General features: G+C 45.0%; 2 protein-coding genes across 3 annotated transcripts; one reads left to right on the forward strand and one right to left on the reverse strand.

Moving 5' to 3' along the window:
• Positions 1–1372: 1372 nt before the first annotated feature.
• Positions 1373–220917, reverse strand: AGMAT (agmatinase (putative)). 2 transcript variants are annotated; one of them, XM_086922181.1, is made up of 7 exons: positions 220770–220917; positions 73791–73993; positions 22588–22636; positions 20361–20556; positions 19919–20098; positions 18559–18643; positions 1373–1913 (listed from the first exon to the last, which is right to left on the reverse strand). In XM_086922181.1, exons 1-7 carry the CDS (start codon positions 220844–220846, stop codon positions 1840–1842), a joined length of 864 nt encoding a protein of 287 aa, XP_086778307.1. In that variant the 5' UTR covers positions 220847–220917; the 3' UTR covers positions 1373–1839. The 2 variants fall into 2 exon arrangements, with proteins under 2 accessions (XP_086778307.1, XP_086778306.1); XM_086922180.1 differs by lacking the exon at positions 220770–220917 and adding an exon at positions 164953–165678.
• On the forward strand, positions 140926–145465 carry LOC147711481 (uncharacterized). The gene is made up of 2 exons (XM_086920185.1): positions 140926–142425; positions 145196–145465. The coding sequence occupies exons 1-2, from the start codon at positions 140926–140928 to the stop codon at positions 145463–145465; spliced, it is 1770 nt and encodes a 589-aa protein (XP_086776311.1).
• Positions 220918–288358: the final 67441 nt, after the last annotated feature.

Genomic DNA, 288358 nt, shown 5'->3' on the forward strand with positions numbered 1-288358 from the left:
TCGCAATCAGCACATTTCCAGTAAGCAGGTTTTGATATTGCTTTGTTGTGCCTGCAACGCAAGAATCTTGGAAAAAGTTTGAGAGATGGCAAGATGCAGTGATCTTTGCCATCAGATCCTGAAAATACAAAATGCTAAATAGAGCAAAAATCTGTTTGAGGAATCTGTTCATGCCACTTGCAGTAGCAAAACTGAGGCATCTTGGCCTCTACAGAGTCTTACTTTGTTAAGCTCTCTTCCTCCTTGAATCCTGTACTGAATCAGTATGCACTTTGGCCGCCTAAGGATCAGTTGTCATATTTTCGCATTAGTGTTGACTGGGATAGATAAGGACAAAGTAAGTGGTTATCTGGTTTAAGAAGGCGTGACTGCTTCACATTGTGCTTCTGCATCTCTAATTCACGGTGTTGTTTGTACCCATCTGGGAAGAGTTTCTTAAAGAACGGGTTAGAAGTTGGTGTCAGCAAAGTTTCGTTGATGAAGAGTATGTTCACATTATTGATTGTGGCTAGGTCTACACTGTCTGCTGCATGTTTGATGGCTGACTCATAAACATGAGCATAAGTGTATGTGGGCAGTATAAGTGATTTATTGGTGAATCCTGGAAAGGGATGTGTCTGTGTATGTTGGTGTTATTTTTTTTCCGAGTGTCAAAGGGTGGCATGCACTATGGAGACAGGAAGGACAAACATTACCTCAGTAGAGTGGTGCAATGATCCTGAGCTACTATCTTTTCCCAGCGCTAACAGGTCCCAAACAGGAAGTCGCTCTTTAGCACTCTTTGCCCATTTCATGCAATGCTTATGATAGGATCTGTTTGGCGAGGCAGGTAACTGTGCAACAAATAATTACATGTCTTCTCTAAGCTTTAGAGTGAGACAACGTTTGTTAAAACTTGGTTGGCTGCGTTTGCGGATGAAGTTGCTTCCTCTCAATGCCCTCTAAAAGTCAACTCGTTTGGCTGCTGCATGACGTGTGATGGTAAAAAAACGTTTCTAATGAGTCCGTACCAGAATACTATAATTGGAAGTGTTAAAGTAATTTTTAGGAGTATGATAGTATACCACCACAGCTAAAAGATTAATCTGTATTCCATCAAAACGTTAAAAAGCTTTGAACACCTACTAAGAATGGGATTATAGAAGATGACCAATTTTAATTCGACAAAAAACCTGGGATTTGCAGAGACAATGTCCTTCCTACTCTACCCTAGCACCCACCACAACAACCTCACCCTGTCTGTTCAGAACTTTGATTAAAATGGTAAATGGAACTTGGCATTGTGGAAAGTAATGAATATTGGGATTATTTAAATAAGAACCGGTTTGAGCAAGTATAGATTCTGAAAAAAAACAGCCTACATTATTAATTATTTGTTGTCGATTTTTTTGATTCTCTGAAAGATTTGCATAAGTTGGATAGATATGAACTTGGATTTCAAATAAACCTAATGAAAATAAGGTATGTTTCTCAGGACGTGATGGCGCAACAACCAAAATGCTTCTGCATTGACATCCCTCTGCACTGCTCTTAAATCATAAGACAATGGTTTATTTGTTTTACAGTCTCGATGGCAGTCATTCGATAAAAACACGGCAGCAAGATTACAATGCTTGGAACTGTGCACATGTTCATCAAGCATTAGCAACATTTGGTAATGGGATCTACATTAACAAGGTTGTTAGGGACATCTTTTCTTCTTGTGTGGATCACAGCTCCGGTCACTTGATGGATTTAGGATTGTCTTGTTTAAGACCAGAAGAAAGTGATGTGGAAGTGCCAAAGGTGCGGTTGAATGTCTTTGTTGTCACATCTGGTGGGGCGATGGACCAGCAGCGCTCACAGCATTTTCACCCCCGGCAAAATGCACAACATCTCAAACAGGAGGTTGGCACCCATCAACGCAGTGTTACCTAGAATGACAAATCTCATATCACCATAAATGTTGTAAACTTTGTTTAGGCTTGTCACGGTGGTCTACAGACCTTAAACGCAAAAATATACAAAGATTAAACACATTCCTTTGGCAGTGCTTTTCTCATTCCCCTCAAACAAATTCCATTTTGCTTTGGTCTGTGGTTTTTATCATCGTGGACATATTTTAGCTTCTTGGTTAGAGGATTGGCTTCAAAGGATTAGCACTATTCGTGTAAGCGCTGGATACCTTATCGAGTGAGTAGCTGTGCTTTATAAATCTTGATTGATTGATTTATTGATATTGCTCTTCTGACTGGAAGCGCGAAGGACGTAGTGGGCCTTCTTGGGACTTAGTCCTGTTTTCGAAAAGCTTTCATAGATTCTCCAGTTATGTCATGTGGCTTAGGTCAGAGGGCATCTCTCTTGGTCATTGAACCCCCTTCTGCAGCTCCATTCTGTTTGAGCCGTTCACCTACCTACCTTGATGTCAAAATTTCACTCCCTTGCAACTTCTTTCCTCCAGGACGTCCACACCACCTTCTGACCCTTCCCATATACGCTCGTATCCAATCCACAGTTTCTGCACTCTCCCCTCATCCCTTGCCATGACCGAATTTCCAAGCCTCTTATTGTATCTCCTTCCTCATTCCACGTCCATTAACACCCCTTCTGGTTTGGTACTACCCCCTTTTTGCCCTTTCCTTTCCTTAATCAGCCCACTCTCACAATAACCTTCTTACCTGATGTGCACATATTGGTCCTGCAGATTCACATGGCTTTAAGTCAGGTCTTATGGACTGCATTTTATGCACCTTAAAGCTTCCTTGCAAAATGCCAAATGAGCTCAGGACGTGAGTCCTAAGTAACCGATGTTAGGCCGTTAAGAGGACGAGCAGCTTAATACTTCCACTCCCTCGCTGCTATCCACTCTAGTTGAAGCTGCGCCAAAGGAACAAAGGAGACAAGATAGCGGGAACTGCTGAAGATCAGGAAGGCAAGGGTTTTGAGCATCCTTAGCTCAAATAGTTTGTCCCATTTAAGGGTTTCCTTCCCTAGACCATCTGCTTTGTCACCCCAAACGTCGGAAATGACTGAGGCATTTAACAAATCCAACGAACATCCTCGCATCTTACCACACTGCACCGCACCACCTCATGTCACATCGTTCAAAACTACATCACAGCACACATGCTACTTTAAATAGGAGAATAATAGACAGACATCCTTATACTGCATCACAACATTCCATTAAAACACAGCATTTCACAATACACTGTATCTTAACACACCACGGTGCATCGAACGATACACAATACGACACTGCATTTGACCAGTTCATGCTACAACAGCCCACATTATAGGACAACACCCTATACAATATATTCCATCATTCCACACCCCTCAGGCTAGATCACATCAATTAAAACAAAACAAGGCATTGCGTTCCTCCTCCATAGTACTTAACATACCACATCATCTAAAATCACCTTGTCTCATAACACAGTACGCAAGCCAACACCACATCAAGCAGTCATAGCATACATCATTATACCACAAAGCCTGATACTTGGATACAAAGCCATTGCACTTCACACCATACAACATTTACATTTCTCTAAGGCCTGCCATACTGTACACCTCACAAAGAAAAGCCTGCTCAATGTCAATTGCAATCGCTACAAGGTAGTGGCATGGCAGACTTGAGGCCGCAATATGCTTGGTGGTACTGCTGCGGCATCACCAAGCATACTACAAAATTACTCCCCACCATCAGTTTCATGGCGGTGACCCCGCCATGAAACTGCTGGTGATAAGGAAATTAGGGGGCCCTATGGGAAACATCCTTTACATTGCGGTGAGTACACCGCAATGCAGTTCCAACGCAGCCATCACAATGCAAGTCGATACATCGACCGGCGCTGGATGGCGCTATAACCTAAGGAATAGTGAGATTTACTATTTTCGATACATCGACTGGCGCTGGATGGCGCTATAACCTAAGGAATAGTGAGATTTACTATTTCAACACCTTTCCTACTGTACGTAGACTAGTTTTGGAATAGTTAATCTTAGTCAAGTCAAGTCAAGTCAAAGAATTTATATAGCGCACTACATACCCAGCGGGTTTCAAGGCGCTTAGGAAGGGGAGGAGGATTACTTGTCAAATATCCACGTTTTAAGTTGCTTTCTGAATGCTAAATGGTTCTGGGTAAGGCGCAGGTAAGCGGGGAGTGAGTTCCATGTTTTAGCAGCCAGGTATGAAAAGGATCTGCCTCCCATGGTGGTCTTGTTGATGCGAGGTACAGTGGCGAGGGCTTGGCTGGAAGAGCGTAGTTGGCGGGAGGGGGTGTAGAAGGACAGTCGTGAGTTGAGGCATTCTGGACCGATGTCGTAGAGTGATTTGTGTGCGTGGGTAAGCAGTCGGAAAGTGATCCTCTTATTGACGGGTAGCCAGTGGAGGTCTTTAAGGTGACCAGAGATGTGTTCGCTGCGTGGGATGTCTAGTATGAGTCTGGCTGAGGCGTTTTGGATTCGGTGGAGTTTCTTCTGGAGTTTTGCGGTAGTACCTGCGTAGAGGGTGTTTCCATAGGCCAGTCGGCTCGTGACCAGAGCGTGGGTGACTGTTTTCCTTGTTTCGGAGGGGATCCAGCGAAATGTTTTTCTGAGCATGCGAAGAATGTTGAAGCAGGAAGAGGATACGGCGCTGACTTGTCTGTTCATTGAGAGTGAAGAGTCCAGGATGACGCCTAGGTTCCGTGCGTGGTCTGTCGGGATGGGAGCTTTTCCGAGGGCTTCCGGCCACCAGGAGTCGTCCCATGCGGAGGGGGATGTGCCTAAGATGAGGACTTCTGTTTTGTCTGAGTTCAGTTTCAGACGGCTTTGTTTCATCCATTCGGCGACTTCTTTCATTCCTTCGTGTAGGTTAGTTTTGGCGGTGCTGGGGTCATTGGTGAGAGAAAGGATCAGTTGAGTGTCATCCGCGTAAGAGATGATGTTGAGGTTGTGTTGGCGTGCGATGGCCGCGAGGGGGCTCATGTATACGTTGAAGAGGGTGGGACTGAGAGAGGATCCTTGTGGTACGCCGCAGATGACTTCAGAGGCCTCGGACTTGAATGGTGGAAGGCGGACTCTCTGGGTTCTTCCGGTGAGGAACGAGGTGATCCAATCAAGTGCTTTTCCTTGGATTCCGATGTTATTGAGGCGTTGTAGAAGGGTGCTGTGGCAGACTGTGTCGAATGCTGCAGAGAGGTCAAGGAGGATGAGGGCGACTGTGTCTCCATTGTCCAGTAGAGTATGAATGTCGTCTGTTGCTGCGATGAGGGCGGTCTCAGTGCTGTGTTTTGCCCGGAAGCCAGATTGTGAGGGGTCGAGGGATTTGTTGGCTTCGAGGAAGGCGGCGAGCTGGTTGTTGACTGCTTTCTCGATGACTTTGGCCGGGAATGGAAGCAGCGAGATGGGGCGGTAATTTTTGAGTTCGGTGGGGTCCGCTGTGGGTTTTTTCAGAAAGGCGGTGAGTTCAGCGTGTTTCCAGTCTTCCGGGAAGATGGCGGAGTTGAAGGAGCAGTTGATGACGTCTCGGAGGTGCGGTGCTATGACGGAGTCTGCTTTGTTGAAGATGTGGTGAGGACATGGGTCTGTGGGGGATCCTGAGTGGATGGAATTCATCAGGCGGATGGTGTCCTCAGTGGAGATTGGGTTCCAGTCGTTGAGGGTGTTCACGGGGGGAAGATGATCAGCAAATGGTAGGGTGGGTTGGTTTCCGGGTTGGTTGTCAAAGCTGTTGTGGATGTCTGCAATCTTGTTGTGGAAAAATGAGGCTAGGGAGTCGCAGAGGGTTTGAGAGGGGGTGATGTCGTTGGCCGAGGGATTGGAAAATTCCTTGATGATGTTGAAAAGTTCCTTGCTGTTGTGAGCGTTGTTGTCAAGTCGAACCTTGAATGCTGTTTTCTCGGCTTTTCGGATTAGTTGGTGGTGAGAGCGGATGGCGTTTTTGAAGGCGTCCTTGGTGCTGGTGGTTGGGTCTTTTTTCCAGGCCTTTTCAAGGGAACGGCAGAGTTTCTTGGACTTCTTGAGATCATCGTTGAACCATGAGGCCTTCTTGCTGCCAGGTTTGTTTTGACGTTTTTTCAGAGGTGCTAAGGTGTCAGCGGTGTTGGATAACCATAGGGTGAGGTTGGTGGCGGCTTCGTTAGCGTTGGAAGAGAGTGCTGGGGTGTTTTGAAGGAGCGATGCGGAGATTTGGTCCGTGGTGATTTTGTTCCAGTTTCTTTGCAGGGTAGGTTGGAGGTGGGTGCTGGGTTTTGGTTTGTTGTAGGTGAAGTGAACGCATCTGTGGTCAGTCCAGAGGAGGTCCGTAGTGTGGCTGAAGGAGACATGGTTGCTGGATGTGAAGATGGGGTCGAGTGTGTGACCTGCGATGTGAGTGGGGGAAGTGACTAGTTGTTTAAGTCCAAGGTTGGCGAGGTTGTCCAAGAGGGTGGTGGTGTTGCGGTCGTTGATCTTTTCGAGGTGAAAGTTGAGGTCTCCCAGAAGGATGTAGTCTTTCGAGGGGAGCGCGTGTGGGGTGATGAAGTCCGTGATGTCTTCGCTGAATTTTGCGCGGGGTCCTGGTGGTCTGTAGAGGAGGGTGCCTCTGAGTGTGGTTTTGGGGTCGATGTGGATCTGGAAGTGAAGGTGTTCGGAGTTGGCGAGGTTGGCGTCAGAGCTGGTTGATATGCGGATTGATTTCTTATGGACGATAGCGATTCCTCCTCCTGTGTGGCTGGTACGGTCTTTGCGAGTGATCTTGTAGTCTTCAGGGATGGCAATGGTGATGTCTGGTGCGGAGGAAGCATTCATCCATGTTTCCGTGAGGAAGGCGATGTCCGGAGAAATGGTGTCTAGTAGATTCCATAGGTCAATGGCGTGTCTGTGGACCGATCGGGTGTTGAGAAGGATGCATTGCAGGTGGTTGGGGTCGGGAATCTGTGACGTGGTTGTAGCGGAGATGTTGTCTCCTAAGTCCAGTGCCCTACAGTGCAAGTCGTTGTAACGACTTGCCTTGTAAAAACTGCGATGTAACATACCGCCATCATTTTGATCGCGTTGTTACATCACATATTCGCTCCTGTTGCCTCGGTCCTGCAGGTGGGCACATTGTGTGTCTCTCTGTCGGTATGCACCCTCAGTTTCAGGATGGCATGACATTACAGTCCAAGCTATGCTGGAAGGCTCTGTGGATGGCCCGCAGCGCTGCTTTACTAAGGCTCTCCTATGAGCCATTGAAAGGAAGCGACATGGGCCAGCCGCAGCAGGACCGCCTGCCGGATTTGCAATTGTAATCAGGCATGGGGTGTGTGGACGGCTTTTGTGGTCCTGGAGTGGTGCTGCAGAATGGCGGCCTGCTCTATGACTGCCAAAGTTGTAACCAGGCCCTTACTGTTCACATTATGCAGTGTGCCCTTTTGAAACTTCCACTGAGTGGAGATCTACTGAGACACTGACTTTATAATGTGTTGGGGTTTGGTTTAGCACTTTCTGACCTTTTGTAACTCCCAAAGTGAAACATGCTAAAAACGTGCTAATGCTAAGATGGATGGCTCAAGAATGGATCAGAACATATTCCCTTAGACGCAGTGCTGCTACATCTGCGCTGATGAGAGAGGTGGCCTGTTTTGTGTGCAGACCCACGCTTTTATTGTTAATACTGTTTTGGACACCTGTCATGTTGCTACATTTTTTCATCCATTCATTTCAGGAGGGAGAGAGAGACGGAGAGGGAGAAAAAAAGGAAATGTAATTGTCCACCTTAAGTTAGATCGGACTCTGTCAGGCCCTTCCTCATTGGCCCCGACTCTGCTGAGCAGTCGGAGGAAGCTTTCAGTCTACGGAGTCAATGGAGTCTCCGTTGACAGAAAGCTGGTGGCCACCGACCCAAACTACAAACCAGCCCTTCACATACGAGGCACAGTTTGACCGTGCAGTCTTCCATCCTATTACGGTTCAAAGAACTATGACTGCGATCCGCAGTCCTGTTCTGTTTGTGCATGCTGCTTTTGAAGATGAAACACTTTTAAAATGAATGATCTGTGGTACGAATACATCGTCATTTCATGTTTATTGATGAGGAATACTTCTCATAAATGTATCACTGCCCTCCTGTCCCCTCTCTCTGGTATTTGAGTCTCTGTTTGAGACACGTTTTTCCAGGAGAGTTAGTCTCTGTGTTCTGTGGACCAGACAAATTGGAGGATAGTGGCAATGCAGAGGCGTGCACATTGAAAACCTCACACACGATCTCTAGTTAAATGCTTCTCAGCTCCATGGTTTAGAGCCTTTCTGTTGAAATTTTGCATCCCATGTGAGGCTTGTTATGTTTTATTTGTCATGTATTCATTTGATGATATTTCTTAATTTGGAATCAGCAGAAAACTAGGCTATCGATTTGAAAGGTCAGTGATACTTTATTTGGGAGTAGTCTATTTTTTCTACCAAGTTCTTCATTTTGGCTAAAGTTGATCTTTGTGACTTATGTATGTTTAGGACACTGCTGTAAATACCTTTGATTGGGGTGAAGTATTATATAGATGGAGTGGAGTGTAGGTGTGATTTGGACTTGTCCGTAAGCTTAGCAGGAAGTGGGGGAACAGTGTACAATTTTAATGCGTACTGTACAGTGAAGGGTGTTTTTGGTCGGATGATAGCATGTATTTAGGTGAAGGTGTCGATACATTTTTTGAAGCGCAATGAGTTTTTGTTGGTGGTGCGCCATTATATTCCTGGTTGAGATGGTATGCTTGCTTAATGGGTGTGGATGGGTGTTTTCCAGAAAGGTTGATACATGTACCACTGATTAGATTTTTCATCTATTTTTATATATATACTCTCTATTTTTACTATCATATTTGGTGTGGCTATGTCTTTAGTTAAAATAGAGGGCATTGTTGAAGGGGTGCGTAGTGTATGTTTGGCGAGGAAGCCCTAATGGAATAGATGGAGTCCTTGGTGACATGTGTGGGGGGGTGCTGCCAACAAACACAGCAAAACAAGCAATTACATACCCTCGTTCACAGTTGCTAATGATACATGTCAACCAGTGGCACTAGTACCATCTCGGTGGTGTCATGTGGCCTAAATCCTGACCAATGTGCACCCCGATGCAGATGAAGATGTAGAGTATTTTGGAACTGCCATGGAAACATGCTCTCTTTCAGTTCAGTTCATACGTCTTTATTTCGAGATATTTAATCATAAAAGACATTCTAAAATACACTCTACTCTTGACTATATACAACATATACCCTACATAGTAATAAAAACATTAAAACTAATTGATTAAACCTTGTATACATATATTGATTTCAACACACAGATATTCACTAGATAGTGTGTAAAACATATCACATAAACTAAATAAATAGGATGGATAAAACATGATTAAATTTGCAGTTAAAGACGTACTAAATGTATGTTACAAATAAAAACAATCAATTTGTCAACTCTTTTGTGGGTACCTGTCTCTAATTATCTATGCCCACCCCAAGAATTTTGCTACCGCTATAGCCACAATTTCTGAAGTATTAGTCCTCAAAAGCCATAGCTCCTCCAGACCCACTGTGTACTCATTTTAATACAAATTGGTTTTAACCATTTTCTCTGGGGGGCTAGCTAAGCGGGGCAAGCAAAGAAAACATGGCCTATTGGCTCTTTTTGGTCCCTACCCCAAGGGCAATACTCTAAAGACTGGCCACGCCATTTATTTGTAAATGATCTCAAGGGTAGCGTACCGACCCTAAACTGGTGATATAGCTTTCTATCGCTACTCCTAGTGATGACATCCCAATATTCCTCCAGTGAGGGATCGGTCTTGTGGTCCAAAAGCTTACCAGTTAGAGAGGTGGGATCTATCTGGACAATCAGTTGATGTCTTACGGTCGCCCAATAAAGTGCTTTAAATTCTTTTTTAGAAGGAAAAGCATTATTTCCAGGGGCCAACCACAGCTGACTAATGCCCATATTTCCCAATATAGATTTTACATTTCTGAACCAGGGTAGATTACTTGATCCCACAATAGATCTGAGATCTGTAATTTCATTGGCAAAGGGTGCCAGTTCTGGAGTTGTCCATATCCTCCTCCACAATGCTACCATCCTAAACCGCGAAACATCATCAGTAGAATGACAGCCCAAGTCAAGTAACAAAGGTTTCATAGGGCTAGATTGGTAGAGGCCGACCAGGTTGCGAAGGAATTTATTTTGAACTCTAACTAACAAGGATAGGTCCGAAAAACCCCATAAGTCCGCACCGTACAGGATTGCTGAACTTATTTTAGCATTATATATTTTTAATGCAGGCGCTATTCGCTTAGTTAGTGAAGTTTTTTGTTCCTTGCCTGATTGTGCTGGTACCACTGCCCATAGCGTCTGCCCCAATCTTGTCCTGTTTCTGTTTTGTTTTCACTGCCATTTTGTTTGTTGTGCCTCGTAGCCAGCCTCTCCACCCCGCTCCCACCTCCCAGCTGCTCCTCCCTCCCACGGACTGATTAGGCTCATCCCGTTGAAAGCACCGCTGTGACCTCTCTGACTCTGTGAGAAGCGGTCGCTCCCCACGCTCCCTGCCTGGATATCACATCGCTTGGCTCTCACTGCTTGCCTGTAAAAATATTGCTGCTTGGGTATCGTAGCGCTTGTTAGCATTACTCGCAAAGATCTTGTGCCTGCTATTGTCTTGTCCTTTGCTCGCATTTAATTTGTGGCGCTCGCATTGCTGGACTTTAAAATTAATAATTATTGCCTGATTGTGCTGGTACCACTGCCCATAGCGTCTGCCCCAATCTCGTCCTGTTTCTGTTTTGTTTTCGCTGCCATTTTGTTTGTTGTGCCTCGTAGCCAGCCTCTCCTCCCCGCTCCCACCTCCCAGCTGCTCCTCCCTCGCACCGCCCCCCTCCACTAGCCACTTATGACAGATGCATTTGCGCGCAGCGGACGCGCCCCAAAGGTGCGCCAAAGGTAAGCCCGTCTACGCCCGTCCGCGCCTGGACCGCGCCCAGGGCCAGACCCCCTGTCCCCCGCAATATCCTCCCTGCCCGTATAACGTACGACGCCGCAACCCTCTCAGCCCTAAACCCCGGTCGCCCGCCTAACTGCTACCAAGCAGCCCCAAGACACACCCATGGATCCTTCGCCTGCCACTCCTGCAAGTTCGAATGCACCAGGACCCAAACCAAATCCACAATCTCCAAACAGAGCTCCGACACTAACCACCTAAAATGCATCCTGCTCAACACCCGCTCGGTCCACAGACACTCCATCGAACTCTGGAACCTACTCGACACTACATCGCCGGACATCGCCTTCCTTACAGAAACCTGGATGCACACCTCATCAGCTCCCGACATCGCCATAGCCATCCCGGACGGCTACAAAATCCTCCGAAAGGACTGCACCAACCAAACAGGAGGAGGAATCGCCATTGTCCATAAGAACACCATCCGCGTCACAACCAGTTCCGACGATAACCTCACTACCGCCGAACACCTTCACTTCCAGATCCACACCGACCCCAAGAGCACACTCAGAGGCACCCTCATCTACAGACCACCAGGACCCGCACACAATTCAGCGAAGACATCGCTGACTTCATCAGCCCACATGCCCTCCCCTCAGAGAGCTACATTCTACTGGTAGACCTCAACTTCCACCTGGAAAAGAAAAACAACAGCAACACCACCACCCTCTGGACAACCTGGCCAACCTCGGACTCGAACAACTTGTCAATACCCCCACCCACTATGCCGGACACACGCTCGACCCAATCTTCACCTCCAGCAAGCACATCTCCTTTGATCACACCACAGCTCTCCATTGGACGGACCACAGCTGCGTTCACTTCAACTACAAAAAAACCACGACCCACAACCCCCCACAACCTATTCCCTGAAGAAACTGGAACAAAATTACCACCGACCACCTCCTCACATCGCTTCACCAAAACCCTCCTGCCAAATCATCGGACCCAAACCAAGCAGCCACCAACCTCACACAATGGATCACCCACAGCGCCGACGAACTAGCACCCTTGAAAAACCCTCAAATCAAGCAAGGTAGCAAAAAAGCCCCCTGGTTCAACGATGACCTTAAGAAATCCAAGAAGTTCTGTCGTACCCTCGAGAAAGCCTGGAGAAAAACCCAACCACGGACAACCTGGCCACCTGCAAGAACGCCACCCGCAAACACCACCAACTGATCCGATCCACCAAGAAATCAGCATTCAAGGATCGACTTGATAACAACGCCCAAAACAGCAAGGAACTATTCAACATCGTCAAAGAATTTACCAACCCCACCGCCGGCACCAACGACATCACTCCCTCCCAACACCTCTGCGACTCTCTATCCTCCTTCTTCCACAACAAAATCGTCGACATACATAACAGCTTTGAAAACCAGTCCGAAGACCAGTCCACTCCACCCACCTCCGAACCAAAACCGCACTCTAACAACCTTAGCGCCTGGAACCCAATCACCACTGAAGACACCATCCGCCTGATGAACTCCATCCATTCAGGATCGCCAACCGACCCATGTCCCCACCACATTTTCAACAAAGCAGACTCCATTATCGCAGCCCATCTCCGCGACGTCATCAACTGCTCCTTCAACTCCGCCACCTTCCCGGAAAGCTGGAAGCATGCCGAACTCAGCGCCCTTCTGAGGAAACCTACAGCAGACCCCACTGAACTTAAGAACTACCGCCCCATCCCGCTCCTCCCATTTCCTGCCAAAGTCATTGAGAAAGCCGTCAACAATCAGCTCGCCGCCTTCCTTGAATCCAACAAATCCCTCGACCCCTCACAGTCCGGCTTCCGAGCCAAACACAGCACTGAAACCGCCCTCATCGCAGCAACAGACGACATTCGAACTCTACTGGACAACGGAGAGACTGCCGCCCTCATCCTACTTGACCTCTCCGCAGCCTTTGACACAGTCTGTCATAGCACCCTCATACAATGCCTCAACAACATCGGAATACAATGAAAAACATTAGACTGGATAATCTTGTTCCTCGCCGGAAGAACACAAAGAGTCCGCCTCCCCCCTTTCAAATCAGAGGCCACCGAAGTCATCTGCGGCGTACCACAAGGATCATCACTCAGTCCCACCCTCTTCAACGTATACATGAGTCCCCTCGCATCCATCGTGCGCCAACACAACCTCAACATCATCTCCTACGCAGACGACACCCAGCTGATCCTCTCACTCACCAAAGACCCAAACACCACCAAAACCAACTTACACGAAGGAATGAAAGAAGTAGCCGAGTCGATGAAGAACAGCCGTTTAAAACTAAATTCGGACAAAACGGAAGTCCTCATCCTAGGTTCATCCCCCTCTGCCTGGGACAACTCATGGTGGCCACCGGCCCTGGGAACCGCACCCATACCTACGGATCATGCACGTAACCTGGGCTTCATCCTGGACTCCTCCCTCTCGATGACCAGACAAGTCAACGCCGTCTCATCATCATGTTTCAACATCCTACGCATGCTCAAAAAAATCTTCCGCTGGATCCCCACCGAAACAAGAAAGACGGTCACCCACACACTGGTCACAAGCCTTCTGGATTACGGAAATACCCTTTACGCTGGAACCACAGTCAAACTACAGAAAAAACTCCAACGCATCCAAAACGCCTCAGCCAGACTCATACTGGACATCCCCCGTCAAGCTCACATTTCGGGTCACCTGAAAGACCTCCACTGTCTCCCCATCAACAAGAGAATAACGTTCCGTCTCCTTACCCACGCACACAAAGCCCTCTAAGACCTAGGACCCGAATGCCTCAACACGCGACTGTCCTTCTACACCCCCACCCGCCATCTACGATCGTCCAATCAAGCCCTCGCCGATATTCCGCGCATCCTTAAATCCACCATGGGGGGTAGATCCTTCTCCTACTTAGCGGCCAAAACCTGGAATTCTCTCCCCACCCACCTCCGCCTTACACAAAACCACCTCTCCTTCAGAAAGCAACTAAAAACTTGGATATTCGAGAAGTAAAGCACCCCCCCTCCCTCAAGCGCCTTGAGACCCTCTGGGTGAGTAGTGCGCTATACAAATGTCTGAACTTGAACTTGAACCTTAATTAGGCACTCAGTTAGTTGGGCAAATTTCAAGCAGAGTGCATCAAGCTGCGTTTTCCATCTAAGCCTATTTTCTAAAACAACCCCTAAGTAGGTCACAACTTCTACCTGCTCTAGCTCGATACCATTCATGCTAACATGACCCTTCAACGGCCTGTTTTTGGTTAGTACCATGAATTTGGTTTTGCTCACGTTGACCTGAAGGTTATTATGTTTACAGAAATCCTCAAACTTATTTAATGCTGTTTGAAGTCCCTTCTGTGTTTTAGATAGGATGAGGGTGTCATCTGCGAAGATAAGGAGCGGAAACTTTGATGCAGGGGCATCAGTTGGTGTGTCTATAAAGTACTGCACAACTCGGTTGATAAATAACAGAAACAGAGTCGGAGCAAGAACACACCCCTGACGGACACCACGAGTAACAGGGAATCGCTCAGTAACCTGCCCCTGCCTACCCCATCTAACCTGCGCAAAGTATGCCTCGTGTAATCTTATTACTAAATCCAAAAGTTCACAAGGCATTCCCATTTTTCCTAGTGCAGCCCATAACTTATCTCTTGGGACGAGATCGAAAGCAGATTTGAGATTTACAAATGCTGCATAAATAGTTCCACCACCCAAGAACACCACTTTCCAGTATATCAGAATAAATCTAAACACCTGGTCGATTGTACTGACACCGGATCTAAAGCCAGCCTGCATGGGGGATAGAATGTTCTCAGTATCCATCTAGACCTGGATTTTGGCCAACACCATCCTAGCTAAGATTTTCTGAATTGCATCTATTAAGTTAATGGGGCGATAATTTCTCTGGGCCGAACGATCCCCCTTTTTCAATATTTGTAATATTTCAGCCCCTCACCAGGAATCCGAGATCGGAGCCCCATTCGCGATGGCATTGGCTAGTATCGTAATATAAAGCACCCATTTCAACAAATCATACTTAAATAAGTCGGCCAAGATGCAGTCCATACTTGGGGCTTTACCGGCTTGAACCAAACCCAGTGCAATCTCTGCGTCTTTGTTCTCAAACACTAACGGAGGTCGTGACGTCAGTAACGTTGGGGAGAGGATGGCTGAAACACTCGCAGATTCTAACTTAAGGCCCCTAAACGGGGACGCGATGTGATCAACTCAATCCTCGGCAGAGACATGGTTCCCCGGGATTTGCGAATCCAGGTTCCTACCCCATTTAACACCCTGCCAGAACCTGATCTGATTTGAAGACTTACTTGCCTCATATAAGTCCTGCCAGCGACTGTCATCCCAATCTTTCTTAGCCTCCCTTTGGGCCTTTGTGTACTCCAGCCTTGCCGTCCCAATATCGACAACCACTCTGGATTTTATGGCTTTATCCAGTGAGCTATGAGCCTGTTGGCACGATTTATTGTACATTTGTTCACTGATTTTAATACCAGAACTTTCCCGGGTTTATGAGTTTTGGTGAAGAGTGATTTCAGGGTACCAAAAAGCTGCTCATGGAGTACACTTATATGCACTGAGTGGTCCAGGGGATCGCCCAGTGCCTGAAAGGCACACAAGGTAGATGAGACTTCGTGGGAGATCCTATCTAAAATAGCGGGGTCTTCTACTACCCTACCCCACCGAACCCTACGTCTATCATTAGTTAGGATGGCCTCTGCTGTGACGCACTCGGTTGCTCTAAAGCTCCCTGGGCTATCCTCAAGTTTTAAACTTAAAACCAACGGATTGTGGTCACTCTCGGGACGAGCGGAAATTAACATGTCCTCAAGTAGCGACCAATACTCAACTTTAATTAAAATATAATCAATTCGACTTGTGCTAAAACCATTGTCGAATGTTGCCCGGCCTATTTATCAGAATGTGAACGGCCATTAACCACTCTCAGCCCCCACTCAAGGCACAATCCCAGCCAATGAAGTGCTGCCTCAGTCCCCTTCTTAATTAGATTTAAATCAAGGTGTGTGACTTTCCATAACGCATCTTCTTCTGCATAGATGTCCTCTCCCTCACATAAAAGGGGTTCAAAAGTACAGTTGAGGTCCCCAGCCACAACTATGAACTTATCTCTCCCAATAAGGTTGAGGTAGAGATAGAGCTCGTTAATGATCGTCGGACTCCACCCTCGGGGGAGGCCACGTGCATAAATATTAACAATAAAAATCTCCTGATGATCTTTCCTTGTGAGCTTAATCCCAAGAATATCTGGGTTGTGCACTAACACTTCTGTAGGCTTATAGCTAAGAGACTGCCTCACCCAAATGGTTAAGCCACCAGACGCTCTACCTTTTTTACCCCGAATAGCGGGTTTATGAAAATTTTGATACCCCAAACGATAAATGGGGTCGGGGGCCCAACTTTATTGAAATATTAGAATATCCTGGTCATCTACAAACTCGATCCACCCTCCTCTGGCTAATTTACCTTTTAGCCCTGCAATATTCCATGAGACTATTTTAAGCGATGAATCCTGAGTGGTCGATTGTCTTGGATCTAGCACCCCCAGGTTAGATTCTAATGACCCCCCACCCTCTATCGGGAGTTCACTGGCTAGGGGCTCTCTTACTGGGGAACCCAGGTGAGACCAACCCGCTCCATGGCCGACATCCTGTCCCACCTTAACCACCCCTATAGAACTGCAATGTGCAGAATCACTACCTACAACCACACCGACATCAGGTATGCATACCCCCAAGGAATCCCTTCCAGATCTCTTGGACTGAGTGTTACCACCAGGCACATTCGAGAGTCAATCAACCTCCTCTAAGCCATGCTCTCTTTGACTTTTGCCAGCCACGGCAATCCGGCAATAGGATGCTAAGTTAGCAGGATATCTGGCCTGGTTGTTTCTCCTAACTCTATACCAGCTCATTTTAGCAGTAAAATGTATTGATTTTGCTACCATACTGTGCTATAAGCTACAGCATTTGCTTAAAGTGGAAGGAGGACAGGGGGAAGAGATGGCCCAGCTAGAAACTCCATAAACCGGTGCACGAGGCACACTGGGTTTGAGTGGGAGTGACTCTTCGCCCACTTATGTGGCAGGTATTTTAAGCACCATAACATGAAAGTTGTATATGTGGCTGATGAACTTGGGCGGGCTGTGTAACATTTTGGAAGGTTTGTTATGTGCTTGGGGTAGTGTATATTTTTGGCAGGATTAAGTTTAGAGAGTGTGCTGTGTGTTTCTGCTAAAAGACAGAGATGGTGTGACATTTGTTCTATATAATTATTTGAGGTGGAGATTTTCTTCATTTTGATGGCGTGTGTATTTTTGGCAACTAATGTATACAGTTTATGGAAGGTTGTGTGCATCTTTTGCAGGGATGAGAAGTGGTTGGACAAAGTTATTGTAGGAACCTGTATTATATGTGGATTTGTAGAGTTGGTAGCGTGATATTCTTGTTAGGGACTAATGTTCCTTTTGAGATGCTAGGGTGGCAAGTTAGACAGCACTAAATTCTGCCTTTTACATATGTTGCCCAAAATTTAATCCAAGCAAATTTTTGCTGTATTCGAGCAGGACATTTTCTCCAACATATTCCAAATACTTCTTTTTCAATTAATGGCGATTAATACGCACTCCAGTGTTTACAGTTTGTACATTTAATAGCCGCTTGTGCCTTATTTAGAAGAGTGTCATTGCAACATAATTTACTGTTTTGTGCTACACAGTTTCTTTTGCCTGTCGCATCATTTTGAAAATAAATGCTGCAATATCCTGGGGTTCGTTTGAGGCATAACAGGCTTTAAGATTGAGAATGTAGATAATGAAACGATCCCAGAGGTGAACACAGAATTTATAGACTCGAGTATTGAACAGCCAAGCTGTAAAAGGACTCGGACAGAGGAGGTACTTGTCTATCACCCTGTGCCTATTTTCTATGCAAGCCATGTAGAGGGGTTCAGCTAAACATATATCTCATGTACCTGTAGTCACTGTAATACATACTAAGTTTGGCTAACCCCGCGACAGAAATGCTAATGTCTCTTTTAATTAAAAAAACAATAAAATACTTTGAAATAAAAAAGGGACAAGGGTTGTTTTCGAAATTAAAAGTTGTTGTTCAAAGAATAATATTTGGGAGTTGCTCCCATCCATCGCAGACAGCCAAAATTGTCAAGGTGGAAGCTATCACTCATACACAACTTCCACTTTGGCTCCATTACCACACCCTTTTAAATCAAAGTAACTCATCCTTGGCTTGGGAAGGAATTTGAAGTCACAGATCATTGACACTTTTCACGCCATTACAATTGTTATTGATCGCAAAAGTCACTTTTGGAGTCAACTCTTTAGTACATTGTTACTCGCTGATTTTAATTTGGAAAGCTTGTGATTTTAAGGATCCCAGGCCCTGTGACCCCCACAGTAGTTTCGTTCATCAGACCTAGTGTCTCCTAACCCCCACACAGTACACCAAACACCAAACTACGCAAAGTGCAGCTCATACTTTTGCCAACAGCGCCATCTGCTTCTAATATGGCAGTTCTCCAATTCTAAACCAGTCCTAGAAAGAGACATTTTTGTACTCACCTGAGGAATCATACAGTGGTGCTACTTCCACAAGGTCACAGCCTACAACATTGAGCCCCTGGCAGCCACGGATGATCTCCAGTCCCTAGAAAAGAAGAGGCGGGGCTCTTTACACAATTCATGAACAGGCTATATTTTGTCAAGACCTGGGCTTTTTTTTGACAATGCTGGACCGGTGTGAACTTTCCATCTCCCTCTCTAGTACTTTCTCCGCAGGGTGTTCCTCTTGTACCATTTCCGGGACACTACCTAAAACTAGTTATATGACTGCCCTTCCAATCTATTGAAGCCTCTTTTTTTTCTGGGAGATATCAGCAACTACCACCTGTGTGCACTGCAAAATATATATATTTTTAGATTTTTATATAGCGCAAACTAGACCCGAGACATTGGGTATCAGAGCGCTTAACATGAGCACCAGTTTCGTTACAGATGGACACATTCATTTTTTGATAGGCACAAGGAGATTAAGTGATTTGCCCAGAATCGCAGGATGTTGAGCATCTTTGCGGAGTCTCTAACCCGGTTCCCCAGTTTCAAGGTCCATGGCTCTAACCTAACACTACATCCTCTCCCCTAATAAGCATTAAGCTTCCACTTGAGGCGTCTGACCTGCCCTGCCCTGGGATACCATCGAAAGTTCATACATGCAATTGAAGCATTCATTTTCAAGGAGACTCAAAGTCCAGAACGGCACTCTGGATACCATATCCATCTACATCTCTTTGGAAATGTATCATATGTGTTGGAAATGGGAATCTGAACTAAAAAAGGTAACTTTTTGGGTATGTGTATTCCATTATAAATGCTACTTAAAAGGATAACATTTTGCCAGAATATGCCCTCCTGTGTTGTCTCATTCCATGCACATTTATTAGTCAATGTATTTGTTCAACTGAAGCAAACTACTCTGTTTGGTAACCATCTGCTATGTTGTTGTGGTAAGACTGCTTTGTTCTATGGTTTCGAATCGTTCATTTACAATACTGTTTGAAGCTTCCTCTAAATATCTAGTGTTATCCTTGCTTATTTCCGTTACCAGAGTTCTTGGACAAGGAGCATGGGGTAGTTCCATGAAGCCCACCAACTCATAACAATCCCTGCCCCATGTTCAAGGGTGTTACAGGTAAGCCCATTATTAACCCCTTCGCTGCTCATGACGAGCTCAGCTCGTCATGCAGTACACTGGTCGTGTGCTTATGACGAGCTCAGCTCGTCATGAAATAAAGTATTTCAAGCTTCTCCAGCACAGAGGGGGAATTGCCTTAGAAGTCATGTGGTTAACTAGTATAGTGCAAGGTCAGCGATCTCTATGCTTCCAAGCCTGGAACAATGGTTTTTTAGGGGAATCCCTCCTTACCTGGCTAGGTGTGAGGCCAGCGATCTCTGGAGTCCCCGTTCCAGGAGCGAATGCCGGGTCAAGCCCATCAATGTCAAAGCTTATGTAAACAGGCTTGTCTCCCATCTGTTTTCTCACTTCTCCCATAAGTGGAACCAATGACTTAAGCCAGCAGTCTTCAGCAGGAACTACTCGAAATCCCTGAAGAAAGTGAGGTATGCATCAGTGCACCAAAAGACCAATTTTAGTGCACTAGAGAGAGATGGGAAACTGGAAAATTGAGCAAAGACACAGGCATCGAAGCAAGTGATTTAGAGAAAAGAGTCATGGATGAGGCAGGGAATAAAGAGGAGCACTTGAGTTGCAAAGAAGACCAACTTGTTTGGGATTGAATTTGAGATGGTTACCTAGATTTAGAAATGGTATCTGCATTTTACTCAAAAGTATTATTGGCTTGTGTTACCTGGTCACGGCTGTATTTATAAGGATCTGGTGAATAGCATGAACCTCTGATTCCAATCTGCACTACTCTTTTACAGTCCAAGAGTCTCTCATCCACACAACGTCGGAAGGGTGTCCCATGGTAGATCTTCTCACCGAGGGCCATGTCTCCAGTATCTGTGTGAGCATCAACATGCACGAGTCCTACTGGCCCATACCTTTAACCATGAGAGAAGTCATATTAGCCTTAGGCGCCACTACTTGCATACAAGGTCATTGCATAAACCTATATCCTCCAGGAGCCCGATTCACAGAACTAACTTAAGACAAAATCCTAAATTTACTACCACTTTGGTATTCACTGAAGGCACTTACTCATTTTGGTATTCACAGAAGGCACTTTCTTATTTCGGTATTCACAGAAGTTAGGACTCCTAACTTTAGGACTCCAAAACTGACAAAAATCCTAACTTTAAGACTTTCTGTATTCACAGAAGGCATTTAGGAGTCCTAAAGATAGGAGTGCTAACTTTACTTCTCCTAAACTGAGAAAAATCCTAACTTTAAGACTTTTGGTATTCACAGAAGGCATTTAGGAGTCCAAAAATTAGGACTACTAACTTCTGTGAATACCGAAATGAGTAAGTGCCTTCTGTGAATACCAAAATGAGTAAGTGCCTTCTGTGAATACCAAAATAGTAGTAAGTTTAGGATTTTGTCTTAAGTTAGTTCTGTGAATCGGGCCCCAAGTAACATACAGTAAGCACTAAAGGGGGCAGGAAGTTCAAGTTCAAACGTTATTGATTTTGGCCCCATCTGAGACCATAACATAATAGGTTACAAGGTCGCATATATTTCATATAGAATTAGGTATATAACCGTTGCGAGCAAACTAGGGTGGTGTAGTTTTATATAGTCAATACATTTTTATCAAGCATAGGAATTACCTTTCAGATTAACTAATTCATCAATAAGAAATCCTTCCAATTATACTATACAGGCTAAATGCGAAACAGAATCAATTCAAAGTTCAAAGGCTAATTAAAAAAATAATATTTTACAACACACAATTTCATTTAGCAGGTTATATAATTCACGCTTTATCTATGGTGAGTATCTCATTACGTAGAAATATCGGTCTTAAAAATTTTACTCGTGGTAGGTGTAATGCTGGCCAGACAAAATTGACATGGTTAAAATCCTGGATTCCCTGTAAGTATAGGGGGCATGGTCTTTCATTTCTATTAATTATCCCAGGCCCCCTGACGGGCAACCAAAGACCTGTAAAAATGACCTGCCTTGGGCTGTAACGCACTGACCCATGAACACTGGTTATCTTAGGGCCGACCACTGGCCAGCTTTATGAAAATCCAGAGCATCAACAACCAATGGCATTGAAAAGGAACTTCAACACAATTAGCAACCTTGAATGGGCATGAGATTGCAGACTGCCATTGACCACTGTGGATAAAATCCATAATTCTGAATACCAATGGCCGCAATCTAGAAGATCCAGAATACTTACTGAAACTAATCACCAAAGATGGAGATCATAGCGCTGACTGGCCACTGAATACAGGATCTTATGTCAAAACTTCAAAGTTTTTACATTGACTTTCAAAAATACTTTACCCAATATATAGACTAGCACTATACTGTCAAGGTAAGAATGCATAAGTAAGAATACATTTACTATTCTTAACTCCACTATTGCTTACCTTGAAGATTTTTATAGTGTCAAGGTAAGTAGATGTGGAGTTAAGAACAGTAAATCTATAATTATTTAAAAATTCTTACCAAGACAAAATAATGGTACTTGATATTCTGGATTCAATGTTGTTGTTGAGATCATTGTCCGCTTGGGCTATTTTGCATTTTTAAGCATGGGGGCATTGTTCTTTTTAGATTTTCCTTACTTGTGAGGCATGGGAGTTCTAGATAGGGAAAACGTGTGATGATCACCCTGCCTTAAAGGCGGGGTGAGCGCCACTGATAGCTGGTGGACCAGTGGCATGCTGCCAGGTTATAGATCTATGCCAGCTGATGCTTAGCAGATGTAAACCTAATATACTTCCTCTAACTCCAAATACAGCAGAGGAACTGCAAGTTTGGCAGGCACGAGCCTGTCTGAGTATCCCTCTAAATCGTGCTGAGCTGTTGACCAGCGTCTTGAGTTAATAGTCTTTTTAGGACCTAATGAATATAAATGCCTCACTGTATTCCAGCTGAACCAAGAACATAATACTTACTTTTCTGCAACAGCTTGCAGTATGGGGTATGTGATGGTGTGATCTCCACCTGCACAAGAGAAAGAGAGCTCGTTAGGGGGAGATACTGCTTGCCTGCCATCGGTATTTGAGTGACTTCTAATTCTTTTAATCTAAATTCTAGTAGATCATTAATTCTCCCATTTTTTGTTCTTAGTCTCAGTGGCGTCACTAGGGGGGTGCGGGGGGTGCGGACCGCACCGGGTGTCACCCCATCTGGGGTGACACCAATCTAGTTAGTGCTGCTGCTGGTGTGCTGTGCGCAGTTGCGCACCGCAACTTAGTTCTTACAAAATTTTTAAATACTTACTGTCTGCTACACAGTGCGCACTGCGCAGTGTATGTGGACTCACACTGCAGCAGCAAGCACACACGACTGTGCTACGGTCACCGTCACTGGTGCGAGGCGTACCTACTATCCAGCAGTTTGTGGGTCCCCCAGGGCCGTCAATCTATCTTACTGGCGCTACCAGCCAATGACGGCCCTGGGACAGCCCCCGCGCGCTGTGCGAGTGTGCGCTCCTGCTGACGCCTCACGTCACGGCGGTCACGCGCCCGCCGGGAATAAATAATTATTACCTACGACATCACCAGAGCGAGCCGAGCAACGTCGTGGTCTCCGTCTCCTGAGTCCTCCCAAATTCTTCTTGCTGGTGGGTCCGTCCTGACTCGGAGCGAGGCAGCAGTCGGACCGGACGGTAACTCCTAGCCTTGGCCAGGATCTTCCTATTGCTATAAAGCTCCTTGCTACCAGTGCCCTTTTGTTCAAGGCTTAATGGGGTAGTGCAAGATTTAAAAGCTTACATGGCAGCAGGCCTGTGTATGCACAGTGTATCAATTTCAGTCGCATCTCGGATTGCACTGTAATACATCAGTATCAATTATGCGAGTCATGGTGCCAGGCAAGGACAGGAGGAAACACTAAGATGCCCGCACATGCACAGTGAAGGCTAGATTACAGAACACTGATTGAGTCTCTAGACTAGTATATCTTCCAATCCCGATTCCCGAGCATCTGAAGGGTGCCTCTTCCTTTCGCGATTGTGCCACCATTACTGTAAAAAAGAGTCAGACCACAGCCAGCGTAGGGGCTCAGAGGCAAGAGGTGCCCTCTGGATGCAAGAAGTGCTTGTAAATGGTCAGAAGATGAAGAGAAAATGTTTAGCTTAAGTAGGTTGAAAGAATGTCTTATTGAATTTATGTATGCAGTGTTTATGAGATAGTTAAAAGTTGTAAATGTCCAATCCGGTTTTGAAGCCAGGAATGAAATAACATTCTAACATTCGAGCTCATGTTTAAGCAGCGAGTGCACCTTAAAGAAGTGGGCGTAACATTAATCCCTACTCTACCCACTGGTATACAAAACTAGGGATCATCGCAAAGCCCTCTTTACTCAGTATCACAATCCTTGTATTCCTCCTAGTTCCTCCGTGAACCCCATTCCTAACACCATAACAACTATTAGTAATGATGATTATGTCTGATCAATGAAATATGTTAAAGTGCAGTGAAATTGCTGAGTTTCTTCTTGTTTCGAAAAAATGCAATTTGAGAAAATTAGATTAAATACCTTTAATTTGCATAATCTAAAATGTTTGATTAATCTCAACTGAACCTTATTTGGCTATACCCTTCACCAAGATCCATCTCTTCACTGCTACAAATGAGTGCATCCACAGTTTCAAATCAAAAATATATATTTTTTAACCTTCCTCATGTTTTATTTCTCAATTCAGTTATGGTTCAAAACTGTTTTCTACCCCTGCCGCCCTTTTATTGTTATATTCACTTTTAATTCTCTGCACATGACATCAACAATGCAGTGCTCCTTGCCAGCCACTTTTTAAAAAACGTTATTTATTATACTGCAAGATACAGCAAGCAGCATGCTAAGGAACCCACACTGCGCATCAATAAAATGACAAGTAGGATGCAACTTTTCTTTTTTTTCCCCCTCCCACAACCCCAGCCAAACTTCGAAACACATAAACACAAGTGGTAGACCATACAAATGCGAGATAGTATACTTCTGCAACATAAATAGTAGCAAGAAAAGTGAGTAGGTTTTACAGAGGCCATTCCTTCCATTTAAGCAGATTTTTTTTACAAGTGATTAGGTCATGGCCAGATATTCCACAAGGTATGTGATCAGTGGAGCCCAGAAGTCCTTGGACCTAGAGGACAATGGCAATTCCTCAGCATATGCCTCCATTTGTTCTTTGCAGTATACTAGGTCTCTGATCCACTTCGTCAAGGTGGGCGCCGTCCTGCCACCCCAATGCATTGGAACAGCAAGTTTAGCAAACAAAGTAGAAATAGCAACAATGCGCCTATTGCATGGCTAAATCTTCTTCAGTAGCCCTAGAAGACATAGTTCTGGCGTACACACAATCTTTTCCAGTGTCATATCAAAGAGTACTTTCACAACATGCTGCCAAAATCTGTGTATGAGAGTACAATCCCACACCAGGTGCATGAAATTGGCCCCATCCTGCCCACATCTAGTACATCTAGCATCCTCCAGCAATCCAAATTTCAACAATTGCGCAGGGGTGTAATACATCTGATGCAGATACTTAAAATGTATAATGCAAAGATTACAGTTGGCGGTCAGGCGCCCAGTCAGTTTACATCAAGATTCTTAGTTTTCCCAGGACATGGGGGGATCAAGTTCCTTATTCCACTTATCGAACGCAGAGGAGCTAGACCAGTCATTTTCCCTTTGGGATGCATTATATAATCACTCTACTGCTATGAGTGGTTTATTCTTCAGGAAGGACTGCTGCTATGACTGTTGAGTTCACCAAGAGGGCTGGGTCCAGTTGCCTCAAGAGACCCATTCTCTTGGATTTCCCTGCTGCTATGAGTTGTTTGTTTTTTAGGAGGGCCCTGCTAGGTGAGAGACCATGTTCTTTCGTAAGGGCAAGATCCTGTATTTATGAGTTGGCGTGTTCTCACAGAGAGCGCCCCTGCTACGAGAGCCCTGTTCCTATGATTAGTTTGTTCTGTCTGAGTGGTAATGCTGCTATGAGTGATTTGCCCTCATAAGGCCCTGTTGCTATGACTTGTTTGTTCTCTAGAAGGGCCTTGCTGCTATGAGTGGTTTGTTCTCCAGGAAGGCCCTGCTGCTATGAGTGGTTTGTTCTCTAGGAAGGGCCCGCTGCTACAAGTGGTTTGTTATTTAGGAAGGGCCCTGCTGCTATGAGAGGTTTGTTCTCTAGAAGGACCCTGCTGCTATGAGTGGTTTGTGTTCTGGGAAGGGACCTGCTGCTATGAGTGGTTTGTTCTCTAGAAGGGCCCTGTTGCTATGAGTGGTTTGTTCTCTAGGAAGGGTCCGCTGCTACAAGTGGTTTGTTATTTGGGAAGGGCCCTGCTGCTATGAGTTGTTTGTTCTCTAGAAGGGCCCTGCTGCTATGAGCGGTTTGTTCTCTCGAAGGGCCCTGCTGCTATGAGTGGCTTGTTCTCTGGGAAGGCCTTGATGACACAAGTGATGCATTGTCTCAGAGGGCCCTGCTGCTATGAGCTGTGTTTGGTCTCTAGGAGTGACCTGCTGCTATGAGTGACACATTCTCCCAGATTTCCCTGGTGTTGTGAGTTGCTTGTCCTGTAGGAAGGCCCTGCTCCCATGAGTGAGCATGTTCCTGTGGCCGGGCCTTCTGCTCCGAGTGGCCATGATCTCCAGGGGGTCCTTGCTCCCATAAGTGCCACTACTCAGCGCCCCCTGGGCTCGAGAGACTGCACTTTATTGCTTCTTTTTATTCGCCTCACATCCTCTTTTCTTCCTTCTCCCATCTCATGAATCGGGCCTGATTGTGGCCTTTGTCTCCCGTGGCCCTCTTCAATTGAAGCCAAGGATGGGTAGGCCTGGCCTGGGGACTGTGGTAAGGGCATTTTGTTTGCTTTTTGATACTTGCACAAGTGCCACCATTGCCTACGTAACGTTTGTTCTTGTGCTTGAGTGTCTACCATATATTGCAGTATTATATACCTCTTCTAATTGTACTTTGTTTTCTCTCGAGCAGACTTCACTTTAAAATAGTTTATTGGGAATCGATTAGACACCTGGTGCAGAGATCTTTGTACCCAACAAATTCCAAAGCATTGTAGCTGTAAGATAACTTTGGTGGTGAATACACTTGTTGGCGAGATCTGTGTGTGTGCAGTCTAGTTACAGGCCAGGCCTGACTCATACAAAGTATAAAGAGTTAATGTCCTAGCTGCAAAGTGAAGCATACACCATGCAAGTCACAGATTTGTATTTTATGTAGGAAGCTCAGCAAGTTACTGCTTTCATTGCAGACATTCTTGAGTGAGATAGGTCTCAGGTTACCATCCTAGGCTCCGACCTTGTTGAATCACATTTTTCTTCTATGGCCTTTGTAAATATAGGAACTAAATTTACAAACGTTACTAAGGATTCTGTATGATCCCGTTATTTGCCATCTGTGTCCACTGCCGGACTCGGAGCGGAGGAGGTCCATGCGGTAAGTCGTGAGGGGGTGACACCATGAGTTACCCGCACCGGGTGACACCAACCCTAGTGACGCCACTGCTTAGTCTTGTTTTTTTTTCTTTCACCTCTTTACTCTTAATCTGTGAGCCTAGAATTTCGTATAATCTATGATTCGTCTTCGTCTTCCTTTACTCATAATTTTTCTTTCTTCTGTACTTCTCTTTAATAGTTATGGCATTTACTAAAATGGTCCAGACTCTCCAAACGTTTGTCCCTTTTCTCCTGTACTGTTGGGTTGATCATTCCTCATTTGAGAGGTGTCAACATTGTGAATAGGAGAACACATAAGGGTTTATTAAGATGTCAGGTGGGCGTTGTGGATTGGAAACTGTCTGACCTTAGGTCGGCAGTTTTGACTGCATATTTTGCATGCAGCCGCTCATTGGCCGGTCGGAAACATCAATTTTTAATGGAAGCTTGTGCGGCATTCAGAAAAGGCCCACAGCATAAGCTATAATTGAAACATTAATGTTTTCAAACATCCCTGCACCGTGACGGTGCAGGGATGTTTAGGGCCGCACCACAGGTGCTCTGCAGGCCCCATTGCAGAGGGCCAGGAGAGAAGGGGCCCCTACTAGGGACCATCAATATCGCTTTCAAACAGCCTTTCCATGTTGGAAATGATACAATTGATAAAGAACATAAAAAGTGCCACCTTTATACATTCTGTATATTTTATTGAATTGCAATTAAAAGAAAAATCATTTTTCAATTGTGTAATTAATGTTGTTTTTAACTTTATATCTTTTTGAACATAATGAAAAATACTATGCTTTTTTACATGATTCCTGCTGTTTAATTTTCCTTGATTTATGCTCTGACATTTGCATTTACTGATTGAAATTGCCTAGGAAGTTTTCTCACTCAAATTAATGTCGGAAAGGTCAACATCAAATGTCTGTTGGAAACAAACATCATAATCCTGACGGCGGTGTGCCATCATTAAGGCATTATGAAGTGTTTCTGATGCTCTGACGGGGGCAACAACCTTTACAACATGGTTGTTACACCGCATTACCTTTACAACGCCGTCGTTACAGCGACAGGGATGTTACAACACAATGCCATTACAACGCAAGTCATTTGATTGACTTGCTCTAGATGGCGCTCCAAACTAAGGAATGGTATGATTTACTATTCCAACACCATCCCTTCTGTTGCACAGGGTGGAGCTGGAATAGTAAATTAAACTATTCCTAAGGTTGGAGCGCCATCTAGTGCAAGTCAATCTAATGGCTTGCGTTGTAAAGGTATTGTGTTCTAACAAAGCGGTCATTGTAACCACCACATTGTAATGGAACGTGATGTGAAAGCATGCACTGTAGCATGCTATATTTCTCTGACGGGCTCCTTGAGCTTATCAGAAAGTGTCAACTGGTCTCTTCAGCTGCTGCTTCCAACCGCACGCATTGTAATGCGTCTGTCGGACCACAGCAGTGGATGGCGGTCAGACTGCAACCAACGAGCCGTTAGTTGCAGTTCGACCGCCATCATAATCGGCTTCTTAAATTAATAGGAGTTTTAAGAGGTTGCCGTGTTGGGGAAGATAAAAATAGAAATAGGAAGACTTCCATTGACAATCTCTCACATACATTACTCTCTAGATCGCTGTCAGACATTCATTGCTGTCGCCAAAAATATTGTGTCAGTCTTATGCAGACAGCTAATTGGATGACATCTCCAGTAACACTGTAAAAGTCTTGCCTGGCTCGGTAGCAGCTGATTCCGGTACATGTTCCTGTTTCCACTGACCCAGAAGTATTGATACGTTCAGGCTCTGGGTTCTGGGCTATATAAAGCCGTTTTTCAAGCCTCTCTCAACAAAGATCAAACAAATACTGATGATTTACGGGAATAAACAATAAGGGGATGTGAGAAGTTGGCCTGATAGAAGATGTCTCCAATTCTGGGGGCACCTCGTATCAGTTCAAACAATCCCTTATGGTGATGGTTGTAAGTCAACCTTATAGACAAGCTATCCTAAGGGTATGATGGACTAAGCAGCCTTGAAGGCTTAACTCAAGAGGTCGTGTTAAGCAAGCTGTTTTACCAATCACAATCCTGTAATATCAAATGAAAGGACACCACACAAGTTATATATTATAAAAATATATGTATTTATTACTAGAATAATCCTCTGTACTCTTTATGAGTGCAGAGGCACAAGCGTTTAAACAAAAGCACAGTTAAACATATAAAAGTTGCACAATTATGGATGAGGCTCAGGGGCCACGCAAACCATATATTAAAAAAGTGGTATAAGAGATACCAATCGAACAGTGGTTAGGCCTAGGGCCTAGGGAATCGCTGGGAGCAGTCGGGACTAGCAATGCTGAAGTCGGGAAAAGCCCGCGGGATTCGGGTGCAGCGCTTAAAGCACACACATGCACCAATGCAATGTCAATGGTGCGTAAAAGTTACAAAGTTACTGTTAAAGGAGACTTCCTCTTAACCTAGAAGGACTAAACTTTAGACACATACACTAGAGGTGTGTACCAGTATAGGAACACCGGCGTTGCTGAGTTACCTCACCCACAGGAGGCGGGTGCACAGGTGCAAAGTAGTGTCGGGTTTCGTCACGCAAGTTGATGGTGCTTGGAGCTGAAGATGCTGCAGGCGTCGAGAAGAGAAGTGTCCGGTGTGATCCAAGGGTGGATCGAAGATAAAGATGATCTGAAAGCAGAGGGGACAGAGTCTGGGTCACTCAGCAGTGACCAGGGTGGAACCAGGAAGGAACCAGGCAATGTCGGGCGCTTTCAGGTCGCTGTTGTGAAGCTTCTCTCCGCGGCCACGTGGACTCTGGGGCACCAAGGATGTCCAGGAGTGGATCACGAGCTGTCCCACAAAGGCTCTCGCTGTTGGCGGTGTCGGCTTCCGGATTGGAGGAAACAACCCTTGGCAAGCGCAACCCACACAGTATTCAAAGGTGGCTTAACACTCGGACCAGGAGAGTTAGAGCGGGTGCTCCTTTTCAGGAGAGCGAGTGCAAGTCTGGAGCAACCAGATTCACGAGTCAGTTTTCAAAGTTTGTTGGCACAGGGGCCACAAGCCAACGGGCAAGTGACCAGGCCAACGCGTTGAGCCAAAAGATGCAGAAGGGCCCCACGCAGCACTCGGTGAGTGTAGAGGGGTGAGCTTCAGTGCAAGAGAGGCTCAGGGCTGGGGCTTCTCAAACCCCAATGCACAGCTTTGAGGGGGCCTTGGATGCTGCACGGTCAGCGGCTCAAGGTCTTTCCAAGATGGCGGGCCCCACGCTTCAGGTCGCCTCCACGGGTTTCAGCTCTGCAGGGACTGTGGATCGGGCTGTTAGAAGGCAGGCACGCTGGGTCTTGTTGAACTCTGTTGCTCGAGTTCCAGCGGGAACTGCAACAAAGCAAATGTCGAGGTGCTGGATGGTGCCTGCTTGCACCAGGTGGTCACTCCTTGACCACAAGGGAGATTCTTCAGTCTTCTATGTCGAGTAGGATGTCGAAGGGTCCAGAGTTTCGTTTCATAAGTTTCAGTCAGGATAATCTGAGTGCGTTGGCACTGCTCCCATTCTTATACCAATCTAGGGGGCTGGATTACCTGCTAGGTCCCTCCTATGGGTGGGACCCAGGAAGGGGGTGGTTATACCCCTTTCCCTTTGTCCAGGGTCACGCTGGGACTGGGGCTGGTGTGCCCCAGAACCGGTGTGATCGGATTATGCAAGGGGAAGCCTTGTGCGCCCCAGGCACTGTCTGATTTCATTCAGCCCTCCCTGCCCCAATACACTATCTCCTGTCAACCCTTTGTCCAGGCCTCCTCTGCCAAGTTTCGGTCAGCAGCAGGAGGTCAGACTTGTGTCGGTGGCAGCAGCATCCATTTTGTGATGCTGAGGCTTTGGTTAGGATTAACCGCGTTTCAGTAAAGTAACATGTCTTCTCCCTCTAGAAGGGTGGAATGCTATCCCCGTCGACAGGACTGTTGATGGGATAGTATTCCAAATTGTATGACACCTTACACGACATGTTTTGATAAAGCCAAACCAAAGTTAGCATATAACCGAGATGGATTATAATGCACTTAAGAGTATATGGTATGGCATTATCCCGGAACAGCTTAGGGAGTTGTTCCCGACAGCTGCCGACAGGCTCAGCTCATGCTTGAGCACCATCTCACGTTAAACCACGCACTCTGCCTCCAGGATTGATAAGGCCTGCCATAGGAGTGACTTATAGGTTTATATGTGTGCAGATATAGGTTTAGATATAGGTATACTATATCTAAGCAAAAGGTGTTTACACCAACTTGCCCCAGCTGAGTGATCAGCCAGTTGTGTCAATTTAAGAACCAGCCAGGGGTGGCAAAAGCTATGCTGCAGCCCCTGGCAGGCCTTGGATGCACCTATACCCTTGGCACCTATAGTGCACTATATAGGGGCTGACAAGGTATCCAGTACCAATTTGGTTATGCACCTAGGGTGCATGGAGTCCATTTAAGGAGAGAGCAGATAACCTGGGGCCCTGATTAGCAGGGAGCCAGGCCAACTAAGTCGAAAACCAGCTAAACACAAGGCAAAAAATCTGGGGTAACCATAGTCAGGTGTCCACCTTCCTACAGGGGAATTTATCCCTTAAGGACTAGAACCCACTCTCACCCGTAGGTGACAACCTTCATCATATGGGTTCCTCCTTACCAGTAGGAAAACCTAGTCCCACTGGGAGCTACAACTTCTTCAATGTGATAAAGGAGCGCAAAGATGTTTTTTTTCAGTTATTATGAGGGATGGATACTAAATCCCATATTTGAGTCATAAGGGGTAGTAAGGGTGCAGCGCAAAAAAGAAAAAACTGATTTTTATAGTGATGAAAAAGGTGAAAATGAAGTTAAAACTTCCTAGGTAAGATGCACAACCTCAAATGTATTCACGTGCTCTGCCTGACAGGATTAAAAATCAATGCAAATCATTAGTATAGATTTAAAACTACTATTAGGACAAGGCCGACATGTTTCAGCTGTATGATCAGTTTCCTGTATCGGTGGCTTTCTTCAGGACCAACTACGATGACTAAATATAATTTGCTGCTGCTGATATATTATGTGAATAAAGAAAATATAATACAAAACTGGTATTTCTGCGTCCCTTTGTCAGGCAATACATGGAGTATCTGAAAAATCAAGGAGAGAGAGACGAACAAAATAACAGCGAACATCTTTTATGTTTAAAGCTATCTGTAGTCTCTTCAGCAGAAATATTCTAAAATATTCTAAAATGTGAAATTTTGGCACTTTTGAGTACACAGGAGCATTAGAGTCACCCCAATAAAATGTATTCCCCACAGAGCGGGGCCTCCTTCCCTGAGCTGCCTGCCAGGTTGAGGTGAGGTTTGACTATCCTACTATAGAGGGTAAGTGAACCATTATCTACTATTGATAACTAAGGCTATTGACAATAAGAAATGATCATGTCAGTAGTAAGCACCCAAGATGATTTGCAGTTTTTTTTGTTTGTCTCTTTCATCATCTAGCTGTGAACAGTGAGCACATGTGAGACTTTCTTCATGTGCGATGTGGACTCCGAGGCTCTCGGTCTTTGCAGGACATGGAGGCTCTCTGGCAGGCCATATTTCAGTCCTGTCATGTGTCTATGTTTATTTTGGATACCGCTGAGGTCCCTGCATCAGGCGTGAACGAGCCTAGCTCACAGATGTAGCAATCTGTGCTGGAGCACTTGCCTTAGATTCATTATCCCCCAAAGGCCCAGTCTGGTAATTTTTCATGCAACACAGTGCAGCAAACAGTGTTTCTGCACTGCGTTGCATGAAGGGGAAAACAGAGAAGTGTCAAATCTAATGTGATTGGCCTGCTGTTGCTGTCAACCCCTGCTCTGGCAGTCCAACCAGGCCATCTTGCACAACGTGCAGTCTTGCACCATGGGACAAAGGTGAGTGTCTACTTTCTAGCTTATGATTTGTACTGGAAGCAGACCCTTTCAATACACATTCCAATGTCTAGACAAACTCGAAAGCATTCCACGCAATAGCTGTGTCCTGTGCACTGCAACATACAGAGTGCATTTGGGGGGCCAGTCCATCTCTGTCAAGGCTGCAGAGGCATGGACTACTGTTGAAATCATGCAAAGTAGATCAATTTCGCTACTAAAATGGAGCCGTAATAAAATTACTCAGACAAGGTAAAAAGTATGAGTGGTTAGATGTGCAACAACGTGCATTTGAAGAGATCAAACATGACATCATAAATGCTCCCACACTTAAGCCATTTTGAATGAACAAAGAATGTATAATAACAGTTGATGCTAGTCTTTATGGTTAGGGAAGTGTCCTTTCTCAAAGAGAAGGGGGTGATGAGTGGAATGTCGCTTTTGCTTCAAGGACTCTCAGTGAATGCGAGCGGAAATACGCTGTCATCGAAAGAGAACTTCTTGCTTGTGTTTGGGCGATAGAGCATTTTAGGTTGTATGTGTGGGGTACCAAGTTTACGCTTAGGACCGACCATAAACCTTTGGTAAACATTTTGTCTGTAGGTGGTGGATGGAATTCTACAGCTAGAATTGCAAGGTTAACATCTAAATTGCAAGAGTATAATTTTGTTACAATATATGTACTTGGGAAAAAAAATGTCACAGCAGATTGCTTATCGCGGTTACCTTGTAAACAAGATGAAGTCAGCGCAGTGTGTGATTTGGAATTTGTTTTAACTATTGGAGATGTGGTTAGTGAAAAATTTCAAGAGATTTCTGAATTGTTTTCGGAAGAATGTGTACAGAAAGATGATTGTTGGAAAGAGGTAAGAGAATATGTTGAAAAAGGTTGGCCTAGGAAGGATAGAGGAGGCCTGAAATGTTACCATTTTACAATGTGCAAGAAGATTTAGAGTTGGATAGTGGTTTTATCTTCAAGTCTGGGAAATGTATCCCTCCTGAGGGCATGTATGAGGTTATCTTGAATATTGCACATAAGACTCATCCCGGTATTTCTTCAATGAAAAGATTGGTGAGAGACTATTTTTGGTGGCCAACGCTTCCTGCTGATCTCCAATTCACCTCTGAGTTTCAGTTCTTTAAGAAGCAGCTCAAGACACATCTGTTCAGCTAATTTTATTTTTGCTCCCACCTCTGCTCTCCCCCGCGCCAGGACACTCTTGAGTAACAGTGCGCGCTACAAATGTATTATAACATAACATATAACATAACATACATGCAATGTTTAATTTACTTTGAGAATTAAACACATTTCCATGGTTAGCGCCTGCTGTCTCTTTGTAAGTTTGTCTGTATTTTCGAAAAATTATTATTTGATTTTTTTATTTCAAGATTCTTTACTATAAATAGTTTTCAATAGAAGTGTTGTTTAATTTATTTACATTTTCTTTTTCATGTTTCAATCTTGGTTTGTTTTGAACATAGTGGTACATTCGGGGTATATGGCAATTCATTAATTTTCATTGTTTAGTGAGTCATTGTTAAATACGTAATGGTTTGGCTTTGGTCGTTCTTTAGCCTTCATGGTTTAGGCACTTGTTCTATAAGTGGTAGTTGTTTAATCATACATCCTTTCAATAGGGATGAAGAAAACAGACTGTTGGACAGGGAGTGAAAAGGTGGAGGCAGCAGCACTGAACCCTATGGCACTCCCGACAACCTTAGGGGATAAATATATCCGGGGGACCCTACATAAGTACACCGCCTCATGTACGCAAGCACTCTCATGCACATCACACACAATTCATGGCTCCCCAGTCATGGCATTCTACATAGATTTGCATGTTGAGAGCCATTACACAGACTACCTAAAAGGGTACAGGAGGAAAGGCCTGTACCCCACTACTGTTAATCCATTGCCATCACCCTTTCACAGTATCAGCCTGGCCATAGGGGTGGAACCTTACATGCTACAAACTGTGCCACTTTTGGTATACCATTATCACCCATAGGAGTCTAGCAATTCTATGTGAGCAACAGACCAAATAATATAAAGCACTTGACATTATACTCATATCACGTGTCTCCTGAAAAATATACGGAGTCAGTCAGGATAAGAAAATTAGGAGTTAGAGTTGTTTTTCCTGAAAGTAATACATTTTATGCATTTGAAATATGTGCTAACTAACCCTTTTTTAGTGAGAGATCTTCTCAGCTTAAATGACTATTGTCTTTTAATAATCTTAAAGTGTTGTTTGCTTTTTGCCTTAAACACAAGTTAGACTTTAAGCTTCCCCATGTGTGGTGTTTTATTTTTAACAATTGTTTCTCAGGTATCATTCATTAAGTTTTGGGTCTGCAATGGAGTAGTTGCTAAGTCTATTACATACATTGGAAGTGGTGTCAAAGAAGACGTACAGTTCCCACCCCATTGACCATCACCTCATATTTAAATTGACTTGTATACTTTGGTTGTCATCTGTTTTAAAAATATTTAGCTGTTGAGAGGTGTTAAAAGCAGTGAAGCAGGGTCTAGTAATGGGATTAAGAATAGCAGACAGGTGTAAAGGATGGACAAAGTTCTAGGCAGAATGATTTTGGTTTACTAAACAAAATTGTGTCTACAGCACTCACTTCTGTTGAATCTTACGAAGTGTAGCCAAGTTAAGTTCAATACGTTTCTTTATTAACTTCCCGTTGCAGGATAGTAATTATGTACATTAGTCCATCAGCCTGGTGTTCCTCATACACCGTCCTCACCAGGAGCAGCCTGCCTGCTGCTCAGCCCATCTTCCAACTGTCACCCCTCCTCCACACAGTCACCCAAGCATTCCAAGCATCACAGTCTTACCAACATTCCACTCTCAACACACACACTGGCTGTGCAGCTAGGAGATAGGTAACCAGGGATAGAAATGATAACATAAGCAGGAAATAACATATCCCCCTCTTTTTAAATGAAAAAGGACAATAGAACATGAGATAAACTATACACAATCATATACAAAAGTAGAGAAAAAGTCAAAGACTCAGGGAGGCAAGCTAAAATACAACTTTGCGAGAGTCTGAACATTATGTAAACTGAAAGAAAGGGTAAACATATTGACAGGCAACAATAAATACATTGGCAAGCAATATAAAACCCATCCTCCCCAATAAAACAATTTTTGGAAAATATGTAATGTGTAGCAAAGGGTGGACCACACCCCGAGACAATGATCCCCAAAACAAGGAAAAGAACAGTGTAAACAAGATTCCTAAAACAAGGAACAAGAAATACACTCTGAAAATAGGACTATGATACCCATAAGAACACACCCTGTGTGGTGATTACATGTAAAACCTGTAAATGGGGCTAACACCCATAAACACACACCCTAAGGAGGGATGTAATGTAAAAAAATGTAAATGGGGCTAAGACCCAGAACCCAACCCTGGCGAAAGGGTATAAATAATGTAAATGAGACACGACTCATGAGACCTACCCTGTCTGAGGGTGTAAAACCAAAGTACACGTGTAGCACCAGGTGACTTACACACATGTACGGAACGTGAAGCGCGAGGCGACTTACACACCCAATACCAACACGTGTATGTACTTGGAGATCATTTGCAAGGGGGCCCCTGAAATATCGACTGCCTAGGGGCATCACAGAGTTTAATCCAGCACTGCACAGACCCAAGGGTGATGAGAGTACACAGATGGTGCACTGCTTTCTTCAGCTGACACTTCTCTCTGTCAACTTGGGCCTCTGCAGACCTGTGCTCACAGGGAGAATATCCCCCACTGTGCTGTGCTGGCGATCCAAGTGGGAGGTTATACATAGAAGATGATGCTGGTAGGGGGCAGGAGGCCAGGTGAGTATTCAGCCGGGTAAGGTATATGTACAGGGAGGTGGAGGGGAGTGGTATGAGGCCAGGATTTTTTTTATCTTATAGAGAGAAGGCTATGTTATGTTGGGGTCCTTGAATACTGCTCTGCCCTGCCTAGATATTGAACACAGAGACATATGATTTTGGGGGGCTTTGAATAATATAAAATTAAAGATCGATTAAAACGTGAATAATGGGGATGTTTTTCATGGCTAGGTTCTGAGTGCCTACATTGGGAACTCCAACTCTTGTTGTAATAGCCAGTAGTGCGAATACTTAATTCTAAATCTGGTTATTCTCTAATGGGAAACAAAGGTTGTTTCCCACTATTCCTTACATTATAAAGGTTATAAAAGAGTTTTTGGCTGAGACAGGACTCCCATAGAGCTTGTCAAAGTGCTGCTGGAGACAGAGAAATGCACAGCGTTGGGCAGGGACATGGAGGGAGGTGGGAGAAGGTGGCAGGAGGCTAGGAATTGTTTTTATGTATCTGTGCTGGAGAGGGATGTATTGAACTAGAGGGTGACGTGGGTGGGTGGCACAATGCCATTTTATTTTATTAGGTTCTGGAGGGGGTGGCAGAACACGAGGTATATTTTTTTTAATATGTGGTGTGGTAATGCTGTGGTTTGTGTATGGTGCCAGGTATTCCTTTTCTTGCAGGTGGGGGGATAATGTACAAAGAATGGAGGAAAGTGGGTGGCAGGACACTATGTGTAATTGGGGCAGGGAGGTAAGACAAGTGAGGCCATGTTAGGTATTGGCTCCCCCATGACTCCGCGACACTTGCAATGCTGTTGAAAGCAGGGTCCAAGGGGAGGTGATGTCACCAAGTCATAGTTTGTGTGATATCACTTCCTGTGACATCAGGCGGTGGTTACATGGCATGTGATGTCACTTCGGCTACCCCAGTCATTTTGATGAATCGACGTCCATGGACTCTCCTGACACTTCTTTCACTCAACTCCAGTGTGCAAGGGTGCCTTCTTCTTCCTCATTTCTACTGTACATTTCCTACCCTTCCAGCAGAGATAGCCAGCATTTCTACCTCTGGTTTTAACCCTATTCCACATAGGTGTACAGAACATCTTCCAAGTAAATGGCGAACACTATGTAAAACATTGAGGTCTGCCTACATGAAGTACAGTGATAGCTGACCTCCTACCAAGAGGCCACCGACATACACAATTGGCTCCCAGCCCTTGAAGCAATCCAGTCAAAATATATTCCATTTCTGTGTAAAAAGACACAAGAATGTCCTCCTCTAATTGGTCTCTTCTTACTATGTTTCTACGATCTCAAAATTTAGTATACCTGCGCCAACAAAAGAGCCTTTAAATTTGCATAGCACTGGTATACTAAGGCTGGTGCTCTGCATTCTGAATCATAGGCTCCAATTATGCTTGTTTTCTTTAACGTATTTTATTGAGTTTCACAATAAGGATACAAAGTATATTGCCACATTCATTCCCCGCTTCACTTCTGACAGGATTCAGGTAATCATTGTTGTCTTATACTAAAAGCATACACAATGCATAGTTGTGACAACTTCCAGTCATTTTTGAGTGAGTACTGAAAGGCACAGTGACAGGAGTACAAGTTAATTCATAACGATACAATAAGAAAAAAGGAATTACACATCAAACTTAAACCAGACCTGTAGGAGAACGTTTGAAGCAATTATATCAATCTGCGATATTATGTTGCAATCTATTGGTAGGGTTATCTATGCCCTTTTGTCCCCGGTCCTCGGAGCAAAGTCTACAGCAATCTGAAGGGGATTATCTCTAGTGGGGCGGGGTTTCATGTGGGAAATTTTCTTCAGGGCGATACCATTTCTGCTTCTCCTCGACATACTATCTGCCAATCCCTTCCTAATTGTGGCGTGTCCTCTAGTATAAGCGCCCTTGCCTCCGCCCAACTCCCTGGGCGCAACCCCTTTTCAGCCTCTCCTTTTCATACCATTCCCACTCAGCCAGCCCGTGTGCGAAGTTCTGATAACCAGCCCTATATTCTGGGTCTCTCTGGGGGGTAATCCAAGCCATTGTCAGCTGGCATCAGTGAGAATTAATGCGATATCTATAAATTTGTACCAATAGGCAAGTCTCATGCGCTCTGACCAATGGGAGCTCCGTCATCATCGTCATCAATTCCATCACTTTGACCTACTAGGGGCGCAAGAGTAGAACTGTCCCTGACTATGTGTGGGAAGGCAGTGTCAGTCTTACTGCATCTAGTACGGCTCGCATTCACATCTGGTGACATCGAGTTTACTCTTTTAGGTATAACCTACGTCCTGTGGAGCTAGTAATATTGCATGAGTTTAAATTGTAACTTACGTGAGACCGCTGTGGTAGGGCAAATATTTTAGGCCAGTGGGAGTCACTAATGGGGGGTTCCCAAGTCTAATTCCTAGTTTTCTCAAAGTGGCCTGAGTTCTGTTTTTGCTCTGCCAAAGCAGCGCCCTAAAAAGTAGTGAGGTTGCATGTCATTGCTCCAAATATCTCGCAAAAACACTGCAAGCCTGTGTTGATCATGGGTGTGGCCAAGACAGTGCGCCATCATTGTTGCAACACCGCCATGATTGCCCCATGGAACAATAAATGTTGTGCCGGAAACTCGTATTATTCCAACATGCATTTGAAGTTGTAACATTCATGTATAGATCACCCACACTGGTAAGGTTGAGCGCCAGCCACTCCCGGAGTCCCCTCCAGTTGCCCCTATGAGGGAGAGCAAGTAGTGATCACAACAGGAGTTCCCTGGCTCAAGGCACTCATGTATTAGCACGTCAACAGTAGTCAACAGCACAAATGCACAAGACTTTTCCTTGTTGACCCTTAAACTAGAGCATGCCCCAAGCTCTTCCAACACTGCAAATGCCCCTTGTATGTCCACAGCAGTACCTCGCATGCACAACAGCCTGTAATCAGCATACAGAGTTAAATAAAGTAGGGTTCCAATTATTCTAAGCCCTTGATACTGAGTTCCCTCATGGATCATGTTGGCCAGCGGTACAAGGGCCAACACAAATAACATGGGAGATAGCAGGTAACTATGTCAGGTGCCCCTGCCCACCTTGCAAATGTACAAACTGACTCCACCAGTCTTCACGTATGTCACCTGATTTGTATAAAGTAATTTAGTCCTGCTAATGAATCCACTGCCAAGTCCCATGCCCGTCGTTGCTATGTAAAGGAAGACCCAGGAAAGGAAGTCAAAAGCTTTTTTGGTATCAATGGCCAATGCTATGGCTGCCTGCTACAATTAAGCATGATTTGTTTTTTAAATATTGCTGGTCTGCATGGCAAAGTTGGGTACAGAGACTAGGGGCTCATTTAGGAAGGGGAGAAAATGGAAAATCACTGTAAATCAGCATATTTCCTGATCTGACCATTTCGTCATTTTCCCAACCTGTGTAAAGTGCAGGGGACCATTGCTTTACCAATGGCAGAGCCTTAGCTTTCTCCACTGATGAAAACCCTAAATCTTTGGCTAATCTGCTACAGGGCTGCTGCTGTTCCCTTTCTGCCGCTAGTCCTAATTCAGATCTTTTTTTTCACAGCTGCCATTCAAGGCATGCCAAAGGCAAACATGAACAAACACTAATGTCCCAAGTGCAGAGAAAGCAGACCAGTGTTTCAACTGGCTCTCCTATTCCTTATGCTTTTTTACCACCACAAATAACATCTCAGAAGGCCAGGACTACCTGGCGATGGGATGAAAGGTGATGATGATGAGACAGCTGAGGCCCAATGGAGACTTTTTCAGGAGGGTCCTGTTGAATATGATACTTTTTATTTGCACTGTACCCCCTCTGGTTAGGGTTGGACCCCAAATTACCCACGTGATCATCATCAGCAGACTCAACTACGGCAACGCACTCTGTGCAGGTGTCACCCAGAAACTGTTCAGGAAACTATAGATCGTTCAGAACACCGCAGTCAGACTGGTCTTCAACATTCCTCTCTGCAGCCACATCTCCCAACACCTGCGAGAACTCCACTGATTCGCAGTCAACAAAAAAGTCACGTTCAAGCTCCTCACACACGCATACAAAGCCCTCCACAACGCTGGACCAGCATACCTGAATCACTGCTTCTCATTCAAAGTACCCACCAGACACCTCTGCTCCGCTCAACTGGCCCTTGGCACTGGCCCTAAAATTCACAAGACGAGGACCGGAGGAAGATCCTTCTCCTACCTTGATGCCAAAACCTGGAACACCCTGCCTCTCCACCTTATGCTATCCCCATTGCTAACCAAATTCAGGAAAGATCTCAAGACCTGGCTCTTCTACTGAACCTCAGCGCCCAGTAGGATCTGCTGACGCCCTCCCCTCCCCAGCGCCTTGAGAACCAAGCACGTGAGTAGTTGCGTTTAACAAATACTGATTGATTGAAATGTTTCAAACCAAAGGTAACAGTGTGCACAACTTTTAACAGACACAGTCTAGCCACCCAGCCAGGGAACATATTAGGTATCCGCTGAAAGAGAAAGCGGAGATACACAACGATATGCACAGTGTTGGCACCCCTGGAGAGATGCAGACTAGGCATTCCCTCAAGGGCACTGAAAATAACTCCCTGAGGGACCCAGAGACAGCATCTCTTGAGGGTCACAGCTCAGTCATCCTAACAGGAACTGTGTAAATATACTCTAAAAGATGTGATGGATGGCCCTCATAAGGACAAAAGGTTCCTGAGTGACGCATTGTGAGCACCTTCTAAGGAACAGGGTAGACATGTACTGAGGGTCAGTGTTGGTATTCCTTACAAACCAAGGGGCATATTACCAAGCAATAGCGATAATTATCGCTATTGCTTGGTTAGAGACAAAAATTTACCACAGTGCTGCGGCGATTGTTACCGCAAATAAACCTTGGTATTACCAAGGTTTAACGCAAATGCGGTAAAAATCGCCGCAAAGCATGAATATCGCTGAAAAGTCAGCGATATTCATGCATTAGCGAGCTAATACTCTTAGCCATGTTATCAACCTCCCATTGGATAACATGGCTAAGAACTGCTCAGGGCAGGTGTTAGCTTTTGGAGATATTCCCGCTTAGCGCGAATATCTCCAAAAGTTGGTAATAGGAGATAGCGATGTTAGCGACTGTTTTCAGTCTCTAACATCTTGGCACGCCCACTTTGCATCTCATTAGTGATAAATATCACTGACATGCAAAGTGGGGCCCAAGATGGTCGCTATCTCCTACTAGCTGTCGCTAACTGGTGTTAGCGACAGCTAGGTAATAGGGAGATAATTTTATCTCCGCTTTCTTGGCTTTTAAAGCCAAAAAAGCGGAGATAAAACCCCTTGATAATATGCCCCCAAGTGTGGGCAACTCTTGAGGTAACACCAGCAGGTAAAGAACATGGTGGATATCTCCCCGATGACACATAATGTCCACACACCATAAGGACACAGTGTTGGTGCTCCCCAAAGAATTCAGAATAGCTAGCCCCTGAGACACACTACGTAGGTACTTCCTCAGGGTCAGAGTCTAACTATAACCATAAGCGCACATAAGAGACACCCCTTAGGCACATAGGGGCATAATAGCAAGAACCTCGTTAAAATAATAGCCGTTTTAGCGGCAGGAAACTGCTGCTAAAACGGCAATAATGGGTTTGCTAATATGCGTTATAGAATTCCAATAGAACCCCAGGTTAGATGTCCTGCACATCTAACCTGGGCTTCTATTGGAATTCTATAACGCATTTTAGCAAGTCCATTATCGGCGTTTTAGCGTCAGTTTCTTGCTGCTAAAACTGCGATAATATTAACGAGGTTCTTGCTAATATACCCCATAGTGTTCATACATGCTGAAAGAGACGTTTTATGCCCCCTCAAAGAGAGAGTCTACACCCCTTAGGGAAAGAGGTAGTTGGCATTTGCCCCCTTTTGTGCCCTACATCACAACATTATGGAATGCCCAAAAGGAACATATGCCAACTAAAAGAGAAAGAAATGTATGTGCTAATGGATTGCACTAAAGCGAAGGCTCTTTAGGGATTTAGAAAAATACAGGGGCATATTATCAAGGACAGGCGATACATTATCGCCTCTTTTATCGGCAGGAAACTGCCGATAAAGCGGCGATAATGGCCTTGATAATATGCTCTATGAATTCCAATCGAAGCCCATTTTAGATGTGTTCACATCTAACATGGGCTTCGATTGGAATTCATAGAGCATATTATCAAGGCCATTATCGCCGCTTTATCGGCAGTTTCCTGCCGATAAAAGAGGCGATAATGTATCGCCTGTCCTTGATAAAATGCCCCACAATATGCTAAGAAAAGAAAGATTTTATTCACACAAAATAAGGGAGAGTCATGAAAACGATTCACTTCAGGCTATAACTGAACAGACTGCACGTCATTCAGCGCCAGTGATCAGCTGACTGAGAGCTGCTGACGTAGCCAAGCTGGACTCTGCCCCAGGGGCACAGGGGCCATTGAACGTGTGCACTTCTCCTCCCACAGCATTGCTAAATTCGCCTAAGGAATGCTAGGCAGCAACTTATTTTCCGTGTTTTGTGACCTGCGTCCATGCTGAAATCGTCCCAATCAGAAGTCTTGGTAGAGGTTTGGAAATGTTTTAAAACATAACTGGTTCACTTTGTTCGAAAAATGCCCTCTTCGGCGGTGTTCTTTCAAGCTGTTAGACGATGAGCTGCACTTCCCAATCGTTTAATATGCGTGAAGGCCGCTACATGGAATGCATAGATAGAGGGTGCAGAGCAAGAGCAGGCTAGTAGGAGGCTATGTATCGAGGGAAGTAATTGCCACTGTTGTATAATAAGGAGCTCCAGGGAGCCACAGCCACAAATTAAGGGATCTGTTCAGATAATGATTTGTATAAATTTAGACCAAGGGACCCTCTGATATGAAGCCCAGTCCCACCTTCCAGCATCTGTGTGGACCATTCCATTCCATATAGGATGCATTATGGGAGACTAATATGAAATCAGGGAGAGGGGAATGGTGGTGAAGAGAGTAGGGTCTCACTGAACTATTTACAAACAAACATTGACATCACCAATTGGTCTTGCCTATGCGAGAGTTATTGGCTTGGGCAAAGTGTTTTAGCCATGTCGTACACCAGTTTGTCTGCTGTTCAGTATGGCTAAAAGTTAATCGCGTGGAGTGGGCTGGGGTAGATTGGGATAGACTGGAGTGTGGTAGATTGTGGTAGATTTGGTTGGAGTGGAATGGGTTAGATTGTGTTGAAATAGGGTAGAGTGGGGTAGATTAGGGTAGGTTGTAGTGGGGTATTGTGGGGGTAGATTGTGGTAGATTGTAGTTGCGTAGAGGGCTGTAGAGTGGGGTTGATTGGAGTGGAGTTGAGTAGGGTGGGGTGGAGTAGATTGGATAGGGTAGATTGGTGTGGCATAGATTGGGTTGGGCTAGATTTGGATAGGGGAGTAGGGAAGATTGGCATGGTAGATTGGGTGGGTTAAATTGGACTGGGGTTGATAAGGTTAGATTGGGGTGGAGTGGGGTAGATTGTAGTGAAGTAGGGGTAGATTGGAGTGTGGTAGAATGTAGTGGAGTAGATTGGGGTAGATTGGAGTCCGGTAGATTGGTGTAGAGTGCAGTGGGGTAGAGTGGAGTGGGGTAGATTGGATTGGAGTGGGGTAGATTGGGGAAGAGTGGAGTGGGGGTGGATTGGAGTATATTGGAGTGGAGTGTGGCAGAATAGGGTGGAATGGGGTAGATTGGAGGGCAATGGGGTAGATTGGGTGGATTGGAGTAGGGTAGATTAGAATGGAGTGGAGTAGATGAGGTTGGATTGGAGTGGGATTGATTGGAGTCAGATAGATTGGAGGGGAGTAGAGTAGAGTGGAGTGGAGTGGTGTAGATTGTGGTGGGGTGGAATGGGGTGGGAATGGAGAAGGGTAGAGTGGGGTAGATTGAGTGAAGTAGATTAGGGTCAATTGAAGTGGGGTAAATTTGAATGGAGTAGATTGGGTTGAGGTGAGGTAGACTGGAGTGTAGTGGAATGGGTTAGAGTGGAATGCAGTGGGGTAGATTTGACTAGAGTGTGGTAGATTGGAGTGGGAGAAATTGGAATGAAGTAGGGTAGATGGGGTAGAATGGGGTGGAGTGTGGTAGATTGGGTAAGGTGGAGGGGAATATAGTAGATTTCTGTTGATTGGAGTAGGGTAGATTGGAGTGGGGTGGGGTAGATGGGGTTGATTGGTGTAGACTTAAGTGGGGTACAAGAGGTAGAGTGGAGTGATCTAGATTGGAGTGGGTGGGGTGGATTGGAGTGCAGTGGGGATAGACTGGAGTAGAGATTGGAGGGGCGTGGGTAGATAGGAGTAGAGTGGGATAGATTGGAGAGGAGTGGGCTAGATTGGAGAGGAGTGGGGAAACTGGAATGGAGTGGGTTGGAGATGAGATGGGTAAATTAGGATAGAGCGAGGTAGATCGGTGTGGGGTAGATTGGAGTGGATGTGTGTAGATGGGGTGGAGTCGGGTACATTGGGGTGGAGTGGTGTCAATTGGAGTGGAAAGGGGTGGGTTGAAGTGGGGTAGATTGGAGTAAGGTGTATTGGGGTAGATTGCAGTGAGGTGTAGTGGGGTAGTATGAACTGGAGTGGGGTATATTGGAGTAGAGTAGTTTAGAGTGTGGTAGATTGGAAGGGCTGGAGTGGAGTGGGGTAGATTGGAACATAGTGCAGTAGATTGGAGTGCAGCATGGTACATTGGTGTAGAATGGTGTAGACTGGAGTTGAGGGGGTGTGGTTGATTGTGTTAGATTGAGTGGAGTGGGGCAGATTGGAGTGGAATGGGGCAGAGTGGAGTGGTGTAGGTTGGGGTGGATTGAATCGGAGTGAAGTGGATTGGGTAGATTGGAGTGGAGTGTGGTAGATTGGGGTCGATTGAGTGGAAAGGGATAGATTGTAGTCAGGTATAGCAGGGTCGGGTAGATTGGAGAGGAGTGGAGTGGTGCAGATTGGGATGAAGTGGGGTAGATTGGGGTAAGTGAGGTAGATAGTAGTTGAGTGGCGTAGATTGAAATGGAGTGGGGTAGAGTAGAGTGGTGTACATTGGGCTAGATTGGAGTGGGAAAGATTAATGTGGGGTGGGGTAGGCTGGGTTAAATTGGGTTAGATTGGAGTGGAGTGGGGTAGACTTTAGGGGAGAAGATTTGGATGGATTGGAGTGGAGTGGAGTAGATTGGGGCAGAACAGAGTAGATTGGGTGGATTGGAGTGGGCAGATTCGGGTAGATTTAAGTGGAGTGGGCTACATTGGTATGCAGTGGGGTAGATTCTGGTAGATTGGAGTGGTAGATTGTGGTAGATTGGAGTGGTGTAGATTTGGGTAGAATCGAGTGGCTTGGGGAAGACTGAAGTAGAGTGGGATCAATAGAGGGGAGATCGGAGTGGAGTGGGGTGGGGGTTGATTGGAGTGGGTTAGATTGGGGTGGAGTGTAGTAGATTGGGGTAGATTGGAGTGGAGTGGTGTGGATTGGAATAGAGTAGAGTGGAGTGGGGTAGACTGAAGTGGAGTGGGGTTGATTGGAGTAGATTGAGTGGAGTGGGCTAGGTTGGAATGGACTGGAAAGCAGTAGATTGGAGTGGAATAGGTAGAATGGGGTTGATTGGTGTGGCATGGATTAGGGTGGGCTGGGGCAGATTGGAGTGGGGTGGATTGGGTATATTGTTGTAGACTGGGGTAGAGTGGGTTAGATAGGAGTGGAGTGGACTTTAGTGAAGTGAGTACTTTCGGATAGATTGGAGTGGAATAGGGCAGAGTGGCAGAGGATAGATTGCGGTAGTATGGAATGGATTGGGTCAATTGGAATTAGACATATTTGGGTAGACTGGAGTGGGCTACATTGGGATGGAGTGGGTATATTGTGGTAGATTGGAGTGGGATTGATCATGGTAGATTGGAGTGGGGTAGATCATGGTAGATTGGAGTGGTGTCGATTGTGGTAGATTGGAGTGGTGTAAATTTGGGTAGATTGGAGTGTAGTGGATTGGGGAAGATTAAAGTGGAGTGGAGATTGGAGTGGATATATTGGAGTGGAGTGGAGTTGATTGGATTGGCGTAGATTTGGGTGGAGTGGGGTAGATTGGAGTGGAGTGGGGTAGATTGAGTGGAGTGGGTAGATTGGAGTGCAATGGAGAGGAGTAGATTGGAGTGCAGTAGATTGGAGTGCAGTGTGTAGAATGGGGTAAATTGGAGTGGGGTGGGGTAGTCTGGGTGGAGTGGAGTAGAGTGGAGAGGGTTTGAATGGAGTAGGGTAGATTGGAATGGAGTACTTTGGGATAGATTGATATGGAGTGGGGTAGATTGGGATAGATTTGAATGGGGTAATTGGTTTGGAGTGGATGGACCTAAATTGAAGGCGAGTAGAGTGGAATACCAAAGAGTAGAGTAGCGTATCGTCAAATGGAGTGAAGTGGTGTACAGTGGAGTGGAGTAGCATGGCATAGAGTAGAGTGTCTTAGATTGGAGGGGCATAGAGTGGAGTGGCATGTCGTAGAGTGTATCAGAGTGGCGTGGAGTGTGGTGGTGTAGAGTGAAAGGACATACAGTGGAGTAGAGTGTTGTAGAGAGGAGTGGTGTAAAGTGGAGTGGCATAGTGCGCAGTATGCATGTTGTGGTAGCACACTGCCATTACAGATAACACATTTTCAATAGAAATACCCATTACATTTGCACAGACATTCAGTTTTACAGGGTGCAAACAAAAATGTGTGGCAATGTCATTACCTAGTGTATTGATGTGGTTTGATCGTAATCAAATATTTGAAGGTTGGTTTCTACCACACTACAGAATTACAAAAACAGTGCTTTATTTTCACTTTGCTAATTCTGATATATTCTGAAATATCAATATAGTTAATTTCTGTTGGGTGCTAGAATAAATAACATCCTATAGACTCTCTCACATGGGTACCCAGCAGGATTGTCACATAATTCTCTCAATTTGAAGTCAGAGAAAGAAAAGTAAACATCAAGATCCCTCTGAAGACAGAGCTTGACATTTGACCATCTGTCTTTGAATGTACAGCAGATGTGACAAGATAAGAACATGATTTAAAGGCCGGTTGACAGAAAGAGAGTACTTAAAAGTATACAGTTTACAAGGAATACTCCATGAAAGGGTCAAACTCTGGCTGGACAGCCTAGAGCAAATAAAGCCAGCACATAGAAAGCAAGCAACTGTGAATGACAAACCACAAAGTCCATAGCAGACCAGACTGGCCTAAAAAGAGTCTTAGTTCCTATCTAAAGGCGAGGCCCCTAGAGGGGTAATCGGAATATATCACACCCGTTATAAACCAACACCACAAAATATGTTCGGTGCGATAAATTGCATCTGTTCTGACTTTCTGATACACTCTTGCTTATGCACTAAATCCCACTCATCCTGGTAAATAGTATGGACTATATCAGAAATTTGTTGTTGTCATACATGATGAGTAGTGGAATGCACTCCTAAGTTGTGTAACTATGCTTATGCATCGAGTGAAATGACATATTGTGGGATCTAGATGCAGAAGTGGCATTGACTATCCTCCTTGGAAGAGCAAAGATTATCGTTCTTGGCTGGGTTTGGGCTGAAAAAGAACAACCCACAGAAAGCCATAATGAACGCTAATTGGTTGTCACCGTGAAGCAACAGAAGGCAATCCTGTGGCATACCCTGTGTACAACTTAAGGTATAAGGGGAGTGTTCACCACAGTGGTGGTGGAGCATTTAGTGTTTTGTAAAATACCCCTCACACACCAAAAGGCCCATTGGTGTCATGCTTCATCATAGGGGTCTTCTCACCCCTCTAATGGAGCAGCGTGTGGGGTAAAATGGAGGACAACTCATCCCGAGTTCTTTGCATATTAGCAATCACCCCCCAGACGTTCTGAATGCTCATGAAGCAAGCAAGCAATACTTGACAAGCATTGCACCTGAGTAATACCGCTGTAGGCACATTGTAGCCTTTATTACTATACACATAGACATTTGTCTTTTTCCCTTTTTTTATTAACATCAATACAATTTTTGTAATAATACTAGTGAAACGTGAGTGAGGTGGGGAATTTGTGCCCCCGTCCTGAAGAAGGAGCTCTGTCTCCGAAACATGTCGACGCACACACGAGGTACTGTCCATTAACACGACAGAATCCACCTCACACTGCACTTCTTTTAACAGTATGACCCGGGGTTAGGAATACATTTTTTCAGATATATACCCACGCGGCAGGTACTTTTTAATTTTTCACCACGTCTCACCACTCACATAAAATATCCCACATGCACCACATGCACCACACATAGTCTAAACCAAAAAAGTGCTCCTGCGTAATCGTAGGTCGTAGCACGCCGCATTCTGTTAGAGGGGTGCGAAGACCCCTATGATGAAGCATGACACCAACGGGCCTTTTGGTGTGTGAGGGGTATTTTACAAAACACTAAGTGCTCCCACACCACTGTGGTGAACACTTCCCTTATACCTTAAGTTGGATTCCTTTTGTTTATACAAGTGCATCTGTGGAGTAACAATCCTTCTTATTTACTCTACCTCCCCCCTCCTGTTTTTTATACCCTGTGTACAGGCAGCCAATGCAAAAATATGTAAAGTTCACACTGAGTGTTGGAGGAATAATCCACAGGCATGAGCAGGATAAACTCTGCTGTTATAAGTAGTATTAACAGCCAATCCAATGTCATCAGAGTGCAGCCCACCAGCATTTGCAGGATTGAGGCCCTCACGACGATACAATGAAGAGCCTATCCTGGTGTAACTGAAGAGCAAGCCACAAATATGTACAAGAGAAACACTCCCATGGCAAGTGCTACTTAAAGCCCAGTAGGTGGGGGGTTGCTTTCTTTCCTCCTTTTATTAAACATATTATGAAATGGGCTTGAGCTAATTTAGATTGTGTTTACTACATCTCGCTCCGATATCACAATATATCATGTGATGACCATTGCTGCCTCTTTATTCTAAATAAAACATTGCTGGGTTTCTCACGAATAAACCGAGTGTTCTCAGAGACCTTTTCTCGCCGTACCTAACCAAGGGCATTTCAACTGACCCAGGACATTGCTAAACAATGTATCAGTTCAACTGCTTGAATATGCTATGAGAAAGACTAAAAGTCAACGAATTACTACCATGAGAGATTATTCGACTGTATTCTGTAGTAGATGTTTCTTCATGCTTGTTCCCTATTGGTGAAAATCCTGAGAGTCATGCATTCACATCGAATGTATGAATATCTTTGTCTAAAGTCACATAAGAGGATGCAGGTTTCTGTAGCTGAGAGGCCCTTTCCCCCACCTTTAGAAGGCAGATCAATTCTGGATTTTTATTAGAACTGTGCCGAGTTCTTTGTACTTATGATCTGCATGCGTTGCTGCTAAAATTACTTATGGCTTGTGTATTTTGTAATCTGCCCTTAATATTCTTTATATAAAGCTTAGAAATGACAACCCTTGTCTGACATTCTTTCTAGATTGTTTCAACATTTTTCTTCGAATTTGGATAAATAGATATAGTGACGGTCCAGCATGGGCATCCGCAGAAATGTTTCCGGGGGGGGGGCAACATTTTAACTTCATCACCATCCTCCGACATGATTGAGCACAAGTATTAAATACATTAAAAAAAATCTAATAAGACAAAGAGCTTAAATAAACAAAGAAATCCATAGGGGGAAGAGAAAAAACTTGTGAGGCGCCACATCAGACAACCTGGCAAGTAATAAAACAGAGGGAAAACTAAAAATGACCGGAAAAAAACAAAAACATTCTAAATCAGGTTGATGCGGTTCTAGAGCAAGGGTACTCACAAACTTTCTCTCAGGGGCCAAATTTACAGTGTGGTTTGTGGCCAAGGGCCGCACTGGTGGAGGCGGGGTCAGGGAGGGAGGGGTTGGGGCTAGAGCAACAAAAAATCTATGACCATGATGTTGAACACAGGTCCCTGCAGCGGACGCCTTCATCTGCTGAGCCACCAGACCCGGCATACACACATCTTTCTTTCTCTCTCTCTCTCTCTCTCTCTCTCTCTCTCTCTCTCTCTCTCTCTGTCTCACTCCCTCTCTCTCTGTCTCCTTCCCTCTCTCTCTGTCTCCCTCCCTCTCTCTATCTCTCTCTCTCTCTTTCCCTCCCTCACCCTCTCTCTGTCTCCCTCTGTTTCACTCACTCTGTCTATCTCTCTCACCCTCCCTCTCTCTCACCCTCCCTCTCTCTCTCCCTCTCCCTCTCTCTCTCCTTCTCTCTCTCTCCCTCTCTCTCCCTCTGTCTCTCTCCCTCTGTCTCCCTCCCTCTCTCTCCCTCCCTCCATCTCTCTCCCTCCGTCTCTCTCCCTCTGTCTCTCTCCCTCAGTCTCTCTTCCTCTGTCTCTCTCCCTCTGTCTCTCTCCCTCCCTCTCTCTCCTCCCTCTATCTCCATCCCTCTCTCATCCCTCTCTCTCCATCCATCTCTGTCTCCCTCACTCTCCCTCCCTCTCCCCCCTCCGTCTCCCTCCCTCCCTCCCTCTTTCTCCCTCCCTCCCTCTCTACTCCTCTCTTTCCATCCCTCTCTATCCCTCCCTTTCTCTCCCTCCTTCTGTCTGTCTGTCTCCCTCACTCTGTCTGTCTGTCTTCCTCCCTCTGTCTGTCTCCCTCCATCTGTCTGTCTGTCGACCTCCCTCTGTCTGTCCGTCTGTCGCCCTCCCTCTGTCTGTCGCCCTCCCTCTGTCTGTCACCTTCCCTCTGTCTGTCACCCTCCCTCAGTCTGTCTCACTCCCTCTGTCTCCCTCCCTCTGTCTCCCTCCCTCTCTCTGTCTCTCTGTCTCACAGTCTCACTCCCTTTGTCTCACACCCTTTGTCTCACGCCCGCTGTCTGTCACCCTCTGTCTGGCTGTCGCCCTCTGACTTCTGTTGCCCTCTGTCTGTCTGTCGCCCTCTGTCTGTCTGTCGCCCTCTATCTCCCTCCCTCTGTCTCCCTGTCTCTCTCTCTGTCTCCCTCCCTCTGTCTCCCTCCCTCTGTCTCCCTCTCTGTCTCCCTCCCTCTGTCTCCCTCCCTCTGTCTCCTTGTCTCTCTCTCTCTGTCTCCCTCACTCTGTCTGTCGCCCTCTGTCTGTCGCCCTCTGTCTCCCTTCCTCTGTCTGTGTCCCTCCTGCTGCCTCCCTTCCTCTGCCTCCCTCCCCCTGCCTCCCTCCCCCTGCCTCCCTCTATCTCCCTCCCTCTCTGTCTCCCGATCTCTATGTCTCCCTCTCTCTATGTCTCCCTCTCTCTAGGTCTCCCTCTGCCTCCCTCTGTCTCCCTCCCTCTGTCTTCCTCTCTCTCTGTTTCCCTCTCTCCCTGTCTGTCTCCCTCCCTCTGTCTGTCTCCCTTCCTCTGTTTGTCTCTGACTGTCTCCCTTTATCTGTCTCCCTGTCTGTGTCCCTCCCTCTGTCGCCCCTTCTTCTTTCTGTTGCCCTGTCTCCCTCCAGCTGTCTCCTCTGTCTCCCTCCCTCTCTCTCTCTCTCTCTCCCTCTGTCCCCCGCCCTATCTGTCCCCTGCCCTATCTGTCTCCCTCTCTCTGTCTCCCTCAGTCTTCCTCCCTCAGTCTCCCTCCCTCTGTCTCCCTCCTTCTGTCTCCCTCCCTCTGTCTCCCTCTGACACCCTCCCTCTTCCTCCCTCCCTCTGTCTCCCTCCCTCTGTCTCCCTCCGTCTCTCTCCCTTGTGTGTCCCTCCCTCCCTGTCTCCCTCCCTCTGTCTCCCTCCTTCTGTCTCCCTCCCCCTGTCTCCCTCTGCCTCCCTCCCTCTGTCTCCCTCCCTGTCTCCCTCCGTCTCTCTCCCTTGTGTGTCCCTCCCTCCCTGTCTCCCTCCCTCCGTCTCCCTCCCTCTGTCTCCCTCCCTCTGTCTCCCTCTCTCTCTCTCCCTCTCTCTGTCTCCCTCGCTCTGTCTCCCTCGCTCTGTCTTCCTTGCTCTGTCTTCCTCTCTCTGTCTTCCTCTCTCTGTCTTCCTCTCTCTGTGTTTCCCTCTCTCTCTGTCTCCCTCCCTCTGTCTGTCTCCCTCCCTCTGTCTGTCTCTCTCCCGGTCTGTCTCCCTCCCTCTATCGTCCCCCTCCCTCTGTCTGTTGCCCTCTGTCTCTCGCCCTCTGTCCCCAGCCCTATCTGTCCCCCGCCCTATCTGTCTCCCTCTGTCTGTCTCTGTCTCCGTCCCACAGTCTCCCTCCCTCAGTTTCCGTCCCTCAGTCTCCGTCCCTCAGTCTCCGTCCCTCTGTCCCCCTCCCTCTCTGTCTCCCTCTCTCTCGGTCTCCCTCTCTCTCAGTCTCGCTCTCTCAGTCTCTCTCTCTCTCGGTCTCCCTCTCTTTCCCTCTCTCTCGGTCTCTCTACCTCTGTCTGTCTCTGTCTGTCTCCCACCCTGTATCTCCCTCTATCTGTCTCCCTGGCTGTCTCTCTCCCTCCCTATGTCGCCCCCTTCCCTCTGTCTGTCTCCTTCTGTCTGTCGTTCTCTGTCTCCCTGCCTCATTGTGCTTATCTATAATAATGTCCCCCCCTCGCCTCTTTCACTATCTTCTCTCGTCAATTATTTCTCACTCTTTCCTCTCCCCCTCTCCGTTTGTCTCTACTCCCCACTCCGTCTCTTATTTTTCCTTTTGGCTCTGTCTCTCTCTTTTATCTCTCCTCTGCTCTTACGTCTCCCTTAGCCTCAACATGGAGGGTTAGTTACATTTTTCCACTACAACATTGTCAAAATCGAATTTTCATTTTTTTCCATTTTAAGTCATATTGTTCTTTAAATGTAGTTATTTCAGTCCTTAGTGTTTTTCTGGAGTATTTCCACTCTTAGTTGTATTAGCACTCTCCCCATTGCACAAATTCATAACAATTAAACTTTTAATTTCAATCCGGTCTGTCACTTCATAGTTTTTAAACTAAGAATGTTGGCACTAACCCCGCTCCCCAAACGACGCCCCCACCCATGCCCCTTAGCTTTGTATCTGATCGTTGTGGCCTGCTGTGAGGGACAAAAGCTCACGACCCCTGCTTATTGTGCTGCTTGAAAGCATCGGCAGCTCCCCAAGAACTCAACGTCATCTCCAGAGGCCTGGGATGGGAGGAGATGCTCCATGCTGTGTCTCCTCTGCCGGCCCATTGTCATACTGCCCATGACAATGGAACGGCTGCCTCTGTGACCTGCTGGGACTCACACTCGGGCTGCACTGTAGCAGCCTTTCAGGTGTCGCCCCAGCAAGAAAGTCGGCCCAGGTATGTAGGCCCATCCTCTAGAACCGGGCCTGGATCCAGGGGGGCAAGCGCCCCCTCTTGCCCCCCCTGCGGACGCCCATGGGTTCCAGTAGGGGAGCACCAAAGCCCGTATCATGACTACACAGTTCCCGGTACTAGCACTGACACGCCCCATGCTTTGGATTGCAGGATAAGTTTGCGTGCGGACAGAGGCAACAGAGAACAGCCCCCAGACAGACTACGCATGCAGGCCCACAGACAAATGAAACTAGACAATCTAAATGAAGGAGACAATCAAATATAACAAATCACAAAAAGAAGGCTAAGGCACAATGGCCAACTCCTACGAATTACATTCAGTTCCTAAATATTGACACTATCAGTCCTTTGCAGAGTTTCTTTCTAGGATGCGTGCAACAAAGCATCCACCAGCTAGCCTGAGAGGTTCAGCCATAATAGAGTTACTACTCCTGTGAGGCAGTGCAAATTGCTCTCAAGGGTTCAAACAGAAGCACCACAAGCATAACCCACTGGCATGAAAAAAACAAATGCAGCCATTGTAGATGCTTTTTAGAGTCCATCTAAAAGCAACTGAGCGCTGTCACTTGGCATGTGCTGGATACAGGAAATCATGATAGATGGCCTATTTAGTTTGTGCAGCTTGACAGGAGCAGGTCACAGCTGGCCATGGTAAGTGATCTGAAGTGTCTTTCCAGAAGTTGACAGAAGAGCAATTCCCAAGGATGCGCTGGTTGATGCTTTAATAAATGATTTGAACAGGTCAGCTACAAATGGCTTGGGGAATCATTATTGTGAGTATCTCAATCTCCTGAGTAACAATGACGGCCGTAGGGTAATGCTGTGGACCGAGTATGGTTAGTAGGTTAGGTGAATTGAAGCAGACCGGTAGATTAGAGGTGTACTCGCCTGAGAGGAAGGCCAGTAGGTAGGGACTGTGGTTCAGCCTGGCCCTAACAGGCCCAAACAGGGAAGACATCACAAGAAGACACGATTAACCTTACCACACCTTACTTAGAAACATGGGTTGGACACCCTTCGGGGAGGGGTACTAAGTAGGAGAGCAGGGGTGTTGGACCAAGAAGTGATGGTATGTCAGTCAAAAAATCTGGAGCGCCATCCAGTCACTGCCAGTGGAAAAGTGGGCAGGAAGGATGGGGAACGTAGCTCACACCCAATGAGGAAGCAGCTGAAGGAAGTGCGAATTGTACAAATAGCAGTAGCAGGGAGAGCCTGAGCCTCGAACTGAAACAAAATAGAGGCCCACCATCCTCACTCACTCAGCCATTCCCAAATCAAACAAAGGCAAAGGGTAGACACCGCAAAGAAAATGGGTGAAGTACAGTATGACAGAAACAGTATCACAGATGACAAGTCTCGCCTCGGTGCCTATTCCAGTCATGGAGTCCCACTCTGCAACTCTGGGCAATAGCTTGCTTAATCTCCACAACGGCCCCCACAATGCTAAGGATGCCTGGCCTCCACCTTGGGGGTACCCAGGAGTGGACGCCTCACAGGGAAAGCCAGGATGGGTTCCACAGCGGTATACGTACAAGCGCCTTGAGACCCTTGCGGGTGAGTAGTGCGCTATACAAGTATCAATTTACATTTACATTTACATTTACTGCCCTCTACGGTCACACCAAAATATCAAAATACTATATTTTGAAAGTACATAATGTAAGCGTAGAAGTGAACGCAGAAATGCTAATTTAAGACATGGTCTCTCAGAAGGTTTTGTGCTGATTAATATCTTAATAGTTGAAGAGTTGATCAACTCACAGCTTTAACACCTTTGTGGCACAGTGTCTAGCTCCGAGAAGTTGGTACCCTGACAGGCTTTTCCAGGTGGGCAACAACTGGTATAGAGCATCTGGGGGATGTGTTGGGGAAGCAATCCTTTATAAAGATCGAGGTCCTCCACCAAGAATTTGAGGTGACGGAGACCAAGGACTACCGCTATCTCCAAATGGGGCATGCACTGCGAAGGCTTATCATTGAGGGAAAGCAACTGCTGGAGGCGTCGTCTCGGGAAGATCATTTGCTAACGGAGCCAATACCCGACAAAGGGCTCTCCGTAATCTATAGGAAACTGATTAATAATTCCCCTGACCTGCTGGGACCACCGATAAGTGCCTGGACTTAGGACCTGGGTGAAATAGAGACAAGAACAGCGCAGAGGCTCTCCAGAGCACACGCAAAATAGCCATTTAAGTCAGGTTTAGATTAGTCCAATTTAAGATTTTACATAGGACATATTTCTCAAGGACTCTCCTACATAAAATAGGTTTGCCCTAAAAGCCTTTGTTCCTCAGGGGCTGTAACCAAGAGAGCACATTCTTTCACATCCTTTGGAGTTGCCCAGTGATTCAAGAGTGTTGGCGCAAGGTGACTGAGGTAATGTCCCAAGTTATTTCCCTAAGGGTGCCCTTGACACAAAGTAGCTCATACTGGTGATGCAAGGGGAGAAAAACTGGCCTAAATACTATAATATAGCCAGCTGTAGCGGTCTTTACGGCTATTAAAGTTCCGCTCCAGCGTTAAAGGCCCGAGCTGAAAGCAAGGGCCTTTAACAAGGGAGCTGGACTTTAATAGCCAGTATAGCCCAGATATGAAGGGCTATAAGGCTGTTAGAACCTTATGCCACTAGAGGGCAGAATGTTCTAACAAATAAAACAAAGGCCTCTCGGAACCTGAGGGGGATTAAATGCCCTCGGGCTCCAAGAGGCCTTTGTGAAAACAACATTGGAATGTTGCTTTGCGGGCCTTTACCGGCCTGTAGAAGCACGGAGCACTCCATTGTATTCAATGGAGTGCTCCACATTCCAATGTTCTAATATTTGGTAAATGATGGCAACTGGAGTGGCCAAGTGCAATATAGCAAGAAGGTGGGGCTCAGATACTAACTACCCCAAGCATTATAGAGTGAGAGTCAGACCTTGACTGGTGCCAGAGGGTGGAGGAGGTGATCTTCCAGACCTGTGGGTGCCCCAAAAAATGGGAAAAGGTGTGGAGGGCTGACAAGACTTCAGAGTTACTTATGGGGTGGCTCTACTGAAGGGGAAACGGACACGGATTGCACTTTTGCTAAGTCAAATGTACTGACGATCCTATGGAAAATACTAGGCTGTAAAAGCGTTGTTTGTGATCTGAACTTGGAGACCAATATTCGAACTGCAAAGCCTTTCAGCGACAACCTTCACTTTGTTGAAAGCTGCGTTTATCTTCCATATATATAATGTATGATGAGCAATATTTTAATAAAAGAGTTCAAAAAACTGTTAAAGAGATAGAGCAGCATTTTGTTGTCGTCTTTGGCAGTGGTAAATGATTGTCTGTCACTGAATCTTTATTGAAATGTGCTGCTCATGGTAGCATTTGTTGAGATGTTTGATGTAAGTGCACAGCTCTTGGCAAAATAACACAACAAAGAATATACAAGACACCAAAAACATAACAGAATGTAACAAAGCTACCACGACAGTATGCAACACATCATAACAATCAAATTACAACACAATAGCAACACAACATCACACCACAGCAACACGATGCAATTCAAAAGCACCAGAAAAACAACTCAACAGACCACCCAAAAAAAAGCAACACAAAAGCAGTACACACCATAGCAACACAGCAACATAAACAAAAAACATAACACAAATAAATTACAGAAAAACACAACATGATAGTGCAACAATACAACAAACACACAAACATAACATAACAAAGTAACTCTTAAAATACCAAGACAACAGCAATGTAGTTTGGGCATTGGTGTGTTATTGTGTAGAGATTTTATTTTGAATGTGTTGTGTTCTTGTGTTGTCTCCATATTGTTGGTGTGTTGTATTGTGTTGGTGTGCTGTGTGTGCTGTGTTGTGTACTTAATGTTGCATTGTGGATTTATTGATGCACTGTTGTTTTATTTTGGTATGCTACAATGCTATTTAGGCATATTGCTGTTGTGTTTATGCAGCGTGACATTGGAATGTTTTTTACCTTACATGCAGTCTGTCTGCTTGAATGTGCACAAACAGTCTCGTCACATATTATGAGACACCACAAATTAGCCTTCGTAATACAATACTGAAAGACATTTACACCAAGCATTGTGTTATTTACCACTACGGACATGTAACAACACTGAGCAAAAACTATTTTTCCCAATCCTGCCATGAACGTCTTCCTAAAAAAGGAAAAATCAGAAGCAAAGGTACCTAGTTTGAAAACAGACCCCTGCTGTATAGTGCTCGGAATATGGCACTCAGTGTTGCGTATTTCTCCATAGTTGTGCTTAAAGCGTTCTCTCAAGATTGTGCTATTGTTGAATTCTGTTGTGATTCATGACAGTCATTTAAGGCAATCTAAGCTGTGTTGAGTGATATGATTAAGTGTACTGTTGAACTAAGCTGTTGAGCATCACAAGGAAGAAACAGTTAAGGTAAAACAGTAAATAGCAGAAAATTACAGGACGGTTCTGCGTCAAATGTTAGAGTCTGAGATAGCCCACAATTTGTAAGCATTCAGTAAGACTGGGGCCATATTTTCAAAAAAGTCACACAGTGCAGCGTCACCCTGCTGCTCTGCGTAACAGGGAAAGGGCAGGAATGTGCCGTATTTAAAAGAATAGGACTGCGGGGAATGAGATTTTGATATCAATTTATGATCAATTTAATAACTTATCTCATTCGAAATTTTTGGATCGATTGATTTCTGTCGTTGAGTAAAAGACAAACCCCGCATAGGTTAGAACAACCCCATAAACTGACGCCACTCTGAAGAACCACTTACAACTGATAAAGTTTTGCAAGTTTTATATAAAAGTCAAATTTAAATGCGAATACAATCCTCTTAGGATAAATCTCTAAAAGTATACAAAAGAATACAAAATCAATTCCAGAATCAGCAATTTAAAGCATCGATGTGAAGTGGTTCCTTTGCGTCATCTACAGAAAGTGAAAAGTATCAAGTTAAATCTGTCCCTACTCTATACTAAGTGACATCCCTATTTCGCAAGTTCCTAACCTAAAAAGGTGTCAGCAGTTTGACTCCCAAAGAAGTTCAAACTCTCTTAGCCTCTAAAGGTAACTTAAGTTTAAGAAGCAGTACCCTTGCTGCCTACCCATCCGCTCTCTAAGGGTCCTCGGCCTACTGCTCCCTTGCGCTCTGATCTCTCTCAGCGCATCTGCTCAAGTCATCTACTCTGAGCTCCCTATGATGGCTTCTGCTCAGAGCTGTTCGCCTTGGCTAATCGCCTTCGCTGTTTCCTTTCTCCCCGGGGTGCTGTCCCTAAAATACACAATCATGGTGCGGGTGGAACGCCCCTTCGACGCCCACCACGGACTTTCCCCGTGAGGTCATCTTCTAGCTTTTTCCTTGCTTCGTCTCTTTCGCCGTCCGTTAAGTTGACCTTTCTCCTCCGATGTCATCTTCGTCTTCTTGTTGGTGACTTCATTCAATATTACAATTGACATTTTCTGAGCACAAGTCAACAACCTCAACAGAACTTTAATCTTTATAGTTATGTATATAACCTTTCTTGGTCCTGTGAATGGACTTCTCAAAACAACTCTCAAATTCCAAGCGCTTCTTATCACGTTCAGGCCATAAACCTTGTCCAGCGTTGTCACCCTAAATCTAGCAAGCGCTAGACTCCTTGGCTCGCATGTTCACAGCAAGGCTATTCACGACTCCTGTGAGCCCACTAAATTACCTACCGCGGACTACACTCCTGCGAACCCTTGGTCAGTTAGGTTACAATCACAAATGACCTAAACCCTTCTAACATCCTTACAAGAAGCTTTCTACACAGTATAACCTTTAACACACATTTATATACAATCGCATTTAGCAAATCCTTACATATAAGTGAATATATGGTACATAGAATACAAACTACATAGAGTATAACTTTATATTCTCATTCGCTATATCGCCGTATATGTTCTCTGCACATTTCTTCATGTTCCATTTCACGCCGTTTCTCCATTTAAAGTTACACACGTACATGAATTCTTCATTGCACGTTCTACATTTCGTAAGCATTTCTACACATTTCTACATTAGCCCACTACGTATACAGGCCTTCTAAATCTAATGCAAGTTCTAAAGTGAATACAGTTACATTTCCTATATTACGTTGATTACATCAGTTAACTTTATGCTATAAGTGTCAACTTCATGTTACGATATGCATTTCATTCCTACGTTATACAATGTGCTTGTAAATATGGCCTATACATAACTTTTATTCAAATTTGCGCTCTCTCAGTCCCCCCTTTGATGACTTCTAGGAGTCATCACTAAATGCAATTTGAATAACATCTCTACACAGAACTAGTTACAATATTCCCTCTTTTCATCGTTTCGAGAGCTCTTAAGCTTTTGTACTGTTGATCTTGTAAAGCAGCTAATCTCCTTTCTTGCTCTCTCATGGATCTTTGTAACCGGTTCGACCTATACCATTTATACAATTTTACTAAACCTAACAATGTGATTATGCAAATTAATACTATTAATACAGGTTTTAATATATACCACACTATGCTTTTACCAAGGTTGGCAAACCAACTCCCAACCTTTCCTACTCCATGTCCTACTTTTTCCCAAACGTTTATTTTTGATAAATCTTCGATTTCTTGATGAATCTGTGTAATGTTCTGTATGACTTTCTCAAGTGGTTTTGAATTATCAGGAATATAAGTACAACATTCCTGAACCTTCAAAGCCTTACAAACTCCGCCTTCTTTTGCTAGCAGTACATCTAAAGCAAGTCGGTTCTGAAGAACCATTGCTCTAATCGACTGCATCTCGCCTTCTACTAACATTAATGACCTTGCAGTACTTGCAGATAATCTATCTACAACTGTAGCTAGTCTCCTGATCTTAACATCGTTAAGTATTAAACCTAACATAGGAAACATCGCTCCAAATACATCTCCTACTACTTCTGCATCTCCTACTTCCCTTTTCGCTCTCTTCGAAGCCTTTCCTTCTATTATCGCTATATCCTTGGCATGATATATTTTGGGGAAGACAATTGCCAAGTAACACGAACCATACCAATTGTCAGGTAGTTTTACGTAGGCATTTCTTCCACATACAAAATACACATTCGGAATAGCTTGCATTCCTTTCATAAAATCTTTCGTATAGTACTCTAATCTAAAAGCATGTTCACAATTTACTTCACCTACAAATACACTCTCATAATACGTCTTGCTTCGAGTTAAACATAACTTTCCTTTCTGCGTTCTATCCAAAGCTATTGGACCATTGCTACCTTTCTTTTTATGTGCTTTCTCTTCTTCGGTCCAATCCGTCTTCCACTGTCCTGACATTTTTAGAATCTTCTGCCTTCTGTATCTGTCATCTACTTGTCCTATAAACTTTTTCTCTACCTCCGACACTTTGCAAGTTAGGTTATTTCTACGTGCATATGATGTATCTAATGTATCCCAAGGAAGAAAGAATTTGGCTAGTCTATCCTCCTTTTTGTAATAGTCCCACTTATTCATTTGCTTATAATTCGGAACTTCAGGCAGTACCGAATCATAATTTGAAAAGTAGTACTCAAATCCTTCCCTACCATAAAATATACTAAGCAGTAAACTACATGTTATCCCATAAGTCAGTGGGAGATGATGATATCGGATGCCTTCGTCTACAGAAGCCGGCAATTGCATACAAACATAGCATTCTTTGGCCTCCATGGCATCGATATACTCGTACAATAGTTTAGCATATGCATTTGACCTAAAGTTTCCCTGTGACTCGTCTATGTGTAACCTACGAGCTTCATCTGCCAATAACGCCTTTTCACGTATTACATTGCTCTCCTCCTGCTTCCCCACAAGAGCAGGTTTCAAAGTCGTTACAGGCTTTACATCTGCTGTTTCTTTATCGCTTTCATGTCCTATTATGTATGATATTGTCACTACTGTAATTATGAGAAAAATTACTACTGCTATCAGTGTACCTACTACACATCTAGCTTTTCGGTTCGGGTTGCCGTTCTCCATGTTATCGAAACAGCGTAGCTCCTTCTTTTGCGAAAAAGTTTTTCTTTTCCAGTCTTTGTTCGCTTTATTTGCTTTCTCAGTCTGTAAAGTGCTCTTTATCAACAAAGTCTCTTTTTCGCAACAATGTCTTTTCTCTTTTAGCAACAGACAACCCTAACCCTTCTCCGTCCTCTAAATGTAATCCCTAATTTTATTCTTCTTTCCACTCGGCGCTAGGTTATCTTCTTCTTTATAGCTTATATACAAAAGTCTTTTATGCATCAACAATTATTCTCGGACCTGCAGCTTTCACAACAATTTCTAATAATTCAAAACGGATGACTTTTTCTTCTTCCTCTGGAATTTGATGACCAAAAGTTGGAAACTGTAATCTATTTAGCACTAGATCTTGAATTTGACTCAAATATGGGGGTATGGGAAGTGTGAAAGTCAGTAATCCCTCAGTCTCGAGTCCAGGCGTCAACATCCATATCTCCACTGCCACAAATGGATCGTGATCGATTACTTTCACTTTCTTCACTCTCCCAGATTTCTGTCCCCAAGACATCTGCTAGATAAGTCCACTCTGGGGTGGCGTACCTTCTACAGGGCACACGTACCCTTCTCGATCTCCTTGGACTTTCGGTTCCTGAGTCTGTAGTTTCCTCTTCCTGATCCGATTCTTCAGCGATCGGGACAAGAGTTCTTTCTTGATCTGCTTTTAAGGTTGGCCTTCTCCTTCTCTCTGGCCAACTAGCTTCATCACTCCTTGTCCTCCCGCTCCTTGTTCTTGGACTTGTCTCTTGGTCACTTTCTGCTTGTTCAGTATCTGATTCGATCTCCCAATTACTCTCTTCTCCTGAGGCGACTTCGGTCTCACTGGTGTCCTGACCTTCGTCGACCTGTTCCGTCTCAATCTCAGCCTCTTCGCTCACCTCCACAGCTTGGCTTTCCCCCTCTGTGGCTTCTCCGCTTTCCGCTGGATTCTCATCCGAGAGAGGAGCTGTTTCTTCTAGAGGTGTTGGCACTCTTCGGGTGTGTGAGGCATGTATCCAGTTTGGCAGGCCTCCACACTTTACTGCAGTATTCGTCACAAGTATGACTTGAAACGGTCCTCTCCAGCGCACGTCTAAGCAGTTCTTCCTGACGTGCTTCTTCACCAGGACCCAGTCCCCCGGACCCAGGTCATGGCACAAATCCTGTGCTGATGGAACCTCTGCAGCCTGGACCTGGAGGGACACAGAATTAACGGCATCAGATAGTCCCTTACAGTAGTCCAAGATCAGATCGTCTGTGATGTTCACTAGGGCTGCAGTCGGAACCGATGGCAATCTCATGGCTCTCCCCATTAGCACTTCATGAGGAGAGAGACCTGTTTTCCTATCTGGTGTGCTACGTATGCTCATAAGAACCACTGGAAGTGCGTCTGGCCAACTCAGGGATGCTGCTGAACAAACTTTGGCAAGTCTGGACTTGATTGTGCTGTTGATTTGCTCTACAATCCCTGAAGCTTCTGGTCGATAGCTGCAATGAAGTTTCTGATCGATACTCAAAGCTGAACATAGCATCTTCACTATTTCGCTGTTAAAATGAGTTCCTCTGTCCGATTCCAAAGAGGATGGCACCCCAAACCTCGGTATTAACTCTCTAAGTAACAATTTTGCTACTGTAAGTGTATCGCACCTACGTGTAGGGTAAGCCTCAACCCATCTAGAAAATATGCAAACAATCACTAAGACGTATCTGAGTCTATTGCATTTAGGCATTTCTATAAAATCAAGCTGCATTCTATTGAAAGGCCCCCCAGACCTCCCAATATGACTCAATGTGACTGGTGTTCTCTTTCCCACGTTTAGCTGCTGACAGATCGTACATCTCTGACACACTGCTTCTGCCGCTACTCTAAACTTTGGATTAAACCACGTTTGTCTGAATACTCTCACCATAGCATCTCTACCTATGTGTGCTGATCCATGCAATTTCCTTGCCATTGGACTAACAAGTTCATTTGGTAAAACTGCTCTCCCATCCGCAGATATCCAGAAATTCATCTCACTTCTGGAACAACCAGCTGTTTCCCAACTCTTTTTCTCATCTTCTGGTGCATTCTCCTGAACACTCCTTAGCTCATCCCACGTATCTACAGTATCCAACAACATTGTCAATTCAGTTCTTTCTTGGATTCCCCCCACTTTTACATCAGTGTGAGAATATCCCTGTTCTGCGCAGTAACGCGCTACTTCATCCGCATAGCGGTTACCTTGAGACACAAAATCGACATTTTTTGTATGCGCTGCGCATTTGACCACTGCAATAGCTGTTGGGCCTTGCAATGCCTCTAACAATAGTCTCACGAATTCTCCATTCCTAATGGGAGAACCCGAGGAGGTCATGTAACCTCTTTGAGACCATAACTGCCCGTAATCATGAACTACCCCGAAACCATACTGGCTATCGGTGTATATGGTGACTCGAAGTTTGTCGCCTGCTAAACAAGCACGCGTCAAAGCAACAATTTCAGCTACCTGAGCGGAGTGTACTCCTTCCAGGCAAGCGGCTTCTATTACTCTCGTAATTGTGCAAACTGCATAAGCTGCTCTCAGCTGACCGATATTGTCTCTTACACATGAACCATCGACAAAGAATATTTCATCGGGGTCAGTCAATGGCTCATCTACAATATCGGGTCTCGGTTTGGTGCATAGTTCAGTCACATCAAGGCAATCATGGTCTGTACAAATTTCGTCGTCAATCTCATTTGGAAGTGGCATCAAAGTTGCAGGATTCAAGACGGAGCATCTTTTTAGGGTCACATTCTCGGCAGCCAGTATGACTTGCTCGTAGCGTGTGAGCCTGCTATTTGTCAGATGCTGAGTCTTAGTCCTGGTCATTAACAATTCTACAGAATGTGGTACGTACACTACTAACTGATGACCCATTACCACACTTTCAGAACGTTCAATGCTGACACCCGTTGCAGCTACGGATTTGAGACATCCGGGCAACGCTGCGGCTACTGGATCTAATGTAGCCGAAAAATACGCAACTGGTCTACGCGCATCTCCATGTAACTGGGCCAAAACTGCTAAAGCGCATCCCTCTCTTTCGCAGCAGTAAAGCAAAAATGGTTTTGTGTAATCAGGCATTCCTAAAGCCGGGGCACGACATAGGTCCTCCCTCAGCTGCAAAAACGCCATCAAACAATCTCTGTCCCATGGTACCGGATCACTTACTCCTTTGTGCGTCAGTTGTAATAACGGTTTTGCCTTTAGTGAAAAGTTGGCTATCCACTGCCGACAATAACCGACCATGCCTAGAAACATCCTGACTTCTCTTTGTGTTGTAGGCGCGTTCATTTTCATGATCGCCTCTATTCTGTCTGGAGACACCTTCCGTTTTCCCTTTTCAATCCTATGGCCCAAGTATTGCACTTCGGTCATACAATATTGCAGTTTACTTGGAGACACCTTGTGTCCGTTCTCGGCCAAGTGATTCAGCAAGGTTATGGTGTCTACCCTGCAAGCTTCCTCAGTTTCTGACGCAACTAGGAGGTCGTCTATGTACTGGACTAGAACCGAGTTCTTGGGCAGTACTAGACTTTCAAGATTTCTTTTTAATAGCTGGTTAAAGATCGATGGGCTTTCTGTATACCCCTGAGGGATACGACACCATGTTAAGACGCGATCTTCCAGCTTAAAAGCGAAAAGATACTGGCTCTCTTCATCTAAAGGAATCGAAAAGAAAGCCTGGCACAAATCTATCACGGTAAACCATTCAGCTTGGAACGGTATCTGAAATAATATCACTGATGGATTCGGTACCACTGGACAACATGAGACAACAATGTTATTAATCTTTCGAAGATCCTGCACTATCCTGTATTTTCCACTAGGCTTCTGCAAACCCATAATCGGGGAGTTACATGGACTACCCACGATCTCCTTCAGTATTCCCTGTTTAATCATGTATTCGATCACAGGCTTTATTCCTGCAATCGTCTCTGGAGTCAACTTGTATTGTGGAGTTCTTGGATACTCAGCATTTGGTCTTACCAAGATCTTTACTGGTTCTACTCCTTTGATCAGTCCTATTTCTTCTCCAGTAAAATCCCACACCTCAGCTGACACTTTCTCCCTCAAATCCTGTGGAAGCTCTTCCAGTGTTAAGGTAGGATAAAATCGGCATCCTCATCATTGGTCTGCACTTCTACTCCTTCAGGTGTGCAATGTATTGTGCAATTCAATTTACACAACAGATCTCTTCCTAGCAAACACACAGGGCTAGAATCACAGATCACAAACTGATGTTCGTCACTGTAATTCCCTATTTTTACTGACACTGGTTCGGTCAGAGGATTCGTCATCCTCTTGTTTGCGACTCCTACCACCTGAATCGTCTCTCCCGATATTGGTAGACCTGGGACTACCGCTGATCTCAACGTGGATCGAGTGGCCCCTGTATCCACCAAAAAGGTTGTAGGACATCCAGCTACTTCAGCCTCTACGTATGGTCCTCTCTGATCTACTTCCAGGGCTGCACCTAGAGTACAGTCTTCCTCCCTATTCACTCGTTGCCCTGTAAGAGGATCAACGTAGTAGCATTCTTCTCCTCCTACAAACAATGGCATTTGTCTATAGGTTTTCCCTCCATTTGTAATGCGAGGTGGTTGAGGAAACGGGGCTCGAGGAGTCTGAGTCCCCCATTTGATAAACTTTCCCTTCGGGACTGCGGCTCCCTTAACCACGTTATTCTGTACCTCTTCCTCCTCTTGTTCTAATTCCCCTGTCTCAACATTGTAAGGGCACTCGCGTCGCCAATGTCCCACCTCGTTACACTGATGACACCTCGTTGTCTTTTTCAGTGTCGCAATATCCATTCTCGGTCTTGGTCTTTCCTCCTCATCTCTGCTCTGATTATTCTGTTTCTTTGCTTGCGTTCCTGTTCCCTGTTGCCGCTGTCCACCCTTTCCAGCTGCTTGCATTTGTACCAGCATTAGCTTTTCCTTGAGCTTCTTTGCCTTCGAATCTATTTCGTCGCTACAGTACCTTGCATACCTCAGAATCTCATCTAAAGGTTTGTTCTGCCAACAGATCAAATGCTGTTGTATCATCAGGCTTATGTCTGGTCTCAATCCTAAAACAAACTTCGACACAAACTGTCCTATGTCCTTAGGATCCATTACGTCTAACCCACTGTATTGTTTAAATGCTTTCAGTAACCTCTCATAGAACTCGTGAACTGTCTCTTTGGGCTCCTGAGTTGTTCGATCTATCTTAACCCAGTCTATGTCTTGCACTGGCACTTTCTCTTTTAGCCATGTTATTACTCTTTCGTATTTTTCCATGACTCTAACTGATGGACCATTTGTCCGGGTATCTCTCGGAGGTTCGCAAGCGGGCCATTCAACACTAAGCTTGCATGCCGTCCATAAATCTCCGGGTACTACGATATCGAACAACGTGTTCAAATCGATCCACAGCACCTTAGAGATCTTCACAAACCTCTCTACCTGCTTGTACCACTCTACGGGGTTTTCTCTTAACTTGGGGAAAGAATTAGTAAATGCCGCTAAATCCCCCCTACTCCAGGGTACATGAACATAGCTTCCGTTCGCGATTTCTCGCAAAGGGAAAGCTTCCATTCGCATTAGGTCTGTATCCGGGGACCTTGTAAGTGAACTCCTTCTGACGGATCCCTTTTTAGACCATCTTTCCTCCCATTTATCCAAATTCCTCCACAATCTAATACTCTGAATCAATTCCCTTATGTGTACCTTCAGCGCGATCGTTCTACGCTCATCCAGATCCTGATCCGTGCAAGTTAGCCTATGGTTACCCTGTAAAGCTTTAGTTCGTGACAGGTCTATCATATACCTATTTGCCAAATTAGATAAATTTTCATGAGCTGACCTCGCTCTCCGAGTAACATCCTTGGATAAGAACAATATTTCATCTGGTGCGTACGTCTCTAATCTCTCTATTGCCACTGTGCCATCAATTATTTCATCTAAGTCTGACTTCAAGCTCATTACATCGAGCCGTTTTGCTTTTATTTCAGCTCTCAGTATATCAGTCCTAGGTGGTTCGCTCATACCCCTCTCACCTCCACTATGCGCCCTACGCCTAAACACAGGTGAGTTATGAGGAGTTTTCCTTCCATCTCTTTGTTCCCACCTCTCTAGATCCCAAGCCTTTCCATCTTCCCGTGGGGTGTGGTGGAACATTACTCCATCCCCCATCCTTACATTGCGTCTTTTCGGCTCGGTTTCTCCAGATACGAGATAGGATCCACCGTTCTGTTCAAAATCACTGTAACTCGCTTGCTGTCTGGTGTCGCTCAATAAACGATAAGGTCCTTCATGGCCCTCCATGCTCCCGTGATCTCGTTCGTGATCACCAGAAGTATGGCGAGACGTTTCGCGACTCCCTATATTCTCGTGACTTCGCTCGCGATCACCGGATGCATGGCGAGACCCTTCACGACTCTCCATGTTCCCGTGATTCCAATGTTGCACCGTTTCACCCGGGGTATGGTGAGTGCATCTGAAAGTATTTCGGTACTCCTGCGTCCTTCGTTCCCCCTCACTAAAGGTGACGTGAGGCACTTCGCCACACCCTGCACTCCTGTCATCGCACATTTGCCTATTGCCGCTGATAGTAGGACAATTATTTCCTCTGCTTTCCTGGCTCCCTCTCTCCCACTCCGGGCTGCTTTCGCCAGCTCCACAATGAGAGAGGATCCGGTTATCCTGGTCTCTCCACTCTGCTCCTGTTTCTAAACTTTTATTCCGAGCCTCTTCGGCAGTATCCCATTCTTTCAGGTATTCCCTTAATTCCTTATGGGTTTTCGGTTTTGGTCCCCTTAAGTCCATTGGCCCTCTTTGACCCCCTTGTTCTACCCAGGGACCTATTGCGGCATCTAATGGGGTACTCCGACTCATCGGTACTAGTATCTGTCTCTGGGGATTCATCATGGTATTCCTATTCTCCATCTCTGCCCTTTCCCTGTCCCATCGTGCCTGTTCCTCCTGCTGGACCCCTTCTGGGTTGTAGATTGACACAATAGGGCCTATAGTAACAGGTACCTGTAAGGCGTCTGGCATTTGGTAGGACCTTGCATATTGTGTCTCTGGCACCTTCTGGACCACTACTCTTCCCACTACTCTCTGTTCGGAACTAGATTGAGGTATCTCCTCATCTTTCTTGGCATCCCACTCTGTTACTGGGATCGATTTATATTCCCCCCATCTAGCTCCGTCTTCCTGTTGTAATATGGGACTTGCGGCCCCTCCGCTGTACGGAGGTGGTCTATCGGTTAATAGCCTCTCTATCAGATCCTCTTCTGTCTCGCTTTCCTCATCTTCCTCTAGAGGTTTCTTTTCTCCCGTCACTTCTAGCATGGGGTACAGTTTGTCTGCTTCTATCTTTTGTGCTCTCCACTTTTTCGCTTCCTCGTCCCATTTGGCATCCTGCACTGCCTTTACTGATCTTCTCACTCTTTCTTGGCGCCTTTTTACGCTCTTTTCGTGTGCTGCTCTAAACCATGCACTAAGGGCTTCAAACTGTGTTGGCCTCGGTAGAGGTCTTGCTGCAAGCATTACCGCTTTTAGTTCATTCAACACGTCTAGCTTAAACGTTCCGAATCTCGGAAACGTCAGTTCCTTATTCCCTTCAGTTAGCTTATTCCACTCGGAGATCCATAGTATCGAGTGTAAGCCTACATTTACTGCCATATGATAAGCTGGTGTGCCTTCTGGTGGAGCTTCTTCTCCGGCATATAAGTTTCTTCTATTCCTCCTAAAGAGTGCTCTTAAACTCTTCACTTCATTTCGGTAATCTACAATTTTCCCTTTACTCTTCCTTGTTTACGCCCCGATGACAACCACCAACCAATCCCTACGCGGCTCTCGCTAATCGGCCTATCTCAGCGCAACTCTACGCTGACCGACCAATCTCAGCACGGTTCTTCGCTGACGTCTGACAAACTAACCAATCTCAGCGCGGTTCTATGCTGACGTCACTCGTTCCCTCTGCAGCAATTCTCCTTCTTTCTCAACTCGTCTCACGATTTCGCATGCGTTTTCATTCATACACTGAAAAATGACTACTTCCGTCCAAGCGATCACTTTTCTCTGACTGTACGGCCACAGTCTAACTGTAATTGCTACCTCAACTGGCGAAACGTCTTCCCTCTGACGGTCGGACGATCGCCTCAACTGATAGGTTACTTACACACAGTAAACGTACGACCAGCGTCCGTTACTCATTCACTCTCTCTTACGCTCCCCCTATCATCGGTCTGTCGGGCGATCAATGGTACCTCATGACCCCCTTTCAATGGTAGTCAAATTACTCTGGGTGTTCGATACACCCGAACCACTTAAGTCCTTCTCTGGAGCTTAAGATTTCATCCGGTTGCGCGCGCTCACAACCTTCCCTCAATCACACTACAGGCATTCAACTCCGCTTGACATTACAACACAGGAACGACATATAACACCGCAATCTTACAACGCATGACCCTTATACTCACTCTCGACCGACTCTGCTGCTTTTCTCTCGACACACCGTCAGCACCGTCTTCGGCTGTGATTCTTCTTCTGGTCGTCGATGACTAGGGACCTTGGGGTAATCTAGACCTGACCTAGGTTGTCTTCCTCAAGAAGAAAACCATCTTTCTCTGCTACCAACTGCGGGGAATGAGATTTTGATATCAATTTATGATCAATTTAATAACTTATCTCATTCGAAATTTTTGGATCGATTGATTTCTGTCGTTGAGTAAAAGACAAACCCCGCATAGGTTAGAACAACCCCATAAACTGACGCCACTCTGAAGAACCACTTACAACTGATAAAGTTTTGCAAGTTTTATATAAAAGTCAAATTTAAATGCGAATACAATCCTCTTAGGATAAATCTCTAAAAGTATACAAAAGAATACAAAATCAATTCCAGAATCAACAATTTAAAGCATCGATGTGAAGTGGTTCCTTTGCGTCATCTACAGAAAGTGAAAAGTATCAAGTTAAATCTGTCCCTACTCTATACTAAGTGACATCCCTATTTCGCAAGTTCCTAACCTAAAAAGGTGTCAGCAGTTTGACTCCCAAAGAAGTTCAAACTCTCTTAGCCTCTAAAGGTAACTTAAGTTTAAGAAGCAGTACCCTTGCTGCCTACCCATCCGCTCTCTAAGGGTCCTCGGCCTACTGCTCCCTTGCGCTCTGATCTCTCTCAGCGCATCTGCTCAAGTCATCTACTCTGAGCTCCCTATGATGGCTTCTGCTCAGAGCTGTTCGCCTTGGCTAATCGCCTTCGCTGTTTCCTTTCTCCCCGGGGTGCTGTCCCTAAAATACACAATCATGGTGCGGGTGGAACGCCCCTTCGACGCCCACCACGGACTTTCCCCGTGAGGTCATCTTCTAGCTTTTTCCTTGCTTCGTCTCTTTCGCCGTCCGTTAAGTTGACCTTTCTCCTCCGATGTCATCTTCGTCTTCTTGTTGGTGACTTCATTCAATATTACAATTGACATTTTCTGAGCACAAGTCAACAACCTCAACAGAACTTTAATCTTTATAGTTATGTATATAACCTTTCTTGGTCCTGTGAATGGACTTCTCAAAACAACTCTCAAATTCCAAGCGCTTCTTATCACGTTCAGGCCATAAACCTTGTCCAGCGTTGTCACCCTAAATCTAGCAAGCGCTAGACTCCTTGGCTCGCATGTTCACAGCAAGGCTATTCACGACTCCTGTGAGCCCACTAAATTACCTACCGCGGACTACACTCCTGCGAACCCTTGGTCAGTTAGGTTACAATCACAAATGACCTAAACCCTTCTAACATCCTTACAAGAAGCTTTCTACACAGTATAACCTTTAACACACATTTATATACAATCGCATTTAGCAAATCCTTACATATAAGTGAATATATGGTACATAGAATACAAACTACATAGAGTATAACTTTATATTCTCATTCGCTATATCGCCGTATATGTTCTCTGCACATTTCTTCATGTTCCATTTCACGCCGTTTCTCCATTTAAAGTTACACACGTACATGAATTCTTCATTGCACGTTCTACATTTCGTAAGCATTTCTACACATTTCTACATTAGCCCACTACGTATACAGGCCTTCTAAATCTAATGCAAGTTCTAAAGTGAATACAGTTACATTTCCTATATTACGTTGATTACATCAGTTAACTTTATGCTATAAGTGTCAACTTCATGTTACGATATGCATTTCATTCCTACGTTATACAATGTGCTTGTAAATATGGCCTATACATAACTTTTATTCAAATTTGCGCTCTCTCAGGACGCATTCCTGTCCTTCCCTTGCACTGTCGCACTACGGGCTGCCTAGTGCCAACGCAGGCACCCTTGCAAAATGGTGTAAGGGTACCTGCGTTTCATGTAGAATTGTTTTTGTGCAGGAAGGGGCACCTCCCTGCACTAAAACAATCCAGGGAGACTTTTTCCTCTTTCTATGTGTTCTGTAGAATGCAGCACACATAGAAAGAGGAAATGAACAAGAGAAATAATAAAGATATTTCTCCAATTATGCCTCGAGTGGGGAGGCACATATTTCTGGCACATCCCAGGTTTACCAGTTTTGAGTCAAAAACCATGGGAGCTGTGTGGGAACACCCATGCGATGCCCATGGAACGCATCCCTGGCGTAGAGTAAAGCAATGCAGCGATTTGTGCTGTGTTGCCTTACTTGAGATTTATGAAGTCACTCAGGGCCATGCAAGGTGCCTTGCTTGGCTTCATAAATCTCTTTTTAGAGTTGCATCACTCTTGCACCATGTTGCATGGTGCAAGAGCGATGCTCTGGGGTTGTAAATATGCCCCCTGGGTATTGAAGGGCCAGCAGGAAAGATATTCTCCCTCCTTGGTGCATCTCAGCCCCGGGCAAATTGATCTTTGTCCTTCTCCACCCCATCTAAAAGATAGATTAATTCAGACTGCAGACCTCCTTGCTGCTCTGTATCTCCTATCAATGTTAAAGCTATACTCATATCACTGAAGACCTCCTGAATGCATGCCATCTACAATATTAAGAGGCTTTCTTGATCAACTACCAGCACAATATAGGAGGAACATTTAAGAGGTTGAGGTTTGGATAGGACACGAGGAGAGAAATAGAGCAACATGGAGAATAGCAGAGAAAGAGAACCTGCTATAGTCACTGGGGCCCTAGAGGCCCCAACACCACTTATCCTATGGGAGCCTGATACCAAGACCAAGTCATCATGAGGTCATGTCATGACTGAGTTAGTAGAAGTTTTAGAATGAAAGTGCACAAACCACTTCTCAAACTGTGCTCCCTCAGGTCAGAGTGTACTTTCCTCCTTCCCAGACATGGGCAGTATTCACAGGGCAGAGGCTCACTGGACCGGCCCAGAACATCTGGCCTGCCCCCATCAATCCTACGCAGCAAATAAGCACTGTGCAAGGATCACTGAACAACATTGATCAGGAAATATGGGTTATATACAAACTTACACTTAGCATTTTACATATGACATTAGAAGATTATAAGAGAAGGATATGTTAAATCTGTACTATGGTTTCACTATAGACAGTGGCATTACCGAAGTTGTATACTGACATACCTCCTGTGCATAAGTGATATTTAGGTTGATATACAGATAGTGATCTTACCAATAGTGAGTGGGATGCAGTCAGCATCTACAATTTCCTTGTATTTCTGTCGGATCCTCTGGCAGCTGTCAGGCAGATTGTATAGGTTCACATTCACATCCCCAATATCTGCCACCATGAGGGTGTGGAAAGGGGAGGCGCCGGTGCTAGCATTGTGCTTTCTCACCATGACTGACTCTGCACGGATATGACGGGGACCGAACCTGTAATGGATAATGAACCAATTAAACAATGCACTTGTGACTTAGCAAGCCTGACCTCTATCTGTGCTAGTACAGTGATCCCTTAGATGGCCTCCTTAGACTAGCCTCCAGGGAGGACTCCTCTTACCTTTGGTGGTTTCTATCCATCCTTCCCCTAAATCTGCAATTTGCTCTCCTTGCAGGCTTCTCACCACAAATTGGACTCACATCATTCAGACCCATCACACCAGGATGGATTCATCGGGAGCTCCCAGTCCACACTGGCTGAGGTCTCCTTAGAATCTGTTGTCTCTTTACAAGTTCTCGAGAGAACTTGTAAAGCTAAACCCCGAGCTTTGCCAGCTAGAACGCAAATGGTGTGGAGGCTATTCTTTGAATTTCAAGCTCGTATTCTCCTCCAAAAAGAATATTATTATCAAATAAAATTAATCAAAGAAAGCTTACTTTTCATCCAAATTGCAGAATGCCTATAATTTTGAAAAATAACTATTCTCGATTATTAGAAAGCTTCAAAACCCTATCGTAGATAAATACATAACTTGCCTGATTGCCACCGCCTCCGCCGTCCACTTCATCCTGCTCTTCCTGTTTCTGGGGCAAGCTCCCAGACTGCACTGTGGTCAATCATGAGACATGACAAGCAGCATCGGTCGGGATTGGCCTGAGCGCTGGGATTTTGCGCTCCAGACAGACTGGGAGCCTGTACCTGCTTTCTCCAGCCCAGCAATGCAGCTGGAGCTGAAGAAAGGTTTTTACAGAGGTATTTTAGCGATTAAAAAGTTAAGTGCTTTGTTATTGGCAACGTAGAGCTATTTTCGTGCATACATTTACCTAGCAGGCACGAGCAGGGCATTTTAGGTAGACCCTGGTGTAATAGCTTCGAAACATATGTCATATGGAGACAAAATACTTTAGGGGACACGTATGTAGAAGAGTTGGTTCATGCTGCTCTGCTGCTTTGCAGTGGCCATTCCCTCAAAATACTGTGTAAACAATTAAGTTGGTAGCATTTCCCTCTTTTTATTTTGGGTGGAATTAGATCTGACACAATCTGGAATGTCTCCTCAGAAAATGAAGGAAAACTTAGTGGTTGGCAGAGAGGACTGCCAGCCTATCAGTCTACACCAGTTTGTCACAGAAATTAAATGAAAAGGAATTTATCCAGTGCTCAGCTAGTCCTAGGTGTCTCGGCTCTCAGCTCATATGCAAGACCACTAATTTTGAACAAAAAGCTATATTTTCAATCTTTTTTGAAAATGGTGATTGAGTCCACTGAGCGGTGATCTTGATGGAGTTTATTCCAAGCTAACGGCTCCAGATAGCAAAAAGCGCGCAGTCCTGATTAGGCGGGCACATCTTGGGTACACTTGCCAGTAGCCTGTTAGAGGAACGCAGATTCCTGTTGGTAAAATAGAATCTGATTCTGGAGCCCAAGTAGCCCGTCCCAGTGCAATGAAGCACTTTGTGAACAAGCTCCTAAAGCTTTAAATTGAACCCGCTTCTCATAGGAAGCAAGTACATTTTCAAAGGCAGGTTGAGAATTAAAGCGGCTGTGGCATTCTGGACCACCTGGAGTCTGTTAACCAGGTAGCGCAGCAAATCCATATACAGAGCATTCGCATAGTCCAACCTAGATGTAACGAGTGCATGAATAACTGATTTCCTGGCTGATGAGGAGAGAAAAATGCAGATTTTTTTCAAAATGCGGAGCAGGCCAAAGCAGGAGCCCACCACAAAATTAATTTGTGGTTGGAATGACAGAAAGGTATCAAGTTTGACACTGAGATTTTTGACTCCTCCAACCTAAGGGCCTGGCAGGGGGATAAAGAGGCTGAGGGATATGGTGTCAGTGGCACCACGTGTCTGCAAGAGACTGTGATGCCATGAGTCACCTGTAATACATTATTTCAAGTTAGTATGTTATGCATGTGTACATGTATGTATTTATTTAGTTTGTTATTTAATAAACAGATTAATAAAGTACTCCTGTCCCAGACAGTTTTAGAGTGCTTTAAAATTGAATAGATATACACACACAATGGTGACCACAGCATCTGGATTCTATAGATAAGCGAGTAGACTTATTCATTCAGACAAAGCCAGACGTAAACGACTTTTAAGTGATGTCTGACCATTTCAAATTTCATCTAATTACAAGAAGTTCCGACATCAGAAATTTATTTTGGAAGAAAATAAGTCACATGCTATTAGTTGGGAGATTGTACTCTCCCATGTGATTTATAAAACAATATGTCTTTTCGATCTGCCTAGAGACAACTTCAGTTATCATGCAAGGTATCTATATAACATGTGACAAAAGGTCTGCATCCCTCTCCACGTTGATTGTGTTCTTGATCAGCCCCCACATCTCAGCCACTGGCTGACTGCAGCTGGCTTAGGGGTTTTTGCCATTCTGCTGGCATACACATTGCCATTTCACGAAGCAGGCAGATGGGTCTACTAAGAAAGGAACATCATCTAGTGGAACTTAAACTTAGCTATTGAATTATTCACAAAGTTCCTTGAATGTCAGGACTACTGGTGCTAGATTTCATGACTCTACAGGTGCGGCAAGGCTAAGGTGAAGTGATGGACATTTTGGTACGGTCAATAGGACTAAGCAAGACTCTTCCCCCATTTCTTACTTGTATGCATTAAAAAAGAGAGCCTGTATGTACATATGCCCCAGACCCAAAGCTGCTGCCACTCACCCTATCCAGAAGAGTGAAAGTTTGAGTGATTTGCCTTGTCTTTCTGCCATTGCCCTCACTGCTTGAGTGAGCCCATGACTCGCGTGATACAGCTACGGTCACCGACATCTCAGTGTGGCTGAAGAAGTCTTAATGGTAGACCTGGTCATGCTCAACCAGGTAACCTAAAGGACCTGGGATGAACTGGGTGAATACTGTTGTATCCCCAAGGAGCTGAGCAAGCTGTGGAAAGGCAACAGCTGCAGGACACAGGGCCAGGCTGACAGTAGATAAAGGACTGGAGGAGATATGAAAGCAATCATAAGAAATCTATCAACAGCTAAAGAGTGATAGGGATAAGTACATGATGGTGTGCATGTATGGGTGCATATCAGTGTGTGTCTCTGTATATTCTTGTCCAGCCATGGCTCATGCAGGTAAGAGCAGAGGGACCATGTTGGCGGGATTTCGACTGATGACGACGAAGAAAAATTAAATAAATAATTAATTTTCCCTCGTCATCTTTCGAAATCCTCCCACCGGCCCCACCGCCCCCTAGCTGTTACCTGCCCGAGCAGCGGCTGCTCTTCTCTGTATGTGTGCATGAAGAGGGGATGTATGCAAGTCTATCCCTCAGCATGGCAATATCACTCTCAGCAGTCATTGTGATCTCACCTACCCATGGAAGCTGGTAACCCCCCATAACTATATTGCAGCTAAGTATGATGTGGCTTGCCTCTCGTGTACTGTTGCTTATTCTTGGGATGGTGGTGTTAATTTATGTAATCTGGTATCCATGGAATTATGAAGCCAACTTCTAGCATAATGCTGATTCTGAAGAAATCTTACTTCTTCTTGGCATACTGCGGATACACTTGGCAGATCACACCCAACTTTGGCATAACGCTGGGCCTAGCACAGTGGTGGCAAATATTTGCATACTGTGGTTATACTTGTCATATTAGAGTTCACCTCTGAAATAGTTCCGTACCAAGCATAATGTTGATTGTTGGGATCCTTGACCTACTTCTGTCAGGGCATTATGGTTGCAATTCTAGGCCTACTCTTGGCATTCATTGACATGCCTTACTAGTCACATACAAGTAAAGCTGTGAATAGTGTTGGACTGGAACACAAAATAGTCTGGGACACCAAAATAAAAGCATACGCCATTAATGAATTGGAGAGCTAAAAAAGTAGCCCATGTTTGAACTTTTGAGCTTGTAAAGTCATGCTGCATAAGTCTTTTGCACGGTATGGAAGACTGCATGGATTTGACTTACTGCAGGCAATGTTTGTTTTATTAGCAGGGAAGCCAACAGGAAAAACCAGACCAGCAGACCATGAACATGCCCTCAACCTGCCAAAAAGCCGCAAACACACTGACCATTCTGAACCTGCCTAATTGCTCTACCGTGCAGTCCGACCCTGGCTTTGAATGGTTGATTACAATAATAGTAAATGAACAGAAAAACCAAGGCTTCTTGAATCTTACCCCGCTAACAGAGTGACACAAGAGATCTGGACAACATGCAAGCAGCTATTAAGAATATGAATGTAGCTTTGTAAACTCTATGGGGCATATCAACAACGAGGGGCGATAGTTATCGCCCAGTGAGCCTAGCTCTGATTTCCCTAACGCCAGCTATTGCTGAATTTAATTGCTGAGTTAGCGCGTTATCATCAACGCATAAATCAAGGGCGATATATAATCCAGCCATAGCAGGTAAATCGCCGTTTTCAAGAGAATATCGCTGGTTTTCCAGCGATGTTCCCCGGAAAATGGCGATATGCTTGATGATGCGACCCTGTGGTCGTAACACATCAATCCACCTCCCATTGTCAACATATAATAGTCAGGATTTTAGCAGACGTTAGTTTTCGGCGATAACCGTGGTTTTCACCAAAAACTAACCTTTGCTAAAATCCTGAGAGCCACCTTGTAAATATCGCAATGTGTATTTATCGATAATTTACAAGGTAGTCCTTCAGGGGTGCGCCCAGTGATGCCCACTTTGCATCTCAGTAGAGATGCAAAGCGAGGCATTGGCAAAACGGCTGATAACATGAGCTAATGCATGTTAGCACCAGCTTGCAAATAGGGTGAAAAGGTTATCTCTGCTTTTTTGGCTTTAAAAGCCAAAAAAGCAGAGATAAGGCCCTTGAAAATATGCCCTTATGTCTTTTATCAGGCTTTTAATTTCATAATTTTCAGGCTCATTCGCATTCTTACTGAGGCAGTAAGACTGAGTAGAACTGTGGCACTGCCGACATAACTTCCAGCTCCAGTGCAGTCTCTGAGCGATTAACATGGTTCAAAGACTATTCAAAAACCTGCATCCTCAACGCCCGCATTGTTAGACCTGCGGTGTGAAAGCTCTCTTTAAAACTACAGTTATCAAGCTAGAACATGAGTTGGGACTGCATGAGAACAGATTTGCTGATCCATTTCTGACACCATCCCATACACCTACGTCAGTGCAACAAATAACGAAAGGACATCCTTACAGCATAGTATACCACAAATGCTCCGCGAAGACATCAGGAGCCAGATGTACGAAATTGCGTATTTGCGATTCCATAATAGAGAATTTTAGAGATTCCCTATTAGGAAATCACAAACTGCAATGTACAACAGTGTGTTTTACGGTGTTGGCGATTCGCAGTGGCAGGCTAATGGACCTGCCTCTTGAATATTCATGAGGCAGGTCACAATTTGCGACCCATTGCGAATGGCTACAATCACAGGGATGGTGGCCTGCTGGGGTAAGCAGATCACTGTATCTGTGATTGCTGTTTAAATAAAATAATCTTTTTTTTATAAGGAAGCCTGTTTTCCTTAAAGGAAAACGGACTACATTACAAAAATAAAAATAAAAAGCTACAATTTTTAAGGGTAAGCAGAGGTCTGTGGGTCCACTGCTTGCTCCTAAAAATATTGGTGCCAACAGTCACCAAGGGGTTGGGGACCACTTCCCCTTTGCGGATGAGGTACCACCAACTTGAAGTTGGTGGTAACTGCAAATGTTTTGCGACTGCATTCCCTGTCCCAAAACATTCCTACATACCAGTGTGACTCGCTATTAGGGAGGGATGCCCTCATACACCCCTTATAACAACTCGCAAACCCTATTTTGTGAGTTGGTAATAGGTTATGAATCAAAATCGGGTTGGTACACACCAAGAAAGCATTTTACCTGTTGCAAATGGCCCAATGGGCCATTTGCGAGCTGTAAAATGATTCACACATCTGGCCCCCGGCAATTGCAGCTGAGAGATTCCACCAAATCCATCCTCCTGCCTGAAAGGTGTTTGAGAAGAAGCATTAGTTATCTATTATATATGGTCTCACACATGGGACTTGGCTTGGCGTATAGGACTATGACAAATGGATGCTTCAAGGAAGAATCATTGATAGTGAAAAGTCACTCTGCACCTGGTAGACAACTGTCCTGCACAACGGTGAGAAAATGGTGTTAAAGCCCACAGGCATAACAATATTTGATATTTTCTCAACAGGAGAATATAACATTGATGAACCCCAAGTCAAGGACTCACCAACATCTGTTAATAAACCCTTGATCGAGCTATTTCTTTGCCTGCTTTTAGTGTTCACCACGCACTATCTCCCAACAGCAACACTTCTGCACAGTGAGGCTAGTTAGCTATTGTTACTGTGTAGTTAATACAAAAGTGTTAGGAGGGTTCCATCAATTAGGTAAACTCCCTCAAATCAGACTGGGGAGCTCTCTACATCAGGGGCATGGCAAAGGCCCTGTCGCAAGGGGGGGGGGGGTGAGTTGCGGGGGGAGAGATAAACCCTTCAGGGGTTGCCTAGTCCAGTTTTTATATATCTACAAGCATGGTCGCACTGGGATGCAATATAGGCACAGGCACAAAATCAAGGTGTCCCCATTAACGAATCTGACTGCTATAAAAGGTGGACAACATAATTGCAGCAAAGAACAACCCAGCGGTGGCTCCTTTGCAATGGTGTAGGAGCGTTTCCCCACTGGCTCAGAGCCAGCAGATGAAAAGTAAATTATATTTTATAATTGTTTTATTTTTCAGCTGCTGGCTGAGCAAGTGTGTGCACAAAGGGGCAGAGCCGGGCCATGGGAGGGTAGAGGAGTGGTAGGTGTACTTTTAAGTGCGCATGTCAGTTTGGCCGGCAGTCTTAGGCCACCAAAACTGACATGCAAACTTAGGTTTCTCCAACCAAGCTGTATTGCACAGCCGGTTTTGGAGAAACAGCACAGAATCCTTGTGCCTGAGCGAGCGTTAATCCAGCCCGCTCAGGTCAAACCCTACGCTGCTCTCATGCTTAAGAGCTGCCCTGGGTTTGAATTCAGAGTCCGTGATGCTATCCCAGGGACTGGAAGCAGAGGAGCGCAAGGCGGTCGGCAGCACCAGGTAAGTCTTAATTTTTTTTATTAGCTACCCACGTGCTACCAGGACCCCGCCTTGTGCCCTCTCCACCTGCCCTACCCATCTTTATCTGTGTCGGTCACCACTGGATCAACCTGTTCATGGTATGTGCCCCAACACCCATAAGCAGTATGAGATACTCAGATCCATACTGCTGTCTGCATAGCCAGATCTGTGATTCCACAATAAGATAAGAACACGTCAGTGTCTTCTTGGGTTGCAGAGTTAGAGGTGGCATCATATGAAACATCCTAATCACTGAGCAACAATTTCTTGCAGTCTGCCATTTATAAAGGACAGATTAATTCTGGTTTAGGAGCCTGACTATCTTTTAAAATTAAATAAGTGCAATTCATGCATAATTGTTTTTCCACATTATACCTGATAACTTTCGAGGTATACGTTTCGCTATTCCACATCTTTTAACCCCAGTTTTAAACTACTGGCTCCGGTAGTGCCATCAATACTACATCATATTTTAAACATGGCAAAATACATACTGGAAGCATGGAGTTGCCACCAAGACTCTAAATGTTCGTCAGACCAATCAATACTAAGGGGAGCGGGCCACCCCCTAAGTACCTCAGGCACTGTCTTTATCATCAATAAGAATAGCCTGGTCAGTGGCACTGTGCATGCACTGCCGCATCCCACAACCTATGCTACTTTCAGGTCCTGCTCAAAGGAGAACTGGGAACTACACGCAGCCCTGGCAAAGATGCTCAAGACAGCCACACTACCTTCATCTTCCTCCACACTCTCTCTCTTTCCATCCATCATTCTATCCCTCTCCTCTCCTGCTTCTCCCTTTCTGGTAGTGTTATCTCTACCTTCCCCCTCCCTCCCTCTCTTTCCATCTCTCTGTCACTTGAAGTCACCCTGTGCCTGCTGCAATCAACATATGGGGAGAGTCACAGAGGCACCAGCATCCCTATGTGGCCAGCCTCCCGTCCTACATAAGGGATTCCATGGATTTCTTTTTATTGAATCAATGGCATACCTTGGAAAAATTAATACACAATGGCGACAATGCATGTGGTGTCCCTGTACACTTCCAAGGCACATGAGGATGGCTTAAGAAAATGCAGCTATTTCCTACGATCCAGATCACTAAGCGTATTGGTACATACTGAAATGTTGATGAAAATGATGGCATTCTGCTTAACGAGCAATTTATTCCTCTTTGATACTTCCTAAAACGGGGCAGAGCAATGGGCACATCTTTTGCCCCAACATATGCCAATTTGACCATGTGACAGTGGGAAGCAGAGACTGTGTGGAAAGAGGAAAATAGTGAATCACTCAAGAAAGTGAGTTTATGGGATTGCTTTATTGAGGACTTGTTTTTAAACTGGGAAAGAGACACATAGGAGCTTGTTTCGTTTTTTACAATCTTTGAACAACAATGCCCAGAAATTGAAATTCACTTCTAAAAAGTGACAGTAGAATTAATTACCTAGACATTGAAGTCTATATACAAAAGAACAATGCACTTAAAAGAGCTAGGTTGAGAAACAGAGAGGAACTGTTGATTCCAAAGACATCTAAAGGGAAAGAAACAACATTTTGGAACATAATGGATTTCAACCTGTCAGATGGAGAATTCAAAAAGCTGTTAATAATAACAGGAACATCATAAGAAAGATGATGATCTACAACAATGGGTCTCTGGCCAACCTAATATCACATATAAGAAAGCAGCTTCACTTGTAGACATTCTGATCCAAAGCCATTTTTCTGATTATAAAGCTAATGCTACGAACTGGCTAAAGAGACCGGGCCTTTTTGAATGCCAGAAGTGTGAGGTCCTCAAGCATGGCAGTAACACCATATTGTTAGAATCATCGGATGCTAAGATCAGAAAGATCAAAGAATGGCTACATTGCAAAACAACATATGTCATTTACATATTGGAATGTGAGTGTGACAAAAAGTATGTTGGCAGCACAGCCAACAAGCTAAACCTACGCATACTCCAGCATTTGAGAGCAATATCCAACAGAGACTATACCTATTGAATGGCAAGCATATCTGAGAGGAGCATGGGGAGGATAAAAGTACATTAGCTGTTATGGAATCCAACATGTACATGTCAAACCCAGTGGAGAAGATCGGGAGTTGGCACTGAGGAGATCTGAATCCAGATGGATCATTACAATTGGTATTGAAATGCTATGAATACTCATGCTGAGCTATATGTGCTTTCATGAGGCTATCAACTGTATTTGACTTATAAGGTCCCTGAATGTGCTTCTGTGTGAACCAGTATCAGTCAGCATCAGAGGTCATGAAATCCACACAAAATGTTATAGGTTCTCTGTCTTTTAAACCATCTCTCAAGAATAAGTATGCAAGCCTGTTACTCCACCTTGGCCTTTATACTTGTTTTACTACCCCCTTTGTTCTCCATTCATCACACCTCCTTTTTGTATATTCTTATTTTTTATATACCTCCAATACATTTTTTAGATATCACCTCTCCTGTCTTCTCCTTCCTTTCCTATCGATTTTAAACAACTATTTTATAATATATGATCATTATGATGGCAGAAGGACAGCCACTGCCGGGCCAGCAGTCGGGGTCCTTCCGCCATCACTGAGTATTTCCCCCACCGCCAAATTAGGATGGTGGTGGGTATAGCGGCGTACGCTTTTCAGCCTATAACATTCGCTCCGATTTCCTGGTGACTGGAAAAGGGCCACTAATATGGTGGCGATGCCCTGCAGGCACCGTCCACCATATTAGGATGTGACCCGAGAGATGCCTTTCCATGGCAGCGCTGCCGCCATAGAAAGGCTGGCGGGGATTAGGTTTGGGGGACTGTTGAGGGCCCCCTCAGTGTGGGGGGAGGGTGTAGGTCACTGTGGGGGTACCCATGGTACCCCCCTACATTCCCATGCACAAGGTGGCAGGCACCATGTGCTGCCTGCCACCTTGTGCATGGAAAAGCACATTGTGACATTTTTGTATTGCGAACAGTGCTGCAACCAGCCACACCGTCCCCAACATCAAAAGGCCAGGATGCGCCCGCCATACTGCGCATCCAAATTGGACTGGTGGGACCTCCGCACATCTGGCGGGAGGTCCCAGCACAGTTATGATGGCAGGCAGACTGATGTCCGCCCACCATCATTATGAGCCCCTAAGAGTCTTTATCTTGGGTAAAGAGGTAGAAGAAGAGGAGCACATGAGATTTTGGAATAGTTGTGAAGATCGGACAGACATGAATATGCAAGAACTTGCAGGTACATGCATCAAACTCGGCATTTGCGATTCCTTAATTGCGATTTTTAAGGAATCGCAATTAAGGAATTGCAAATGCCTATGCATCAAGAAATCGCTAAATAAATTGCGATTTCTTAGAATTCGTTAATTGCGATTAGCATTTTGCGAATCGCAATTAAGGAATCCCTTCCCATTCATTCCTATGGGCCTAGAGGCCCATAGGAATGAATGGGAAGACAATCTCAATTTGCGAATCGCAATTAGCTAATCGCAAATTGAGATTGCGATTTCAAGGGTGCAGGGGTGTCCAAAGGACACCCTGTTGCACCCCTGAAATCAAACAATGCACATATGGTGTGTACACACATGCCCTAAGGGCATGTGTGTGCACAACATGAAAGTTAAAAAAATGCAAAAAAAAGCATTTTTCTAACATTTCGCAAAATTACCATGAGGTCCAACCTCATGGTAATTTTTTCTCTCTAATTGCGAATTCGCAATTTTTTTTAGGTTCATGCATTGCTTTTGAGGAATCGCAAATTTGCGATTCCTTAAAAGTAATCGCACTTGAAAAAAATCGCTAAAATTGCGATTTATTCACTTTTAGGTTGATGCATCCCAAATAGTGATTTGGGAATCGCAAACGGCCGAATTTTGCGATTCGCACCGTTTGCGATTCCCAAATCGCTTGATGCATGTGCCTGTTGGTGATTTATTAACTTGATCCTGCCAAAGCGTCGCACTGGTTTGTAAGAATCTAATTGGGATTGGAAGAGATAAGGGAGGTGTTGTAAATCAGCACTTTACTCAAATGCACTTTAAAAGCCTGATGCACCGTGACTGTTTTAATGCACTGCACTTTAGAATAGTCATATGATTAGAGAATGTAGGGGAAGAATCATTGATTAACACTTTATTGAACTGCACTTTATGGACCTCAGTGCACTGCAATTCCACATTTTTGAAATTTATAACAATTGTTCAGGGAACTCATGTGAATAGTGCCCATACATGTTTCTCCAGCAAAAAACATAAAAACGTAAAAAGAATGTAAAATGATTAGATGGGTATGATGACATGACCAAGTTTGTCACACAAATAGTACTATATATGCCAAAAAGGGTCTGAGTAAAAATGATTTCACGGTTGTTTGTACTTGAATATGAAATGTGGAAAACTCGAATGTCCATGCAGGTTGAAGACACGGACAACCTACGATAGGTTACTTTAATCCAACATTTTCCATGAGACTTTTTAAATGAGGAAATTCTATAATGCAATTTAGAATTGTGATGCTGATGAGATAAAATCTATGGTGATGCACATGTGTTTATTTGAACAGGTACTTCACCTCTAAGATTATCACTTGTGCCTCTGATAAGAATAAACACAAATTGCAACCTTGAATTGCTGAGTTGGGAACCTATACTGGAAACGGCATACAAGTCATTTTATTGGATAGGACTAGGTTAATGATGAAGAACATTTGTCCTGTCTTACAATAATGCAATAATGTAGATGAATCGTAGAGACGCAAGAAAGTACTATGAAATGGTGATTCTGTCTGCTCAAAGGAAATATTGTGAAGTGTTTTTAAAGGGGGTGGTAGTATAAAGGAATCTGTCCCTTTAAGATGAAACTCTGTATTGCACGACTCTATGGCCCAGTTGAAGACTCTGGCCGAAACACGTAGGCTATCATTTGTTCAGCACAATCTACTTTATCTAATGAAACCTAAGAAATAAATAAGCTTGTTTGGAACCTACCTGATCGTGCCGTCTCTTGTTTTAGGCTGCATTTGGATGTTGGGTGTGGTGGCTCTATAAGAGTATCTATATATTTTTAAACCAAAAGTAGTATATACATTTGTACAGCGAACTGCACATAGCTAAATACATACATAAATTCAAATTATACATGTTCACATACACAAGCATATGCTGTGCATTTGTGTTTTGAGTATCATGGTCATGTATGAAAGAGCCAACTCTTGAGTAGTCTTCTGAAGATTATAGATTTTTCCGTGAATCTTATGCTTTGCAGTAATGAATTCCATGGTTTGGCTGCTTGAACAGAGTAAGGTGTACCACCCTAAGTTTTTTTCTTGCATGCTGCAATTTTCAGGTGGGGTGACAACCTGGAGCAGAGTTTCCTTTGTTGTATGTATTTGGTGATTATATTCCTAATGAAAAGTTGAAATGTTCCATGTATTGTTTTGTGGTGATACAAAACAGTTTGAAGGTGGATCTTCTGGCAAACAGTAACCAATGTAGATCTCTCAAGCCAGGGGAGATGTGGGCTTGCGGCGCTCATTCATTCAAGGGCACCTCCTGGTGCCAGGCAGGGCCCCGCAGCTCCGGCCTCGATTTTCGGCCATGCTGCTCCGGGACTCAGACGGCCCCCACTGGCGTCCGCGGTGGTTCTCTACCGCCCAAGCAGCATAGTGCCCGACACGTCCCCAGCCAGCAGAGTGCGGAACAGGGCCCAGCCGGGCGCGGGACAGGTCGGAACAGAGTCGGGCGCATATGGTGATGCGGGGTGCAGACGGCCGCCGGTGGCTGATATCTGCCGCTACGTGGCCGCCATTATGGGACACCCGGCCTCCTGTGTGAAGGTGAGTCAGCCGATGGGCGACCCTCTGGGAACTCTTTCGAGGTCAGCCCCTCAACTCTGCTGCTGTTGCGGCTGCCAAAAGCGGTTCTGGGGGACACTTTGAACTTGGTTAGGCCGGAGAAGAGAGCCCGGAGCGAGGAGCCTCCTCAGGGCACGACCGCATAGGTCGCCATCTTGGCCACGCCCCGATTTTTTCATTTTTGACAAGATGACAGCATGCTGTGTCTTTTTCTCCTTTACAGCTCTCAAGTAGACCCAGTAGCATAGCATGACTGCGATTGGCCCAGGTACAAGCATGGAAGTGGCCCCACTGACTGCTTTTGAGGTAGTAGGTACAATAATTTTCAGGGTTCAAGGGGTCCCTGAGGGCTGGGTTCCCCAGTGCCACTGCACCTGCTGCACCAATGTAGTAATGGCCCTGACCTTTGACCTGTGGTGTCCCCCACAGCTCTTCAGTCTTGGTGTGTCTCTCCTGACCACTCCGATTAGATCCTTTGGCCTTCTTTGGCTTATGTGGCTCACACCCAGATCATCCTGGGGCTGGATAATAATTTCTCACTGCCAATATCATCTCCCGCAATTGCATGCATGCTGCTGCCTCTTATGTGTATGGATATGTAAAATTCGTGTAATTTTCTTTCGCATAATTACGCACAATTATAGAAAAATTAGGGGAAATGCCGAACTAGTATTTGGTGCTATATTTTAAAGCAAACATCGTTCTTGAGCCTTCTGATCAAGGACACATTCTGTCATTTGCACTAGAGCATAAACCCATGAAAATGAAGGAATTGCTCTGCCCTTGTGCTTGTGCTGTACTACAGTGTGTGCATGGGACAACAAGTCATTTGGAGACGCACTGATTGTGTGGCCACCTTCAAAATAACGTGTGTAAGCAAATATTCCACGGTGAGTCCGTTGTTAAAAAAAACCATCAAAAAACATTGGCGAATATTACAGACTGAACCTGATTTTAAAAATATATTCGCGGATGAACCATTATTCGCATTCACCAGAGCAAAAAACTTAGGAGAAATTATCAAGAGCACTACTGCAACCAAACCCAACATAAAATTCAAAGGTACAATTCCGTGTAAAAACTGCAGTAATTGCAATAACATAATGGAAGGCAACACAATTACGCACCCTATGAGAGGGAATAAAATCAAGCTAAATGTTAATGCAACGTGTGACATGAAAAACATTGTATACATGATGAAGTGCCCTTGCGGAAAAGCCTATGTTGGACAAACGGAACGGAAATTTAAAATAAGGCTCACCGAGCATAAAAGTAACATTAGAACCAAAGTTCTAAAATCAGCAGTGGCAACCCACTTTATTGAACATCACCACCAAGTGAATCAAATTAGGGCTTGCGTATTGGAAGTTGTGGAAAGAAACGAAGAAAGAGACAACGAAAAAAACTCTTTTAAAACGTGAAAACCACTGGATATAATATCTACAGACTTTGAGCCCCAAGGGGATCAATGAACGGACAGAATTCAGTTGCTGCCTATGAACGTCACAATATAATGTATTAACCTCTTAAGCGCTGCTGACGGCCAACGGTCGTCACGAGCGCTACCTCCCCAGTGCTGCGCACGACCATTGGACGTCCATTCAGCACTAGTTCCAATGGACAGCGCAGCACTGGGGAGGGATATTTGCGAAGCAGCTAAGGTGTTAAGAGATAGTGTGTGCTGTGCTAAATACCGATATTCTTTTATTTTTATTTGTGTATATCCCATCTCAAAGTTACCTTATTGTGTTTTAATTCTTATATGATTGTATAGTTACGAATAACCAGGTTACTGACATAACACACATACTAAGTTGCACTTTTAAAACGCCTCGGTACTCCAGACGTTAGTACACCTTCAGTTTCACTACACGGCCCCTTTAAGCAAACACGCACGTATCTTATGTTTAAAGACACACCCAACGCGTCACACGCGAACTTCCCTTGCACCGATGGCTGCTCACAGCGCATCACCGTAGGAAGCCACAAGAAACACAAACCCGGTAAGCCAGCGACGCGGGGCTCATTTATCCAAGCGCGTAATTTTCTACCACGTTTGGGTACGAATGCTCACATATCACCATTACCGAGTACGCTTAGTTGATACATTTCTATACGCGTAGGCGTTTTAATATATACAATTTCTATTGCAACATTGTAAAACCCCATATGAAGGGTTGCTACATCAAACATTCCCCATAACACTGGGCAGCCATGCGCTTATTTACAAGTGTTTGCATTTAAACTTGACATTGTTTATTTAGAAAACCTGGGTTGTGACATTGGAGTAATACTGTGTTTTACTTTATATTGATATTTTCCCGTGTTAGATAAAAGAGTGATGGATACATTTTTTGTTTCACAGACTTCCCCGATGAAGGCCTCAAGGCCGAAATGCATTGGAAGGAATGTTGTTTTGATTCATAAAAAATAAGATAGTTGGATATATATGATCCTTGATGGATAATCAACAAATATGATTATGGAATTACATTGAACAAGTACTTCAAAGTATGAATAAAATACTTAAGAAGATTTAAAGTGTACAAAACTTTATTGGAAAATTTCATTGAAAAACTTTATGGATTACACGCTCGCTGGTTTTTTCAGCATCAACTTTTCAGTGCCCTAGGAGACACGGGCACATAGAGTGTCAGTGCTGTCCTCAATAATTGTCCATATACTCCTGAGCGGGGAGTATCCCTACGGAGCACGAAACACGCCTTAAACCGCACATACAGACGCGCAGTGCACGGCCATCATCTATAGTTCACCTTCTAAAATCGCCACCTCCTGCTATAGTTGGCATCTGACCTCATTTTCGAGGACCTTTTCTTCTGCATGTCAAGTGAGGGATTTCTCCCTTGAATCCATTGTCCATCTCCGGTTTACTCTTGATTAGCCTTCTGTTGTTGAATTTCGGATACTATCTATCCCAGCAACTCTCTCTAGCAGGATACCAGGACGTCTGGTCCAAGGTACATGGTTGGAAGCTTGAGAAGCATTCCTGACTGGCAAAAAGACTATAAACGGGAAGGGGGGACAACTGAGCCCGATGATGTGTGTAGATCATGTGACATCTGTTACAGTCACAAAAGTAGATGACTGATTCATAAATGCTAGCATGACGTGAGTCAAGATTTGGTTGCGAGCAAACAGGCATTAATCAGTAGCTAGGGAACGTAAACAGAGTTGATGTCTTCAGCACGAGAAGTCTTTGGCTCTGATAAGAGGAACACACTGGGAACTGTTTTCAATGCGGACATAGTTGGGGCCTGACTTCGGGGTAATGGAGGGTCTTTTAACAGAGGGCCCAGGTAGGCTCTATCAGAAGGATCTTGACCCAAATATCGGATGCCTCGAGACCTGAATGTCGGGGGGGGGGGATTAGTGGAGGCTAACAGGTGAACCAATGGGGGCTGAGCTATGACTTCAAACACTGGTGGGATGGATCCGTAGAACAAATACAAGACAATAGAGTGATAAATTGTGCATGTTAAACATTATTGGTCAAACCTGAGTACAACCAACATCTTTTAGTGGATTCGACAATGTTTATAGGCTACTGAAAGAGGACTTTAAAAAGGAGAATGTGTGATCTGACAGCTAAAAACAGCTTCGACAGATTTCACTAGAAGGCCAATTAGAACCAGTGTTTGTAAAGGTGTTTCAAGACAAAGACCCTTTTTGCCAATACTCCAAAAATTTCTTCTGTGAAATGACAATGAGATCATGAAATATTTTTCATTCCATCTTCAGAAAGGCACTGTTGCCTGACTGATGATCAAAGGCATGTTTTAAGTCTGCTAATCGGAACGTTGCTTGTTTGAGGATGTACAAGTGTACAGATCTCAGAAAATTTAGCTTAGTGGGATACCACACCTGATTTCAGGATGTCTGACTTACCATTCATGGACTTGATTCCTAATCAATTTACTATTCCTCATGCGGAAAATAGTAAAATAGCACCCCGCAATGAGCAGTTTTCATAAGAGATGATTGAGCTATAACCATGCAAGAAGCCACCAGGCATAAAACACTGGCAAAAAGGTAATTGCTTGAAATAACTTTGAAAGCAATGAATACAGCTATTTCTTCAATTGTCAGAACACATAGAATGTGTGCCTGGTGGGCAATGTCCTGCAAAGAGGTCACTACAGCGGAAACACAAATCATGCTTCTTGGTAGCATGTGATATAATAACAAAAAATATGCTTTCAGTTCTGTTCAGATAACCCAAACACAAATTGTCAAATCCAAAATTCCTTAGAGAATAATGACCATGCTCTCTGTAATAGTTAATCATAAATGTCTACTTTAATTATAGCAATTAGCCTGTCCTGTCTAGAGAAAGGGACATCCTTTCACGAGGCACAAGGGGTACACCTTGGCTACCTGTTTGTCATTGTAACACTGGAGCAAGCAGGGCACATGGTAGCTTTTGCATTGGAAATCTATTATACACAATATCAGAGTCAAGCTGCTTTTAACACACCCGGGCTTAGTTTGACAGCAGAATACGTTTTCTCAACAATTTTGATTCCAAATGACACTACTTTAAAGAGGCATGAGACACCAATGTAATGCCTACACCAGGGAAGTGCTCTTATACTTCCTCTGCATAGACAGCATTCCAGAGAAAAAAATACAAAAGACATACATTAAAGCAAATTCTTACAATGAGCTCAGAGAAACTGATCATGGAGGTGTTTGCTTTAGATAGAAGAGATATGACTTTGGTTAGACAAAAATTATATGCTCAGGCTTTACATATCTCAGCTATCTCTTAGTCTTCCCGTAGGTCAGGCACCAGGCACCTGAGCTATCCCTTATGCTACAGTGTTTCATCACCAAAGCACAGAGCCACATCTGCTTGATTTCTTACAAAACTGCCACCATTCTTGCGTTTAATGCCTGAGGGCACCCACCAATTATATTGAAAACCTATATATACAAGATATGAGTTGAGTTGTTGTTTAAAAAGCACAATGAACACCCTCACGCATCTTGGCACTGAATTGGCTAACAACATTAGGAAAAGCTATGAAGATAATCAATAAAATAGATCAGTTTTAAGAGCCTTCTTACACATAAAATGGCCCTCTATTTTACGCAGGTCAAGATGTTGTGCATTCTAAATAGACAACAAAAGAGAAGGAACTTTGGGGGTCATTACAATGGCAGTGAACCCTCAACCGACAGGCTGTCGGTGGCATGCTCACCACCATCGTGAGGCCATTTTCCACCCACCATATTATGATGGAGGGTGGTACCATGACGGTCGGAAACACCAACTGCCATGTATCCGTGCTGGGGAGGCCCTCAGCATGTAATGTATGCCAGCGGTGCCTAGTAGGCATCGCCGGTCAGATTAAGATGCTGGATCCTCACCAGCCTTTTCATGGTGGTTCACCCGCCTTGGAAAGGCTGGCAGAGATGGCCTTTGGGGGCCCGTTGCAGGCCCCCCTTGTGTGGGGGCAGTTGGGTTTTGCACTTGGATCATGCCTATGATGCCCCCCTACATTTCCTTGCACCATGTGGCAGGCACTGTGTGGTGCCTGCCACGTAGTGCAGGGAAAAGCAAAACCTGCCTTTTTCCATTGCGGTTGGTGTTGCACCCAGCAGGACCCACCGTAATGCAAAATATGTCACGGAGGGTCCCCATCCCCAGGACGATGGTGGACCGACAGAGGTCTGTCTGCCATCCTAATCAGGTCCTTAGTGACCAGCCACGGTGCTATATTCTGAATTCCTTGAAGTTTGTACATAGCTGATTCAGGAAGGCCAATGTAACAAGCATTGGCATAGTTACATCTAGAAACGATTGTAGCATTAGCAACAAAAGATTTCATTTGCAAAGAATAAAAGGGAGGTGTTTCTTTCAGATCTTCATTTGGAGGTAAAAGGATGTCACAACTGTAACAGCAAGATGTGGAAAGTGGAAATGTTTCAGTGTAATCTTGGCTTACGTAATTCAGTACAGTCACAAGGGTAATCCTAGTGCCTAAACTTAGTTTCAAACTCACCTGGCTAGCTTCTAATAGCTGGTGCTCTTCAAGATGTTTCGAAAGCTAGGAAGTCAGAACTTCTCACCAATTTTATTGACTGCTGGTAGTTAGCTTCTGCACTAGGGCCCAAGTTTGACATCCTTAAAAGGAGTTTGATTACCCCATTCTCCCACCCACTAATGACAGTGACAGATGAAAACGGGTGTTAAGGATAAAGAAAAAAGCAGGTGTACATTTTGAAGTACTGATTAGACATATATTTTCTGGGGTGCCTGACTTCAGCGAAGTAAACAAAGAGTAAAGCTTATTTCCTTAACCACTGGAGATGCTGCTATACGAGTGACAAAAAAGGGTGAAGCTTTGTAATTATGCTGTATGAGACAGTATGACAGAATATGCTGGTCAATATGGTCATGAATGGCCTTGATCTCGTGATCTTCTAATAGAATTAGAGGAGGTAAGAAAATTGCCACAAATAACTTGGAAGGGGAATAGTCATTGCGACGTACAGCAGATTGGTGAGATTGGATACTTCCTGGAATAGAGCCCATAAGGAACTAGAGGCCTGAGAAAGATAAGGTGAAATGATAGAGCTCTTAATAGTAGTAAGCGGCCATTTGTAATGACTGAGTTGTCATTTATGTGGAGCTTTCAAAGTCTGGTATATGTCTGTGTACATACAAGTTTGTGTTTTGCTAAATACATTTTTTTATATACTTACATACAAAGGTGGAGGAGTTGCAGCCCTTTTTTTCTTTCCCTGACCTCATCTGGATATGCCTAAACTACCTCCAACCTGTATACCTCTTTAAAGGACAATGCTTTCCTGTTTATCGGATCATTCTTGCCCCTATAACCTCTTACTGGCAGATTCAAGGCACCGAGAGCAAAGGCAAAGGATAAACTACGGGCCTGATTTAGAGTTTGGCAGAGTGGGAGCATGAAAATAACTCTGTGGAGTTTCACCCCATCCACCCACTGTTCCCCCGCTCTTTTTAGGTCGAAGGCCTAAAAGGCTGCGCTTGCGCAGTCTTAGGCCGGAGATTTAATGAGTCTTAGTAGCGCTGTAGGTCCCGCTTGCCTGCTCCATCTCTCCTTCATTGGCTGGCTTCCTAAACAGAGGCCAGCCATTGGAGGAGAGATGTGTCACTCCGATGTAGCCCCGTCTTTTTCGGATTCGGGGACGTAAATTTTGCTGTTCTTTAGACAGTGACGTTGTCTGTCACTCAAAACAGCAAAACCACGCCCCCGAATCTGAAAAACACTGAAGCTGACTGCCGCCATTTTGGTTCCTTCGCAGTGAAGGTGAGCCGTTCCTTGCTGTCCTCTCCACACTCCGTGCCTGCTCTCTGCTCGGAGTCTCTCTGCCTCTCTTCCGTTCCGCCTGCTCTGCCCCTCCTCTCACCCTCTCCTCTGTTCTCTAAGGCTCCGCTCTGACTGCTACAGTCCCGGTCCTGTTCTGCAGGGATGAGGAGTCCACGCTGACCGATACCATGTGCTCTGTTCTGGGGCAGGGGTGAATGTGCGTCCGTGCTTTGATTCGCCGCCCTGGTCCGGTGTCTGGTATGTGGCTGGGTGGCGTCCTCGTCCGTGACAGAAGAGACCTCATAATTTGCCCGTTGCCTCTGCCCATGGTCCGCGCCTCACCTCCAGCCCTCCCTCTGCGCTATATGATCTGGACGGAAACTCGTGCCCAGCGCACCCCCTCCCCATGGACGGACTTCTGCTTTTTGCCCCAAAACGGGTGGAACCGGCTTTTCTGGGCTCCGCTGGTGCGGGCGCTCCCAGCACCGGCCAGTCACCATCCCAGCGCTGCACACACCCCCATGACGAGGGATCTCAGCCCAGAGCAGCCGCCGGCACCGGTGTGATTACACTTCTGAGCCTCTGCTGGCGCCTACCCACTGCTACACAAGGCAGCGAGGCGCTTCAGAGGGGTGCGAGGGGGGCTGCGGTGTGTGGGGCCGGGGAGTACACCCTGGAGCATGTCCTCCCGCAGCGTCTCTACCCGGGAATGCACTAGCAGGAACCTCCCGTTTTCGCCCAGCTCAAACCACTGCAGCCTGGGGCCCGCGGGGCGGCCCGGGTCTCTATGGAGAGGACTCTCTAAAGACCCCCTCCGGAGGTGACTGGCTGCTGCCGGAGGACATGGTGCAGGTATGTGGCATGCAGCTTTAGCGTGGAGGCTCGGGGCAGGGCTGAACAATTTCTTTAGCACTTAGAACTGGCTCTGTTCACTTCATAATAATAGGATTAGTACTCGGGGGACTCCGTCATTTTCTTGTATATTATTTTCAGACCTCATGAACGCAGGCTCATTCAGCTTCTGAATGTGTGAGGCTTTAACAAGAGTAGATCTGGTCTAGTTGTTCAGATGCCACTTTGGACCGGGAAACCTGGGTTGAACCCCAGCTTACTCCATGTGACAAAACCGTGTGATCTTGGGCTGATCACGCTCTCTCCTTCTACCTTAGTTCCCTTAGTAGATACAAATGCGGGCCCGGATACAGTGGGTTCGTTTCGAAGGATGCAGGGTAAAATTATAAATTCACATGATTTTACTTAAATCCTTCTGGTTTTACAGCCACAGCCGTGTAAAGATGCGTTGTGTCCATAAAACGACCTTGCACTTTCTTGTGCATCCCCACCCACATTAATCGGTAACATTTTAGGAAAGCTCAGCCTGAAGGAGAGGCCACATCATGCTGTACACACACCTTGCCTCTTTTGAGGGTAGGGGGTTGAGAGTTTGTGTACAGGTGGACGTCTTGACAAATAGAAAATCGTCCTTTACTAAACATCTTGCAAACTTTTAACAATTGTTTACCTGCGAAAATCTTAATACATTTAAGCCACATCGCGCTACACTTGAGAACCACACTGAACCCTAGTCTTGTGGGGCACACAACTAATCCAGTGCCCTTTATTTTTTTGGGCGATGCGTTTTAAATGCTGCGCCATTTTAAATGGCACAAGTAACTACATATACCAGAATGCAGTGTGCGGTTGGTGGCACTGCCGCTGCTATCCCACGTGCTTCCACACTCTTTAGTCCTTACCCCAGCGAGAAGCCAGCATGCCTGGTAGTTAGATATCCATAGAATTAAGAATTTCGCCTGACGTTATTCGCGAATTCTAATTTAATCATCAAGGGTGAAAGGTGAAGGGCTCCGGTGGCTAAATCTGGCATGGATCCGCCCACCCAGGCTGGCGTTGGACACCCCTGATTTAAGGCAAAGCATAGAAACGGAAATGAATACCGAGTCCCATCTAGCGCTAGCCTCTGTCTAGACCACCGACCCTCCTGCACTTGACCCCCCCCCCCCTTCCCCCCATCCCTCATAAACAGTCCCCTCACGCGTCATTATGCAGATGATCACGTTTCAGGCTACCCCAATGGTTCCAAGGGCCATATGGCACGAGAGACCCGCCCGCACCACCGGCCGCTCGAGGGGTAGGTGGTCAACTGCTGCTGACAGCCTTTGTCCCATAAAACTTCCCAGAGCCCTGGCTGCTACGGAATGCCCCCGCCTTGACCTGCCGCAGATGTCCAGCCGCCTACGCTGTCACAGACGTACTAACACTTGTCGCCCCCCACCACCCCCACGTTCTCTCTACTCGTGACTTTTCTACAAAAGACCCTGCCCCCACTTCTATTTCTGAACCAGGATTTGCATTTTGTTCGGAAGGGGTCTGTGGCAGCGCCCTGCTGAGCATTACAAACCAATAAAGGGTTATAATGGTCCTGAATGAATGATTTAGTATTGGCACGGTTCACTCCGACATCATGCATTCTTTTTTTACACATTCACAAGGCAATGTAGATATATATGTGTATATATAAGGTGCAACCGGCCTCCTCACATATGCTCTGTTATAATAAATTCTGTTTCTATAGGGTGTCATGCCGATCTAAAGACGAGTTCATTTAGCTCTGTAAGCAAGAGATGTCTTGTAATGGTATATTATTGGCCAATTTTAGAAACATGGAAGGCTGAGTCAGGCGTTGCCTCAATTCAAACACAAGGACCTCCTTATCTCGGTGGTCAATGTTTAACTCGCTGAGCAATCCTTCTGGCTGTACAGAGCATGGAAGGCTGAGTCGGGCGTTGCCTCAATTCAAACACAAGGACCTCCTTATCTCGGTGGTGAATGTTTAACTCTCTGAGCAATCCTTCTGGCTGTACAGAGCATGGAAGGCTGAGTCAGGCGTTGCCTCAATTCAAACACAAGGACCTCCTTATCTCGGTGGTGAATGTTTAACTCGCTGAGCAATCCTTCTGGGCTGGCTGTACAGAGCATCGGTGTTCAATCTAGGTCCGGGAGGGCAGCTGTGAGGCTAAAAACAAAATGTGAAAATTTGTCATTTTTATTAATATACTAACTGCATGGCAGTTTCTCGTATGGATAGCCCCAAGATCTGGACATAAATTGGAGGCACCTGTAATAGTCGGCTTTGCACCCTGGCTGTGCTTGCTTCCCTGCACCCTGGCTGTGCTTGCTTCCCTGCACCCTGGCTGTGCTTGCTTCCCTGCACCCTGACTGTGCTTGCTTCCCTGCACCCTGGCTGTGCTTGCTTCTCTGCACCCTGGCTGTGCTTGCTCCCCTGCACCCTGGCTGTGCTTGCTCCCCTGCACCCTGGCTGTGCTTGCTCCCCTGCACCCTGGCTGTGCTCCCCTGCACCCTGGCTGTCCTTGCTCCCCTGCACCCTGGCTGTGCTTGCTTCCCTGCACCCTGGCTGTGCTTGCTTCCCTGCACCCTGGCTGTGCTTGCTTCCCTGCACCCTGGCTGTGCTTGCTTCTCTGCACCCTGGCAGTGCTTGCTTCTCTGCACCCTGGCAGTGCTTGCTCCCCTGCACCCTGGCAGTGCTTGCTCCCCTGCACCCTGGCTGTGCTTGCTTCCCTGCCCCCTGGCTGTGCTTGCTTCCCTGCCCCCTGGCTGTGCTTGCTTCCCTGCACCCTGGCTGTGCTTGCTTCCCTGCACCCTGGCTGTGCTTGCTTCCCTGCACCCTGGCTGTGCTTGCTTCCCTTCACCCTGGCTGTGCTTGCTTCCCTGCACCCTGGCTGTGCTTGCTTCTCTGCACCCTGGCAGTGCTTGCTTCTCTGCACCCTGGCAGTGCTTGCTCCCCTGCACCCTGGCAGTGCTTGCTCCCCTGCACCCTGGCTGTGCTTGCTTCCCTGCCCCCTGGCTGTGCTTGCTTCCCTGCACCCTGGCTGTGCTTGCTTCCCTTCACCCTGGCTGTGCTTGCTTCCCTGCACCCTGGCTGTGCTTGCTTCTCTGCACCCTGGCAGTGCTTGCTTCTCTGCACCCTGGCAGTGCTTGCTCTCCTGCACCCTGGCTGTGCTTGCTTCCCTGCCCCCTGGCTGTGCTTGCTTCCCTGCACCCTGGCTGTGCTTGCTTCCCTGCACCCTGGCTGTGCTTGCTTCCCTTCACCCTGGCTGTGCTTGCTTCCCTGCACCCTGGCTGTGCTTGCTTCTCTGCACCCTGGCAGTGCTTGCTTCTCTGCACCCTGGCAGTGCTTGCTCCCCTGCACCCTGGCAGTGCTTGCTCCCCTGCACCCTGGCTGTGCTTGCTTCCCTGCACCCTGGCTGTGCTTGCTTCCCTTCACCCTGGCTGTGCTTGCTTCCCTGCACCCTGGCTGTGCTTGCTTCTCTGCACCCTGGCAGTGCTTGCTCCCCTGCACCCTGGCAGTGCTTGCTCCCCTGCACCCTGGCAGTGCTTGCTCCCCTGCACCCTGGCTGTGCTTGCTTCCCTGCCCCCTGGCTGTGCTTGCTTCCCTGCACCCTGGCTGTACTTGCTTCCCTGCACTCTGGCTGGCTTGCTATTGGCATTGTAAATGACAATGCCATTTATTTATGATTGTAAAAAAAAAAATGTCATAAGCAATGCCAATAGCTCTACCTTTAATAATGCCGAGACCATTGCATTGTAAATGCTTGTTAAGTTTTGCCTGGCTTTTTCGCGCAGGCGAAAACCTAATGAGTACTGTAGTGTGGTTTGGAACGGCCCCCGTCATTTATTGGCTAGCTCCATAAATGGAGCATAGCCATTGGACGATGGGCCTGTCCGTCAATGCCGGACCAGATTCGGGGGCGTTCCCGAGATTTTTTGGCTTTTGCCGACGTCACGCGACGTCAGCCAAAAGCCGGGAACGCCCCCGAATCTGGTCCGGCATTGCCGGCACCCGCCTTCCTGCTCCGGCCGTCGTCAGCGTCTCTCCTCCCCCTTTCCCGCCCCTTCCCGCTTGTTTCCTGATGCCCGCCTTCCTGCTCCGGCCGTCGTCGGCCGTCGTCAGCGTCTCTCCTCCCCCTTTCCCGCCCCCTCCCGCTTGTTTCCTGATGCCCGCCTTCCTGCTCCGGCCGTCGTCGGCCGTCGTCAGCGTCTCTCCTCCCCCTTTCCCGCCCCCTCCCGCTTGTTTCCTGATGCCTGCCTTCCTGCTCCGGCCGTCGTCGGCCGTCGTCAGCGTCTCTCCTCCCCCTTTCCCGCCCCCTCCCGCTTGTTTCCTGATGCCCGCCTTCCTGCTCCAGCCGTCGTCGGTGTTTGTTCTCGAGGCCGCATGGACCCTCCCGGGTTTTAGACTCCGACTGACTTCCAGCTCACCTGTGGGTAAGAGAAGACCCCATGCCTGGAACGGCGTGCCTCCTCTCTAAAATCCGTTTTGTCATTTTAACTCTTCATTGGGCCGATAGAGGCTGAGCCTGGACACAGCTCCATGGAGGCGGCCGGGACACAGCGGCTCCGCCTGGACCTCTCCCGGGCCGCTCCAGGCCCCTCAGGGCCCGCTCGTGCCCCCCCGGCCGAGGAGCGAGGTGTGGGCCTACCTGATGACCCTGGCGGACCGGGGCCTGCAGAGGAAGAAGGCGGAGGAGGAGGCCAAGCACGGAGTGAGTGTCCGACACCGGGGGCCGCGGAGTGAGTGTATGGGATGGCATCTGTGGAGGTGATGAAAGGCCGCGTTTGGGGGCTGGGAGGGGAAAGTTTGAAAGGATGGGGGCAGCGGAAAGGGGTTGAGTGCTGAACGGTACAGGGGTGAGTGAGTGTGCTGAAGAGCAGGCAGGGAGTGAATGTCCAAGTTAAGTGGCTAAAGTAGGGATTTGGGAAAATGTATAGGGTGAAGGATTATGGTAATTCGGGGATGGCAAGAGAATTGCTGCGAGCCGGGAGTAATAGGCTGGGTGCTGCAGGCGGAGAGGAGGGTGAATAGGAGGCGCAGAGCTGGGGTGAGTGTTGGACGAGTGACAAGGAGGCTGAAGGGACTCGCGCGGGATGATGGACTCCGAGAGGGGTCGCCTAGGCATGGATCGCGTATGTGTGGACCTCAGTCCACTGTATGTCAGTCACTGGGTATGAGGAACCTCAAAGTTGCAGAATTGAGGCGGTAAGGGTTTCCCCTCTTCCTCACAGGTTGAAATCTAGGAGGGGTTTTTCCTCAGTGGGAATGGTAAGATCAGAGGAGTAGGATGCTTGATCATCATTGGAGAAAAATTTGAGGGGGGGGGGGGGGGGGGCGGAGGGGCGTGACTCTTCTTCCCCGAAGGTTGTTCTGGTGCCTCTAAGGTGAAAGGAGGCTAGGTATTCTCTCGTCATAAGCGGAGGAGCTGATGGGGGCGAGAGGGGATTTGCCTATTATGGTTAAGAAATTCAAGGTACATTATTGGCCAAGTAACTCCATGAAATGTAAATGCTGATTCAATGCCACTGGCTCCCCAGCGGTTGTTTCATACACGGTATGTTTTGGTCTCATGCATGGGTGCTTATTGTTGCTCTCGCCCCTGTTTCTGGCCTGTGCACTAGAATGATGAACTGCTTTTCTCCTTCACTTTCACTAGTAGACGCTTCCTTTTCTGGTGGGATGTGGTGCTGTCAGTGTCCAGAGAGCTAATGCAGGTAGGGGTGGAGAAAGTGATCTCTGCATGGATTTCTCCCAGACCACACTGCTGGTAGATTGTGACCTATCTGGGTTGTTTGGTGGGTGTCAGTCAGTCCGTAGTCACTCATTTTGTATTTGGCTGGTGTTGCCTGTGTTTTGCTTCTCGCCATAGTGAGTTTTTCAGAAGTTTCTTCTCAGTGAACGGTAGTATTGCAGCTGGTTGTGTTGCCCCAGGTTTGCCTCCTAGAACATTGTCTAGTGTTTCTTTGGTCCTGTGGTCCTTGAGAAACTCTTCATCTTTCTTGTGATCTCATTTGTTAAGAGCTCCGGGGGCTGCTATTCAGGGATCTCAAGATTCTATGCACAGAGGTATATGACACAGATGGCATGGCCTGGCACCATGCTAGTGAACACTACACACCAGGGCATCTTACACATGACGTGTCATTTTGACAAAATTACTCATTTTAAGTACGTTATACTTGGGGGGCTTTGTGTGGCTGTGTGTGTGGGGGGCTTTGTGTGGCTGTGTGTGTGGGGGCCTCTGTGTGGCTGTGTGTGGGGGGCTCTGTGTGGGTGTGTGTTTGGGGGGGGCTCTGTGTGTGTTTGGGGGGGCTCTCTGTGGGTGTTTGTGTGTGTCATTTGCGAGATAAAGCTAGTGGCATTGTAAATGACAATAGTAAATGCTGATTCAATGCCACTGGCTCCCCAGCGGTTGTTTCATACACGGTATGTTTTGGTCTCATGCATGGGTGCTTATTGTTGCTCTCGCCCCTGTTTCTGGCCTGTGCACTAGAATGATGAAGTGCTTTTCTCCTTCACTTTCACTAGTAGACGCTTCCTTTTCTGGTGGGATGTGGTGCTGTCAGTGTCCAGAGAGCTACTGCAGGAATGATGAACTGCTTTTCTCCTTCACTTTCACTAGTAGACGCTTCCTTTTCTGGTGGGATGTGGTGCTGTCAGTGTCCAGAGAGCTACTGCAGGTAGGGGTGGAGAAAGTGATCTCTGCATGGATTTCTCCCAGACCACACTGCTGGTAGATTGTGACCTATCTGGGTTGTTTGGTGGGTGTCAGTCAGTCCGTAGTCACTCATTTTGTATTTGGCTGGTGTTGCCTGTGTTTTGCTTCTCGCCATAGTGAGTTTTTCAGAAGTTTCTTCTCAGTGAACGGTAGTATTGCAGCTGGTTGTGTTGCCCCAGGTTTGCCTCCTAGAACATTGTCTAGTGTTTCTTTGGTCCTGTGGTCCTTGAGAAACTCTTCATCTTTCTTGTGATCTCATTTGTTAAGAGCTCCGGGGGCTGCTATTCAGGGATCTCAAGATTCTATGCACAGAGGTATATGACACAGATGGCATGGCCTGGCACCATGCTAGTGAACACTACACACCAGGGCATCTTACACATGACGTGTCATTTTGACAAAATTACTCATTTTAAGTACCTTATACTTGGGGGGCTTTGTGTGGCTGTGTGTGTGGGGGGCTCTGTGTGGCTGTGTGTGTGGGGGGCTCTGTGTGGCTGTATGTGTGGGGGGCTCTGTGTGGGTGTGTGTTTGGGGGGGCTCTGTGTGTGTTTGGGGGGGCTCTCTGTGGGTGTTTGTGTGTGTCATTTGCGAGATAAAGCTAGTGGCATTGTAAATGACAATGCCATTTATTTATGTTAAAAAAACATAAATAAAAATTATGTCAAGAGCGATGCCAATAGCTCTAACTTTAACAAAGGCAAAACCATTGCATTGTAAATGCTTGTTAGAGTTGGCGGAAGGGCCATGTTTACTCCGCTGAAGCCTGCGCCACCTCTGCTGATGTAAACCTCTGATCTGGTGGTCCATCTGTTAAAAGACTGCCTAGGCACAATGATGGTTGCCCCACTGTATTAGTGTGGTGGTACCTTCACTCATTTTCTCTGCCAGAGGTGTGCTGAATACAAAGAGAAAAACTGTAGAATGACTCCCACAAGCAGAGAGGGAAATCACTCAGCATATGAGCCCAACTATGATTTGTATTGAGGAAATAAACTCCTGATTTGAGAGTTAATTTTCTCAATACAAAGAAGTTTGCCAAATGTGCGATTTAAATGTTGTATTCGCCTTAAAGTGTACAAGGTGCAGTAGTAAGATTCATCGTTCCCGCATCCAAGTAATCCCTGTGCAGAACAGTTGACTCTTAATTCTGCGGAATAGAATTCCACATTTTAATTCTGCTCTGCACAGTAGTCAGTTAGGACCCATGCCATTTATGGGCACTTTGCAAATGGTCTATTTAGGCAGCAAGAGCATAACACCATGAGGTACGAGAACTTGAAAAAACAAACAAAGCCTCCTCCAACTGTAAATGGCTTTTGGATAACCTTACCTTTTGAAGTGGGCAGGATCTATTCGGAATTATATTCTCAATCTTTTTTATTTTGCAATAACTGTCAATCGCCTTTTATTAAAAACAACTGTTTCAGAACAGATAATGCCAACTTTCTGGTGCCTATCGCTAAAAGGCAAGGGGAAGGGTTCTTCTGTTCTGGGAAACCAAGAAAGAGGGAGGCAGTGAAAGAAGAGATAGGCCTTCTCGCCATGGTGCCTTTTACCTGAAACAAATATAAATGTGTGAAATTGATTCATCAGCAAATCTAAAGGCTGCTTAGGAGCCAATATATGGCTTTAATTGAAGAGGTCATTGGAGGCTTCTTGGTGACAAAATGTATTCTTTTTGAACTGCAATTAAAGCGTGTTTCAGCTGAGGTCTGGAGTGCTCCCCTCTAGAGGAAACGTAGAAAACAATTGGCACTAGGTGCAGTTTATGAAATGAAATGAAAATAAAATTTATAAAGCGCTACAGTTGCCCTGAGGCGTCCAGGCGCTGTGACTACACAGAAATACCTTCAGAGGAACAGGAGTAGTTTGTGGTAGCTAAAATAGAAAAGTTTTAAGATGCTTCCGGAAGCTAGTTAGGTTGGAATTGCATCTCAACTGCAGAGGGAGGGTGTTCCACAATTTAATTGTATATTGCTAAATATATACATTTTTAACACACTTGTTTTATGCTAAACACTTAAGGGCAGATTTACTAACTTTCAAGCAGCCAAAGTTGCTGTGCTGCTTTTCTTTAAAGAGAGAGCAGAATACTGCCATATCTATTATGATATGGCACTGTTACCCTCTCTCCCTGCGCTGGTGAACTTTAGGCTGCGTTACGCCAAACACACACCCCTGCACTGTAGTGCAGGCATGTATGTGTGATGACAAGCATATGTTTTTGTTATGGCTCAAGTTGTTCTACTATTCTACTGTTGGAACACTATGAACACGACCTATGTCACTGACTACCTAGGTCATTGGAACATTACCTATGTCATGGGTGACTACGCAAAGTTCTGAACACCAACAATTGGCTGGGGTTTTAATATTGTCAGTTAATCACTGTCTGGGAGCTACCAGTGCGGGGTGATGGTTTATTGTAATGTACTACCCCAAAAAATCTATTTGGAGACATACTCTGAGTGTCTTTTGTGACTCAGAACTTAACAGTTTTGTACTTCAAATTGACAATAAGTAGAAAAACTCTGCTCTAATACCTTACCCACCATGTACGTATGCTGTATAGTGCAGCACAGGTGCAAAGTTGGAAAAATGTGGTGACCAATTACATTTGCTCCACAGTTACACCTGACTTGACGAGGCATATGCTTTGAGTGTAGATCCCTGTCCCTGTCTACCGATGTAGTTGATTGAGATTTGTGACAAAACCCATGAGTGGTTGTATGGCAACACCCATGCGCCACATATAGTATGCCATCTTGATACAAAGTAGTGCATTACTAAGCACTACTTTGCACTCCTCTAGGAAACTTTCCAACACAAATTATGATTTGCTTTGGATAGTAAATCCCACCACAAAACTTTGCTCAGGTTTTGTGTCACTTTTATGACCCAAATCCAGGCAATCGCGTTAGTAAATCTGGTCCTAAATCTCTTTGTATATTTTGTAACAGCCTATTTTATACTATAATCCCGTTTTTAAATAATGACTTAAATATTCATAGTGCTTTCAGTCACTGGATGGGCCTTTTAGCACTTTACATGTCACTATTCTCTAGTGCACCAATCAGAATTCAGTTGTGTGACTAGTTTACACAAAGAAACATCTGCAGTAGTCACATTAAACCATTGGAGTTTTCATAACATAAAATAATGAATTTCCCATCCATTACTTTAACACAGTTCTCATGCTATTTTTATGCATTCAGTCTGTGGATAAAATGCAAAATACAGTGAACGAGGCTGTCACTGAGGCCCCATCTCCAGCAGTGCTCAGCACACATCAGCTAAAGAAATGTGTGTGCTCTGGAGGCTGTAGCAGCCCAAGATAAGTCTCATGACGGGGTAGGAGCTGAAGCCCTTTTTGCCCAATTCGCGTTGCACACCGATTCGACTAACCACAAGTTCCTCATCTGAGTGTTAGGGCAAGTGTCTTGAACTCTTTATATATCCAACCAGGAGTCTGTCATAAAAGCTCCGCCATCTGTGCTTTGTTGTTTCACATAACATATGCTTGAAGAATAGCCTATGCTTTCTGCTGAAAATAATGTGGCTTTCTGGACTTTCTGTTCGAATATCATTTTCAGGAACACAAACCCAAGCATCGATCCTTCCCAAGTCCAAAGGAGCCATAAACTGAGATATAGTAAAATCTACTTTTATAGCCCCTGGAGCAGGCAGAACCTTTGCTTAATTTGAGTCGCATTTGCAGGTATAGTCCATTAGGGGGAACATCCTTTACGACGCAGATGTTACCCCGCGCTACCATTACGACGCGTCTCTTACAACGCAAGACGTAACCACGACTTGCGCTGGAGGGCGCTTAAGGACAAGGAATAGTTAATTTACTATTCCAACACCTTCCCTACTATCCACGGGGACTGGTGTTGGAATAGTAAATTAAACTATTCCTAAGTCCGCACCCTACAGTGCAAGTTGCGGTAACGACTTGTGTTGTAAAACACGCGTTGTAACAGTACGCTTGGTAATAGCCCGCTTCGTACTGTCATACATCCGTCCGTCAGCGCTCACTTTTGGGAGGGCAGCACTTACTTTTTAAGTATTGCCTGCACAGCCCTTTTGCTGTGCTTGCTACATATCTAGTAATAAAAATAAAATCTTAAAAGGGGCTTAGAATCCACCAATTACTTATCTTTATCTACCATTTGTTTGCTTTAATTTCCAGGCTTCTGATTGATCAGCACGTTGTCTGCTTTCACTTTGTACATCTTCCTGCCTTGCCTGTCCATGCTGTGGAGCATGGCCCAAGTACAGCTTCCGGTCACTGGTCAGTGGCTAGTGGCCAGTGTTCTCTCACTGGCAGCGCACTTCTGAAGCTACTTTTTTTCCAATTTGGTTTTTAAGAGTTCCTACCAGTGCATCTGCAGGCTGTCTCCTCTCCTCCTTGGTGCCCTTCCCACATTGTCCTTAGCACTCTCCCCCACTCACTGTTGCTCCCTCCGTCCCTCCTCATTGCTTGCCCCTTTCCCACTCCCTCCTGCCTTGCTGGTTTACCCATCACCCCTGTCACTGCACTCATTGCTGTGGGAAGAGGCATGTGCTAAGAAAAAGGTCTAAGGCCTGGCCAATGCAGGCCTCATCATATCATTTTGGGTTTTACTTTAAGCCATGTTGTACAGCAGCTAAACTGCTGTGCAACATGTAAAAAACATAGACAAAGGCAATAGATTTTGCATAGGCGAAAACTATTGGCTTTGCCAATGGCTTTCACCCAGAACAAGGGAGCAAAAACATAAAGGAAGGAGAGAAGGGGAAAGAGAGAGACAGAAAAACAGTAACAAAGACAGGATGAAGGGATGAAAAAGAACCTCACAGAATGAGACAGAGGTACGTGGAGTGTCTGGTGGTGTTTGGAAGAGGTATGAGTTGGAATCAAGACTACATAGCCTTGGTATTCAGCACTTCAGACATTCGATAGAGCCATCCGCAAGCCTCTGAGCAAAACTTTGGCCCCAGCACTTATTGTTTTTCAAATTAAGCACAAGGCAGAACTGATGTATAAACAGAGATTTGTGAGCAGAGGGCGGTTCTGGCCTTGTACTCTCATTCCAGCTAGGAATATTTCAACTTGAGTTGCTCTGCTCACCAGAGAATCATCCTCAACCAGCAGCGCAAACCCAAAAAAGCTACCTCAGACCTACCAACTTAAAGCAAAGTGTCATTGTGTGAAGTGTGGGTATGGCCTTGGAGGCAGGGCCAACTTGCTGAGAGCTATCTAAAAGGCACCTCTGCCCCCTTTCCCCACCGAAACTTCTCTTTAAAAATAAGGCTGTTTCATATGGGCAGGGGTGGTTTCACAACCCCTTGGTGGACATTGGCTGTTCATAGCCTCCGAAGACAAGCTGATAATCCACTCTTTGTCCATGCCACAGTGTGAAGGATGCTGATATTGTGTAACACATGGTGAGACTGTATGAGTTGGCAGGTCTGATACCAGATTACAAGACCGGGCCTGGGAACTGAACACCCTGCTCACAGGCAGAATCTGCCATCCTGTTCCATTACTTACCGGTAATCTTCATTACCCCAGGTCCCGTTGTCCTCGTCCCATTCATAAATATATGGAGATAACCATCTCCCGACAGAAAAAAAGAACAGAGGTATGCTGGGACCTTAATACTGCCGCTCCCACCGGGAGTACATAAGCAGTACTTACCCAGCATCCCGTCTGTACAACCAAGCCCAGACAGGAAGGCCGGCCGCCCGGGAGGGAGGGAGGGGCGCATGAATGGGACGAGGACAACGGGACCTGGGGTAATGAAGATTACTGGTAAGTAATGGAACATTACCCCCAGGTCCCTTATGTCCTCGTCCCATTCATAAATATATGGAGGATACCAAAGCAGAAAACCGGCCTTCTGCACCCCCAGGCACACCCAGGAAACCACAAAAAAGCAGCAACCCAAGGGAGCACCGAGAAGGAGGAAAAGTGAACCGCAGGAAACAACCGGTCCGCCACCCAAAACAGGACAGCAGGAGCTAAACAACGACTGGAACCAACCCCAAAAACAGAAGGCCAGAACCCCCCAACAAGGAGGCCGCCAACCAGAGAAACCTGAGACAGGGCAACCCGAACCAAGACCCAAAAGACACGGCCAATCAACCCCCCAGAGAAAGCCGCCCAGGCACAGAACCAAAGGGAAAGCCCACAGGACACACTAGCCACCAAGGCACGGACCAAAAAAGGGGGCGAGGAAGCAAGGACTGGAAACCGGCCCACCCCACAAAACGCACGACGCGGCCCCCAGCCGAAAGCCAAAAAACCCCACAGGGCAGAAGGCTATCCAACAACCAGGAAGGACACCGAACCCAGAACATGCAGGAGGCCGGCAGGCCCAACCAAAGACCAGGAACAAGCCCACGCAGCGCACACGGCACAGCAAAAGGGCAGGAAGGAACCGGGAACACCCAGCACATCACCGCCGGACCACACAGAAGGCGGGGAAAAAAAATAACAGAGAAAACCGCCAAAGTGGAAGCCGGAGGAAGCAGAGAAGCAGAGGGCCAACAAGCAGAAGACCCCAGACAACCCGCAGCCAGGAGGGAGAACCCCACCGAGGCAAAAGCACCATGGATCTACAACCTCACCCAAAGTGAGAGGGGGGGAGGGCACCCAACAGCCCCACAACGGGAACCAAGGCTGGAGAAACAAGGGAGGCAGAAGCGAACCCGAACACCAAAACCAGGAAATGCACAGCAGAACACCCCCAGAGCAGGCAAAACAGCCAGGAAGCCCAGGAGGCCTAGCCCGAGGACAACCAGAACAAGCAGGAAGCCCGCAGACCACCGGAGTCAAAGGACCCCACAAAAGCCCCAACACAGGTGAAAGAAGACTGCCAAGAACCGCCAGCAGGAAAAAAAACCTAAAGGACCCACCAGGGTGCAGTACAAAAGCAGAGCGACCCGCCAGGACACCAAGAGAGCCCAGGCAAGGACGCAGAGCCCAAAAGAAGACCAACACGCAAGAGCAGAAAGCCCCAGCAGACACCCAGCCAGTGCAGAAAGGCAGCACGGCCCCAGGCCACCAACCGGGAGAACAGGAGACCCGGAGAGGGGAAAAAACAGGAGCCCGCAAAGGGTGCGGCCGTAGCGAAAGACAGCCAGGCCCAAATAGCAGTGGCATGAACACCAGTGCCCAGAAGGGAAAACACCACCGGAAAGACAACCCGGGGGGAGGAAGCACCATGGCAAGAAGAGTATGCTCCCCACAACCCTCGACAGAGAAGTCATACCCACAGAAGGCCCCCAACCGGGAAAAAAACCAGTCAGGAACCCAGGCAGCACCAGGAGGAGCAGGCAGGAAAACACCCAAAGCAAGCTAAAAGGCAAGCACAGGGAGAGCCAGAGCAGGAGCAAGGAACAGAAGCAGCCAGACCCCAGAAGCAACCAAAACCAAAAAAGGCCCCGGGGCAACACCTGAAGGCACAGGCTAGCGAAGCAAAGGAGAACAGAACAGCCACAGCCAAGGCAGCTTCAACCACCCCGGCGCAGGCAGAACGCCTCTGAGAGCACCAGGAGGGACACCCGAAAACCGAACCGGGACCAGGCAACCCCCCAAGGGAAGGGGGGAAAAAACCAGGAACCAGAAGCCCCCGCAGACCAAACCCCGACCAACCAAGCCAAAGCCAGGAAGCAGAGGCGCACCGCAAGCGGAGCACAGGCCACAGCACAACAGGCAGCTCGCAGCGGAGGTAAGGCCACCCGGAAAAAAAGGGGCAGAAGCAGCACAAACAACACCATGCCACGACAGCCACCCAGGAGACACCCCAAGAAGGAGGTGCAGAGGTGCAGAAATAAAAGCAGGGAAACCACCGCAGGCAAACAGGAACCCGGGGGAGTCAACAGGAGCCCCCCCCCCCCCCCCAGCCAAAACACTGACTCACCACCATCCGGGGGCCGGGAGCTGCAAAGGAACCAGAAGAAGGGGGAAAGAAAAGCGCAACCCCAACAGGCCGCGGCCGAGGAAGCGAGAGGTGGCCCAGACACAAGAGCAGCAGCGGGCAAGGCGGAAGCAAGCAGTCAGGAAGAACCCAACAACACATGGAACTCCAGGAGCAAGCACAGACAGAGCCAGCGAAAAAAAGGAACCAGCGAACCACAGGAGCAACAGGAACCGACGCCAACCAGAGGCCAGCTACCAAAAAGAAAGGAGAATGCCAACAACCCAGATGAGTAGCAAACAAGCCCAACCGAGAGGAGAAACCCTCAACAAGGCCCGGGACAAAACGCAAAAGCACGCAAGGCCAGGAGCAAGGACCCCACCTGAAGGCAGCGACCCAAAGGAAGAAGGCCCGCGGGGGAAACAGAAACAAAACCCCCCACACAGACTATGGTAAGAGAGCACCCGGGAAAACCCGGGACCCCCCCAACCACAAGGGTGGGGGGGGGGGAGCCAGAGACCCGGCAACCAGCAGAACAGAGAAGCCCAGCCCCAACCAAAGGCTCACCGAACCAGGCAGCGAACGCCAGGAGCAGCGAAACTGAGAGGAGCCCGCAAAAAGCGAACCAAGAAGGAGGGGAACATCAGCCCTGACAGGACGCTCCCCGAGATGAGTGTCACAAGCAAGAGACCGCCGAAAGCCACCCACAAGGAGCAGACCAGCCCCAGCTGGAAGCACCCCAAGCAAAGCCGGCAGAGGGAACACCAGAAGCAGAAGCCAAACGCCAACTCAGAAGAGAAGGACCCTGACACGCAGCATGAACCGACCGAAGACAGAGCAAGGACCTATGCACCCCACCAGCCCCGGAACCAGGCAGCCCAAGGAAAAGGCAGCAGCCCAGCCCCAGCATGCAGGGAAGTCGGGAGAGCACGGACCGGGATGTAGCTCAGAGGCAGAGCGCATGCAAGCATGAGGTCCCGTGTTCAAACCCCGGCATCCCCAGGAGACTCCTGCAGCCCAACTACCAGGAGGGCCAGGAAACAGCAGCCATAAAAGGCCAGAGGAAGGAAACACCCACGTCAAGCGGGGCGCAAAAGCCAGCCACCGGAGGACACAGTGACCGCGGAAACAGGAATCGAATGCCATGGCCATGGAGAACATGGAATGAACCCCCGCTCCATGACAAAAAAGATACTCCGGGAAGAAAGGAAAGGGGTGCACCGCCCAGAGGGCACCTCAAGACCCAGCAACACATCAAGGAAAAGAAGTAATAACACCAAGAACACAAACAGTAAGGTGCAAAACAAACCCAATTCGTGTGCCACACAAACAATAGCAAACTGAAAGCGAATGTCCCAGAATCACAGGCAGTGGACACGACCCAGAGGCTCGAACCTTGGCTCCCAGCACCAAAGACGGCAAACTAGCCCGCAGACCACATTTTAAAAGCCCACATGAGCAGACGCTCTCTCCGGGCAGCTCCGCACGCGGGAGCCGAGGGGGCAGGGGTTAATGCGGACTGGGGCATGTACACGTCTGGCAGTGGCTTGGGTTGCTACCTGAATACACCAGTGAATATTCGCTGCCCCATTTCAATCCCTCGTTGAATCAAGTAGCGCAAACTTGAGCCGAAGGACTCGGAGCGCTGTACATGAGCACTTGCCGCATTCCAGAGGAGGTCTGCAAACATCACACAAATGAAGTGGGGTACGAAACCCAGCAGCATGACATATCAACACATAATCCGACAGTCAGCCTAGCACAAGCAATGGAATCCGCACATAGGGCACTGAGAGAGTCAACACCGCAAAGCGGGACTCACCCGGAGCGGGGGCCGCAGCACCATGAACAAGGCCCCCACTCACACTGCCGGCTCCAGAATCCATCCAGCGCCGTGCCTCCAATCATGATGAGCAGCGCGTCCCCCACCCGGCCAAGCTCGGGGAGACGCGCACAGCGACCCGGAAGCATCCGGGAGACGGCGCACCAGCCGCAAAGTGCAGTTAAAAAGCTAACACCAGCCAGGAAGAATCCCAGCAAGCCAGGCAGGCCGGGAGGCAGACACACCAGGAAACAGCACCCCTGTCCGCGAAGCCAGGCAGCAGAGAAGAACCTGCACGCCACCCCAGCCCAGCAGGGGCAGCAACATCACAGCATACCATCAGACCATTCTGTCGAAGACAGAAAAAAAGAACAGACGGGATGCTGGGTAAGTACTGCTTATGTACTCCCGGTGGGAGGGGCAGTATTAAGGTCCCAGCATGCCTCTGTTGTTTTTTTCTGTCAGAAGATGGTTATCTCCATATATTTATGAACGGGACAAGGACATAAGGGACCTGGGTATAATGTCCCTGGCAGTTTGTTGCTGCACTGATATTCAGTGCGTGTACTCTATGCACTGTAATGGCAGAGCTGCATGTACCAAAAATTCCTGCCTTCACATGTCAGCAAGCAGAACATCATCACACTGGGCAACATTAACACCTGGTACTTGCAGTGCTTAGAACCGGCAGAAGTGCTGTTTGTAGCTATATAAGAAACACGTTAGGAAAGCCTGTTTGTCCTGTATGCAAACACTCTAAGCTGTTTGAAAGAAGTGAGTCATATAAATCATATGTGTAAATGCAGGTGCTAGTTTGACAAATTAAAAATTTTAGAGTAAACATTTAAGTGCTGCATTCTGCATAAGATGTACATATTAGTAATAAACATAATGGTTCTTATCTAGGTGATGCAGATTAACGAAAACACAACAAAGTATGATCAAATATGTGAAATGCACCTAGATCATCCGTTATTAAAAGTGCACAAATTCTCTATGAACCCTTCTAATGAGCTCCTCTATTACCCATCCCTTAACGTGTTCTTAGATCAGATTCATTCTTCTAAGGTAAATGGTACCATAAAGCAACATCAAGAAAATGATTCACTTAATTGCAGGAAAAAAATAAGAATTAACAGTCCACTCTATAAAATACAGATTATAGTTTGTTTTGAATACAACTGAAATATTAGGCTTGCTCAGCTACCTGCCACCCTTTAGCCGAACCTAGAGGACACAGCTGCCTTCCAGAGTCCCGCAGAGGAAGACTGGTAGAAGTTTATATAGAAAGTGATAAATAACGTCTATGAAATAATATATGTATCAAAAAAATTGTGATACACAAATTTGATGAAAAAATATTGTAGTACTAAATATCGAGTATAGATATTTTAATGTAAACTAAAAAAATATTGCCCAAAATTATTGTGGTACCAAACATCGACATTTTAAAGGTAAGTATATATATTTAATAGTATTCAGAAATGTAATAATGTTATTAAAAAAATAACTACAAAATTTAGATAAAGAAATATATAACAAATTATATGAAGTGAATTAAAATTAAATACTGATACTAGCTAACACATTTTAAAATGAAAAATATAAATCATGTACATTTAGAATAAAAAAGATAAAAAGAAAACTAAACAATGTAATAATTAGATAACTAACATTTAATTTTACAAACCAATTATTAAAATAAATATCACAAAAAACGTATTAAATGAAGCAAAACTATTAAATTACAACCACAAATATATGCTACAATAATAAAAAATAATAAAAATACGAAAAGCAAAAATTACGACTCAACAACAATTAAAACAAAAAATAAGCAAATTGAAAAAAATACCAATATATGTAAATACAACTAATTAAAATAAATATATCACTAAAAAAGAGTACCTACATCTGAAATAATAAACCTATAAAAGTGAAAAGAAATATCAAACAAACCCCCTTTAAAATGAAAAAAGCCTCAGTAAAACAGAGGTAACATTCCAAACTCACAACATTTTTTTTTTTTAAACCAATTTGAAAAATGTAATGAACCACCCCTTCTACAACCTAAAAACAGTAGAGCAAGTATTTTAGTTTAAAATTACAACAATTACTTTTCCCACTTCAACCTAGAGAAAGTGTTGAAAATATTTCGAATAACTATTTGAATAATATTAAAACAATGACATTAAAATTAATATTAATAAAGCATAAACATTCCTTAAAAGTTACATTAATATTGAAAAAAAGTTTTTTATAAACAACTGGAAATTCTACTAATCTAAATAAAAATTAATTTAAAAAAATTATTAGAAAGACATTACTAATTTATAGATTGTTTCCACATTAAAACACTAAATACATACAATAAAACACTTGCCACCCTACTCCCCTACAACCTTAACAACCCACAGAAAATATAAAATTATACATTTTTTTATAAATGACAACAAAAAATAAAACGGGAAATTAAAATTAAAAAAGTACAACACCCCAAAATAATTAATGTCATCAATTACATATTTTAAATATAATATAACATATGCAGTTCAAATAGAAAAATAGAAATTAAAAAAAAAAACGATTAATGACTTAGGAATGACATAACTAATAACATAATTAAAACATTTGAAACATAAATACCAATTTTGAATAACAAATTAAATAATGTGACAATTATAAAAATATGTTGTATTACTTTAATTAACCTATTTAATTAAGTTAGAAAACAGTTTAAAACATTTAACTATATTATATATCTTCCCACTCTAAACCATACAAACTGCAAACAATGTAATAAAAAAATAAACCAAAACACAACACTTTAAAAATATTTCCCAGCAATAAAACAACTACTAAAAAAATGACAAACAACTAAAATAACATATTCATAACTTCAAACACACAGAGTCACAAAATATTACAATGTACAACATATACAATTATATTTAGAAAACCTATAATAAACATATAAAACAAAACAATAGTCTTATCTGCGATATTCACGATATTCTTGTTCACACAATCTTTTTGGGATGATATTTGTATCTCACAATATTTTTGAGACTTAATTGATGTCAAGTACCAAAAAATATCTTCATTAGCAGTACCACATCTTCTAGACAGTTCAACTCCGTTATAGCAACAGTCATCTGCTCACTGGAAGAACGCCCAAATTGAGTGTCCTGTTCACAGAATGACCCATAAGAAAAGAAAACGTGGTCAGCATTGACGGGGAACATAGGAGATAGAGAAGACCTCGAAGCAGGCTTTAAGACTCAGCAAATCTGGCATCTGCATTGGCATTCTCAAAAGTGTTTGGTGAGTCTAGCCTTTGTCCCATGTGTCTCTCTTTGTTGGTTCCCCTCTGCCTAATATGTGCTGTTAAGTTTTGGAACGTACTTGGTTACAGATTGCATTGTCCGCTGTTCCTGGTGCCATTAGATAACCCACTCCCCTAAGCCTGCCTGTCTGAGGCAATCCTGTCAATATCCAGGTTGTGTAGTCCCTCATTATTGTCATTATTGCATAAGTGTTCCAACACAAACTAACTTCAAACAACAGATTCATCCGAATTCTACTCTCTGTGCAACTTTTGTATGAAATTGCTTGCCAGTATAGAATAGCTTGCTGTTTGCTACACATTATCATAACGGATTACTTGGTGAGTATTTACGGAAGTTGGGCAATGGCATTTGCGCAATAGATTGCGATGCAAAGAAATAGCATCAGTTTACTTTTCATTTTAAAGGCCTGCTTGCACTGTGCTAAATTGTGTGTTATCGTGTGAGCGTTTGTGCAAACTGTAGTCAATATTGGCCCTTCTCCTAGCGTCTACTATTTTCTCTTACGTAGTGAATGACTGAGTGTTCCTGGTTCTACCCAAGACATGCAACAATCGTACCCACTGAATGAAACTGCTGCAGGACCCTCCACACACCAGACACTCACTTAGTTGGACTCCCACTATGGTGGGAAGTCGATGAGAACCCACATCAACCCTGCCAGCATCAACATCCTGCACGGCTGAGGGTTCCAGACCTTCGCTTAAATTGTCAAGCGCAGATAACTTTTTTCTATCTGTTACAAACTTTAGCAAAACAGCCTTGTATGTATATGCACTCATGAATGGTATTCCTGTGTCTTGTACCAGGCACACGTGTGTTCACGAGGTGTATTGTGACAGACAACCATTGGAGTTCTTTAGATTTCTGGAGACACAACCCATAGGTGCTGTTCAAGTATCTTGCAAGGGATCCTCCCGGTGTGCTCACCATGTGTTGTTGAAAGGCAGCCGCAGGAGCTGTCCATTGACAGACAAGCACCTGCAGGTGTCTGGTGAGAGGAACCTACATGGGCATTCTTCGGGTGTCTGGTGTCAGACAGTTCACTATACTCAGTAAATAAATTTAGTTCGGCTTAAAAACAAGCTTATGAACATTCATTATTTGTCAGTAAAAAGATATAATAACATTTACATCTGCAGCTCGTAATAAACGCTAGAATTTGATTCAATGGATTTCTCTGTGTTAGATCACAGGTAGTTCAGTGTCCTTGCGCCAGGCAAAGAAACCCTTGCACAACCATGGATGCGTTGTATTTACAATATGGCACACCGTGGTGCAAAGATTGACAGATGCGGCAGAAATTCGGATGTATCTGTTGGCGCAAAAGTCATGCATTGCTGGAGTTGTGTCGCAAGCATGACGCAACTCCAGCAATGCTTGGAGGAGGTCTATACTTAATACGCTGCATCATTCCTTACGCCTGCTCCTAGCAGGCGTAAGGTTTTGATTCAGTGGCGTCCTAGAAGGGGCGCAGTGAAATATTTTAGATTTCACTGCGTCACTTCTACGAGGTTTTCCCGTGTGGGAACGTCCACCCTGCATACATTATACCTGACGCAGGTATAATGTGGTGCATGGCTTTACAAGGTGATGCATCTCCCTAGATATGGCTCAGCTTTGTGCGCCACTGAAGCGTCAAAAAAAGTTATGCTCCGGTGGTGCAGGGCCTTGTAAATATGCCCCTTGGTTGCTGTGCTCCATTACATGAAAAATTTGTAAAGCTAATTTATGTGTGAATTGTTTACAGAAAAAGGCTCTATAATTTGGAATTTCGTTTTAACATTCAGACATTTGCGCAAAACTCTCTTACGTGACATTCAAAAGGATCTGAAACATTACTTTCCAACATTATCACCACAGATAACCCCAATTCACTCAATGTAGGTTTAACCAGATATTAAAAGAATGTCAACTTAATCATTTCACCTCGTTGTATATTTTGTCATTTCATCCTGTAATTTTGTCACTGTGTGGATTACTCTAAACACCGTGTAAATTTATTAACACATAAATTTACTCTGAAAACGTGCAAAAAGTTAGTCCATGTGGCGCCATCTGCTCTAATTTTTTTATGTAGTTATGCCTGGGTGCTCTTGAGTGTGTACCCCACTCTTGTTGGCCATACCTGAGTGTGGTATGAGCTACGTAATCGGTGTGCATGTAATACGTAAATAAATTAAGTTTGGTTTGACCAACTGTTTGCGAAGTAGATGGTTTGCCAGCAAACACTGAGTCAGCATGAATAATTCCTGAAAGTTTCAAACTGCAGCCAGCCTGGCCACTGAACTGTCAGAAAGCGAGGCCAGGTTCAATGCAGTCAATTCCAGTAGCTACTATTGTTTTTTTTTTTTTTTTCAAACCTTTATTTTGTTAAGGAAGATACAGTTACAGACCTACAACCACAGAGGCTGGTCAGTTACACAAATCAATATCAACACCAGAATACACAGTTCTTCAGCCGACAACCCGGGGGTCCGGCAGCGAGATCGCATGATCCTGTAAAAGCATGTGGTATAAATAGGATTAGTGAAGGGTTTCGCGTTTTATATTTTATAAATAAAATCAACAAACAAAACACAAAGATGGTCGAGGCATTACAGTGCAGTAGATTGGCAGTCTCTTATGGCAGTGGGAGACGGGTGAAAGATGTGCAACAATATGAAGGAGGAGAAATATCGGAGAGGGGAAGGGGGGGCCCAGGGGCAAAACATTACAATACAGTCAACAAAAGCTAAGTATCGGGAACACACAGTCAAGGGAGGAGAAGCGGATCGGGAATGTCGGTAAACGGGGGGGGGGTGCAAAACTCTCCACGGTACGCATTCCATTGACCCCAGACCCTACCCCATTTCTTAGGTCTGCCACGGGAGACATATACAGTTTTTTCCCTAAACATGGACAAGTCCATGTTTTCTTTCCATGCTAGGAGTGATGGTGGCCTTTGAGAACCCCACAGTCGGGCTATATCTCGCTTAGCAACCATATTACCCAATGTAACCCATTGAGTTTGAGCAACATTCCAGTCATTCGGCTCCCAAACATTTAATAAGCAGCGTCTGGCCTCAGGCAATAACACAACACCCGTCACCTCACCCATAACAGCATGTACTCGGTGCCAGAACACCGCCACTTCCGGACATTCCCAGAGGATATGTAAAAATGTAGCCGACATACCACATCCACGCCTACACAGCCCATCCACAGAGTAACCCATATGCACCAACCAGTCGTGGGGTCGTGACATATACCCGATGCAATATCTTAAGTTGCACCAGCCTGAGACGTGCCGGAATCGCGACTTCTTTGGGGGAGGATATCGCCGCCTGCCAGTCTTCATCGTCCAATTCTAGCCCGTCACTGGTCCAAGCATTCTGCAATTGTAAAAGGAGGTACGAGCGATCGTTGATCAGTTTCTTGTAAATAAGAGATATGGTGCTGTCAGGGACGTACCCATCAAGCACTCTATCCTCAAGAGGAGAGGACTCCGGGATCGTAGTACCAGCTGGGAAAACCGAGTTAAGCGCATGACTGATTTGAAGGTACCGATAATGTTCCCTGTCACTCAGTTTGTACTCCCGCTGGAGTTCCTCAAAGGTCTTGACTCTGCCCTTAGCCCAAAGGTCGCCCACTTTGCTGATGCCAATGAGGTCCCATCTGTCGAAACTCTTCGACGTCCACAGGCCGCCCAGTGCTTCCGCGGCGTACAAAGGGGTCGATTTAGTCAGTTTATCTGTCCATCCCGTGGCGGCGGTCGCACTTCCCCAGACTCGGACCGCAACTGCAGTAGGGCCTGTTAGGTGCTTCCGGTCGGCTCTAGAATAGAGCGCTCTATTGTAGTCACCCCCGGGCAGTTGCCATCTGTCCATCTCGAACGCGGGGTTCAGGACAGGGCCGTACATAGCGTGGTTCACAGCACTCAACTGGGAAGCCCAGTAGTAGCGCTTGATGTCAGGTAACGCGATACCACCGTCGTACCAGGGCAAGGTCAATTTTGCCAATGCGATACGCGGTCGCCCGCCCCACATCAACTTCCTCTGCAAGCCCTCGATCTCACGAAAATAGCTAGCAGGTACCAAATCAAGTGTATTCTGAATGGCATATAGGAAGCAGGGGAGAGACATCATTTTGAATAGGGCTGCCCTTCCCAAAGGGGAGAGTGGCAAGCCACACCACGCCGCAACGTCCGACCGAAGCCGGGAGAGCGGAGGCAGCAAATTCCGCTCATAGCGGACTTTGGGATCCAATGAAATGTAGATCCCCAAGTATTTAAAGCCGATTCTAGAAACCGGTATCGGGCAGATATGGGGAAGAGGGGGCACATCGTCCGTGAGTGGATAAATACAGGACTTGGCCCAGTTAATTACCAAACCGGAGTTCCTTCCAAAGGAACGCAACACATCAAACAGGACACCCAATGACTTACGGGGAGAGGTAAGATACAGCAATATATCATCGGCATAGAGCGATATCCGGTCCTCGAAGTCGGGCGACCATCGAATGCCCTTAAGCGAAGGTTCCCAAAGGAGCCACGTGGCCAGGGGCTCAAGGGCAAGCGTAAAGAGGAGTGGCGACAAGGGGCACCCCTGTCTCGTACCGCGTCCGAGGGTGAAGGGTTCCGAAGCCCTGCCATTAACCACCACCTGTGCCAGTGGCTGCTCATATAAAAGCTTGATCCACCCAATGAATTTAGGGCCGAAACCAAACTTAGCAAGAGCTGCCCATAAATATGGCCACTCCACCGTGTCGAAGGCCATCGAGGCATCAAGTGAAACCAAGATGGCCGGCTCCCTAAGAGACCCCGCCCTTGCCAAGACGCCATGGAGGCGACGAAGATTGAGCGCAGTATTACGATGGGGTATAAATCCAGACTGGTCCGGATGGATCAAGTCAGCAATCACCGTAATCAGCCGATTTGCCAAAAGTTTTGCGAGAATTTTGGGTTCGACATTCAAAAGCGAAATCGGCCGATACGATGAGCAATGATCACGGGGCTTGCCATCTTTATGAATGACCACAATGGATGCCAATCTCTGATCCCGAGGAAGAGATCCGAGATCTCGCGATGACAGGAACATCCGACGAAGATACGGCGCCATTTTGTCAGGGCATAGTTTGTACAATTCCACTGGTATGCCATTCGGGCCCGAGGCCTTCCCGGAGCGAAGTGAACGGATAGCGAGCGCTACTTCATCGGTGTAAAAATCCGCCTCCATAAGCTCCTTGTCCGAATCCGACAGGCTAGGCAAGGTGATATCCCGAAGTAATAAATGTGAGTCCTCTTCCGGCCTATCAGAGACCGGCGCATAAACCGCCTGAAAGTGCTGGGCAAAGACTTGGACTATGTCAATCAGGTCCACGACACGTGTACCATCCATCCTTTCAACAACAGGCACCACACGATTCAATCTATCCCTTTTGTCCAACCAGGCAATCAGCTTTCCCGCCTTATCCCCAACATCATACAAACGCCCCTGTTGCACACGGTGCATCGCCTTGGCCGCATCAGTGACCAGCGCCTTGTACTCAGACTGTTTCAGGGCCAAAGAATGCAACACCTCAGGGGTGACCCCGGACTCCATCTGCCTCTCTAAGTCAGTGATTTCATTTTCCAGATCCACCACCGCAGCATTCTTACACTTCCTCTCGCTGGCAATGAGGGACAGGGTGTGACCGCGAATCACTGGTTTATATGCCTCCCACAATGTAACAGGGGAGGATACCGATCCCTCATTCTCAGCGAAATAGTAGTCCATACACTTCACCACCTCCGACCTAATCTTGGGGTTACGAAGGTGCCAGGGGTTGATCGGAGCGATCCGGCCCTCGGCACCCAACTGTATGTCAACTGTAAGCCAAAGTGGAGAGTGGTCGGAGATCCCCCTGGCCAAATGCCTGATTTCCCGTACAGAGACCATCTGCACCGCTGGTACAAGGATATAATCCAATCTCGAGAGACTCCCGTGGGCTCCCGAGTAGAAAGCATACTGGAGCTGTCCAGGGTGCAGTTGCCTCCAACAATCAACTAGACCAAACGTGTCCAGGAGACTCCTGAGCCAAAGCTGTGCCCCGGGCAGGGCCCTGGGGGGGGCTACGGTCTTCTTCCCCACTAACTACACATTTAAAGTCGCCACCCACTACCAGTATGCCGTCAGGAAACCCCAGGATCACATTACCCAAATTCGCATATGTGGTGGTTTGCAGGCCAGGGGGAACATACACAGACAAAATGGAGATCGTCTTTCCCTCCCACCGACCCGTAATAGCCGCATAGCGGCCCCTGTCGTCCAACATTGCATCATCTATCTCCAGGGGGAGGGAAGTTCTAACCAGGACCCCCACCCCTCTCGATCCAGAGGTAAATCCAGAGTGAGCCACCAAGCGGTAGCCCCGTCTGTTCAGCGCGTGGCATGTATTTCCAACCAAATGCGTCTCCTGAAGTAAAATCACATCTGGGGCACATCGTTTCAAGTATTGCAAGACGATCCCCCGCTTTCTCCTATCACCAAGACCGTTAACGTTCCAACTCAGCACCCTAAGCTCCCCATCCCCCATCCCCGCATTGGGCACTCTGCCCCCCTCGCCCCGGAACAAGCACACAGGATAAAAGCCAGAACATAGCGCAGCCTCGAGCGAAACAAAAAGGAACAGACCCCCCCACCACCCCCAAAAAACCCCGAAAAACACCCCCCCACCCTGCACCCCTGCCTTAAACCACAAAGCCACCCCAACTTGCAGTGTGCCTGTCGCCCCATTAAACTAACCTACAAGAAGAGAGAAAAAGTCCCCAGAGGAGGAAGAAGAGGCCCGATTCCCCCCACCCCCGGGTATCCACATTATAAAGCAAATCGATCACAAAGCCACTGCTATAAGTCCAAGAAAATCGGCTTGCCGATGCAGACTCACTACTCCTGTTCAGCCAGGCCCCCTTCAGCACCTCTCGAACTCTCGCTGCTGGTGCGGTTTGATGGCAATGAGTCCAACCAGTCACTGACCACTTCGGGGCGATCAAAGAAAAACGCCCGCTCCTCATATTCGATCCTCAGGCGGGCCGGAAAAAGCATGGCATACTTAAGTCCCATATCTCTGAGCCGTCTCTTCACCCCGGTGAAACCCATGCGTTGTTTCTGCACCACCTGCGTGAAGTCTGGATAGAAACTAATTGAGGCATTGTCAAACTTAGTGGGACCTGTAGTACGTGAGGCTTGCAGGATAGCGTCCCGGTCACGAAAATTAAAGATTCTGGCGATGATAGGCCTTGGTGCCGCCCCCAGCTTGGGTTCCCACCGGGGACTCTATGAGCTCGCTCCACAGTAAAAACGTTGCTGAGGCCCTTAGGCATAAGATGTTTCAGGACCAGATCCTCCACCAGAAGATCCGTAGACACATCCGCAGAGGTCTCCGGAACCCCTATGATGCGGACGTTATTGCTCCTGGCCCGGCTCTCGAAATCCTCCAGCCGGCGGGCAAACAGGTCATTGGAGGTTCGGAGAGTGCGAACCTCAGCCTGGAGGTCCGAGACATCAGTAGTCAAGCTCGCAGTTTTAATATCCAGGCACTTGCCCGCTCATTCGTTTTACCCAGGTCCGCCGTAATAAGATTAACCTCGATCGCCACCGTGTCAATCTTCGCAGCAAGGGTTTCATATTGTTGGCCCATAGTCGTTCGAACACTGGTGATGGCGCCCATGATGTCCTTCAGTGTCGGCTCCTCTGTTGTAGGAGTACCATCTCCGGTCCCCTCAAGAGCCTTGCTCGCTCCGCCTGGGGACCGTTTTGGGCGAGTGTAGCGCTCTATGGTCTGGGTTTGAAGAACACCACCTCGATGCATGCCCTTGGTGTTTCGTTTCTCGGTATCCGCTTTGCCCGCCATGTTGAGCAATGAACTCCGACGGAACTGGTGGGATCTGGTCAAAATGGTCCTGCTCTCGGTGGCCCTCAAGGGCAAGAAGGCTATGATCCAAAGCAAGCGTGGGACCTGCCGCAGGAACAGGACAGTCGTGTAGAGCGGCCGTAGAACGCCGTCAACAATGACCAAAAGCGAAACCGAAAGTACCACAGGGGCTGTGGGCGTGTCACACTAGCCGTTGTTGTTGAATTGACACCTGGGTACCTCGGGGACCCGAGTCCGGGGATGGTCTACGATGTAGGCCGCAAACTTCAGGGTGCAGCAAGTCCGGTTCTCGGCGTCCGATTTGATTTTCGAAAAAGGTTCTCAAGATCAGCAGGGCATAAGCAATAAGTACCCGTCGTTCAAATCAGGATTTGTGGCAGGATAGATGCGGGAGGCGAAGAGGGTCTCGGGAGCCCTTTGCTCACGCCTCCATCTTGGAACCGCGCGAAGCTCCTCCCCCGTAGCTACTATTGTTGCAGGCGTTGGAGCTTAGCCCACAATAAGCCTTGAATTTTTCCAAGCTATATACTGAAATTCCAGGTACCATAATGGGGTTTCATGTCTGGCCAATGCAGTGCTTACTGTTAAAAAAAAAAAAACAAGTGCCAGAGCTCTGGTTAGGAGGCCGCCGCAGCTTGAACCACACATTGCCCCTGCCAGTACTGCCAATGATAGTAACAACACAACTACTAACCATCACAATCCTACAAGTGTGACAATTCGGACTATTCCAGGCCCCAAAGCTATAATAATGGCTTGAGCGACAGGTAATAGTCATTTTTAACGTATACTGAATTAATTCTTGACTGTTGTTGTGGTCATCTCTGACAGTGCCACCTTGCAGCACACTTTCACAAGTGCTGGTGTTGACAATAAAGTGCTGGTGCCGAGCACCGGAAACCACCGGCTCAAATGAAGCACTGGCCCAATGGCAACATCTTGAAATCATCTGCCTTCCTTAATGCGGAAAAATATAGACTTCAAATTTTACAATAGATGGTGAATGCTCTTCCACAGCATTAATGAACGCACACTTTTTGAGGTCAATGAAAGGGGTTCAAGCAGTGCTTAATTTGTAAAACAATAAGTGCTAGTGACCAAAGCTCAGTTCAGAAGCCCACCTCTGGCTCTATTAAATGTCAATGTGCAGAATACTAAGGCTCCATTGTGTTTAATCCACTGCCAGGTACTCTTCCCCCCTGATTTCACTCCGGCTGGTCTCTGCTTTTCTCCCTTTCTCTTCCTCCGATGTTCCTCTTTGAGTGTTTTTTTCTCTCTCTGGGAATGCCTGACAAGGTGAGACTGGCCTAAAGGGCAACCAGGCAGTGCCCGATGGGCTGGTCTTACAGATCAGTGTGTGGGCAGATCTTTTAGCAGTTTGTGGGCCTGTTTTATATGGCCAGGTGGGACATTGTTTCCTGTTGATTTCACTGATATTGCACCAATCATAACCTGCAGCAAACACACAAGCACACAGTATTCCCTGTCTTGCAAAGTTCCCAAACAGCATAACTGGACTGATTTGAAAACGTGGGCCACTCGTTCAGGTACCTTATTTGCTAACGTGGGCCACTTTTCTTTTGGAGCCCAGGCCTATTTTTGTGCTCCAGTCCGACTCTGATGTCTGATGAGGACAAATATGTGCTGATCTCCTCAAATAAAATCCCGGTCAGTGGCGTTGCGAGGCCCCTCTCCACCAGCTCAAGCAGGGGCTGGAGAGCTCCTACTGAGACCTCTAGCCTAGTGACATGCAAAAATGGACGAAGGGAGAACTGAACCGTTTCTAGGAACTGACAAGCAGAATAAGAACCTTCAGAGGGATGGTTTCTTTTATGAGTGGAGAGTGCAGCTGGCCACACTTTCTCTGCCACATTAGATACCACTTGACACTAGAATTGCGCACCACCCATTTGTCAAACGTTTTGTCAAATGTTTTCCCTCTTGTAAATATTAAGGTAAAAACATAATTATTTGCATAAATATGCAGTTACTGCCGCAAAACTGCAACCCATCATATGTAAGGTTAAATTACATGGAAATTTATATTTTTCTTCTTCCACGATTTTACAGGTGAAGTTGAATGCAGATCATTAAAATATGCCCAATGCTCGAATTCCCCAAAACAATGCTGCATTGAATGATGGAAAATATGTGTCTTTTTAGATCATCATTATTTGCCACAGTAGTTGGTTACAGAAATGTAACAAATAAATCATTTCCTATGTACTTCCTGCTGCATTTCAAACTTGAGCAAGCATTGGAATGCCAAAAGGTTTCATTAATGAATGTACTATCAAGCAAGTCCTAAAACTAAAACTCCATGAATGTTAATTAATGCACTCCTCCCATCTGTTCTCAGTGGCAACTCCTCCGCTATGGCGGAGGTGATGAAGCAAAGACTGGTAGAAAAGAGGCTTGCTCGCAGACAATCCTCTCATTTATCTTCAAATATTGTATTAACGGGGGGTGGCTAGCAGCCGAACGAGATGGCGGCGTAGCTAAGGAGCTCTGTGAACGAGGCGGCCCCATTACATAAATCCGACAATTAATCCGGAACATTTTTACCTCCAGAAGCTGACCCCGGGAGGTGAGACCAAGAGGCACTGTCCGCCATTACTCTGGAGCGGATCCGACGTGGAAAGCCGAGCGGGGAGCAAGGTGACGGCACGGGCCTTTCCGCATCCAGAGACAACACTGGCCTTGCATAGTTCACGGTCCAGCCGGAAGTGCCTGCGGACCGCGGGGATCGCCGGAAGTTGCGGATACCTCTTACGATCCGCGGAGACATTGGCAGAGGCAAAGGAGCGGAGCAACCGGAATCACTGTTCCAGAGCCCTATAGGCAGCGTTCCCATCGGTTCTCCTCACAAGCGCCTGCAAAGGCGGAAGGACGCAGAGAATGACCCACTACGGGAACAGTGAGTGCCTTGCAGGGCACTAGTGAAGGGCGTGGATGCTGGAGGCCTGACGGGCCATATGTGCATGGAGTGAAGGGGGCCCGCCGTGCCTGGTGGACTACACAGAGGCTGAGCCGCAGGATAATTGCCGGATCTGGATCTGCACAAGCGATACCATGGGGGTACCTGCGTGGGTGAAACTTGATTAGACGCGCCACCACAGCAGTGAAACCCGCAGCAACACAGGGACCTCGAGGAGTGACGCCATCTTGCCTCCCACGCCCGGGTGGGCCTCTCACTCAGAGACAGGATATCCTTGGTGCAGACTTGGGCTCAGGGACACCTAATAGCAGTGAATACTGCCGCGCGGCTGGCCACTATCGGAGACACAGTGGAGGGGAGAGTCATGGAGGGCAGAGGCGCGAGACACAACGCGGCGCAATCAAGACTCGACAAGTATGCCTACGACAAGGCCAACACGCAACAACCAGAAGGCCGCACCTCCACAGGAAAAGGCCCTGAGGAAGACGGCGCCAAGAAGGTGACGTTAGAAGATTTAATGAAAACGTTATCCAATGTGCAGGCGACGGTCGGATCCATTTCTACGGACGTTGGCCTCCTAAGGGCAGATTTGCATAAAATGACGGAACGAGTGGCACAGGTGGAAGTGGTCACGAAATCCCTGGTGGTAGATACCTCCGAACTGCAACAAGCAATGGAACGAATGGAAGCAGTCCCCAAGAAACTCCAGGAAAGGCTGGATGACCAGGAAGGACGTTCGCGACAAAACAACATACGGATCGTAGGAATACCGGAGTCTGAAGGCAAGCGAACAATGGATCTCTACGTTGAAGATCTGATTAAGACTAAGTTGCAACCAAAGGGTCTCTCCAATTTCTTTTCCATTGAAAGGGTGCATAGAGTCCCCGGTGGAGCACCGAAACCAGGGGCACCGCCGCGACCAGTACTGGCCAGACTCTTTAACTTCCGAGACAGGGACGCCATACTCCAAACAGCAAGGATTTCACCTCCTATCAAAATACAACATTCCCTAATTGCCTTCTTTCCGGACTACATGGCCGTGGTGGCCCGGCGTAGAAAGACCTTCACAGATGTCAAAAAGTCCCTGCGGGACAAGGAACTGCCCTACTCTATGCTGTTTCCGGCGAAATTGCAAGTGATCGACAATCACAAAACCTGGTTCTTCGACACACCTGAAGCGGCACGAGAATGGCTGGATGGATGGCGACAAGTGGAGGCGCCCCGGCGAACGGGTAGAGGTCAGCGAAACCAACGAACAGAGAACCGATCACACTCACAGTCGTCGTCCGGACAAAGTCCATAAGTGGTCTCAGAGAAGGGCCTAGAAGAAGTAGAACAACAGAGCGAATCCTGAGGGACCAGTTGGTATGGCTCTGGCGACCCTATGCGAACATAATGGACGTGTTGCCCTTGGGCTACACTCTGGGAGAGGCAGGAGTGGGCAGATGGAGTCGCTGCCATCACAGAACTACCTACCCCACAAGCAAGTACAATGGGTTGGGTTGGGGTTATGCACTCTGCTAAGTTGGGGAGGCGGGCGGTTCTATGTCCGTGTAGCAGGGAGGCAGGGAGGGGGCTGGGGAGGGAGAGTTTGATTGTTTTGATTTCAGTTTTGCACGAAAAGACACAACGCGACATGGAACACACATACACCGCTCACTGGGACGCTGGGCCCACTGCATGGACAGAGGAGACAAGAAGGCTCCCTTTTAGCTCACCTCACTATGTCACAACACTCACACGACACCGCCGCTAGCGGCGTAATGCAACAGTCTTTGGTCCCACCCCTGAAGATACTGACCTGGAACGTAAGGGGACTAGGTGACAAAATTAAGAAAGGGTTAGTGATGCAAGGACTCAAACGTCAAAACCCACATTTGGTTTTGCTGCAGGAGACACACCTCACAGGAAAAGCATGCTGGATCGCAGGGGCTACAAGATGGTGGCTCATTCAGAATTTACTTCGGGCTCCAGGGGAACAGGTATTCTGTTGTGGAAGACCTCACCATTCATTCTTTTGCACCACAAAATAGATGACCAGGGCCGATTTGCTGCGGTACATGGGCAGTGGAAAGGCCGCCTTATAAACATTGTGTCCATTTACATCCCACCAGCACTCCAAACAGTAGCCCTACCGGCATTGGGAGAATTCCTGCTGAGCCTCCCGACGGGTGACACACTCCTCGGCGGAGATTTTAACGCAGTGGTGGATTTGATGGTAGACAAATTCCCGGCTCGGCCCGCACGCCCGGTCCCACTAGCTTACACTGCTTCATGGAGGCCAGGGGCCTGATTGATATCTGGCGCCACGGACACCCGAGCGCAAGGCAATACACCTACCATTCAGTCGTACATAACAGCCTATCGTGAATAGACTACTTTTTGGGTTTGGGAGACGGCATGCAAGACATCGACGCCATCGACATATTGCCCAGAGGAATTTCAGACCGTTCTCCGATATTGTTGACATTCCTTTGCCGGGAAAAGACACGCAGGAGGATATACCCCATATACCCTAATTTTGTTAAAATCCCAAGTATCAGGAGAGATTTGAAGAAGGCGACTAGATTGCACTTTGCCGAAAATAAAGGCTTGGTGCCCTCCCCTCAACACTGTGGGAAGCCTACAAGACAGTCCTTCGTGGGCAGGCAATTACATCCATAGCGGGGCATAAGAAAAAACAGAGACAGGAACTTGTGGAGCTAGAACGCTCATTGCATGCGGCCACTGCGTCGCAGGCAGCAGATCCCATGATAGACACAAATCACACTTTACAGTTATGCCAGCAGCGCTATAGGGACCATCTCAGACTGCAGGTGGTAGAGAGTGTCTCGGCTACGGCCCAGAAGGTGTACGAAGTGGGCGATAAAGCAGGGAAGATGTTGGCCTGGCTGGATAAGAAGGGTGGGAGCAAAAGAAGCATTCAGCAGTTATACACTAACACAGGTCAGCGACAAACACACCCTGAAGAAATCGTAAATACACTGGCAGACCACTTCGAGGATGTATATACCCCAAGTCAGGCAATCACGGAGCAAGCAGCCATAGACTCCTTAACCCAAATAGAGATCCAGACACTTACACCAGAAGCAGTCCAAGAGTTGGAAACCGACCTCTCTGTTGAGGAAGTACAATTAGCAATCCATGCGGTGCAGTCAGGGAAAGCGGTGGGCCTGAATGGGATTCCCATAGAGTGGTACAAACTCATGTCGGAAACGCTCAGCGCGCCCCTGCTAGATATGTACACAGAGAGTCAGGAAAGGGCGGAACTCCCCATAGACCAACGGACGGCCACCATAGTGGCAATCCCGAAACCTGGCAAACTACCTTCGGCGTGTACATCATATCGCCCGATCTCTCTCCTTAACGCCGAAGCCAAAATTCTGGCGAAGTTACTTGCCACGAGATTGACAACACATCTCTCACTGTTGATACACCCCGATCAATCTGGCTTCATGCCGAACCGGAGCACAGCTCTTAATCTCAGGCACGTGCATGGGGTACTGGCATGTGCTCCGTCGTTAACGGAACCAGCAGGGATACTTTCGTTGGACGCCAAAATGGCATTTGACATGGTGGAATGGGGACACCTCTTCGCGGTCCTGACGCGGATGGGGTTCGGCCCTAATTTCATAGCCTGGGTGCGTCTCCTGTATGCAAACCCGGTCGCACACATTACAGCCAACGGCCACATCTCACGTACAATCCATCTGGCAAGAGGGACTCGACAGGGATTTCCCCTTTCACCCTTACTGTTCACCCTTGTTTTAGAACCACTGGCGACGCTGATCAGGACCACACCGTTGCTGAGAGGCATTGGCTGGAAGGAGGGCTAGGAGGACCGTGTGTCCTTATATGCCGACGACATGTTGGTATATCTAACGGAGCCGGACAGGAGTGTACCAGTCTTACTGGCATTATGCAACAACTATGTAATTATTATTGAATTGCTCACTAGTAGATCTAGATACAATCTCAATTCGTCCTTTGCAGGATATCTATTGGGATGTGGTAAACTTGGATCTACTCACATCGTTTGCTCTGTTACGAAGGGTAAGAAATACCTCCATACCCCCTGTGGGTTATAGGCTCTAATCTTCACCACGGATAGTAATTTCCTTAATTCTTCTTTTTTAGGGTTATTAAAAAAATCCCTTGGTTGCCCCGTTTGTTCCTACAGTCCTGATGAAGACTCGCAATCCCCAGGTCTAAATCACCGTTTGGGAATAAGTCGAGTCGAAACGTCGACACCTTCATTATACAACCTTGGACCAATTGTTCATTAGCATTGTATACAGTGCAAAACATAGGATACATATGCCCATGTACTACAATGTTTTTGATTGCAATAATATAAACTACATTTCTGGCCAGGGATTCAATACGGCGAATTATATGTCCGATATTGATTGTAAAATATTGTGAATTATTTCTCATCCACTGCTGTGTGTTTTCTTCTCCTTTCACTTGTCCTACTTTCTTGATCACACCTTTCCTTTGCACGCTCCTGTTTTGGGGCAACCTATGTGTTTTTACTGACTGAAAGATATATTGTAAAAAAAATATGAATACAGAAAAATAAAATAGGAATATATTTTCTTTAACCGTGGTGCAAGGTTCGTTTCAGTATAACTAAGCCTTTGAGTATTATAGAGCAGACTGATCATTGTTGCTCCTTACCAAATATTGATTCATCTTTGATTAAATCAAACACTGGAATCTATAGGTTCAGGACCACTGTTTGTTTATAACAATATACACCCAGGTCCATACCTTATGGGCTACCCCATTTTCTTAATGGTTATGCTGTGGCATGTGGCACAGGCGAAGCTCGGGTGGAAGGATACCATAACTAAACTCACTCCGCTCTGGGATACTAAGGCACTGGGACAGCTGAGAAAAAGTAAAGGGTTTACACAATGGGACAACATTGGGATATCCACGGTGGGAGACTTATGGGACAAAGGGACGGTAGTCTCGTTTTCCCTTCTTCAACAACAATATGATTTAGGGGCCAACGAAACCTATAGGTACGTACAGATAAGACACGCTTTACTATAGGCAATATCACTGGACAGTGAAGTCCCGGAATACTCCCCACTAGAGGATAGATTACTAACCGATTATATGCAACACAGTGTCACCTTCCTTACATATAAAAAACTGTTGAACAATCAACCAGACCCTATGCTGAAACTACGCGAAAAATGGGTGGATGAAATAGGCGACATGGAAGAGACGGAGTGGAACGAGGCGCTAGCATCCCCAAGGGAGGTGGGAATCTCGGCCAAGCTCAAGCTAGTGCAACTAAAAATCCTACACCGTGTGTATTTTACGAGGACCACACTACATAAACTGCAAAGGGCTCCGCACCCCTACTGTCTTCGGGGCTGTGGGGAAGAGGGTACACTGTTTCATACCATCTGGGAATGCCCACGAGTCACCGCCTATTGGCGCCAGGTGTTGCGCACAATGTCACAAACACTGGGGGTGTCGTTAACTCCTGAACCACGTAAATGTCTGCTAAACATCTGGGAGCCAAAAGATTTGTCCAGGTACGGGCTGGTGTGGAGCACACTGGCCTTCCTGGTGGCAAAACGGGACATAGCGCAGAAATGGGGGTCCTCAGAGCTGCCCACGGTGGCGCAATGGAGCAGGAACATGGACCTGCTAATGTTTTCAGAGCGGGCAGTGTATGTTAATAGGGCTTGTCCGCAGAAATGGAACAAGCTTTGGTCCCTGTGGAATGCATACAGGGGTGACATATGTGATCCACTACCGGAAGACGACGATGCCAGCTCCGAGGAGGAAGAAGAGGGGGACTGGGACTGATAGGATTACCTCTGAACCTAGATATAGGGAGTTGTGGGACATCATGTTATACGCAGTGTGGGTTAACTTAGATCCCAGGTGTGGATCTGCTCATATACCTGACAGAACCATTGTCGTGCTGCTTGTCAACGTGTTTGTTTGTTAAAAGTTTTGCAAATTCAAAATGTGAAAAACAGAAAAATCTGAGAAAATGCTAGGCCTCTACGTGATCCACTGTTCATATTGAGTGACTTCTGTACACCTTCATTTGAAACGCCGCCGGACCCCAGGGGTGTCGGCTGACAGGCTGTGTTAAATGATTGACATTGTGAGATAAGTACGCAACAACGCGGCCGGCCCCAGAGGTTGTAGGCCATAAGCTGTGTCATTTCAGAAGTGAGCAATAAAGGTCTTTAAAAAAAATATATATATATATTGTATTAACCATTTATTATGTAAAATAATATGCACAACATTAAACATAGAAGAAAGAGAAGCTTGCCTACGTGTAATACTAACAAGTAACTTGAGTGAAATTCAAAAATGGCTGCTAACGGGAAATCTGTATTGAGCATGCGTCAGCTGCACCTACGAATTATGATGAACTATTGCTTGGAGGGAATTTCTGACACCTGTGCAAATGCTATTAATATGGCTGCTTGAAAGCTCATATGCTCACCATCTGCTTGGCCATAACTAAAACAAGCTATTTTACTAATGCTAATGCGGGAAAGCATTAATAAATTAATGGAATTAGAGTAGAGATAGGTGGTACACAGTGAAACCATTTATCTTTGAAATAACATATGTCTTTTGACTCTCTTTTTAGTGCGTATTTTGGGCCTTTCGTATGAGTCTAAAGTCTGTTGGCCAACTTATCTCAGCGGATGCGTGATATGAATAAGCCGGAAGAAGTGATGTGACTCTTGAACACAGTCCAAGGTCGCAAAGGATACATACCCTGGGAATCAGTTTGAAGGCCTCTAAAATGAATGGGAACGCATGAAGTTTATACTTTTGTTTCTAATATAATGTGAATATGGATGGGAATAAAATTTTATGAATACAAATTAAGGGGTGGAATTTGTAAACAATGGACTGAAAGACTAAATTGGAAAATAAGCATGGTGTTATGATCATCCCCCCTTGCCTGTCCAGAGTTAGTAGTTACATGATATTGAAACATTATTGAGAGGTACATGAATATTGTAGGGTATAATTGAGGTAGTCTTAGCTAGTTATGATGAAGAATAGAATGCAGAGCCACTTTATCCTAAATGAATTTACTTAGAAGAAGATCGCGGAAGAATCTCAAAGAGGAAGAAAGTGTCAAAGAGGGGTGCTACGCAAGAGTCGGTGGCAGAGAAATCATCTATCCTGTCCATTATTCCTATCCTGAAGCCTTTGTCGCCTGATCTTTCCCGTGGGACCCTTCTCAGCTCCTTGGCCAGGGGGTTGGTTTTCACACCATCCTAGGTAATATAATTTCTGTGTTTTGTGCAAATGTTCTTTTCTCTTTATCCTCTCCTTTCTGAGCATAAGTCATTGCTCAATATAAAAGTATGTGTTTTGATAATTGATTAATTGAATCTTCCTTCCTATGAGTGATGGAGACTGTACTGTACTTTGTAAGTGGTTCACATAAAATTAATTTGGATAAAGATTCAAAATATTTCCCGAGTCTGTGGTCATTTCAACAAATGTAAGAATATTATTTTATGTTATTTCACCATCAACTAGTTCAACTAATGGTCCATTGACCAGAGGAAAGACATTTTTGATCAGTGAAGGATTAGTTGAGAATAAGAAATGACTAATTGTGAAATGGTAGAGAATCAAAAACAATTAACCCCAGCAGTTTATTACCAGGATGTGTGAATGTGCGTTTATGGGCCCAGGTGAGTATATTGTATTAGAGTACCTGTTGCTGGTTAGCCGCTTGATCCATTTTCTGGTAGCAGAGCTATGGTTATTATTGACTAGTTTGGTGATAAGTATTGATTTTTGATTATTGATTTATGTTTAACAAAAATAGTTAGGGTCCTGTTTTATGTAGTCTGGAAAATTCCCAGGTGAATGAATAGCGGGTGGTGATAGAAGCCATACTGCAGTGAGGTTACTTGTCTATTAGAATAGCATTGAGAAGCTACGCAGGGCTGGCAGTGCTAATTTAGGGATTGTTTCGTATAAAGGTTGAGTGTGAGTGACAGCAAAAATGTTCGCTGGTAAAACTTTGGGCTTATTTCACCTAGAAAGGGTAACACTGAAGGAGTAACAGGTTCTTTGAGCTTGAATGAAGGGTAAACAAAGGTTTTACTCGAAGTGTAAGAGGAGCAATTCTGAGTCTCCGGAATAGGTTGGAATCTTTCATTTGTTTAGCTGAACAGACAGAGTAGTGACTGTTTTAATGTTGTTACTAAGAAAATTTAGTTAAAGGAAAGGCAAAAGAAATAAGATCTCGTTTTACCTTGTGAAGTGAGGGTCAGTTGCTGGAGTTGCACTGACGTCACAGAGGGCCGCGCTGGGATAGGTTGAAACAGTGGGCATGTGACTGACGGAAATTGTAAAGGAGGAGTCAGTAGTAAGGAGCAGAACTGACAAAATCAGAAAGGCCGTGTTGGCATTGGTCAGATCATAAGCATGAGCCGCAATCCAATTGGATAATTGAATGAAAGCTGCTTTTACATTGGTAGACGAAAATTTGTAAAGTTGATTTTCATTTGTTGAGAAACACTTTGACAGAAAAGTTCGAGGTTTTGCAGATTATTGATCATGTATCGAATATCTAGTATGTATAGAGAAAAGAGAAAAATGTCATTTATCAAGAAAATTAAGAATTTCTTTAAGAAAGATAAAACCTGTATTAACTAGAGAAGGGATTCCTTTTCTGCCACCTAAAACGTCTGCTTCATTTATGATGATGGAGAGAGGATATCATACATGTGTATGGATGGAAAATTGGGTGGAATACACTGAGATGATGGTGCTCTAGCTTTTCCTGAGCATGGTATCTTTAATGGAAGAAGTTTGCAGAATTTGAGGTTGCGGATGAATGATTTAGAACCAAGACCCAGGTTAACACCGTATGATGCATTAGAAGAATGGGAGACTGAGTCGTATGAATGAAAAAAAAATCGGAGTTGAAGATATATGGGTTAATTTCCTAGGTATTTGCGAGAGACACGTGCAGATCAAATGAAGCAATGGAGAAAAGCAATGGTAGCAGAAGATTTATACTCAGTATTACTGGCTGAGGAACAGACACGGAGTAAGTGTAAAGAAAAATTTAAACACCTGAACCCGCTAGGATATGGTGAATCAGAAGATTAATTATTAGATGATATTTTAACTAAAAATCCTCCACCGTACCAAGAAGGACCAAGTAGAATCACTCTGAGTGCACCGGTATTTGAAACACCCCTAATTCCACAAATTGTACATGATAGTGTACTTCAGGATAGAGAAAAAGAAGTGTTGAATAAAAATAGAGAAGAATAATACAAAAGATAGGTCAATTAAACTTGAATACTGAGTCAATGGTATGAAGTGCACTCCTGTATTTCTCATTCTTAATATGCTTAATACCCTCAAAATGCGTGAGTCCTGGAATCACGGTCCGCCCTACGGCCGCGTGAATATGAAAATCCTGTTATTTGAGAGCCCAATCGCTCCCTCCAGAAGCACTCTTGCTTGGCATGAACCATTTGCCACACTTCTTATTCGTTTACTCTTTTTATTCAAGATATTCCAATGTTTTTAAAGTTTCAATCCATTTCATCACATGAAACATGTATTGGTCCTGCTGTCGTGAAAAGGCCTGGATGGGCATACCTTCAGCTTCAGACTTGTTATACATTGAAAGGATTTCATGTAATGAAATGGATTGAAACTTTAAAAACATTGGAATATGTTGAATAAAAAGACGTAAACGAATAAGAAGTGTGGCAAATGGTTCATGCCAAGCAACAGTGCTTCTGGAGGGAGCGATTGGGTTCTCAAATAACACAATTAAACTTGAACCCTGAAGCATTGACAATACCAGTAACTATAGGTCCTGTTGTTCCATTGTATGAAGACACCGCAAATTGCCTTAAACCATCAGTTATAATAGCTCCGTTCAGCAACCCCTGTACAGAAACTATGATAATAGATTATCAAGCCAGTGAGTGCGATTCAGTGATTTCATTAATGGATCTACCGATGAGACTCAGTAAGTGAAACCCCAAACAGGGCTACACATAGTAGTTCAAAAGAAGGAAGATCAGTGACATTCTCTGGAGTCAAAAATGTAACAGTGGTAACTCCTGAAGATCTGGAGAGATGGGCACAGGGAATAGAAAAACAGAGTACACCCCTGTAACAACCGGATTTTCAGACCAGATATCACCAGCTCACCAAGACACTACCAATCCAGCCGAAACATAACCATCTCCCACCCCAGAGCCTACTTACCACAGTACCTAGGTACCTTCCTGGGGATGGGGAATTAGCAATATACAAGCTCATATCATCAAAAACACCACTAAATCTATAGGATTACTAGGAATACTCACTGATTACTAAGGAATTCCATGTCACATCCTATGATCTCACCTTATAGTCTCACTGCAATCTAGCCCAGACTATGCTACTCTCTTCCTCATGGTGGAGAGCAGTTCTAATGCATCTACCATTACACACTGACCACAATCGGTGCTCACGCAAGCCACAATCCGGTGGGTTTAAACATCGTCTCCTCCCGATGCTCTCACTTCTGTCACAATCTGGTGCGGATACACATTGACCACAATCAATGCTCTCACTAATGCTACTCTCTCTAACGGCAATCTCTCACAAGCCGCAATCCAGCGGGTATACACATTGACCACAATCAAAGCTCTCACTAATGCCACTCTCTCTAGCGCCAATCTCTGTCCTATGAATACCTTCAGTGCTCTCTCTCTCTCTCTTGGGAAGTTTCTCTATATGTCTAATATCTACTGAGGATGTCTCATACACAATAGAATCCCTTATGTGGCGAATAGGAGATCAAATCCTCTCACACAAGAATGGCCAAATTGTAGCATTCAGAGGTTATCTCCTGACCTGATCTACACACAATCTTCCATGCTCAATTATCTGCAGGGAAGGGAATGTCACATCCTTCTCCTGTCAGCATTTGGGTAAAAAGAAGGGTTAGCTCTGTCCTAGAAGATAACAACCAAATATAATTACTATATGCAAAGGTTATTCCCTGATTTAGGCGCTCCTTGCTCCCTTGATCAGTTACCACTTACCTGGACGGGAAACACATCCGTCCACATAACAGCATCTGGCTAGAAGAAAGGTTAGTCTTATCATGAAGAAATAACACCTGCACAGCTGTTCACTAAGAACTGGGGTCCCTTTATTACACAATAGCAAATTATAACATCACAATAACTAGCAATCTAGGCATAGCCTGAAAGGTAAAGGGAAATAGACACATCTAAGGAATACACAGATCTGCGGGGTCTCTTTATTAGAATGGCAAACAAGAAAGCTTTAATATCAGATTACTAACACATTCACATATAGTTGAAAGAATATTGCTGCAGATAGCTGAAAAGGGAAATAATGATTTATAACAGGACTGCACACCTCTAAAAGAAAAGGGATTAATCAGTGCAACAATACAGTAGGGAATATAGCCTAGGAAATAAAGGAAAGGATTAATGTATATATATATGGGCACTAATATAACAGGACAGATATCACCTGATTATTATGAAGTCTTGTTCTAGCTGTCATCTGGGTCCCTCTCTCATCTGTGCCTTGGCTCATCTCAGATTCTCCCCTCTACTCCTGGACACACATCTGCGCTGATCACTCTGCACTAGATTCCTCTCTCCCACGAACTGTCTTCACCTTCCAACTTCAGTCTAATGATATAGTTTCTGCCGCTCTGATAACCATCTGCTCCACTAGCTTCTTCACTCTGTCTGATTGTTCCAGCTCCAATGTCCAACTTACTCCAGCTGCTCCCATAGACTAATCCACAATATAACTTCAGTCTCTTCCAAAAGGTATCACTCCAAACTCCAACTGTCAACTGCCAGCTCCAACTGATCTCTGATGATGTAACTTCATTCTGTCTCCAAAGCATCTTACTCCAACTGCAAAGCAACTTATTCTGACCAGCTCCTTCTCACTGTGACTCCTTCTGCCTGCAACTGCTTCTGACAAGTAACTGCTTCTGCCCACAACTGCTTCTGACTTCTACCATTCCAAGATCCATCTGACCACTCTGCCTCTCTGCACTTCGATAATATAGAGTGCTCTCTACTCATGGAAATTTCCAACAGAAAGCTGCCTCCCACCGAATTCTTGTGCCAGCTCCAAGGCTCTCCGCGCAACCGCAGTGGCCATCTGCATGTTACGTCTGGACCCAAGAGACAAACACATTTCTTCGATAAGAACCAGTCTCCACTGGCTTTTCTCTAGCACACAACAGGCTTAACTATAAACATTACCTTTACCCTGCAAGCTCCTAGGTCAGAAGAGGCAGAAAGGAAAATGGAGTATCTCTGGTTCTGGGCCTTGTAGGCCCTAAAAGGATGAAATAGACACCCAGCTCTATCAAGATACATACACAAACCCTAACAATAGATAATATAAAGTCAGGATCCACCCTCTACTATAGGTCTTCAGGCCTGAAAATGATGAAAGGACACATAATTATGTCAAAGCCAATAGGCAATAGATGGATTAGAGTCAGAAATAAGGTATCTATCATCATATAAAGCGGCTATCCTTTAGTTTATGCTTCTAGGTCTGAAAAGAAGCCTGAAAAGGACCAAAACAAGCTAAGAATAGGGATCTAGGATGGTAGCAAGCTAAAGTCACCATCACTCAGAAATAGAACCAAAAACCCGGTCACGACAACCCCCTAAATTATTGGATATTTACAAAATGAAAGTAGATTTGGAAGAGATGATAGTTGGAAATGTGGGAATAGAAAGATTGAATACTTACAATGCGGAAGAATTGTTATTCATTTGTAAAAGTATAACCAGGAATGCGAGAATATTTCACGAGTAATTGGCAGAACTTTCCTCAGAAATGGGAATTGAGATAGGGAGATCAAAAGTACTACAGAAACCATATCGGGTGGAGTTCACTGATAAGGATTTAGAAGATGTGAACGTGCCTGGAAAGAAGATGCAAGTAAAGGAGTTGTTGAATATTTTGCAAAAGTGGGGTGACAATGACAGTTGGAGAACGAGGTGGACAAGGAAGAAGGAGGAAGCACAGGCGAAAGAAGCATCTACTGCATATATGTTAAGCGAGTCAGGAAAAGTAGAAAGATTGTGTCCTATGAGAGAGATTCCTGGTGGTGAATATGTTGATGTTCATGGAGTCGACAAGATATTTCGTCATTTACAAACGATTTCCCTAAACTGAGAGAGAAACCAGTTGACTAGTACAAAGAGGTTGAAATGTTTGTGAAGGTTTTGAAGTTTTATTGAAAGACTTGGATGGTCTGTTGGATATAGTGGTACCTGCTGATTTATGGACAGAATGTAAGATCACACTTGATTGGCGTAGTGAAGAGTACCCAAGAGATGCAAAAACAGGAGCACCTTCAGATGATGTAATGAAGAAATCTCACCAAATAATTACATTCCTGAAAGGGAAAAATCCTCCAAAAGAAACAGATTGGGTAAAAATAGACAGAAGAACCCAAGAATTGAATGAGCCTGTTCATGCATATTATGTGCGACTTCTACAGGTGTTCAAACAATATAGTGGTTGTGAGAAGTTGGCCTGGCATATGCTGTCCACTATTCTAGTGGCACCTTGCACCAGTCCAAACAACCCTTATTGATGATAGGTTTAATACAACCTTTATTGAAAGCTATCCTAGTGGTAGCTATGGAGAGCAGCCTTCAGGCTAAGTCTTGAAGGAGTGTAAAGCAGCTTGGTTTTCCAGATTTTAACCTCTTGAATGTCTAAATGAAAGGAGAACCACACAAGGTATATGTACATAAAATATATGTATTTATTACTAAACACTCTCTAATAATCTCTTTATGAGATTACAGAGCAAAGTACACAATTTAAATGCAATAGAACTTCAGTAAATAGCGCAATATACACTGGGCCCTAGGGGGGAACTAAACCATATATTAAGAAAGTGGTATAAGAACCATGACTTGACTAGACACAAGGCCTAGAGCCTGTAGAATCACTGGGACCACAAGGAACCACCCAAGGCAGTGACACAGGGGTCCCACGGGGGACGCGTGCAGTGTGAGAACACAGTTGCGAGACACCGTTAGCTTCTATGGGGAAAGTCGCTGTTGGAATTTTAAAGATTAAGGACACTGTGATACGGCGGCCCCACCTACCCGTCACACACCACGGTATTGCAGTCCTTCCCGTACGACAGAGAACCCGGCCAGAGCGTCCATAGTAGCAACCCAACCCACCAAATGTCCAACCCTCTGTCCTCTGTTCCAGGACCCAATCCAGAACGGCGGAAACACGGAAGCACTACCACCTGACCCCGGAAGTACCTCCCCCTCACGTGACCAGGACACTAGAAATACCGGACCCAGGAAACAGTCCGGCGTCGGATCGAGCTGGTGGCAGGAGACCCGGACTGGAGCGGTGAAGGAGAGGACGAGCGAAGAGGAAGAAGAGTGGTCCGAAGATTGGTGGAGTCCACCGGAGGTTGCTGGGGAGCGGCCGCAACTCAACGTGGAGAGTTGCGGCGGAGCGGGTGAGTGACACGGAACCCCTCTGATAGCACATTAGGTGCAGTGTAAATAACTCCTTTCTGTATAATTGAACTACCCTTTAGGCTCACGTCGTCACTCGGAGCACTGTGTAAATATTGTAAAGCACTCCTCCACTTTGTAAAGAAACCCTTTAATCCTCACGTCCCACCACCCTACACCCCTACTGCTTCTCGATACCCTGCTTGTGTCCGTCCCTACCCTGACCCTTCCGACCCCTCCTCACTTTCGTCTTCTTACCCCTCACACTTCCCGGTGCCGGTAACAGGGATTTGACGAGAGAAGGCCGGCAGGACTAACGGCTCCTTTCTTTTCTTTGTTTTCTCCCGGTACCTCCGAGGACATCCCCAAGAGTAGAAGACCCGGAGAGCCCACTGACATCGTTACCGGACCTGGACCCCTCCCGTGGAGCTGTGCCCTTCATTTCTGGATCATTGACTCTTGCTAATCACCCTGTTTTGAGCAACCGTACGGAAATAAATCAAACATTGCCCACTATATACGGCCTCCGCGCTTGGTATTCCGGTCCGCCACACCCCCACGCACACAGTTGGTGTCAGAAGTGGGATCCGGAGGCATGGAGGCCGTCGTACAGAAAATGGCCGAGTCCCAAGAGATGTTGGGAAAGCTGATGGAGAAGTTTTTGAAAACTGCTGAGGAAGACCGGGGGCAACTGCATGACGTCCTCAAGGGTCAAGGGGATGCTCACGACCAGGCCATGGGTAAATTAACGGACGTCCTCGGCCAACAACAACAACGACCCATAACCTCCCTCCCCTCAGTAGTCTTGCAAAAGTATGTTCCTGGCGACGACCCGGACTACTTTTTTACGAACTTTGAAAGACTCGCGCAGGCCGCCTCCTGGCCAGCCGATCGATGGGGGCAATATTTGGGGCCGCTACTAACCGGAGACCTCCAAGCGGCGTATCAGCAAGCCAATATACAAGGCAACACACCCTATGATGACATCAAGAAGTGTATCCTGGAAAGGTTGGGCATAGATGACGAGACCTATAGAGTGAAATTACGCCAAGCCAAGGAAGGGCCCCAAGAAACCCCCAGGGCTCTGTCCTTCCGGATTAAAGATCTCGCCAATCGATGGTTACGTCCCGACACCTCCACTAAGGACGACATCCTAGCGAAAATATATCTCGAGCAATTCCTGGCATCCCTACATCCGGCCACCCAAAAATGGGTACGACAACATGCACGACTCACCCTCGACAGCGCGGTGGAGATCGCGAGTGCATACAGTCGAGCCCAAGAAACATCCAGGGGCAGAGATGACCATCCCCACCGAGCGCATATCAATGCAGTCAGACCCCAGCGACCCCCCCCTCCAAGGAAAACGGAGCCGCCTTCCCTGCTGCCACCACCGCTCATATACAGACCACCCAATCCGGGTCCACAGTGTTACAACTGCGGCGGCTATGGACATATAGCACGTGTATGTCCACAGAAAGACGAACCCATGGAGATAGGCTTGGTACAGAACTATGTGTGTGCAACACCCGGGGGAAAACCCCCACCGTTCCGTTGTCCCGTGTATGTAGACGGACATCCACTCCTAGCTTTGGCTGACACGGGCTGTCGCCAGAGCGTTCTACGGCCCCAGGACCTACCGACCCCACCAAGACCACCTACAGGAACTGTCGCCATCCAATGCGTACACGGAGACACTAAAAAGTACCCTACCACCCAGGTGCGAGTACGGCACCCAGCTGATCCCGGGACGGAACTCACTGTAGGTCTGATACCGAACCTTCCTGAGCAAGTGATCCTAGGGAGTGATTATGCTGGTCTCCCTAAGCTGGTACAGGACACTACAGACTCCCTGAACCAATGGTGGGGAGAAGCACCCTTTTCCGGGGAACAACCGCTGGCTGAAGATCCGACCAAAGCCCGGAAATCCCGTAATCAGAAGAGGCAAGAAAAGCGAAACCACACCACCGCCTACCCGGTGGTTCCCGATGTCCATCCATGGCAAACAGATAGAGAATTCCGGGCATCGCAACAAGAAGATCCCGTCCTACAAGAGGCCTGGGGAAAGGCCTTAGATCAGGAAGACCCCCTTCACGTATGTCCCTATTTCTTTAAAAAGAACGGACTACTCTATAGAAAAGGGAACCCAAACCAACCACCTCAGCTATTGATTCCCGGACCCTTTAGAGAGAAGGTGCTCTTCCTTGCCCACAGCCATCTCCTAGGGGGTCACTTCAGCGACGAAAAAACCAGTCTGTCCATCCTGGAGAAATTTTATTGGCCAGGAGTACATCAGGAGGTCAGACAATATTGTAGAGAGTGCCCAGTCTGTCAGAGAAACAGTAGATATCGACCTCCCAGGGCTCCCTTACTCCCTCTACCCCTCATTGATATCCCCTTCACCCGGGTCGGAATGGACATCATAGGCCCCTTACTTCCCTCCCGCAGTGGCTGTCGTTATGCCCTAGTTCTGGTGGACTAAGCCACTCGCTTCCCTGAGGCAGTGCCCTTACGCCAACCTACAACACAGACCATAGCTAAAGCCCTCATCTCCATATTCTCACGAGTAGGGTTTCCCAGGGAGATCCTCACGGATCAAGGCACTCAGTTCGTCTCATCCCTAATGAAACAAGTCTGTTCAAACCTCGGCATAAAACAGATCCGCACTTCCGCCTACCACCCCCAGACAGATGGGTTGGTAGAGCGATACAATGCCACCCTGAAGTTAACACTGAAGAAAATGTTGGCCTTAGAGGCAAAGAGGTGGGAGGAGATGTTGCCGTTGGCCTTGTTTGCCATTCGATGCAAACCTCAGAGCAGCACCGGATATTCTCCATATGAGTTGCTGTATGGTCGACCACCCCGCACCCTTCTTGACATGGCCCAAGAAGCATGGGAGGCCGAACCTGACAGAACCCGACCCCTGCCAGAATATGTCGAAAATCTAAAAACACATCTCGCCCAGCTGCGTGACATTGTCCGCCAGAATATGGAAAACGCACAAGCTAGCCAGAAACGGCAATATGATAAGGGTACCAAACCTCGCTCCTTTAACAATGGGGATCTAGTTCTTCTGATGAGACCATCATCAGATCACAAACTGTTAGGGCAGTGGCAAGGACCCTATGCGATACTTCGCCAAGTGACCCCGGTCACTTACGAAGTAGAGCTCGATCCTGTTCGAGGCACCACACAGGTGTACCATGTCAATCTTCTTAAAAAAATGGGAAGGACCCCGACCCGTCCTATCCATCAGCGACATGCTAACCCCTCTCTTATTTGAGTCATGCTTTGACCCTGAGATGACCGGAGAACAGAGACAGAGTCTCCGAGAGGCCCTACAACCCCTACAGAGAGTGTTTTCCTCCTCGCCAGGTCACACGACCATCACAGAACACAGCATACACACAGAGCCTGGTAAGATTGTACGGCTTCGACCCTACCGGGTCCCTGAAGCCCGTAGAAACGTGATCAGACAAGAAACCGAACTAATGTTGGGTATGGGGATCATTGAGCCTTCCGTCAGTGAATGGAATTCCCCCATAGTTCTAGTGCCTAAACCTGACGGGTCCGTGAGGTTTTGCATAGATTTCAGGGAGGTTAATAAAATATCTACCTTCGACACTTATCCCCTTCCGCGGGTCGATGAGATGGTCGAGAGCATAGGGAAGGCCCGATACATATCCACGTTAGATCTCTGCAAGGGCTACTGGCAGATCCCCCTAAGAGTCCAAGACCGAAAGAAAACTGCCTTTTCTACCCCAGACGGCTTATTCCAATTTACAGTATTACCTTTCGGGTTACACGGGGCACCCGCCACCTTCCAAAGGGCGATGAACCAAGTGTTAAGACCACACTCAGGGTATGCCGGGGCCTACCTCGACGATATTGTTATCTATAGCAATAGTTGGGCGGAACACCTCGATCACCTCAGCAAAGTCGTTGGGTCCCTGGGCTCTTTTGGGTTCACCATTAATCCTGCAAAAACCACGCTAGCGGCTACCTCGGTGAAGTACTTGGGCTACCTCTTAGGAGAGGGAATGATACGTCCACAGGCCAAGAAGGTTGAGGCCATTCAATCCATTCCATTCCCCCAGTCTCGAAAAGACCTCCGGGCATTCCTTGGCCTATTAGGTTATTACCGCAGGTTCATACCCAATTTTTCCCAGACTGCAGCTCCCCTCACTGATCTCTTAAGGAAGTCCACAAAAACAGAAACCCTCCTAAAGAATCCCAACCCTGTCCTACTGTTAGCCTTTTCTCGACTCAAAGCAGCATTGACCTCCAAACCGGTATTGGTCAGTCCGGATTATTCACGGACCTTCCTACTACAGACAGACGCCTCGGACCAGGGTTTAGGGGCGGTCCTTTCACAGAAAGACGAAAATGGGAACGAGAACCCCATTTTATACCTGAGTCGTAAACTGTATCCCCGCGAAACCAATTATGCTGTGGTAGAGAAGGAAGCATTGGCCATTAAATGGGCGGTGGAAAGTTTAAGGTATTATCTGGAAGGGAGAGAGTTTGTCATCTATACTGACCACGCCCCTCTGGAGTGGATGGCCCGTAATAAAGGACATAACGACCGGGTCCTCCGGTGGTTCTTAGCTCTGCAACCATACAGATTTCGGACATTGCACCGTAAAGGGACTGAACAGGGCAATGCCGATTTTCTCTCCCGTTATCCCATGGCCCAAACCAGTACTAGAAAGACAGCTAGGGGAAGGGGATGTGATACGGCGGCCCCACCTACCCGTCACACACCACGGTATTGCAGTCCTTCCCGTACGACAGAGAACCCGGCCAGAGCGTCCATAGTAGCAACCCAACCCACCAAATGTCCAACCCTCTGTCCTCTGTTCCAGGACCCAATCCGGAACGGCGGAAACACGGAAGCACTACCACCTGAGCCCGGAAGTACCTCCCCCTCACGTGACCAGGACACTAGAAATACCGGACCCAGGAAACAGTCCGGCGTCGGATCGAGCTGGTGGCAGGAGACCCCGACTGGAGCGGTGAAGGAGAGGACGAGCGAAGAGGAAGAAGAGTGGTCCGAAGATTGGTGGAGTCCACCGGAGGTTGCTGGGGAGCGGCCGCAACTCAACGTGGAGAGTTGCGGCGGAGCGGGTGAGTGACACGGAACCCCTCTGATAGCACATTAGGTGCAGTGTAAATAACTCCTTTCTGTATAATTGAACTACCCTTTAGGCTCACGTCGTCACTCGGAGCACTGTGTAAATATTGTAAAGCACTCCTCCACTTTGTAAAGAAACCCTTTAATCCTCACGTCCCACCACCCTACACCCCTACTGCTTCTCGATACCCTGCTTGTGTCCGTCCCTACCCTGACCCTTCCGACCCCTCCTCACTTTCGTCTTCTTACCCCTCACACTTCCCGGTGCCGGTAACAGGGATTTGACGAGAGAAGGCCGGCAGGACTAACGGCTCCTTTCTTTTCTTTGTTTTCTCCCGGTACCTCCGAGGACATCCCCAAGAGTAGAAGACCCGGAGAGCCCGCTGACATCGTTACCGGACCTGGACCCCTCCCGTGGAGCTGTGCCCTTCATTTCTGGATCATTGACTCTTGCTAATCACCCTGTTTTGAGCAACCGTACGGAAATAAATCAAACATTGCCCACTATATACGGCCTCCGCGCTTGGTATTCCGGTCCGCCACACCCCCACGCACACAGACACTTAGGAAAGGACTTTGAGCAAACCCCTTTAGACCTAAGGTGTTCTAGGGCCAACACCCATGGGAGCACCAGAGTACTCGAGTTACCTCAACCAGGGAAGCCGGGTGCATAGGTGTCTTTTGGTGTCAGGAATCGTCGTTGATTTAAATGGCGATCTGCTGCAAAGTGCTGTTGCCTTTGAGAAGAAAAGTGTCTGGTGTGATCCAAGCCTGGATCAAAGAGGTGAGGAACCTGAAAGCAGAGGGGACAGAGTCTGGGTCACTTGCCAGGGGCACGACAGACAAATGCCCACCGATGCCGGGTGATTCAGGTGTGAAGAGGTAAAGCTTCACTCTGCAGCCACGAGGACCAGGAGGTGTTGACGACAACCAGGAGCTGGATTCAAGCTGTCCCACAAAGGATATCGAGTGCTGCAGTGTCAGTGTCCAGATTGGACCCAACAAGTCTTGGCAACAGCAAACCCTGCAGAAAAAGAAAAGATGCTTTGGTGTAGACCTGCAAGGTCCGGGAGACTCATCATGTGGTGGAGAGTCAGGGTACGTCTGGAGCAATCAGGGAAGCCCAAGGAAAGTCCAAGTTGTCTTCTCAGGGACCCACCAGTCAATGGACCAGAGATTGCAAAGGTACCTCCAGTGGAAACACAAAGGGCCGGCTCACGGAACACTCGTGGAGTAGAGGCCAGCAATCTTCAGTGGAAAAGGTGCTTGGGGTCTGGGCTGCAAGCAATGCACAGCATCAAGGGACGTTGAGAAGCTGATGCACTTGCAAATGCGCACTGTGTCCAGGGGTTCCGTTTCCACAGTACTCACAAGGGCTGCGGTTCTCAGCTTTGCTGGGGACTCAGATCGACCTTAGAGATGTCTGGAAATTTACCTCTGGGCTGCAATTACTTTGGAGTCCAGTGGGAGCTTCAGAGATGCAGACCGGTCAGATGTGTCTTTGGTGCCTGCCAAGCAGGGGCGTAATCCCCTTACTTCAAGGGAGATTCTTCAGTGATCCAGCGTCGTGCAGATCATCGAAGTTCCATGATTCATTATCAGAGTTTCGTCCAGGTGTAATCTTAAGTCCTGTAGTCAAAGGTTCCTTTCTTATACCCAAGGAAGGGGTAGGACCTACTCTAGGGACCCCCCTATGGGATGGTTTGGAAAGAGTTGTGGCTACACACATTTCCTTTGTCCAGTTTCATGCCAGAGCAGGGGCCTGCAACCGGTTTGAACTGGGCTATGCACAGGGACACCAAATGTGCCCCCGGTGCAGACGTCAAAGCACTCTTGGAGTGCTCCCACCCAGCAGCAATACACTAAAGCCTGTCTGGGAGGTGGTGACACCTCCCTGTGACAGGAAACCTATCGTCCAGGCCTCCCCTGCTGGAGTTTCATCCAGCAGCAGGAGGCCAGACTCGTGTCTGAGGCCGCAGCATCCATTTTGTGATGCCAGGACTCTTTTAAACTGGTACCGGGTATACCGGTGTGTACATGTCTTTCCCTCTAGAAGGGTGGAATCATACCCCCGCCACCAGAACTGGTAACTAAGTAATGAGGTGCATGCACCACCTTACCCAGGCTGCAGTAGCAGTCCTGTGGTGTCATTTTGAACAGCTTCCCAGGGGTGGCATAATACATGCTGCAGCTCCTGATAGGCCTCTGGGGCACCTATGCCCTTGGTACCTAAGGTACCAAATACTAGGGACTCATAAGGGTACCCCTGTAACCAAACTGGAGGTTACCTAAAGTACATGGAATCATTTTAAAGAGGAAGCAGCTAGGCTGGGGTCCTGGATAACAGGGCTCCAGCCAGACTAAAGTTGAAAAACAGTGAAACACCAGCACAAAGTGGGGGTAACTATAAGGAGCATATCATACTCTCCTACAGTGGCTTTGAGAACATTGGAGATAAGGACATGGGTCATTTTATGTATCGATGTGTGTATGGTTTGAAACCAGAAATTAGTCAGATGATTCAACAGCGCATGTTGTGCTGGTAGAGCAAGACAATAGATAGGATTTTGAAGTATCGAAGTATTGTGGGGATGATATTGAGGCAAGGCATAAAAAGTTAAAAGAGAAAATGATGTGGGTACAAGTGAAGCTAGAAGAACCACAGGAACTTAAATTAAATAGTCAGACTGATGGTCAGATGAAAGAACAGAATCAGAGTGATAATGTGGCAATTAGTGGTAAATCAAAAGGATGAATGAGTAGGGAGGATGCAAAGAAAAAATGTCCTTGTGATGGGTGTGGAAAGCTTGGACATTGGAAAAACGAGTGTAAGAATATTCAGAATAATAATGGCCCAACCCAAAATTTAAATCTGCAGACTCAGAATGGGGTGCTTATGAATCAGCCGCAGCAGGTAGTTAATCAGCAGTGTCAGGTGCCACCTGCCCCTATGCAAAATGTTGTGAATCAGCCAAAGTACAGTGTGGAGGCCGGATTTCAAGGAGGAAGTGGTAAGAGAAATTCTGTGATTTCACAATATCTGTTGTTGAATAACAGTGATAGCGAAAGCGAGCAATGACGGTGCCTGAGGGGGGAGAAAGAGGAATGCGTACTTGGCACATCCTTGCCGGTAGATCAGTTAGGTCCATTTATTGATGGGAAAGTGGAAGGGAGTGATATCACTTTTCTGTTGGATACTGGTGCTACCCGTTCTACTGTGAGAACAGTAGACCTCCCAAACCTACCCCTCTCTGGAAAAGCGATCCAAGTAGTTGGAGTGTCGAATCAACAGATTAGAACCCCAGTTACTGAACCCATGGAGGTTCACATTGGACATTTTAAAGACATGCACAGATTTGTGGTCTGTGATTCTAGTCCAGTGAATTTACTAGGAAGAGATCTCTTATGCAAAATGAACTACACAATTTATTGCACACCGGATGGTGTTGCTCTCCAGACACCTGATGAAGATATGATATACAAAATAATGTTAGCTACTCAAGGCACAGAAATAGATTAAATGTATTCTTTGATGACACAAGATGATTTACCAGAAGAACTCAAAACAATTGTGAACGCAGAAGTTGAGATTTCACGGGAAAAGAGATAGGGCTAATGGAAAACATAGACCCTGTGAAAGTGACAGTGAAAGAAGGTACAGTTTTCCCAATCCAGCAGTGATTCTTTATCAGATCCCTTTGCAATGCAGGTTGGTTTACTGTAACTGATTTGTGTCAAGTCTTTTTCTCAATTCCTTTGCATCCAGATAGCCAGTATCTTTTTCGTTTATATTTGAAGATCGTATCTTGACATGGAACCGCGTTCCTCAAGGGTATACAGAAAGTCCCTCAATTTTTAATCAAGTACTGAACATGTGTTTAGAGAAGTTAGTTATGCCCAGAGATTCAATTTTAGTGCAGTATATTGATGACTTACTTCAAAATCCAGAGACGATTGTGTTACCTATCCCATTGCATTACTAAATCATTGGGCTGAGGGAGGACACAATGTGTCCTCAGAAAAATTAAAAATTTTGCTGAATAGGAGTCAAATACTTGGATCGCCAAATAGAAAGAGGAGTGAGAAAAGTGACCACTGAAGAATTAAAATAATCAAGCAAATGCAATGACCTCAGACACAAAGAGAAATCAGAATGTTTCTTGGAGTGGTGGGGTATTGTCGACAGTGGATTGTAGGTTTTTCCTTACTAGCTAGACCATTAATTCAGATGACACGGAAAAGACTGAAGGATCTAATAGTTTGGAATGATGAAAGTGTGGAAGCATTTGTAAAATTGCAAAACTGTCTAAGTGAGGCCCCAGCTTTAGGTATGCCTGATTATTCAAAAGAATTCACACTGTTCTGTTGTGAAAGAGAAGGTTGTGCACTTTCAGTCCTGACCCAAAGATATGGATTAAGCAGACGTCCAGTTGCATATTTTTCTGCTACTTTAGATCCTGTGGCTTCAGCATTACCTGACTGCTTAAAAGCAGTAGCTGCTACTTGTATGAGCCTAGAACAAAGTGTCAATTGTGATGGGACATCCAGTGAAAGTTTATGTTCTACACTCAGTCGAGATTCTATTAACAAGAACTCGAACACAGCATCTTACTCCTAGTCGGATGACTAAGTATGAAAGAATAATTTTGGGAGCAGAAAATGTGACAGTGATCATGTGTACCATGGTAAACGAAGCTACTTTATTGCCAGATTCACATTGTGAGGAAGTGAAAGATGAAGCTGAACATGATTGTTTAGACGTAACTGAATTGTGCACTAAGCCCCGTCCCGACATACAGGAAGAGCCTCTAAAAGAGATAGACCATGAACTATTTGCTGATGGTTCTTGCTTAAGGCTTGAAAGTGGAGGACTAAGTACAGTTTATGCTGTTTGCAAAATATCTGGAATCATGGAAGCAACCTGTTTACCGGGAGCGGAATCGTGCATGACTTTGGCCAGCTTTGGATGCAGAGGGGATTTCTGAATTCTTCAGGGTCCCCTATTCGAAATGGGAAAATTGTAAAAGAACTGTTGGAAGCAATACGATTGCCAAAAGAAATAGCTGTGGTCAAGTGTGCAGCTCACCAGTCAGGAAATTACTATGTGGTGGCTGGTAATCGATACGCTGACCAAGTTGCTCAATACTGTGCCAGGAACAATATTTCATTGAACAGGAAAATGGAGACATGTGGAATCAGCTGCCAACTTATGCTACTCTCAGCTTTCGAAACATGGGATGAGTTGAAACAGTTGCAGGATGAGGTAGAAGAAAGTGCAAGGAAAAATGGATAATATCAGGTTGTGGCAGGAGGGCAGAAGACGACGTGTGGGTGTACCACGATGGATGACCAGTCAGCCCAGATTGTTTGCTGTCTCAATTTGCAAGAATGTATCATGGAGACACACATGTAGGCAGGGGCGCTATGATCAGACTATTTAGACAAAATTGGTATAACCCAAAGTTTAGGGTAGTCGCAGAAACTCTTTGCCAGAGATGTATAATACGCCAACAAATAAACCCAGGTAGGAAGACAGTGGTCAGTTTGGGAAAGATTGGAAAGGCAGAAGGCCCATTCATCAGATTACAACTCGATTTCATAGAGTTTCCACCGTGCAGGGAATGAAGTATGTCCTTGTCATAGTGGGTTTGTTTTCCCGAAGGGTGAAAGCACACCCTACTAGGAGAAATGACTGGAGAACAGTTTTCAAGTTATTGTTGAGGGAGTCTATTCTGCGTTTTGGTTTTCCAGTAACTTTGTAATCAGATAGAGGACCTCATTTTAATGATGAAATAATTTGATTAATCCGTGAAGCATTTAACATTGAATAAATACTGCACTGTACATACAGCCCAGAGGCTTCTGGAGTGGTAGAACAATTGAATGGCAAAATCAAGTCAAGATTGCCAAAGGTGTGTGCGTCCACCTCCATGGATTGGCCAGATGCATTGCCTCTTGTCTTGATGGGACTCAGAAGTATTCCTGATAGAAACACAGGATTGAATCCCCATGAAATTCTAATGGGAAGGGCAATGAGACAAGCCTTTATATCAGGACATATATTACTGAATATTTCTGATGATCTGGTATTGGATTATTGCAAAGGATTGGCTGACCTGGTGCTTTCTGTGTCTCACCAGGTTAGAGAAGACGCAGTTGCCAGGCAGCCGGATCAGGCGCATGATATGAATCCTGGAGACTGGGTGGTAGTGAAGAAGCACACCAGAAAGTCATGCCTAGTACCTTGGTGGGATGATCCACAGCAAGCCATACTGGTCACTACTACAGCAGTGAAGTGCGCAGGTTTGCCCAATTGGATCCATGCAAGCCACACAAAGAGGGTTCCAGCTCCTGCTGAAAAGAGACCACAACTGACTAGAACAGTTGAGGCTGCTGAAGGTTATACAGTCGAACAATCTAGAGGAATAGATTCTGACGGGACTGACAAAGAACAACCGAGCACAAGTCAGGAGGACTGGATACCAGTGGTTGATATACCTGAGGTGATCATTAAAACAAGAAGTAGATCAAGATTAGAAAGACAAGAAATTAGTGAGGATCAGATAGGTGTAGAAGAACACGCTAAGGAGAGACAAAGAAGGTGAAAGTGCAGTGCAAGTTAAAAGGGTCAGAAAAGATGATAATTGGCCAGGAGGGGTCAAAAGGCTAAAATATGGGTTGAGAAAACTAAATGAAATCCCAGAACAAGTGAATGAAGTTACTAGTCAATCTCAGTCAGAACAGTCAGTTGCTAAAAACATTCAAAGAAGTCCAAGATTGAAAGTCTTGAACAATAAATTCAAGGGTCCCGAGTAGACCTATATAAACTAGAAGATTTTGAAAATCTAGATTTAAATGAAGATACAGATGAAGAAATAATTGCAGAACAGATTGACGAAGGGGAAGTGAGGCCTTCTTGAAGTACTAAAGATTCTGATTCATAACAAAAGAAAAGAAGAGAAATCTTCTTAAGTCAAAATGGCTGCAGACAGGATTGCTGAAAGACCAAAACAAAACTGTATAAAGAAATGCTGTAGTATGTAGTATTTTATTAGTGATCATAGTATGACTATTTCTAAGAATAGCAGTACCTTATCTTATAAAAACAGACCAGAAGAATGACACAGACACTAATGAAAAGACAGCATCTATGAGAGGAGATTGAGTAGAATTAGAAGCAACAGATGAGGTAGACTTACATCACAGAGTAACAGATAATGACACATCTTTAAATGTATTAAAAAAATATTGTTTCAGTACGTAGATACAATGGAGATTAGTGATTGTAATGTTTGTATGAAATTACCAGTGTAGCAGAAGGAGTTACATATCATCATTTGCCTTTAACACATGGTATTCCATGTAACATATTATCAAGCTTATTTTATAGAACAGGAAAACTTCAAAATTATTATTCAAATATAGAGGTGGTATTTACAGAAATTTCTATTCAAAGAATATGAACCCAGTGTTTAGTAGTCTAGATGTACAGTTTATGGGTGAATTTTTCTTAACAATCAAGTTATTAGATATAGTGACGGCACACAAGAATAACCTTACATGTTCATTACGCGAAGATTTGATTTGAATATTGGACTTGTAGAGCGCACGAATGCCCACAGGCGTCTTGGCGCTGAAATGACTGAGACTGTTTGAGCGGAGGGCTGTTTGAGCGGAGGAAGAAGAGAAAGTATTTTTTAATTAAGTTGAAGAAAGGAGACAGGATTTCCAAAGAAAAGCTGCTGAACAGAAAACAAATATACCACCCTGGGCTGAGATAGAGGGAACCTTTACAGCTGGCAAAGCTCATGCTTCAATGTCCCTAGACTTTGTAAAGACAGGGAAAAACCTGCCTCCATGGATTAAAGACAGACTATAACAACATATTTATTGGTTTCAGTGAATGTGAACATAACTTCTTAATTTTGGGAGGTTGGGGACTAAAAGGGGGAACAGATCCAGTATTTTCTGGAGTATACTACGTGTGTGGGAATAAAGCTTACTATAAGCTGCCTGCACAATGGTATGGGAGTTGCTACTTCGAAATAGTATTTCCGAAAATTTATCACGTAAAAAGAATCACTGGAAGCAATGAAAACACCAATGAACTAACACGAAGAAACAGAGCTAGTTTTTCAGAAATAATAGGCAATATATTTAGTGCATTGATACCTTCAGTAGGAATTGTTCTAAATTCACATAGCATCTGTCAGTTGTCAACAGTAGTTGATTGTCTTTCGACAGATACTGCTGGAGGTTTCTTGATGATTACTACAGAAATGGTTGCAATTAGGTCTATGGTTTTCAAAATCGACTTGCGCTTGACATATTATTGGTAAAAGAAGGTGGAGTCTGTAAAATGTTGAAGGAGCAACATTGTTGCACTTACATACCAGAGAAAAGTAAAGAAATTAGAGTATATTTTAAGAATATTACAAAAGTTCATGAAAAATTTAAACCACTGGAGGTTGATAATGTCTGGGAGAGACTAACAAAGAGTATTTCCTCAATATGGACTTGGTTTACTAATTGTGAGAAAAGTTTCTTGGGCCAAGTAGTTCTTCCATTAGTTGATATAACTATAATAGTCTTAACAATAGTAATATGGTGTAAGTGTTGTACAAATAAACTGAGAAGACGAAGATATGAAGTAAATGGAAAAGGGATAAAAAGAAAGTATGAAGAGATACAGTTAGAAGAAATGAAGGGAAAATAATATGATAAAATGAAAGATCTGAAGAACAATAATGAGAACAAGAATGAAAAAGGTAAATAAAATGAGATATGCTAAAGTTGGCATCTGGTTGGGATGGGTGATTTTGTGATGGCTCAAAAATGCCATCAGAGAGGGGATTGATGGAGCGAGGACTTGTAGAAAAGAGACTTGCTCGATGACAATCCTCTCATTGAACTTCTAATATTGTATTAACCATGTATTAATATAAAATAATTATAAATAATAAATATTTATATTAATATAAAATATTATGCACAACATTGAACATAAAAGAAAGAGAAGCTTGCCTATGTGTATTACTAATAAGTAACTCGAGGAAAATTCTAAAATGCCTGCTAACGGGAAATCTGTATTGCGCATGCCTCAGCTGCATCTACGCAGTATGACAAACTGCGCAAATGCTATTAATATGGCTGCTTGAAAGCTCACATGCACAGCATCTGCTTGGCTGAAACTGAAACAAGCTATTTTACTATTGCTAATGCGGGGAAAGCATTAATAAATGAATGGGAGTAGAGATAGTTGGTATATAGTGAAACATTTTATCTTTGAAATTAACATATGTCTTTTGACTCTTTTATTAGTGCGTATTTTGGGCCTTTCGTATGAGTCTAAAGTCTGTTGAACACCTGATCTCCGCACATGCGTGATATGAACAAGCCGGAAGAAGTGATGTGACTCTTGAACACAGTCCAAGGTCGCAAATGATACATACCCTGGGAACCAGTTTGTAGAGCTCTAAAATGAATGGAAATGCATTAAGTTTATACTTTGGTTTCTAATATGATGTGAATACGGATGGGAATAAAGTTTTATGAATAAAAATTAAGGGGTGGGATTTTTAAACAATGGACTGAAAGACTAAATTGTAAAATAAGCATGGTGTGATGATCATCTCCCCTTGCCTGTCCAATCAGAGTTAGTAGTTTCAGGATATTGACACATTATTGGGAGGTACATGAATATTGTAGGGTATAATTGAGGTAGTCTTAGCTAGTTAGTTAGAAGGAGATTTGCTGAATTCTGCAGAGCTCGGGATGCTGTCGGAGTGACAAGAAATGCCGATGAAGAATAGAATGCTTAGCCAATTTAGCCTAAATTAATTTACTTAGAAGAAGATTGCGGAAGAATTTCGAGGAGGAAGAGAGTGCCAGAGAGGGTGCCTCGCAAGATTCGGTGGTAGAGAGGTCATCTATCCTGTCCTGATTCCTGTCCTGAAGCCTTTGTCACCTGATCTTTCCCGGGGGACCCTTCCCAGCTCCTTGGCCAGGAGTTGTTTTTCACACCATCCTAGGTAATATAGTTTCCGTGTTTTGTGCAAATGTTCTTTTCTCTCAATCCTCTCCTTCCTGAGCATAAGTCATTGCTAGATATAAAAGTATGTGTTTTGATAATTGATTGATTGAATCTTCCTTCCTATGAATGACGGAGACTGTACTGTACATTGTAAGTGGTTCACATGAAAATTAATCTAGATAAAGATTCAAAATATTTCCCGAGTCTGTGGTCATTTCATCAAATGTAAGAAGATTATTTTATGTCATTTCACCATCTACTAGTTCAAGTAATGGTCCATTGACCAGAGGAGAGAACTTTTTGATCAGTGAAAGATTAGTTGAGAATAAGAAGTGACTAATCTTGAAATGGTAGAGAATCATATACAATTGACCCCAGCGGTTTATTACCAGGTTGTGTGAATGTGTGTTTATGGGCCCAGGTGAGTATATGGTATTAGAGTACCTGTTGCTGGTAAGCCACTTGATCAGAGGAGCATCGCCCACTGCTTTAAGGCAGTGTGAGAAGCAGAAACATAAAATGGTAATAACTGTTAGCTATTACCATTTTATGTTTCTTTCGCAGGCGGGCGAGCTGCTCTGGTTACAGTGCAGGGCAGGGGAGGAGTGGTTTGCCCTCTCCTGAGTGCTCAGTGACTGTTTGGTTGGCTCTCTCGGGCCACCCAAACCAGTCATACGCACTTTCCCCTTCTAGAGAACATGCCCACCCCTCCAGCCCCTGGCTGAGAACCATGTCCCAGCGCTCAAACCAATCACAACGCTGCATTGCAGCATTATGATTGGCTTAGGGGAGGGAGTGAGGCTGCCTGCTTCCTGTGGGAAACAGAAAGAGCAGGAGCAGAGAAGACGCGTGACCCGGCCTAAAAGTACGTTTTTTTAAATTATGACACCCCCCATGTGACACCCCTGGCACGACATCCCTCTCCCCGCAACCCTGCATGACATCCCTCTCCCCGCAACCCTGCCCCCTCACCCCGAGCTATACCGGCTGCAACTGTCTGTGCTGCTGCCAGTGAAAAACACCATAAATTATCTAGTGCATTTTAATAGTATTTATTACAATAGCAAGCGTTTGCCCCTGAATGTTCAAGCTCAAACATCTTGTGGAGGTCAATTTTTTGTGACAGTACACAACTTTTGCCTAATCAAAACATGTAATCTTGGCTTCCAACATGTGGGCGGAGCAATACACCTTTCCTGGTAATTCTCACATAATTATCCTGCGACAGCTGTACTGTTAAAGCAGAAAGACGAATACGGTAGTGGATGATTGCAAACAAGGTGAATATTCAGTGAGATCTAAGTAAACTACACAGCTGTCCCAATTGGATGGATTGAAGTTGTAGGCATCATTATTTTCTCGAAAGGACCCCACAAAAAACTCGGTGGAAGTTCAGTCTCAGTAAGTAGACTTTGATTATTTTGGGGGTTTTTTTTAGCAGTCCTCGAGAAATTACTGAAAAACTGGAGCTTTTTTGCTAAATTCTTCAGTAATTCTATGTCAGGACTGGAGGAGAGGATTATGCCTTCTTTCTTCACTTTAATGAACAGCAGCGAAGATACAAGAAGACTACATTTCCCATGAAACAATGGGAAAAATGTAGTCAAACAAAACACATGGTAACAACCAATCACAGAACATATCCAATGTCCAATCTGGGCTCAGGCAGCCCACCATAGTCCATCAACAGTGTCCCCTCTTCCTCTTTCTTCGCTGCTACGCAGCAAATTAAGTACTCTTCAGTGTTTTCTGTCTAGTGCTTGTTATTCAATGATGTTTTTTAACAGGCGTGGCTTCGCGCAGTAGTTTTCACTGTTGGATATGTTAATTATGCTGTCCTAGAGTAAGCGCTGCTTCACGCTGTGTTTCCGCATGTTTTTATTGCTGTCTGTGCTAATTAGCACTTTGTTCTAGGTCGGGCGCTGCTTCACGCCGCATCGGTAATGTCGCTTGTTCTCTGGCAGCTTTGTGCGCTTTGATCTCAGCGCGTGTGGTTTTGTCCTTCGGCACGTTTTTATTACAGATTATCTGTCGCAGCCTGTGGGCTGCGCTGTGAAGATTATAGCCACGGGTACGGTCTCTAGTCCCTTACCGGCTCTTCGCTGGTGTGAGTTCTACGCCTCCCGCTGCCAGAGAGCGTGGCAGGCAGTGTAGCGCAGCGCCGTTTGAACTCTCTTGAGGATTTTTCAAACATCGCGCCCGCGCTTCTGTAAGAACCGGGTCTGAGGGAGACGCCTCGAGGGGTGTATAACGGCAGCTGGGAGTAGTTATATTGCTGTTTTACCGGTGTCCACACTCTTGCCTTGGCCCACAACTTTCTGTTGAAGGCAGAGTTGTAGGCTATTTGAATTACACCTGTAAGGTCTTGTATATTAAGAGGGTACTGTGAGGGACATTACCCAGACCTATTTACCCTGTTCAAGAGGTTTGATTGATTTTTGACCAGCGTTGTCCCTGGGCTTAGAACCCTGTATAATTCTGCGGTTTACCCACGGGCATATATATATATATTTAGGCTTTCACCCAGCCTGTTAAAGCCTTACCTTGCGAGGCCAGTGTTAGTCACTTCTTTTTCTTGGCACAACGCTTGTCCGGGCATCCTTATGGAATACTATGCGGATGACTATCAGGAGGAGGAGGACCCCCTTGCAGACATGCCATGAGGGGATGCTTTCTATGAGGCGGTAGACACCTCAATTTATAAAGCTATTGACCAGGCTATCTCCCCTCTCAAATGTAGGCTTTCACGCCAGATAGAGCAAGCCTTTGCTAAGATTTTACAACAGATTGCTCCTTCTGTTCCCCAGGTTCCGTCTACCTCTGCCCAGAACCCTCTTAGCCCCACACCACCTAAACGGTCATGCGAGGTGGGTGTGGTTGGGGATGCTTTCGACCACCTTAGGCAGGTCTTTATGGCTAGTCGTCCAGTGGTTCCGGCTAAGGTTTCCCCTACCCCAGACACAGGTTCCCCATCAGGTCAGGCCTCCCTTTCTGCTGTCCCAGTCCCTCAGTCTCTTCCCGGGACATCGCAGGACCCCCCAAGTACCGGGGACATGTTGGAACCCAATGATATAGTCCACCCGCGTTCATCTGAATGGACCCCAGCAGATAAAGTTGCTGCTTATGTAGCGGCCCACATACGGCATCCTCTGGAGAAAGAGGCTCGCAACTGCTTACAGGCGGAATTACCCCGCCCCACTTTGGATGGTAAGGTGGCCCTGGCGCCCAATATTGACCCGCACATGGGCACTTTCCTTCAGAAATTTATAAGGGACCCAAAAAATGGGATAGATAGATCCTGGAGGGCCTGCCAGGATAAACTCTTGGATGCCTTGGGCCCCATTACAAAGATTCTTGATATGGCAGGGGAAGCGAAGGAGTCAGGCTCTATCATTTCTCCTGAGACCCTTTCAGGCTGGGCACAACGAGTGGTCATATTTATGGGAAGTGCAAATTGTGCTCTTTCCACAGAGCGACGCTGGTCCCTTCTCATTAAAATTGACCCGAAGCTAGGGGACCTGGCGAATTCGGAGGCATGCCCTGTCATCCAAGGAGGCCTCTTTGGCGAGCCCTTCGTGAAGAAACTCAGTAAATTTGTGGACACCTTTACGTCACTAGACCAGGCTCAGTCCAACATCAAGAAGGTGTTCCCTCATGTTTTTTGCGGGGCCGGCCGAGGTAGGGGCCGCTCGGCCGGTCGCCAGCAATGCCAGAACAACCAAAGAGGCTCACACCAGTACCAGGACCAAATTCAGGTTCAGGAACTTCTACCCCACAAGAGGAAGGAGGGGTAAAGGAAGAGGATATCATGGAGGAGCTGCAGCCTCTAGCCCAGGTGAGAGCTATCCCTTCTTCCCCTCAAGACATAGGCGGGCGATTAACTCGGTATTTTCAGGCTTGGTTGACCATCACACGAGATGCGTGGGTTCTGAAAATGGTGAGGGGTTTTCATATAGAATTCGAGGGGTCCCCAGTGCAATCGTCCCCATCTCGTCCAATCCAGTTTTTGGACCAGGACGCCCGCCTAGTGGACAGAGAGGTTTCGTCTCTGCTCAGAAAGGGCGCTATCGCCCTCACTACCCAACATCCCCGGGGTTTTTTGAGCAATATATTCCTGGTCGACAAGACGGATGGGGCAAAAGACCAGTGATAAATTTGAGCTATTTCAATCAATGGCTGGTTTATCGCTATTTCAAGATGGAAGGAATCCATCTCCTCAGGGACGTCCTCCGACCATTGGAGTGGATGGTTCGGTTGGACCTCAAAGATGCGTATTTGGTGGTGCCAATTTTCCCGCCACATCGGAGTTTTCTCCAATTCCACTGGGGTCAGCGCACTTACGAGTTCACATCTCTCCTATTCGGCCTGTCTTCGGCCCTTTGGTGTTTCACCAAGTTTCTCAAGCCTGTGGTGGAGTTCCTGCGGTCCAGGGGGGTTCGTATGATAGTATACCTCGACGATCTACTCCTGATGGCGGCTTGTCCCAAGCACCTGTCTCAGCATCTGCAGATGGCGGTATCACTCCTTCAAGACCTGGGGTTTGTAATCAATGAAAAGAAACCCCTGTTGCAACCCCTCCAGAGCATCATATTCTTGGGATTCGTCATAAACTCCAAAATCTCCACCCTCAGCCTTCCGGGCAGGAAGGTGGTCAAAATTCGTCACAAACTGTGTCGTGTTCTCACCAGCAGCAGATCTCCCTTTGCCAGCTTGCTGGAGATGTAGGCCTCTTGTCCCCTTCCATCCAGGCCATCTTCCCAGGCCCGCTCCATTACAGGACCCTACAACGGCTCAAAGGGTTCTTCCTGCGCAAGAGGTATCCTTATTCTCACACGGTTTGTTTGTCCATCGAGGCAAGGTCCGAGATTCAGTGGTGGTTGGCCCACATGAACGCTTGGAACGGAAGAGCGATCTTTGGTTCCGCTCTGGACATTGTGATAGAGTCGGATGCCACCTGGCTCGGTTGGGTTGCCAGATGCGGAGATCTCTATACAGGAGGGTTGTGGTCACCCGATTAACAAAGATTACACATAAACTGTTTGGAGCTTCTGGCGGGGTCCTTTGTGGTACGTTGTTGGACGAAAGACTCAGTGCAGTCGTGTGTGCTTCTGAAGATGGACGACATCTCTTCAGTCCACTATGTGAATCATCTGGGGGGCATTAAGTCAAAAGCCCTGTCAGATCTGGCGGCAAGCTTCTGGCAGTATTGCCTCGAGAACCAAGTCTCCGTCACGGCGGAGTATCTCCCGGGCAGGGACAATCTGGAAGCCAATTTCCAGTCTCACCATTTTCGGGACTCCAGTCTTTGGCGTCTAGATCCATCGATCTTACTGACTCTGAGCCGCCTTTGGGCCCGTTTTCAGCAGACCTGTTTGAGTCCAGGCTGGATCATCAGACTCCGCGTTCCTTCAGCTGGCGGCCGTACCCTCTGGCAGTAGCTACGGACGTGTTCCTCCAGGATTGGAAGGCGGAGCAGGGTTATACGTTCCCGCCCTTTGCAATGATTACGCGGGTGAATGCGCAAGTTCACAGGCAAGCAGCAGATCTGGTGGTGATCACACCGTTGTGGAGGTCCCAAGCGTGCTTTCCGGTTCTTCTGGAACTTTCTTGGGATTTTCGAATCCTACTCTCCCAGTTTCCGACTCTGGATGGGGCTCCTCATCCGCTGGTGGTCAGCAACTCACTGAGGCTCATGGGTGGTGAATTTCAGGAGTAGATGGGAAGCCTCTGGCCTTTTGCGAGAAGCTGAGTCCTTTATCTCCAAGGCATGGGCGGGCAGTACTGTCAAAATTTACAGATCCGCATGGAACAGATGGACCAGTTGGTGTATGCGAGGAGGTCTCGATCTCTTGGCCGCGGAAGTGGTCCACATTGTGAATTTTTTGGCTCAACTGGCCTCCAACGGCCTGGCTTATCGGTCAGTCAATACCTTCCGGTCGTCGGTGTCTTCTGGCCACGTCCCTGTGGATGGCTCCCCTGTGGGCGAGCATCCCCTGGTTTGTCGTCTGTTGCGGGGCATTCGCCTCTCCCTTCCTCCGGAGCCGCGCTACTCCGCTCTATGGGATGTTAATCAAGTCCTTAACTTATTTCTGTCCTGGCAACAGAATAGATACCTCTCCAGGAAGAAGTTGTCAGCTAAATTGGCCATGCTTCTGTGCCTCATTTCTTTTAGAAGCGTGTCAGATGTTCGGGCTTTAGACACTTCTCACAGAATTTTTACTCCAGATGGGGTTACGTTTACTTTGCTTTGGCGCACAAAGTGCCATGCTAGGTCTATTTTCTATCCTGAGTTCCCGGATTCCCCGATGCTTTGTGTGATTCGTTGCCTCAAAGCTTATGAGGAAATGACGGAGGAGATACGTCCTTCTGGAGAAAGGCAACTTCTCATTTCACTTCGGAAACCCTTTAAGGCGGTTTCCTCACCCACCATTGCTAGATGGGTTCGTTGGGTGATGCAGGAAGCTGGCATTAGCCTTAACCAGATTGGGGCTCACTTCGTGAGAGGAGCCATGGCCTCAAAGGCTTTCAGTCTAGGGGCGCGTTTGGAGGATATCCTCAATGCAGCAGACTGGTCCTCAGATTCCACGTTCAAGAGGTTTTATTTTAAACCAATCTTGGCTCATTTGGTTGTGGGAAAGCTTTGAACAAGCATAATCCTTGCCTCCAGTCCCAACATAGAATGAAAAATGTCCTAGCTAATGTAACGGAAAGTTTCAATTCTATTAAGGACTCGGAGGCAAGAATTATCCCGCCCTTTCCACTCACTGTCATGTCAAATGTGGGTCAAAGTGGGGGGTCATTTTTTTCCTGGCTACTCCCTTGATGCCAGTGCCCCCCACCGGCAACCACAAGCTCAAATTAAGTTGTGTGGATCTAAGCAATATTTTTGTCGAAGTTCAGCTACTTGTCTTTCCAATAAGTTACAGTGCAGTGCTCAATGATAGTTTTTCATAGCTTAATCTTGAAGTGATTGCGTATGCACTCATGCGTGCTCTTCGCTTGTCTCATGAAAAGCACAAAATGCTTCATTGATTGAGAGGATGATGTTGGCGTGATCGGAGGGGAATGATGTGCCCACATTTTTTTTATTTAACAATAATAGTTCCCCTTCTTTTTGTGAAAGGAAACGGTCCCACTGCAGTTAATATCGACAGGTGAGATGCCATGGCTGAAAGGGAAGGGGGTCTCCTGTACTGTGGAGACAAGGGAAGTTCAGAGAGCGTAAGAAGAAACAAGCCTTCTCATCAGGGTGCCTGGTCCCTGAAAGAAATGTATATGTGTGCAATTTGTTAATTAGCAAATGTAAAGGCTGCTTGGTCTTAGAGCACTGGTCAAGTACCTGTGACCATCCACTGCTCCTGTTTTGGAGTGACTTTTTTACTTGTGTTTATGTACTCCATACAAGTGCTTGTGTTTTCACCAGCCACTCCACACCAATCTACACCACTCCAACTATTTCAGTCTACCCAAACTACCCCACTCCAATCTACTCAACTCCACTCTACTAGTGGCAGCCATCACGGATAGGGGACGGGGTGGGAGGGGAGGGTAAAGGGGTTTAAAAAAGAAAAAAATAACACAAACCTGATCACAGCGTCTCTCATCCATCTCTCCTCCATTGTCTCTTCCCTGGGGCCAGAACAGGAAGCACCCAGACTCCCCTGAACCAATCACAATTCTGCAATGCAGCCTTGTGATCAGTCTGAGCACTGTGGTTCGGAGCTCAGCCAGGGAATGGGAGCCTGGGCATGTTCTCCGTGCAGGCCGTAATGCAGCCTGCGTGGAGAAAAGGCAAAGTGTGCCTGACTTTTTGACCAGCCTGAATCGGATTATAATCATCGGAGCAGCCTCGATCCGCCCGCAAACCTGCTGCAGCAGGAAAACATAAAATGATAATAACCTCGAGTTATTATCACTTTTTGTTGTCTTTCTTTCACTGCTGCAAAGCAGTGGGGTGTTGCTCCTCTGCCTTAGCGGAGGAGCTGCCACTGCAATCTACCCCAGTCTGCACCGATCTACCCCACTCCAATCTACCCGACCCCAAGATACCCCACCCGACCTACCCCAATCCACCCCACTAAAATCTGTGTAAATCAGTCCCACTCCAATCAACCCCACTCCAATCTAGCAGACCCCAATATACCCCACCCAACCTACCCCAATCCACCCCACTCCAGTCTGCCCCAATCAGCACCAGTTCATTCTACCCCACTCCAATGTATGCCACTCCAGTATACCCCTCTGCAGTCTACCCCACCAAACCTACCCCAGTCTACAGACTTCAATTTACCCCACCCAATGTAACCCACTCCAAATTACCCCATCTACCTCACTCCAATCTACCTCATTCCAATGTACCCCACTCTAACACACCCAAATCTACTCCACTTCAATCTAACAAACTCCAATGTACCCCAGTCTACACCACTCCAACTGCTACAGTCTATCCAACCTACCCCACTCCAATCGACCCCACTCCAGTCTACCTCAACCTACCCCACTGCAATCTACCCCAATCTGTCCCACTCCAATCTACCTCAATCTATCCCTCTCCAATCTACCCCATCCCGATCTCCCCAACTACCCCAATCAACCCCACTCCAATCTACCCCAGTCTACCCCAACATCAATCTACCTCACCCAACCGACCCCAATCTACCCCACTGCAATCTACCCCAATATAATGTATACCAACCTACCCCACTACAATTTACATCAACCTACCTCACTCCAATCCACCACATTCCAATTTACCACAAGTTACCCCACTTCAATCTACTCCACAACAGTCTGACCCAATCTATGCCAGTCCAATTTTCCACTATATCCCACACGAATCCACCCTTATCTACCCACTCCAATCTTCTCCCATCTACCCCACTCCAATCTACCTCAACCTACCTGTCTCCATTCTGCCCCACCCAAATCTACACTGCCTAACCTACCCCTATCTACCACACTCAATCTGCTCACATCAATACTCCCCGGCTAATGTACCCCAACTTGCCCCAATCTACCCCACCCCAATCTACTCCAGTCCAATGGGCCCCAATTTACCCCATCCCATTCTGCCCAACCCAATCTCCTCCATCCCAGTCCGTCTCCCTCAATCTACCCCATCCCAGTCTTCCCTAACATACCCCACAACAATCTTCTCCACTCCAATCTACCCCACCCCAACCTACCCTACCACAGTCTAAGACAATCTACTCACCCCATTCTACCACACTCCCAATATTACTCCAATCTAGCGCAATCTACCAAACCCCATTCATTTTTAGCCAGGTTGAACAGCAGCCACACTGTTGTACAGCACATTGCCAAAGCCAATAGCTCTCACATTTGTGGAACCTATTGGCTCTGCCAGTGCTTGTTTTTAAAAATGTGTCTTGCTTGACACTCCTGTCCCGGATAGTTAAGTAAAGTTGTGCCCCTGCACCCCTGCTCGCTGTTACCTGGCTCCGGGGCGGTTGGAGGTGCCGATGTCCAGGGGTACCCCGATGAAAGCTGCATCCAAGCCCTTTGGTGACGCCTGGAAGGGCAGCTTCAGCATGGTGCAGATCCCCGCAGGGCGGGCCACGGTCTCCGCACTCGGGGGCACATTGAGGGGAGTGCCCGAAGCGGTGCGATAGGACGCAAGAGACCGGAGCCCCCTTGGGCTCAGGAGACCCGGTCTGTCAGCGGAGGAGAGCGCAGCCTGAAGTCCGGGCTCCCCTGCCGCAGGCGCTGCTCCTCTGCCCGGACACCTGCTGGAGAAGAGGGCCCCTGACACCCTCAGAGTGCAGGAGGGGGGTCTGAGCAGAGAGCCGAGCCGAGCCATGCCGGTGCGTGCCATGCTGAGCGGCCTCTTGCTCTTTGGCCGAGGCTCAAAATAGCACTGTCCGGTGAGGCCTCTCAGCGCGCGGCTCCACCCCCTGCCGTGCCTCCCTCTTCTATCCACCTCCTTACTCTGCCTGCGTCCCTGGGCTCAACCATTAAACTCCTCTTTGCGCTCTCAGGACACACCTTTCCACAACTTCTCTAACAAAAGCACCCCACTCACTGTCGCCTCAATTGCACAATTGCACAGTCCTCCGCACTGCTCCACTTATGAACTTCTCTCTCCCTCACTACCACCCCCACCCTGGCTTTCCGCCCACCTCATTCAGTGCCATTTACCCCGCTACACACTCCCAACCTTTGCACAGCCCGCCCACAACCCAAAGCTCACATCTCTGCCCTCTAATGAGCTACACAAGTGTTCTTGGGCAAGCACGGTGGTGTGCGAGAACGTTTCTGGAGCGCGCCCATCCCTTACTGCCTTAAATGCGGGACAGGGAATCAAACGTCGACAGACAAAACTGCTAAACCAGCCAATGACGCAGGAGAAACTCAGGTTCTTCGGGGGTGAGGGGGTTACACAGAGCCCTGTGGTCTGGCTCGGCTCTCATAGCTAAAGCACAAACTGAGCCATCAAAAGATATAAATCGGGCAACAAACCGCCATGAAAAATATTATAAAGGACTTAAGATAAAAAAAATCAACGTTTTATGAGTACGTCAGTTAAATAGATACGATTATATTACGGAATGGAGCGACATTTGTTGAAATTAGTATTTTTTTAAACATCAGGCATTCAAGAATGTCCCAATACTCCGATTACGTTACCACTATTACTTAAAATGTGTCAGTTTGCCACGGTGTCTATAAATCTATATTGTAATTCAATGTGAAGCAATATTATTTTATATTAGCGGCATATAAATGAGGTTTTTGTAGAGCACGTATCCTGAATTGTGCTTTCAGTGTGGATGGTTAAGAAAAATGATACATAGTGAAGTAAAGCGATGCGCTATGGATCACACAATGTGTTCAAGAGGGAACAATGGAATTGAATCCAGGAGTGCATGTTGTGCAGTTCTGAGACTGCAGGTGTTGGGACTTGGGACAGAAAAGTCACTCGCATGGTGATAAATATGTAGCCTGGCCCTGAGTGCTCCAGCTCCAGTGATATCTGGATCCTTGGTGACGATTTTTGGTCATGAGTGAACATGGATCATGCATGAGAGCTATGACTTAGGTCTGATTCATGCACTGTGGCCTGCTTAGATGAGGAGGGGCACCCAAAAAGCTACCTTCAAATGGTTTGCTTTCACCAGGTGTTAAGTAGCATCAACGCAATGACAGCAGCATACTGTGTTTTTACTGATCAAAAAGATTGAACAGGGCTTTTTGTCTATGTCACATGAATGGTGCCTTCTGATCCTCTGTAGGAAAGTCCCTCTACTATGTGCTTAACTTACCCTTGGCCTGCATTGCATTGTATGCAGCCTTGGGATGTGTGTGCCTGCGGAAAGGTATTGTGCGTTAGAAAATGGTGTGCATGGCTGTATGTGCATGCTGGAATACATGTGTGCCTGTAGAAAGACAAAGTACAACAGAAAATAGCACAACTGGTTGCGTGTGCGCCTGGGAGCATATGTGGGTTGTGAGCTGGTACTGCATATAGGCAATAGCACACGGTGTTGCATGAGCACGCTGGGACTCATAGATGCCTGTGCAAGGGTACGGTACATTGGAGGTTGTGCATGCGTGTATGTGGGTGCACAGTATTGTGTGCGTGTGTTTGCAATGAACACAACACATAGAAAACACTGGGTTCAATTTTGGAGGTTCCGGGGCTTGCTGGAGGAGCAGGGAGAGGAAGAAGTTCTCCCCAGACACATTTGTGTATTGCTGCATTCCTGAGAGCAGGGTGAGGCACACATTGGAGGAAGGCAAGAGTCAGGCTCTTCGATGCACATTCATAGGGGCTCTTTGATTCTGAAAGGAGGGCACTGGTCAAAGGGGCCTGGACACATCAGAGGAAGGAAGCAGGGCTATTAATAGAATCAAAATAGTAGGACTGCGGCCCTTTGGTGAACCTTTTGATGCACATATCACTGAGGCTGACATCTAGGTATGAACCTCTAGTCCCTCCCATAGACTGTGTTAGGTTCTTTTAAGACTGCAGATTGTCCTACTGTGATAGACTGCTCTCCGAAGGAAGAGCACAACAAAGGAGTGTTCACTTCAAAAGGGGCAACCCCCAGAACATGAACTCCAAAGGCAGAAACACAAGTGTGTCTGGAAATGGATTATTAAAAGGGGCGCTTAAGATTCCCAAACTGAACCTGTACATCAGCATGAAAATGTTCCGCACAAGATATGCCTGTTGAGACCAGAACTGGGAACCAAGGGTCTTCCAGTCTTCCATGCTGGTTGACGGACATCACCCAAGAGAATCAGGAAAACTCACATGAAGTGCCGGCTTCTGCCTGATCCAAAACCAATGGCTCCTGTGAGTAGAAGGACATTGCCTGGAGAGAGCGAGGTCCTGTGGAGATAATTTTGAAAAGACCCCAGGAATGGAGTGAGAGATTCTGGTCTGCCAAGAACAGTGTGCCATTCGGTCATCTGCCCGTTTGTGCTGTGCAACCCCCATATGCCAGGTGGGGGCCGTGGAGAGAAGTGGACTGGTGCACCGTTCAAGTCATCTGCACGTGTTCTATGTTCTCCCTCCTGATCCCCGACGGGTGCTGCTGCTGAGAGAGAGAGTCATTGCTCTTTTGCTATACTGCTACGAAGTGAGGACCTATGGTAGTGCTGGGACCCAAACAGGGCTGTTGCCTAATCAATGTTGCTAAGTGATCCCCGTATGCTCGGATACAATCATGGAGAAGACTAGTGGCCCTGTGTGCGCTGCGAAGACCCCCACCGAAATCCAGGACCAGGGGCGTTGCCCTAGTTCGGCATGCAGTTATAATCACCTAACGGATGGTGACCTGTGGAGTTAGAGCCATTTATCACCTGTCAAGTTTGGGATGACCCAGCAGCCACCCCTGGATGAAGTGAAGAAGAAGACTTGCCACCGGATTGGAGGAGGACTGCCACTACATCCTCAGATTCCAGAGTTCTGCTCACTGCTAGGCTGGGAAAGTACACCTGAGGACTCAGGGCCGCCATCCCATCGAGTGTGGGTAAGAGTGCTATTGGGCTGGAAATACAAATTCTTGATTGGTTGTTAAAATACAGGTCTGGACAGGAAAATGATGTCCCTTATGGCATGGAGTCATCTCATAACCTTTAGTTTTTAGCAAGTATGTGGGGTGGGGTTTAATAAACAATAGTGCAATCTAGCACACCAACCAAAGTTGCTGCGCTGCATTTAGTTCTATGGGGAAAAAGTATTTACAAAGCCATATTTGCTAAGATATGGCACTGCAGATCTCTAGTATGGTCATTGGCATCCTTTCCCACCCCTCCAAAATAACATACATGCCAATAAATAAGCACACAACACAATTTTTTGTATGGGTAAAGTTGCTGCAGGTCTATTACATACACTTATGTAATAGGTGGGTTATCTTACGGGCGATCCAAGGGCAGGCAACCAACTGGATCGCCTGCCCGCCTGATGAGCCAGGCAGCACTGGTCGAACCCCACCTGTGCTGCCCTTACTGGTGATCCTCTTTCCGGATCATGTTACACTTGGTACCTTCTTACTCACGTCCCTTTCAGGGCGGAGCATAGCATAGCAAATCCCCCGGTTGTTCAGGCCCACAACCGCCCAAAGGACTAGCGGGACGCCAACACGGTTTTCCAGGAACCTCCCATGAGGCTCCTAGGATTTGGCTCTGGCACCCACCCTGGTGCCGTTTAGAGGTACCCTTCTGTACCTCTTTGCTTCCAGATCGCCCTGTAACTCTGCCACAGCTCTGGAGGCGGCCACCATCACCGCCAGAGCCCCCCACCAAAACAACTATAGTCTTACCTGCAACCTCTCCTGTCTAGAGCCTCCTGCAACTCTAGATGAAAGTGAACCATCCCTACTGGTTATAAATGACCCCATCTATATCCCAATAGCCTTTGAGGTTAGCCTGGTTCAGCTAGTGTCTGATGAAACAAAAAGGCCCTTTTGGCCTGTGAAGTTGTGTCAAGCACTATTCACCCTCTTCGGGAAAGTTTCACTGCGTCACATGACTCAGCCCCGCGCCAACTCTGGGCAGGATGGTTTCAGACACCCTGCCTCACAATGCCCCATCTATTTGCTGCTCTTACCTAGCTGCTGTCCTTCTAGCAAGGAGTGTACCTTAACACCTATGTTCAACATCTATGGGACTGCAGCCCACTTGCTGGTTAAATACTCCCATAACCCTCCTGCCTACATTGGCTATTAGGGCGAGAATTGTTGTCCTTAACATTTGAACAGTCACAGAGCTTTGGAAATCATGACACACAGAAATGTTGATAACTAGAAGTATGTGACAATGAGCAAGACTGCCCTCCAGCACTTACCCTGCATCCCTTATTCCTTATGTGAATTTCGCCCGCTCAACTCTCTCTGTGGTGAAACCCCTCGGAATACCCGCTTGGAGAATCTGTCCGATTTGCACAATGCGCACTGTCTGCAATAGTAGCACATTGTGCTTGATACCTTATCACCCCATTTATTGGGACAGCAGCACACTATGTTGGCTGACTGCGTCCACACCAAGCATGGCTAATCTAGCTGACCGGGCCGGGCTTTTCAGCTTAACCCCGGAAACAGGTCACCTACCCTTGGTTCCGGGGAGCATTTACTTCCCGTTTGACCAGACAATTTCACAGACCCCTTTGTGTGCTAACCCTGGTGAACACCTTATTGTTGTGAAATCTGGTTTGACCCTGTATGTATTATGCCCGCTATGTGCGACACCTCAACCTTTAATACTGAGACAACTTCCGCAGTGCACCTCGCTTGCTTCACTGCCGTTGGATCACAAATGCCAATACCTGCTAACCATCTCTGACCCTGGATGCTTAAACTCATAAAAGTGTCGGAATCCCAGATTCCCCATCTCATGTAGCTGCAGTACACTTTCAGTGGATTCGCTGGGAGATACCACAAACCACATTGGTCATGAGAACATTAAGAAGCACCCAATTTTCACCTGGGCGTACCTCTAAATGATACTGGCTTCGCACAACTGCATGGCCAGAGACGCAGATCTTAAACCTGTTTACTGGTTTGATCCACTTGGCACCCTTCTGGTTGCAGCTCTGTGTTCGTGAAGCGCACGTGCCCCGTGGCACGCTGTCGCTGAACAGCCGGTGTCTGTTACCCACTCGCTGTTACTTATCTATCGCCCACTGACCTTACTTGGACTGAAGGAATGCTGGGTGCTTCCTTAGGACTGTAGAATTAATGCTCCAATGTAGTTTGACCCCATAACTTAGGGAAAACCCAAGTAGTAATCATGCCCTTCCTGGTACATCTACCTCAGCGTTGACTATCAACGTGATTGGGACACCGGTAGCAGAAGATGCCCCTTCCAATCTCAGGTTCTAGCCCATAAAAGGATAACCCAGGGGCCAGGAAAGTCTGTGGGAACCAGAGGGGAACATTCTGTGCAATTACTTGCCCTTTCCCTGAATAAAGGTAATGCTAAGGTCAATCATACCCTGTCGCGATTTGGCTCTAACGCAGTGTTTACCAAACTTTTATGCACCGCAGCACACTTGTTAGATGACAACTACCACCACCTGCATGCTGCCCTGGCTCAATCGCAGGTGAATATGTCTTACAGAAGCGACCTGAAACCTGCCCATGGTTGCAAAGGGATGTACAACAACAAAAGTATCCATGGGTCTGAACAAACATTGTCTAATCTCTCACAAAACATTAAACAACCCACTCTGAATACAGAGAGAGATCTTATCTCTTCCTTGGATACCCATCAGTCACCGAACTTGGTGATCTTTTTCTTCATCTGGGTTTCCTTGTCCACATTACTCAAAGCTTAAAAGGGGCTACAAACTTGTTAACAGCCCTCAATACACCAGAGTATGTGATCTCTACTAAAAGGTTGGGTCTTACCAGATGTAAACAGATGGTGATCAAATGGGATTTTATAGTGCAGTGCTTAAGTGAACAAAGTGAAAAGTATTAAAATTGATCTATAAGAGACCTAACTTTATTGATGTAACTCAGAGGGATGCCCACCCAGAGTACATGGTACCTGTCTCTATATGGTGCCAGTAGATGTTCCTCATAAAGGCCCTCATGCCCAATTGCCCAATGCAGCTCAGCACGTCGGCGCACCTCTCTTTGTGTTGTAATTTCCAGAGTAAGTGTCAAATTATACTTCTCCACATTGGGCTAGTACCCGGTGGCAAAGGCAGAGAGACCCTGGGCAAAAGATCCGTTTCCTAGAGTCAAACAATTATCCCACACTATTTCCACAGGCAGGGAATGTGCCTCATGAGGCATCGCCCAGTTCTGTGTGACACAAAACCCTGACGTGCCGTGCGCCAGTTGTGCGTATCATTCTATGGGGACTAAGCCCTAATGGGCCCCCTTCACAGGATGATCCGCCGTACGAGGGTACAGACTGATGACTCCACCCAGGATCACACCGAGAGTCAGCCAGGAGCTCAGGCCTCTGTATTGGAGGTTCAGCCCCGCTCTACACACCATTGACTCCGCCCAGGAGGAGCACACGAGCTGCAGAGCTGCAGAGCACACGAGCACACGAGCACACGAGCAGTGGTGAGGAGGACAACGATGAGACGCCGACTCCAGCCGCCACCTTTTGCTCACTGCCGGGCATCCCGGGCGCGGTTGCACTGTTCTGTGCTCTCGGACGTGGCTGGTGCGCAACGACTCCCGAGATTGGCGAGCAGGCTGCGGCTGGAGCCGCGTGTCAGCGGCGGCTGGCGCTTGGGGTGCGGCAGTAACTGCAGCTGGATCCACGAGCCGGACGCTGCAGGGCACGGCAACTACCCCAATTGTCGTTCCGGGTGCCGGCCGCCAGCACCCGCCAGACGCGGTAATAGCCGCAAGTGGTTTTTGTGTGCTTTTTGAGTGTGTGGCCAGGCTGAGACCCCGGACAGCCACGGCGGTAGGCACACTGCACACTGTAGAAACGCCAGCGGGAGCGGCCCGAGAGAGGCAGGAGAGAGCTGCCCAGGGGGTCGTGGGAGCAATCCCGGAGCCATCTTGGAGGGACTGCGAGAGGGGCGGCGAGAACGGAAGCGGGACCCGTTCTGTGGGTTCTGTGGGTCACCCCGTCACCCCGTGAGCCGCCTCCCCCCCCCAATATCTGGAAAAAAATTGACTAACGAAGAGACTGCTTGCATTCAGCCAGCCAGCGGTGGTGGAGTTACTAACTGTGCTTTGGAACAAGTGAGCAGGCGCCAGCAGGGCCAGTAAGGTAAGAGGCGGAGGCGGAGGGGGAGTTGAAAGCAAGCGCGGCAGCCATTAGAGGCGGCCGCAAAGTAAGAGCCGGGGGCGGACACAGAGAGGCTGGTTGACTAGGTCCTCCCAGCCTGAGTGCCTCCCCGTGTGCTCCGCTTGCTACCCTGCAAACCTCACTCGCAGTCTGCAGTCATTTCTGCAATTTGCCTCCTGCCATCCTCCACCACCTCACCATTCCTGTTATAAGTGGCAAAACCAAACACTACAACTCATTATAAACTTTTTACAAAGCAAACTGAGTTAATACACATGTTAAACTGTAAACAGTGACAAACGCTATAAAGAAGGGGAATATTCAACACCAACGCTTCCAGCTTACCGCGCTACCTCGTTACCTCATTACTGACCACAAGTCAAACGGCACTGTCCACCTAGAATCAGCATGAGGTCGGGGAAACCACGGGGCGCGGATGCCACAGCTGCGACATCACAGGGGAAGACAAAGAAGGTTAAGGGGAGCCCCACACGTATGACCAGCGAGGTGGTAGAAGAGGAGGAGGTAGCCGAAGGGTCAGCCGTGGGTAGGAGTAGGATTTCCACAAAGTTATCCCCGGAGGACCAAGGCTCTGGGACAACAGCCCCTGCCACTGTTCCCACAGACCTCGTAAACTCCGCAATAACCCCCCTAGGCATGTCGCACCAATCTGACAATCCTGGTCCATTAAGCTTGGATGAGGGAGCCAATAAGATCAATCAGGACAGCACAACCAGCAGTCCCGCAACGAAGAATGAGGGAAATCTTTCGAGAGATGTAACGCCACTTTCGGTACATAGTGAACAAGCCCCGCATTTAAAAGCAAGCAAAAGGGCATTGATCACAGACTTTCTCAAAGTTTGCCAAAGACTTTCCACCGGGAGCGTGAGTAGGAAAACATCCCCACCTCACGACTCCGGCCCCAAATGCAACAGTACACAATATAACGCTTATATGGAGGGAGCAAACAAGGAAGTCCTACAGTCCGTATCACCACCAAACCGACCAAGGTGTTACAGTGAATCCTGCAAAGTCCAAACGGTAAAGTCAAGAAGGAACTCCGGGTGCAAGGGGCCTGGCCCCCTCTGGTCAAATGTTTTAAAGACTCAACAAATAGCTAAAGACTCAGAGCAAGCTAAGGGGGAACCACCCTCTCAGCCTCTACAACCTACCCATTCACTACCTGCGCGCGCCCTAGTACACTGGGCCCCGGACGCAACTGACGACTCGGTCTTCCTAGAGCAGAGTCTGCAGAGTGCACATTTAATTCAGAACACGTCCCCAACAACAATTGAGGAATCCCTTCTGCAGCCTCAGGCGCTACCCCGTGTTGAAAAACAGTGCCCAAATCCACAGGCAAACTTACACAGTCCAACGACTAGTCAGCTTATGCCGGGTTTGGAAACAAAGTGCCGCTCTGCCCCAACCGGACGAGATACTGATGACACCGATGCCATTAAAGATCGCTTGACACCGAAGCCACAGGAACTAAATCTAATAGCAACTGAGTCTGTAACACTCAAACGAAGCACACAAGAGTTATCAACTCAAAACAATCCAGGCCCTGGGAAGGAAGAGAGTAGTGACAAAAACTCAGGGAGCGACCAACTGCGGGAGCATCTAACGCATTCAGACCCCTTTGCATATCCGCCTATATCACCTATTCCCATTCATTTTCAGGGGGATTCGTCAGAGAATAGTCAAAAGGTTTCCATCTGGCCGCAATTATTAAAAACAATGGAAACCATAGGAGCGGCCATGTCCTATCACGCGGACAAGATGGATACTCAAGTTGATTTGCTCCACCTCCTAGCGTTTCACGTCCAGGGAATTGAAGCAAACCTACAAGACTTAAACACTATGATTACCAAGGTCCAATTAAATAAGGATCACACATTCTACACTTGTCACTGCTCCAATATAATAGACAAGCTGGCCACATTACCCAACCTGATGACCCAGATACTGGGGGCCGTCAAGGACTCGCCAAAAGACTCTCCCACGGAAACAACCTCAACAGCAAGGGAACCAACCGGTAATCAGCACTCCATAGAGGGCACCGGCAGGGTGACAAGGCAGACCAAAGCCAGCAGGGGCGAAGAGCGCTCGGAATTTCTAGACCATCTACACTCCAGCAAAGGAAAACCGGTCGCCAGCAAGACCAGATGAGCACAACCCGATTAATCGTACAGAGGCGGCCGAGCTGATTCAGGGGCAAATTTCCAACGTCATGCCAATCGCCAACCAGATCAAACAGGCTCCAACGCTTACAAAGAGAGAACGAAAGCGACTAAGGAAAGCCAGAAATGCGAAAGCACACAACCGATGGGTTCCACAAACTTTCCTGGAAAAATCTACCAACAATCCCGAGAATAAGGAAGCCAAACAGCATCCCGAGAGCGTTCCATTTCAAACTAGAACAACGTCAGAGCAAGGGTCTACACCGACGGCCCACCCACCGACCAAGGCGCCCTTGACTTCAGAAGTAGCAAAATGTGAAACAACGACAAAGACGAACGCATTAAAAGTGTTCAGCATCTTTAAACCCGCGAGTCAAAAACCAGACCATAAAGTACCACTTCAAGAGCTGGGAAAAAAAATAAACATTGATCAAAAGACGGATTTAAGTGACAATAACTCACCTAATCAAGCCCCAGACTTTAAATGTCAAGTTAACTTAGACAATGTTGCAACGATAAAGGGAATTAACCCTCGAGATACACAGGGTGGAGATTCTCACGTATCATTAGCCCCAGTCCCTAACAGACAAGATTTTGCTAACAGCGCACTGATGGCAAACTCACAAACACTAGTGCCAGAGGCGGACCAAGCAGGAACGGTCCATCGCTTTATTGAAGAGAATAGACAACCTAAAATCCAAAAACGGCCCACGACAAGTAATAAAATCGAGTTTAACCCACAATACAGTTCAAGAGGGTCTTATGATATTCTGAACAGAGGGGCCATTTTAAGACTTCTAGAAGAACTACCAGGTCTGCGACATTTAAAATCGAGCGACCTCGAATCAATTGAGTTTAAACCGAACCCTCTTCAAGCAGGCTCCGACTCAACAATTACAACGTGGACCAACCATTTCACCACAGATCTAATCCTGTCTCATAGGGAGGCTTTCGCCGCATGGGGCATTGAACTAAAAATAGTGGAGCCAGCGCGTTATCCCAGCCCACTGCGGAAACAAAACCCAAAAATATGCCTTCTAAAAAACGCCAAAGGGCCAGATTTAAGAAGTAGTACTGAAGTGGAAGTGCAGGGATTGAGGCAAATTACAATCACTTTCGCACACCAAGAGGCAGACATGCCCGAAAGGCCCCAACACACTATTCGGGCACAATTACATAGGAACGTAGTTTGAACTGACAGCAGCCCAATGACGGGTAAAAAGCAAGGCTGCAAGATTTGCTCATGGAATATCAACGGTTTAAATGCGAAGCTGGAGGAAGATGACTTTATTGAGTTTATAACCCAATTTAAAATTCTATTGTTTCAAGAAACATGGCAGACCAAAAATTCCCCTCTAGTGGGGTACAAAGAATTCCTCGTTCCAGCTCAAAAGGATGGACGCTCCGGTAGGGCCAAAGGGGGCCTATCCATTTTTACATCAACAGATTTCACCTGGTCACCAACTTGCATCGACTTAGACTCCACATGGATGCAATGTATTAAAGTGGAAATTACCCCTAACCTGGGACTTCTGATCGTGAATATCTATATGCATCCCCGTGGAAAATATAAAGGGAAAAGGATAAAACAACTAGTCTCTACAATCAAGTCATTGAAATCAATCTACCCAAGTGAAAACATGATAATAACAGGAGATTTTAATCTGAACCTAATTGGTGGACAGGAGGGACCCCTCCCCATTAATATCGAACCACGGCAGGGCAATCAATGCAGACAAAATGCATTGGACAGGAAATGTGCTTCAGAACTAGAAGCTCTACATCTGTACACTTTAAACGGGAGAGGCCATTTGGACAGACCAGCCACTCTAACGAGGGTCTCCAAGAACTCGGGCTCCACCTTAGATTACACCCTGGCTGACCCCGACTTATTCCACCAAATTAGCGACTTCCAGATTCAGGAATGCGGAGAAAGCGATCATTTCCCACAGACCCTCATCCTGACTACCCAACCTACAAAATCGGAGAAGGCAGCACCCTTGTCCTTGAACACAAAAATCTTTAACCTAAAACGGCTAAATTGGAACGAAGGAAACCTCTCTACTCTAATGGAGTCATGCCACGTATTGTACCAACCAGCTGAAACATCAAGAGACATAGTTAAAACTTGGGAAAATTTCGTAATGGAGATCAATAAGAAACATCAATTCAACAATAGAGGATCCAAACCCATAAGGAAAAGAGGCGGGGAATGGTACACACCGAAACTGCGCCAATTAAAAAGGCAAATAAATGCATTCCTTAGGGCCGAACGTAAAAATGTCTCTCAGTTATCACAAACCACGCTGAACAAAATTGAATCTCTAAAAAAAGAACTAAAAAGAGAGATCAATCTGGCCAAGCGATTGCATAGGGAAAAACTAGCATGCTCCATACTCCACGCAAGTAAATTGAATAACTCAAAAGATTTTTGGACAAAAATAAACTTTATGCTAAACGGCAAACATCGCCAGTTTAACTCGGACATGACGGACCAGCTTTGGAGCAGTCACATAGACTTATTATACAATTCCACTGACAATAACAACAAGCGTCCAGAGGAGCCTCCCCGGTTCAGCCCGAGCACAAAGCTGGCTCCAAAAAGCAGTGGGCACTCACCGATATCTAAGAACACAGGAGACATGGAATTGTTCTCTTTAAAGCAGGTCTCGAACACTATAAAATCATTGAGAACAGACGGAGCACCTGGACCAAACGGGCTTCCCAATGCCTTATTCAGGAAAGATCCAACATTTTGGGCCAGCCAACTAACACCCTTATTTGGTCACAGTCTAAAAACCGGGAATATTCCCGAATCATGGAGAGGCAGTATTCTTCATCCAATTCACAAATCCGGGTCCCGCTCAGACCCTAACAATTATAGGCTAATAGCCTTAATAGACGTGGAGGCCAAGATCTATGCCTCCAATCTGCTTGTAGAACTGGATTCTTGGGTGAGCAGTACAGGGATAATTCCCCGGACACAAACAGGCTTTCGGCCAGGACTGGGCACCTTGACCAACTTATCCGCCTTAACCCTCCTTGTTAACAAAGCAATTCACAATTCCACCCCGCTGTACACTTGCTTCTTGGACCTAAAAGGGCTTTTGACAAAGTGCCCAGATCCATTCTTTGGGCCAAAATGAAAGCTTGGGGCGTGCCGCCAAAGTTGCTGGGAGCAATCATCGAGCTTTATTCAGACACTTGGGTCCAAGTTAAAAAATGAGATGGTCGACGCCTGACAAGGAAATTCCACACAACCAATGGCTTAAAACAAGGCTGTGTACTGGCCCCCAGCCTCTTTAATATCTACACCGCGGATCTAGAAAGTGACCTACGTACCACTCAGGGTGATCCTCCAAAATTGGCTAATTCACCTATAATATCTCTTCAATATGCAGACGACATAGTGCTCCTGTCAAAACCCCCCATCGGCCTACAACGCTTGATCTGCAAACTGTCGCAGTACCTCGCGAAGGCACAGCTGACTATAAACCTAAAAAAAAAAAACACTCTATGCTTCTGCGGCTCTAGAAAGAAAAAACAAAATTTTGTCTGGAAGATAAATTCTACTCCTTTAACCCATGTAGACAAATATAAATACATAGGAATCTTATTGGACCATCGACAAAAGTTTAAACAGCACATGGAACAGGGGAAATCCAAAGCCAAGCAGCTTCAATTTGCTTTTAAAACTGTTCAAAAGCAACTAAACGGACATTCCACCGGCCACATTCTTAAGATTGTAGCCGCTAAATTTCTGCCATCACTAACATACGGCTCAGAATTACTGGCAACCCGGGACTCCACAGCGTTAAACCTCGCCCAATCGAGGCTGTTCAAAAGCCTCTTCCTAATTCCGCGCCATATTTCTCAAGCTCAAATTCGCTTGGAATATGGTCTTACCAACCAGCTCCCGGCAAGACAAGGAGCACTCGCCAAATATTACTGGCGCATGAGGGACGCAGCAGACGAATCCCTGGCCCACCTTTGCTGGTCAGAAGTCGAAAAACAAGCTGGCCTACCAAACTCAACATATAAGACCTTGAGGCAAGCTCTTGAGGCACTAAAACTGGAAGAATCCTGGCTTTTGCCCATGACTTACTCCGCTTTCAAGCTGATAACCAAGAAAGCAGTCAAACAAGCATCATTACTCATGGACAAAGCAGCAGTGGCCGGCAAAAACCATACCTGGATCGTTTTGCCATCATATACCAACTTAAAACCTCAGGAATACTTGAAAGAATGCTTCAGGGACCATCACAAAAGGAAACTTAGTCTCTTAAGGCTGGGCTGCTTCTCTTCCAAAGAGCTTACTCCTAAATGGCTACGGTCGTGGGCAACTCCCGAGTGCCGTCTCTGTGGCAACGGTGCGGAATCTTTGCTGCACCTTATATGCATATGCCCGGCACTTCAGAATCTTAGAAAAATGCTTCTTCGACCACTTCTAAGAGAAGCTCAGGTGAGAACTTGCAGAGCGGCGGTGATAAGATGCTTAAGTGGATCTTGGATAGAACTTTCATGTAAAACCATAACATTTTTGAACTTCGCCGCCATAGAGCTGGAAAACAGGGCGGTAACCAAAGAGGTCTCTGGACAATAGGCCAGGCCTCGGCCGGCTACGGACTCTTCTCTTCCTTTTCCTCCTTTCCAAACGGATGTCTTTTTGCACTATGAGTTAAAAAGAACGTGCCCCCCGTTTGAACTGCTGTTATTTTCCCACACCTCTACTTCTTTCCCTTTATCATGGGTTAAAAAGATTGTGTTCCCCGATAAATTTGCATATTTTATGATACCAGTTTTTAACAACATTCAAAGCTGAATTTGTGTTGTTCTTTTTTATGATGTACATGCTGTTTGCATGGTGGTAAGCCCACCCTTTTATGATTTTTTAAATCAAATAAAGTATCATTATCCACCGACTGATGACCAAGCGCTGCGTCTGCCAATATCACCAGGTTCAGTGCAACTACTGCAAGGTGGCATGCCGAGGTAAGGCCACCCAGAATTCGCCTGCTAATTCGAGAGGACCAAGCATTCATCGCTTCTTAAGCTATCACTGCCGATGGTAGGCACGCCCCGCCTATGAGCCCACTTTACATGGGCAACAGTTATCTCACACAAAGCCTGTGTTACCTCAGCCTCGGTCCTCTGGCAGCACAGTGCCCCACAGGCTCCCTCCTGTTTGCACGGTCAATGCAATCTGGCATGGCTGACCCTTACACTGGAGTTTCGTGCTAAGCTGGGTGTTCTGCCGGCTGGTGTTTTGCGGCATCTGACATTGCCTCCAGATATATCCTACAAAACCACAGTACACCTATAACATGCCACTACCATTGGCTTTAACAATGCTTGTTAGATGTATAAGATAACTGAAGCCACAATTCTGGCTTGCTGCGTAGCATATAGAAAATGCTTCCATTCTGAACTGGTGGGACTATCACCATTACGTGTTGAACAATGCAATAAATGTCTCCCTTCAAAGCACAGCAAGCTCAATCGCAAAGGTACCATTCCCCTAATCTACACCAACAATCAGCTGACATCCACCCTACCTCCTGTAAAACAGGTAAAATGTGTGTAAAAGCCTGCCAATGCCAGACAAAACTATTTGAAGCAGTTAATCTGGGGCATTGTAGAGACGTATCAGATCCTAGACAACCCGTCCCATCTATCTGAAACTCGACAATGATTAACAGAATGCCAAGTGACTTAAAAGAGGCATATCAACTGTAACAGCTCCATGTGGTGCAAAGGCTCTTGCTATAAGACGCAACCTCAAGTCTGGTGCTTTCTTTAACTGCCTTCGCATATTCTGCAGTCATGTGACATTGGCGTGGCTCGATATCATAAACAGAATGCCCAAGTGACTTGTGGTCAGCAGACAAAAACACACCCTGAACAAAACAGAAGCACTGCTTCCTCCAATTTGACTGTTTCCACCTCTGTGGGTGGTATGAAAACTGGGGGTTTCTCCAAAAAGGGGGGGGGGGGGGGGGTGGTTGATGTGATGAAGGGCGTGGCTCAAACATCCAAGCTGGACCTCTTTGCTCAGCATGGTGTGCTGCATAGTTCTGTCTCTTCTATTCTTGTGTCCAGATATAAAAACAACCGTAACATGACCCCTACAACAATCCAGGACCCTTGACTTTCAATGGGTGATAGTTGCATAAGGTAAATGAGCAACCACTTATGGCTTCGTTGTAAGAATATGGACCATGACCTGTGCGAGGGTCAGTAGACAACACTGGCAACTGCTAAACTGCCAGAGTGAGCGCACCGTGCGCACAAGAGAGGCCCTATGTGAAACAACGGATGCAGCAGAACCCGGCCAGTTATAAAAGACACCAGCAGCGCAAAAGAAGCCATGGTTAAGCTTCTGGAGTGCTGCTACTCCAACCAGATGCTTCCCATGAGTTGGGTGCAAAACCGAACATGAGAGACCATAATTAACAGTACCACCAATTAACTACCTGCCCTCAGCACGCTACTCGATTGTTCCCCCAAGCTGAGATCCCCAGACATTGGCCAATGACCCATGCACGTCTGTAGTCAACGGTGTCCTCCGCTACACATCCCGAGGGAGGGCGCCATGTGCACAAGGAAGGCCCTCACATGAAACGGATGGTGGTGTAGCATCCAAGCATCCCTCGCTCTGCGAGCCAAGCATCCCTCGCTCTGCGAGCCAACGCAACTGGCCATGGTACACTAGCAGCTGTTAGCAGCTGAAACCACCCAAATTAAAGAGGGTGAATATGAACGAAGTTCAAATCTACGCACCATTGGCAGGAACATATCGTATATTATGTAAATGATCCCTTCAAGCAACAAAATATAAATTAAACCAGCATTTTCATAGCAAAACCCCGGACAGCAGAGCCAGTGGACGGCATCGCTCTATTCTGTTCTCAGCTGGCATTATATTAGTAAAACAGAGAAGCTCTTGACTGCCATTTATAAATAACATGTTCCACAGTGCTCTACAACCTTCAGGTAAAATAACAGTAAAACAGTGGAGCACTACCGACCGGTGGCCTACATAGCCTATGGCACCAGTACTGTGCTCGACCCATTGGAAAGGAAACGGAATCTGAGTGTTGATCCACCCCGTTAAAAAAGTACTGAAGGATTAATTACGGGTTTCTAACGCGCTAGAATCGACTCCCGAAGGAGTATCTCTGCACCATAGTCCGAAGGGGAACCCGTCCTGGCTTTCCCTGTGAGATGGTCCCTACTGGGTATCTCCAAGGTGAAACCAGGCATCCCCGGCGTATGGGGGGCCGTTGTGGAGATGAGGCAAGCTAATGCTCAGAGTTGCAGAGTGTGATCCCTGGTTAGAGTAGGCACCGAGGTGAGAATTATCGAGTCCGCTGACCCTGGTCCACGACCGTCGGGAATTGAACCCTGGTCCCGGGCCGTCCTCTGCTCCCGGGTCTGCCACCTCTAACCAGTGAGCCACACCATTCCACAGGATAAACATGGTGAAGGAGGGCTAGTCTGCGAGTTTGAGCTCGACACGCCATGTAAATAACCAATGGATGTGGTGCCCCTGGTGATGGTTGCCAGGCCCAACGGGAACAGCTCCTAGCATCCCTGTTGATCCCACATACATGGAATAACAACCGATCTGCCTATATGCCGGCTGCTATGCAGTTTTCATCTCAAAATACTTTCGGACTCTTTGTTTGCGCAGTATTCTATTTTCTTAAAATTTCACACAGCGCTGGCAGACTTTTACTTTGGGAGTGCCAGGGAAGGGGCAGAGTAAGAATAGTCTGTGTCAGACAACCAGCGCAGAATATTTCAAAAACCTCCCCCCTCCTCTAGCTAGTTCCCCTCCTGGCTGTGCTCACCACATCTTTGCCGCTCAGCACTGACAAGCACAGCCAAGCTGTGCAATAGCAGGGCTTAATTCGTGCCGGTGTTTGGTGCCAGCATTTATTTAAGACAGACTACCAGGCTGTGGTGCTGTCAACTATTTTACAGCTGAGCTAATCCACAAAAATTGAATATACTTTTCAAAACACAATGAAACCAGCAGGTCCAGGCCATCCTTACAGCTTATAGTGACCTTATATAGTCAAGTATGTCACCATTGCATAGTGGGATTGTATTTGGCAGTGCTGGAAGGGGCAGTGGGTAAAACCAATCACAGTAACCTCATGAGAAATACATTTTACTATATAATATACTTATATTTTTGCAAATTAAGAACTGGCTGCTCTCACGGGCGCCCACGTTTGGAGATGGGTGAAGGCCAGGCTGAAGGGCTCGCGCTTCAGAGAGCGCATGCTAAGTGCCAAGAAATGTAATTTAGTTAATGTATGTTTGCACTGTGCTTGCTAAGGTGGCAATATCTTGAGAGCTCCAGTGAAAAGGGCTTGCACATCAGACGAGCCTGCGGTGCCATTTCTGCGGCCTTTTAACTGCCATATGACATATATCGTGGCCTGTATTCATAATACCTAAAATGTATTAATCATACACGCAACCTAACGGTATTCAGTTTAACGACTTTGCACGGATTAAGGATGGCTCAGCTCTGTCGATTATGTGGCTTAAAAATGCACCTTCTACAACAGCCGCTTGACCCTTGCGAGCCACGCGCTCGCTGTTCGAGTTGACAGACCAGTGCACCGTGCCGAATTTTAATCATTTATCCTTGAGCGAGTGCTGTTTGGTTCCCACAACTTGCAAACAAGCGTCACCGACTCAGGGCAGTCGCAAGTACAGTAGCTGAAATTTTACAAACGCAACTAGGCTAGGATTTCCCACCTCTGGTCTGAAAAAAGCTAAAAGATGTGGATTTTGGTTGGACAAAACATTAGCGCAACCACTTCAACATTTGCAAATCATGTGAGAGACTTAAAGGATCCGAACAAGCAAAGCCCTAACTCTTTCATTATTATAGCCCCCCAGTGATCACAGATCATTTAACTCTGATCAACGAGACACTCATTTCCATGACAGGTACGGCAATAATGCACGCCGACAAGCTCGATGCCCAGATAAACATACTACAGTCGCAAACTTAATATCTGGAATCGACTGTAAACTGGACCATCTGAATTTCATTATTTCGCCGAGCACAGAACAGCACAAACTTCAAGCCTGAGTCATGTAGTTGCAGTCCAATCTTGAACATTTTAAGAAAACTTCCAGACATCATGACCACACTAATTGAGGACCTCAATAATGAAGTCAGCAAGACCAAGGATCTGATCTCTCATGCCCCAGCTCCCCACCCTCCAAAAATAGAAGGTTTAAGAAACTCAACAAACCATTCTACACAAACTAATAAAGAAGACAAAACCGCTTGGGAGGCTCCAACATTCATGCTCAGCACGAGCAGGCCAGATGCCATCACGACCAAAACAAAAAACCACGAGCCTCGGCATATCATCACTCCAATCAGCCCAGACTTCCATACCCTATCCAGGAAAAACAAGAAAAATTTTTAAAAACTCAATAAGGCAAATAAAAACAAATCTCTCGCTCCCAGATCCATCCGGGAATGGCTACGGCCTGAGAATGAGACGCCCGCCCACATCGTGAATCAGGAAACAACCAAATTGGGAGCAACTGACAAAATACCGGAAATAATCGAGCCAAACGTTGAAGTCACTCATTCTACTAACACAGCAACAACCTCACTCGCAACCCCCCCAGCCAGTTCTAACAGCATCATACACAAAACAAGCAATGGACCCACACGGACAAGGCTCCGCAGAAGCACCTCAAGTAAACTCAAACAGACACGATCCTCAGGTCGCCGCTTTATCAAAGCTCACGATGGGCCGCGCATCGCAAGCGCCTTTGACTGCCACAGACCTCAGGGAAATTGAACACCCGACACTGACCATCACCGCCCCCAGTTTGTCACAGATGGAGGTCCACCCGCGGCAATTGGGGTTAAACAGGCATGCAAATGACAGTCCACCAGACACAGCACAGACACCACAAACAGGCGGCCATGGGGCGGACTCAGTCTGCCGAATAAACCACTCCCAGTATCGGAAAATAAGATTGTACCCCGACTATGTCTCCCAGGGGACGTGGGACATTCTCAACCGCAGTAACCTACTAAAACTTTTTGCAAACATCCCAGGGTTGGAGGGAACAAAAACCACAGACATTGAAACCATCTCCTTCCTCCCGCCAGATGCGGAGGAGAAAAACGAACTCATGGAGTTAACCTTCGTGAGCCCGCACATGGCCGAGGCTCTGAAAAGCCAGTACAAGTTATTGGAAAGCTGGGGCATAAAAATTAAACCTATGCGCGCACAAAAATACCCCCTCATCTTAAAAACTCACACCGCCCACTTCCAGATGGGAACACAGATCAGCGAATCGGAGGAAACTTACGCCTGTATTCCCACACCATTGATGCGCCACACGTGGCGCCCATCCTCCAGGGGTCCAAAGGTGCCACAAACACCGGTCCAACCATCAGCACCCCAATTAAAATAACAACCAACCCGACTCAGGGTACACGCACATGCGCAACCTTGGGATGCACGAGTAAAGATTGGTCCTGGCTGCCGCTAGCACTAAACTCAAGATCCTAACACAGCCACGATGCCTCGGGCCAACCCCCTCTGCAATACGACCATCGCTCAACAAAAGCCTCTAGACAGGGACCGCCCCCGGATCGCCTGAAAATCATGACTTGGAATGTCGCAGGGCTGAGGAGGCTGCTTCTTAATAAAAATGCTGTGACATTTAGGGATGAGGCAGACATCATCTGCATACAAGAATCCTGGCAGCTCCACCCGCTCTCATTAAGAGGATACGCAGAATATGGAAAACCTGCATAAAAACGTAACATATTCAGAAGACCGTCGGGGGGGGGATATGTGTCTACATAACGCATTCACTCAATCTGGAATTCGTGGTAATTCCCAATCTCCCGGACAACCTCTAGGCGGGTATTCTGAAAGGCTGGCGCCTGACAAATGGAAACTTTGCGTTCTTATTAATTAACCTATACTACAATCCACATGGTCCCATATCCAATCTGGCAACGCTGACAACCCACCTTGAGTCCTTAATGCTCCAATACCCGGCCTTGGAATGCATCATTCTTGGTGACTTAAATATCCATAATATAGGGATATTAACCACACGACGTCATCAGCCTGGGCCCGCCATTGCCCTGAATGATCTATTAAAAACTTATAAGATGGCGACAGCGCACTCGGTCCTCCTAAATATCAGCCCAGGGTCCTTTGTCGGTCCTACATATAACAACCAAACAATGATCGACTACATAATCCTAAGTGAAAAACTACAACCTCTCATGTCAATCTTCACAGTTCATCCGCGCAGCGATAGCGACCACGCTGCCTTAACCATCACATTGAATCTCATAGCATACACTCGCCACAGGCTCGAATACATTGGAGCATCTAATGGCGAAGAACTGATAAAGTTGCCTAGAAGAATCAAATGGGCACAGACCTCAATCACAACTTTTAACAACTGGGCAAACCAGTGGCCAGGCTGGCCACTGAATGATCAGAAAAAGGGCGCAATAGCCACTTGGAATGCCATTACTGGGACCCTTGCTGCGATCCTTCGTGGAATCTTAAACAGCACATATAACAGGGACCCCCCACCTACATATGGACACAAGGCGGAAATTAAAACCAGCGCTAAACAACTGAGCAAGAAACGCAAACTTATCCGCAAACATGGCACAAGCTCAATGAAGAAACAACTTCAAGAGGCCAGCAAAAGTCACTCCAAGAAGGTCTGGGAGGCAAAACGAGATCACTGCGAAGCACAATGGCTGAAAATCTTCGATTTGCTGAGCCCAGGAAAATTGCAGGAGTTTTGGCACTATTTAAGCACCCTGGGACAAGGCACAAATCACAGAGAAAACTCCCTCGAGGCTCCCATCTGGATCGCCCATGTAAAAGCCCTTTACATCGAAACCGGCCCTGCCACCAAGCAAAATGAAACATGTAATGTTGGAGCCGCCTTAGACCCAACCACCGAGATGACTACCCCGTCGGTAAAACTGTTGGTGTCCAAAATTCTAAAAAACATCAGACAAAATGGCGCCCCAGGGCCCAACGGCCTCCCTGGACACTTATTTAAGGCAAACATCGACTTCTGGTCAAAAACCCTGACCCACCTGTACACTGAATGCTGGCTACTGGGGGATGTTAGAGACTCATGGAGAGGCTTGCTCCTACAGCCAATTCACAAAAAGGGCCTCAAATCTGAACCATCAAACTATCGCCTGATCGCCCTTCTGGACATCGAGGGAAAAGCTTACGCCAGTGCTATCTTGAGGGACCTCACAGACTGGAGGAACGCTGAAGGTCTCCTCCCATTCTGCCAAACCGGATTTAGACCAGGGTCCGCCACAGTCGATAACATCACTGCACTTTCTTATCTGGTCCACCACGCTCGGACACGCAAAAGCCCCCCCTTATTCGCCTGCTTCATTGACTATTCGGCGGCATTCGACGGGGTAGATCGTGCAATCCTGTGGAGAAAGCTGGCTCAATGGAACATCAATCCATCTTTGTTGAGGGCAATCCAATCCTTGTACCAGAAAACGTGGGTAAGAATCAAACTCTCGAGGGACCATGCATCCGCAAAGATCAACACGGACCGAGGTCTAAAACAAGGGTGCTTGCTAGCCCCACTGCTATTCAATTTATACACAGCGGACATGGAGAGAGCCTTGACTGGGGCAGCACTGCTTATCCCAAAGATCGGCGGGACAAAAATTCACTTTATGCAATACGCCGATGACCTGGTGCTCCTGGACCATACGAGAATTGGGCTACAAAAGGCGCTGACGGCACTCGCCGTATACAACGATAAAAATAAACTTGTAGCAAATCCATCCAAGTCCAAAGTCATCATCTTTGGAAAGTACCCAAAGAAAAAATCATTAAAATGGAGGCTTGGCCACCTTTTGCTGGAAAGTACTCAGCGGTACACTTACTTGGGCATTTGCTTCCAGGAGTCGGGGCTCTCAAGCGCGCACCTAATGATCATTCAAGGCAAAGGCAAAACTATAACCTACGCCATCTGCAAGCTGCACGCCTCCTTATACAGCCCGTCCACAATGGCCATCCAACGAGTACTCAAAGCAAAATTAATGCCGGCCCTAAACTACGCTCTCCAGGCATTCCCAGGCAAACTGCACAAAGATCTAGAAAAAATTCACTGCAGAGCCTACAGGAGACTATTTCATCTTCTGGGGTGTACCAGAAACACTCTCGTCCGCTTGGAGTTCTCACTCAACCAGCAATACTTGGAAGAGATGGCCGCCCTAATCAAATACTACTTTCTAACAACGACGGCTAAGGAGAACACACTTAAGGCATCGCTGAATTGTATCTTCAGAGAACCAGGGAATCCCTGGTCGGCCACTCTCAAGGCGGCGAAGGACCATCTCAATCTCGCCATAGAGTCCTGGAATCCTGAACATGTCAGCTACACCGCCATCAAACACTCCATCAAAAAACAAGTGCGCGCGTGGTCACGAGAACTGGACCTGGAGTTGCTGGCAAAAAAAGACCTTCATGAGTCCTTGTGCTTACCGCACATCCTGCCCAATCCCAAACACCACCTGAAGCAGGCCATGGGCCGCGCAGCCCTTCATAAGATCTTAGCCTACAGACTACATCCGTTCCTCTTAAAGAACTATATGCCTTCGGCACGGTCAGCTCAGGAGTCCGAGAATGTAAGCTCTGCAGGTACAGATGTGAGTCACTGCCTCACCTACTATTCTGCTGCCCGGCCCTGCGCATGGCCCACAGTCTCTATCTCAGGCCAATTTTAAGACAATCAGGAACCCGCACCGCAAAGGAGGCGACCATCCATCTTTACACCTTGACAACGGTAAAGTACATGGCCTCCTTCGGAAAGTTCATCCACCAGACACGATCCTTGCTGATGGCCCCGGAGGGCGTGCCCTTATAGTGACTTTGCAGACCCATACCTCAATAAAATCCTCACTCATCGTAACCCCAGCCCCAGAGGGCGTCACAAACTCCCTTGGTTTTAATTTTTGTAATTTTGTAACCTTGCATCTTGTTTTTAATGTAATGGTTTTGAGTAACCAAACAATAAAGAACTCATTCATTCATTCATTCATTCATTATTGAATCACGGATTCACTGGCATATATTAATAAGCATTTGCAAAGCAATAGGTCTCGCATTTGCGAGAGTTTTAACTATTGGCATTGTAAATGACAATGCCTTTTATTCATTTGTTTTGAAAACCTGCAATCTGTGTGTAAACAAGCACCTTGTACTTATAGTCCTTGCTTATGAGATGCAAGGCTGGCAGTCTCTTTTACTGCCACTCAAAAAAGGGTGACAGTTTAAATGGAGCGCACAGCGTGTATAAGTAAATCAAATCATAAATGTAACAAGGTGCTCAAAGTGAACAAGGGTCTGTCACCAAGACTCTTATAGTTGCCAAAGGGTGGCTAATCATAGTACATTAATTCACCAAGCACTCAAAATAAAAAGTCCATTCAAAGTTCACAAGGTAAGTAAACTTCCTCTCCAATTCTTTTCTTTATTCGGTCATCAAATTCAATGGAATCCTTGAACAGCAATACAGCCAACACGTGTTTCGTCTAGTCTTTGTTTGACAATTAGACTTCTTCAGGGCTGCAAGTAATTACAATAGCCTATGTTGTAAGTTTGTAACATCAGCACTTATAACAAAGCACAACCAAATCGTATTAACATAGTTCAAAAATTATTCCTTAAAGTAACCGAACCGTGTAGCATAGAAAAGACGTAAAAGTTAAAGGAAGTCCCAAATGCCAAGCGTGAAATTATGAATCACCACAGCGTAACAGAGTATTTCGCCAAGTCGGCAGTCCAAAGTGTGAAGCCCACCAAGGGTTAAAAGATAACTAAAGAACGTAGTAAAACATACCAATAAATACACGACCAAATATTCATCAATCCTCCGTACTAATTCAACCTCATCTGTCTGAGAAAACATAATACCCAATTCACAAGCCATTCTCTGGGGTTACATGGTGATTGCAAGCGTAAAACAGTTATCTTAGCAACTCACCAAATAGGATACGTAATTCTCATGTAGCACGTCTTAATACCATCAACATCACACATATGTGTAGAGCAAAAGTAACCTTCAATTTTCAATAGCGTAGTAGCCGCTGCAAGTAAACATGACAAAAGTAATTCAGCCACTTTCTAGTGCATCAAACTGGTTCACAATACGTTCGCTTATATATTCCCCTTACCTACCTACATGTAGCTTGACTTAGTCCAAAAGAAAATTCCCACGAAGTAATTCGTATTTCTCAGTCTTAATACCTGCCAAGTGTAACAAAATATAAGATTCAGACATCTAACTAATAATCTCTCTCGGAATAGTATTAGCCCCATTACTTTCGTAATGTAACATATCACGTTACCTGCATGGAGTGTCCTCCAGTTCTGTCGTTCATCCGTAATTCTGCGTGCTACGCGGGCGCCATCTTGTAGTGGTTATAAATAGTAGCCAAACATGTGCGCCATATTGGAACGGTATATGCGTAATAGGAACCTAACATCACATCAGCAACAGCCGATCAAATCATCACTAGAGTAGTTTAAGAGTATATATTTCAATTATATCTTTACATATTAACCCGAAAACGTATAATTGTGATTTACGGGTAACTAATCGGTATAGGTCACTAGCACCAGTCGAGTTCACATCGGGTAAAATAATATCAACACCATCTAGCACTAACTCAATATATAAGTATCATCGTTATCAGTTCACTAAATGTGACCAGAAATTACGAATGAATATGATATCCAAACACATAGCAGCAGTACTTGTCTCCAAACAGGACCGAAATCACGAGAGCCATTTTGTAACGGCTAAGTATAATAGTACAAGCCTTAAGCTCAATCCAGTATCCCAGCTATAATTATAACTGAACACTCGCTACGTGAAGGTAGGGTAACAGTCCCAATTATCTAAGCAATATATCATCCAACACAGTTAATATAACCTCTTTTCTAGTAAACATACCTTAATTCACACAGCTCCCAACTCAAATACATATACACCATTCCCCCCGTTGGATGGCTTGTTACACGATAAAGTACCGCATATAAAACCAAGATCAGGGCAGATTGCCATGAGGAGATAATATAGGGAGAAGAGAGGCATATAAGGGTCAGTGAGTAGACACAATTATGACATATTATACATAAATAAATCACAGATCATTGAGTTACACTTTTGCAAAGAAACAGCATTAAGGGCAAGAGAAAACAAAACAATCTTATCTGTCATCTCCTAGGAAATATTCAAATTCATGATCTACGTTCATCCCTAGCTCTACGGCTTTTAGTTTCATTAGCCACATCACTTCTCTTCGTCGCAGAGCTAGTTGTCTATTTCCACCCCTAGGTTCTCTTTTCACATGATCAATCCCATGGTAGGTAAACTCATGCTTTTCCTTATCTTGGTAATTTCTGACCATATGTGAGGCTATAGGATAACGTGTATCCCCTGTCTTGAGAGCTCTAAAATGCTCTACTATCCTTTCTCTCAGTTTCCTGATAGTGCTCCCTACATAAATCTGCCCGCATGAGCAGGCTATAACGTAAACTACAAAAGTAGTATCACAATTGATGAAACAATTAATACAGTACTCTCCAGTATCATTATAATTAAAGCTCTTGACTTTAGGTCTAGCCCATCTGCAAGGACTACATCTACCACATTTGTAAAAGCCTATTGACATAGCAGTTAGCCAATCTGGTTCCGTTTTACTCATAGGGTAACTAGGGCTAATACAATTAGACAGTGTCCGTCCTTTCCTAAATGTCAATTCAGGTTTCTTTCCAATAAATGGAGCAATGTCTTGATCCATGTTCAATAGATGCCAGTGTCTATTCATAATACTATACAGTTTAGCACTATCGGTACTGTAATTAGCAATCATTCTAATTTGCATCTCTTTATTACTAATATCAACAGCTTTCATACTGAGTGTATTGGCTCTCTTGAGTTTCCTTGCCCTTGATACCGCATCCTCAATAGTTTTTTTCTTATAACCACGTTTAATAAACTTTGTGGACAGATCTGCGAGATTAGCTTCAAATTCAATGTCTCTAGAGCAATTACGTCTTGCCCTCACCATCTCACCATAGGGGATAGCTTTTATTTGACTATAAGGATGGCAACTATCAGCATGTAACACTGAATTGCAGCTAGTGGGTTTTCGATACATTCGTGTACACAATTTCCCATCCTCAATAAAAAGTTCAATATCTAGAAACATGATGCTGCGAGTATCATTATGGGTAGTAAATTCCAAGTTTAACTTGTTATCATTCAGATAATCAAAGAAGCCCTTCAATTCATCAATTGTACCTGTCCAGATAAGCAGGCAATCATCAATGAAACGCCCCCAATAGTGGATGTGTTGCATCCATTTGGTGCCTGCTGGGCCCCAGATCCTCTCCGCCTCGAACCACCCCATGAAGAGGTTCGCAAAAGACGGAGCGAACCTGGAACCCATCGCAGTCCCAAGTCGTTGTCTAAACCATGTGCCATCAAATAAAAATACGTTATTTTCCAGAACCATTTTCGTCATTTTGAGAATCATCTGATTATGATCATAAAACTCAGCCGCTCTGTTACTGAGGAAGAAATCCAGTGCATGGATTCCTAACTCATGGTCTATATTCGTATAAAGTGATACGACGTCTAGCGTCACTAGTATCATCCTCTCATCCCATGTCAAATCACACATTAAGTTCAAAACATGCTTAGTATCTTCGATAAACGAAGGAAGGTTCCTAACATATGTCTGTAGAAAAGTATCAACATATTGTGAGAGGCGCTCTGTTGGCCCTCCGATCCCTGAAATAATGGGTCTGCCTGGTGGTTGTGTTCTGGATTTATGAATCTTGGGAAGAGTATACATACATGGTGCTTTGGGTGCCACAACTTGTAAATAAAGATACTCGTCATAATCCAACAATGTCAATTCGTACCATTCCTTCAGTTGATCATTAATAACCTTAGTCAAAGCCAGAATTGGATTGCCATGCAACTTCTCATAATATTTGACATTATTGAGCTGAGAGTAAACCTCTTTTTTATAGTCTATTGTATTAAGAACCACCACATTGCCGCCTTTGTCGGCTTTCCGTATTGTAAGTTCAGAATTGTTCATAAGCTCCTTAAGGGCCACCCTTTCACCAGGAGTAAGGTTATCCCTGTATCTCATGAGCCTAGCAGAGCCTCCTGTATCAATAATTTTGTCAATTTCCATATTAACTGCTTTAAAGAAAGCATCAATAGTGCTACTTGGCGAGGTTTTAGGTGTCCATTTGGATTTTACTTTCAAACCACTACCCTCACTCAGGAATCTATCCACCTCAAAATCATCAAGCAATTTATAAACAGTAACTGGGTCATCCTCCTTTTCTGTTAGTGAAAGTAGTAGCTGAGTCTCTTTCAATTCTTGAATGGTAATAATATTGCTCAATGGTTTAATTCTTGCAGGTTTACTTTTTTCTGGTACATTGGCAAAAAATTTCTTTAGTTTAAGTTTCCGCACAAATCTAAATAAATCGATTTTAGTACCATACCAATTATTCACAGTCATTGGACAAAAACCCATCCCTTTACCAAGTAGACTTTTCATATCATCAGACAATTCAAATGACGACAGGTTCACAACTTCAATATCATCAATATCAACATCATCATTTGTCGTTAAGGTTTCCAGGATCTCAGTCTCATCCCTGTTCTTCCTCCCTGCTCTCCTCCTGCCTCTACCCCCTCTCCTGGTTTTAGTGCATTTAATTCCCGATTCCTTTCTGTATCCGTGTTCCCACGGCGCAATCTGCGCACTTCTACTAAAAAATTATCCTCAGGTGTGGGGAGGGTTGAGGTATCTGGAATATCTTCATTGTCACTACTGGAGATATTACTAGTGCCAGGATCACTATCAGTCGCGGATGCGGTGCTACTCTTGTTCTTATTAGTAGGTGTCTTAGTCATTAGATAGTCAAATTTCCTTGCAAAGGTATAGATACGACCAGAGCGATAATCACGCTCGTCACGCTTAAGCTTTCTAGCTTTCCATTGCTTAATCTCTGTCTGTAATACATTTAATTTCTCATCCAGAGTCAAATAGTTTTTAATAGTTGCCTCTGGAAGGTTCAACTCCTTAATCTCGTCTTCAATCTTTTGTATCTCAACTAATAGCTTAGCTATTTTCCTGTCAGCATTCTCAATTAAAATGTTGATAAGGTTCCTAGAGCTATTGTTAAGTTCTTTTTCCCAGGTTGCATAAAGATCCGGTTCAAGGTCTTCATACGTGGGTATAATCTGGGATCTTAATCCACGGGGAATCCTATTAAGTTTTAGATACTGTCTAAGGGTTGCCGCATCCCACCATTTATTCAGTTCTGTACGTTTGAGCAATTCAAGTTTCACAAATTTGGCTCTCAGGCCTTCCTTTTTAGTCTCCTTTGCTGGTCCCATGGCAGCACCTATAGATCCGCCTGCCACTAAATTTTCAAATAGCTGCTCTGCTTCTTTATCACGGTTCATTCTCACTTATGCGGCTGCTCCTAAACTAACAGAACTACTCAAAAAAGGGTGACAGTTTAAATGGAGCGCACAGCGTGTATAAGTAAATCAAATCATAAATGTAACAAGGTGCTCAAAGTGAACAAGGGTCTGTCACCAAGACTCTTATAGTTGCCAAAGGGTGGCTAATCATAGTACATTAATTCACCAAGCACTCAAAATAAAAAGTCCATTCAAAGTTCACAAGGTAAGTAAACTTCCTCTCCAATTCTTTTCTTTATTCGGTCATCAAATTCAATGGAATCCTTGAACAGCAATACAGCCAACACGTGTTTCGTCTAGTCTTTGTTTGACAATTAGACTTCTTCAGGGCTGCAAGTAATTACAATAGCCTATGTTGTAAGTTTGTAACATCAGCACTTATAACAAAGCACAACCAAATCGTATTAACATAGTTCAAAAATTATTCCTTAAAGTAACCGAACCGTGTAGCATAGAAAAGACGTAAAAGTTAAAGGAAGTCCCAAATGCCAAACGTGAAATTATGAATCACCACAGCGTAACAGAGTATTTCGCCAAGTCGGCAGTCCAAAGTGTGAAGCCCACCAAGGGTTAAAAGATAACTAAAGAACGTAGTAAAACATACCAATAAATACACGACCAAATATTCATCAATCCTCCGTACTAATTCAACCTCATCTGTCTGAGAAAACATAATACCCAATTCACAAGCCATTCTCTGGGGTTACATGGTGATTGCAAGCGTAAAACAGTTATCTTAGCAACTCACCAAATAGGATACGTAATTCTCATGTAGCACGTCTTAATACCATCAACATCACACATATGTGTAGAGCAAAAGTGACCTTCAATTTTCAATAGCGTAGTAGCCGCTGCAAGTAAACATGACAAAAGTAATTCAGCCACTTTCTAGTGCATCAAACTGGTTCACAATACGTTCGCTTATATATTCCCCTTACCTACCTACATGTAGCTTGACTTAGTCCAAAAGAAAATTCCCACGAAGTAATTCGTATTTCTCAGTCTTAATGCCTGCCAAGTGTAACAAAATATAAGATTCAGACATCTAACTAATAATCTCTCTCGGAATAGTATTAGCCCCATTACTTTCGTAATGTAACATATCACGTTACCTGCATGGAGTGTCCTCCAGTTCTGTCGTTCATCCGTAATTCTGCGTGCTACGCGGGCGCCATCTTGTAGTGGTTATAAATAGTAGCCAAACATGTGCGCCATATTGGAACGGTATATGCGTAATAGGAACCTAACATCACATCAGCAACAGCCGATCAAATCATCACTAGAGTAGTTTAAGAGTATATATTTCAATTATATCTTTACATATTAACCCGAAAACGTATAATTGTGATTTACGGGTAACTAATCGGTATAGGTCACTAGCACCAGTCGAGTTCACATCGGGTAAAATAATATCAACACCATCTAGCACTAACTCAATATATAAGTATCATCGTTATCAGTTCACTAAATATGACCAGAAATTACGAATGAATATGATTGGCTAACTGCTACGTCAATAGGCTTTTACAAATGTGGTAGATGTAGTCCTTGCAGATGGGCTAGACCTAAAGTCAAGAGCTTTAATTATAATGATACTGGAGAGTACTGTATTAATTGTTTCATCAATTGTGATACTACTTTTGTAGTTTACGTTATAGCCTGCTCATGCGGGCAGATTTATGTAGGGAGCACTATCAGGAAACTGAGAGAAAGGATAGTAGAGCATTTTAGAGCTCTCAAGACAGGGGATACACGTTATCCTATAGCCTCACATATGGTCAGAAATTACCAAGATAAGGAAAAGCATGAGTTTACCTACCATGGGATTGATCATGTGAAAAGAGAACCTAGGGGTGGAAATAGACAACTAGCTCTGCGACGAAGAGAAGTGATGTGGCTAATGAAACTAAAAGCCGTAGAGCTAGGGATGAACGTAGATCATGAATTTGAATATTTCCTAGGAGATGACAGATAAGATTGTTTTGTTTTCTCTTGCCCTTAATGCTGTTTCTTTGCAAAAATGTAACTCAATGATCTGTGATTTATTTATGTATAATATGTCATAATTGTGTCTACTCACTCACCCTTATATGCCTCTCTTCTCCCTATATTATCTCCTCATGGCAATCTGCCCTGATCTTGGTTTTATATGCGGTACTTTATCGTGTAACAAGCCATCCAACGGGGGGAATGGTGTATATGTATTTGAGTTGGGAGCTGTGTGAATTAAGGTATGTTTACTAGAAAAGAGGTTATATTAACTGTGTTGGATGATATATTGCTTAGATAATTGGGACTGTTACCCTACCTTCACGTAGCGAGTGTTCAGTTATAATTATAGCAGGGATACTGGATTGAGCTTAAGGCTTGTACTATTATACTTAGCCGTTACAAAATGGCGCTCGTGATTTCGGTCCTGTTTGGAGACAAGTACTGCTGCTATGTGTTTGGATATCATATTCATTCGTAATTTCTGGTCACATTTAGTGAACTGATAACGATGATACTTATATATTGAGTTAGTGCTAGATGGTGTTGATATTATTTTACCCAATGTGAACTCGACTGGTGCTAGTGACCTATACCGATTAGTTACCCGTAAATCACAATTATACGTTTTCGGGTTAATATGTAAAGATATAATTGAAATATATACTCTTAAACTACTCTAGTGATGATTTGATCGGCTGTTGCTGATGTGATGTTAGGTTCCTATTACGCATATACCGTTTCAATATGGCGCACATGTTTGGTTACTATTTATAGCCACTACAAGATGGCGCACGCGTAGCACGCGGAATTACGGATGAACGACAGAACTGGAGGACACTCCATGCAGGTATTGTGATATGTTACATTACGAAAGTAATGGGGCTAATACTATTCCGAGAGAGATTATTAGTTAGATGTCTGAATCTTATATTTTGTTACACTTGGCAGGCATTAAGACTGAGAAATACGAATTACTTCGTGGGAATTTTCTTTTGGACTAAGTCAAGCTACATGTAGGTAGGTAAGGGGAATATATAAGCGAACGTATTGTGAACCAGTTTGATGTACTAGAAAGTGGCTGAATTACTTTTGTCATGTTTACTTGCAGCGGCTACTACGCTATTGAAAATTGTAGGTTACTTTTGCTCTACACATATGTGTGATGTTGATGGTATTAAGACGTGCTACATGAGAATTACGTATCCTATTTGGTGAGTTGCTAAGATAACTGTTTTACGCTTGCAATCACCATGTAACCCCAGAGAATGGCTTGTGAATTGGGTATTATGTTTTCTCAGACAGATGAGGTCGAATTAGTACGGAGGATTGATGAATATTTGGTCGTGTATTTATTGGTATGTTTTACTACGTTCTTTAGTTATCTTTTAACCCTTGGTGGGCTTCACACTTTGGACTGCCGACTTGGCGAAATACTCTGTTACGCTGTGGTGATTCATAATTTCACGCTTGGCATTTGGGACTTCCTTTAACTTTTACGTCTTTTCTATGCTACACGGTTCGGTTACTTTAAGGAATAATTTTTGAACTATGTTAATACGATTTGGTTGTGCTTTGTTATAAGTGCTGATGTTACAAACTTACAACATAGGCTATTGTAATTACTTGCAGCCCTGAAGAAGTCTAATTGTCAAACAAAGACTAGACGAAACACGTGTTGGCTGTATTGCTGTTCAAGGATTCCATTGAATTTGATGACCGAATAAAGAAAAGAATTGGAGAGGAAGTTTACTTACCTTGTGAACTTTGAATGGACTTTTTATTTTGAGTGCTTGGTGAATTAATGTACTCTTTTACTGCCAGCCTGGCTTCTCGTAAGCAAGGGCTATACCTACAAAGTGCGTGTTTATGCACCGCTTGGAGGTTTTCAAAACTAATGAATAAAATGACAATGCCTTTTATTTATTTGTTGTACAAAGTGCTTGTTTATGCACAGCTTGCAGGTTCTGAAACGCATGAATAAAAGGCATTGTCATTTACAATGCCAATAGCTCCAACTCTCGGAAATGCGAGACCTAATGCAGTGCAGATGCTTGTTTTTCATAATTTGCTCCCAGCAGTGATTTTATCTCTATGTATAACTATTTTCTCCTCCAGCGAAACATTTTACCAAAGGGGAGACACCAACGAATGCAGTTTCCATACTGTTGATGATGTAACTTTATGTTTGAAGAAATACCTAATCTAACTTTAATTACCACGAATAAAGATAGTGTTGAGGTTACAGCCGACAGAAATGCAAACCAAGCACTTTGATTCATACGATGCTGCTAATAAGCTTTCTTGTGCATTGTCACGCCATGAGCCAGTTCTTCCGGGGGTCTGTGCACTCAGCGTGACGTAGCAGGCAAAGAGATCACATGGTCCTTGTTATAACAAATTTGAAGAAATCTTGCTCCTCAAGTTTATTATCAGTGATTGGGTGGACACTCTGTGCCAGAGAAAAATCTCTTCAGCCTGCACAGAGGCCTGCGCACCCGGAACAAGGCCCACAACTTGACACTATCAGGGAAATATGTACCCTTTATACTTAAAATTTCAAGCAATGGACAAAGCCAACTAGTCTGCCCTTGGCAAGGTGCTGAAATGCTTATTAATTAATTTAATTTAATTGCAGGCATACACCTCAAAAAGTAAAAGGAAAAAAACATGCTGCCTAAATTGGCAGCCATATGCTTGCAATAAAATAGTAAATGTTGATAATAAAAAAATTTATATAATTTTATTGGAACAGTAGGCGCTTCTTAGTGGGCAAGTGTACTTATAACAGATACAAAAACCTTTTTAATTTTAATGCATAGCACTGAGAAAAAAAATAGTTTTATGAGAACAAAGCATTATTGACTAAATACCTAATACCAGAAAACAGTTTAAACACACACAAGATGGCCAACAAACATGTATAAAAATATGAACGGAAAGAAAAGAGCATTCTGCAGAGTAGGGAAGCACCCGAAAGTTATAGGAGGAAGAAACTGCAATATGGAAACAATATTGAAATTGTGGAAGTGGAAGAGAAATTCAGCACAGAGAATAAAGGGGAAGGTGGAAATTGGTAGGATTATGGACCCAGACTTGTCTCAAATGGGCAAGTACTTAAGGACAAGATGTGAAGAAAATGAGACTTTCACATGGGCATATCACATGGATAAATGCAAAATAAAGCAGAACTGTGGGATTTAGTGACTGTGTGCTTTCTCCTCCAAGTCACAGAATCTGCCCAAATCAGGGGGAAAAAACATAAAAGGGTAGAGTGACCCTGCGCTTTAAGTGGGCTAGGCCCTGGAGGTACACATATCAGATAATCACATGCCTCAATGTAACTTCCCACCACCATCAGAAATGACAAACACTGAGAGCTAAGCCGCAAACTGACATTTTAGGAGGAGTATGAAGCAGAACAGTGACTCCTTGGCGAAAACTGTTCAGACACTCTAAAGAGAGCTTGTGTGATCCTGGGCAAATTATGCGCTATTTGCCACGTCAGCCGATATAGGGAGCACAATGATGTAGATCAATAGATATGTAGACCTGGCTGCTGTTCTTGGCAACACGTTTCTACAGCTCAGATGTTAACTAATTAAATGATGCCCTTAAAAAAACATGATGCCCTTTGAGCAGCTCTTGGCATTGCTTGTCCGGAATGAAAGCGACTGTAAGCTTGTTAATTTACAGAGAATTGGTGGCCTTCATGAGTGTTACTGATATGTTTGAAACATCAGTGGTTTTGAAATGACATTGCACCTCTTCCCTCAGACTAGCTCTCTTGTGAACCGGCTTCCATCAGAAGAGCAATATCGGTAAACAGTCAAAATAACGAGTTTTAAATTTCGACATACCAAAATATTGTGTTTGAAATTTCGAAGGTGCAGAATATCGATGTCAAGAATATCGTTGGACAGAATATCGACCCTAAGGTAAGTAATATCGAAATTCTTTATATCGATGTAAGTAATATCAAAGTTAGTAATATCGATAGCATATATATCGATGTAACTAATTTCGATGACACTAATATCGATATTTGTATTATTATTTTTTTATTATGTATGTGTTATATGTTTTAGTTAAGTATTTAAAAGAATTTATATTATATATGTATTAATTTTATATATTAATACATTTATTTATAAGTAAATTATATGTTTTAGTACAGGAGTGGGTTATGGGTTTATAGGGGAATAGGGTGGGAAGTAATTTAATTGTAATTAATAAAATATTTTTTATGTATCATTTATTTTGTATTTAATTATTAATTGGCAATTAATTATTTTAATTGATAAATTAATTATTTAATTGGTAATTAATGTTAATTTTAATTAAATGTTATGTTTTAGTACCGGAGTGGGTTGTGGGTTTATAGGGGAATAGGGTGGGAAGTAATTTAATTGTAATTAATAACATATTTATTTATGTATAATTTATTTTGTAATTAATTATTAATTGGCAATTAATTATTTTAATTGATAAATTAATTATTTAATTGGTAATTAAAGATAATTTAAATTAAATGTTATGTTTTAGTACCGGAGTGGGTTGTGGGTTTATAGGGAAATAGGGTGGGCAGTAATTTAATTGTAATTAATAAAATATTTTTTATGTATAATTTATTTTGTAATTAATTATTAATTGGCAAATAATTATTTTAATTGATAAATTAATTATTTAATTGGTAATTAATGTTAATTTTAATTAAATGGTATGTTTTAGTACCTGAGCGTGTTGTGGGTTTATAGGGGTATTGGGTGGAAAGTAATTTTATAGTAAATATTTAATTATTTATACATTTTTAGTTATGGATAATTAATGTATTAAATAATTATTAATTGGTAATTAATGATTTTAATAGATAATTATTTTTCAAATAGTCAATTAATATTTATAATTTGTAAATATTTTTTAATAACTAGAAAAATTAATTAATCAATTGTTAAACATTTTTTTTTAAAAATTATTAATTTGTATAATGTATTTTAATTTTTAATATTGTTTTAAATTTAAATAATATTTTATTGTTATGATAAATAATGTATTCTTTAATATTTATTATTTGGTGAGTAATATTTAATAATTATTATTTATTGGTGTTTGTTGTTAATTTATTGTCAATTAATTATTCAAATGTAATTGGTTTTAATAATTATTAATTGTTTTTTATTGATGTTGATGTATTTGAAAAATTAATTATACATTATTTCAAATATAAACATCATTTAGAATGTTAAAATAAAAATCTATGTTATTAAGCGCTTTCCCTACTGTTGCACCCTTTGGAGTTGGAATAGTAATTTTTCCCCCTACGCTATCCAAAGCTTTCCCTACTGTTGCACCCTTTGGAGATGGAATAGTAATTTTTCCCCCTACGTTATCCAAAGCTTTCCCTACTGTTGCACTCTCTGGAGTGGGAATAGTAATTTTACCCCCTACACTATCCAACATAGTCCCTACTGTTGCACTCATTGGAGTGGGAATAGTCATTTTTACCTACCTGCTATCCAACGCTTTCCCTACTGTTGCACCCACTGGAGTGGGAATAGTAATTTTTACCCACCCGCTATCCAATGCTTTCCCTACTGTTGCACTCACTGGAGTGGGAATAGTAATTTTTACCCACCGGCTATCCAACGCTTTCCCTACTTTTGCACTCTCTATGGAGTGGGAATGGTAATTTTACCCCCTAAACTATCCAACACTTTTCCTACTGTTGCACCCACTGGAGTGGGAATAGTAATTTATACCCGTACGCTATCCAACGCTTTCCCTACTGTTGCACTCACTGGAGTGGGAATAGTAATTTTTACTCGTATGCTATCCAACGCTTTCCCTACTGTTGCACTCACTGGAGTGGGAATAGTAATTTTTACCCAGCTGCTATCCAACGCTTTCCCTACTTTGCACTCTCTGGAGTGGGAATAGTAATTTTACTCCCTACACTATCCAACGCTTTCCCTACTGTTGCACCCTTTTGAGTTGGAATAGTAATTTTTACCCTTACGCTATCCAACACTTTCCCTACTGTTGCACTCACCACTGGAGTTGGAATAGTAATTTATACTCTTACGCTATCCAACGCTTTCCCTACTGTTGCACTCACTGGAGTGGGAATAGTAATTTTTACCCAGCTGCTATCCAACGCTTTCCCTACTGTTGCATTCTCTGGAGTGGGAATAGTTATTTTTACCCACCCGCTATCCAATGTTTTCTCCACTGTTGCACTCTCTGGAGTGTGAATAGTAATTTTTCTCCCTACACTATCCAATGCTTTCCCTACTGTTGCACCCTTTGGAGTTGGAATAGTAATTTTTACCCTTACGCTATCCAACGCTTTCCCTAATGTTACACTCATTGGAGTGGGAATAGTCATTTTTACCTACCCGCTATCCAACGCTTTCCCTACTGTTGCACCCACTGGAGTGGGAATAGTAATTTTTACCCGTACGCTATCCAACGCTTTCCCTACTGTTGCACTCACTGGAGTGGGAATAGTAATTTTTACCCACTCGCTATCCAACGCTTTCCCTACCGTTGAACTCTCTGGAGTGGGAATAGTAATTTTACCCCCTACTAAGCATGGGCGGAAAATCCATTCCGCTTGCGGATTTCGCGGATTTTCGGTAAATTCGCAATCCGCGAGATTCGCAAATTTCCAGCAAAATCCGCGAACGGAACGGATTGGGTCAAAAGTTCAAGCTGACTTTTGTAACTCTTTTAGAATGGCGCCGGCAAGCTGCCAGAGCCATTCTAAAATAGTTACAAAAGTCAGCTTCAACAGGAAGCTCTAATAGATAAAGTAAAGCAGGTGCTGCTCAAATTCAGTTACACAATCATTAATCCCCCCAAACTTGGGGTGATTAATGATTGTGTAACTTAATTTGACCTTCAACTGGAGCACCTGCTTTACTTTGTCTATAGTGCTTCCTGTTGAAGCTATTTCTAGCTATTTTAGAATGGCGCTGGCAGCTTGCCGGCGCCATTCTAAGTGGGGCTGAGGGCAGAAGGGCACAAAAGTGGGACAGAAGGCAGAAGGGGACAAAAAATGATTGGGGCAGAGGGCAGAAGGGCACTGAAACGAGTGGTACAGAGGGCAGATGGGCATAAAAAACGAGAGGGTGGCAGTGATTAAGCAGGCAAAAAAAAACGCAAAATTGCAAAGCGCCTCGCGAACTCCAGCGAACACGCAAAGCGCCTCGCGAACACGCAAAAATAAAAAAATCCGCAAATTCGTGGGAATTCGTGAATTTTGCGGATTGCCAATTCGCAAATTCACGAATTGCCAATTCGCAAAATTCGCCCATGCTTACCCCCTACACTATCCAACGCTTTCCCTACTGTTGCACCCTTTGGAGTTGGAATAGTAATTTTTACCCTTACGCTATCCAATGCTTTCCCTAATGTTGCACTCATTGGAGTGGGAATAGTAATTTTTACCTATCCACTAATCAACAATTTCCCTACTGTTGCACCCTATGGAGTTTGAATAGTAATTTTTAGCCTTACACTATCCAATATAATTTATATTTATTTATGTATTTTATAATATTTTTATTATGTTACATAATGTTGTGTTTAATTAATTTTTTTAATATTGAAAGTATATTTCATTGTTTTTATGTATTAAATATAAATATTTATTATTATTTATGCTATTGTTTTATGAGTGTTGATGTATTTGTAATTTATAGTATTTGTTAATAATTTTAAATTAATTAAAAAAATAATAAATATTATAATTAATTAAATATATATTACATATTGTATATTTAATTTTAATTACATGTTTATCATTAAATATGTATTATTTATTCATTTTAAACATTCTAAAATATTTTGACATAAATTAAAATTATATAAAAGTATTATTTACTTTATATTTCTTTTTTTAATTTAAAAAATGATATTTTTAATTACGATATTTTTAACATCGATATTTTAGTTTCGATATTTTTGTACTTACCATGTTGTAGATAGGGTGTCGATATACTTGCCTTCGATATTCCAGCGTCAACATTTTGGCTGTCGATATCCTGTCTCTCGATATTCCGTCAGAGATCCAGCAATACCCAGGTTAGATGATGTACGCTTTGCTTGTACTCCTATCCCCTGTGAGGATTAGCAGCCAGCAGAGTGTGCCCAACCGTAAGTAACTGTCCTGCCTGATATTTCAATAAAAAAGCAGCAAGCGGTGTGATGGCCAGCAGCCGCTAAGGCAGGTCCGCCCGGGGCTCAGCAGCAGGGCGCGTAATCCAGACGGAGAAAGATAAAGATATACAAGCTATGCATTGCCGCTACTTAACAATTACTGACAACGGTCTCTGACCTGAATTTATCGGTGGTGCGGGTAGAATGCAAGCCAAGTGGAAACCCCGAACAAAGCACTGAATGTTCCCGAGCAGCTTCCAAGGCGTTGGCTAAAAGAAAAGTAATAAGATAATTTGCTTCCCTGTTGCTGGTGGCGGTAGTGGGGGAGTAAAGCGTTTCATGTCGGTAGCCTGCATGCCTTAACTTAAAACATGAAGATTGATGTCAAGTATCACAAGTAGACAGCATGGGAATGGATACGTATTTTCATGGAAGCAAAGAACTATAGAATGATGTTGGTTAAGGTTAAGTTTAAAAGGTTAGGTAAACTTTTAAGCCAGACCCAAGCATCCAAGTAGGTTAATAATGGTTATTGTCAGTGTCATTCACATACTTACCAGCCCACACCAAAACCATTGGTTGCTTCTTACAAGTCAAAGGGACCAGAAGGGGCTACACCAAACAGGCAAGGTGTAGGTTTCTCCCTATCACTGCTTGACTAACCTGAACTATGCAACAGCACTAATGTAGGCTTAGTGTTAGGTAGAGAAGGGACACTCCCCCTCCCAATGAATGCCTCAGACCAGTTAGGGTCAAAATGAGGAGGGGGTAGGAATCTCATATTTTTTGGCATATCATTGCAGTGCTGTGAGGAGGCAAATTTGAATAACTCAGCCTCAATAAAAAAAACACAAGCATTGGAATAATCAATAAGTCTAGCTTTTGGGACCTTGTAAGTGTTTAGCCATGCAGCACATTATCCTGGGTGCTGTGCCGCTAGGGATTCCAGAGCTATACAAATCTTATTTTGCAAGGTCGAATAGAAGTAACACACCACTGAACAACATTTTATTTACCGATTCTAGCAATTTATTAAAAGAGAAATGTGTAGTAAGACCTCTAGCGATTCTTCTTCTTGATGAAGCCTTTCATTCATCCAAGGTAAAAGAAGGGTGTACCGGGCACAAATCATTCAAGGTCAACCAAAAATAAATAAATCCAAGCAATGAATTTGGGGGCAGCTGCTCCACCCTAGGCGGTCCCTAGACAGTAGCTAGGGGAATGTAAACAGGATGGGCAGGCAGACATTAGACAGCAATGTGCACCTGTTTACAGTGCACTTGCATCACATGGGTGTGTGTCGGGGGTGCACTGTCAAAGGGTTGGGGATCAGGGTCAGACTGGCCGAAGCGGGCACCGGGAGTTTCCCCATTGGGCCACCAGGGTGGGGTCTGTTTTGGGCCCCTGGGGGGCCATTTTTGTTACCGGCGGCTGGCAATATCAGCCCCCTGTAACAAAATTGTCCGAAACAGGCCCTTGCAAACAGATTGGCCCCAACCCCCCTTTCCCACAGAGGGGGCCGTCCGAGCAGTTTGCCAGGGCCAGTTTGGGTCCCCATTCCACCCCTGTTGGGGATACCCAGGAGATCTTTGTAGGAAGGTAGATCCTGACTATGGTTGCCCCCAACTTTTTGCCCTGTGTTTTAGCTGGTTTTTGACATAGTTGGCCTGGGACCCTGCCAATCAGGACCCCAGGCCTACTGCTCTCTCTGTAAAATGGATTCCATGTACCTTAGGTACATATCCAATTGGTACTGGGCCACCTTATAAGACCCTGTAACTCAGGGCATAGGTGTACCCAGGACCTACCAGGGGCTGCAGCATGTATTATGCCACCCCTGGCTGGCCATCTAAATCTGACACAACTGGCTGCACGACAGCTGGGGCAAGGTGGTGTAATCACCCTTTGCTGTAGATATAGTATACCTATATCTAACCCTAAAATGGACACCCGTATTCCTATCAGTCACTCCTATGGCAGGCCTTGACAATCCTGAAGGCATAGTGCTTGGAATCGTGTGAAATGGTGCTCTGGCATGAGCTGAGCCCGTTTGCAGCTTGCGGAACCAAGTCCTAATAGCTGTTCCATGATAACGCGTACCATATACTCTTAAGTGCATTATAATCCTCGCGGTTATATGCTAACTCTGGTATCTCTTTATCAAAACATGTCGAGTAAGGTGTCATACGAATTGGAATACTAACCCCTCGCCAATTCTGGCGACGGGGTTAGCATTCCACCCTTCTAGAGGGACATGACATGTATGTAACTGTGAACCCCGGTTAAAGTTAACTCAAGCCTCAGCATCACAAAATGGATGCTGCCACCACAGACACAAGTCTGACCTCCTGCTGCTGGGAGTCCTTCCAGCGAGGGAGGCTTGGACAAAGGGTTTCCTGTCAGGGGCGGTGCTAGCACCATCCCAGACAGGGTTTTGTGTATCCTGGGTAGGCAGGGCTTTAGAGGAAGGTGACTGCAAGTGGCACCCCGGTGCTCACTATGCATAGGCTGCTAGAACCAGTTCCAGGGGCACACCAGCCCCTGACCTGGGGAAAGTCTGGCATGGGAGAGGGGTGTAACCACCCCCCTTCCTGGTCCCACCCATGGGCAGGACCTAGTCGCGTGCCAGCCCCTTTTCCTAGTATAAAGATAGGAGTGGGCCCCCTTCCAAATTAGATCATCTTTGAATCCTGAAACTACTTTCTACAAAAGGAACTCTCGACTTCTTCTCAAGATTTCTCCCTTGTGGCTAAGGAGTAGTCACCCTGCATCCGCAGGCACCATCCAAGCATCGCGGTCTGCTGTAAGACTGCCCAGCTCGACGAGAACCGGCTTCCCTGGCACCACTGACCTCAACCTGCATCATCAGCCCAGCTGAGATTCGTGGGTGTGACGAGACCTCGAGGGACCGGCCATCTTCAGGACTGCACGACGCTTGCCCAGCACGACCGCCGAGGGATCCTCGAGTGAGTGCTTTGGGGTCTGAGAAGCCCCAACCCTAAGCAGCTCCAGCACCGAAGTCCAGCCCACCAGCATCCACCAGATCTGCGTGGGGCCCTTCTGCTCTTTGCTGCTCACCGCGTTGTCTGTCTACTAGCCCGCTGGCTTGTGGCCTTCCTGACGACGAACGACGACATCAACACCACCGGTCTGGTTGCTCCAGACTGGCCCTTGCTCCCCTCCAAAAGAGGAGCACCCCGGACCCTCCTGGTCCACTCCAGGCGCCATTTTGAGTCCACCGCGTGGGCTTGCATTTGCCAAGACTTGTTGCCCCAATCCTGGGTCCAGCGACGTCGACAGCAGACACCATCGTGGGACAGCTCGCACCTCCATCTTGGTCGCCGACAACGCCTCCTGGTCCGTGAGACTGCAGAGCCCAGCGTCGCCCACTCACCTGGTCGAGGTGACTCCATCCGGTGCCATCCTGGTGCCCATCTGATCACTGGCTAGTGATTCAGGACTTGGTCCCCTCTGCTTACAGGTGTCCTCCATCTTCGATCCAGGCTTGGATCCATCCTAATCTCTTCACTGGTCACCTGCCAGCAACTTCTTCTTTCAGGCTCCATAGACTGCAACAAGGATTCCCGACGTCTTTTCAGACCTATGCAGCCGCAGCCCCTGGGCTAGGTAAACTCAGCATTTTGGTGCTCCAGCATAGCTTTGCTATCCAAGGGTCCAGATCCTTTTTCGTTTCAGCTCTACCTAGTCGGATTCGTCCGATAACACTAACTTTGTAATTCCTAGGAACCATAGACTTTGTTCCGCATCCCGCGTGAGAGTGCACACTCTGCACCCGATCTCCCTAGGCCTCCTGCTAGTAATCTGAAGGTTCAGTAGTCAAGTCCTAGCGATCCCAAAGCCTATTAGAGTAGTACTTACCTGCTAGTAGTTTTGCATTCCACTTTTAGAGTATATGGTTTTTCGTGCCCCTCGGGCATTTGTGTAAATTGTGCAACTTTGCGTATTTTCCTAAGAGCTTTGTATTGTGCTTAGCACCCTGTCCTCATAAAGAGTCCAGGGTTGTTGTGTTCTAAATAAATATCCTTTTATTTTCATAACAACTTGTGTGGTGTCCTTTCACTTGGTGTTCAAGGGGTATATGTGATGGTATAACAGCTGGCTTAACACGCCCTCTAGAGTTTAGCCTAAAGACTGCTCTTGTCCATGCTACTAGGATAGCTGGTCTACGGTTGACTTACAACCAATCATCAATAAGGGTTGTTTGGACTGATACAAAGTGCTCACTAGAATAGTGAACATTATATATCAGGCCAACTTCTCACAATCTTGGTACTGTATGAGGAGGGACATATTAAAGCAAAGGCTTGCAGTAAACAAGGAGATGTAATCCAAAGAAAGGTACGGCCCAGAGCAAAGGTGGGGAGCATTTTAGTGGCAGAGCACACTTAGGAGGGGCATACAGCTAATGTGCACCTTATACAGTGAGTGGTAATGTGTAGGGACAGAGTACTGGGAGGTGCACTGGTGACGGAAACATAGGGTAGAATAATGTCCTGGGACAATAAGGAGGTAAAGGCATGGGGGGAGTACAGTACACAGTGAGGAGAAACAATAAACTGGGAGAGACGCATGACAGCGAAGAGGCACTGCTTAGGGTAGAGACATGCAGATTGAATAGGTATAGGGAGGGATAAGGGAGATGAGTGCATAGGCTGGGGGCAGTGAGTAGCAAAGGCGGTTAAGTGGAGCAGGAAATATAATGGTCTGAAAGTAAGGGTAGCGGAAGAGAAAGGGGATTCTGTGCTGGGGAAGTGGATGTGTGGTGCATGAGGAAGAGGATGTGAGGAACATGAGGATGTGCATTCGTGGTCCACTCACATACACTGTTAGGAGCACTTATGAGATGCAGTAAAGCACTCAATCTCCTAACATTATTTACAATGCTGAACTCCAACTGAGCTTAATAACACAGCCCACAACAACTGTTGATGGAATGTGAAGGAGGTAATTGGACGCAGAAAATATAAAGTAAAATGACTGTCACTCTGTTCCCGTGCGATTGGCTGTGTACTCATCCATGGTGTCCACCCGGGTGGAGGCAGGTAGTTCCCAGGGTACAGAGAGAGCAGCAGAGAATAGCAGCGGCTGGGGGAGGAGGCGGCAATGTGATTACACCAGGCTCTGCTGCTATGGAACATTAAACCACAGGCCGTCACTAGAGGTTCCCGGATAGGAATATACAGTGCTGGGTGCACTATGGTGCACTACCAAATGCCGTCATTAGAGGTTCCTGGATAGGAATTTACAGTGTTGGGCGAACTATGGTGTACTACCACAGGCCATCCCTAGAGCCTGGAGAGGAATATACACCGCTGGGTGAACTATGGTGCACTACCAAAGGCCATCACTAAAGGTTCCCGGATAGGAATATGCAGCCCCGGGTGCACTATGTTGCATTACCACAGACCGTTTCTATACATATATAGGTATTAATTATTCCCTTGGGCTTGCCACAACTAAGTGACTTCCGGGCTGTGCAGAAGAAAGCGCAGTAGGGAGGGAACACTTCATAGAAATACAATGGTGGCAAAAAAGCTGAACTTAAGACTATATAAAACTTTATAAATAAATAAATAACATTGGAAATCTAAACCAATACCATGTGAGGAACACTGCCTCACCTTGCCTGTATTACCCCCTTGGCATCTTGGCAGAGCAGTCAGGCTTATCCCAGAGGCAATCTGTAAAGCGTTTGCATAACACAAACACACCAGTGACACACTAGGCACACCAAAAAAGGAGATTCCACACAAGGTCATATCACAATATCCCTTATATCATATATAAAACACCTTAGACCATAACCATATAAATCACTTCGCCAACCAGGTGATTGTCATGACATCACTTAAATCATAAATCACTTTGCCATAACGCAATGGTCATAACAGCATAAGTAGTGCAATAGGGTAAATACTCATAGATTGTACATGTCACAAAAACACCATTACTGTACATATAATGAACACTCTGAAATAATAATATTTACTATCCTGTCCCTGTTAGGTAAAAACAACAGACCAAAATCTTTTAGACATGAGTATGAAGCAGTTTGGTTACCCCTAGAAAAACACATGAATCACCATATTCACATTAGTACCTACACTCTCATTCTAAGGCTATAGGGTACAGTGCTCTTGAGCCTGTATTAGATAATATGCAGTAAATTGGATTCCCAACGAAGGGTACAGGCACTCCTTCACTCCTACTACACAGTATATAGCAGTTTATAAATCCAACAAGGGACCTTCCTTGAGGGTTTTGATCCTGCCCACTACCACCACGGCAGCCAGGTGCCCCCACCAGGTATGCACCAACACATTGAGGGAGGACGAACAATGGTGAATCCTGCTGGAAGACCTCGTCGGGTCCCTGTGTTTGATATACTACAAGGACCGCTGCAGCCACCATGAGGAGCTGCTGCCAAAAACAATGCAGCTTGCTATGGCACTTGGCTAGCGTTGCAGAGTGTCCTGGACCCTCCAGGGTCTTCTGGACCACTGTTTACTAAATCTTTGTAAGTGGACCGTCCACAAATGTGCGACAGCTCTAGGGATACAGCTGCCTCACAGAATCTGTCAGTTGCCCACTGACCTGTACGACTTTATCGAGCAGGTCGGCTCTGTCAACTCCACAATGTCAGTGGAGTTCCTGGCCCTGTGTTCTGTGTGTGCCTGAGGCAGGCAATGGGGCATACAGGCTGCAATTTTGAGTGGGGAGACCTCACTGGATCTCCCCCGTGTGCCAGAGTACAATGGCAGCAAGCCGCGACCCTGCGGTGCAGCTGCAAGAGGCCTCTGGCAAGAAGTGCTGCGACACATAGCTGCGAGGGGCACAGTGCTACAACTCAGCCCGTAATCTCAGTCACCCACAGGAAGTCAGCAATCAGCTGAGAGGAGCACAGTGCTCTTTCTCAGCTTACAGATCGGGGACCCATTTTTTCGGTTAGGGTACAGCGCTCCCCAAGCATTAACTGGCAGATGCGGGGAAACCAGCGCCCGCCCTCGAGGCACGTGCAGTATGAAGCACTTCACACATGCTTCTGTAGTTGCAGGTTTCAGCAGCTGAAGCACTCAACATGCGCTAGTGAGAGACGACGGGCTCACCATGCGCTCTTCCCAGGCAAAGGAGGGAGGCACAAGCTCTAGGGAACAAACAGGAGCAGTCACATCACTCACCTCACACTGAGTTCCTGTGAGAGAACTGAGGGCACCCAAAGCAGGAGGGCAGGCAGTAGTCCATTACACAGGGTCCTTTTGGGTAGGTGAGCGCACTAAGCCATGTTCCATGGTGGTTCCTCCTGGCAGCATAACAGCTTCTCCTGGCAAAGTGCAGTTTGTAAAGCCAGCAGCGTCTAGTTACAAGTCCCACGCAATGTCTAAAATCATGGGGTCACAGCCCCTGTGCTTATACCCATAAAGTCTTTGTTCTGGGGCACTTTAATCAACTTTAGAAGCGTACAGAACCCCCATTTAATCCCAGCCCTGTCTTCAGACACACTACAGAGGGGCGGAGACAGCATTTTGAAAGGCAGGCACAGACCTAGTCAGGTGCAGGTGGCAACTCCTCCCACCACTCTAAATGCAGACCAGGCCTATTAAGCCCAACTATCAGGCAATCAGGAAAGGCAGGACACACCTCAACACCCCTTGCGACTGACTACAGTGAATGCACATCCCCAGCGACTGTCACTCAATAACCAGACCGTGAATACACAACCTAGAACGGCACAAAGAGTCATAAGCACACGGAAATATCCACTTCTAAAAGTGGCAGTTCTAAAATAGTAATAATAAATTCGCTTTCACCAATAAGCAGGATTTATCACTACTATTTCAAACATACCATACATGGCCATGCTACCCCTTTCGTATCAGAAACTACTAATGAAATATATATCAGGGAATTCCCAAGGCAAAGCTCTGACAGGGGCAGCCTCACAGCATTCAGAACCCTCATAGGCTGTTCTGTCACTAACAGAAAATGCCACACAACAAGGGCACATGTCCTTCCGTTTACCTACACTGCACCCTGCCCATAGGGCAACCTTGGGTCTACTGTATGGGTGACCTATATGTAGTAAAAGGTGAGTTTCAGATGTGGCAAACACTTTAAATGTCACATCACTATGGCAGTTAACTGAGCACGCAGGCCCTGCAGTGGCAAAGACCTGAGACAGGTTTGAAAGGCTACTTCGTGGGTGGTGCAAGCGTCACTGTAGGCCCACTAGTAACATTTAATTTCCAGCCCTGGGTATATGAGATACCACTGTACAAGAGACTTACAAGTAAATTAAAAATGCCAAACAGGTGAAGACCAATATTACCAAGTTTACAAGAGAGAGCACATGCACATTAGCACCGATCAGCAGTAGAAAAGTGCCAAGAGTCATAAACCCAACAAAAACAGGTCAGAAAAAAAATAGGAGGAAGGCAAAAGGTTTTTGGATAACCTTACAGAAAGGGTCAGTTCCAACAGGTGGCCATATGTAAAATCAGAACCCTGCCCAGAATTTCTGTGCACTAAAGTAATGCATTGTGCACAACCTTTAAAAGTAATTGCCCATCAAGCTTCAGTCTGTGGGAGGCTTTGTAGAAGGAAAGCTAGAATTTAATTTATAGGGTTCACGCAACTTCATTAAAATGAATATGTCAGGGGGTGCTGTAAAAAAAATGTGAAAACAGCAATATTATTAATATTTACACACAAGAGAATATGCTAACTAAATAGGGTGGAAAGATGCACAGCTAGCCATGTCCTCCATTTTGCCACTCACCGACTGACGCCCCTCTCCTATTACCCGTTGCTTTGCCATGCCCTCAGAATTGGTTTCCTCTCATAACCAGGAACAGTAGGGCAGCACTCTGTGCTTGTGTGGAGTCAGGGCCATAACAACTGATGGCTAGAGACTTAGAAGAAGGCAAAACAGCAGCTGAAGCAGAGGACAGACTATTGAGAAGAAGTCAGTTTACACTGAAATATCCTGCATTCATTCAGTGAAGTAAAAACACCCATTGGCAGGGAATAGTATAAAAGCACTTCCAGGGTATTAGTATTGGGGCATAAAAAAAATTTGTCGGCAAGAAACTTTGGTGCACGAGAAGGAGGAGCGGAGACCAGCGAAACCGGAGATGGAGTGCATAAAGTGATGAGGGACCCAAGTTCAAAAATCGTGTGCTGCGCTGGAGGTGGGAGGGGCGAATGCTGCATTAAAATGCAAGCAGCTATGGGTGCCGAAGCTGCACACAGGCAAACAGTGCAAACAGTAACATGATCAGGAAACAAATTAAAAAATAGTCCCCCAAACGTCCAAACTGCAAATATACAGTACTGTGTGCCTGCTCTGTGGGAGTAAACGAATGGCCAAAAGGAGGGACAAAGAGGAAAGATTGACCAGTAGCAAGCAAGGATTTATAAAGGACAGTGAAACAAACATATGAAAAGCAGGGGGTGGTTTTAAACCCACAAGAGAAGTATATAATAAAATATATACAACAGGTCTCAAGCTCGACCTAAAAAAGCTTTGTCAGTTATTCTGGCAGGAGAGTAGCCTCTCCTCTCCTGCTCTGTGTCAACAATAGGCTTACAGCCTGCCTGAGGGTTCTGATGAGGGGTACAGTTTAACATTCTACCTATCCAACTCACAGCAGTGGAATTGTTTTGGGGCGACAGCAGGAAACCCAGCAAGTCTATTACTTTCTATTTTATGGTCAGGCTTGACAGCGCACAATTAAGTGAGGAACACTAGAAAGGGGCTTTGGCTACGCCCACTTGTTGGGACACAGGATTATATGTTTTGAAGTTGATTTGAAAGAGGCGCTTTCACAGAAAGTTGTGTGCTTCCACAGAAAAAAGGGATTTCCTTCCACACAGCTTTGATCATTTTGTTTATTTATCCAGTTGCCTGAGATTGAACTTTTATGGGCATGCACATATCATTGTAAAGCTATTAAAGTTTCTTAGATAGCTAGACAAATTATGGTGTTTTTTTCAGTCAGCAGCACAGATGGGATTTGGGCTGTCATTCCCCCTCTATCATTGTCATGTTTATCGATAGATTATAGTCTGGAAGAAAGCTGCTTCTATCCAGATTCAACACTCAAGCATGAGGTGGCGAGGAAGGAGCACACTACAAATCCTGAACCAGACAATAACAATGCTTTCATGATTGCACCATCTACATACTATATTTAAAAGATCTTTGCACCGATGCAAAAGACACTTCAATGTGCTTTACCTCCACAAAAGTTGCACAAACACTTAAGGGCTAAAATTACAGTAACCACATTGCAGACAATGTCTTTGCAGCACAGCCACACACAAACATGATCCATTCCTAGCCCTCCCACCAGCCATATAACTCTCAAATTGATTCATATCAGATGTGAGAAATTAATTTTGTTCTTCCCTTTTATGTTTGGGTTTTGATGGCGCAGGTGCTAATGTACCTCTTGCTAACAATGTTTCCAGAGTGGACTTTTAGACCATCCATTTAAGCCATTGACTTTCTTCAACCAACCTCTTTCAGCTGTTGGTTTGAGACTTTATAAATCATAGCCTGGCTTTGTCCAATGGGGTATCCATAACTCTCGTCCTATTGGTTGTTTGGGAATACCCTTCCGACTACCCTCCAGTGCTGGCACTGAACTGTATGAGGGACTTCTTTATAACTAGTGTCCTTCCCCGCTGGCTCCGTCCTGTGTGCCTTTCTCTAATGCACCAAGCAAGGCTGCATCTGTTAGCACTTCAAACCAGAACTGAGGGCCTATTTTACCTAACGGGCCAAAAGTACAGATGTGATAGCTTGAGCCAAAATGGTTGACGTCCGTGAGCGCGCACGCTTGTCAGTCAATTTTTCAACTCGAAATCCTCACGAGTGACCAAAGTCACTCCACATTCGTTCAGGCTGTTTTCACCAGCAACCCGGATGCTCAAAATTAAATACATGATTTTTGTATATTAAAAGAAGCAACATATACTGATTTTGCAAGGGCAGTTTACTCTAATAAATAGATGACTTTGCTTTTAATAGTTAATTCCGGACATCGCTATTTGCTCAAATCTGAAAGTCGCAAACGCTGTATAACGTCACCGTTGCTGCCTGCTGTCCTGCCTGTCACGCTGGAATTTTGCAATCGTGCTCCAAGGTTACCAGAACACAGCACAAAGAGCGTAATGGGCAGAGACTAAAAACTCTCCCTGCACTTCCTGTAAAGGGAGGAAGGAGAGAGGTCTGCTAGTTGGATATGTGATTTCATTGCGTAAGAAGACACCCGCAAGACCTTTGATCCCCAGGAGATCTGAATCCAGGATTACATACACTATTTCGAAATTTCACTCTGATGCCAACAGCAGACAGAGCGGCTGTTTCCTCTCCACGACTACCCACGGCAGAGACTGCATAGAAATACAGTGCTGTGATTCCCCCGTTTCCTTTATTTTATTTGAATTTAATGCATTTTTATATAGCGCAGACTTTACCCAAAGGTGTCAGAGCGCTTCACAATAGAACCAAGTTCCCTACACGAGGAGAGTGTTACAAAATGTACATGTTACAGAAACAAACGAGAAGCAAGAAGAGGTAAAATAAAGCAATAGATGGAAGTCACTCAAAAATACACAACGCAAAAACACACTAGGATGACGATTGTCCAGCAATAGATTACAAATTTACAATAAAGAAAGAACTTACACGAGGGACTTGAAGAGGGGTGTATTAGTTCTGGAAGTGTCTTTGGAGGAGAAGAGATTTGAGGTCAGTTTTGAAGGTCCGAGTAGAGGTGGTGGTACGGAGTAATGGAGGAAGTGAGTTCCAGATTCTCACCACATTGCCAGAGAAGGATTGAGCATCGATCTTTCCCTATTGAAGGTGGGGGGCTCAAGCAGTAACTTTTGAACATTACGAGAGGGTCTAGAGTCTCCAGCAATTTTCAGTTTATTCGCCAGATATTGAGGGGAGGAAGTGTGCAAGGCTTTGTGGGTTATACATGCAGTTTTGTAGATTGCTCTTGCCTCGATGGGAAGCCATCGAAGAGAGGACAAAATGGGTGTGATGTGGTCACTTTGTTTGGCCCCAAATATAAAGCGACCAGCTGAATGGAGAACGGATTTAAGAGGGGAAAGGTGTGATTTGGGGAGGCCAGCAAGAAGAGAATTGCAATAGTCCAATCTAGAGAGAACCAGAGATTGGACCAGGTGGCATATTACCAAGGGCCATTATACCCCGCTTTAGCGGGAATTTTTCCCGCTACAGCGGCGATAATTTGAACGCCCAATTACCAAGCTGTTGCTAACACCAGTTAGCGACAGCTAGTAGGAGATAGCGATCATCTTGGGGCCCGATTTGCATGTCAGCGATAATTATCGCTAATGACATGCAAAGTGGGCGTGCCAAGATGTTAGCGACTGGAAACAGTCGCTAATATCGCTATCTCCTATTACCTGCAATGGCTTACTTTTGGAAATATTCGCGCTAAGCACGAATATCTTCAAAAGCTAACGCCTGCCCTGACCAGTTCTCAGCCATGTTATCCAATGAGAGGTGGATAACATGGCTAAGAGCATTGTCACGGTAATGCCTGAATATCGCTGTATTGACAGCGATATTCACGCATTTCGCCCATTTTTTATCACTTCTGAGATAAACCTTGATAATAGCAAGGTATCTCAGCGATAAAAACAGGTGAAGGGCGGTGATAGGAATATTCCCGCTAAGCCAACATAGCGATAATTATCGCTAGTTGTTGGTAATATGCTCCCAGGTTTTTTAGGTCTTTTTCCGGAAAGAAATGTTGAATCCCCCAGAGGAGGCACAGTTGGTATTGTGCATTCTTTGCAAGGGAGTTGATGTCGGAGAGTAGATTGAGCCTTTTGTCAAGTATGACACTAGGATTTTGTGCTGTCGACAACTATAGCTTTATTGTTGAGTAACTTCAGCTGATCCCTCCAAGATTAAACAGGAGGAGGAGAGAAAGAGGTAAGGAGGAGGAATTCAGTTTTGGAGGGGTTCAGAATGACTTGATGAGCTGACATCGAGATTTGAATAGAGTTGATAGTACAGTTGAGGATTGAAATATCGTGTGTGGAGGACACCTTAAGGTAGATTTGAGTGTCATCAGCATAGAAATGGTAGAGGATTCCAGATTTACTTAGGAGATTTCTCAATGGTTCCAAATAGAGATTGAACAAAGTGGGTGCGAGAATAGAACCTTGTGGGACTCCTTGACCTACCGCCAATGGGGGCGAAAGACTGTTCGCTATCTTGATCATTTGGGATCTGTCCCAGAGGAATGAAGCAAACCATTTAAGCACTGTGCCTTCCAAACCCATTCTCTGTTGAAGAGTGTTAAGGAGAATGTTGTGATTAACAGTGTCAAAAGCTGCTGAAAGGTCCAGAAGAATCAGAAGACAAGACTTCCCTTGAGTATACAAAGTGCATTGTCGATCACTTGCAGCAGGGCTCTTTCGGTGCTGCAGTTTTGAATGAACCCAGACTGGAAATTGTCAAGAATATTATTATCTATAATATGTTTGGAAAGTTGTTTCACTACACATTTTTCTGTGATTTTCACAAGACAGGGGAGGTTGGTGATGGGGCGGTAGTTATTGAGGTCGTTTCCATCAGCTGAGGGTTTTTTTAAGGAGTGGAGTAACCTGTCCTGTTTTAAGGTCAACAGGGAGGGAGCCTTGACTGAGGAAGAGGTTAACCAGGCAGATCCAGTAGGACAGAGTATGGGTGTAGAAATAAATGGCAATGTCTCTAGGGATGGGGTCGTAGGAATGGTTAGAGGGTTTAGTGTCGAGGATGCTTTTGAGAAGGGCATCTTCAGAGATGAAGTCAAAGTTTTGCCAGATGACTAAGGATTTGCGCTCCTCCAGGGGGGTAGGGCGAATGACCTGATCCACCAATGATTTCACTTTTTCATCAAAGAATGGAGCAAATTCTGCTGCTTTCTCTGTAGAATCATCAGGCTTGATGGTTGGGGGAGAACAGTTTGGATTTTAGACGAAGTCAAATAGTTTTTTGGGTCTGTTTTTGGCCGAGTCGAGGAGGGTTCTGAAGTGTGATGCTTTTTCATGGAAGATGTTTTTGTGGTATTTTGATCTTGCAGAATGTAGAATAGAAAGATTAGTGGTGGACATAGATTGTCTCCAATGTTTCTCCAGGATTCTCAGGCTCTTCCTTTCTTCATAAAGGGATTTATTGAACCATGGTGCTGAAGGAGAAGGCCTTTTTGCTTTTGCTTTGAAGTGGAGCAAATTTATCAATTTCTTCTGCAAGGACTGCAAGGCATTGGGAGGTGAGAACGTTGATATCCAAGTTCGGGTCTAGCTTCGGAAGTGAAAGCATAGCAGAATCCCAAAGAGTGTCAAGGTCAATGTTTTTAGTGTTATGGAACCAGGTAGTGGTCCTTTTAGGTTGGCCAAAAGTTATAAAGTGTGAAATGTGAAGAGAGAAGGGGATGAGGAAGTGGTCAGACCAGTCTACCTGAATAGGGATAGAAATAGTAAGATGTCTGCTTTAGAAATAACAAGGTCAAGCATTGAGCCCTCAGAGTGTGTAGTTTCAATGCAGTGTTGGATGAGATCATTTGCTGAGAGAAAAGGGGCAAGCCTCTTGGCGGTGGAGTCTTCCAAAGAGACCCAGTGAAGATTTAAGTCTCCCAGGAAGATCTGTCTGTCACTTTGAGAGTATTGGCCGCAGAGGCGTAGCTAAAGCTTGTGGCGCCCGGGGCTATCCTTCAGATTGCCGCCCCCCAGGGGGGTTGCTGGGGAAAAAGAACAGTGAGCACCTGAAAGAGGTCCGAGAGACACGTAGTAGTGCCGCTAATAGTTACCTTGATTAATCAAGTTGCAGGCACATACATGGCATGGCCCAGGGCTAGACAGCCCCCATCCCCAAAATATGCAGCCTAGGGCGGACCGCCCCCACCTAGCTGCGCTGATGAAGAAAAAGCAGAAGGAAACCCAAAACTTACATCAGTTCTACCTACCCTGTTTGTGACATCTCACTCATAACATCACAGCTTGTGCAGGACCCTTGTCCCCTATCTGCCCCGTCCATGACCTAAGCAATGTCTGCAGACCGGTCCACCACACTGGGTTAATTAAATTTCATCAATTGTGGTTGGCCTATGCTTATTTACATTCTCCTTAGTCTACGTCTAGTATTTTATCCTAATCTTAAACCCATATAAATCTTGGTGAAATGGGTGGTATCATGTGTAAAGTATCCTGTTGAGGAGTTGAAAACATAGCTGGCCTGCTAAATAAGGCCTGAAAACCCCTTCACTTTTGTCCTTCTACAAGACCAGGCAGGTTCAGACAGAAGCTCAGTCAGGACAACCTGACATTAGGATAGAAAGCACTTAATGGTGAGGCAAGTGAGGTGAGGCAAGCGAAGGCTGGACGTTCTGGTACCTAACCTACGTACAGTTCAATTATTACACTAAATAGCTACTTTTAAAGTGTGTTGATGCATGGGCAACCGAAAATTACTTTGAGGCCCTTGTTTTTTTTTTACAGTTCTTTTTATATAATGTGAACTTGATATTAAGGTATTCGATCGCTTTAAACGACACCAGTTACATTACAGTAGGAACCAATCATTTTTGTTTTGTTTTCCGGTCCACACGAACAGCAAAGGTGTGGTTCATACTGGAATCCAAAGTTCACTTAAAGGTAATATCTGATGCTTCTTGCAAGTGTAAAAGAGGACCTAGTATTGTCTTCATAAATGTGTAGTTTCAAATATCCCCTTTAAAAGAGCATGTAAGGAAACAGACAAAAACGATGTTTGCATAGGCCATGATCTGCTGAAAGCATCTCATCACTATCAAAGCTCCAAAGTTTTTCAGGACCTGCCAGGCATGAGATTTTCATCTAATCCTTTGCAGTCATGTTTTTTTCCTAATGAATTATAAACAGAACTACAAAGCTTACATGCTAAGAATAAACGGTTGGAACTGGGAAATTTTAGAGTGCCAACATCCGCAGCTAATTATTATCTAAACATTAAGTGCAAAGGTGGCATGAGTCATGACACACATCCCCAGCACCTGTTCACCAACCATTTAACATACCTTTTAAACTCTTCGATTTGATGACAGCAGCAGACTCCCTTGTCCTGCCACACTGCTTTGAATGTGACTGGCCCCATGATCTCCTGAATACCGGGCTGCACATGTGGGCCGGGTGCTGTGGACTACAACGTGCCACTCAGACAGGCAGCGACTGTATTGGCAAAGAAAATCAAAGCCTACTAGTTTTCCGTCTGTCTGTCTCTGGCCAATAAGGGCACTGCACGTGTGGTCACAGTGGGGGGGAGGCCTTTCCGAGAAAATAACAGGTAGGGTGCCGGATCCATGAGGGGCTCTGCGGGCACGCACTGTGCTGGAATGAAATTAATTTGTTTTACAACAACCGAACATTGTGACACATGTCACGTGGAAGGCTCCCTATTTTTGGGGGGGATCTGAATTCACCAATCGGGCACCGGAGCAGGGAGTTTATTTAGTCTGGCTGCAGCAGGCAGACTCAGGCCATGAGCCACTGCCGCGGAAATTCACTGGTTTGCCGCCCAGCCCGCCTCTGCTGATATTTGTCGAGGCAGGGGCTGTCTTGACTCCTGGTAGTCCCAAGGGAGGGGGTGGGCTCCGGTGACAGATAATTATCATTGGAAAAAACACCTCAATGACGTACAGCTGACAGAGCCGTGCCCCGGGGAATCGCAAAAATTTCACTGTAGCAGTTGGTATGAGTAAGCGCCAGGCAGCAGCCTGCCTTAATTCGTCTGGGAGTGCCATACTGGCTGCAGGAATTAAATAGCGAGTATGCCAGGGACGGCGCACTACCACACTTGTACTGTTTTGTAGCAGAATCCCTAAAGCATGCTAGGAGCAGCGCTTGCAAAACGGCGGCCGCGCAGCACTGTCCGTTGCGGCGGCCTTTATAATTTATTTGAAGACACTGCCTGATAGAAGTCAATGTCCCTAAATAAATTATAAAGGCCGCCACAATGGGCCAGTGGTGCGCGGCCGCTGCCTTCAAAATAGTGCTGCCTGGGGCGGAACACCCCCACCGCACCCCCCCTAGCTATGCCACTGATTGGTCGATGAGAAAGTCAGTGAGTTCCTCCAAAAAGGAAGAGCAGACCCTAGCTGGGTGATAAATGGCATGAAATCCGGGCCTTCAACACGGGGGCCGGCCACGGAACAAACTGGAAAGCACCATTATCAATTAAAGGCACGGAGTGGTTAGACGATATTACCTAACGCTGTAAATCAATGATATTAACTAACTGGAACCACTCGACATAGGATCAAAGGAGGTTAATTTTATATATTAAAGAATAAAGGATCAGTTGTATAGGTAGCAACCTGGTGTACGTGGCGGGGAACAAACCAACTGTGTCATTGCAGAACAGCCAAAAAGCAATAATCAGAAAGGTCCATAGCATGCAAAGCATAGGTTCGCTTATAGTTCCTCAATGGTAGTATCCACGCCCGACCACATGTACCCAGAGACAAACTGAACAGCGTTTCTGCAGTAATAAAAACCATCAGGGAAACAAATAAGTTGCAATCATTATACATCCCAACCCAAGAAGTAAGAAAACAAGAGTACTAAAGAGAAAAGGAAGTAGGGGGATTCCACGTCACTGTACCCGCCCCACGGTGGTAATGGCAATCAATAATACAAATAGCGAACGTGCTCGGGTGCGGATCGATTAATTCAGGAGAAACAGAGCCATGGGTACCATATTACATATAATACCTATTCCTCCCCTCACAGTAACTCACCCCGCGGGGTTACGCACAGTCGTGGAGATCCAAGAAAAGGACACAAAAGAGCCATAGAAACAAAGAACTACCTAATAGACCCTAATCCACCCGTCCCACCCTGCACCCCTGCAGAAGACTACGGCCTACCCCCCCCCCCAGCAGCATGCCTGTCACCCTAATTATGAACCCGAAATATAGAAAAAGATAATATAATAATAATAATAATAAAGGGGTTTATAAAGCGCATGGTGATGCCCTCCCGGCGAGTCCCCGCGCTGTGGAGAGAGAGTCAGAAGATAGAGAGAGGCTGGAAACTAGAGGGAATACAGGTAGGTCTTTAAAAGTTTCCTAAATTTAGTTTCAGTGTCTGCTAGCCTAATATTCATTGGAAGAGAGTTCCATTTGTTGGCTGCCAAGACACGAAAGGAACGGCCTCCCATTCTGGCTTTTTTTATCCGGGGGATTTTGAGTAATCCTGTTCCCCTAGAGCGTAGAGTTCTACTGGGCTCGTAGGTGATGGCCAGATCTGTCAGGTAAGGAGGAGCTTTGTGCGAGATGATCCTATAGCACATTAGGAGCGCTTTGAATAAGATCCTCTTTTTTATAGGAAGCCAGTGTAGAGTGGCCAAGTAGGTTTTGAGGCTGCTCTTTTGGGTAGTCTGAGGACTAGACGTGCTGCCGTGTTTTGGAGCACCTGCAGTCTCCTGATGTTCTTTTCCGTTGTTCCTAAAAGTAGCACATTGCCGTAGTCTATTCGTGAGGTCACTAGGGCTTGAGTCATGGTTCGTCTGGCCTCTAGAGGAAGAAGGTCCAGAGTGCGGTTGAGGGTCTTCAGAACCCCGAATCATTTCCCTACTACTTTATGAACATGACCATCGAAAGAAAGTTTGGGATCAACCCAAATACCCAGGTTTTTTGCTTCCTTACAAGGAGTGGGTAAAGGACCAAGACAGGATGGCCACCATTCTTTAGTCCAGCTAGCATCCTTTCCTCCTATCACTAAAACCTCTGTTTTAGAGCCATTAAGCTTCAGGCAGTGTTGGTTCATCCAACCGGCAAGATCCTGCATACAGGTTTTGAAGTTGGCAGCTGCTATGGTGGGAGCTTGGGACAAGGAGATCAGCAGTTGGGTATCGTCGGCATAGGAGACTAATTCTATGCCGTACGATTGAACCACCTCTGCCAACGAAGCCATATAAAGATTGAACAGGGTGGGGCTCAGGGCAGAGCCCTGAGGCACCCCCTGTTCTAAGGCTATGCTGTCTGAGAGGAAGGTGCCTCTCTGAACATGAAAGCAGCGATCTGTGAGGAACGCTTTCAACCAACCCAGTGCCGCCTTGGTGACCCCGGTATTTGTTTAGACACTGTAGCAAGATGGAATGTGCTACAGTGTCAAACGCGGCACTGAGGTCCAGCATAATAAGTGCCATGGTATGACCCTCATCTGCTCCTGCCCGTAGAGTTTCGGTCGCTCTCAAGAGAGCTGTCTCAGTGGAGTATCCCGACCGAAAGCCAGATTGAGAGCTATGGAGGACATTATTGGATTCCAGATGGGCCATAAGTTGACTATTGGCTATTTTTTCCGCCACTTTCGCTGAGTAAGGTAGCAGAGAGATGGGTCGCAAGTTTTCCAAGGTGTCCTGGCTCACATTGGGTTTCTTTTTTATAGGGAGTACAATAGCTTTCTTCCACTCTTCAGGAAGACAGGCCGAAGCAAAGGAAACTTGGAGCACATGTCTAAAGTATGGTTCCAATACTGTTAAACTTGCTCCTAGTACCTTAGGAGGAGCTGGATCATGGGGGGAGCCCGATTTGATACTTTTGCAGATGTTCATGAGTATTTCAGGAGGGGGAACCGAAAAACATCGTAGGCCTGACTCCATGAGACCAGCTCCTTCACTTTCTATAGAGAATATAGAGAAAAGGAAAAAGAAAGAGAGAAAAAAGAAAAGCCTGGGGAGAGGAACCATTTAGCAAATGGCGCGGCCCCCGCCCCCCGCCCACACACGCCATGAGCGTGGCCCAAAACGAAACTGGCAATTGCTCAGTAATACGTAAATACGAAGGAATCAACAAAGTATCACAATGTAGGGCAGTCCTTAACTCCATTCACCGATTAGTAGTCCTCCGAAGTAAGAACCGGGTTCATCCTAGTCCTTTCTTAGCCAACGTCGCAATGTGCGTCGATCCAGTAGGCATAGGACATGGTGATGAGAAAAGGCCGTGGAAAAGTTGCTGGACTATCAATGGAACCACATTCGGTCCATCACCTGTTTTGTTTGGACTATCAATGGAAGCAGCCAATGTAACCCTCTCTCCTGAGGGCAATGCAGAAACTGTTCACGGCAGCCGTGTATACCAGTGTCAATGAACACCAGCAGTTCCACCTGATCACGTATCGGATCGTCGCTACCCCAACCAGAAAGCGGGGAACAATCAACGACCTTACCGGGCCCATCCACGTCCTCAAGAGCTGACCCGGGAGCAATGGCGGCCATTACATCGCCCTGCACACAGGAGTCCCGGACCATGGTCGACCTCCAGTTCTTCAAAGCTTGCAGGACGTCACCAATCATGGGTTCAAGCTCACCAGTGCAGGCCCAAGCGGAGCACAAGGGCAAGAAATCGGCATCCCGGGACCCTGCACAGGACATGGCAACAGCCGCCATTTTGCGACAATTGCGCCGTCTCTTCGGAATCGTCTCCAGGGGTGAGCTCAACAGCAGAACCCCGGCGGGATCCCCCTCGAGCGCACAAGCAGCACCCACAGCGCTAAAATGATGACCACAAAAGAGGGGGACCCGCCGGCGACACCGCTCCGCCAGGATCCCTTTCCGCCACCGAGCGAAGGAGCCCGGTACGGCCGGACGGCAACAAAGGGGGGAGCCACCAAACACGGCGTCCCCAACCCAAAACTTGCCGCACACCACCTCTTGAGCACCGGACGGTAGTCCCAGGCACGTTCATTTGCCTCCGGGCTCTTCGCGCATCGGCATCTTCCGGCCGGCCCCAAACCTCCACCCGAGGCCGCCGCCGACACCGTCTCGCCGGCAACACGCTAAGGACGAGGCCCCGGTCTCAACCCCGGGGAGGCCGCACTTTCCGGGAGGTCGCCGCTGTGGATCCACCGAGCACCGGACCCACCAGGATGGATGGTAAGTGACTGCAAAGCTCTGCATATAAGTTGTTGTCCGTTTTGGGCAGGATGAGCGACAGGATATTAGAATTTAGGCAGGTAGGACGGCGGAGCCGAGCTAACGTGCGGCCATCTCGTTGTCAAGCTTGGCTCCTCCCCCCGAGGTGAGCAGTGTTGCACTTTGAGCTCCAGAGACAGGCATTCAAATGTACGAAAGGAGCTGTTAGTGAAAGCCTTAAGTTGTAGGGAGTTTCTGAAGATGATTGCAATACCTCCCCCAACTTTGTCTGTTCTGTCATTTCTAAGGTTAGAATAGGCGGTGGGTAACAGAAGATCAAACATAGTATGAGAGGTGTCTTTGAACCAGGTCTCAGTGAGGAAGAGAAGGTCATGATTGTGGAGAATGATGGTGTCAGAAATTTCAAGTTTGTGTTTAATTGCAGATCTGCAGTTGTGGAGCAAATAGCACAACTCATTCGAGACTGTTTTGGTGACTGGGGCGTTTGGGCTGTTAGGGGTGATAAGGATAATGTTCCTGAAGGAGGGTGGCAGGATAGAAGGAGGATGATGTTTAGTTCTGATAGAAGAGATGGTTGGAATAGTGTACAGAGTAGTTACTTGGAGAGGAAAGTGGAGGGGAGGTTGCATTAAAAGTTTTGTAACTAGCAAGTGAGTTAGCGATGTCTGCAGAGGACACATTGTGATTGGCTTTTTTGGGGCGTGGGAGCAAGGTACTCCTCGAGAGTTTGAGGAAGTGAGTATCTGTGAAGGGAATAGGGTTGTTAGGAAAGGTGGATAACTTAGTGCTTAAGAGTGAGATGGTAGCTTCAAGCTGGGAAATAGAGGAGATGAGAGATCCTTATTTATTTTCCAGAGAGAGTAGGGCTGAACACGGAAAGTTAAGAGGTTTGATTGATACGGGAGGGAGTGCCATTGGCGAGGGAGGGCAGAGAAAGGTGGGGGAGCGGGGGTATTGGGGTGCTAGAGTAGAAGGTGGGGATGGATGGTGGTTGAGAGAGGTTGTTGGTACATCTGAGGTGGAGAGAGAGTTATCTTTGCTGATGTTAAACAGAGGGGAAGAATTAAGATCATATTTAGGAGGCGACAGGTGAGAAACAAGGAGGGAGGGCGGAAAGCGGGGAGGGGGTAATGTAAGGGGAACGGCACTAGGCAAAGTGGGGGGATTGGACAAGAGGGTAGTTGAAGAAAGAATATGGTTCTGCTAGTTCTGCGGGAGGGAAAGGGAAGGGGTTACTGAAGGGGGATACAGGGTTGTGCAGCAATAGTGTAGGAAAGAGGGGATGAACAGAGATGAGAGGTGTTTGAAGAGAATTCTGGGTACAAGGAAAGGGGGAGAGCGGGAAGAGAAGAGAAGGGGAAAAAAGGGGAAGGTCTAGTCTAGTCTAGTCTGGATATTTATATTGCGCAACAATAAACAATAAACAATGCGCCATGAGACTCCCGAAGGAGTCTCATGGCGCATGCGGACAGTCCTAGAGAGAAGTGGATGAGCCTGGAATGGGATTTTAACTGAAGAGCCATGTTTTCAATTTTTTGCGAAAACTCATGAGTTCAGTAGTTGTGCGTATGTTTAGGGGGAGTTTGTTCCATAGGGATGGCGCCATAAAGGAAAAGGCGCGTCCGCCGTTTCTAGCAGTTAGAACGCTCAGCGGCGTAAGTTGTGACTTGGAACTTGATCTCAGTTGTCGACCAGGCTGGTACCATGTCAGTTTTTGATTCCAATATTTTGGTCCTGGAAAGTCTATAATGTCTTTCAGTCAATCAAAAAGATGAATCCCATAATAAACAGGCCCGGACTTGAATGATGTTTCTTTTTCAATTCTTTATTATGATGATCCAAAACAGATTAAAAGATCCAATTTTACAAGTGAATTTTTTTCTTTTTAGCCAACGCGTTTCGTCTCAGGAATGAGACTTCTTCAGGGCTCAAAGAGCTGTCTTTATCAAACTAATGCAAAACAGGATGGTTCCTTTATTCAAAGCAGATATTTAGGCAATCTGTCAATCCCATTCTGTCTCTTTAAATAACGAGAAAGGCATGGTAGCCAGGAGCATAAGGATCATCGAGGGTAGAGCAGCTACCGGGATAACGGGTTGTGAGAAAGATGGATTAAGTAAGGGGGTGGTGTACTGGGAAGGTGAAGAGTGGAAAGGGAGTGAGTTAGCCAGAGGTAAGATTGTCAAGTTGAGGGGAAGTACTCATTGGGAGGGGAGAAGAGAGGAAGGGGAGGGGAGGGAACAGGGGAAGAGGGGAAGAGGGGGGCAGCGGGTTGGCCTGAGTCTCCCGGGAGAGCGGCCTATTGGAGAATAGGCGGTCAGGGGGGGAGATAGGGAGAAAGGGGTGGAGTTAGATGATGAATCAAGGGCGATAACAGTTGCAGGAGTGGAATGGAAGAGGTGGTCAAAGAGAGAGAGACAAGTGTCTTTAGCTTGAATCAAGACAGTACCATTGTTATTAAGTGAAATAGTGAGTGATCCATTAAAACAAGTGGAGGGACTGCTGCCCATGTGGGATAGATACAGAGGAGTTGACGTTGAAGGAGTTGAAGAAGCTGGTAAACCAGGACGGAATGTCATGCGTGAAAAAAATCAAGTCATTTTTAAGCCTTCCGTAACGCCCATTATGGAATTGTTCAACAAAGAGGGAATTGTTGAATTGTTGAATGGTGTTATGCTTGCACCGTTTTGCTGAGGCTTTAGACAAATTGGGGGGATAAATGATTTTAAAGCAGTTAACACCAGACTTAACTCAAATGGTAGCCCTGCCAGAAAAATGAGGAGGGGGAGGGTGTAGAGGGGAAGAGGAAGGTGTCACTATGGTAGCAATAGAGAAAAGAAGTATAAGAAGAAGATGGCACATATTCCGTTTTCAAATTAAATTATCTGATTAATGTGAGGTCAGGAGGTGGCCAGGTTTGCAAAAATCTCTGGATCAACCAAACGTTTACTACATCATCAAGGTTTAATATATGGATAGCTTGAATCTAGTGGCAAAGTGAGCAAGGGACCCACGTCAGGGCATACCCTGCCACCTGGGTTTGCTCCCTCAGAGTGTGAAAGTTTCAAGTTAGAGGGGGGCCGCATCCGAAGTAGAGGGGGATTGGATGACTGCTTGTTTAGTTTGGGGGGAGGTAGAAAATAGGATTCATGTCATGATTTCTGCGAATAAAGTGAGGCAGGATGAAGGGGAGTCTGTTCCCTATTACAGGAACAAGGAATTCAAAGGGTCGTTCAAAGATGGCCGTTCCATTCTTGTCTCTTGAGGTAGGGTCACAGTCCTTCTTTGATTACAGCTGAAACTTAATAATCCTTAGAGTTCTTGAGGCCACAGGGAAAGTCGGACCTTTGGATTCTTGGTCAGAATCCATCTTAGTTCCGATTTTTAAAAAGGGCGATCGCGACAGTCCAACTTGCTATCGCCCTATCTCATTATTATATTCGGTGGGCAAAGTTGCAGGACACATTTTATTAGAACGTCTCCAGCATTGGAGGGAAGATAATAACACCATATCTGACCTCCAATATGGTTTTAAGGAAAGGCCAAGTTACCATTGAACAGATCCTCAACCTAACGTTACTTAGGAGCAAATATGTGGACGCGAAAGGAGGAAGACTACATATGGCCTACGTAGATCTTACTGCAGCGTTCGACTGCGTAGGCCATACTAAGCTTTGGGATATATTAATATTAATGGGTATCAACATTTTGCTGGTTAACTACCTGCGGGACATGTATTCAAATGCTTCCGCAAGAGTGAGGTACGGTTTGGGGGCCAACTATCCACCCCATTCAGGGTAGAGCGGGGAGTCAGACAGGGCTGGGTCCTGGCACCTTTTCTTTTTACTCTTTACACCAACGGTCTGGAGTTAGCCATGTTGGACGGGTCCCAGGACCCACCACAGGTCCAGAAGCGTTCAATCCCCGCTCTCCTGTATGCGGACAACGCAATTATCCTCGCTCGCACGCCCCTCGAACTCCAACGCTCTCTAAACCGGTACAATGTATTTATGTCAAACCTGGATTTAAAAATCAATATTAAAAAAACGTTTATCATGACCTCAGGTCGTAGTCTAAGAAAAGGAAAGGATATATACATAAACAAGTCCAGGATTGAACATACATCCACCTATCCTTACCTAGGAGTCGTAATCGATCAACTGAGTTTTCAATTACCGAGATGAACCAGGCACTCAATACCTGCAATCACGCGGTCCTGTCACTAACACCAAATAGCCAACGACTTGGAGCAGCAAGTTTCCCAAACGACGAGGTAGGGCGGGAGGGGCAGAGGCAAGCACGTGCTCCCCAGTGGTAACCGGGGGGGGGGACCGGGGCAAGCATGCAATTCCCCCTCCCCCACGGCAACCCAGGAGTCCAACTTTAGCAGCAACCCCCACAGCAGAGGCCAACGAGGAGATCCACTTCCTGGGGAAAGGCCATGCAGTGTGTCTGGTCACCCTAACTTGTTGGCCATCCGGTCTGCCCACAGAAGCCATAAGCACGTCCAAACTGGCATGAGGAGGACACCCCCCACCGGTGGTGACCGGCGGTCCACAACTACTGCTGTGGGCGGGCCTCAGGCGAGCCAGCGGGTCCAGGATCACCAAGCTGCCCCACTGATTACACCTCTGTCACCTCAAAGCACACATAATATGCTATGACATTCCCTGCTGCTTAATAAGTACTTTTACTGTTACTGAACCAGAACAGTTTTAACTTTGGACAGAATTTGCTCTGAGACCGCCCTATCTGTTTCAGACTAGTCAGCTGGGTGCTGAGCCCCCTCAGCTATCGGGGGCAGAAGCTGCGGCCCTGCTGGAGGTAACGCCCACTCCTGCTGCTCCCCCTTGCCCCTGTTTCTGCTGTGTGGTCAGGTGGCCTCTTGAGCACTCTGCGACCCACAACCTAATTTGTGCAACCCCAGCGTGGCGACAAGCAGCGAGGAAGCCTGAAGATACCAAGGATTGCACCCTGGGGTCTCATACATATCAGACATGCTCTCTCCTACAGTGCTCCCTCTTCGCATCTACTTTAATGGGTGGTGCGCAGGCAGTCCACCACCGTGGTGCCAGACTGAGGTAAGCACTCGGCCCCCTCGACCATCGGTCAGGCTCCCCTGCTTAAGAAACCAGGTGCATTATACAGATGACACAAAGTGGGGACCATCGTGTTTCCTAGGGCTTTGTACACTTCTGCGGGTAGACCGTCTGGTCCAGGGGCTTTCCCTCTTTTGCTATCCTTAATCACTTTCATCAGCTCTTCTTGGGTAATTTCCTTATTAAGCCCAAACATATCCTCATCTGTCAATGGTTTTATTAAAGGTAACCAGGTCTCAATCTCATCCTTATCTGGACAAAGGTCTTCTGTATAAACATTCGCAAAGTATTCCTGAAATGCTTCTACAATCTGTTTATTTTCTGTTATAATTTGACCTGTGCCCGGTTTCTTAATCTCTTTGATATGATTCCGTACGACATCTTTCTTGGCTTTCCACGCTAGTAACTTGCCACATCCCTCTCCATATGAAAAGTGTGCCAACTGACTAGCTTCCCATCTCTCTTTGACTCTTTGTGTAAGTGTTGCAGTGAGTTGAACCTTTAAATCTGAAAGTTTTTTCTCCCATGGGCCATCTGAAGTAGTAACACCCTGGGGGATTCGATTGGTTTCACACTCTCGAATCTCTTTTTCTAAATTTGAAACTTGACTGTAATACAGTCTTCGTTTCTTTGCACCTTGAGCTCCCATTCTGCCTCTCATGAACGCTTTGCACGCTTCCCATACTATATCTTCCTTAGCTGAGCCCACATTTACATCTAGAAAAACTTGTATCTCATCTTTGAGAGTTTCTAGAACTTCTACATCAGCTAAAATTGTCCGGTCTAATCTCCATACTGAGCTCGTCTCTTCTGCTTCCAAACTCAAATTTAGACTCACAGCAGAATGATCTGATAAGTGTGCCCCTATGTGATCTACACCTATAACTCGCTCTTTCAATCTATTATCAATCAGAAAAAAATCTATCCATGAGTTGTGTTTGTACTTTTTATTGTAGAAAGTAAACCCTAGCTGTTGTGCAGCTCCAAATATCACAAAGCCCTAGCTGCCCCATCATTGACTTAACTTTGGCAGTCATTTTACTATTCATTATTGCTCTAGCATTGCCAGCTCTATCCAGCTTGCCGTCTAATACTGTATTAAAATCTCCTGCCATGATGACTTTACCTGGAAAATCCAGTAGCTCCAATTCAATTTTCTCTAAAACTGTGGGATAATCTATATTCGGACCGTAATAACCGACAACTATCAGCACTTCACCCGACAGTGGTAATTTACAAATCACCCATCTTCCTCTACTGTCTACTAAACTATTTTCAACCACTATGTCAGATCCTTTTCTAATCAAAATAGCTACTCCCTTTGTAACCAGGTCTTGGGATGAAAAAGTAGCATTTGCAATCCATTTTTGAGTACTAAATATCTCTTTACTTTCCTTTTGTGTTAAATGTGTTTCTTGCAAAATAATAACCTGCGCTGGTGAATCTTCTAAATATTTCAAAATAAGTAATCTCCTTGATTTAACCCGGAGCCCGTTAACATTCCATGTAAGGAACCTTAACTCCTTATTACTAACCCTGCTCATCATACTTATCATACTTGTCACATACTGCCCATTTTCTCCTTCTGGTTAAGGCACAGCAAGACCGTTCATGAGGAATGTTTTTTTTATTTTCTCCCTTACCCCTATCCCTCCCCTCCCCTTGCACTCACTTCCCTCCCTGGAAAACCCAACCATTACTCCCATGGCCTGGGCCAGTGGATGTCTCAGTGGTGATGTCTCTTTTTATTATTTTACATGTACTATGGCCGGTAATCTGTTTCTATACATTATGAGTAACATCCAAAAAAGCATCTACCTCGTCAACTGTACGGAATGTATACATTTTGTTGTGCCACATAACTTTTAGAAAAGCGGGAAATTTTAACTGAGCCGTGGCTCCTATCTCTCTTAAGGGTATCAATCGCTTTCCCATCTCCCATTGCCTGTTTGCTGTAGCTGGTGACAAATCCGACCTAATGTCAACTGATACTCCATCTATCACAATAGACTTTTTCTTTAGAGCAAGTGACAACATTTTTAGAGGGGAAGCGACAATTCCAAGTTCTTGGAATGAGGCAAATATTGTCCTAATACTTAAACCAGGGAAATCTCCAAAAAATATGGATGCGTATAGGCCGATTTCCCTTTTAAATTGTGACTATAAATTCTTCTCTAAAATTCTGGCTGACAGGCTTGGTAAAATCATCCATAAATTGATACATGAAGATCAAAGAGGTTTTATTAAGATGAGGTATTTAAAAGATCTCACCTACTCTTTGATAGGTATGATAGATTTAGCCTCTAAATATGAATATCCCTTGGCAGTGATAGCATTAGACGCTGCCAAGGCCTTTGACCGAGTTAATTTTGTATATTTAAAAACTCTCCTGCAGTATCTCAACCTAGGAGATAAATTTACGCAATCCATTTTTTCATTGTATTGTGCTCCGACATCGCGAGTACTTGTAAACGGAACTCTTACACTTCCTATTAGAGTAATGCGGGGCACCCGGCAAGGATGTCCCTTATCACCTTTACTTTTTAATATATACATAGAGCCTCTTGCTTGTAAAATTAGAGCCTCAGAAGAGATACCCCCTTTTGCTGTGATGGACTGGTCAAAGAAACTTGGCTTATATGCGGATGATATTATTGTTTATTCTACTAATTTAGTTGGGTCTTTGGAAAATTTAGTAAATACAACAAAAGACTTTGGTAAGATTTCTGGATACCAGTTAAATCAAGAAAAAACCGAGATAATGACTTGGAATCTTAATACGAGAGGGGTAAAAACTACAACAGAAATGAGATATCTTGGAGTTAGGATTACTCAGAAGATTGAGGATTTGGCTAAAACTAATTTTGACAGAGTGAAAAAAGAGGTTGGTGACACGCTAAAAGGCTGGATGAATATACCTTTGTCAATATATGGGAGATCTAACCTTGTAAAGATGGTGATTATACCAAAAATTACTTTTTTGTTTGAGACTATTCCGTTGGGTTTTAAAAAGGAATGGTTGGCGAAATTACAAAGCATGATAACTTCATTTATTTGGGCATCAAAGGCCTCTCGAATTTCATGGAAGAAAATAAGGAGGAGTGTAAATAAAGGAGGGTTGGCGGCTCCAGATCTACAAATATATGCATGGGCTTTTTGTTTAAAAAACTGCAGGATGTTGTTGGGTACCCTTTGTCATTCTCAGATCGGCGGACTTTTTGGGATAATGCTGAAGATATCAGGCTATCATGAGTTTGGTTACTTATATAAGTTTGGAGACCCCAAATTTTTTAAAAAGGTGAAACTCAAGACTCTGAGGGACTTGGCCGAGACTTGGTATAAAATCAGAAAAATATCTAAGATCCCTTATCTTAGTTATATGGCTCCGATATGGGAATCTCCGGGAGCTCCTTCCTGGACAAGAGACGCGCTAGCTTTAAACTTGATAAAGGAGCCTGCCTTGCAAAGGTGGAAAGATTTGTTTCAAGACGGCAATTTAATTTCTTGGAGTTCTTGTCAGCAAAAGTGGGGCCCAGTTTTTTCAAAATACAAGTACTTACAGATCCAAAGCTGGGCAAATCATTTAGAATCAGAGATCGGAATGGAAAATGATTTTGAACTAAAGTTGGAGTCAAGGGCTTTTAAGAAGGAAGTAGCTTTCTGGTATTGGCGAATATTAGAAATGGAGGATGGACCATTTGACCTACCAGAGACCCTGTGGAAGAAAAGCTTGCCAAGGATCGCGACAGAAGACCAATGGCAAGTAACTATGAGCATGCTATACAGAATTGTTAAACCTGCAAACCTAAGGCGAAATCTTTTATTTACCATTCACAGGGCATACTGGTCTCCGTACAGACTCTCTAAATTTAAGGATGGAGGAATTGTCGAATGTCCAAAATGTAAAGCTCCAAATGTTGATGACTTACACATGTTTGTATCTTGTCCAAATATCAAGCAATTTTGGATTGACGTGAGTAACTCTCTTTCCAAATCGTTGAACCAATCCATTGAGGTAAGCCCTGAATTAATTATTACTGGGAGATATGATTTACAAAACAGAGTTTTGAGTAACAATGTTAGACTTATTTTTTATGCTATGTTGTTAGCACGCCGAGAAATATGTAAATTATGGGTCTCACCACTTAGTCCTACTTTATTGGACTGGATCTTAGTCATGAGATACATGGCTAAGCTTGATATGTTAGATCGTTCTAAAAGAAATAGAGGTTTTTGGATACCCTTCTTGTTAAATTTTTGTTAAGTTATATTTACGTTAAAGTCCGATGATTAAGCCCGTGCCTGTCTCGCTGGTATATGGATTATCCGAGGACGATGAATAGAGATGGTGGAGGATACACATGTTGGGTCAGGTGGTCAAGAAGGACAGTTCAGAGGAAGGCCAGACCCAAAAATATGTGTTGTCTATGCCCCATTACTCTAATCCAGCCTAAGAGACAATAACAGCCCAGTGGTGGATTAGTACGAAGTTATGGGCGGCAAGACGGCAAATGAGGATAGGAATAAAAAAAAAAAAAAGAAACCAGGTGCATATGCTGCTATTCTTAAGGACTATGGACCAATAACCTAGCTCCCCTTTTTGGCGAAAGTTGTAGAGCAACACATCCTAAAAATACTCTTGGCCTTCCTGGAGGAACACCAGCTACTCCAGGGGCAACAGGCTGGCTTTAGGGCCCACCACAGCTCTGAGCTGGTGAGGCTATCCGTACTTGATGAGCTCAGAGTCATGGCCGACAATAAAAAACTGTGTGCCCTGGTTCTGTTAGACCTATCGGCGGCGTTCAACATGGCCATTCACGCACAGCTCCTGGCCCATATCACCAAGCTGGGTATCTGCAGGTTGGCACACCAGTGGCTCGAGTCCTTTTTGTCCGGCTGGTCCCAGAGGGTCCAGCTTGGTGAGCAGGTGTCAGACAGGGGCGCCCTTATGTGTGGCATCCCCCAGGCTCAGCACTGTCCCCGCTCCTTTTCAACATTTACCTCCAGCCACTAATAGCTGCCCTAGTGCGCTTGAATTGCCAAGTCTTTAACTATGCGGATGACACACAGCTTATCCTCCAAATTGACAACTCCCAGCAGGCCTCCTCACAGACACAAAACATCCTTAGATACACTGTGAATTGGATGACAACCAATTCCCGACAAAACAGAGGTCCTTGTCATCCCCTCGAAGACAAACCCCTGGAGTAACCTGTTCTGGCCACAAGAGCTTGGCACCACCCCCATGCCGGTTACCGTCGTAAAAAGCGTGGGCATCAAGATTGATTCCGATCTTTCTATGGCCAACCAAGTTGCAACCGTGGCCGGAACCTGCACAGGCTTGCTGAGACAGATGCAGAGACTTGCCCCCCTCCTCTCAACTGCAGCTCTACAGATGATAACACTAGCCATCATCATATCCAGACTGGACAAAGGGAATGCCTTATATATTGGCCTACCGGAAAAGCTCACCAATAAATTGCAGGTGACTATAAATGATGCAGCTAGGCTGATCTTCAGACTTCCCAGAAGGGCTCACGTGACCCCTCTGCTGCGCAAGCATCACTGGCTCCCCATTAAGCAGAAGGCAAAGTTCAAGGGCCCCAGCATTGCCCACAAAGCCATCCACGGCCAGGCCCTGGCCTACATTAAGGAGCGCCTTGGAAATTATGGCCGGGTCGGAAACTCCGGTCATCTAAGAACCCCTTCCTGGCAGTCCCATGGTTTAAATTGGTATCCAAGGGAGGCAGAGCCCTCTCTGTCCTACTCACTTAACTCTTGAACCAACTACCCGATGGCCTCCACAAGGAATGCACACTCCTCCCTTTCAGGAAATGTCTTAAAACACTCCTGTACAGGGAGGCTTTGGACACAATCTAATCATCCGCAACACGTGTTTCTGAGTACTGCAGGTGGTTTTGGCCCACTCTCTCTAAGCGCTAAGAGACCTGCTGGTGATTACGCGCTATAGAAATATCAGTTAACATTAACATGAACATAAATGCGGCTAACCCGGGATGCACCCTGCCACAGGGGCGTCAGCAGGCCTTACCTGAGTCCAGAGAAGGCCGCCAGCCCCCCAGGCAGAAAACCAGCAGGCATTCCGACCACAACCTGAGACCCAGCTGTGGCCGGTTGGGGGATCAGTGTGTACCTCACAGGGTTGATGGGGGAAGGGGCCAAACTCACCGGCAATTGTGGGCCGGACCCGACACGAAGACGTGATGTCTTGGCGCGAAAAGGAACGCCAGCTGGGCAGGGGAGGTAGATATACCTGACCCCGAGCCCACTGGCGTGCCAGAAATGACCCAGGTAGCCCCAGAACCCAGGGGGGTCCAAACACTAGACCTGTTGGGTTTGTGCCCTCATGTGGCTACTATGGGGTCCCCCTCCATGGGCCGCGGACATCTTCAAACTTTCAGTAATGCAAGACCTATTGCATTGCAAATGCTTGTTTTAAGATGTTAACACGAGGGGGTTAGTTATTGGAAACCACAGTTAACAGCGTAATCACTAGATGCCACATCCCGCTATCCAGCATGCCATCACATTTCCTTCTACTATGATTTAATGTCTACAGAAATGGTAAGACTTTCGCAGTTATGAAAAGAATAGAATGCTGCGTGCACCCAACTACCACGTGGAGCCCTCAACCTCAGTTGTGAATACGTACTCTTCTGACCACCTGCTTCGGGGACAGAGTGTCCACTTTATGTATCTATAAACTAGTAGTTGCTGTCAAACTTTAAACTAGGTCACCATAGCCATAGTACAAAGGTTGAGAAAATCCAACCTACTCCAAAGAGGTCTGTAGGGTTCTCATCCCAGTCTGTTAAAAAAAACTGAGACATATAGTGCCTTTTACAGCGTATGCAATTTTACTTTTATAAAGGTAGCATGCGTCTTACTTTCTGCACACTAACATGCCGCTTTTACTTTTATAAAAGCTGAAAGTGCTGGTTGAACATCAGAAAGCGCGGTGTCCCTGAAGCAGGTGCCGAGCTCACGCTTAGCTTTAAAGTTTTTTTTAAAAAAGCTGAAACACAAACCAAAGTGTCTCTGAAGCGGGCACCATGCTCAGCTGTAAAGTTTTTAAAAAAGGGCTGAAACAGAAAGCGCAGTGTCCCTGAAGTAAGCACTGCGCTCAGTTTTAAAGTTAAAAAAACATCAATTTACAGCTGAAGCAGTAAAAGGTGAGGGGTTGTTTGTAGTCTAGCTTCTGGAGTAAGCGGAGGGTGGGGGGGGAGGACTTATATAGTAAATCGAAAGGGAGAAGCCAAAATAAGGAACCAGTGAGTGGCAGAAACCAAATTTTAGAAAAAGAGTTCCTGCAAACAGCACATAAAGAATGGTAGCGTATGGAAACTGTAATTGGCTGGTGCTCCTAACCCTCAAATGGAAGTGCGGCTGCAGGAACAAATTGGGAGGCAGGAAAGAAGACTGACACTGCACTGAGCCTATGGTAAGCAGTAGCCGGGCATAGAGTAGTAGTATTGATTACAGCAGGTCTTGTAGACAGAGCGAGCATGTTGACAAGACTCGACCTAAAAAATGCAAAATGTCATCAATTACAGTTACAACGACCAATTGCTATAGCGTGGGACGATCGACACATGAATGGCACTTGTAACAACCAATCGCTGAACAGATTGGCCTTTGTATATTTATGGATTTCAAGTGAAGAAGGAATAAAAAAGATTTCTTACAAATATTGCATTGAAGTTTTTGGATGAGAACAATTTCCCCAGTGCTTCTTCCCACTTGTGTTATCAATTTGCTTCTGCTGGACAATGGTACCAAACAACCGCAGGTACTGGAACAGTAGTGCATGGGATTCTGATTTATTGAAGTGAGGTGTAGTACTCACGGTCTGCCGTTACATTATTCCATATCACTTTTGATCATGATTTGGGATATGTACAGTATCATTGGTATGGTGATTATAAATTGATTAGAGGGGTTTAGATTATTAACAAATAACATTAAGTCCTGCATGTTTCTAGTTTTTATAGTTAAGATAGGAGATAGGCTATGGGTTGGGATTTAAAGGATTTTAGAAGAAGTGCATGAAAACATAGGTCATGTAATTCAGAACATGGGCAGAGAAACTGGTAAGTAGGGTACACAGAAGAAGTTTGGTAAGGAGTGCAGCCCTATAGGACTCTCCTGGACTGGACTGAGTGTGCCCCAAATTGGGTTGCATTCTACATTACATCAGAACTAAATGAGTAGAGTCTAAATAGGTCTCATTTTCCCAACTAGAGCATAAAGCCTATTCAATGAGCATGTCTTATATCTGACCTTATACAACTGTGTATGTAGGATGTCTATGACTTTATATGTCCTCTGCATGTACATAGTGTTTGCTGCTGGACTGTATGTGGACGTAGGTATTGGTTTGTCGATGCCCATTATAGCTAGGGCACTCCAGTCAGGAAATCGACTCCTCCTATTGTAGACAGCATGCCCCATCTCCATTATAACATGCTAAAAGAACTTGTGGTGTTGCTAGGATCCATGAAGGATTCAAATCCACCGTAAACAGCTACGTGTTGCCCTTCACAGGATATGCAAACATAGCACCACAGCAAACTGGTAAACATACAAGGAAAACGAAAAAAATGCACATATGTCAACAATGTGTACACATCGTATTTATTGCACCTATTAATACAACTTTGGCATTATTTTAGAACAAATGACACACAGGGACTCAAATTATTATCTTGCCCAAAAGTGTCTGATGTAAAGCTTTTAACCGGGTTTGCACTCTGAAGCACTGCTGATGAGTTGGAAGCAGGGTTAATCCCCTGAATATTTTGTTGCTTCACAACTGGACTTGACCAATAAATAAAGGTTTTTGCCATCTTTATCTGTATTTATCCATATTTATTATGGGTTTTGTGAAAAAAGTAAAGCTGAAACTGGTATATAATTCCACTTTCATTTAACCAATAAATATGCAGTATTTCTTGAATGCCTGCCAGGTTTCAGTGATATGAACACCGGAAGAAGTTTAATCAATGCACTTATATGACATATGCACACTTCAGTATCTGCCTTGTGCATATGTACTGCTGTTTAAGCCTCTTTACTAAAAATCCTTTCTTATTTAACACCCTTACCTATCAATCCACACAGTTATCGGCCTGGCAATCATGGCAAAGTGTATTTAAAATCACTCAAAAATCACCCAATTTCCGTTTTCATCCACATTTAAAAAGAAATACAGACAAGAAAATAAATGGTTTTCTGTCTGAATTTATCTGTAAAAATCAGAATGTACTTTACTAAGTATCCAGCAACTAAGAAGTCCATCAAATCCAGTTTATGGTCATGTCATTTGTAGTGAAGTTTGTGCGTCTTCTTTTATTGGACAGCTATTAAAAATGGTACAGCTACAACCAATATCTTCCTTAGCAACTCCAAACACGTCCTCTGAACCCCCTGCTCCAAAAGGAATGAGTCCCAATCAGGCGGGCAACTAGAGACAAATTTCGGTGGTGGCTGACAAATATTTCGGGTGGGGGGGGAATTCTTCCAACCATAGACAGAGTGACTGTAAGAAGGGGTGAAAACACAACAAAAGCCTAATTTACAAGTAAATGGTATTTTAAATACCTGTTAAGTACTCGGGTGTGGCTGCAATTAGATGGTCGCCAGCCCTCAAAGCTGTGTCAGCCCGGGCTGACACACATGACGGGGGGGCTGAAGCCCCGTGAGCCCAATGGGTGTTGCGCGTCTGGTCCCAATCCCCCCCACCGGAAATCTGAATTTCAAGAAGCACTCTTAATAGCTGAAAACTCGACAAAGACTTTCCATTCGCATGAACACATTTACTGCCCTGTCTCTCCAAACCCACTTGCGCCTATATCTGCCATCGTGCAAGATGACAAATCTCCTGACAGAGTAACCGTGTAACTGTATGAATTTGCCAACTGCTCTTCTATCAGTTTTACCCTTTCTTAGCCAAACCTTTATCCCAGCACAGCTCACTTTCCCTACAGATCTCAACAGACACATGTTTCCAGTCACACCGAGTAAATCTGACACTCGAAATGCCCCAAAGAGCAACCACGACAATAGTAAAGCCAAAAAAGGAACCTCTGGCTATTACTACAAAGCTTTGTCCATACAAAGGCAGGAACTAATGAACCCTGGTAGGCCTGCTCAGTCTTCTAGCTCCAGAGTGCGCTCTTGACCATCCCTTCAGTTTTCTTCTTCACATCTCATCTGTCGATTGCCCATATCTTCAATAAAGCTTCCTGTAAAAATCTACTCCAACTAGCAGACCTTCTATAGTAACAGCAGACAAACCTTGCCAATGACTTTTCACTTTACTAGGCTAACCTTGTTGATCTAGCTGCCCCAACTCGTTCATTATTTTCATCTGCACAATCTGACCCATTCTATCCCTGGTTCCAAGCCATGGAATGTCAACCCCTGGAAACGAGATAAAGCATCACAATTTCATTATTCACACCTGGAACGTGCCTAGCTCTGAGGACAATGTTCAACATTTAGCATCCCAATACAAACAATAGAACAGTAAAACCGTGACATCTCAGGCAGTCTGGATTTTAATAATGTGTGCTACTGTGATATTATTCACATTAAACAAAATGTTTTCTCTTAAAAGTATTTGCCCACAGCACCAACATCATCACCAAAGGAAAACCTCAAAAAAGTCCATGATGAGCCACACTTACGTCCAGTGGGCATGCTAATATGCTGCACACCAGATCCCTTGACAAAACAAAATCTCTTTCACCAACTGTGTATGGATACTCAAATCCATGATGCCATTGAAAGTCTTCACCCGTGAACCACTGTAATGTTTCAAAGAGGTCAAACATATCTGGGAATCTGGCTTCACACCGGTAACAAGAGGGGTTTCCAAAGCGGCAATGACCGTCCTTTCAATGCTGATGCCAATCGTCTACAAAACGTTCTACCCACCTGAACTGACCTCACCTCCACCTACTTCTCGACCAACAAACTGCCAAGCAAAACCATCATACCAACCTTCTGGTCCTCCAACAACCTTGCTTCTATCGCCACTGAATCTATCACAATGCCCAAAAATGTCAAGTCAGCTACAGGGTCTACTATCTTCACCTATGCCGGGGGTACTCTACAATTCCATCAAAAACTTGAGAGAATTTAGTTCCTCCTTACATGTCACCACGTTCTATGACCCCAGTATGAAAAATCATCACATTAAGGCATCACTTACGTACAGTCTGGCACTTCCTTAAAGCACCACTAGAGAAAACACCTGAACTTTTCTAAAAAGAGAAGTAAAGATAAACAAGCTCATTGGAAACCTCTTATGAACATAAAATATGTCTTGAAACTGAATTCCCAATGAGTACCAGCAACAGCTGAAAAGTCTATTTGATATAACACTTCCTACAGTTCTTTAATTTGTAACCAATTCAACAGCATCATCCACAGAAACATAGTGAACAGAGGAGAGAATGCCTGGTATGAAACCTTCTGAATTTCAAGTTTCCTTCTGAAGCTTTTAAAAAACAATCTGTTAATGTTTTCTCAACAACTTCAAATTCTCTATCTATTTCTTACCCGGGCAACCCTCATAAATCAAAATAAAACCCATGTAAAAAAGAAACTCCTCAACAATAACATGTCCTCATCCCGATTTGGGCAATGCTATAATAAAATACTTCCACGTTAACCAGAATAAGAGCCTTATCCCATTGTGTTCTGGCTACCGTTCTCCTAACTGCTGTGCCAATCCGTCCACTTTGTACCTTCTGCATCTCTGCACCTTCTTTGGCTAAAAGAGTAAATAACTGCATTCTTTCCTCCATATTTTGAGAACTTGTGCCTGAATTTAAAGTATTCTCCGTTATTAATGCATTTGTTAAAGGCCCAGCATGCTCCAACCTGGGCTGCTTGAACTCTGCCATACCTTTTGTTGAGTGGGCCGCTCATGGAAAGGGACTAGACTCTACTGGTAGCTCACTCACTGTATATGTAGTTGACACGGACCTAGTAGGTGTCATCCACTACAGCTCCAGATCTGCTTCTAGTTCGCTTCACTTCTCCTCAGCATCCTTAGCCAACCTTGTTCAAAGCAAAACTCAATGCTAGGATATTTTTCACAGTACACACTTGCATAAATGAGGAACCTGCAGTCCAATGTATAATAATAACTGGCACCTTAGCTGCTTTGAGACCTCCCACTCCTCCTTCTTTGAGTCTTCCTTTGACCATACACCTCTATGCAATAACTTAAGAACCTCACCTTGTTGGGATGTTGTACTCCATTATAAATGTATTTTATGAAAAATAGTTTGATACAGGTGCTTTCAGTTAGGGATGGTGAGGTGTCTGCTGGAATTCATCAGAATTTTTTTTAAGTACAGGCCAAAACACAGACACACACTCTCACTTTCTCTGTTAGAAAGACTTCGAAAAGGTTGGTTATTCCTAAAAATGTGTTTTCTCTCACTTAGTACCCCTACCAATCAGCATTCCTCCCCTTCCCACTGCCCCTAAAGCTCCTCTTGTTCACAGTGATTGTCGCAGAATGTATTATAACATTATGTGCCAGCATGAATGTTGGGAAATATGAAGCCCTCCCCTCTCCCCAAGGCGGGAGCCGAGTAGAGGAGCTGTATCCATTTCATAATGCAATCCCTAAAGCCCAAATGTTACCCATCATCATCAGCTCAGGAGTGCATTCAGATCCGAATTCTAGGAAGCAGCATCTGGCACCAAAGGAGTTATTTTCAGGTTGGTGGTTCTGCGAAATTCAGGAATTTGGGTGGCACCTATATAATACACTGGCCGATCTACTGAAGGCAGCAAAGCAGCAAAGCAGCAGTGTGTACACCAGGCTCTGATTTCATCTCGAGCCTCTGGTTTGGACACAGAGTGACAGACGTTGTTGGTTGCACAGACGTCTGTCTGTCTTTCAAAGGGGCAGTCGCAGTCTTTGAAGTTTTGAATCCATGTTCCTAGAATAGCCTTGGCTCAAGAAAAAAAAGGCTCATATTTACTAAGGGCCTGTGCCAAAGCAAAGTCAAGCAAAGCGACAGAAAGTCTGGCAAAGGTATTTACTTTCCAACACAAATGATATTTTGCATTGGAAAGGAAACCTTTTTTCGCACAAAAGCCCTTTACTCTATTGTGTGTCTTTTTAATTCAAGGGGAGGTTACTTTGGCAGATCAGTACAAACACCAATAGGTTTTTTGAGGCCAAGGGAGAGGATGTGGCCTAACGGCTAGGGTGGTCGACGTCAAATCTGGGGTACCGGGTTCGAGTTTCAGCAACAACGCTCGACATCCTGTGATTCTGGGCAAATCGCTTAATCTCCATGTGCCGAACAATAAAAGTAATGTGTCCGGTTGTAATGCAACTGGTGCTCATGTAAAGTGCTTTAATACCTTTGGGTCAAGTTCGCACTATATTAGACTCAGAGGGAAAAAAACAAGCATAATCTACCAAAATAGCTAGATCAGGCTGCGAATCAAACATTATTGCGTGGTTTAAACCGACATTAATAAGGGGAAATGGGTTAAATTAAAAAAAAAAAGCATTTACATCCAATGCCTGAGATCTTTCTTAGATTGTCTGGGAATTTTCACTAGAAGGTATGCATCCAGCACAAATACTAGGCAGCGCACCCTCACCTCTGTGAGGCTGCTTCTCATGCAAAGCCGCCTTATGCAGCGTAGGCCAGTCTTAGTAGATATGCCTCTTTGCCCCATTGTGTAGCACAGCACATTTGGTTGCTGCTCTGCATTTCATGAAAAATTGGTTAACACGACTCAAAGATTTATGCCTCAATCGTTTGCAGCAAATGGCCCTAGAATCTGGAACCCAGCTACCCTGAAATATGGGCAAACGCCTCTTGCGTGACATATAAGGATCTAAAACTTGAATCTCCAACATTATCTCCGCGGATACCCTATCAGTTACCCACCTATTCAAAACAAGTCGAACGTACTCCTATTCTACCCTTCTACGTTTTGTCATTTCATTCTGTAATGTTGTCACACTGTTTGTTTCCTCTAAATACAAGTTGTGAATTTATCAGCACATAAAGTTACTCTGTAAACTTGTTGCTTTGCAACAAAAATATTCCATGTGGCACCATCAGCTGTATTTTTCATTGAAGCGATCCTTGGGTGCCCTTGGTTGGTTGCACCACATGCTTGGCTGGAAGCAACTTTATTTTGACCACCTATTTGGAAAGTAGATGGCAACTTCAACTTGCAAATACTGAGTCAACACGAATAATTCCTGGAAAACCTCAAACTGCAGCCAGCATGGCCACTGAACTGGCAGAAAGCGAGGCCAGCTTTAATCCACACATGGCCACTGATCTGCCAGCAGGTCTGGCCACCTACAACCCAAACAATTCCAGAGGTTGCTATCATTGCAGGCATTGGACCTTTACGCACAATGGGCCTTGAATTTTTCCAAATTATACACTGAAATTCCAGGTACCCTAATAGTACACACAATGAGGCTTCACGTCTGGGCAATGGCAGCTTCCTAGCCTCATCTGCCTTCCTTAACGTGGCAAATGACAATCCACAAACGTTGCAATAGAGAGTAATTGCTCTTCACATAGCTAATGACGCCACACTTTTAGTCTTGGCCAAAGGGGTCCAAGCAATATTACGGTCTAAACTCAACTCGCTGTCTTTGCTACGATATCCAGTGCAGTGTGTGTCAAAGATTTTTTGTTGCTGTTTGTAGCTTAAGCTTGAGTTAATTGAGCTCGTTGTGCCACTCTAAATAATTTAGAATGTACTTCCAACCCATGACGCGTAATTACATAAAATTGTGTCATTTGCATGCGAAACACCCAGGGATGTTCACCAAGTGTTGGTGAAAGGCACCCGTAGAGGTTTTCGAGGTGTCTGGTGCCAGACAGCCGTGCATGTTCTCCAGATGTTAAAGAAAAACCCTGAAAGGTGCTAGCAGGCGCCCATGCGTGCTCTTCGCGGGTCTCGACACAGACACTAGTTGCCTCATAGATTACATCTACGAGTCCTTTCCAGGCGCTTTTGGCATGCAGAAAGAGGGGCTGTCCAGGTGCTGAGGGCAGCAAGGTCCGGCTTTAGCGCTGGTCGCGCCCGGGGCGACAATTACTTTTGGCGCCCCCAGGTCCCATTTCCGCTTCCTCTGATTTTCTAACCATCTGCAAAAGTTCCCCTCATCTCTCACATCATAAGATATTTCTAAACACAGCACCCCCCTGGGGGTCATAGTGTCCCCCTCCACAGGTAAGCGCCCAGTGCAGCCGCACCAGTCGCACTGCCCTAAAGCCGGCAATGAGGGCAGGCAACCCCACGTCTAATCCAGACATATGGTCAATGACATCCATATATTGTATTGTAATTATATTTATTTAGCACTTACTACCTCTGACAAGGCGTCAAAACGCTTCTCTTCAGTACTTAATGTGATACAGAGGGCACCACAGCATGGGCATCCGCAGAAATTTTTCCAGGGGGGGCTAACCTGGCAAACAAAGGGCTTTGCTAATGTTAATCAATAGGGGCAGGGCGAAAATGGCAGCCAATCAGGATCGGGTATTGCTCAGGCCAAGCTGAGAAAGAAAAAGTGCTGAATTCTGCATTTGAAACTGGACAACAATTAGAGCACACTTATGAACCCTAATATTACCCCTCGGCCCCATAAAACTCAAATATTCCCTGATCTCCAAAATTAGCCCCCTGGCACCCAATAACCCATACCTATTGTCCCTCTGGCGCCCCAAAACCCATACCCGCCCTGAACCCTAAAATGTCCCTCCTTGAAACTCAAAACCCATACCCACCATGAACACTAAAATTACCCACCTGATACCCCAAAACCCATACCCACCCTGAACCCTAAAATTACCCCTGCCCCCCAAAAACTCATTACCGCCCTGTACCCTAAAATTACCCCTGGCACCCCAAAACCCATATCCACCCTGAACCCTAACATTTCCCCTAGCACCTCAAACCCATACCCGCCCTGAAGCCTAAACTTACCCCTGGCACCCCAAAACTCATACCCACCTTGAACCCTGAAATGATCACTGCCACCCCAAACCCATACCCGCCCTGAAGCCTAAACTTACCCCTGGCACCCCAAAACTCATACCCACCTTGAACCCTGAAATGATCACTGCCACCCCAAAACACATACCCACCCTGAACCCTAAAATTACCCCATTGGCATCCCAAAAGCTGAACTCTACGGGGCAGATTTACAAGCCCCTTGCGCCACTTTTGCATCACTTTTAACACGGGAAAAGTGACGCAGGAGTGGCCCAAGGGGCTTGTAAATCTGCCCCTACAAGCTTACACTAAATTTGCATATTCAGAGGGGACTGTACTCCTTGACGTTTCCATGCATGTAAGTCTAAAACACCGTAACCTAGATATCCAACCAGTAGGTAATGCTGGTGATGCTCTAGAATGCATTAAAGTTACTGGAACTTACTTAAAAACTGCTGCCTGCTCTTTTAACACTATTCAATGGAGTCGGGCTGATCAGCAGCACTGTCGTCCTGGCATCCAGCCCCTCCCGAAGGTCTCACTTTCTAGACAGGTGTGGGTCAAATGTCTCCTGGATCCTCCTTGTCTGGGCCTCCTCTGCTTCTTCATCGGTGCCCTTGGATGCAAAAAGAGACAGATCCATGGCCCTGTTCACCATTTATCTAGTGAGCAGCCCCATGGACGTGTATTCCATACAAGTGCACAGACAGCAGGGTGAAAGGGATGGCAGTGCAGGTGACACTTTTCTTTTGTAAAGTAATTCCTGCTGGCGTCTTAGCCCAGGGTGCGCTGTTGGTGCACTAGTATGGAATACACATCTATACAAGTGCACAGACAGCAAACCCTAGGCTATGATGCCAGCAGAAATTCCTATACAAAAGAAAAGCGTCACCTGCACTGGCCATCCCTTTCCCCCTGCTGTGGACATCTTCCCACTGCCCCCCCCCCCCGCCCCCCCCATGATGAGGCAGCTAGAAGTGGTGATTTGTCATTCTGAGGGGTGTGAATGTTATGAGAATGCGTGTGCCTGTCTGAGACAGCTTCCTGGCACAGCACACACACACAGCCGCACCCGAGTACTTCACACAGGTCTTTAAAAGACCATTTGTTTGGTAATGAGGCTTTGTTGTGTTTTCACCCCTACTTAGATCCCTGCATCTCCATTCTGCACATGGCTTTGGCTGGATGAATTAGCCCCCCCTCCTGAAATTTGAGGGAGACGAGTTGACGTGAGGTTTAAAAGAGGGGTGAACGAGGGATTGAAGACGCAGAGTGGTGACCGTGATGGGGCAGACATTGAATGCAGTTTCCTTTTCAAATTGGTTTAATGTGCTAATATAATTTGACAGACTCACAGACAGCAAATGCTGCTGCCTTTCCATGGCGTCTGAAAGTTTTTTTCTGGAAGTTGGGTCAACGAGCTGATCGGGTTCTTTTCTTCCTTCTTGTGGTGGGGATGAGTGGGTTGCAGGGTGCCTGCACTTGTCGCCTCTGTCATTGGTAGCCCCCTGCTTCCATCTGAACAGCAAGGATCACCACCTCCCCTCCCAACCACCGGCACCTGGAGGGGCCGCCGTGATGTCCAGGGTGGCCAACTGGCATGGGTGCAAATTCAGGACAGTGAGTGTAAAAATTCAGGGCACAGGGTCAAAATTCGGGGCACAAATTCAGGACAGCGGGTCGAAATTCAGGACAAAAGGTAAGGTTTACAGACAGATCAGAGAAGGTTGCGCAATAGTATATAAGTAAATAGACAACCACTAAAGTACAAGTGAAAATAAGTTTATATTAGGTTGAGACAATTGTGCACTTCATGGTTTGTCAGTATACGTGCAGCTTTAAGCAAATGTGCAAGTCTTTTTGTAGTAACAAAACTGTCCCCACCTTTCCAGCTCCCAGAGAAAACACCTGATGCCCGGTCCGGCCAGTCTGGCATTGATACCATCCTCCAATAGCGCCCCTCATCTTCACATAGACCCTCTCTCATGTGTATTTAATTTCATCTATAGTGCTACTCATCCCAAGTATGTGGGGCAGAGTTTTGGAGTGCGTTACAACACACACATATTATAAAGAGACAATCACTCATATAAATGGGAAAGTCAATGTATAGGAAATGTTGCTTAAGATAATGGGGCTTACAATGTGTAATCATATTTCCATCCATCATTCAGTCTTTCACCATATAGTCTGTCCTTCCATCGTTGTGCCCAACAATGTCCATAGTAATCCATTTACAAACCTATCCATCATGTTTCCTTCCATCCATCATTTCACGTATCTATCCCTCAATCCACCCTTCATTCATCCATCCACCCTTTCCATCAATACACTCATCCATCCACTCTTGCACCCATCAATCCATTAACTCATCCATCCAGCCATTCAACCGTTCAGTCATCCATTTATCCATCCCCCTTCCTCTTTCAATTCCCCTTCCACTTAGCCATCCATCCTTCCATTCACCCACCCATCTACTCATCCACTCATGAATCCATCCATTGAACCTATCATCCATCCACCCGTTCACTCCTTCACTCATCCATCCATCCTTTTGTCCATCTACCCACCATTTCACTCACTCATCCAGCCTTACATCCACCCTTTCACTCATCCGTCCATCCATTCACCCTTTCTCTTATCAATCCACCCTTTCACTTATCAATTCATCAACCTATCAATCATTTCACTCATACATCCACCTATTCACTCGCCCGTCATCCACCCTTTCACTCATCCATCCATCCATTATTTCACTCATCTATCCAACCATCCATCCAATCATCCCTTCACTTACTTACTCACTCACCGTTTCACATTAATTATGAGACCTATCAAGAACTCCACCCTTCTGTAGTTCCTAAAGCAAGGGGTGGGGTGGAGCAGGGTTCACTATGCCCCTGCACATAGGCAATCTGAAAAAGTGGATGCATGAGTCATGCATGATGCACAGTGCCTTGACGTGGGGCGACTGTGACATGGTGTTGTTTCCAGAGCTTTAAGTAGGATGAAAAAACTAGGGGGTCTCTCCAAAAGGGTGTTTGATGTAATAAAATGCATGGCTTAAAACACATAAGCTAAAAATCTGTGCTTAATATAATGTGCCGCCCGACTGGGGAGGCGAAAATCTACTAACCAGCTGCAGCACACGGCCGGGCTTGGCTCCGCTGTGTGTTTCTTGGCCGGGCTTGGCTCCGCTTTGTTGTTTGTGGCCAGGCTTGGCTCTGCCATTGTTTGCTCCCCTTCGTGGTCCTCCTGGCCGGGCTTGGCTCCGCCGGGGGAAGCCTGAAACCACAACCCCCAGCAGCCTCATCCCGGCAAGGACGCCGCACACGCAAGGAGGAAGCGCCGGGAGGCGCATAAAGGAGACCACGCCAGAGAAGTCGTGGGGGAGGCGAAAATCTACTAACCAGCTGCAGCACACGGCCGGGCTTGGCTCTGCTGTGTGTTTTTGGCCGGGCTTGGCTCCGCTTTGTTGTTTGTGGCCGGGCTTGGCTCCGCCATTGTTTGCTCCCCTTCATGGTCCTCCTGGCTGGGCTTGGCTCCGCCGGGGGAAGCCTGAAACCACAACCCCCAGCAGCCTCATCGCGGCAAGGACGCCGCACACGCAAGGAGGAAGCGCCGGGAGGCACATAAAGGAGACCACGCCTCCTCGTCCCGCGGGACGTGCGTGGGCGCGCCCGGGAGAAGCCCGGGACAAGGGCGGGCCCTCTGTGGCCCTCAGAGGCCTGAGGAGGCTGGGCTGGGCCAGTTACTCTGGACCTTTTGAACTGATCTTAACTACGTAATTATCAAGTGAGACTTTTCTTATTATTTGTAATTGCTGTGTTTACATTGCCACATCTTCTGATTTACGTTTTGCGTTTTGCCTTACCCGTGACACATGATGTCAAAATCCAAAAATGACAAACCGACTTCTGGCCCAGGTGCCATTGACAATTATATGGTCAGAAAGGTGTCTCAAATCAACAGTGAACGACGGGCATCGCTGGAGAAGGGGAGTACCGCAATATGTGCGGATGAGCCCCCGCAGGAAGTGGGGAAAGTTGTGTTAGAAGCTAACCGCGATGGGCTAGTTGGTGAGGTGCCTCCAACACCCATTGTGGTTAGGGTGGCGGTACATTCAGACCATCATGAGGTATCTAGTGAAGAGCTGGAGGATGTTCCATCTAACACAAGGCCGGTTAGGACCTGTAGGAAAGTATTGTCAAAAAGGGGGGGAAGCAGAAAAAGAACGGTGGTGTCGCAGAAACAAAAACTAATACTGCCCCAGGGATTCATCCCTTTGTATTCATGGGGAATAAGGAAGGCAGCCCTAATCTGAATATAAATATTGAACAGTTCACTACTATTATTAAAAACCTGGAGGCTAATCTGGAGGCAAAGCTAGAAGAGTCACTCAGACCACTGGTTGCCAAGATGGACACCCTGGCTACGGAAGTGGCTAGGCTTAGCAGCCTGGTCTCCCCCAAACAAAGGGCAACAACAGGTATAGGGTCCAAACAGGAGGAAGGAAGGCAAGCAGCGGTAGTGCAAGGTAAAAACCAGCAGAATACCAGCAATGCTGTGGTAGCTAGTACCGCTAGCACCGCTAGTAGCAGGCCCCCAATAACACTAACTACCCCAGGTCAATTGGAATCCTCAAATTTGCAGCCACAACTAAATCCAACTGATTGTAATAGAGCAGATTCTAGACCTCAAAGAAGTAATCATAGAGCAATCGTTACCTTAATTTACCACCGGATTGTGCAACATTTGTGGTGGTTCTGACTAATGTTCCACCTGTTGGTACTCATCCTGCTTCACTGTATGGCGAGTCGCACACCTCGCTTAAAAATAAAACAGTGTCATGGCTGAATAAAAACTGTGGCTTTTCGATTGGGTACTTAGACCAGGTAATGGCGGTAAGGAGGGTGAACTGGGTGGGACCGTCTAAAAAAGTAGGCAGTGGAGATTGTATCGTGGTGAACTTTAAACACCCTCAACATGTGGCCACGGTACTCCTAAGAGCTTCTTCTTTAATATACAATGAGGATAGCATATGTGTACGCCCGCTAGGGTATTTCTATGCACATCTGTGTAACAACCGCCCCCAACAAAGGCTTGCGATACCCTTGTGTGATTTACAGACCCCGCTCAATGACACGCGCTTTATGTATAATATTGTAAATTCATGTGGATCTGGAAATGTTTTAAATACACATAGCAGACCTAACTTCACTGGGAACTATCTACAGGGATTTAATGTCAACACACAGAACAGGTATGAGCTTTTATCAGGCCTAGAGATGTGTGATTGACATGAGATACCTGTGGGCCAGGACATGGTAACCCCAGATGGTCCAGTACCCACTATGAACCTACAGGAAAAAGTTGGATGCAGGAATGTTGTCTCATGGAATGTGGCGGGGCTGGCTACTAAAATGGCAGATGTAAATTGGCTTACCTACATCAAACAATTTGAGGTCATTTGTCTTCAGGAAACATGGTTGGTAGAGTGTGATTTGTTTTTAGAGGGGTACAAGGCTTTTTATGTACCTGCTACTCCATCAATTAGAGGCAGGCCAAAGGCTGGCTTGGTGACCTTTGTTTCTATTCTAGTCACCTCAAAAATTCAAAAAATTGATGTTTATCAATCGGGTGTGCAGGGTGTAGTCCTAATTGGTAAAAACAGGAGGGCTGGTCTGGTAAATTTTTATAATGCTACTAATGATATTACAGCATCTAACCAATTACTTGCACTTCATGCTTTTATTACTACTTCTATGAAGGACTCTAGTTATAACCTAATGATTATGGGAGATTTTAATGTGCATTTATGTGGTGATCCACTTAAGAAATGTATAGCGGACCTGCACTGTGAGCGTATTAACGGTCTACATCTAGAACACACAGCGGATGGGGAACTGTGTAATGCGTTACTAGATAATTTTGATTTGTGTTTGGCAATGACACTCAGGGATCCCCTAAAGAGCTTTGAAACTCCCACATTTAAGGGGCACGGCAGGGGCACTTTCATCGACCATATGTTACTATCACAAACATTGCTGCCCTTCCTGGAATCTTTTGATATCGAGGAAAACGAATTTAGTGATCACAACCCTCTTGTAATTCATTTGAAGGGATTGGGGATCAGCAATGAAATGCAGACGAGTACTGCTGGGAGGCTGAATACCACAGATGGGAGGCGGCGACTTAAATGGTCAATGGTTACCCCGGACCTTCTGTATAAAAACATTGAGGAAAATGTCACAGAGGATATTGCTAACTGCACTCAGAAGGGGGTAGAGCCATGGGAGGTTTTAACCGCTTATCAGGATCTGTCGCAGAAGGTCTCAGACCTGCGGATGGTCCCAGTTAAAAAGCGTATGGAGAAAGGGGGGCCAAGGTGGTTTAACCACGAGTGCTCTAAAGCGGCACGGAATCTTAGGTTAGCATTGTCAGCTTCCCCGAGAACTCAGGAGAATATTAGAGCTTGCCGCAAAGTATATAAGTCTGTCCTTAAAACCCATAAGGAGTCTTTGAGAGAAGAGGCATGGTGTGAGATACTGGACCCATGCACGCTAAACTGCAGCTCCAGGTTCTGGGCACTAGTTAAAAAACCGTTCCTGGCAGATGAGCCAGGTGACGGCCTGGATTGCTGCATAACTAAGGAGGAATGGGAGCAGCACTTTAAAAAACTGTATTGCTCAGAGGGAACTGTAATAGAGGAGTCAGCCACTGCCGGTAGAGGAGGAACTATTGAATTTGACATTGGGGAGGTGTTGGAGGCCATAGAAGGACTGACAGCAAGAAAGGCCCCCGGACCTGATGGGATTTCCCCGGACTTATTCAAGTCCAAACCAGGTTTTTGGGCGCCTATTATGGTGGCAGTCTTTAATGCTGCTGCCAAGGCAGGATGCCCGCTGGCTTGGGGATTGTCGAGTATTGTGCCAGTATTTAAATAAGGAGATAAGGGTAGTCCCCACTGTTACCGGCCAATCTCCTTAATTGACTCGATGGTTAAAATTATTGGGAGAATTCTGTTGCAGAGATTAACATGCTGGGCGACCAACAACAACATCATGTCGATCTCCCAGTATGGCTTCTGTGTGGGGCGTTCTACCACAACCCAGTGCCTTAACTTGTTCCTTGTCTTGAGTAAATACACGGTGGCTAAGAAGGGAACTGTCCATCTCGCCTTCATGGACCTGTCATCAGCCTTCGACTGTGTCAACAGGGGAAGGCTGTGGCAGTACATGAGGGAGAGAGGAGTGGACATAGGGATTGTTGACTTCCTGGTGGACATGCACAGTCACACTAGTGCTAATGTTAGATACTCTGCGAATGGCGATACTACTGGCAAGTTTGACATTAAAAAAGGAGTGCGCCAGGGATGTATTCTCGCTCCATTCCTTTTTAATTTTTATATGAAAGAATTAGATGCTATTTCACAGAAGGTACAGGCAGACTGTCCTAGAGTGGGCAGGCGGGGTATTCCAGTTCTTTTATACGCAGATGATGCAGTTTTAATTTCAAGAACGGAGAGGGGACTCCAGATGCTTTTAAATGCTTTTAATGTTTTTATGACCGACAGGGACTTACTGGTCAACAACTCGAAATCATATATCATGCATGTTGGCCGGCAACCAAAAAAGAATTTTATGTTTAAACTTGATGATGTGCCAATCCCAGTTACAGAAACGTTTTCTTCTCTTGGCGTTTTATTCGATGCTAAACTCAGCTGGGGCCCTCACTTGGCCAAGAAAAAGGGAGAAATGGCGAGGGTCAACGCATCCATTTTTAGGTCTCGTTCGAGACCTATTGCTGCCAAGTTGCTTGTCAACGGGCACAGACAGGGTCACGAGCGGCGATTCAGGTCCGTGATCGCACAGATTCTGGTCCGTGCACGTGCACCAGCCGCCTCCACATGCACTAGCCGCGCACAGACGCACCAGCCGGCACCAGCCGCGCACACACGCACCAGCTCACACACGCACCAGCTCACACACGCACCAGCCGCACCCAGCCACGCACACACGCACCAGCTGCCCACATACGCACCAGCCGCCATGGCCGCGCACACACGCACCAGCCGCCCGAGCCTGTGCACGAGCCCCCAAGGCACCAAGTCTCACTCACCGGGTGTCATCTCCTCCGCCTCCATTGACGTGGCAAACACGGGGCTTCCCTCACTGATGGGAGCCCCGCACTTGTATCCACAGCCTCAGTCACCACTTTTCTGCTGCCACCGCCGGGCTCCCCCTCCGGCATGGGAGCCTGGCGTCACCACGTCCATCTCGGCGAGTCACTTCGTGCACGAGCTTATGGCGGAAGTCCCGCCCCACAGCAAGCATGACGCTGCCGGACTTCCGGATTTCGCGCCAGTCGGGCCGGTGGCTTGCCAGGAACTCAAGCGATTTCCAGGTACTTGTTTCTCTTGCCGTGAGTTATGGTGTCGGGCTATCGTCTGTTTCAGTGAAAGTCTTGGTTTTTGCGGTTTCTAAATATGTTGCGACGAGGCGAAGGTTCTAAAAACAGTGATGAAAAGGAGGATACGCAGCTTCGAAAGAGCGCCGGGGAGGAACAAGATGAGGAGGACGACAGAGGCGCTAGTCGTAGAAAATCCAAAACCGCTAAGCAGACTAGCGGGATCGACACCAAGCAGGCTAGTCAATATGACAGGTGATCAACTGGGTCTTGATTTTTTGGGTGCACTTTGCAACTATAACGGCGGAAAGGGATTAAGTGATGTACTGTGGAACTCAGTGGCTGATCGCCTAGGTCCCGCCCCCCCCGACCCCCTTTCAATAGCAAAGCTATTAGCAGCAGTTGTCATCATGCCCTTGTGTCCCTCCGCAGCTCAGCTCGCAAAAACCTCTGAGCCTGAGATCCGCGTTGATGTTCTTACTCGTGTGTGTCTTTTCTGGTATGTTGTTTTTGAAGTTCTCTCTTTATGTATGAGTTCAGGTTGTGAGTGGGCCGCGATTGACCGCTGTGGAGTCTGGCCCAATTTAGCTAATTTCTCACAGTAGCTGTCGGTGGGGTATAACGCGGTTCGGAATCCATGCCATCCAAATATTGGTCCTTCTATAGAGTACAGAAAGCGATAGTCAAGTGAGTTGGTTTTTATTGTGATTGTACATGAAAGTGCGTGAAGGAGGAACACAGCTACAAAAATATTGATCGGGTAAAAGTTTAAGAAAATGACGCTCTTACGTGTCGGGTCGTGCATTGTTTGTGTTGGTGCATTGAAGTGAAGGAGGTGCAAGAAAGTACATGAGCGAGTGAAAATAAGGTGATGAAGAGGGTTGTGAGATTTTCATACTCTATCAGAAAGATGGAAGCAAATGAGAGTAAATGACTGCCAAAGAGAGTGATATTAAGAGAACAAGAGTGATTGAGACACTCCATACCGTGCCCCTTCTATAGACCATAGAAATTCAGTCTTAAAAAGATTACATTAAAATGTATAATGGGCATATTTATTTGTCACTTCCTATTGTAAGTGGCCCTGTTGGTTTTATCATTCTAACCCTCCTATCCTAAAGATCACATCTAGAGACACCCACCATTCATTGGTAATAGACAACTGTGGCGTAGAGTAAGTCTTGAATGGTTTAATCAGATTCCCCTTAGAAGAGGAGTAGTAGCAGATTCAGTAGGAGACCAATATTCTAGGCTTAAAGTGGTATGAAGAAGGGCTAGGTGTTTAAGAGACCTTAGTGGGCTCCATGCCATGACCCCTAACTTGAACCAAGTTCTCATGTTGTTTTGATGATTTTTCCACAGTAGACCTAAAATTCAGCTGTAGAACGTGGGGGTGCTCTGCTAAAGATCCATAGAATTGACGAGTAGATGACTGATATCCCCTGCTGTGTACTGTTTTGGGCAGAATGTTCTTGGCAAATGGCCTCTTACCTCAATCTCAGCCATTGCAAAGCCTAATATTTTCAAATGGCCAATTTACTTTTAGTGCGAGTTAAAATGGGTTTAGCCATATACAGTTCAGGTGGAAACCAAGGAGTAAAGGCTAAAAGTAAAAAGTACACGTTCAGGACCGAAATCTCAGCCAACTAATCAATTATCCTTAAATGAAGCCAGGATTTCTTCCCATATTGTTGATATGCCTAGAGTTAACAGCCAGTGGCAAATAACCTCTGTGTAAGACTAGTTAAAGGCGTCCTTGCCTGTTCAGCTGTAGTCATTCAAACACTCTAGATTAAATTTGTTTTCCCAACAGAAACTTCTCAGCGGTTTCTGTGATTTTCCTAAAACCGACCTAAGGCCACTTGCGTGCTTAAAACAGCATACTACACTCCCAAATGGCTAAGGAGAGTAGGCTTATTAGAGGCTATTCCAGTAGAATGTATGTTTGGAGAGAAAATGCGAGGGAAGCGAATAGGTGCGCATACTGGCTTGCGCGATAGAGATTATAAAAAGACTCTGTTGGATGTCTTTTACAGAGAAATGGAAGACCTCCTTCTGATGGACGACAGTGGGAGCGTATCTCCAAAGAGGTGAGACTGTGGTGTAAAACTATTCCTAGATATCCCAATTTGTGCTCTTAAACAGGGGACCAGTTGACAAAGGCAAACTCCCTATAGCAAGTCAATACTTTTCTTCATTTGGATGATTAGTGGGGCTAGAGTCGTATCGATAGACTTTATTTCGGTCCAGTGACCATAAAAGTGCAACTGGCAATACATAATAAAAATAAGTTAAAATATCTAATAAAATACATATATACACGTTACATAATAAGCATACGTTAAAGATAAACTAGATATGTTATCAAACTAAGTGCCAGTCATCCATAGGAGTCTCAGAGCAATTTAAGAGGATATACTTACACACCTGAATAAGCTAACCAGCTGGGAGAGTGTCCCTAATAGTCTAAAAGGAAGGAAGTAAGTTAAATTGTTGTGAAAAAGAAAATTCTAGTGTTCCCCCATCGGGTTACATATTTATGGCATTGCTGTGCTATGTCCAATTGCTAGAACATACAAGGCCAAGTGTATTTCTGGAAAGGGAAGAAAGTTATTTTGCGCTTGTAGCCGAGCTTTTCCAGCAGTGGTCCAGCCCAATACATCTGAAAGTGAATTCCTTTGTGTTTCTAATTCAGCTGCCAAGAGGTTTAGAAATAGTCTAGCGGAATTTAAAAGGCATCTGCTGTCAGTAGAAGAAAATAAAATACAGGGCTCCTGATCAAAGAAATGATCCAACGTATACGTCATGAGGAGGCACAATGTCAAGATATAATACATTATAATATTTTACGACCTTGTAACGCTGCAAACCTACTAATCGTGTTCATTTGATTCCTCACTGGAAGTGGTGTTGCAAAAATTGAGACTTTTTGTAGCTTATAGCGAGAAACAGTCGAATGAATATCAGTAGCGCCACCTGGTGTCGTATTCTATAGTAGCATGTCGTGTGAGCCTAGGGCTGCCCGATTTTTAGGTTCATAGACAAAATGTGGCTGTCCAAGGTTTATGAAAGGTATACCTGGGATGACTGTAGTTTAACCTTGTTATTGACTACATGTTTGACGAGGACAATGCGGATGAAACTGCCAAAATAAGATTTCACAATTCATATAGATTGGCGTCGTATTTAAAAATTGTGTGCATGTTTATTTTTTCACAGCTTGAATAATGTACTTCTTGTATGGCCTCAAGAACAAAGAGCTTTCTTCTTTCTGAGAAGACATGGCTGTTGAAACTGCATGCAACAATGTTCATCATAGTTATAAAAAGACATGGGCGATGCATTTCCCTTGGATTACAAAGACCTATTGTTTACTATATTTGTGTATTTTCAGACCGTAGGTGTTCTGGCTGACTTTCCTGCCTCGAGCACTGTATTTCTTCCCATGCTTTTGTACCAAGCATGGTGGTACAAAGGAGAGCTCATCAAAACCGTCCCCGAATATAGATTTGTTGTAAGATCAATATAGTCACAAAATGAGGAGAGGCTTGATCCAATCTTGCATCAAGTAAGGGGATTAGCTTCTATTCTTTCCCCAAGAGGAATATTAAGCTCATGTGTTACTATCTAAATTAACCCTGTTGAAACTGCCTGTCACCACAGCATCAAGTAAGGGGATTAGCTTCTATTCTTTCCCCAAGAGGAATATTAAGCTCATGTGTTACTATCTAAATTAACCCTGTTGAAACTGCCTGCCACCACAGCATCACTCGGCACCACCGCAGCATCGCTCAGCACCACCGCAGCATCGCTCAGCACCACCGCAGCATCGCTCGGGGCCTCCGCAGCATCGCTCGGGGCCTCCGCAGCATCGCTCGGGGCCTCCGCAGCATCGCTCGGGGCCTCCGCAGCATCAGTATGTGCAACCATTCAACAACTGGTTCAAATAGGTTCTCTCAATGTTTCAAGCTTTATTACAAATGTCACAAAAAGATGTTAATATTTCACTTCTGGTCTTGGATTTTCATCACAATAAAATACACTGAACATAATCTTCACAAAAGTTTAAGCTATTGCCATTATAAATTACAATCACTTTTATTTAAGTATTAATTATTTAAAGAAAATAAAAGCCATTCTTATTTGTAATATCAATACATCTAAGTCACGTAAATACAAAACCTGTTGCATTACAAATGCTGTAGGTGTCACATTTGCGAAAGTTATAACTATTGGCATTGTAAATGACAAAGCTATTAATTTAGCTATTTTCAAAACCAACACATAAAAAAAATAATTGTAATTTACAAGACCAATAGCTCAAACTTTCCTAATGCGAGACCTATTGCATTGCAAATGCTTGTTAATTTTGCCACAAAACTGGGGAAGAAACCAGTTAGTGCAATGGTCAAGTTATATAACGCCAAATCAGTTGCTACAGCAGTATATGGTAGCGAGCTATGGGGCTATGCAACAGGAGATCAATTACAGGTCGCTGAAAATAATTTCCTAAAACGACTCCTATGTGTGCCCGCCAGCACTCCCAATCTGGCAGTCCATGAAGAACTGGGGACACAGTATTTATGTGACAACTTTGCTCTAAGGCCACTGACCTGTTGGCTTAACCTGTGGTTAAATCAGGATATACCTCTTACCCACCAGATTGTGAGAGATCTTGTATCTCAGGATAATTCTCTGTGTATCCCCTGGCTAAAATATTTAAAATCCTGCTTTGAAAGGCTGGGACGGCCAGAACTGTTTGACCATCCTAATGGGATTGTAAAGGGTGACGTAGCAGCCATTAAACACGCATTCTGTAATGACAGGCATGCCCAAAGAGAAAGTGAGCAGTTGTTGAAGCCTAGTGTCAGGAACTATGTGATGTTAAAGACCTGTGACAGCATGGAACCTTATTTAGCAGGTTCATTTACCACACATGGTAATTTCTGTTGTCAAGGTTCAGACGTAACATTTTTCATCATCTTTTAATCAGACCCAAGTCGGATGTTTTTAATAAGTCTGCAGTGCCCTGTGGCTGCGACGGGAAGTCTCCACAGGATATGCTGCATTTTATGTTTTTATGCAAATTTTATGAATATCCCCGCCAACGTTACCTTGTTGCCCTTCTAAGAAAACTTAATTTTAATCAAATCAGACCAGCTCTTATTTACCTGCAGCTCTTGCACAGTGACAGTGTTCTCCAAATAATAGCATTTTTAAAACTAGCTGTTAGATTGAGACTCTGTCTGGACCAATGACCGCTCTATTTTTATATAAATTTTGCCCTCTGCACTTTACTCTGCACTCTTGCACTTTCAGCCATCCGGCTCATCTATTGTTACTGAGACATGTATAATATGACTTTTATTGTGGATATAATCGGTGGAAATAATGTGTACAATGTGTTTTTAATTGTATTGTTTATATGTGTACTTTTATGGTTTGAAATATAACCGAAATAAAGTCTCTTTTGATCTGATTTGACTGGCATTTTTGTTGCTTCTGTCATTGCCTCCAAATATATAATATAACAAATAACGTTACACTTAGAAAAAGTAACATTACACCTACAACAAGCCAGAACTATTGGCTTTTTCAATGGTTGTTAGTTGCACAAAATAAAAAAGCAGCAACCATGGCTGCTATACTGTAACTATATTCCTTTCCTTTGAACTTCCTTCACTGCCTTCCTTCCATAAACTGGATTGTCACCTAGCAGCAGCATGGGTGTTTATTTGCACTTCCATGTGACCCAATGCCCTGACCTGGAACGAGGCTGGAGGAGGCCACCACATGCTGTGCCAGCCCAGACTGACCTATTGTTATTCTGTATGTGGCAATCAGCCGCAGACAGAATGACAATGGGTGGGGTGGGGCTGTTCTTGCGCTCGAGGAGGGCGAGGTGGCCCAATCAGGGAGCTGAGCTCCAGGGGGGGGGGCAAGCGACCCTCCTTGCCCCCCCCCGTGCGGACGCCCATGCACCACTGGCACTTATTTTAGGGGAAGGAGACACACTTTATAATTGTCACGCAGACCAGTCTCGATTTTCAAAGATAAAAAGTAGCAGAGATGCTTCTGTTATTCCACTGGATCGCCAACATCTGATCCTTTTGCACCACTGTGTGGCTGATTTACAAACTGCAGCTTGATAAAAAAAATGTATTGCCAGACACGACAATTAAGCTCCTATTTTGCGTGGCCTCTTAAATTCTGATGGGGCTGGTAAAAACAGTACCGACCCTATCTGAATTATGAAATCAGAGGCAAGCTCGGTGATGTCTTTGCTTGCTTCCGGAGATTTTGTGTCCAAAAACAGCTGAAAGTTGGGAGGTAAATGAAGAATTACTTGGGAAATGGGCAGTGGCGTAATGAAACTTGAGGGGGGCCCCCTGCAAAGCACATGGAGGCCCCCCCTCCCCTGGCGGCACGGCCCACCATCTACCACTTTGCTCCACCACCCAGAAATCTAGCATATTTCGATTAGAAACCTCCATTTAAATGAAATGCCTCTATATTGTCTTTCTCTAAGTTCTAATGAGAAAGTGGGAAACACTCAATATACAAGCTATGCCATTTGTAACAATACTGCCAAAAGCAGATTATTTAACTGAGGCAGCAATCAGAACAATGCCAATGAGTGATCCTATTGTCTCAGGAACTGCCTATTGCTGAAGAACAAAGAACAACTGTGGAGGGTCTGAAATAGAATTGACAATACCTTGAAACTTTGAAAGACCAAACCAAACCTGCAATTCCTAAAAACTGGATTGACAATATACATGAGAAGTACACAAGCTAAAGCTCCGTATCCTGCGAAAGTCAAGACAAATAGAGTGGTAAATTATCTGCATGCCACACACTTGCCCACACACTTGCGACTGGCAAGGGTTGTGCATGATAATAACGTGAACTGAGGAAGCAATTTCAATCATAATGTCTTTATTAGTAAGCACTGCAAAACAGGCAGGCAAACAAGGCTGAGGAAGAAAACTGTTTGGATGCTTCAGAACACTGATGCCGATGTTTGTCTGTTTTAATTTATCATTTCTGTAGTGTAAACAATGCTAAATACAACATTTAAGATACATGTATTACAAACAAGTGCAAGCAACACCATTAATAACACTGCATGTAGAATAAAAACAAACCATATCAGCAAGTACCCAATGGCAATCTATACAAACTGTAGTTGGTAAAGCAAAAGAAAAAGTGCAAATACTTTCAAAGTGCAAAATAAAGCAATCACCATTCCAGCAATATATAAAAATGAAGCATGTTTTGTAAAACAATCCAACTTTCTTTATGCATCAAGGTGAAAATACTTTCAAAGTACATGGTAAAAACAAGTCCAGCAGCTTCCCTCACAAGGACTGACCTGAACCACCAGACTGGGCCTTACTTCATAATAAACAGAGGCATCAGACCTCAGTGTGTCAACACTGGCGGTATTTACAATTTACTAAGAGTATGGACACACCTGCTAAATTACAGATTCACCATTGCCTCCAAATTTCTCTATCATCACGTGTGACACCGCCAGCCAGGCCTGGAGTTTAAGCCAACAGCACCTTGCATTTTGGGAGTTGTGCTGTGACCATCTAAGTAAGGGGTTAAACATTCCAGCATGCAAAGTGTTGTAAGATAAAAGCTACAAATGGACACGACATGGCGCCAATGCCACTTGGCAGCTATGTTTTATACAAGCACAAATGGATCTTTAATTTCCTCAACACAAGCTGAGAAGTCTGACGTCAAATAGCAAACACGTTGTGCAGAGAACCCAGAAACGTGCTGTGTTTAGCCCCCGTGTATGGACCTGAGGTGTCATTCTCTAAGAGACCCATGGTAGAAGCCCACATTTGTCTCTAATGCATGTTAGTGCCGGGCAGTTGTCGAAGTGGGGGAAAAAAGTTGGGGAACTGTGGGAGGAGAATCAGAGGGCAGGAATACCCAATGGATTGGGTCAGTGGAGGAGTGAGAGGTGTGGCAGAAAGAGCAAAATCCAATTTGTAGTATTCGTTTCCCATTTCACTAACCGGTTACAGCTTATTACATTATTTAATTTAACCAATAGATACACATGGTTTTTTTATGTTAAATATGTGTTATTGACATTAAAATACATTCACAAAGTGGGATACGTTTTCAATTACAGAATGTCCCAAATATCCTTAAAAGTGGAATCTCAAGCCATTTGTCTACCAGCCATAGAGTTTCTGTTATCAGCACTTCTCCTCCCTTTTTCCACAAGAGCAGTTCAAACATGAATGGAAAAATATCCTAGTTTTCAAATGTTTTCCACATAACTATGGCTTTGCCATATTTGCCACATAATACATCATCTGCTGTTTAATCTGATGATTTTAACTAATAAATTGTTTATAGCTCAACACATCATAAGTTACAAAAGAAATTTGACTTGTGCTGCTGTGAAGTGGAGGGCCCCTTGCAAAGGTTGACTGGTCATCTTTCTCATTGCTGCAGTTAGTTGTATGCTGCCTAAAAAAATTAACAACATCCGAGAAAAAGCAAACACTCATAGGGAATGCAAGATTAAGTAAAGCATGTGAAATGTAAGCAGGAACATCATGGTTACCTTTTTCCTTTTACACTCATTATTCTGAAATTAGTGAGGGCTTTTGCATCAAAAGGTAAGGCCATGAGTACAGGGCCCAGAAATGACTTGTTTCAGTGCCCATTGCTTAGATCCTTTCAAAACATAGGCAGTATGGTTTAAAAAGACCACATTCGTAAACACACAGTTGTTGTACACACTTTGTTTTCCGATTGACCCATCAAGCAGGTATTTCAGTATCTCCAGGCAAGGTGCACTTTCCCACACAGGGAAAACAATGTTGTTCAAAGAGAGAGGAGAAAACAAAAGTATCACTTCACTGGCAAACACTGTAAAGTGGTGCTAATGTGTTTTGGTGTAAATAAATCAATCTGGCCACCTTGCAACCACTCTGTCTTGCTTTAATTAGTGATTTATTTTTCACATTTGGAATGTTTTATTTCTCTCCACCCCGAGGCTGCACTTTTGTCAGTAAAAGACAAAGTTTCCAGCAAAAATGTTTTTCTTTTTTGGATCCATTTCACAGGGGAGCAAATAAACGAAAGGAGGAAACAGAGGGTAATACCCGTTTCTTGAAGTCTCGGTTTTCACTGAGGAGCGAGACAGAAAGAGAAGGAAGACTCGGAGTGTTAAAGGCCGTCACCGTGGCAGTTTAATTTATGGTGACTTAGGGAGGCTGTGCGTGCAGGAGCACCATTTTATTTGCGAAGACTGAAGAGGCTTGCTTGCAGTATCAACCGTCTCCCTCCGCTGAGAGAGAGGCGGCCCTTGGAGCGTGGGGGCCCCCCACACAGCGGGAGCTTCGGGGGCCTGTGTTACGCCTCTGGGAATGGACCTTACTCATTCCCTCTGTAATTCCTCATTTCTTAGTGGATTCTCGGGGACCACTTGTAATGATCAGATTTTCCACATCCCTCAACTAAGGGCCTTATTTAAATTTCGAATTACGGCAGACAAGTTACTCCTCACATCGGTGATGGATATTCCGTCCGCTGAATACATAAATCGCATAGGATATTATGGGATTAATATTTCGGTGACGCACCGTTGTGACGGAGTAACCCTTCTGCCAAAATTTAAATCAGGACCTTAGTTACTAGTACTCTTAGCATTCTAACCTCTTGCAATGCGCAAAATCTAGACCAATTACCGGCCACTCATAATGCTAGCCTCAATATATTCAATATGGAAACCCCCCACTATTGTGTCTGAAACTAGACTTTGGTTGTGGCTGAGTCAGACAACCAAAGAACAGCTTACTACACAATATTTGGAAGTTCCAGTGTATTTGGAAGTTCCTTAGCAGGGGTGGAAGATGGTCACACCAGTGTTGGAAGTAGATCCGGACTCCAAAAGACAAAAAAGAATTGGGACACCGGTACTTAGTTTTTTAAAGTCATCAATAATGCTCTTCCAGGTGGGCATGAGAGTCACTTAAGAGCACCATCCTGTTGTCTCATGACAGACACTCATAAGTGCTCACCAGGTTTTCGGTGACCTGTACTCTCCAGGTGTTGGAAAATATTACATTCAGTTCTTCTGTTAAATCCTCCTAAGCAGTGCTTCCCAAACATTTTCAAACCACGACCCACTTTTTAGACTGCCAAACTTCCACTACCCACCTAGCTTTAATGGATAAGAGGTAGGGGTCAAGTTTGATGTGATAACATAAAGTATTTGTAAGCCTCACAACCTTGACCACGCCCTTCGATATCGAACTGTGGGTAAGATAGTTATTTGACAATAAAAATGGGCACTAATAAAATGCACCGGAGTTGGAACACTTTTCAGAGTGGGGTGTTGGCTTGTGGCATCCATTCACTAAAATCACAGCCTCCTGAAAAAATCTGGTTTAGATGCGAGTAAGTTTAGCAAATTTGAGAATGCCCTTCTGCAGCAGAGTATGGGGTAAGCCCTTATTAGTGTTATATCAATATATCAATTACTGTGTTAAAACGAGGCCCAGGCATGCATTCTAGACACTCTCTCTCTTTCATTCTCTCTCGCTCTCTCTCTCTCTCTCTCTCTCTCTCTCTCTCTCTCTCTCTCTCTCTCCCTCTCTCTCTCTAAGGGTTCGTTTTTCAAAGTTGTATTAGTTGCTAATACACCTTTGGAGGGGTTACAATAGATCCCTTTAATCCAAATCATGTGACAGTGATCCACTCGAGATTTTGAATCGAGACAGGAGATAACGAACAAACAGAATTTAGAGCCCCCTCAAGATATTCACCTCAACTCCAGAGAGACATAATTGACTTCTTCACGGAGGTTGTGGCGAATGATATCCTGAAACTAAGTAGCAGGAAACACACCCAACACAATTTAAGTAAAGTACAATTGGAATTCCTAAAAAACTTACTAAAAGATCAAACCATCATCATAAAACCCTCAGACAAGGGAGGAAACATAGTACTCATGGACCGAGAGAATTACATGAAAGAGGGACTCAGGCAGCTCAAGAACACAGCTTGTTACACTAGGACAGACAAGGAGTACTTTAAGAATGTACATACCACTTATAGTGAGAAAATACAAATGTGGCTTGAAAATAAATTGCTGAATTGGGATGAGTTACAGTTCTTAAAGAACAACACTCCTACCATCCCAACTCTGTACTTACTACCAAAAGTAAATAAGGACCCCAGAAATCCACCTGGGCATCTGAGTGTTCCTTCAAAAAACAGTATGTTTGAAAACACATCTGTCTACATCAATCACATTTTGGCACCATAAGTACAAAATCTAAATTTTATTAAAAAAATTACAGTTTGTGTTGGAAAAATAAGTGCTGGTTATTGTGTTTAGATGTTGAGAGTCTTTACACGAGTATACACCATGAGGATGGGATAAACGACTGAAAATACTCTTTTAGGACCAGAAATGTAATTGTCCTACAACACACATAAATGTTACTAGAGATGATGGAAACTTGTCTCAAGGAAAATATTTTTATGTTTGAGAACACACTCTATAGGCAAATACAAGGGACTGCCATAGAGACTTGCTTAGCCCCTAGCTTTGCCAAGCTGTTGGTAAGCTGGTGGGAGAAGCAGGTCCCCTGGGCAATGATTTAAGCGAATGGATTAACCAGATAAGCATTTGGCTACGATACATCAACAATGTTTTTTTTGTCTGGGAGGGAAATGAGAGGGATCTATTGACTTTTCGACATACACTAAATGACAATAGAGTCAATCTGAGATTTATGGAACACCACAGTAAGGAAAAGATAGATTTCTTAGACATAAAGCTTACATTGAAGGAAGGCATTCTACACACCAATTTGTTTAGAAAAGATAAAGCCGGCAACTTAATTCTCCATGCTGACAGCTGCCATCCACCAAGTTTTCGCTGGAGAATCCCCTACAGCAAAATATTAAGGCCAACAGAAATAGCAGCACAGAGAGTGGATACAGCAAACTAAAGAAGAAATGATTAGTCGACTAAAAGCAAGGAAGTATCCCAGTAAGGCCCTGACGAAAGCAATTGAAAAGACAGACATAAAAACCAGAGAGGAGACACTCACACAGAACCCCAGGATAGAACAGGATCCAAAAAAAGAATCTATCAGATTTATAACCAAGTTTTCAAATCAGGCCACAACTCTGCGAAAAGTTCTCAAAAATTGGTGGGCTATCCTAACAAAAGACACCACTCTAATGACCAAAATCGGTAGCATACCGAACATCACTTTCCAATGCAATCTGTCTATCAGGAACATGCTAGTTCATAGTCACCTAGCAGCCAAGGGTCCAGTCTGGCTCCATCAACACAAGGGTTTTTGAAAATGTGGCCGTGGCAAGGCCTGCAAACATAGCACCAATGTCTCAGAATTTACTCTCAAAAGAGTGAAAAAGAAAGTATGCATAACAAAACTCAATACATGTAAAACTGACTTTGTAGTAAGCTGGAACATCGCTGGGTTAGGGAAGAAAGTCACGGATGCTAGATGGTTAAAATTCGTGTCCCAATATGAGATTATGGGTTTCCAAGAAACGTGGGACGCCAGTGACAACTTTTTCCTGGATGGGTTCCGGAGCTTTTCAGTCAAGGCAATCCCAGGGGAGGTGGGGAAGGCACAAAGGAGGGTTGCACATTCTCTTCTCCTTAAAACTGGCAGGGGTTACCACAAAGATTGATTGCACCTCCGATAACATCCTCTGCATTGAGTGGGTCAGACCAAACTCCCCGCTAATTCTCATAATTAATTTTTACAATGCCCCCACAAGGGATAGTAACTGTTCTCATCTGAAGTCCCTTTCTCTGTTTTTATTTTCATACAAGTCAAAGCAATGCGCTCCATTCGATATCTTGTTATTGGGTGATTTTAACGTCCATCCATGTGGGTGGGGTTGTTTGTCCATGGAGGTATTGGGCCCACCAGGAGCCGTTAGTACTCACTTTGAGCACACCGCGCATGGGGCGGACCTAGAAAACTTACTTGCCAATTTAAATTTATATGAGGCTGAAGGGTCTTGGGGTGAAGTGAGGGCACCGACCTTTGTAGGCAAGGATGCCAGTACAATTATCGATTACATCTTCATTACTCCCGGCCTAATCAACACGGCGGTAGCCTATGACGTGTGCACCTCCCCTTTTAGCGATCACAATCCTGTAGTCCTGACACTGGACATGGGCGACAACACTGCCACCCAGGTTGAGCGTCTGGGGGCCGGTGGAGACGCCCTCGTCCCTAGGGAGCAGGGCCGCAGATTAAACTGGGCAAAGGTTGTCCCGGAGAACTTCATGGACAACCTTGTTCAGAACAGACAAGCTGACATTAAAACCTGCATGGAGAGTACAAGTGAGGGAACGGCCATTATCACCTCCTTCACCGCCATATGCACACAAATTAGCCATGACCTGATGTCCACAAAAAACCATGTGGTTTCATCTAGCCCTAGATGGTTCGACAGGGAGTGCTCTCAAAAACACAAGGCTTTGCTCCAGGCTCTCAAACATCAGCCCAGAGATAGGGAGTTGGTGGGTCAGCTTAGAAAAGAATATAGGCTGGCTATCGAGACACGCAAAAAAACTATAAAAAGCGAGGCATGGGATAGCTTAACATCGGTCAGTGTACTGAGAGATAGTTCTCAATTTTGGACGATCTTAAATCATCCGTATTTTGCCTCCTCTAATAACACCGTGTTGGACTGCGTGATACCAGAGGATGATTGGGTGAACCACTTCAGTAAAATTTATAACAGTGCAGATCTTCTAACTACACCCCATCCCCTTCAGCCTCCTACCGAACCCCCCCTTTTGTCCTTTTCCGAATTTGAGGTTATCAGGGCAATTGAAGATATGACCAAACATAAGGCACCGGGCCCAGACGGAGTCCCTGCAGACCTATATAGCTCGCAGTCACTATTCTGGGCCAAAATCCTTACAAATGTCTTTAATTCAACTGTCATTGTGGGGTTCCCAAAAACCTGGTCCACCTCAACCATCATCCCTATATTTAAGAAGGGCTCTAGATCGGACCCGGCATGTTACAGGCCGATCTCGCTAATCAACTCTGCCGTAAAGATTCTTGGCAGAGTCATTCTACACAGATTAGGCAACATTATTAAGGAGAAGGGGGTGCTCTCTGACCTGCAATACGGTTTCAGGGAGAAAAGAGGTACAATAGAGCAGTGCTTGAACCTCCACATGCTGATTAGTAAGTACACCATGGCCAAGGAGGGGCACTTATACCTGGCCTTTATGGACCTTTCTTCGGCCTTTGACTTGGTCAATAGGGCCAAGCTATGGTCCATACTGGCTGGTATTGGGATTGATCCCCCCCTAGTAGACTTCCTGGCCGCACTCCATGCAGACCTTTCAGCTAATATCAGAATCAACCGTGATGGTAAAACCACCAGACCATTTAGTTCCAGAAGAGGTGTCAGGCAGGGCTGTATCTTAGCCCCACTTCTGTTTACCATCTACATCAACTCCCTAGATAAAGCCCTGGAGGGGACCACACCCGATATCCCTTATGTGGGGGGGTCCGCAGTTCCCGTACTCCTCTATGCCGACGATGCGGTGCTTTTAGCCCGCACAGGGGTGGGGTTACAGAGGCTCCTTAATGCATTTGCTCATTTTATGTCCTCGCTAGACCTGTTGGTCAATAACAATAAATCACATATTATGCTGGCAGGGAAGCGACCAAGGCCAAAAAAGTTGAAATCCTTTAGTTGCTGTGGAGAGGGGATCTCGAGAGTACAAGTGTTTACTTACCTGGGAGTGATATTCGAAGAGAAGGGCTCTTGGTCCCCACAGGTGGACGCAAAATCCCTAGCTGTCACCAGATCCACCTCTGCACTTTTGAGTTTTGCCAAGCGTCTTGGGTCTCGACCGATGGAGGCATTATTGAAGGTCTACAAAACCAAATGTTTATCTATAGCCTCCTACGGAGCCCCGCTGTGGGGCTACGCAAACTGTGGCAAACTACAAACAGCAGAAAACCACTTTCTCAGGTCCTTGTTGGGTGTTCCACAATCCACACCTGTCCTTTCTATACATACTGAATTAGGGCTGGGTTATCTCACTGACTCACTCCAACTAGCGCCCCTCATGTGTTGGACCAAAACTTGCCTGAACACGGACATTGCTTTGAACCATAAAATCCTCAGGGATTGCATGTCCTTGGATAACGCCTTAAAAATCCCATGGCTGAAATACATAAAGGGGGAGATGGGTAGACTTGGCAGACCAAACCTATACAGCCACCCAAACACTATACTCAAGGGAGATTTGAAATGGATCAAAGAAAACTTCATAAGGAGGGCAGTTCAAACACGGGAGGAGAAAGAACTAATTAAACCAAGAGTTAGAGCTAATTTCCTACTCCTGACTTCGCCCCAAATTGAACCTTATTTAATAATCGTGAGCAGACCGTACCATCGTCACCTGCTTATCAGATTCCGGTTCAATTTAATCCAATACTCCCTGGGCGATTTTCCTGTGTGGGGTGTTCCTGATGAATCTACCCCGTGTAGCTGTGATAACTTCTCTGAGCAAACCCTCATGCATTTCATTATGTTTTGTAGCCACTACAAAGCGAGCAGGTCGAGGTTCTTGGCACCCATTTTAAGAGATGCAGGTTTTGCCCAGGTACGGCCTGCTTTACTCTACCTTCAGCTATTAGGCAGCACCAGGACAATTCTCGGGGTTGCTAGCTTCCTGGTCGCTGCTATGCGTATTAGGACCAGGATGCAATCCCCGAGACAATTGGAAGGGTGATTTTACCACTATGATTTCCGGTTTGCTTTTAACCTCAATGAATTTTACTGAATTGTTCTGCCTTTGTAACTCACATGAATTTTATCAAATTGTAATGAATTTTATCAAATTGTAATTATTTTTTAAATACATGTTGTTTTGTTGCTTTTATGATTTTAAATGTAATCGAATAAAGCTTGTTTTGATTGACTGACTGACTTTGTAGTTTACGGTATCACATGTCCTTGTGATATATGGTACATAGGTTCCATGACAATCCCAGTACAAAGAGAATTGTAGAACACTGCAGGGCGATTACCACTGCTGACTTGAGTTACAACACAGCCAAACATTCCAGTGACCACCATAGTGGGGACTGACCGTAGCCAAATATTTTGGTATTGATACCATATCCAAACACCGATGGGAAGGAGATAGGACATCTGCATTATGCAGACTAGAATTCAGATACATTATCCAAGCCTGGTGCCTGTTCCCTTTCAGAATGAACAATGACAAAGAATTTCATACACATTTAGGAAGGTAGGATGTCTCTAGGACCTCAACATCTATATGTACTGTGGATATACTCAGTGATATTTTATAAGTTGTAGATTTATAACCCTTAACCCTTTTTCTCTTATATGCATGTTTTGTTACCGATTATGCTAGCTCAGCCGTTGAATGCATAAGTATATATGTTTAAAAATAAAAGTATGCACTATAATCATAATAAATTCACTAATAGTTATCCACCTTGTTTTTTACAGAAACAAAAGAATGCATGAATGCACAGCCTGCTGGTGACCATCACAATTGTGAGTTAAATGCATGAAGAAGGCAATCCCCATGTCGAACCACCTTTACTTCTTAGCAGCAGCAGGACAATAGTCACAACTAGTCTGAACTATATGCATATCCAACTATGTTGATCATGTTTTATGTTTGTTGTATTACAAGAACCCAAATGGAACATACTCTTACTGCCTTATGAAGGTTGTGGCAACAACTACATTTACTGGACACTAGACCGGTTGAATCTCAGCCGACTAAGAAAACCCCTTGCAATTATTAGATATTTAATGCTAGGCTATGGTAATACCATCCCAGGTGTTGGTGACCCTCACCAAGGATTAATTTCACAAACCAAGCACAAAATGGTACTATACCAAAATTGTTTTAAAAAAAGTGGTATAATCAATGGTATCTACTTCCAAAGAATTATTTAAAAAATGTGCATAAATAATAAAGTGAAATGCAAAAATATGATACTGTGTGCAGTAGTCTGTGTTATAAGTATGCGTAGCACATGTAAAACCTAGCATCTGAATGAATAATGTTACATTAGTACACTGTTTCTCCTTTATTTTTATTATTACTGTGGCTTAAAACGCCATGTAACAAACATGCATAAAGTTATATGATTTTGAATTTAGGAAGAAAAGTGTTTGTAACCTCTCCAACAGTATTTTCTTTATGTTGACTGCACGTCATGTGGATGTTGTATAAATATTGAGACTGTGACTTTGTGGTCATGTGACCAAGACCTAGGAGGACGAAATGCGTTGTTTATTTATTTGCCAATAGACTGAATTGAAAATAAGGCTAGTGGTGCGTCTGGATTCTTTTGTGAAGGTGAGAAAGGATTGCAATTGTAATATATATATATATATACAGAAGTTTGGCGAAGACTAGAGGGTAGCGGCTGCCACCTGGGACCAGCCTCAGGTTAAAGCCCCCAGCTGACTTTAAAACAGGATGCAGGGGATCGCGGCAATGACTATCGGCAGAAAATCACAGACACCACCCACTGGAGGGTAACATTGTACGACTGACTACAGGTACCATAATGCCTCGCACCGCAAGCCACTGCGGAACCCACAAAAGGGTTAAATTACCATGATACAAAGAAATGCAATCACTTTGGTTCCTGTTAGTGCAGACTAGCAGGTGTCCGAATGCTCCTCCTCCTTTGAAAAAGGCCGTAGTTCAGGCCGAAATGCATCAGGACTGTTTGGAGTGCATTTTAATAAAAGAACTATCGTCACCGCGATGTGTGCGGCTCATTCTTTCCGTTCTGGAAGGGTTTGATGAAATATATATATATATATATATATGCAAAGCAAACACGTGCACATTCGGTCACGTAAGCCAGACCACACCAGCGATACTGCAAAGAAAATGTTTCTTTATTAAAGGATTTAAAATGGCATGACGCGTTTCGAGTACAGGACTCTTTCTCAAATGCCGTTTTCTGCACACAGGTGGGTTCGTTAGGTTTATATAACGGGGCTGTAGACATTGAAGGAGGACTCAGTCCATTGTATCCAGATTTTAAAGGAGACAGTTGCACTTTTTTCTTACTTTTTCCATTCGTTAAAGTTTTATTATTTCAAGCCCAGTGGCAGAGTCTATTTGACATCCATTCATTTCAAAGTTCGTGGAACCCATGATGGTAACTTACTGGTTCACTTTACTATGCTGGGACTTCAATACCCATAGTGCATCACAACTGCTCCGTTCATGCTTTACTGGTTCTCAATGCTGATCTCGGCGAAGCCTCACCTTATGCGTCAAGAGCTGGGTGCAATTCATGCCTTCAAAAGGAAAGTTCCGTTTCCCAGTCAAGATGCGCAGGTAAGTGATTCACTACCACCATGGCAGAAGAAGTCTTCAGTACGCCGTGTTGAGGTTAATTCCTCCACAAATCCTAGCTGCTGACAAGTTCAGTTACTCCGTTTGGAGGCGGGCCACCATCAGTAGCCCTTCCATCACGCACATCATTTCTGTACCTTTCGCAGCCGGGGGGCTCCCGATAAGCTTCTCGCTTCCTCCCAGTAAACTGACAAAGGGGATGCCTCTCCCAAGCGGATCGGGGCTGGATCTCGAAGTGTGTCAGACACTCCAGTTGTATGCAAAGCAAACACGTGCACATTCGGTCACGTAAGCCAGACCACACCAGCGATACTGCAAAGAAAATGTTTCTTTATTAAAGGATTTAAAATGGCATGACGCGTTTCGAGTACAGGACTCTTTCTCAAATGCCGTTTTCTGCACACAGGTGGGTTCGTTAGGTTTATATAACGGGGCTGTAGACATTGAAGGAGGACTCAGTCCATTGTATCCAGATTTTAAAGGAGACAGTTGCACTTTTTTCTTACTTTTTCCATTCGTTAAAGTTTTATTATTTCAAGCCCAGTGGCAGAGTCTATTTGACATCCATTCATTTCAAAGTTCGTGGAACCCATGATGGTAACTTACTGGTTCACTTTACTATGCTGGGACTTCAATACCCATAGTGCATCACAACTGCTCCGTTCATGCTTTACTGGTTCTCAATGCTGATCTCGGCGAAGCCTCACCTTATGCGTCAAGAGCTGGGTGCAATTCATGCCTTCAAAAGGAAAGTTCCGTTTCCCAGTCAAGATGCGCAGGTAAGTGATTCACTACCACCATGGCAGAAGAAGTCTTCAGTACGCCGTGTTGAGGTTAATTCCTCCACAAATCCTAGCTGCTGACAAGTTCAGTTACTCCGTTTGGAGGCGGGCCACCATCAGTAGCCCTTCCATCACGCACATCATTTCTGTACCTTTCGCAGCCGGGGGGCTCCCGATAAGCTTCTCGCTTCCTCCCAGTAAACTGACAAAGGGGATGCCTCTCCCAAGCGGATCGGGGCTGGATCTCGAAGTGTGTCAGACACTCCAGTTGTATGCAAAGCAAACACGTGCACATTCGGTCACGTAAGCCAGACCACACCAGCGATACTGCAAAGAAAATGTTTCTTTATTAAAGGATTTAAAATGGCATGACGCGTTTCGAGTACAGGACTCTTTCTCAAATGCCGTTTTCTGCACACAGGTGGGTTCGTTAGGTTTATATAACGGGGCTGTAGACATTGAAGGAGGACTCAGTCCATTGTATCCAGATTTTAAAGGAGACAGTTGCACTTTTTTCTTACTTTTTCCATTCGTTAAAGTTTTATTATTTCAAGCCCAGTGGCAGAGTCTATTTGACATCCATTCATTTCAAAGTTCGTGGAACCCATGATGGTAACTTACTGGTTCACTTTACTATGCTGGGACTTCAATACCCATAGTGCATCACAACTGCTCCGTTCATGCTTTACTGGTTCTCAATGCTGATCTCGGCGAAGCCTCACCTTATGCGTCAAGAGCTGGGTGCAATTCATGCCTTCAAAAGGAAAGTTCCGTTTCCCAGTCAAGATGCGCAGGTAAGTGATTCACTACCACCATGGCAGAAGAAGTCTTCAGTACGCCGTGTTGAGGTTAATTCCTCCACAAATCCTAGCTGCTGACAAGTTCAGTTACTCCGTTTGGAGGCGGGCCACCATCAGTAGCCCTTCCATCACGCACATCATTTCTGTACCTTTCGCAGCCGGGGGGCTCCCGATAAGCTTCTCGCTTCCTCCCAGTAAACTGACAAAGGGGATGCCTCTCCCAAGCGGATCGGGGCTGGATCTCGAAGTGTGTCAGACACTCCAGTTGTATGCAAAGCAAACACGTGCACATTCGGTCACGTAAGCCAGACCACACCAGCGATACTGCAAAGAAAATGTTTCTTTATTAAAGGATTTAAAATGGCATGACGCGTTTCGAGTACAGGACTCTTTCTCAAATGCCGTTTTCTGCACATAGGTGGGTTCGTTAGGTTTATATAACGGGGCTGTAGACATTGAAGGAGGACTCAGTCCATTGTATCCAGATTTTAAAGGAGACAGTTGCACTTTTTTCTTACTTTTTCCATTCGTACAATTACAATTATGGATAATAGGTACTAACTATACCTATCTACTGACAACCGCCAGCAGATAATATATACACATATATATATATATATATATATATATATATATATATATATATATATATATATATATATATATATATATATATATATATATATATATATTACCTACTGCCGGTCGCCAGTAGGTAGTTATAGTTAGGATTGTTTTCCATAGGAACTCCTCAACATTCTATTTGGAATAACTTTGGCCCTGGTTGAAGAATCTTAGTGAATTTCTCAAAGAAGATGGCTCGGTCCGCTGCGCTCCTTCCCTGAAAGTTTGGGGGGGATTGGTCAAGTGGGGGCTGAGATATAAGGGGGGTCCCAAAACGTGTTTTCTGCATGTTATTTTCCATAGGACCTTTAGACGCGGCTACAGGTCGAACGGCTGAATGGATTTATAAGAAATTTGGCAAAACTGTAGAGTCCGGTTCGCAGATTACGCTTTTTTTGGAATGGTGTAAATCCGTTCAGTAGTTGTTGAGAAAATTAAAGTTAAAGTCAATTATATATCTATAGGCGCGCACGCGTGCGCGCACTCAAGCGGCTGCACGTGAGCGGAATTTTTTTTTGCTGCGTGACGTCTGTTAACGTTCGATTCGAAGGAAATCAGGAAGTTTTGTTCGCCATTTTGTCACTGCGAGTAAATATATTGTTCATTTCAAAGCGTTGAAACATGGAAAGGGGAGAAGGTAGAGATTGTTTTGCTGCGTAGCTTTTCTCGGGGTGTGCAGTAAGGCCCTTAAACGCAAAAAGATATAATTTTTTCCCGAAAAAAAATACGGGGTGCGCGCACCCGGTCGCGCACACCTATTTACAAGAGTGTGAAAATGGAGATAAATCAGAAGTTTGAGTGCTTAGATATAAGGTGGCTCTGAAAAGAGCCATTGTGTTAATTGAGTGTTTTCTGCATTTATAAGTAAGTACCGATGCAGAGCCTGATGTTGCAGAGGAAGATTCTGTTTCCCTCATTCGTGAAATGAACACCGTCTCTCCTATAGACGTCTTGCATGTGGTATCGCAAGTTGTTGTGGTAAATAGAACCCATGCTATAATCTCTGAGGAACGCAGAAACAGATTTATTTACATGTCTCCTTGCTTTCTCAAATTGTGCACAATGTTTATTGGACCAATTCCATTTCTGTCTTTGGCATATATTGGAATATACCAAGGCAGATCGAGGAAAAAGTGTCATCAATTGTCGAAAGGTGTCTTTTAGAAGCATTTCCAGACCTACCCCAGTGATTGTGCCTAGATCATTCCCACCACAGTGCACAATTATAAGGTCTGGTTCTGGGAGATGCATAAAAGTTTTCACCAATGGAATCAATTGGTGACATTTCAATCCTCTTTTGGCAATCCATGTTATGTGTACATTTGGTAAGCCGAGGTTGCAAATTCGTCTGCTTACTGCATATTTTTCACTCCAGTGAATATAACTGTGTCCTATAAGCCAGACCTTCATTTTCAAGGGATTTGTAGTCGCCCTCCGATCGGTTCTGGAAGTGGAATGGTAGTTAGAAGTTGAAATTCTAAATAAAGAAAAAGGAAGAGGCTGGGTGTGGTTAAAAAAATAAAAATGATTGGTTGATTGTAATAAGTGGAGATTGAACAGTACGTTGCATGTTAATGTTTATGTTAAACGAGAAGTACTATTGGGTGTGAAAAAACAAGACATGTAACAGAGCTGTGGATTGGCAGGTGTTTCTGGAGGGAAAATAGTCTTCTTAATTTGTTGTAGAACGTTGAGACATGAACTTTTGACCTGTGCCTTCAGCAAGGTGCAGACTGAGGTGTAACCATGGAAACAGCCGGAGATGGCAGTTGGTGATGGGTTCACTCTTTGGTGCCTCTGTGTCTGACTCTGTTCTGTGGTGGCAGGCGGACAACTGTTTGTTATTGTAGAGATGAAAGGGTGATAAGGAGAGAAATACGACATAGCGTTTGGCCTGTAGAAGCGTGGGAGCAGTGATTAACTCTGAGTGAAGCGGAACTGTGGCGGTGCTTGGTAACAATAAAAAATTGTTTTTAACAGTGGTATAACTGTCTGTACGGTGCGCGACCTACTAAGAAAAAGTTCACGGGCCGTAATTGGCTTGCAGGTTCTAGTATCAGTAAGTGAGGTCGAGAAAAGAAAACATTCAGGACTTTATTTATGAAGGCCTTGCGCCACCGGTGCGTCACTGTTTCCCATATTAAAAAATGAGGCACCGGCGGCGGAAGGTCTTCATAAATAAGGTCCTCAGTGACTACAGTTAAGGTTATGTGGAACCCATGAATAGTTTTTCAATATGAAATCATTTCAGTTGAGATTATGGATTAAAAGAGAAACCGTGAATATTTGAAATGTTTATTTAGAAATGTACTGTTTTAAAGGCAAAGCATTATGTAATATGAGTACAGAAATTGCAAAAAACACAGTAATTGGTATTGTCAGTAGTACATGGAATACAAACGCTATAGTTGAAGAAAAATGAATATAGTTGGAAAAAAACATTGTACACTCTTATAAGGAAGTATATTATATTTTAATAAATGGAAGAAGGTCTCTGGCCTTTCAGTTTAGGAACGATATATGAAAATGCAAGTGGTTATACATCATTACTTTATCAATCAGCTGTCTACATGCGAAGCACTATCAAGTTTGTGTTATGTTACTGTGTACGGGGAAAAAAAGGCGCCAAAAGCGACAAAATGGCGAGAGGTGCATGTATGTAATCTGTTGGATGCTGCGCAAATCACTATTGAGGAGAACTACTGTATTGAGATATCTTTTGAAGGTTGCAGTATTGCATTTGAAATACAGAAAGTGTGGGTCACGCACTCCTCGGTGTAGGAAAGTTGATAATTTGGGGTGTGCTGCAGAGATATCACCCCCTGACAGGAAGGTGTGGAAATCACTGAGTGGTTGGTGGCACCTAGGATAGATGCCAACTCTCGGCGCACAACCTCTGTTGAAACAAACAAGTTTCTTTGGTAGATTCTTCCAAGTGTCATCAAAAAATTAAACCAAGCGAGACGACAGAGACAACAACAACTTTATACTACAGCGTGAAAACCACTGGATTAAATTCCTTCAAACTATGAAACCATCTGGTCTCAACGATCGGATGGAGTTTCAATGTTACCTGTAGAGCAACTACTTGATCTGATGTGTTTTTCATCATGCATTTACCACTGAACATATGTTATTATTGTTTCACTCAATATGTTATTTTTTCATTTATATGTTGTTTTGCCTTTAACTTGAATTATAGGGAGTACAGTGATTTCACCCGGTCTATATCTCTCACCCTTTCATACTCTGACGGGGTATCACGCTTTCACTCACCATTCCAATATGGCCGCCACACTCACAGCCCCTCTTCTATGTCTCTCGCCACTTTCGTTATACTTCCGCATATACGGAACGCTTGGTTCCCAAACTAATGGCGAAGGGCGCATGCAGCAGGACGCGTGTTCTTGCTTCCAGTCTATCGTAAGTGTGCTTTACACCGCGTTTCACGCCTACTTTCTTGTATGATTGAGGTTTAAACTTGGGGTAAAAACGGACCTTACTTTTTGTTTGCACGAAGCACTAATAAGTACGCGAGTTGTCACTTTCTTTGAACGTTTAACTCATTCTGCACCATTTGGCATTTTTGCTCGTTTCCTACAACTTTATTTTTTCATTTCATCATGGGTATACACGTTCTTCTCGGGTGCATTCGTGTTATTTTACATTTTGCGCACTTCATTATTAACAGACATTCACTACAGTGGTAATTTTTGTAGATACCGTTCTACCTTCGTGGATCATACTTAGTTTATTTCATTATGTTTTAGGATTCCCCTGATGAAGGATCTAGTATCCGAAATGCATTGGGAAATGATGCCCATCCATACACTTTGATTTTGGATATATCTATGATATGAGATTTCATTGATTCTGAAGAATAATACATGTGGAATTAAACATGGAGAAAATGATAATGAACTTGGTTTAATTTTTTGATGACACTTGGAAGAATCTACCAAAGAAACTTGTTTGTTTCAACAGAGGTTGTGCGCCGAGAGTTGGCATCTATCCTAGGTGCCACCAACCACTCATTTGAAATACAGCACAAGTAACAATGGAAATATTGTTGAAAGAACATATTTTTCTGTAAAGTATTTTAAATTAATAATTTTATAGAAAATTAAAGGAGCAGAGGCGTGTGAGGTGGAAATAAGCAGTTGAGATGCGAAATGGCGTTTACAGTTATAAAAAACTCGTTTATAATTTACACATTAATTAGGGTACATGTAGCATATATTAGCGAGTTTTGCATCGAGTACGTTTGAAATAACCTTAGATAAGATATGCAATAGAATTGTTGAGATTAGACTGTAAAAAAAAAAGTTGAAAATCGAGTAGCTGAAGAAACAAATTTAGTCCACATAAAAGACCAAAATTTAAACAACCTGAAATCATAATGTCCACTGTTAGTAAAGCCAATAGGTCTGTTCTTCAAAAGAAAATATGGAAAAGAACGTGAAGAATATAGGGAAGCAAAAGGAAATGAGGACGTCAATGGCTTGTATAAGAGTTATTGAAGCATTGTTTAGGCAAAATAGGTAACTTCTGCTTGTAACAGGAAATCACTTTTATGATTTGAAAGTATGTAATAACAGCAAACAAGTAGATAATGAAGCCAGGGAGAAACAACATGTAGGAAGCACAGTAACCAATTAAAAAGTACAAAATTGAATTTATTTGTGAATGTACATATTTAAGGTAAAAACATTTGAAACTCAAAAAACATAAACATAAGAACAAATTAAGAAACCAATAAATTTAATACAAAAGAATTATCTATCTAACACAGTTACACAAAAATTCGTAAAAAAGTGGCAGAAATAATCATCGACGCGCGTTTCGGCGTTTTAACAAGAACGCCTTCCTCAGGAGCCACATTAAAATCTGAAAAACATATGTAAAATGGATTAAAAACACATAGGGGAGTATTATCACTCCTATCATCAATATACCAATATTTATACTTAGAACTGTATCTAAAGCTGTGCTTACCAAACAATTCTTCCCTACTTATGCAGTTAATAAATATAACTGCACAAGGAACAACCTAGATAATTTATATTTGAGCAGTGTCATATTAATTGGGCAGTACAGGACATGGATTATGGTCCCCCATTAAAATAGGTTCACACAGGGGACTACCCATACTTATTATCAATGATCAACAACTATGGGCATTCTTATTTATTTGTAAACATACCTGACCAAGGGGAACATAGGTGAAGCTGTTCACTCCGTATTCTTTAGATAAGTGTCACAGGTGGAAATAAGGATATATTTCTTGCTCGTCAAGTGGGTGCAGTCACTTTCTACTTCAATAAAGTTTTAATCTGTGATAATCAAAACATTTCTATTCACGATGTATCAAGAAAATCTATACATATCCTATTTATTCAGTGCTTAGATATATTGGGCCTGTTTTGCTTACCTAAATTAATTGATGTATACCAGATATTCGCTGATTCAAACACATGATTCCGCAGTTAATTTATACCAGCGGGCCGTAGGGATTTTAACGCTGGGAGAGAAGATAGATGAAAGCATTTGGTTGTCTTTACATCAAAAATAAAGGAGCCCCAAGCTAATCTAAATTCTGTTGGCCTCTAAGTTATATGCATCTTACCGATCGTTGAATCAGTATGTGTGGTTGCACCTTGGGTAAATGATGAATTCTTCTAGCAGTATTTAGTGCTGTTGATAAAAAAACGGATCAGGATTCGTCAATATATAGAGGGGAGGTTGCCTTTATTGACACATTTGCACTGTTTATCGTGAGAAAAAACTTACCGGTAAAATGCAAAAGAATTGTTGCATATATGTACCACGAAACGCTGAGGACGGGATATCTCTGAGCGTCTACTTTATAACTTTCAGTACTGTAGGTAAAAGATAAAGCAAAGCAAAGAACCCTGCCGTTATTATTGTGCCTCGTATACGAACGCGCTGCAGCAAGACAAGTTCAAATGTAAAGCCTGCATGCGTTGGATAATATTTTCAAAGTGACGGTAACCAAAGCTTGATTAGGAAGTAAGGTTGAAACGCTTCATGCACGTGTTTTCAATTACTTTCGCTTGCCGTAAAAATCGGATAAGGATGTTTTGTTTTTTTAATTTTTTATCTATAAAAAAGGGAAGCCCGATGCAAATTCGATATTTTGAAGTTACAACTTCAAAATATCGAATTTGCATCGGGCTTCCCTTTTTTATAGATAAAAAATTAAAAAAAAAAAACATCCTTATCCGATTTTTACGGCAAGCGAAAGTAATTGAAAACACGTGCATGAAGCGTTTCAACCTTACTTCCTAATCAAGCTTTGGTTACCGTCACTTTGAAAATATTATCCAACGCATGCAGGCTTTACATTTGAACTTGTCTTGCTGCAGCGTGTTCGTATACGAGGCACAATAATAACGGCAGGGTTCTTTGCTTTGCTTTATCTTTTACCTACAGTACTGAAAGTTATAAAGTAGACGCTCAGAGATATCCCGTCCTCAGCATTTCGTGGTACATATATGCAACAATTCTTTTGCATTTTACCGGTAAGTTTTTTCTCACGATAAACAGTGCAAATGTGTCAATAAAGGCAACCTCCCCTCTATATATTGACGAATCCTGATCCGTTTTTTTATCAACAGCACTAAATACTGCTAGAAGAATTCATCATTTACCCAAGGTGCAACCACACATACTGATTCAACGATCGGTAAGATGCATATAACTTAGAGGCCAACAGAATTTAGATTAGCTTGGGGCTCCTTTATTTTTGATGTAAAGACAACCAAATGCTTTCATCTATTTTCTCTCCCAGCGTTAAAATCCCTACGGCCCGCTGGTATAAATTAACTGCGGAATCATGTGTTTGAATCAGCGAATATCTGGTATACATCAATTAATTTAGGTAAGCAAAACAGGCCCAATATATCTAAGCACTGAATAAATAGGATATGTATAGATTTTCTTGATACATCGTGAATAGAAATGTTTTGATTATCACAGATTAAAACTTTATTGAAGTAGAAAGTGACTGCACCCACTTGACGAGCAAGAAATATATCCTTATTTCCACCTGTGACACTTATCTAAAGAATACGGAGTGAACAGCTTCACCTATGTTCCCCTTGGTCAGGTATGTTTACAAATAAATAAGAATGCCCATAGTTGTTGATCATTGATAATAAGTATGGGTAGTCCCCTGTGTGAACCTATTTTAATGGGGGACCATAATCCATGTCCTGTACTGCCCAATTAATATGACACTGCTCAAATATAAATTATCTAGGTTGTTCCTTGTGCAGTTATATTTATTAACTGCATAAGTAGGGAAGAATTGTTTGGTAAGCACAGCTTTAGATACAGTTCTAAGTATAAATATTGGTATATTGATGATAGGAGTGATAATACTCCCCTGTGTGTTTTTAATCCATTTTACATATGTTTTTCAGATTTTAATGTGGCTCCTGAGGAAGGCGTTCTTGTTAAAACGCCGAAACGCGCGTCGATGATTATTTCTGCCACTTTTTTACGAATTTTTGTGTAACTGTGTTAGATAGATAATTCCTTTGTATTAAATTTATTGGTTTCTTAATTTGTTCTTATGTTTATGTTTTTTGAGTTTCAAATGTTTTTACCTTAAATATGTACATTCACAAATAAATTCAATTTTGTACTTTTTAATTGGTTACTGTGCTTCCTACATGTTGTTTCTCCCTGGCTTCATTATCTACTTGTTTGCTGTTATTACATTGTCTATTTTCCCTGTATAACAAATCCAGTTGTCCAGCAGGGGGTCCTTGTTATTTACGCCAATGATTTGAAAGTATGTCAGCTATCCAATGGAAAAGAGTAAAGCAGTACTCATGATCTGTTAAAATCGGAGCCTCTTTTATTATCAGAGGGCAGCTCGGTGGGTTTTCGATGTAGTTCTCTGTTAGGAAAGAGTTAACCGTCCATTGTGTAGGCAAAGTATGCAGCAAGTGCTTCTAACAGGAAATCATTGTTATCATCTGAAAACATGTCAGCCATCCAATTGAGAAGATGAAAGTCGCATTCATGATCTGTCATTATTGGAGCGTCTTTTACCATCATAGGGCAGCTCGGTGGTTTTTCGATGTAGCTCTCTGTTAGGAAATCTTGCGCCGCTGAGAATATATTCCAATGACCCAGAACTCCTTGTATCGCTGCAAAGGCCATAAACCCTCAGTTGTAACAAAGCTGTTCATGATCAAGTAACGGATTCATGAGGTGATTGTAATTCGGTTCAGGAGGTACCAAATTGCAGAGACATAAATCCCGGGCCCACGTGAAATCACAGCTCAGGCAATGAAATACAGGCTGCACACAGGTGAAATACGAATATCGAAATGTTAATCGATATGAAGTATTCAAAGTTGAGAGTGGTAAGGTGCCGTAGTACAGAAGCATTCTCTGTCGAAATAGTTCTAAGTAGTCCGGCTCGTTTGCGAAGGCAGGAGGGACATCCATTTTGAATTTCCCAAGATGGTAAAGGAAACGGCGCAGCACTGCCGGTTGTATAGCAACTCCACAGAATTAGGTCGCCGGCTATGCAGTGGAGAGGAGCAGAATGACTTGATAAATTTTTTAGGAGTCTAGTCACTTATATATTGCTTAGTAGTTATCAAAAAAGTCGCTTTTCTTGACGTGGAGGATGCGTTAAAAAATAAGGGAGTTATTTGACCAAGTTGTAAAGCAAGGTCAATTTTTTTTTACATCAATGCTGTTTTCTGTGAATGTTAGCTAAGTGAAAGATATGTGTGTGAGCAGATGCAACGTTCAGTTTTAAATGTGACAATGGAGATCTTGTTCATGTCTTCCGATTCAAGGTCGGTATTCGCTGCCAAATACAAAGATCAAGAAACGCATGCGTGGGGTAGATAGTCAGCATTCTTAAAGGAAAGGAAATGAAGGGTTATTTTTACCGCGTTAGCATTGTCGTTTAAAAAGTTACAGTGATTTTCATTATATGTTAAGAAAGTGTCACTGATGAAGACTGAAAATAAATCCTTATAAATAACAGGGACTGGTGTATTTTAGAAAAGGTGTGTAACATTACATGAATTGTAAAAAAAAAAATAATGTAATTGAAAGTGTATGGTTTGAAAATGAAAAGTAGAGGTTTATAGTTCACGTTTTGAAAGCGGTTCTAGAGGGTCAGATGCATGATAGATTTATAAAAAATAGAACATGTTTTTCAATAGTATTATGGAAAAAATATGTGCCTTTATGTACTATTTAGATTATCTGCCTGTTGCCTATTCTTTGAGTTTTAGTAATCCTGTGTCTTATAAGTTTTGCAGGGGCGGTTTGAGGTTCATGGTGGGTTTGGGCAGGGAGGGTAGGTTGGGGGTTTGTAATAGGGGGTCCGGGTGGGGTGGAGTGTGGAGTTTAGTGAAGAGTGAGGGGGGCGGGGGGTTAGGGTGTTTGGTAATGAAGCAGAGTCAGAGGACGCCAAATTTCTTTTATGGGGTGCCACGGAAATATGTATTTATTCTCAGAGGTTTATTATATTAAGGATATTTATTAACATGGTGGCTCTTGTCGATTTGTGGTTCTGTGCATGTGTATAATGCTGGCCCTGTAGTTTTTGTTTATGGACCTTATTACGACACACAGGGGAGCCACGTTGCACAGTGTGAGATCAGAGACTTAGGAAATAAAACTTTATAATTGTAAGGGCTCTAAGCGATACAAATCGCCCGTTCTCGGTGTAAAAAATATCACCGCTATTGGTGGTATTTTCTACGGTGTTAGTGCTCGAAGGAGAATAGTAACATATATGTGAAATAAAATTATGTAACAGGCTCAGCATTTCACATTATCGCGTGAAAACAAAAGTTGTTCTCACATAGCAATAAGTCTCTTATAATTAAGGGACGGAGTGTATATAGTGCTATTTACTACTCTGCTATGTGAACGATGTCGAATATTTCATAAGAGGAGGCTTTAAAAGTTTTTCGATAAACTGGTTTTCCAGGGAAGTGGGTGGAGCGTTCCGTGTAAATTGCAGAATAGAAACTAGTAAGAACCAATTGGAAGTGTTGTTTTAAAGTCACATGACTGCACATGCGTGTCTCGACGCCTGTACGCGATAGGTGGGTGCGCGCACCCGGTCGCGCACTAAATGTAAGCGGTGAAAAAACATCCTATAATATGCTCTTGGAGCACGTTTTGGTAGAAAGAGTTAGTTCTGAAAAAAACTTTTTTTTTTTTTTTTTTTTTTTGGAAACAAGTGTTATGATGCTTTTGATTTCTTAAAGTTGCTACGACATTTTTCAGTATGTCATACTATCCAAATAAAGTGAAGAAATTTAACTTTTCTTGGAGCATTTATGACTCTCAATTTTGTGTTTAATTAGAGTAAAGCTTTGCTCTCCGTATACAAGAAGTTTTCCACAGTTCGTGCATTTCATGTGCACGTTCGCCAGATATGGTTTCAAGTCCATTTCAGCACTCGATGGAGATACAGGTCGTCCACCGGAAGATGTGCTGATTACTTCTGATGGTAATAGAGTGGCCTCCGTTTTTCTTGTCAAAGGTGGTCGCTCATTTCCTTCAGATTCGGAAGATGAATGCGGAACGGTAGCCATTGCAGCGAAGACTTCGGGAAGATGTTCAACGTTGTTCTCTCTTGAGAGTAGAAAAGAAAGTGATGGAAGTGGGTGGAGTGCTGCGTGTAAATTCCAGAATAGAAACTACCAAGAACCAATTAGAAGTGTTGTTTTGAAGTCACATGACTTCACATGCAAGTGTCAGGTCCTGTACGCGATAGGAGGGTGCGCGCACCCGGTCTCGCACTAAAATAAAGCGGCGAAAAAACATCTCATAATATGCTCTTGGAGCACGTTTTGGTAGAAAGAGGTAGTTTTGAAAAGAACTTTTTTTTTTTGTTTTTTGTTTTTTTTGGAAAAGAAGTGTTATGATGCTTTCGATTTTTTAAAGTTGCTACTACCTTTTTTAGTATGTAATACTATGAAAATGAAGTAAAGAAATTTATCTTTTCTTGGGGCATTTATGACTTTCAATTTTGAGTTGAATAAGAACGAGGCTCTGCTCTCCGTACAAAAGAATTTCTCCACACTCGTTGCATTTCATGTGCACCTTCGCAAGATATGGTCTCAAGTCCATCTCAGCACTCGATGGAGATACAGGTCGTCCACCAGAAGATGTGCTGGCCACCTCTGATGGTAATAGCGTGGCCAGGGCTCTTGTCGATGCTTTTGCATAATGCTCAGGGTGCCTTTGTTTAACATGCCGCTGCATGGTGTGTATAGAAAAGGAATATTTTTTATTTGGATTTCCCCTTGAGAGCTCCAAATTGCATATCGTGCAGGTTACTTTTGGCGCATTCACTTTCTTTTGATCTTTAGGATAAGTAAAAAATTGCCAAATGAAAGATTCCTTTTTTCTTCTTAACGGTGGTCGCTCATTTCCTTCAGATTCGGAAGATGAATGCGAAAGGGCAGCCATTTCAGCAAAGTTTTCCGGAAGATGCTCGACGTTGTTGTCTCTTGAGAGTAGAAAAGATTGTGAGGAAAGTGGGTGGAGTGCTTTGTGTAAATTCCAGAACAGAAACTACTAAGAACCAATTGGAAGTCTTGTTTTCAAGTCACATGAATTTACATGCGCTTCTCAGGACGTGTAGGCGGTGACACTATCTAGTTACGAACGTGATTACATACTTAGGAACTAGCATTCAAAAAAACTATGAAATTCACTGAAAAAACCATAGGTTTTACACACGTTATAGTTAGGAAATAGCATTTGAAAAACCTATGAAATTCACTGAAAAAACCATAGGTTTGACACAAGTTATAGTTAGCTGGAAATTTTACTGACATAAAACCAATGAAATTCCACGTTATAGTTAGTTGGACTCACTATAACTTGCGCGTGTAATGCACTGCTGATGACATCACATATTACATCACTCATGACATGGTCAGTTACATCACTCATGACATCACTGATGACACCATCCAGTGAATGTGTGTCTTTCTGAAAAATAAATATGTTTTATATATGTATATGTAAAGGTCGATGGAAGAATAAATGTTTAAATAAGTGTCTAAATGGATTTTTTTTTAAATTGATTGGTAACTGGCTTATTAAGTGTATCTTAGTGAATACATATATTAGCGAGTAATGTTTAAAAATTTAAATATATGTATCAGTGTTTCACTTTGTGTATAAGTGGCTGTATGGGTTGGTGAGTAGCTACATATGTGTGTATATGGGTTATTATATGTTTGTTTTGTATCAGTATGAGTGTCTGTATGGTTTGGTGGGGGTGTTACTTAGCACATAGATGCATCAAAGACTGACTCACTGTTTGTATGTTTTTTGAAAACAGCATATGTGCAGGACTGTATGAGTAGATGAGTGTGTATATGTGTGTGTTAGTGATTGAATGCCTATCTCAGTAGTGTGTTTATCAGTAACAAGATACATTTTAATCTAGTATATGTGAGTATTGATGTATATAAGTCAGTATATGTGAAAGTGAGAGATTGTAAGAGTTCCTGTTTAAATAA

This window comes from Lissotriton vulgaris, chromosome 5 (genome assembly GCF_964263255.1).
Source record: "Lissotriton vulgaris chromosome 5, aLisVul1.2, whole genome shotgun sequence".
Lineage (NCBI taxonomy): Eukaryota > Metazoa > Chordata > Amphibia > Caudata > Salamandridae > Lissotriton > Lissotriton vulgaris.

Bases quoted from the DNA above. Each gene is read 5' to 3' on its own strand.
- AGMAT (XM_086922180.1), bottom strand. From the start codon at position 165,332: ATGGCACGCACCGGCATGGCTCGGCTCGGCTCTCTGCTCAGACCCCCC. The intron at 20,557-22,587 runs GTAAGTATTATG...TCATGGTTAAAG, and splicing joins CTGCAAGCTGTTGCAGAAAA to GTATGGGCCAGTAGGACTCG. The intron at 18,644-19,918 runs GTAAGGAGGGAT...CTTCTTTTCTAG, and splicing joins CTGGCCTCACACCTAGCCAG to GGACTGGAGATCATCCGTGG.
- LOC147711481 (XM_086920185.1), top strand. From the start codon at position 140,926: ATGGAGGCCGTCGTACAGAAAATGGCCGAGTCCCAAGAGATGTTGGGA. The intron at 142,426-145,195 runs GTATGTCCCTAT...CCTCTGTTCCAG, and splicing joins ATCAGGAAGACCCCCTTCAC to GACCCAATCCGGAACGGCGG.